This window comes from Pseudophryne corroboree, chromosome 11, assembly GCF_028390025.1.
Source record: "Pseudophryne corroboree isolate aPseCor3 chromosome 11, aPseCor3.hap2, whole genome shotgun sequence".
In the NCBI taxonomy this organism is placed as follows: domain Eukaryota; kingdom Metazoa; phylum Chordata; class Amphibia; order Anura; family Myobatrachidae; genus Pseudophryne; species Pseudophryne corroboree.
Genome location: NC_086454.1, coordinates 180,244,738 through 180,533,095, shown reverse-complemented (window position 1 = coordinate 180,533,095; position 288,358 = coordinate 180,244,738). Strand labels below are relative to the sequence as shown.

General features: G+C 47.7%; 2 protein-coding genes and 1 pseudogene across 2 annotated transcripts; 2 read left to right on the top strand and 1 right to left on the bottom strand.

Annotated features, from left to right (window-relative positions):
- Nucleotides 1-49,010: 49,010 nt before the first annotated feature.
- DRAP1 (DR1 associated protein 1) lies at nucleotides 49,011-223,250 on the bottom strand. Its single transcript, XM_063945124.1, has 7 exons — nucleotides 223,102-223,250; nucleotides 167,791-167,863; nucleotides 143,533-143,626; nucleotides 98,641-98,760; nucleotides 98,434-98,524; nucleotides 98,256-98,344; nucleotides 49,011-49,302 (listed from the first exon to the last, which is right to left on the bottom strand). The coding sequence occupies exons 1-7, from the start codon at nucleotides 223,141-223,143 to the stop codon at nucleotides 49,170-49,172; spliced, it is 642 nt and encodes a 213-aa protein (XP_063801194.1). The 5' UTR covers nucleotides 223,144-223,250; the 3' UTR covers nucleotides 49,011-49,169.
- LOC134971468 (5S ribosomal RNA) lies at nucleotides 59,634-59,753 on the top strand (annotated as a pseudogene).
- Nucleotides 223,251-223,396: 146 nt separating the features above from the next.
- Nucleotides 223,397-286,817, top strand: C11H11orf68 (chromosome 11 C11orf68 homolog). The gene is made up of 2 exons (XM_063945123.1): nucleotides 223,397-223,607; nucleotides 285,902-286,817. Exon 2 carries the CDS (start codon nucleotides 285,912-285,914, stop codon nucleotides 286,635-286,637), a length of 726 nt encoding a protein of 241 aa, XP_063801193.1. The 5' UTR covers nucleotides 223,397-223,607; nucleotides 285,902-285,911; the 3' UTR covers nucleotides 286,638-286,817.
- The last annotated feature ends 1,541 nt before the right edge of the window (nucleotides 286,818-288,358 follow it).

Genomic DNA, 288,358 nt, shown 5'->3' with positions numbered 1-288,358 from the left:
GGTCAGCAACCTCCTTGTAATGATTTAATGGTTCCTTATCCCACCGTTCCTTCACCACTGTCAGGTGTGTCCTGCAGACTACCCTTTGCAAGGTATACCTTACTAATGGTATACAACAGTTTCTACATGCTGCGTACAATGAAAAACAAATGTATAACTCTAACTAAAAATATACAGAAAAGTGCTCTAAAGGCCCATACACACTGGTCGATATATCGGCCGCTCTCTTGAACGGCCGATATATCGCGGGACCGTCGGCCAGTGTGTACGGCCGATACGTCTGTGAACTCCGTCGATCACAGACGTATCGCGTCGGCCGCGCAGCGCAGCCAACGGCCAATATATCTAACGATATATTGGCGCGTCACTGTGTGTGTACGGGGCGGTTGTGCGACCGCCCGTACACATGCTGCGGCGGCCGGTGGTGATTGACAGGTGAACTGGGAGGGCGCACGCCCGCCCAGTTCATGACGTCAGTCCCCCAACAGATCGGGCAGTGTGTATGCACAGCACACTGCCCGATCCGTACATAGATATATCTGCAGATATATCTACTAGTGTGTACCCACCTTAAGTTATGGACTCTCATGCAAAGCTCAAACCATCAAACTTTTCTGTAGTGTTTGGCTTTACCACACTGAAGCTTTTCTTTCCTGATAAGCACATTTGATAGCAAATGGCTCTGTCTTAAGGCACACTTATCGAGTACTTTAACTTATTATGAGGGTACCCTTGAAAATATGATCTGAAGAGTATTATTATAGAGGACATTCAAAGGGACTACAAACTACTTAAGAGAAAATAATCACACTAGACGCTACACAAAACTCCGCCGGTCTCTTCCGTCCACGGGTTCCGTTCTGCTACTTCCTGGTTCGCGCGTCACGTGCGATGTCACGTGAGCGCTCTGTCTGTAGTGAATAGCACTGTGTTCCCTTCTCCGGCCGGGGAAGGGGAGCTGTGAATGATTGTGGTGTGAATTAGCAAGTTACCAACGCGTTTCAGCACGGATGCCTTTGTCAAGGATTAATCCTTCACAAAGGCATCCGTGCTGAAACGCGTTGAACTTACTAATTCACACCACAATCATTCACAGCTCCCCTTCCCCGGCCGGAGAAGGGAACACAGCGCTATTCACTACAGACAGAGCGCTCACGTGACATCGCACGTGACGCGCGAACCAGGAAGTAGCAGAACGGGACCCGTGGACGGAAGAGACCTGCGGCTGCTGGAGAAGCGCGCGGACCAAGGAGATGGAGGACACTGACAAAGAGGACCGAGGCCTGAGGTTGTGGAAGGAAGAGACACGGTCACCGGCGGCAGGCAGAGACCTGCCCCCGGCGGTAAGTGTGTGACACACAGCCCACGACCCCACAACTCAGCGCCGCACATGAGAGGGGACTGACAGGCGGGACGCCACACTGGTCATACCCCCAAAACATTCAATTAGGACACAGCTTCAGAGGGCACATAGGCACCCACCACACCTATGGTAAAGGTGACCCGCAGGGTACACCTGACATTTACCTGAGCTGGGGTTCATTTTTGTATACCACTAGTAAGGTATACCTTGCAAAGGGTAGTCTGCAGGACACACCTGACAGTGGTGAAGGAACGGTGGGATAAGGAACCATTAAATCATTACAAGGAGGTTGCTGACCTGTAAAACATATCCAAATACCACAATAAAGTGAATGAATAGAAACCACCATTAGATTGATCATTGCTGTAAACCCACATTCATACGCAAACAGTTTAACACATCTACATATCTATAGCCATATCCCATCCCGCAACACCCCCTTTCTCCCCCTCTCTCATTTTCCCCTAATGAGCGCGCTGACCATTCCAAGTTTTAAAAATATAGCGCGCTGACCATTCCAAGTTTTAAAAATATAATTGACAACCCTGTAAGATAGACCAAGGCCCTGCAGAGATTTCCTGAGAATAAAACTTAGATATCATGATATGAAGTGTAAATAACTCTCTACTCAAAAAGCAAGAATACATTAAAATGGCTTGGTAAAATGGCATATACATCCTTATTTTGTATTACTATACACATGATAAAAATAACTTAATTAGCACGCATTATTAAAAGTGATGTGCACCGGAAATTTTTCGGGTTTTGGATTCGGTTCCGCAGCCGTGTTTTGGATTCGGACGCGTTTTGGCAAAACCTCCCTGAAAATTTTTTGTCGGATTCGGGTGTGTTTTGGATCAGTTTTTTTTTACAAAAAACCCTCAAAAACAGCTTAAATCATAGAATTTGAGGGTCATTTTGATCCCATAGTATTATTAACCTCAATAACCATTATTTCCACTCACTTCCAGTCTATTCTGAACACCTCACACCTCACAATATTATTTTTAGTCCTACAATTTGCACCGAGGTCGCTGAATGACTAAGCTAAGCGACCCAAGTGGCCAACACAAACACCTGGCCCATCTAGGAGTGGCACTGCAGTGTCAGACAGGATGGGCGATTTAAAAAATAGTCCCCAAACAGCACATGTGTTATGAGCCACGGCTGTGGCTCATTCCTGTTTTGCATGTCGGTTAGGTATTTTATGTTATACTTCTGTTTATGTTCCCCGTGGGTGTCATGGGGTGCTTGGAGCTCTCCCTTAAGGAGAGGATACTGTTATGAACCACAGGTACTGGTTCATTCCTATTTTATGTTTATAGTTCTCTTGCAGGCCAGGATTTCCCTTTGCTCTGGTTTAGAGGATTATTGTTTGCTGTCAGTGGTCAGTCTGTGTAATTGCAGTCTGTTCCCATGTGTTCAGCCTCACCTGGCTGCTAATTGCATCTTGTCAGTTTGGAGTCATGCAACAGGGCAGCTGCATGACATAATTAATTAGGCCTCTCTGTTATATGCTGGCTGAGTGCAATTCACAGACGCTGGTGATATTTCTAGGTTTCCAGTCTGCTTGAGTTCTGAGCTTGTTCCTGCCAGTTCCTGAGCTCCAGTCTAGCAGTATCTGTCTAGCTGCTTCCTGTGTCGATTCCTGTGTCAGTCCCTGTATCGATTCCTGTGTCTGATCCCGTGTCCTGCCGTGAAGCGTTCCTGTCAAGAAGTCCTGTGGTTTTGCCTATGCCTGGTCGAGTTTCTGGCTTCTTGGTGTCCACTGGTCTGTCGTTTGGGATTCTGACTGTCCTCCAGTTCTAAGAGTCTGTGTCGGCAGCGTTGGGGGTTCCTGTCCGTTTACCAGTATTTGTACCGGTTCCGTGAGTAGCGGCTCTGCCGCGTCCGTCGGCCTAGGCCGCTGTATTCCTTGGTTATATCTGTCACTGGTGTTTTGCAGAGGGTTCTGCTTATGCTGTCACCGCCGATACACAAAAGTATTGTGTCGGCGTGTGGACAGCATTTCCTTTGTTGTTCTTTTCCCTGGCGGAAATCGCGCATACTTTAGTTTCAGCTTTGTTAGTAGCCCCTGGCTTTGTTGTTCAGTTAGAGGGCCCCTTGTTATCACCCTGTCTCGGTTCATTCTTTGTCTCTCATTAAGACCTGAGGGGGCATCGGAGTTGGGCAGACGTAATCCGCCCTTCAAACGCGGCTGCCATGGGCCCAAGCAACCATAGTCTCGAAAGAGTGTACTGACAGCACGGGCGAGACAACGGAGATAGGGTGCCAGGGGCTATTCCCTTTCCATTCCCCTTTCCCAGCATTACGTTCTGATATTCAGGTCCTACCGTATAAGATCACCCCTGACCTGAGTATAAGAATCATAACAACATGATGCAAAGAAAAAAAGAGGTGCACCAAGGTCGCTGGATGGCTAAGCTAAGCGACCCAAGTGGCCGACACAAACACCTGGCCCATCTAGGAGTGGCACTGCAGTGTCAGACAGGATGGCACTTCAAAAAAATAGTCCCCAAACAGCACATGATGCAAAGAAAAAAAGAGGTGCACCAAGGACGCTAAATGGCTAAGCTAAGTGACCCAAGTGGCCGACACAAACACCTGGCCCATCTAGGAGTGGCACCTGCAGTGTCAGACAGGATGGCCGATTTAAAAAATAGTCCCCAAACAGCATATGATGCAAAGAAAAAAAGAGGTGCACCAAGGTCGCTGGATGGCTAAGCTAAGCGACCCAAGGGCCGACACAAACACCTGGCCCATTTAGGAGTGGCACTGCAGTGTCAGACAGGATGGCATATTTAAAAAATTGTCCCCAAACAGCACATGATGCATCAAAAGAGATGGTGCACCAAGGTCGCTGGATGGCTAAGCTAAGCGACCCAAGTGGCTGACACAAACACCTGGCCCATCTAGGAGTGGTACTGCAGTGTCAGACAGGATGGCCGATTTAAAAAATAGTCCCCAAACAGCACATGATGCAAAGAAAAAAAGAGGTGCACCAAGGTCGCTGGATGGCTAAGCTAAGCGACCCAAGTGGCCGACACAAACACCTGGCCCATCTAGGAGTGGCACTACAGTGTCAGACAGGATGGCACTTCAAAAAATTGTCCCCAAACAGCACATGATGCAAAGATAAATGAAAGAAAAAAGAGGTGCAAGATGGAATTGTCCTTGGTCCCTCCCACCCACCCTTATGTTGTATAAACAGGACATGCACACTTTAACAAACCCATCATTTCAGCGACAGGGTCTGCCACACGACTGTGATTGAAATGACTGGTTGGTTTGGGCCCCCACCAAAAAAGAAGCAATCAATCTCTCCTTGCACAAACTGGCTCTACAGACAGAGCCGGACATAGGCATAGGCAAACTAGGCAATTGCCTAGGGCATTTGATATGTCTAGGGGCATCAGCAGCTTCTACTGATTAAAATTATATGCGGCATGCCTATATTCTGTGTGTAGCATTTCATAGGCAGATACAGCCACAGTCTCACACAGTATATAGGCATGCTGCATATCATTTTAATCAGTAGAAGCTACTTGTGCATCCTAGCCACATAGCAATGCAAATCAGATGCATTTTCATTTAAAAAAAGTGCCCGACGTTAGCATTGAGGCAAGATTTATGAGGACACATCTGTATCCAAGCAGAGGCAGAGGTCACAGTGTTAGTGGCAGTGTGAGTGCTGTGTGCATGTGAGTAGGTTGGTTCTGCAGTAGTGTTCGGAATATGTGTAAGGAGCATTATGCATGTCATGTAAAAATGCATTAATAATTTGCAAGATATGTGTAAGGGGCACTATGTGTGTCATTATGTGTATAAGTGCATTAATAATGTGCGGCATATATGTAACAGGGTACTTCTGTATGTGTGTCATTATGTGTAAAGGTGCACTAATAATGTGCAGCAAATGTGTAAGGGGCACTATGTGTGTCATTATGTGTATAAGGGCATTAATAATGTGCAGCATATGTGTAAGGGACATTATGTGTAAAAGGGCATTAATATAGGTTATCATAATGTATAAGGCACATTATGTTTATAAGGACATTAATAATGTGTCTCATATTTGTAAGGGGCATTACTGTGTGGCATTATGTGTAGAAGGTGCTCTACTATGTGGCGTTGCGTATAGAAAGGGCATTACTGTGTCATCTAATGTGAATAAGGAGCAATTCAGTGTGATGTAATGTGAATAAGGAGCAATTCAGTGTGATGTAATGTGAATAAGGGGCTCTACTGTGAGGAGTAACGTTTATAAGGTAAAGTGAAATTACTGTGGGATGTAATATGAATTATGGACACTATCACATGATCAAATGTGAATAAAGTTGCAGTACTATGTGATGTAATTGGAATTGTGGTTACTATTGTGTGCCTTGCCAGCAAAAACACACCCCTTTTTGGGCTGTGCTCCAAATGTGCGAACTGTTCCTATTTAAAATATAGGGGGTACAAACACCAAATTAAGGACTGCTATGGATGAGAGGTGATGGTGCTGGGAAAGAGGTGCAAGGTTAGAGGCGGAACCAGCGGTGGTGCTAGGGGGCACCAGACAAAATCTATGCCTAGGGCATCATATTGGTTAGGGCCGGCTCTGTCTACAGAGGCAAGATGTCCACCTCTACCTCATCCTCCGATTCCTCACCCCTTTCACTGTGTACATCCCCCTCCTCACAGATTATTAATTCGTCCCCACTGGAATCCACCATCTCAGGTCCCTGTGTACTTTCTGGAGGCAATTGCTGGTGAATGTCTCGACGGATGAATTGATTATAATTCATTTTGATGAACATCATCTTCTCCACATTTTCTGGAAGTAACCTCGTACACCGATTGCTGACAAGGTGAGCGGCTGCACTAAACACTCTTTCGGAGTACACACTGGGGGGGGCAACTTAGGTAAAATAAAGCCAGTTTGTGCAAGGGCCTCCAAATTGCCTCTTTTTCCTGCCAGTATACGTACGGACTGTCTGACGTGCCTACTTGGATGCTGTCACTCATATAATCCTCCACCATTCTTTCAATGGTGACAGAATCATATGCAGTGACAGTAGACGACATGTCAGTAATCGTTGGCAGGTCCTTCAGTCCGGACCAGATGTCAGCACTCACTCCAGACTGCCCTGCATCACCGCCAGTGGGTGGGCTCGGAATTCTTAGCCTTTTCCTCGCAGCCCCAGTTGCGGGAGAATGAGGAGGAGCTGTTGACGGGTCACGTTCCGCTTGACTTGACAAGTGTCTCACCAGCAGGTCTTTGCGCCTCTGCAGACTTGTGTCTGCCGGAAAGAGAGATAAAACGTAGGCTTTAAACCTAGGATCGAGCACGGTGGCCAAAATGTAGTGCTCTGATTTCAACAGATTGACCACCCGTGAATCCTGGTTAAGCGAATGAAGGGCTCCATCCACAAGTCCAACATGCCTAGCGGAATCGCTCTGTTTTAGCTCCTCCTTCAATGTCTCCAGCTTCTTCTGCAAAAGCCTGATGAGGGGAATGACCTGACTCAGGCTGGCAGTGTCTGAACTGACTTCACGTGTGGCAAGTTCAAAGGGTTGCAGAACCTTGCACAACGTTGAAATCATTCTCCACTGTGCTTGAGTCAGGTGCCTATATTGTAGGTAGCTGTATAGGCTTCAATGGCCTTTTGCTGCTCCTCCATCCTCTGAAGCATATAGAGGGTTGAATTCCACCTCGTTACCACCTCTTGCTTCAGATGATGGCGGGGCAGGTTCAGGAGTGTTTGCTGGTACTCCAGTCTTCGGCACGCGGTGGCTGAATGCTGAAAGTGGCCCACAATTCTTCGGGCCACCGACAGCATCTCTTGCACGCCCCTGTCGTTTTTTAAATAATTATGCACCACCAAATTCAATGTATGTGCAAAACATGGGACGTGCTGGAATTTGCCCACATGTAAGTGCAACGCACAATATTGGTGGCGTTGTCCGATGTCACAAATCCCCAGAAGAGTCCAATTGGGGTAAGCCATTCTGCAATGATGTTCCTCAGTTTCCGTAAGAGGTTGTCAGCTGTGTGCCTCTAATGGAAAGCGGTGATACAAAGCGTAGCCTGCCTTGGAACGAGTTGGCATTTGCGATATGCTGCTACTGGTGCCGCCGCTGCTGTTCTTGCTGCGGGAGGCAATACAGCTACCCAGTGGGCTGTCACAGTCATATAGTCCTGAGTCTGCCCTGCTCCACTTGTCCACATGTCCGTGGTTAAGTGGACATTGGGTACAACTGCATTTTTTAGGACACTGGTGACTCTTTTTCTGACGTCTGTGTACATTCTCGGTATCGCCTGCCTAGCGAAGTGGAACCTAGATGGTATTTGGTACCGGGGACACACTAACTCAATAAATTCTCTAATTCCCTGTGAATTAACGGTGGATACCGGACACACATTTAACACCACCCAGGCTGCCAAGGCCTGAGTTATCGACTCCCGGCAGCAACAACAGCAGCGCCAGCAGCAGTAGGCGTCACACTCAAGGATGCATCAGAGGATTCCCAGGCAGGAGTAGACTCGTCAGACTTGACAGTGACATTGCCTGCAGGACTATTAGCTTTCCTGTCTAAGGAGGAAACTGACACTGAGGGAGTTGGTGGTGTGGTTTGCAGGAGCTTGGTTACAAGAGGAAGGGATTTAGTTGTCAGTGGACTGCTTCCGCTGTCACCCAAAGTTTTTGAACTTGTCAATGACTTCTGATGAATGCGCTCCAGGTGACGTATAAGGGAGGATGTTCCTAGGTTGTTAACTTCCTTACCCCTACTTATTACAGCTTGACAAAAGCAACACACGGCTTGACAAATGTTGTCCGCATTTCTGTTAAAATAATTCCACATCGACGAGGTGATTTTTTTTGTAATTTGACCAGGCATGTCAATGGCCATATTCGTCCCACGGACAAAAGGTGTCTACCCAGGTGCCTGACTTAAACAAACCACCTCACCATAAGAATCCTCCTTGTCAATTTCCTCCTCAGCGCTAGCAACACCCATATCCTCATCCTGGTGTACTTCAACAGTGACATCTTCAATTTGACTATCAGGAACTGGACTGCGGGTGCTCCTTCCAGCACTTGCAGGGGGCGTGCAAATGGTGGAAGGCGCCACCTCTTCCCGTCCAGTGTTGGGAAGGTCAGGCATCGCAACCGACACAATTGGACTTTCCTTGGGGATTTGTGATTTAGAAGAACGCACAGTTCTTTGCTGTGCTTTTGCCAGCTTAAGTCTTTTCATTTTTCTAGCGAGAGGATGAGTGCTTCCATCCTCATGTGAATCTGAACCACTAGCCATGAACTTAGACCAGGGCCTCAGCCGTTCCTTGCCACTCCGTGTCGTAAATGGCATATTGGCAAGTTTACGCGTCTCATCAGACGCATTTTAATTTAGATTTTTGGGTCATTTTACTGAACTTTTGTTTTTTGGATTTTACATGCTCTCTACTATGACATTGGGCATCGGCCTTGGCAGACGACGTTGATGGCATTTCATCATCTCGGCCATGACTAGAGGCAGCAGCTTCAGCACGAGGTGGAAGTGGATCATGATCTTTCCCTATTTTACCCTCCACATTTCTGTTCTCTATTTTTTAATGTGTGCAATTATATGCCAGTAATATATCAATAGCAATGGCCTACGTACCGTACTGCTATATATTATATACTGGTGGTCAGCAAAATTCGGCACTGTCCTCCTACTATATAATACTGCGCACAACTAAATTGCACCACAGGTATGGATGGATAGTATACTTGACGACACAGAGTAGTGTTCCTTCTAGGCTGTTTCAGCAGGGTACTGCACCCTGCCCATTTTTGAAATGTGAAAAAGCACCCTGCCCTTTTTCAGTGCACCCTGCAGGACCATAAATCGCCCCCTTGTATACAGAATGCAACAGTCAGGGTGCATGTTACAATGTTGTCGTCTACTCCTTACCCACCTCTGAAATTGGGACACAATTTCTATCCTTTAGCCAACTGGATGGCAGCGGAGGCACTGTATATAACACAGCACTCTGATCAAGGGGGAAAGAACAGGGTAAGCAGTGTACTGCTTACAGTATTTCCCTAGTAGAACAGACTTATTTTTTTTTCCTATATATTTTAAACCATTGTTTAATTTTTTTGTTTTAGAACACATAGAAGACTGGACATATACAGTATGTTTCTCAGTACAGATGTTAGGTGTCTTACATGTATGCATGGGTATATGATTTACTAAGGGCAAAATGTATTTCCAAAAACTATAAACATATGCGCTATGCTTTGTGCGCAAAGCGTCACATCAAATATAAAAATGTGCCCTCTTCAATGCTCAGCACCCTGCCCTAAAAAATTCCTAGAGTGAACACTAACAGAGGTAGGTAGAGCAGTGGCCTACTGTACCGTACTGCTATATATTATATACTGGTGGACAGCAAACTGTGCAAAACTGAAATGCACCACAGGTATGGATGGATAGTATACTTGACGACACAGAGGAAGGTAGAGCAGTGGACTACTGTACCGTACTGCTATATAATACTGGTGGTCACTGGTCAGCAAAATTCTGCACTGTCCTCCTATACTACAATGCAGCACAGATATGGAGCGTTTTTCAGGCAGAGAACGTAGATATTTTCAGCACACTGAGCACAGATATTTGCAGCACACTGAGCACAGATATTTGCAGTACACTGAGCACAGATATTTGCAGCACACTGAACACAGACACTGAGAGAGCGCTGCACGTCCTCTCCCTATCATCTCCAATGCACGAGTGAAAATGGCGGCGACGCGCGGCTCCTTATATAGAATCCGAATCTCGCGAGAATCCGACAGCGGGATGATGACGTTCGGGCGCGCTCGGGTTAACCGAGCAAGGCGGGAGGATCCGAGTCTGCCTCGGAACTGTGTAAAATGGGTGAAACCGAACCCGCTCATCACTAATTATTAACAGTGCCTAATGATTTCTTATAAGAGATCTCTATAAAATAAGATTTTAAACCTACCGGTAAATCTATTTCTCCTAGTCCGTAGAGGATGCTGGGGACTCCGTAAGGACCATGGGGTATAGACGGGCTCCGCAGGAGATAGGGCACCTAAAAAGAACTTTAACTATGGGTGTGCACTGGCTCCTCCCTCTATGCCCCTCCTCCAGACCTCAGTTAGAGAACTGTGCCCAGAGGAGATGGATAATACAAGGCAGGATTTAGCAATCCAAGGGCAAGATTCATACCAGCCCACACCAATCATACCATGTAACCTGGAACATACATAACCAGTTAACAGTATGAACATAAACAACAGTAACGGTCCAAGACCGATGTCAACTGTAACATAACCCTTATGTAAGCAACAACTATATACAAGTCTTGCAGAGTTTCCATGCTGGGACAGCCGCCCAGCATCCTCTACGGACTAGGAGAAATAGATTTACCGGTAGGTTTAAAATCTTCTTTCTCTTACGTCCTAGAGGATGCTGGGGACTCCGAAAGGACCATGGGGTTTATACCAAAGCATCCAATCGGGCAGGAGAGTGCGGACGACTCTGCAGCACCGACTGAGCAAACGCTAGGTCCTCATCAGCCAGGGTATCAAACTTGTAGAATTTAGCAAAAGTGTTTGACCCCGACCACGTCGCCGCTCGGCAAAGTTGTAAAGCCGAGACACCTCGGGCAGCCACCCAAGAAGAGCCCACCTTCCTAGTGGAATGGGCCTTAACCGAATTTGGTACCGGCAATCCAGCCGTAGAGTGAGCCTGCTGAATCGTATTACAGATCCAGCGAGCAATAGTCTGCTTTGAAGCAGGAACGCCAATCTTATTGGCCGCATACAGGACAAACAGAGCCTCTGTTTTCCTAATTCTAGCCGTCCTGGCTACATACATTTTTAAGGCCCTGACTACGTTCAGGGATCTGGAATCCTCCAGGTCACCGGTAGCCACAGGCACCACTATAGGTTGATTCATATGGAACGACGAAACCACTTTAGGCAAAAATTGCGGACGTGTCCTCAATTCAGCTCGATCCACATGAAAAATCAAGTAGGGGCTCTTGTGTGATAGAGCCGCCAATTCTGACACTCGCCTTGCTGATGCTAAGGCCAACAACATTACCACCTTCCGGGTAAGAAATTTCAACTCAACCTTGTTAAGCGGTTCAAACCAGTGTGATTTTAGGAACTGCAACACCACGTTCAGGTCCCATGGTGCCACTGGAGGCACAAAAGGGGGCTGGATGTGCAGCACTCCCTTTACAAACGTCTGGACTTCTGGAAGAGAAGCCAATTCCTTCTGAAAGAAAATCGAGAGGGACGAAATCTGTACCTTAACCGAGCCTAATTTCAGGCCCATATCCACTCCCGTCTGTAGGAAGTGGAGAAGACGACCCAAATGAAAATGTTCCGTAGGTGCATTCTTGGTCTCACACCAAGACACATACTTTCGCCAGATACGGTGATAATGTTTTATCGTCACCTCCTTCCTAGCCTTTATTAAAGTAGGGATGACCTCTTCCGGAATCCCCTTTTTTGCTAGGATTCGGCGTTCAACCGCCATGCCGTCAAACGTAACCGCGGTAAGTCTTGAAATACACAGGGCCCCTGCTGCAACAGGTCTTCCCGCAGAGGAAGAGACCAGGGGTCTCCTGTGAGCATCTCTTGTAGTTCCGAGTACCAAGCCCTTCGAGGCCAGTCTGGGACAACGAGTATCGTCTGTACTCTTCTTCGTCTTATGATCCTCAACACTTTAGTGATGAGAGGAAGAGGAGGGAACACGTAGACCGATTCGAACACCCACGGTGTTACCAGTGCGTCTACTGCTACTGCCTGAGGGTCCCGAGACCTGGCGCAATACCTCCGAAGTTTTTTGTTGAGGCGTGACGCCATCATGTCTATTTGAGGAGTTCCCCAAAGACGTGTTACGTCTGCAAAGACTTCTTGATGAAGTCCCCACTCTCCTGGATGGAGATCGTGTCTGCTGAGGAAGTCTGCTTCCCAGTTGTCCACTCCCGGAATGAAGACAGCCGACAGAGCGCTTACATGATTTTCCGCCCAGCGAAGGATCCTTGTGGCTTCCGCCATCGCGACTTTGCTTCTTGTCCCGCCTTGGCGGTTCACATGAGCCACTGCTGTGACATTGTCTGATTGAATCAGAACCGGAAGGTTTCGAAGAAAACTCTCCGCTTGTCGAAGGCCGTTGTAAATGGCCCTGAGTTCCAACACATTGATGTGTAGACAGGACTCCTGGTCTGACCAAAGACCCTGAAAAGTCTTTCCCTGTGTGACCGCTCCCCATCCTCGGAGGCTCGCGTCCGTGGTAACCAGGATCCAGTCCTGAATCCCGAACCGGCGACCCTCCAGCAGGTGAGCACTTTGCAACCACCACAGGAGGGACACTCTGGTTCCTGGGGACAGAGATATTTTCCTATGTAAATGCAGATGGGACCCGGACCACTTGTCCAGAAGGTCCCATTGAAAAGTCCTCGCATGGAACCTTCCGAAGGGAATGGCCTCGTAGGCCGCCACCATTTGCCCCAGAACTCGAGTGCATTGGTGAACTGACACCCTTTTCGGTTTTAGCAGGTCTCTGACCATGTTCTGGATGTCTTGGGCTTTCTCTATTGGGAGGAAGACCTTCATTTGTTCCGTATCCAGTATCATACCTAGGAACGGTAGTCGAGTTGTCGGTATCAACTGTGACTTCGGTAGATTTAGAATCCAACCGTGTTGCTGGAGCACTCTCAGAGAGAGCGCCACACTGCTCAGCAATTTCTCCCTTGATCTCGCTTTTATCAGGAGATCGTCCAAGTATGGGATAATTGTGACTCCATGCTTGCGCAGGACCACCATAATTTCCGCCATTATCTTGGTGAAAATCCTCGGGGCCGTGGAAAGTCCAAATGGCAACGTCTGAAATTGGTAATGACAATCCTGTACAGCGAATATCAGGTATTCCTGATGGGGGGCATATATGGGGACATGAAGGTACGCATCCTTTATGTCCAGAGACACCATAAACTCCCCCTCCTCCATGTTGGCTATTATTGCTCTGAGAGATTCCATTTTGAATTTGAATCTTTTTATGTACAGGTTTAGGGATTTCAGATTCAAAATCGGTCTGACCGTACCGTCCGGTTTCGGGACCACAAATAGGGTTGAATAGTAACCTCTTCCCTGCTGGTGCAGGGGAACCTTGATGATCACTTGCTGTATACACAGAGTTTGAATTGCAGCTAACACTACATCCCTTTCCGATGTGGAAGCTGGTAGGGCCGATTTGAAAAATCGGCACGGGGGCACCTCCTCGAATTCCAATTTGTAACCCTGGGAAACTATTTCCAACACCCAGGGATTCAGGTCCAAACTGACCCAGGCCTGACTGAAAAGTCGAAGACGTGCCCCCACCGGTGCGGACTCCCTCATGGGAGTCCCAGCGTCATGCTGTGGGTTTTGGAGCAGCCGGGGAGGACTTTTGTTCCTGGGCACCTGACGAAGCAGGTGCTCTCTTGCCTCTGCCCTTACCTCTGGCGAGGAAAGAGGATCCCCGACCTCTTTTGGACTTGTGCGACCGAAAGGACTGCATCTGATAGGGTGTTGCTTTCTTTTGCTGTTGGGAAATATATGGTAAAAAATTTGATTTACCTGCTGTAGTTGTGGAAACCAGGTCCGTCAGCCCATCCCCAAACAATACATCACCCTTATAGGGTAGTATTTCCATATGTTTTTTGGAATCCGCATCACCCGTCCATTGGAGAGCCCATAAGGATCTTCTCGCTGAGATAGACATGGCATTGGCCCTAGACGCTAGCAATCCAATGTCCCTTTGAGCATCCCTAATAAATAAGACTGCGTCTTTTATATGGGCTAGAGTTAGGAATATAGTATCCTTATCCATGGTATCAAATTGATCTGTCAGCTTATTTGTCCAAGCTGCAATTGCGCTACACACCCATGCCGACGCAATCGTCAGTCTTTACACAGCACCCGTATGAGAATAAATACCCTTTAAGGTAGTTTCTTGCCTGCGATCTGCAGGGTCCTTAAGGGCCGCTGTGTCAGGAGACTGTAGCGCCACTTTCTTGGACAAGTGCGTCAGGGCCTTGTCCACAGTGGGGGGTGATTCCCAAATCTCCCTGTCCTGCTTAGGGAAAGGGTATGCCATAAAAATTCTTTTGGGGATCTGCGGTCTCTTATCCGGAGTCTCCCAAGCTTTTTCAAAGAACTCATTTAATTCATGAGATGTGGGAAAATTAATAATCTGTTTCTTTTCCTTAAACATGTGTACCCTTGTGTCGGGGACTGAGGGTTCATCCACAATATGCAACACATCCCTTATTGCCACAATCATACACTGAATGGTTTTAGTCACCCTAGGGTGCAATTTCACTTCGTCATAGTCGACACTGGAATCAGAATCCGTGTCGGTAGTAGTGTCTTGTGTTAAGGGACGCTTTTGAGACCCCGACGGGCCCTGTGAGTCGGTCCAATCTGAGGATTGACCGCCTGATGTCCCCCCTAAACCAGCCTTATCAAGCATTTTATGCAAAGATGCCACACTTGCATGCAAAGTATGCCACATATCCATCCAATCTGGAGTCGGCACAACCGACGGGGACACACCACTCATTTGCTCCACCTCCTCCTTGGAGAAGCCTTCCGCCTCAGACATGTCGACACACACGTACCAACACCCCACACACACGGAGTTACCTATAAGGGGACAAAACCCCAACCAGGCCCTTAGGAGAGACAAAGAGAGAGATATGCCAGCACACACCCAGCGCTTAAAAACACTGGAATATATGACCAAATTGCGCTGTTATATGTATATAATTATAATCTCCACTCACTGCGTCGCCAAAGGGGATCCGGATTGAAAGTCGACAGTAACTAGGTCGACAATGTCTAGGTCGACCACTATTGGTCGACAGTAACTAGGTCGACAGGGTGTCTAGGTCGACAGGGTCTTTATGTCGACCTGTTCTAGGTTGACAGGTCAAAAGGTCGACATGAGTTTTTCACAATTTTTTTCTTTTTTTGAACCTTTTCATACTTAACGATCCACGTGGACTACGATTGGAACGGTAATCTGTGCCGAGCGAAGCGAAGGCACCATGCCCGAAGCATGGCGAGCGAAGCGAGCCATGCGAGGGGACACGGTGCACTAATTGGCGTTCCCGGTCACTCTACTAAGAAAACGACACCAAAATAACATTAAAAACTCATGTCGACCTTTTGACCTATCGACCTAGAACATGTCGACCTAAAGACCCTGTCGACCTAGACACCCTGTCGACCTAGTTACTGTCGACCAATAGTGGTCGACCTAGACATTGTCGACCTAGTTACTGTCGACTTTCAATACCATACCCTCGCCAAAGTGCCCCCCTCCTCTTTTTTCCAGCCTGTGAAGCTCAGCAGGGGAGAGAACAGGGAGCCAGCGTTTCCTCATGCAGTCTCTGTGGAGAAAATGGCGCTGGTTAGTGCTGAGGATCAAGCCCCGTCCACCCGACGGCGGGCTTCGGTCCCATCAACTTTCTATAAAAAAATGGCGGGGGTTACCGGATTTACTGTGCCACAGCCTAATCCATACTTATCAATGCCAAATATGAGGAATATTGCTGCCCAGGGCGCCCCCCCCTGCGCCCTGCACCCTTCAGTGCCTGCTTGTGTGTGTGTGACTGGGAGCAATGGCGCGCAGCTTACCGCTGCGCGCTTACCTCATGAAGATCTGATGTCTTCTGCCGCCTGATGTCTTCTTTGCCTTTTCATACTCACCCGGCTTCTATCTTCGGCATCTGTGAGGAGGACGGCGGCGCGGCTCCGGGACGAACCCCAGGTGAGACTTGTGTTCCGACTCCCTCTGGAGCTAATGGTGTCCAGTAGCCTTAGAAGCAGTGCCCAACTTAACAAGCCAGCTCTGCTTCTCTCTCCTCGGTCCCACGATGCAGGGAGCCTGTTGCCAACAGGACTCCCTGAAAATAAAAAACCTAACAAAATTCTTTTTCCACAGAAAACTCTGGAGAGCTCTCTGCAGTGCACCCATTCTCCTCTGGGCACAAGATCTAACTGAGGTCTGGAAGAGGGGCATAGAGGGAGGAGCCAGTGCACACCCATAGTCAAAGTTCTCTTTAGGTGCCCTATCTCCTGCGGAGCCCGTCTATACCCCATGGCCCTTACGGAGTCCCCAGCATCCTCTAGGACGTAAGAGAAATATACATTAATAACCTAAGCTACAGCACTAGGACTTTTTTCAGATGCGCTGAGAGGTGTGAGACTACAAATCACGCAGGCCTGTGACTGCCTGGCTAATGAACAAAAGGAGAGTTTGGGGTGCTGGAAGAATTCCTTACATGTGTTGTTTTCTTAGGTCATTAATTTGCCAAAGCACACGGCATAGGGAATGATCTCTATGCATGATGAATTTTGTGTGTCTGAACCAACACCCCACATGGCAGAAATATGCCTAAACTTGACTTATTTTGGGACATATGTGACCAGTCCAGGGGTTAGTTCAAACCCTGACTCTTTTTAATGAAGAATTTTGTCAACTATAAGACGATGATCTTAGGAAAAATAATTTTTTAGGTATTCTAGCTTTATTTCACTAATTGATCTAACCATCAACTTAACAACAAATCATACAAAGGAATTCTAAAATGGAACATAAAATCAGAAGTATTATCTTCATGTTGAGTTACCATATTTTCACATTCTTACCATTTATAGTTTAATTTATGGTTAATATATAATTTCTTTCATTACAAAAACAATTGTGGCCCTCTTAGACTGGTGAGTACCTTTATTAGTGGCTCTTTCTAATAATAAATCTAACTCTCTCTGCACATGTTATATCTGCACCCCCTGCAGTGCACATGGGGGGTCATTCCGAGTTGTTCGCTCGGTAAATTTCTTCGCATCGCAGCGATTTTCCGCTTAGTGCGCATGCGCAATGTCCGCACTGCGACTGCGCCAAGTAAATTTGCTATGCAGTTAGGAATTTTACTCACGGTTTTTTCCTCGTTCTGGTCATCGTAATGTGATTGACAGGAAGTGGGTGTTTCTGGGCGGAAACTGGCCGTTTTATGGGTGTGTGTGAAAAAACGCTGCCGTTTCTGGGAAAAACGCGGGAGTGGCTGGAGAAACGGAGGAGTGTCTGGGCGAACGCTGGGTGTGTTTGTGACGTCAAACCAGGAACGACAAGCACTGAACTGATCGCAGATGCCGAGTAAGTCTCGAGTTACTCAGAAACTGCACAGAGATGTCTTATCGCAATATTGCGAATCTTTCGTTCGCAATTTTAAGAAGCTAAGATTCACTCCCAGTAGGCGGCGGCTTAGCGTGTGCAAAGCTGCTAAAAGCAGCTTGCGAGCGAACAACTCGGAATGACCCCCATGGTTTTGCCCAACTGCTAACAAATTTGCTGCTGCGATCAACTCTGAATTACTCCCAATGATCTGAGGGCATTTACCATAATACTTTAAACTCACTGGGCCAGATTTAATAGGTAGCGATTTTGTGGAACATGCAATTTTTACAGCAAAATCGCACGTTTCCCGCAATCGCAAATGTAATAGGGTGCAGGAATGGGCAAAATCGCAAATATTTTCAGCCTCTACCAAAACTTGTATGGGAAAAATTGCATACAGATGTTTTCCCATTGAAAACAAAACGGCAAATGTAATAGGGTGCAATTTTTCCATTTGCACACAAAACATTACCAAAAATCGCCAGAATAATAGACCAGGTTCAGACTGGCAATTTAGCCAGAAGCATGCACAGATCAGTGAGATCCGTGCATGCCCTGTCTGTAAAAGTAAAGAAATAGTAAAAAAAAAAAAATAACAAAAATGTGCAGTTCCTCCCCCAAAAGCATAAACAGCCCTGGGCTCTTTGAGTCGGTTGCCAGGTTGCAAAATATCTGGAAAAAAAATTGACTAGGGGTCCCCCGTATTTCAACAACAAGCACCGGCTCTTGGACCAGTCCTGGTTACAAAAATACAAGGGACAAAAGAAGTAGGGGTCCCCATATTTTTGAAACCATCTCCACTAGCCAGGGAGGTAATGCCACAGCTGGAGGACACTTCTATATAGGTCCCTGAGGCCGCAGCATCACACACCCCAACTAGTCACCCCTGGCCGGGGTTCCCTGGGGAGTGGAGACCCCCTAAAATAAAGGGGTCCCCCCCCTCCAGGCACCCAAGGGCCAGGGATGAAGCCTGAGGCTGTCCCCGCCATCTGTGTGATGTGGTAGCCATAAATGAGTAAAATAAAAAAATAAAAATATAATGTCTTTTGTTGTGGAACTACAGATCCCAGCAAGCCTTCCCCGCATGCTGGCACTTGGAAGACAACAAGGACCAGCATTCGGGACATTAAAGGGCCCGCTGGTACCTGTAGTTCCACAACAAAAATATTCAAATAGACACACACACCTGAAAGTAGAATTTTATTAAAACACACTTACACACTCACACATACTTACCTACATCCCACACCGCCAATCACGTCTACTTGTACTGTAGAATCCATTAGGGTACCTGTAAAAAAAAATTAAAAAAATACCAACCAAATATCCAGTGTAGATCGGTCCTCTTTGGTCCATGTAGGCATCCAGGGGTTAAAGAAATTTTTAAAAATTAAAAAAATACGGTCCACTAAAGGGGATCCATATTTACACATGGATCCCCTTTCCGCGAATGGCGGGACCCCTCGTGACTTACGTCAGTTGGGAACCAGCCAGCCAATCAGGGAGCACCACGTCCTAGCGTTCTCCTGATTGGATGTGCACTCCAGGCCTGTCAATCAGGCGGAGCGCATAGGCTATAATGGAGGATCGCAATCCTCCATTATAGTCATTGGTGGAAACTTTCCGGTCTACAGTAGACCGCAAGGTTAATTGAGGTCACCCACAAGGGTTACCTCAATTAAACATGGATCCCCTGCTGCGTGGACCGGGTTTCTTTGTTTTTTGTTTTTTTTTAACCCCTGGATGCCTACTTGGACCAAAGAAGACCGATCTACACAAGATTGTTGGTATTTATTTATTTTTTACAGGTACCCTAATGGTTTCTACAGTACAAGTAGACGTGAATGGCGGCGTGGGATGTAGGTAAGTATGTGCGAGTGTAACACAGTAACATAGTATCTAAGGTTGAAAAAAGACAATTTGTCCATCAAGTTCAACCTATTAGTGGTCTCCTATGCAGGATTATTTTGGTCTAAATTTTGTCTGATGCTGATGTCAGCCGTTTGCTGATGTCAACTGTTTTATTCCTCTCTTCAAGGTAACTATAGTGCGCGACTACGCACCATAACCCTGGATATCTTTATCCATTAGGAATTTATCTAACCCATTCTTAAAGGTGTTGACTAAGTCCGCCATTACAACTCCCTCAGGCAGGAAATTCCAAACACGTATTGTCCTTACTGTGAAAAAACCTTTACGCCGCATTGTGCGGAATCTCCTCTCCTCTACCCTAAGTGAGTGTCCATGTGTCCTCTGAGCTGATCTTACCAAAAACAGGTCCCACGCAAGCTCTGTGTATTGTCCCCTTATATATTTGTAGATGTTGATCATGTCCCCTCTTAGTCTCCTCTTTTCCAGTGTAAACATGCCTAGCCTTTCCTCGTATTCCAGGGTCTCCATGCCCTTAATTAGTTTGGTTGCCCGCCTCTGAACCTTTTCTAGCTCCAGAATATCCTTTTTGTAGTATGGTGCCCAAAATTGCATAGTATTCAAGATGTGGCCTCACCAGTGTTTTTTTGTATAATGGGAGTATAACACACTCGTCCCTTGCATCAATTCCCTGTTTTATGCATGCTAATATCTTATTAGCCTTCTTTGCTGCAATCCTACTTTGGGTACTGCCGCTTAGTTTGCTATCTATGTGAACACCTAAGTCCTTTTCCAGTTCAGAATACCCTAATGTTACCCCATTTAGTATGTAGGTGTATTTTTTGTTCTTGCACATACAGATGTGTCCACCTACATCTTTGCTTTTTTACAAATTTGGCACAACATGCAAAACACGGCTAAGCTGTTTTCCATGAGTAGCGAGTGGATGAATTTTAAAATGTTTGCTTGCCATAATAGAATATGTATAAAGTAACATATTAAAGAAGCAAATTAAGAAAAATCACAAGGGATGGCTAAATCTCTGAGTCTATGGCATGCAAAACTGTGCCATAGATGGCGGGATATAGCAAAGATGTATGTGGACACATCTGTAGTATTCAAGATGTGGCCTCACCAGTGTTTTATATAATGGGAGTATAACACACTCGTCCCTTGCATCAATTCCCTGTTTTATGCATGCTAATATCTTATTAGCCTTCTTTGCTGCAATCCTACTTTGGGTACTGCCACTTAGTTTGCTATCTATGTGAACACCTAAGTCCTTTTCCAGTTCAGAATACCCTAATGTTACCCCATTTAGTATGTAGGTGTAATTTTTGTTCTTGTCACAGTGCATTCATTTACACTTGTCTGCAGTGCCGTTTCTAGCGGCGGGCGAGCCGTGCAACCGCACGGGGCGCCCGCCGCGGCACTTTGTGACTCCTTATCTCCTCTCCTCCCTCTCCCCGAGCGCTCCTGCTCGGGGGGCGGGGCTTCGCGGAATGACGCATTTGCGTCGTGACGTCACGACGCAAATGCGTCATTCCGCGAAGCCCCGCCCCCCGAGCAGGAGCGCTCGGGGAGAGGGAGGAGAGGAGATAAGCCTGGAAGGAGGAGGCGGCCAGCGCGAGAGACGTGAGGCGGCGGGACCCGAAGAGCGGGAAGATGTAAGTATATCTATCTCTCTCTCTCTCCCCCTTCCTTCCCCCCCCCACTTGACACCTGCCTGCCGCACTGTGTAGAATGGGGATACCTGCCTGCCGCACTGTGTAAAATGGGGACACCTGCTTGCCGCACTGTGTAAAATGGGGACACCTGCCTGCGTACTGTGTAAAATGGGGATATCTGCCTGCCGTACTGTGTAAAATGGGGATACCTGCCTGCCGCACTGTGTAAAATGGGGACACCTGCCTGCGTACTGTGTAAAATGGGGATATCTGCCTACCGTACTGTGTAAAATGGGGACACCTGCCTGCCGCACTGTGTAAAATGGGGACACCTGCCTGCCGCACTTTGTAAAATGGGGACACCTGCCTGCCGCACTGTGTAAAATGGGGACACCTGCCTGCCGCGCTGTGTAATATGGGGACACTTGCCTGCTGTAATGTGTAAAAAGGGGAGTTTTTTTTTTTTCCCCTGTGGTGGGTGTGATGATATCAGACGAGGCTGCGCCCACTTTAATGAGACCACTCCCATTTTAATCAGGCCACACACCCTTGTCGGGCTATATGGGGGGCACTCAATTTTTTTCTATAGCAATGGGGGGGCGCATTTTGAAATCTCGCACTGGGAGCCAAATTGTCTATAAATGGCCCTGCTTGTCTGTATTGAAGCGCATTCTCCATTTGGCTGCCCATGCTTCTAATTTAACTAAGTCGTTCTGAAGAGACTCAGCATCCCCCTCCGTATTTATAACTTTACACAATTTGGTGTCGTCTGAAAAAATTTACACCATACTCTCTAGACCTTCTGTTAGGTCGTTAATGAAAATGTTGAACAATAGTGGTCCTAGTACAGACCCTTGTGGCACACCACTTAGCACTTCAGTCCAATCTGAAAATGATCCATTAACCACAACGCGCTGTTCCCTATTATCTAACCAATTTTTGACCCAAGTGCATATTGTGCTCTGTAGCCCTATTTCTTGTAGCGTATAGATAAGTCGCATGTGTGGTACAGTGTCGAAAGCTTTGGCAAAGTCTAAAAAGAATACATCCACCTTCTTACCTTGATCAAGGTTCGCACTTACTGTTTCATAAAAGCCAAGTAAGTTGGTTTGACATGATCTGTCCTTCACAAATCCATGTTGATTCCTTTTAATGACCTTATTGACTTTAAGGAACTTCTGAATACTATCCCTTAGAATACCTTCCAATACTTTCCCCACTATAGATGTAAGACTAACTGGTCTATAATTACCCGGTTCAGCTTTACTTCCCTTTTTGAATATTGGCACTACTTCCGCTATATGCCAGTCTTTGGGAACCATACCTTATATAACTGAATCGTTAAAGATCAAAAATAGCGGTCTTGCAAGTTCAGAGTGAAGCTCCATTAGAACCCTTGGGGGTGTTCCATCGGGACCCGGTGACTTATTAATCTTTAAATTTTTTAATCGGTCACAGACTACCTCCTCACTTAAATAAGCACTTATCTGTGACTCATTATCATTATTGAGACTGTGTGTTAGTCCCTTAATTTGGTCCTCGCTTGTAAATACCGTTGAAAAAAACTCATTTAGTTTGTCCGCTATGTCATTATAATTTTTGACTAAGACTCCCAACTTGTCTTTTAAAGGGCCTATACTCTCCTTCTTTAATCTCTTGCTGTTGATGTATTTAAATAATTTTTTGGGATTCGCTTTGCTTTCCTTTGCTACTAGTTTTTCAGTTTCAGAGTGTGTGTGTGTGTGTGTGTGTGTGTGTGTGTGTGTGTGTGTGTGTGTGTGTGTGTGTGTGTGTGTGTGTGTGTTAATAAAATTCTACTTTCATGTTGTGGGTGTCTTTATTTGAATATTTATTTTGTTGTGGAACTACAGGTACTAGCGGGCCCTTTAATGCACGCATGCTAGTACTTGTGGTTCTCCAGGTACCAGTATGCGGATAGGCTTGCTGGGACCTGTAGTTCCACTGCAAAAGACAATATTTATCTAATTCTTTTTTTTACATATTTATGGCTGTCAGCCCACCATCCACAGCCCACAGATGGTGGGGACAGCCTCAGGCTTTATCCCTGGCCCTTGGGTGCCTGGAGGGGGGACACCCTTTTTTTTTAGGGGTTTTCACTCCCCCAGGGAACCCCGGGCAGGGATGACTAGTTGGGGTGTGTGATGCTGCAGCCGCAGGAACCTATATAAAAGTGTCCCCCGGCTGCGGTATTACCTCCCTGGCTTGTGGAGCCCGGTGCTGGTTTTAAAAATATGAGGGACCCCTACTTCTTTTGTCCCCCGTATTTTTGGAACCAGGAACGGTCCAAGAGCCCAGTGTTGGTTGTTGAAATACGGGGAACCCCTAGTCAATTTTTCCCCAGTATTTTTGCAACCAGGACCGCCTCAAAGAGCCCGGGGCTGGTTATGCTTTTTGGGGGGACTTGCACGTCTTTTTTTTTTTTTGACACTTTCTTTACTGTTCCATACAGAAGCATGTACGGATCTCACTGATCTGTGCATGCTTCTGGTTAAGGGCACAAAGTAATGAAAACATGTACTAAAAAACACTTTTTTATTACTAAAAACCGCATGTTTCCTTTATTAAAAAAAAATAAAATCGCATGCAAATTGGGTTTTAACCCTAAAAATTGCACCCTATTACATTTGCGAATTTTTGCTAAAAACAGCAAGTTTCAAACATGCAATATGATGCGTTTTTAGTAAACCACAAAAACAGATACATATTACATTTGGCTCATGGTCTTGTACATGACCTTCTGTAATTTTTACTAATAACACTGCATTATCTTTCTATCAGTAAAGCTAATATACCAGTTTTTTGTCCTATCGAATTTTATTCAAAATCAATAAGTTTATCAGAGATTATAAAGATTTAGCAAACAGTGGTAAAACTGGAAGCTAAAAAAAAAATGTACTTAGTAACGGGCTCAGTATGAATGACCACTGGACAGGATGACGGCGGGCACAATACCGACGCCGAAATCCCAATGTCTGAAATCCCGACAAGTGCGAGGTAAGTATGTTCCCCCCTCTTCTCTACAGGAGGCGGTCGTTAGGTCGACAAGCATTAGGTCGACATACATAGGGTCGACCACTGAATGTCGACATGCATTAGGTCAACATGATCACTAGGTCGACATGCAAAAAGGTCGATATGAGTTTTTCACAATTTTTTTCACCTTTTTCATACTTAACAATCCACGTTGACTACAATTGGGAATGCGGTGCACTAATTGGGGTTCTCCGCCACTTTACAAAGAAAACGACACCAAAAACAGTCAAACTCATGTCGACCTTTTTCCATGTCAACCTAATGACCATGTCGACCTAATGCATGTCGACCTTCAGTGTGATTTTAGCTGTTTTTATGTTTTTTTCCCCAAAAATCATCCAGATCCAAAACCCGAAAGGGTGGTTTTGGCAAAACCAAAACATGAAAGGGTGGTTTTGGCAAAACATGAGCGGGGAATTAGAACCAAAACCAAAACACAAAAAGTGACGGTCACAGGCCTTGCGAGGTATCCGAGCTGCTTCCCCGCTGCAGAACCACCGTCCTGAGAGGTTGTTTGTTCAGCGGGGCACTGCACCTTAGCTGTCGCAATCACAGCACGCTGCACACCCCTAACATATGCCTGAAGGTAAAAACGCAGGTATGCTGAGGAAAACGCAGGCGTTGGAGGGACGTCAAAAGCCGTCCCTTAAACGTTAGAATCAACGCACACGAAGAGTAAGTCAAGGGCTGGTCTTGTTTTGCACAAAATGTTTTTGCAGGCGCTCTGCTGCACAGGCGTTCGCACTTCTGCAAAGCGAAAATACACTCCCCGGTGGGCGGCAACAATGCGTTTGCACGGCTGCTAAAAACTGCTAGCGAGCGATCAACTCGGAATGACCCCATTGTACACAATCAGTGTCCTATACAGGACAGAAATCATTAGTGTTTCACTGTTATAGTTAGCTGACAGCCTCACCGGGGCTATACAGCAGGGGTGTGCTGGTGTCTCTGTGTGTCCCTTCTCACATACAGTAAGGGCAGGCTTGATCAGTATTACTGTCTGTGTGTATGTGTATGTAATTGGGATTACTGTAAACATGGGTAAACACAAGCTATGCAGTGTCTGCCACACCAGATTCACTCCCTTATCATCTGATTCTGTTTCATGTGAACAATGCAGCCAATCTTCACAACTCAGTGAGGGGGCTGGGGGAGAGGGTCCAGAGCCATCCTGGTCAGGGGCTCTTAAGACTACGATGTCTGATATGTCATCACAACTCACTGCTAATGTTCAGAAAACTCACATACTACAACAGGCTGTTGCAGATTTAGCTGCTAGGGCAGATGTTGCGCAGCCCCCCCTCTCTAGCTCAGGACCACAAAAGCGTGTTTTACCTGCTCTACTCTCTGATTCAGATGAGGAAATACAGGACGATGGGGATGACTTGGATCTCGTTAGTGGGGATTCCCCTTCTGCTCAGGGTATTGAACCCCTCATTCTGGCTATACGGGACGTGTTAATGCTCCCTCTAGAGGATGCTGCGTCACAGCAGTCGTTTTTCTTTACACAAAACAAGCCTAATGTCACTTTCTCTGATTCAGTAGAGTTAGATGACCTATTTAAATTAGCCTGGAAAAATCCAGACAAAAAATACCAAGTGTCAAAAAGATTTTTGCACACTTTTCCATTTGCTCCTGAAGGTAGGAAATTCTGGGAAGAACCCCCGGGGGTTGACGTATCAGTCTCTCGACTGTCTAAAAAGGTGGTGGTGCTGCCTGCCACGGGCTCCTTTACCATAAAGGACCCTGGGGACAGAAAAATAGAGACTACACTAAAGTCTATCCACACGGCAGCTGATGTATCGCAGAGGCCAGTCATATTTCTCTAGATGCTGAGAAAGCCTTCGACATGGTTGATTGGACCCATTTGTTCAAAACCTTGGCGAACTTTGGCTTTCATGTCCTTTTTATTGATCTTATTCAGAAGCTTAACTCTGGTTCCCAAACTAAAATCTCATGTAAGGGCATCTTGTCCGTCCCTTTTGCTATAAAAATGGGGACAAGACAAGATTGTTCCTTATCCCCTCTCCTGTTTGCAATTGCCTTAGAACCTCTAGCGACTATTCTACGGAAATTAACGACTTTCAAAGGAATCCCAATTGGTAGGACTGAAGTGAAAATTGCCTGTTTTGCTGATGATATGTTACTCTTTGTCTGAGATCCAGCAACTTCTCTACTACCTTTACTCATACTTGCCTACCTGACCCTCTCCATGAGGGAGAAAATGCTCTGTTCCTGGACTTTCCTGGTGATGTATGATTGCCATCACCTGTGGTGAGCTAGTTAATTGATAAGAAAGGTGTTTCACCACAGGTGATGGCAATCATACATTACCAGGAAAGTCCAGGAACAGAGCATTTTCTCCCTCATGGAGAGGGTCAGGTAGGGAAGTATGCCTTTACTTCATATAATCTCTATGTTTAGATCCAGAGCTGACTACCGAATAAATATATCCAAATCAGAGTTACTACCATTAGGCCTATCTTCACAAAATCTTTCCCAGATTCCTCAAATATCATTGTTTCATCTAAGTTACTGAATACCCAGATTACTTATTTAAGAGTACATATTCCAGCAGATATCTCCAGGTTATACAAGATTAATTTCTCAATGAAGATAGGGAAAGTTGCTTCATTATTGAATAATTGCAAATTATTACATCTCTGCCTACTGGGCAGAGCTGCAGTCTTCAGGTGTATTCCTGAAGATATTTTATATAATGCAAATGCTACCTATCAGCCTAACCAAACAAGGTATTTCTTACCTATGTAAAATCATGACTAGATTCTTATGGCAAAGTAAAAAACCATACATTGCTCTAGATAAACTCATGGCCCCGAGAGCGGAGGGAGGCATAGGGGTGCCAGACTATGTAAATTAATCAATAGCTGTGTTAATCAGATGTGCTGCTGATTGGTTGGATGACAAGAGCACCAATACTGACCCTGATCTTGATGCAGATCTTCTCCGGGAGGCAATCAATTTGCCAGCTGTCGGGATCCCAGCAGTCAGGATACAGACGCCGGAATACTGGCTCACAGGGACTATTCCAACTCATGGGTATCCAAGACACCCATAGAGTGGGAATAGATCCTGTGGCGAGCGCAGCCTACAGCATGGTGAGCGCAGTAAGCCCACAAGGGGACTCCTAGCGCTCGCCCCGCTGTCAGCATTCTGGTGGGCGGGATATTGACAGCCGGCATCCCAGCCGTCGGTAATACATATGTATTCCTCTTCTCCATCCATTTTCGCCGAGTGCACTTTTGCATTATAAACAATCAGATTTTCCTCCTTATATACTACATGACCTTCTCTTTCATGACATTTACTATGCTCGGAGTCATCTGATTAAGAAACTGAAGAAGAACTTTTCCTTCTCCCTCGCATCCCTCCCTGGGGTAATCCCGCTCTACCCCCCCCCCCCCCCCCCCCATCTCCTTCCAATACTATATTCACCACCAGGAAAAGTAAAGGATTGTCAGATTCTTCCACAGTGTTTGACCTTGATGGCACTATGCTTCAATTTTCGGACCTCCAAACCAAATACGGTCTGCCTGAAACTCATTTCTTCATGTACCTACGACTACAACATTATATTTTACTAACTTCTCACCCTAAAGGTTCTCACTCCAGACCCTCTCCTCTTGCTTTTTAGCCTCTGTGAATGGAATCTATTCGTATCCGATATATTTACACTATTTTGTCTAAGCTCTCGACTGACAATAGATGGGGCAAATTATTGTCCCAATGGCAGAAAGACATTCCATTCTTGACAGACTCATAACACCTAAGTCAAAACTATGATGCTGTCTGAGTATTCCTAGGCGCTGCATACCTACAAAAAGTTAATGCATGTACTTTGCAAAGGGCGGGAATGTACGATGCGTGCTTTCCTGCACGTCAGTCGCCGCCGCCGAATCAAGATAGAGCAGCTGGAAGGGTCACCGAGGCAGATGTGTGCAAAATCTAGATCCAACAGCAGGAGTGTCTGGCAAGCAGTCAAGTATGGAGGTGCATTCTCCATGATGCAGTATTGCAGTACCTCCGTGACCGGTGCATCTTTCCTAATCCATCCTTCAAAAATAGACTACTCACTGAATTGCTTTTTCTAAAGGGTTTGAGGTGCGCATTTGCAAATGTCTAGCAATGCCATCCCTGTCTGAGAGATTCAATACTTTTAAGAATGGGCTACATAAATTCCTAATGGATAAGGATATACAGGGTTATGGAGGATAGATCACATACTATAGTTATAATAAAATGAGGAAATACAACACAACAGCCGACTTTACAAACCGATAAAACTAGTCCTGAAAATAATACAGAGTAGGAGAACACAAATAGGTTGAACTCGATGGACAAATTGTCTTTTTTCAACCTCATAAACTATGTTACTATGATTTAGGGGGATCTTGCAACTAGGTTGTTGCAAAATTGTACAACTAGGTTGTTGCAAAATTGTATTCAATAATTGCTAGATCTTTCAAATGCTACAAATGAGAAATACACCTGAAAACTGCTCTGCGGAGTCTCATTTTGTGTCTACTTCATGACTCCAATTAATTCCCTACTTCTATCCAAGGCAAATTTAAATGCTGGGGGGTCATCAGGATGTGAGGCCTACCTAGCCTTAGTCCTGAATTTGAATTACAAGCGAACTAATGACATTTCCTACTTCTAAATTAATTCCTAAATTGATGACTTACTGTAATCTAGTATTTTGTCTTTACGGCCCGTCGTTTTTGGGCATCATTTTGTGTCTAGATTGGCTGCTGCATTTGGTGGAAGGGCAGAAAAGAAACAACCAACCTCCAATGATACGCTGCAACTCCTGGGGTGTATCTCCCTCATGTGGCTGTCATCAAGTAAATGCAAGCTATACACCCAAGCCCATTGTGACATCACAGAATATGCATCATAGAAGAGGTATCCTAGAGCTCTGCCACCGCAGTGGCAGGAACTGCTATCTGCCCATGTCAAAAATGAAAATCCGGTTTCATGGGCCTGTTTAAATAATCCAGATTTCATGGGAAGGTTCTGTGCAACCAGAGAAACACCCATTGAATAATGTCACACTGCTTGATTTATGGATTGCATTGCATTGTGCAAACTTTAAAAGCATGGAGCCAGGATGGGCGGCAGTCTGCTTGTGGGTGTGTGTCGGAGGCGAGCACATGCAAATGATTGTGTATCATCCAGCCAGTAAGAGAAACTCACGATGCAGGAAGGAGGGAGTGGGAGAGAGGGGAAAGAAGTTAGAGAGGAAAGGAGGGAGGGAATGTACAACGCGTACCTGCCTGCTTGTCAGTCGCCGCTGCTGAATCAAGATAGAGCAGCTGAATGGGTCACCGAGGCAGATCTGTGCAAAATCTAGATTCAACAGCAGGAGGTTCTGGCAAGTTGTCAAGTATGGAGGTGCACTCGCCATGATTCAGTATTGCAGTACCTCAAGGACCAGTGCACCTTTCCTATCATATCCTCCAAAAATAGGCTACTGACTGAACTGCTCTTTCTAATGGGTTTGGGGGTGTGCATTTGCAAATGTCTAGCATTGGCGAACATGCAATACTGCATCATGGAAAATGCACCTCCATACTTGACTGCTTGTCAGACCCTCCTGCTGTTGGACCTAGATTTTGCACACGTGCCTCAGTGACCCATCCAGCTGCTCTTACTTGATTCGGCAGCGGCTAGTGACTGACGTGCACGCAGGTTCGCGTCGTACGTTTCAACCCTTACCATACACCTCAATGCCCCAAGTGTAAAAGATTTTCGGCCTCCTTTTATCACAAGTTCTGGGAATGTAGACACATTCGCAGATTTTGGAATAAGGTGGAGGCCTTTATTAATAATCTACTTTCAACATGAGTTATGTCCAATCCTTTAGCTTGCTTATGGGCGAACTTCTCAAACTTCTGGAAACTAGGTCCATTCCGGAGAACAATTGTACCCTTCTTGACAGTGTTGGTCACAGTTGCTAAGAAAATTATATTGACCATTGGATATGCCAGTTCACCCCGTCTCTCATGGCGGTTCATTGGAAATTACTACAGATATTATATTTGACAGGAAGTCTGCACAAGGTAATACTGAGATGGGAATAAAAGCATCCTATAAAAAGTTGGGATTATATATTCAGTTAAGAGACCACTACACCTGCACTCAGATATTTACTGTATTAACAAATTGGTACTTATATCATACTCTTTAGACTGGTTCTGATACCCGACATTCTCAATTTATTCAGATGTTAAATAAATGTGACCCATCATATAGTGGCAACTCCCTACATTCCCCTCATCCCTACTCCTTGCGTGTCTTCCTAGTATTCTATTTCTTTATCCCCCCTCCCCCTTCTAGAACTTCCATACATTAGTCGCCTACTGATTGTTTGGTGTAATCTTATGACAATGCCTATACTCTGTAGGCTGACTTCGAGGTACAATTTACAGGCTTATTATTTGTTTTATTTCTTGTTTACCTGTCTCATGCTTGCAGCCCATTAATACCTCAGTGTTTCTGGCTGCTCATTCTTATGGCGCAGACAGTGGTGTTTTCTACCATATATTCCTATTCATGTCGATATACAACTCTCACCCTGTATTGTACCTTTTTGTCTATTGGAAAACCAATAGGGATTGAGGGAAAAAAATATATATATACACACACAACACAACACTGAAAACAGGATTACTTCCTATAGACCTGGATAGACCAGGAAGCAGTTTGTGATTTTTGTGTCATAAGGTATATGATGGGCAACAGGCGGGCCAAGGCCCACAAGCTTTTATCTGCAGACCCCAGTATCTTTCTGCATTTACTTTTGATGCTTGTTTAAAAGAGGCCTGTTAATATGTTATTATGGATGGGTGTGGAATGCAAGGTTGACAGTAACTAGGTCAACCACTATTGGTCGACAGTAACTAGGTTGAGAGGGTCTCTAGGTCGACAGGTCAAAAGGTTGACATGACTATGTTTTTTGGGGTGTTTTCTCGGTACAGTGACCGGGAACCCCAATTAGTGCACAGTGTCCCCTCGCATGGCGCGCTTAACTTGCCATGCTTCGGGCAAGGTGCCTCACTGCGCCCGGCCCAGGTTACTATTCCCAATCGTAGTCCGCGTGGATCGTTAAGTATGAAAAAGGTCAAAACAAAAGAAAAAAAATTGTAAAAATCTCACGTCAACCTTTTGACCTGTCGACCTAGAACATGTCGACCTATGGACCCTGTCAACCTAGTTAACGTCGACCTAGTTACTGTCGACCTAGAGACCGGATGCCATTATGGATATGGGTCTCTTTTGAAAGTTAGAGGTTCCTGAAGTGTACCAAGTTGCCTGTCACTGGTATAATACCTGCATCTTCATACTGTACTTGAAAGCCTTAGTTTATATTCAGGCTGGTTGGTTTATTGAGCATACATGGCTAACATGCCTTCTCTTGTTCTTTAATGGAAATCTAAAACATAAACAAAAAAATTTAAATCATAAACCACATTTTTATTCAGATGACAGGACAGGCGTAGGTGGAGAATTAGGGTGGCATCATTTCCCACTCTCCTTTGTGGAGCAAATGAAAGCAAAAAATAAAATGTTTAGATGTAGCCTTAAATAAATTCTATTCAGTGCCTCTGCCTAAACAATCACTTTTCATAATCAATCACATTCGCTTTCCTTCATTCTGAAGTTTCCACTGTATTCTAATCCTAAGCTCTCAAAGCAGGGCCCTTACCTACAGTTATTTGACTTATCTGCTTGTAATGGCTACTATCTAATGGCGTCGGTATTATGGCTGCCGGGGCCCCAACAGCCAGGATACTGAACGCATACCTGCCAATCAACCAATTAGATTGGCATAATGGAGAATCGCCACTTAGATGTATGGCCCGCAAAACCACTTGATACAAAAATAAATATTGTAAACTGTGAATTAATAATATTGTCAAATTAAAAATCAAAAGCAAACTCGCAACATTAAATTTGCACACTTCACACACCTGAGAAGTGCACAATCCCATTAAGTTAAACAACAACAAAAAATAATCTAAAAAGCAGTTATTTTTCCTTTAAATAAATGCTTTAATTAGATTTAAGGTGCATAAAAAAATAAGATTTTTGGTCACTTACCATTGAATCCTTTTCTCTGAAGCAGGCTGGGGAACACTGGAACATAGGATTGCAGGTTGGGGATGGAGCTGGCACCTAAATTAAACTGTAGCTTTAAAAGTAAGCTCCTACCTCCTGCAACCCCAGACTTTTAGCGTTTCTTATAAAGAGTCCAGTAAGGTGTAGCAGTAACCCAGTGAAACTGTTATAAGAATCAAACAAACTAGCAGGGAAAAGACGGTCAAGAACCAAACCTGAGCATGAGGGAGGAAACGCAGTGTTCCCCAGCCTGCTTCAGAGAAAAGAATTCAATGGCAAGTGACCAACAATCCTCTTTGCTCTTTCAGCAAGGCAGGGGAACAATGGACCATGTTTTTTCTTTCAGCAAGGCAGGGGAACAATGGACCAGTTCAACAGCTGCCCCCAGGGGTGGGAACGCTCAAGCTGCCTGACTGGAGAACTAGAAGCCCAAAATGGGTGCCTACAGAGTCAAAAACCTGAAATGTGTGGACAAAGAAACAGGTAGCTGCACGCCAGACTTGAAGTTCCGAAGCCCCTGGTCGCACTGCCTAGGAGACAGCCACCACCCTAGCGGTATACGCTGACCTTCGGTGTGGTGTCTGTCGCCCAACACTAGAATAGGCTTGAGTGACAAATAAGCGGAGAAACAAGCAATGGCCCGCGTAGCAGCTGTCCAACCGCCTTTATGCATTATAAAGGAAAAGCAGAGAATCTGTGCTGTGGACAGAGGAAGTCTTGTATATCAACAGAGCTTGCCTACAAATAGAATATTTCGGTTTTGGAAAATCGTCAACGGAGGAGAAACTGGACAAGACAATTTCCTGGTTTATGTGGAAGGCCAAAATAAGTTATCGGCTGGAACATAGGAACCGTACACAGAACCACTTTGTCGTCTTGGAAAATGTTTTTGAAAGACAAAACTCCAGAAACATGCCGAGTTGAAATAATCATGAGGAAAACCAGCATCTAAGTAACTAATCGAAGAGCCACAGAATGTAAGAGCCGAAATAGAGTCTGTGTGAGAGCCAATCGGACCAGATGAAGATTTCACAGTGCCACCGGCCACACCCTGTAAAAAGTTTTGGACTGTTTGAAGTGACGCTAAATGCCGCTGAAATTAAATTGACAGAACCAAAATCTGTACTCTTACAAAACAAAGCTGTAAACACCTTCCAAACCACCAGTCACTTGGATTACCCACATTTGGGAATTCCTGACACGCTTGTGAACCTGAGGTAGCATTGGGGTCAGTGAAAATAGATATGCTAGATAATAATTCCCTAGAATAAGCATGGCATCCACATTGTAAGCTGCGATACCTGGATCCTGTGCAAAACTATGTAACGAGTGTGGAAAAAGTAATGAGATGCACTTGCAGATGGCCTCACTTCCAAAGTAACGGCTATTTGTCTGGTTCCCACACACCCAGAACAAAAACTGTGAAGTGTGTGTAATAAAAATCTGTGCCCAGGAAGAGTCTAGCTGGCTTTGTTATTGCAGCAACACTCATCGTGCATCCACAATAAGTTACAGAAGACACTACCGAACTAGCTGTTAAAGTCCAGCGAAATGTGAACAGGTTTCCCGACCTGACTACTAAGAGAGTCAGAAAACTGGCTCGGTGCTTGAGCACATTGATGTGCCATGCTGTCAGCAATGAAGTCCAAAAGGTTCTGAAGCCGAAAACAGTTTCACGTCACTTTAGTCTAGGAGACTCACACATATGGTCACAATGACCTAATTTGAGTGATCAAGGCTTGTACTTGGAATATACAAATTTTAGGCAAACTGAACAGTGTCGATGGTGGGGACACTCATGCTGAACAATGTTATGCACCACCAGATTGATGGACGAGGACCCAACAGAGCCGTCATAACCACCATTCATAAGATCTGTGCTTCAGACTCAAGGAAACTCACGGAGTGGGGTATCAGATTACCCTAATAGCTGAATGCGTTGACAAAGTATAAGGTGAGCTGTGATTGAGAAGTATGAGAGCAGGGTGATTTAGGCAGTTATGTAATTGGGCAGTTGACTTGCAGTACACAATTAGACCGTCTAAAGAAGGAATGAGTGAGATACCGTCTTTGCGCCACAAGGCCATCCTAACTAACCTGATTTACCTAATGGAAGAGCCTGTAATCGGAGAAAAAGGATTCACTGCAGAGATAGGATTATGATGCCATGTTTAGTGACGTTAGCTGAGGCCAAGCATTGGTGGTCTCTATGCCATGGATCACCGATCTGAGATTCCAGTGAAAATTAACTTTCCACTACCTGGCAATCACGGCGCAAACAGTTAAGCTCGGTCAAAACAAACTTACTGGCATCAGGAACAAGATGAAATAGTACCCTAATTTCAGGGTCAGCTGTGGAACCGATTGATAATGCCATCCGAGAGTAGTGCAGACTTCCGGGTTGAGTATGAAACCATTTTCAAATGATGACCATAACCCTGGTGTTTGAAGAGAACTTAATGCAGCGGTCACTGCCAGATGTCCATCCAACCAAATTGGCTAAAAAAAAAGAGAAAAGGCCAGCGGAAGGCACTAGGCTACTTTACCCTTGGCTCCCTAGAGCTGGGTGATATCAAAATAATAATGGCATTACAAAGCAAACTTTTGAGAAAATATGGTGTGTGTAGACTGACCTCCTGTAGATTCCTGGAAATGTGGACCCGCTGTCACAGTATGAAAAATGCGTAGGCCACCACAGGGAAAAATAGGGATTTTTGTTTACTTACCGTAAAATCTCTTTCTCTGATTCCATCTGGGGTACGCTGCATCTGAACTGATGGGTTAGAGTGTGTAGGAAGAGAGCTTTGGCACAGAACCTATAAAAACTAGAGATGAGCGGGTTTGGTTCGTCGAGATCCGAACCCCCCGAACTTCACGTATTTTACACAGGTCCGAGGCAGCCTCTGATCTTTCCGCCTTGCTTGGTTAACCCGAACGATGCTGAATGTCATCATCGCGCTGTAGGATTCTCACGAGATTCATATTCCATATAAAGAGCCACGCGTCGCCGCCATTTTCACTCGTGCATTGGAGATTGAACGTAGAGGACGTGGCTACGTTCTCTCCCTGAAAAGCTCCATATCTGTGCTCAGTGTGCTGCAAATATCTGTGCTCAGTGTGCTGCATTGTGGGGACCACCAGTATATTATATTAGTACAGTACAGTAGGCCTTTGCTGTATCTTGCAGCTCCGTGTCAGACTCAGTTCTAGACAGTCCTGATCAGTGCTCAATATCTGCTGCATTGTTGTGTGACCAATATAATATACCGTATATACTCGAGTATAAGCCGACTTTTTCAGCACATTTTTCTATGCTGAAAAAGCCCCCCTCGGCTTATACTCGAGTCAAGTTGTCAACGGCTGCAGCAGACGCCGTGGGCTGTGTGGGCGTCCGCTGCAGCCGGCTCCAGGGACAGACACTAGAGGTCATTATTGACCTCTAGTGTCTGTGCTGCGTTGCTATGGGAGAGACGTCATGACGTCTCTCCCATAGAGATGATCGGGTGCCGGGAAGCGGGCGCCGGAGCGGTGGACAGACGGAGCGGCGGCAAGACGGAGCGGGTGGACAGACGGAGCGGAGCAGCGCAGCAGCAGAAGAAGCGGTTGGGAAGCAGGAGCGGGGCAGTGGTAAGTATTGTTTTAGTGTGTGTTTGTAGGCGGCAACAGGAGCACAGTAACAGGGGGCAAAGAAAGGGGGCACAATTACTGAGGGCAAAGAAAGAGGGGTCATAACTACTGGGGGCAATGAAAGAGGGGGCACAACTACTGGGGGCAAAGAAAGAGAGGGCATAACTACTGGGGGCAATGAAAGAGGGGGCACAACTACTGGGGGCAAACAAGGGGCATAACTACTGGGGGCAAAGCAGCGGGGGCATGTTTTTATCTGGCACTGTGGGGAGATATATGTCACTGGGGGTATATGTGGCACTGGGGGCACAACCCTAGCAACAAGCATTACCCCCTGGCAACAAGCATGACACCTACCGCATGAAACCCCTGGCAACGAGCATGACACCCTGAGCATGAAACCCCCCGGCACCGTGCATTTCCCACCCTAGGCTTATACTCGAGTCAGTAATTTTTCCCAGTTTTTTGTGGTAAAATTAGGTGCCTCGGCTTATATTCGGGTCGACTTATACTCGAGTATATGGTGTATATATATATATATATATATATATATACACACACAAACAGAGAACCCAGCACTCACCAAAGTAAACTCACTTATCCTCAACAATTCAATAAATAAATGATGGGGGTTTAGTTGGTGGATTGGCCAATGCACGGAAGCCCGCATACCGATTTTCAAGGTACCCCACCTTCATGCAGGTCCTACACTATCACAGAGTCTTAAAACCTGACTACCACACTGCTGCATCATCTGCCTGCTAGATGTAATGTGTACCTGCCACAGACTTTATGGCTTTTAAAGGCACACTAGTCACCTATTGCACTGGCTCAAAGATGATTGCAATCAGGTGGAATTCAACCCTCTATATGCTTCAGAGGATGGAGGAGCAGCAAAATGCCATTCAAGCCTATACATCTGCCTACGATATAGGCAAAGTAGGGGGAATGCACCTGACTCAAGCGCAATGGAGAATGATTTCAACGTTGTGCAAGGTTCTGCAACCCTTTGAGTTTGCCACATGTGAAGTCAGTTCAGATACTTCCAGCCTGAGTCAGGTCATTCCCCTCATCAGGCTTTTGTAGAAGCAGCTGGAGAGATTGAAGGAGGAGCTAAAACGGAGCGATTCCGCTAGGCATGTGGTACTTGTGGATGGAGCCCTTAATTCGCTTAACCAGGATTCACGGGTGGTCAATCTGTTGAAATCAGAGCACTACATTTTGGTCACCGTGCTCGATCCTAGGTTTAAAGCATACGTTGTATCTCTCTTTCCGGCAGACACAAGTCTGCAGAGGTTCAAAGATCTGCTGGTGAGAAAATTGTCAACTCAAGTGGAACGTGACCCGTCAACAGCTCCTCCTTCACATTCTCCCGCAACAGGGGCTGCGAGGAAAAGGATAAGAATTCCGAGCCCACCCGCTGGCAGTGATGCAGGTCAGTCAGGAGCGAGTGCTGACATCTGGTCCGGACTGAAGGAACTGCCAACGATTACTGACATGTCTACTGTCACTGCATATGATTCTGTCACCATTGAAAGAATGGTGGAGGATTATATGAGTGACAGCATCCAAGTAGGCACGTCAGACAGTCCGTACGTATACTGGCAGGAAAAAGAGGCAATTTGGAGGCCCTTGCACAAACTGGCTTTATTTTACCTGAGTTGCCCCCCCCCTCCCTCGTGTACTCCGAAAGAGTGCTTAGTGCACCCGGTCACCTTGTCAGCGATTGGCGTACAAGATTACTTCCACAAAATGTGGAGAAGACGATGTTCATCAAAATGAATTATAATCAGTTCCTCCGTGGAGACATTCACCAGCAATTGCCTCCAGAAAGTACACAGGGACCTGAGATGGTGGATTCCAGTGGGGACGAATTAATACTCTGTGAGGAGGGGGATGTACACAGTGAAAGGGGTGAGGAATCGGAGGATGATGATGAGGTCGACATCTTGCCTCTGTAGAGCCAGTTTGAGCAAGGAGAGACTGATTGCTTCTTTTTTTGGTGGGGGCCCAAACCAACCAGTCATTTCAGCCAGTCGTGTGGCAGACCCTGTCGCTGAAATGATGGGTTTGTTAAAGTGTGCATGTCCTGTTTATACAACATAAGGGTGGGTGGGAGGGCCCAAGGACAATTCCATCTTGCACCTCTTTTTTTTTTTAATTTATCTTTGCATCATGTGCTGTTTGGGGCCAATTTTTCCAAGTGCCATCCTGTCTGACACTGCAGTGCCACTCCTAGATGGGCCAGTTGTTTGTGCCGGCCACTTGGGTCGCTTAGCTAAGTCATCAGCAACCTCGGTGCAAATTTTAGGACTAAAAATAATATTGTGAGGTGTTCAGAATTGACTGGAAATGAGTGGGAATTATGGTTATTGAGGTTAATAATACTATAGAATCAAAATGACCCCCAAATTCTATGATTTAAGCTGTTTTTGAAAAAAAAAACACTTGAATCCAAAACACACCCGAATCCGACAAAATAATTTAAGGGAGGTTTTGCCAAAATGCGTCCGAATCCAAAACACGGCCGCAGAACAGAATCCAAAACCCGAAAAATTTCCGGTGCACATCTCTAATAAAAATGAACCCCTCCCCCCTCTAACCTCATCCATCTCCAGCCTGACTATCAGGTTTCCTCAGTTAACGTTAAGCAAAGCCGGAAGAGGCAAACAGAAGCCAACCAATAAACCAGACAAATAAGGGAGGCATCGCAGCGTCCCCCAGATGGAATCAGAGAAAGATTTTATGGTAAGTAAACAAAAATCACTATTTCTATTTCATCCATCTGGGGGACGCTGCGTCTGAACTGATGGGACTTCCCAAAGCAAGCTAAATAAAGGAGGGAGAACCAGATGGAAGTGCAGTCTATAAAATTTGACGCCCAACAGAGGCAGTCTACAAACAAAAAGTATGAAAACTGTAAAACCTGGTGAAGGTATGCACGGAAGACCAAGTTGCCGTTCTACACAACTGCTCAACTGAAACACCACCACGAACAGCCCAGGAGGTTCCAACAGCTCTGGTCAAATGAGCCCTGAACAAGTCAGAAAGTAAGAATAAGTAACCCAACGTGCCACTGTGTTTTTAGAAGCCAGCCAACCACGTTTGGTCGCATCAATTAAAACCAACAAGGTATCCGTACGACGAATAGACTCCATATGGGACAAACAAATGCGTATTGCTCGAACCACATCCAATAAAGCCAAATGACTATCCTTTCCAGAAGACTGGAACAAACGCCGAAAGTACTATGTCCTGATTCATATGGAAAGCCGACAACTTTTGGTAAGAAGGAAGGCTTTGTACGTAAGACTACGCGATTGTCATGAAAAACTAACAAAGGCGGTCTGCAAGAAAGCACCGCCAACTCTGAAACACGCCTGGTCGAAGCAATGGGCAAAAGAAAAACCACCTTCAGAGTAAGAAAATGTAATTCAACAGTTTCTAGTGGCTCAAACGGAGGCCTCTGAAGGGCCCGAAGAACCAAATTTAAATCCCAGGGTGGAACCGGAGGAACAAACGGAGGTTGAATCCTGATGACACCCTGAAGGAATGTCTGGACCTCCAGAATGAGAGCCAATCGTTTCTGAAAAAGTATCAACAATGGTGAAATTTGACCCTTAAGGGAAGACAAATGAAGCCCTTTAGTCAGATCATCCTGAAGGAAGGATAACAGACGAGGTAAACGAAAGAGGTGCAGCGACAACCCACGTCTTTCACACCAAGCAATGTAGATACTCCATACTCTGTGATAAATACGAGAGGTGACTGGCTTCCCAGCCTGAAGCATAGTCTGGACAACAGGTCGAGATAACCCCTTTTGCCCTTAAAATGTTGGATTCAAGAACCATGCCATCAAAGCCAGACAATTTAAATCATGGTGGCGACAAGGACCTTGTAGAAGTAGATCGGGTCACAGAGGTAGACGGAACAGGTCTTTGGTCAGCATGCTGCGGAGAAGAGAGTACCAAGGATGATGAGGCCAGTCTGGCGCTATAAGAATGACCAGGAGACCCTCTCTCTGAATGCGTGGAAGCAGACGTGGTATCAAGGGGAATGGTGGGAACACATAGCCCAGGTGAAAATTCCACGGAGCCATCAAAGCATTAATCAGGGCTGCTTGAGGATCCTGAGTTCGTGAGCCGTACCGAGGTAGCTTTCGGTTAAGATGAGATGCCATAAGGTCAATGTTGGGTGTTCCCCACAGAGATACTAGTGTCAGAAAAACCACTTGATGAAGTTCCCATTCTCCCGGATGTATCGTGTGATGGCTTAAGAAATCTGCTTCCCAGTTGTCCACTCCTGGGATGTGAATTGTGGAGATGGTTGGAATCCACTGTTCCGCCCACTGGAGAATGTGTGTGACCTCCTTCATGGCTCTCCAGCTGCGAGTTCCGCCTTGTTTATGTAAGCCACCGCCGTGGCGTTGTCTGATTGAATGCGTACCGGGTGACCCTGGACGCTGCCTTGCACCTGAATCAGAGTACACCGAATTGCTCTCAACTCCAAAATGTTGATGGATAACCTCGACTCCTGACTGGTCCAGAGTCCCTGGAAGTTCTGCAATTGAAACATCGCCCCCCAACCGGTGAGGCTGGCATCCGTGGTGACCATCATCCAAACCCAAACAGTGAACGGTGCCCCCTTGGTTAAATTGGGACTGTGAAGCCACCAATGGAGAGACTGCCGAGTCTGAGCCGACAGCCGGCACAATTGTAAGTCCAGATGCGGACCCGTTTGATTCCAAGAGCCCAAAATCTGAGCCTGAAGAGGCCAAGCATGGAATCTGGCATACGACACCGTCTAGAAGGTCGCCACCATCTTGCCCAACACCTGCAGACATCGGAGTACTGAGACTCTTAGCAATTGTAACAGGGAGCGAACTCTGGATCGCAGAGCCTGATGTTTGTCAGGAGGTATAAAAACCTTCTGACTCCTTGTGTCGAATAAGAGACCTAGAAAAACCATCTCCTGAGAGGGGATCAAAGACGATTTCCGGAAATTCACAATCCATCCAAATGATTGTAGAGTCTTCGTGGTGAGTTGCAAGTGCTGCTAAAGAAGATCCTGTGATGGAGCTTTGAGCAACAAATCGTCCAGGTAAGGAGTAATGTTGATCCCCCGACATCTGAGAATTGCCACTACGTGACCCAATATCTTCGCAAATACTTGGGGGGCCGTGGATAGACCGAACGGAAGAGCTTGAAACTGGAAATGCCAAGGACAGATTGCGAACCTCAAAAGATGTTGATGACCTGTCCAAATGGGAACATGGAGATATGCATCCTTGATGTCTATAGATGCCAAATATCCTCCAGCTCCATGACCTCAATGATTGAACTAATCGATTCCATTTTGAATTTTTGGACAGAGAGCTGCGGATTCAGTTCTTTTAGATTTAAAATGGGTCAAAACGAACCGTCCGGCTTGTTTATGAGAAAAAGACTCGAGTAAAAGCCTCGACCCCGTTGTAGTCTGGGGACTGAAACAATTACTCCATTTTGTAAAAGTGTGGAAGTTGCCTGAATCAGTGCTAGTCTTCTGGAGAGATTGCATGGTAGAGGAGTGATGAAAAAGCGGTCTGGAACAGGTTCCTCGAGTTCCAAAATGTAACCCCGGGTTATGACCCCCGTCACCCACCGATCTGGTTGCGACAGGAGCCACACTTCTTTGCACTGTAGTAACCACGCCCCTAACACGAAGGATCCCTCCGGAGACCTCCCCGCATCATGCGGCAGGCTTGTCAGCAGGCTTGACTGCCGGTCTGCGAGGAGCCTGTGATCCTCTACCACGGTACGCACCTCTGCGTGGAAATCTTGAAAAGGCTCGAAAGGACTGGAAACTGCCCCTGCCCTGAGTACGAAAGGACCAAAACTTAGTTGGTTTCGGCTTCTGAGGAGCAACTGGAAGAAACGGGCTTTTGCCACCCGTGGTACTAGAAATAATCTTCATAAGTTCCAGACCAAAGAGGAATTCTCCTTCAAATGGAACGGCTGTCAATGTCGGTTTTGAATCAGAGTCAGCATTCCAAACATGTAGCCAGAGTAACCGCTAAAGCAGAAACACGTGATTGTAGTGAAGCCGAATCCAACAAGGCCTCACCAACATAGCCTCAGAAATCTGCTCAGCTAATTGAATAGCCTCTGATGGGTCATCAGACTGCATGCCCGACACCACTCGCGCTAACCAGTAATCTACGGCTTTAAGGACCCAGGCACCCGCGAGAACTGGACGCAGAGAAATACCTGATAAGGCAAACACAGATTTAAGATTCGCCTCAATCTTCCTATCTGTTGGATCTTTTAGCGTCACAGATTGTACCAAAGGAATTACTGTAGCCTTCGCCAGGTGAGAAATAAGAGCATCCACCTTTGGAGCCGTTTCCCAGAATTTGGTGTCCTCTTCAGCAAACGGATATAGAAACCGTAACTTTTTAGGAGCCTGAAAACGGGAATCCGGCTTAAGCCAAGGTTCCTTCAAAGTGTCTGCAAAATGGGTATATGAAGGAAAGACAGCTACTTGTCTTTTCTGTCGTTTGAAAAAGGCTGTAGAAGTCTCCGCCTCTACCGTATCTTGAAGATTAAGAGTTTGACGTATGGCTTCGATCAATAACCTGACACCTGAACTTGTAGACAAATCCTCTTGTTCCCAGGCAGAAGTATCCTCCCACTCAGAATCTAGTTTACCCTCCTCCAAAGGAGACCGAATCGAGCTCACCAGGAAAAGTGATAGCGGGCAGTGGATGCTGTCTTTTAGCGGCTGCTGAACCCGAAGCAGTTACAAGTTTGTTAATAGACTGTGCTAAGTCCGAAAGACATTTGCCCATATGTCTAGCCCAAGGTGGTTCCTCAGCAGATTGATTTGAATCAGTAACTGACTGGGACTGCCGCAAATCCGCAATAGCATCGGCCATGTTCCTGGCTCACGGAGGAATAGACAGATCCACCAGACTGCTCAACAACAGTGCAAAGAGAAACCGGATCCGTGCCACCTTTAACCAGTTTGGATCCGCACTGAGAACAGGCAAAGAAAACAGCCAAGCCTGCCTTCCCCTTAGTAGATTTGTCAGGTTTATTGGCCATACTGCTGTGAAAGGAATCACACCTGTCCTAAAAAGTAAATACACAGTACAGTGTAACCCCTTACTCCTGGCTGTAGACCTAACACTCTCTGTATAAGGACAAAGGAGTGAGAAGTGGTGCTAGTATAATAACCGAGCCTCTACTTTAATATAAAAAAGTAGGAGCAGTCACACAGTATACTTGCAGTTAGCTGATCCCCCGCTGTAAACCCCGATATGTGTGTATGTGTCCGGAGCGCAGCATGCCCCGCCATCTGCAGCAGCATGGAGAAGATGGCGACCGCTGAAGAAGCCCGCCCCCACAGACTGAGGTGGGCGGCACAGTGATCATCCTCTGAGCGGGAGACGGAGGCGGGAAGCTGTGCTTCCCCTCTGCTTCCGCCGCGGCCTGGACGGTCCCCTTTATGACGGGAAACTAAAGCGGACCAGCGCCAGCGAGAGGAAGCAGCGCCTAGGTGCCTCGGTCTACTGACTTCAGCTGTAACCGCTGAGCCAGCAGGCTGCCTCACAGCCATAGTGTCCTGGGGAGCTGTCCGACCGCTTCTATTAGATAGAAGTCCGTGACCCCCCCGCCGCAGCGCGAGCTGTATATCAATCACAGCGCTCGCTGCATACACAGAGCCATACACACAATGTTATGGGGGAAGAAAACTAACAGCCCAACACTGTCAGACAGGTTGTGGCTGTCATTCTCTTTTTTATCCTACCTGAAAGATTGCCTCCTCGGATCCCAGTCCGGATATAGGGAGCCCCAGTAATCAGAAAGTGGTGACTTCCCCAGAGGCTGTAGAAAGCGGGGAAACTACTAACTACTCCCCGCTCAAAGTACACCTGTCACCCGTAAACAGGGACTTAGGGTACATGTAGAAAAAAAAAAACAGAAAATCAAACAAAAGAAACCTAACTAAAATCAAAAGCAAGGAAACCTGATAGTCAGGCTGGAGATGGGAGGAGTTATAGGGGGGGAGCGCCTGCGCATTGCGATGCCTAAGCATGCGGAGTAGTTACCTGATCGCTTGCTAGCTGTTTTTTTGCAGTCCCGCGTTCGCATAGTCGCCGCCCACTGGGGAGCGTATTTTAGCTGTGCAAGTGTGCGATCGCATATACAGCTAAGCGGTACAAAAATAAAAAAAACAACAACTTTGTGCAGTTTCTGAGTTGCCCAGAACTTACTCAGCCGCTGCGATCACTTCAGCCTGTCCGGGGCCGGAATTGACGTCAGACACCCGCCCTGCAAATGCTTAGACACGCCTGTGTTTTTCCAACCACTCCCTGAAAACAGTCAGTTGCCATGGATTCTTCGTAAAACCCATCGCACAGCAACAATCCGCTTTGTACCTGTGCGACGCGCCTGCGCAATGTGGTGCATACGTAGTTCTGATCTGATCGCAGCGCTACAAAAAATGCTAGCGAACGATCAGGTCTTAATGACCCGCCCAGCCGGTAGCACGTGCTCCCTCCCCCATGCTTGGTAGTGGAGTCGCTGCTAGGAAACCCAGAGAAATGGTATCAGACATTCAGGACAGCGCTGGCTACCCGGCACTCTCTCACAGAGTTCAGCACCTTGGACCCCCTGGAGCAGGAACTAAAAGATCCTGCATTCAAAATGATCACCACTAATTCCATTTCCATGGGTTGCTAAAATGACATCACTGGCAACAATTATTCAGGGTGGGAAACAGCTATACGATGGCAACTTACCTTATCCAACACAAGCAGTTGCATGACTACACTATATAGCAAATGCAAAAAAAGTTCAGTGGAAACAGAAATTCCATTATAAATCTGCAGTTTTGTGTTTCTCTTTGTTTTCTGCATAAAATTGCTGATCCAGATACACAAAGTATGTCATTTATTGGGGTTGAGGCAACAGCTATGACATCAATCAATTTAATTTTACAGCCCACAAGAAGTGCCGAGTATGAATAACAATGAGGTGTGTTTGATGTTAATCTGTTTAACAGTTTATCATGTCTAATACTCAACCATAGAAGCTCACTGGGGTGGGCAAGTATGTAAGCATCTGTATGACCTACACACAAATCCCATTAATGCTGAATTACTTGTGGCTCTATGGACAGGCTGAAGTACGTGACCTAAAGGATCCAAGTTTAATCAAATAGCCAAACAATATTTCTCTGTGCCTGGGCAATTTAAATAATGCACTAGGGCTGGTACATAGTATAATGAATAAGAATTAAAAATAAGTGATTAGTAACATCAAAAAGGATTGGTCATTCAAACAAACCATAATGATATAAATAAAAAAATCCTATAAGGATGTTTCTCGTTGATGGTCTCAAAATTAGAATAATGATCATTTGAGGTTCTTGCAGGCAGGTCTCATTAGTAGGCAATAGGCAATTAAGGCTTGCAATGCAGGTAAAGGTGCAAACACATCAGAACAATATCGCCAAGATGCGATATCGTCTGCGACGGGACCAGACATTGGCAACTGCATACACACTTGCAGATGTCGGGAGCGACGGTGGTGGTGGGGGAGCGGGGGCCATGCTGCATTAGGCAGCATTGTCCTCGCAAGCAATGTCACCCGTTAGACCTGCATGCAGGTTTGACGGACGATGTTGCCCACAATGCGCGGGAGCGATATTGTGCATACACACTGGATGATATTGTAAACGATGTCCAAATTGGCCGATATTGTTCTGGTGTGTACGCACCTTAACTCTCTTCTATGAAAAGAATGTGTTGCAGCCGTCATCTTAGGCCTCATATGTATTCACTTCTTTAAAAAGCGGCATCTGCATTTTTGTGTTGCAGTTCCATTTTTTTTTATGATGAACACAGTTTAATTCCAGGGGCAGAGCCGTCTTAACAGCAATGTAGGCCCCTGGGCACAGCAATGCACTGGGGCCCCTACCCACCCATCAGCGGTGGGGGGTGCCATCAGCGGTGTTCTATCTTTCGCTCAGCATGTAGGACTTGGAGAAATAATTTCTACTAATTACTCCTTTACTGCACAAATGGGGCGGGAAGGAGAACACTAAACTGTAGAAGGGGACATTGTGCGGAATGGAGGGGCCCTGGTACATGACTTCCAGGGTGGTAGGGGGTGTTTAATACACAGGGGAGGGGTGGATAGTGGAGTGGGCTTAATATTCATCATTTTCCGGGGGTCAGGGCAGCTTGCTTTACTGCAGATATCTCCAGTTTCTGGAAATAGATTTCTTAGCTTTAACAGGATAAAAAAAACTAGAGAGTCCCACCTTACAGGAGATACTGGGGATTTGGAGATCAGAGTTCAGGAGCCAGAGCAATCCACCAACGAATATATAAAATTGCATACCAGGTGCTTGGAGATGTAGCAGGGACCATCTGCTGGAAGGTTGATATCTCTGGTTCTGGGTATAGTAGAGACAAGCTGCCAGTGTCCACTGAAAGGTAAGAGTCCTGGCTTTTGAATTATACCATCAGAAATACTCTAAGTCAGAAAGAACCCGAGATATCTGGCTGGGAATAACAATTAACAGGCTTGGATGGGGACCACTGCTTTGAAGTTGGATATCTCCGGTTCCCCAGGGCCGATTTTCAAAAATCTGGTACCCCTGGAAAGAGGGGACCCTCAGCTATCAGCCTAGGGCCCTTACACTCCTGGGGCCCTTGGGCAAGAGCCCATTGAGCCCATACGAAAAGACGGCCCTGTCCAGGGGGTATTGTAGCGCGGGTGTAGTATGTTATGCCAGCGGACACCATACCGGCGCCGGAATCCCGACCGTCGGATTACCGACAGCTGGGCAAGCGCAAATGAGCCCCTTGCGGGGACCTTGTAGGTATGCCGGCGCCGATATGCTGGTCGTCGGGAGCCCGGCCGCCGGCAAACTGAACACCATCCTTGTAGCGCTAGTCCTAAGGAGGTACAGTTGGAATGTATGCATACTCTTCTACAACTACTGTTTTTTAAACGTTCTTTTTTATTTTTCATTTAGAGTTCTGCTTTTACATTTAGTCTTTAGGTCCCAATAGCTGCTTTTCACAAATATGTTATGGTCTTCTTAGTAAGTCATTAGTGACCAAACCAAATTGGACATTGGCACTCCTCCCAGTCATCCATTTATGTCAGGAACTGTCAGACACAAAAATAAAATCTCACAACTTTCCATTAGTAAGAGAGGGTGAGGCAAAGAGGCCAAAATACCGGTTTCTGAAATTATTTTACATGGCTGAGTAATGGGTAATGTACCCACTAGTGATGTATGCAAGTTTGGCGAACTCCGTATTGCAAGTGCAGCAATATCTTTGGAACTCAAAAGTACACTTTATATTTGTACTTTAGTAGATAGGCTTTTATTTCTGTTGGCCTTATATAAATAATTACAACAAAACAGTATCATGATTATTCCCAGAGCTACTGTACAACCAATGTGATGTAAAGATTTGTGGGCTGCACTAACTTTAATCATCTAGTTCTACCAAGGAATATAGATTGAGGAAAGTTACGTTTTTCTGATATACTGCATTTACTGTACATGCGGATACAAAGCACTTAAGTGTTCTCAGAGGTGGGGCAGCACAAAGGCAAAACATTTTGCTGGCATGGGTCAATTTGGGATACAAGTCATTGAGTAGCATATACACATCCTTAAGCAGGTACTGTATATTACTGTCAGAGGGAATGTGTACATACAAAATACATGATGGTCTTGGCATGCTTGGCAAGGAATGTATTATATACATTTTTTCTACTTCTAAAACACATTCTTTTTATACTGCTGTCATGATTTATAAATCACGGACATCATTTAATCTGGTGCTATCTGCAATTAATACTCATAATATGCACTGTAACAGGACGGCAGTCCACTCTGTGGCAGCCCGCCCCCTAAACCTGTAACATCATGACATCACATGTAAGCGGGACTTATAGCTCTGGGAACTAGAGACCTGTATGGAGTCTCCTAAGGAAGCACTGTGAAGCTAAATAGGCTGCAGGGTGCCTGCCCGGAGATTCCCTTGGACGCTCAGGATGGTTCTGCAGTAAACACTACTGGCTGTAATTCCAGGCACCCTGAAAGCAATATGTAAGTGCTGTCGGCAGCAACTCTGTGACGACACAGCTCACACACCCCAAGTTCCAACACTCCTCGTAATACTAGATTTAATAGTTTTCACAGCCGGTGAAGATACAATTTGGGGCTCTAGTGTTCACGCTAGGCTGTTTTAGCAGGGAGCAATGCCCTGCCCGATTTTAAAGTGGCAAAATGTGCCCTGCCCTAATCACAGTGCCCTGACTAAACAGTCTGCCCGTTACCATCGACGCCCACGGATCACAGTGTCCTGCGGGTAGTAAAAGTTGCCGTTTCCGATCACTGCTGCGTTAACAAATGAAATGCACGTGGCATCTATTCACATTGAGGGGAGAGCCTGGGAAAAGCTTAGCACCTCCTAAAGTGCTGGGCACGCCCCCCAAGAATGCTGAATTGGGGACAGGTCATGAGGACATGCCCCTTCCTGGTCGTCCATGCCCCCTATTTCGGGAGCAAGCACGCCTTTGGTGCCTCTGTATATCCCCCATTCATGATGCTATGGTAATGGCTTGGCATTGCTCGGACGTTGAATATGGAGGGTTTGCACTTTTACTGTGAACACGTGTACTGGGCTAGGATGCAGCTACACGAGGAATGGAAACGTGATACTCTATGATACATATCTGCCTGAATACAAGCTGGAATCTACATATATAGTTATATACAGTCATGGGCAGGTAAACACAGATACTAGATGCAGTACTTTACCTCCATGGTTTAGCTGCGGATAAGAGCTGCATAATAGACACACAATAAGGATAAAAGGACTGTAAATAAGCCTAAACGTCATATTGTTATGCGATACAAAGGTTTTGTACTGCATAGAGAATTAGTATAGTGTATGATTGTATGACCATGAATATTGCTGGCAGAACAAGGTATTGTAGTACACTTTTGCTTACTAGAAAAAGATCACACAATGCATTTTTATTTCCTCCACCTCCTTTTTTAATAAATTTAAGAACACATTTACCCTGCCCACCCCCACCCCAAGCCTTTAGGCCTAGTTTTAAAAACCAAAATAAAAGAACAAAACCAAATAAGCAAATAAATGAAAACGGAATTTAAATTGGTCTGTCCAGAGGCTACGAATCATAATCCTCCTCCTCTTCGTAGCCAGCGGGCAACAACGGAGCTGGCATGGTGGGCAGAGCAGACGGTGCTGTGGGCATCACTGGTACAGAATGAAAGTGTTGGAAAGCGGGAGCTGAAGGAGGACTGGAAAAGAAAAGAGATGCAAGGTGAGAATATTTGAAATAAAATTGGGTTAAAGGTTACAAAGGCCATAGCCAAAGGAAACTGGATAGGATCCAGATCATTATTTTACACACCAGTATTTAATCCAAGCAGAGCTGTGCAAGCCTATATACTAACTAGAGACACATAATCCAGCTAGATTCTAACAGTGGCTCTCAAATATGTCCCTAGGTACTGGTACTACAAAATCCTTGTTTCCAGATCTAGGATGATGGTATGTAATGAAAGTCTCATTCTAAGAGCCACATGCAGAGAGTGGAGTGCTGCAATTTAAAGCCAATGCCTACTGAATTTATCCTCCCACCGACTCTTCTACTTCCAGAATCCAAGGCAGAGAGGGAGGGCTGCATATGTCACTTTCTTACTGAAGAGGTGATAATTAAATGAAGAAACAACCTCACTGCTTGTGTGTGTGTGCATGAAAGCACATGAGAAAGTATTGTATGCCTGTATGTTCTACCTTGGTCTTTTCTGTGGGAGAACATGTTTGCACATAACTGGCAGCTGAAGGTCAAGTAAATGGCAAAGAATAAAATGAAAACGGGCATTTTTTTTTTTTTTAAAGGTATAAACCTAAATACTGTTCTAAACCTACATATTTCATAAAAGACTTGCTTATCTCCCAATACTGCTTTTACACATATACAGTGGGAATACATACAACAGCGTCTGCCAGAATTCAGGCAACAGGGTGAGCGCTAGAAATCCCCTTGTGGGCTCGCCACGCTGCGGGCACGGTGGCTCGCTGCTCTCGCCACAGGCTATATTCTCCCTCTATAGGTGTCGTGGACACCCACATAGGAGAAATAGTCTGTGTCGTCGGTATTCCGGCAGCAGCATTTCACCGCCTGTCGGGATTCTAACCGCTTCCCATACAGTGTATTGCATCTGATGCATGAGCTCATTAAGAACAATGCAGACAAGGTGTTTTTATAAAAGAACCATTAAATCCCTATAGAATTATAGAATATATAATATAGAAATAGAATTATTTCCCTATAGATTGTAAGCTTGCGAGCAGGGCATTCCTACCTCTGTCTGTTTTTACCCAGTTTTGTTCTATTACTGTTGTTCTAATTGTAAAGCGCAACGGAATATGCTGCGCTATATAAGAAACTGTTAATAAATAAATAAATAAATAAATAAATCCTGAAACTGAATCTTCATGACGTTTACCATGGAGGCTGAATGGTTTATAGCAGGGGTGCTCAACATACGGCCCTCCAGCGGCTGTGGAACATCCCAACATGCCCTGTCACAATTTTGCTATTAGGGTACACTAAAACTGTGGCATGGCATGCTGGGATGCTATCCCAGACAGCCACATGTTCAATAACCCTGGAGTATAGCTCAATTCCAAATGAGATTACTAGCACAACCTCCCCACACTCCACTAGAGACAACTGAAGCACATGCCACATCCAGAGTACACTGTCCTGATAAGACACAGGAGAAATGGCAGATATCTGAGTAACCAACAGTATCGGCCCCACGCACTGTATGAATCTACCAATCCTCAGCAACTCTGGAACGGAGTGACTAAGGGGAGATGAAACAAGCCTTCTAAAGAGGAAAAGGTGGGGAAATTGCCCATAGCAACCAATCTTAGACTGTGCTAGATAAATAACTGCTAGACGTTAAGTGGTTGCTCTCTCTCCTCTTTAGAAGGATTTATATATCTCCCCCTATGGAAACAATTCTATTATGGGAGAAGTAGTGTGCATCTATGCGGTATATATGCTTGCCCTTACATTGCTTACTGCAATTAGCACTCTTATGACACTGCAAACAACGCATGCTTTAGGGCAGGGATGGGGAACCTTCGGACCTCCAGCTGTTGTTGAACTACACATCCCAGCATGCCCTGCAACAGTTTTAGCATGGCCAAATAGCAAAACTGTAGCAAGGCATTCTGGTATGTGCCAACAACAGCAGGAGGGCCAAAGGTTCCCACCCCTGCTTTAGGGGCTAAATCAGGGCAATTTAGGGAGCCGTTGCAGACATTCCAATGCCGTTACAGCAGCATATTGCAGTCATCCAGCCTAACTGACCTGTCCTGTAAATACACAAACAGAGATGTACTTCACTCATAACAGGGGCATTTGCTGCAGGAGTGAGAGCGCATGGTCACCATAGGAAATAATTGGCGTTTTTGATGTATATTATCATCAGGTATACACAGCATCTGATATGTATCCATTATAAATATAGGCTTTAGTAGCTCATTACATTTACATAACAAGTTATAAAGCAGCATCTGCATCTACAACGTCTGCATAAAATGCATCAAACATGCCAGTATGCCTTACATCCATACCTGCTGGAAACTGTATTTAGTTTTACATAATCCTAGAAAACTACAGATAATAAAGGCAGAGCTGCTCAACACACATCTCAATTAGCCATAACAGATTATGGACTGAAGCAGTACCTGTGAGAAAGCATGTAATGTAATTACTGGCTAATACAATGTAAGCGCTTCTCCCAGACATGATTATTTAAATCATCAAAACAAGGCTAATTGTGAGAGCTAAGGGAGAGCGTTGAGAACAGTATCAGCCGGTGTCTAAAATATTTTCAATTATGTACAAGACATTGCATATAGTTGGCTGTATCTGGTGAGCGGAAGATGAGTAGATCATGTGGGCCTTATACAGAGTTGTATACAATTTGCATCTACAGTACTGTAAGTGCAAGTGATAATTGCAGGCAGAAATAATGTGCATTTTCCTACAGAGTTGGTCACAAACATGAGATGCCACCAACTCTGCGTAGGAGCAAATGCGCCATCACCGCCCTGCAAATAACAGGAGCAGATGCACCAGGAATATAAAATGGGAAATGCAGCTTCACTCCGAGAATACAAAAGGCAAAACCACAGTATACAATTCATATACATTACAGAAAGTGTAGATAGAATACATGAAGCATATTATAAGCAAGCCGAATATAACACAAAAACTAAACTTACCTTTGTTGTTTTAAAATCCAAACTAGTAAACGATACTGCAGCTTTCCCCTTCCCAAACAGATTAGGATTATGTTTTACGGTCAAAAAACAAGTGTTATGGACTACCTGACCTTATAATTACATTGCTGTAGTAGCTGTAAAATATTTGCATAATTGGGTGTCAGTGATTCAGATGTGGCCAATGGCCATCATCGGGGTATATTTACAAAGATTCGTGTTTTTGCCGTTTTGAAGGGTGTTTGAACTCGAATGGTATCGGGTGCATTTTACTGCAACTTTTTGAATCCTGATACGATCACTCACTAAGCTGCCGACTTTTCCCAATTCGTATTTTCCGATGTCGATGTGATTCGTAATGTTAGGCAGTGTTTTACGGGAGTGATGAGTTAAACACTGCCTGACAAAACACAAGGAATCCCGGCCGGATCTGTGAGATCCGTGCAGGGCTTCATTGTGTACCTTAAAAAGGTGTTTTAAGTAGTAAAAAATCCGTAAAAAATTGCGTGGGGTCCCCCCTCCTAAGCACAACCAGCCTCTGGCTCTTTGAGCCGGTCCTGGTTGACAAAATATGGAGAAAAAAATGACAGGGGTTCCCCCCATATTTCATCAACCAGCACCGGGCTCTGCGCCTGGTCCCAAAAATAAGGGGGACAAAAAGCGTAGGGGTCCCCCGTATTTTTGAAACCAGCACCGGGCTCCACTAGCCAGGTACATAATGCCACAGCCGGGATACACTTTTATACTGGTCCCTGCAGCCCTGGCATTACATACCCAACTAGTCACCCCTGGCCGGGGTACCCTGGAGGAGTGGGAACCCCTTAAATCAAGGGGTCCTCCCCCTCCAGCCACCCAAGGGCCATGGGTGAAGCCCGAGGCTGTCCCCCCCATCCAAGGGCGGCGGATGGGGGGCTGATAGCCATGTGTAAAAAATGTGAATATTGTTTTTAGTCGCAGTACTACAAGTCCCAGCAAGCCTCCCCCACAAGCTGGTACTTGGAGAACCACAAGTACCAGCATGCGGTTGAAAACCTGGCCCGCTGGTACCTGTAGTACTACTACTAATAAAATACCCCCCAAAAAAACAGGACACACACACCGTGAAAGTATAAGTTTATTACAAAACAAAATAACGGAAACCCGACCACGCACTGGAAGGGGTCCCATGTTTACACATGGGACCCCTTTCCCCGACTGCCAGGACCCCCCCTGACTCCTGTCAAAGAGGGTCCCTTCAGCCAATCAGGGAGCGCCACGTCGTGGCACTCTCCTGATTGGCTGTGCTCCTGTAGTGTCTGTGAGGCAGCACACGGCACAGATACAATGTAGCGCCTATGCGCTCCATTGTAGCCAATGGTGGGAACTTTGCGGTCAGCGGTTGACCGAAAGTAACCTCACCGCTGACCGCAAAGCTCTTTGACAGGAGTCAGGGGGGGTCCTGGCAGTCGGGGAAAGGGGTCCCATGTGTAAACATGGGACCCCTTTCAGTGCGTGGTCGGGTTTCCATTTTTTTGTTTTGCCAAGTACGTGGATTATACTTTGGACACAATCTACACTGGATTATGTGAGTATAATTTTTTTCACAGGTCCCCCAAGAATTCTACATGGAGAAGAGGACCGAGCCTCGTGGGAACATAGGTAAGTATGTATGTATGTATGTATGTATGTATGTATGTATGGAGGTGTGCATGTATGTAATAAACTTATACTTTCACGGTGTGTGTGTCCTGTTTTTTTGGGGGTATTTTTTTTAGTAGTAGTACTACTACAGGTACCAGCGGCCCAGGTTTTCAACCGCATGCTGGTACTTGTGGTTCTCCAAGTACCAGCTTGCGGGGGAGGCTTGCTGGGACTTGTAGTACTGCTACAAAAAACAATATTCACATTTTTTACACATGGCTATCAGCCCCCCATCCGCCGCCCTTGGATGGGGGGGGGGGGGACAGCCTCGGGCTTCACCCCTGGCCCTTGGGTGGCTGGAGAGGGGGGGACCCCTTGATTTAAGGGGTTCCCACTCCTCCAGGGTACCCCGGCCAGGGGTGACTAGTTGGGTATGTAATGCCAGGGCCGCAGGGACCAGTATAAGTGTCCCCCGGCTGCGGCATTATGTACCTGGCTAGTGGAGCCCGGTGCTGGTTTCAAAAATACGGGGGACCCCTACGCTTTTTGTCCCCCGTATTTTTGGAACCAGGACCAGGCGCAGAGCCCGGTGCTGGTTGATGAAATATGGGGGAACCCCTGTCATTTTTTCCCCCATATTTTGACAACCAGGACCGGCTCATAGAGCCCGAGGCTGGTTATGCTTAGGAGGGGGACCCCACGCAATTTTTTTTAATGTTTTAACACTAAACAGACCCTTTCATGGTTATCCAAACTCGACTGGAAAAAGCAGGTCTATTTTTTTGCTGCTTTTTTTAACGAATCGAAAAAAAACAGACCCGCACTTGAGCACTCAGAGACTAACACCCAAATACGAATGAATAGTGAATGCCCGTATTGTATGAAATAACAGCAGTGTTTGACCGATGGTCTATTCATTCGTATTTCTGAACTTTGATAATCAAACCATTACGAATAGTCCAAACACTGCCCAGATTGGTGCTTAGCGAATTCCCGGATTGGGACTTAGAAAAAAAAAACACAAATCGGACAAACTCGAATTCTTAGTAAATTTTGGCCATCGTCTTCAATTGGCAATTGCACCATGGAAGTGTTTCTGTAGTTTGGCCGTATTTACATGGCCCCCCTCCAACTCCCATCAAGGTGCGATTTCAGCAGGGTACAAAAATTCAAAAAAAATTCAGCAAGTACAAAATTCAGCAAGCTGATAGGGCAAAAGACACGTGTTACGACAAGACATGTAAGCACAATAAAATAAAAAAAATAAAAAATAAAAAAAACTGAGCAAGTTGCGGACAAGGGGGAAAAAAAATTAAATAAAAAGAGAGCAGCAACTTGCGTTCATATCCAACTCAGCAGCCATAGCAAAAGATTGAAGACATGGAATATAAAATGGAGGTATTCACAATAGTTCAATAGCAGTGAATGTTTGCTAACATAGTACATAACCATTTTGCTGTGGGTAAAAGTCACTTAAATTGCTCCACAGCATGCAGCTATAAAAGCCAGGATATTGAAGACAGTGCTACTCCTTACATGGAGGGGTGTGATTTGAAGAGTCGACATTCAGAATGTCGACGACCAATATATAAACATAGAAAAATGTTAACATGTAAAATTTTAATGTTTTAACCACGTCAACACCAAAATGTTAACATACTGGGTTTTTTGCTTGTTTTAGACTACCCACTAACACTAAAAATAAGCAAAAAAAAACTAGAAAAGGTGACGCCGAAATTAGGAATATATTGTCAATTTAACCATGTCGACATCATTGAATGTTGACCCAAAGTCCATGTCAACGTACTGACCGGATGCCTACAAAGAGTACCGCACATGTGAGCTGGGGATTAATGCTGTATTGACTCCTGCAGCCTGTCACAGTATGGAAGGGTCTGCTTGATTAGCCTATCAGTGACCCCAAGCTTGGGCTGCACGCTTCCAACTCACTATGCTGCACTGTCCATTGGCGAGTTCAGCGGTTAAGAGCAACACACACAAATAGAGCACATCGTCATAATGGAGATCCACACTTCTCTTTGGTAGGCATTGCTGGATTAAGGTCCACAAGGGCCTGGGGCTGACAATGAGCAAGGCCCTATTAAGAAAAGCAGAGGAGCTGTGACCGAGGCTGTGTGGGTGGCGACAGTGCCATGTGGGCATGTACACTATCCATCAGCCCTTGCGTCTCCCTAAATATGTAAAAATAGCTGTAATAGCTTCATTTTATGAGGAAAATAGATATACAATTTTAAAACTTGCCAGCTGTTCTTCATTCTGCTGTCAAGATGATGGGCCTATTTTAGGTAGCGGCCTAGAGCTGTAGTCCCATCCACCCCATTAATCTAGCATGCCTCCGGTCAGTTCTCACTAGCTTCTGTGTTTCCTGTACCAATTCCGGGACAATTGGCCAATTTACTCCCAATTTTATTTTTTAAGGAATCAGACTAAAGCACAGTGTCTTCTCCAAAGTGGATGTTCAATACTTCGAGAACACGAATCCCAGGGATAATTTTGCTAATGCTGCATTTGTGACACATTTTCAAGGGCTGGGTGTGTGTTGCATTGCTGAATAGAAATGTTGAAGTGCTGTCTTTACACCCAGTATATACAGTGAGGGAACTGCACATAAATGAACGCTGCAACGCCAAGGCAAGATGATTACAATACACTTCAGTATTATGATATAGTACTGATCAGAGTCTGCAGTCACCATGGGGGTCATTCCGAATTGATCGCTAGCTGCCGTTGTTCCAGCGCAGCGATCAGGCTAAAAATCGGCATTTCTGCGCATGCGTATGGGGCGCAGTGCGCACGTGCGACGTACTTTCACAAAAAACTATGCAGTTTCACACAAGGCCGAGCGACTCTTTTCAGTCGCTCTGTTGATCGGTGGGTGATTGACAGGAATGGGGCGTTTCTGGGAGGTAACTGACCGTTTTCCGGGAGTGTGCTAAAAAACGCAGCAACTCCCTGGTGAATATTATTCTGGAAATGATATGAGCGCCACATATTATTTATTCTATGTTTCTAATTTAACAGGTGGCTGCATAAGGGATTGCTTGGTCTGCTGATTTTTATTTGGATAGTAAAAGAGTTTCCGTTTTTTCAGATACAATTGTGCAAGGATTTCTTAAAACAGGACTATAGGGGTTATCAGAGATGAACGCAGATCGCTGCATATGCAGCCAGATCTGCGTGCATATCCTCACATGCTGCGGGCCTCCCAGCACAGGGCAAGGCCATCCAGTATTTGTGAGGCCACCTCTAGATGCGTCCGCAATTAGATTGCGGACACAACGGAACAACCCCGACAGCGCAGCCAGGCGGTCAAATGACATTTATTTTTTTATTCGGAGGGGCTAAGTGTGACATCACGCAGATCATAGGGTATTTAAACTCCGCTGGGAATCTTTTCCCCAGGCACCATCGGAAGTGAACGTGCCCGACGGACGGGCGAAACGAGTCTTCATCCACCGCAGCTGCACCACTGTTCCTTTGAACTCACGGGACGCAACCCCCCTGGCAGGACCAGACCTCTGGGTACCTCCGAGTACAGTGGTATCTATACTTTTCCATTGTAGCTATGCATGCGTCCTCCATTGAAGGGATTAATGTGATTGGGGATCTGCATTTTTTCATACTTTTGTGCAACAAAATTGTATGTTCTCTTGTTTCCCTGTGATACTTAATGCACATAATTATGCACTGATACAATAAGAATGATTTTCCCATAATAGGGATCCCTTTGCACTTCTCTCTCTCTCTCATGTGTATATATATATATATATATATATATATATATATATATATATATATATATATGTGGTGCAATACTGTTGGGATTTTTGATTAGGGTTCTGCACTCTTCTATTCATGGGCAGTAATATTGCGAGAGCTTCTTATTTCCCCCTTTTGACTCACATTTTGTGCAAAACATGCTCTGATTACATGAGAACAATTATCCTGTGTCTGGGGTTTCTTGCTTTCTCCTACGAATGTGTGGTGCAACACTACTAAAGAGTTTTTCTTTTCAAATACGGCGATACCATTATTTATATATTACTAGCTGGAGTACCCGGCGTTGCCCGGGATTTTAAGAATGTCTGTTTACAAAAATAAATGTAAATAAAAACACACAGTATAAATAACATTGTAGATAGCTGAATACCCGTGCTTTGCTACGGGATGAGGATGGTCAATTAGAATGTTAGTTGTTCGTTAATTTACGTTGGTTGGAGATCTAGTACATAGGCATATCTTGCTTCCCTGACACACTTTGTGTAGTGACCGGGCCCCTTTTTGATCCCCCAAGGGACCCTGCTCTTCGCACTATACAACTCTCAGTCTGTGGCTTCCTGCTGCCTCCATTCCCCTCCTCACATCATGTCAGTGCCCCTGTGAAATTATGGATTTTTTTTTTTTTTACAGTTTCTTATATAGTGCAGCACATTATGCATCTCCTGATATACTCTGTGCTGCTGGGGGACCATGCTACTTCCACTATATAACTGGCCCTGTCACATGTAGCCCTGTCATCACTGACATATCATGCATGTCCCGATATAGTCTGTGCTGCTGGCCCACCTCTAAGGGTGCTAGTGGTGTATTACCCCTACAGTGTTTGTTCCCAGAGTGTAAGTCATATGTGTATCAAGTTTGTTGTAAATTGGTCCAGGCATTCGAGAGTTATGATGTCTCCTGAAATACTCTGTGCTGCTGTCCCACCCCTAGGGGTGCTAGGGGTATCTAACGCCCACAGAGTTTGTTCCCAGATTGTAAGTCAGATGTGTACCAAGTTTGGTGTAAATTGCTCCAGGCCTTTCACAGTTATGCTGTCTGCTGACATACTCTCTGCTGCTGTCCCACCTCTAGGGGTGCTAGGGGTGTCTGACCCCCACAGTGTTTGTTTCCAGATTGAAAGTCATATGTGTACCAAGTTTGTTGTAAATTGCTGCAGGCATTACAGAGTTATGCTGTCTGCTGAAATACTCAGTGCTGCTGCCTCACCCCTAGGGGTGCCTTTCACCTAGTGTTTGTTTCCAGATTGTAAGGCATATGTGTACCAATTTGTAAGTACATTGCCCCAGCAATTCAGGAGTTATGCTGTCTCCTGATATACTCTCTGCTACTGTCTCCCCCACCCCTAGGGGTGCTAGGGATTTCTAATTGTTTTAGTTGCCTCTGTCGTGTTTTAATACGCTTGTATGTAAAATTTCACGATCTTCGCTTGTAAACTGTGGATTTGTATAGAAAGACAGAAGGACAAATTTTTGCTTTTATATAGTAGATATTTGTCATTATTTACACATTGGGATAGTATACAGTATAATCTGTCTGTATTTAAACTGTGCAATTTTGGATGATTGACAATTTCATTGAGTGCACAAACCTGAGTGTGCACAAAACACCCTAATTATCCATGGGCACTCTGTTAACACACACTCATTTTTATGTTAACTCTTAATACACATTCATTATTTAAGGGAATTAGCATAATCATATCTGGTGCTACTTCCCTTTCGTGGACTCTCACCAGTGATCCGGAGGTGTAATATCGGTGTCTGGGACACAACATTCCAATACCACCTCTTTTTAACACTGGCAGCAGACCCACCTTTTGTTTCTTCCAACTATTCATCGTATACCTTCTCCTATAAGGTGATCTCTCATCAGTGATCCAGGAGTGCCTGCATCAACAATAATCTACTATCATACCACACTGTAGATGTCCAATACCGTACGATCTTGGAAGCTAAGCAGTGTTGGACTTGGTTAGTACTTTGATGGGAGACCACCTGGGAATACCGGAGTTTAGTACAGTAACCATCAGGTCCATGACTCCATGCATAACATTGACAACACAATCATCACTAGTCTCTCCTTTCGATATTATATATTGCACATTACTATCACGGTATTAGTTTTATTCAGCAGATATCGTTATCCCATTAAGTTATAACACACAATCAATGCTAGATAGCACATGTGGCACCCCCGTGAGCTCACATTCACTGACCAATAGGTCTTTATTGCATTTATTAATCTGTAGGTTCAAGCAGCCTTGGTCCTAATATTTCAATATATGAACATTTTCTAGTTATTGCACACGACCAAAAAAAAAAAACGCAGACTGGTACGTCTTAAACATCAAATGCTATCTGTCACTTTTTTTCTGGGCACATTTAGTCTGATTTAAATCTGTCAAAACGGTTTTCCCAGGTGTTAACTGACCCATTTGGGTCTTATTAATACAGATGTATCTGTACTGGTCAGGGTGAAACCAATGTAGTACTATCTGTGTCTACAGCCTTTCAATCTACGACTTATTATGATTGACCAGAACATACTTACATTTTTAATCTCTAGGTTACTTTTTCTCAGTTTCTGAATTAAGTGTTGTCTGTTGGGTACCAATCTATTTTAAAGGAACTTAACAATAAAGGTTATGTTTTATTCTATTTCTCTTAAACTCATCATGGTATTTACCTTTTAGAATAAGAGAGTGCCCACACAAGAGTCTTCTCTCTCTCCCTTTGTACAAACGTATATTTTCCAAACAAAGCCTGTAATATGAGACTTAAGAGCTGTTTGGTTAGTAGTTTATCTCTCTCACCAAGCTTTGATAAATATCCCCTTTGATATTAAGTCACATTGTGATACTGAGTATCCCGAGGTTGGCATATGGAGCATATGGGGAGGTATGACGACATTACTCCAGCCTCCTTATTAATGTCATATACACCTATCCATGAGGATACCATTATTTCTAAATATACATGCCTTCCAATGTCTTATGAACATTAAGAATACTATAGGTTAAGTCACAGCAAACCTCTTTTTAATGGCTCATCTATATTTGAACAATAATATTTAACTTTTTGCTAAATATTAATATCCTGTTAACTGTGGATATATATATATATTTTATTCCAATAAAAGTTACGTTTTATACGACTCAATTATACCAAGAATGGAGAAACAAGGAGCTGCTGCCTAAAGCTAGGTACACACTGTCTGATTTTTTTGATCATCACAGACCTAACAAACATAATGTTATTTAGGGGGACATTTACTAAGCCGTGAAAAGAGTGGAGAAGTGAGCCAGTGGAGAAGTAGTCCATGGCAACCAATCAGCACTGAAGTAACATCTATAAATTGCATACTATAAAATGATACAGAGCTGCTGATTGGTTGATGGGGCAACTTATCCACTGGCTCACATCTCCACTCTTATCACTGCTTAGTAAATGTCCCCCTATGTTTGTTAGGTCTGTGACCATTAAGAGGTATTTTTACAAAATACTGATAATCCCTTTTTCGGATGAAAATTGTGTTACCGCTTTGTAGCCAATTTAGTAAATGGGTTTCTGCTGAGAAATCAAACATTTCTCATGCAGACCTGTCAGTATATGTCTAATACTTATGATTTATGGATGGCCGAATGGGCCAGCTGGGAGTGTAGTTATCATTATGCGGTCAAGTTAATGGGCCTATTTTTATCTGGAGGCCTGGATATGTCCTGTGTACATCATTTTTAATCTGGACCTGTGGAAAGCTATACCTCTATAAAAACTTATACAACTGTAAGAAGAGACACTATGTAGTGCATCCACTGGTAGTTATGTTCCATGAACAAGCACAATGGGTGCACATCAGTTCTTTTTAAGCTTCTCCTTCCCACATGAAGTGTTTAATCTAAACCAAGAAATAATCACAGAAATGATACCAATTAACTTGTGCGAGTGGTAATAGAAAACTCTCTACACAACACAATGGGGGTCATTCTGAGTTGTTCGCTCGCTAGCAGTTTTTACCAGCCGTGCAAACGCTAAGCCGCCGTCCTCTGGGAGTGTATCTTAGCTTAGCAGAAGTGCTAACGAAAGGATCGCAGACCGGCTGCAAAATAATTTTGTGCAGTTTCAGAGTAGCTTCAAACCTACTCAGCGCTTGCGATCACTTCAGACTGTTTAGTTCCGGATTTGTCGTCACAAACACGCCCTGCGTTCACCCAGCCACTCCTGCGTTTTTATGATCACTCCCTGAAAACGGTCAGTTGACACCCAGAAACGCCCAATTCATGTCAATCACTCTGCGGCCAGCAGTGCGACTGAAAATCTTCGCTAGAGCCTGTTTGAAACTACTTTCAACTACTGGTGGAACCCTACACACAGCTGCAGCTCCAACCCAATACTGTCTTTAGGGAGTATGCACTGCTATGGAGGAACAGACCTAAATAAAAAGCATGGGAATCAGCAGGGTTCAAAATGCTGGTTAAAGAGCAGAGTAATTTCCTTACATAATAAAGACATTGATCGTTTCTTCAAGACAGTGGGGTATATCCTATTAGCAGCAGTACTTTACCACTAATAGAATCGCCGGGGGCTATCCTATTGCCCTGAGGCCGGCAATCATCAGGTACTATGGTAAGCATAATCCCCGATAAGCAGCCGCTGGAGCCACTATAAACACATAAGATCGGGGCTCATCCCCAATACCACGTGCTTTAATGCGATCGCTGGTCGAATTTCGGCCATGAATCACATTTTTAAACGCCTGAAATTGCATTGGGGCTAATTGAATATCGCCCATTAATTGATTACATAAGAGTTCATCCCTTTTGCAATAATACATGTAAATAAAACTTGGTACAAGTAACTGTCTTGTATAAATGAAATTTAATTAATGGATCTTAAAGTAAATATACCTGTCTGTGACAAGTCCCACAGTTGGTAAAAGAATTTTCAATACAGAGCTTCATTATTAAAAGGACAGTTAACTCAAATAAAAGAAAAGGTTATCAACATTAACAAAGAAAGTAAAGGCTACAGGAAACATAAATATTCCCCTGCACACAGCACCTCAACTTGCCCCCCTTGTGGCTCCATCTCTGCCCGGGCTCGTGGATTTTTTACATGTTGCCCTCTGGGATTGCAAACACAAATCAGCAAGTACAAGGTACCATCAAAAATGTGGCATATAGCTGCACTTACTTGCAGCTACTTGAATTTACCCCATTCACTCTCATTAGTGAGGCTTATGGCAACAGAAGAAAGCATCCACTAAACTTGGGAAATGTATATTCCTGCACCCAAAACATACAGGAAAAGCTACATTGGAGTGATCGTCAGAAATAAACATTAACGTTCAGGAGTGGCTCAGCCAAAAGTCCAAACCTCAATTAAATGGGAAACGGTCACTGTGGTCGACAGTCATTAGGTCGACATGGGTTTCGAATATTTTTTTTATACTTTTTCATACTTTACGATCCACGTGGACTAAAATTGGGAAAGGTAACCTGCGCCGAGCGCAGCGGTAGCAGAGCGAGGCATCTTGACCGAAGCATGGCGAGCGGACACGGTGCACTAATGGGGGTTCCCCATCACTTTACAAACAAAACGACACCAAAAACAATCAAAAAACTCATGTCGACCTTTTTCCATGTCGACCTATTGACCATGTTGACCTAGTATAAAGATGGGTCCATGTATATCTTGATCTTTAATAGGATTAACTGAGACTGGCCAGTCGGACTTAATCCCCTGCTGTATTGTTCTCTGTATTGTTTTGCAGCTGAGAACAATAAATTAAGGGTTTACGTTAATAAACCATGTTGTGCCTAGGCGCAGCAAACTAGCCAAGATAACCGTGGACCCATCTGTATGTCGACCTATTGATCATGTCGACCTAATGACCCATACCCAATTAAATTGAGAATCTGGAAAATGTGTTGATTGAATCAATGCTCCCTACTGTAGAACTTCATGGAAAAAAAGAAATAGTACAAAGAAGAATAGCAGTGCCCAGATGTGCAAAGCATTATTATTCCTTTCTTTCTATTACAGAACATCTTGTGAATAAATGCATCTTAATTACATGATTTATGAAAATAACATGTCAAAATGGCAAAAAGTAGTTTAATACTTTTTATGGCCACTATGTAAATAAAACATACATGGATAAATGATTTCAGGCCTACCTTTTTCCACACAAAACATATGTGCATGGCACTACAAGATCTGAAATCAAACAGGCACTTAAAAAACACCTAAACACACATCACCACAACAGAAAAGAGAAATTTATTACCTACCGGTAATTTCTTTTACCATCCCAGTATCTCCTACGGACTAGGAGAAGAGTTACCATGGGGTATACATGGGGTCCATTGGAGCCATGGCACTTTATAAATTCTTCAGTGTGCTGGCTCCTCCCCTCTATGCTCCTCCTGCAGACTCAGTCTAGGAAAACTGTGCCCGAGGAGACGGACATACTTTGAGAAGAGGAAAACTGATAAGAAAAATTAGTGAGATACGAATCAGCACACAACATAACAAGAGAATAGCAGCGCAATCAAGGGCGTAGCTACCATAGGTGCAGGCAGTGCAGCTGCTATGGGGCCCAGAGCTGAGAGGGGCCCACTTTCCCTGTCAAGTTGCATGTGATATAGGGGCCCTTACAAACTTTTGACTTGGGACGTACAATACATCTAGTTATGCCCCTGGACCTGCTCATTGTAATGTGTTATAACATGAACTGGGGTGCATTATAATGTTACCTAATATGAACTGGGGCACTGTAATGTGGCACAATATGAAGTGGAGGCACTATAGTGTGGCATAATATGAACGGGGGGCACTGTAATGTGACATAATATGAACTGGGGACACTGTCATAAAGTGAATTGGGGGTACTGTGTCATATATTGTGTACTGGGACAGCCCTACAGTGCGACATAATGGAACTAGGGCACTATTATGGAGCATAAAATTAATAATTGCCACAGAGAGGCGTCTCTCTAGACTCAATGGGACAGGGGGACCTTTAAAATGTTGCTATGGGGCCCATAAAGTTCTGGCTACGCCCCTGAGCGCAATCCACAACTTGAAACTAGGAACAGCAACAGCAGACCCAAACTGGAAGCACACAAGAACAACTTTTGCAGGAAAAGTCGAAGCACAGAGGCGGGCGCCCAGTTTCCTCTACGGACTAGGAGAAAATAAATTACAGGTAGGTATTAAATTCCTATTTTCTCTCACGTCCTAGGGGATACTAGGTTGGTAAGAGTTACCATGGGGATGTCCCAAAGCTCCCAGAATGGGTGGCAGAGTGCTGAGATCCCTGCAAAACCGAACAACCAAACCGAAGGTCCTCAGTAGCCAAGGTATCGAACCTGTAAAACTTTACACAAGTGTTCAAACCAGACCAAGTAGCAGCCCGGCATTACTGCAAAGTCGAGACACCACGGGCAGCCGCCCAGGAAGAACCTATCGACCTTGTGGAGTGGGCCTCAACAGAACTCGGCAGCAACAAGGCTGCCAAAGAGTAAGCCTGTTGGACAGTCATCCGGATCCAACGAGCAATTGACTGTTTTGAAGCAAGACAGACAATTGTTGTAGAGAACAAACAAGGAACCCGATTTCCAGTGACAAGCAGTTCTCTTGACATACACCTTCAAAGCCCGGACAACATCCAAGGATTTTGAGGAAACTGACGTGTCAGACAACACAGGAACCACTTTCGGCTGGTTGATGTGAAATGCCGACACAACATTAGGCAGAAACTGCGGGGGAGTCCTGAGCTCCGCTCTATGCTCGTGAAACACCAGATAAGGGCTTTTACAGGATAAGGCTCCCAATTCCGAGACACGCCTCACTGAGGCCAAGGCCAACAACATGACAGTCTTCCAAGTCAAGTATTTTATGTCCACCCGGTGTAATGGTTCAAGCCATTCAGATTGGAGAAAAGTCAGGAACAAATTGAGATCTCATGGTGCCGTGGGAGGTATAAAGGGTGGCTGAATCCGAAGAACACCTGTCAAGAACGTCTGGACTTCCGGGAGAAGAAAAAAGACAGAGCTGAGATCTGAACCTTAATGGATCCTAAATGAAGGTCCATATCCACACCGGCTTGCAGGAAGAGCAATAACCTGCTCAGATGAAAGTCTGCAGTGGAGTACTGTCGGCTCTCACACCAGGAGACATACTTCTTCCAGATGCAGTGGTAAAGCTTAGATGTGACCACCTTCCTAGCCTGGATCAGTGTCGAGATAATCTTGGTGGGAAGTCCTTTTTGGGCTAAGATCTCCCTTTCAACCACTCTGCCGTCAAACGTAGCCGCGGTAAGCCTGGACAGACGAACAGACCTTGCAGAAGAAGGTCCTTTTAAAATGGCAGAGGCTCTTCGAGGGACATGGCCAGGAGGTCCGCATACCAGGCCCAGCAAGACCAATCCGGGGCAATCATAATTGCCTGAACGTTTTCCCTTTTTAGTCTTTTTAGGACCCTGGGAATGAGAGGAATTGGAGGGAACAGATAGATGAACTGGTAAATCCACAGCGCCGTCAGAGCGTCCACCGTTGCAGTTTGTGGATCCCTTGTCCTGGAGCAGTATCGACGGAGCTTCTTGTTGAGTCGAGAAGCCATCATGTCCATCAGCGGGCAGCCCCACCGTTGTACCAACAGCTGAAGGCTCCCGCGGGTGCAGGTCGTGCCTGCTGAGGAAGTCTGCTTCCCAGTTGTCCACTCCCGGAATGAAGACGGCCGGCATGAGCAGTATTCTGAACACCTCTCGCATTGCGGCTCTGCTATTTGTTCCTCCTTCCTTGTTTATGTACGCTACCACCGTGGCGTTGTCTGACTGGTCCTGTATGGCCTGATGTTGGAGGAGAGAAGCAGCTTGAGGAAGGGCATTGTAAATCGCCGAGTTCCAGAATGTTTATCATAAGAGAGGCCTCTTCAGGTGACCACCAGCCCTGAAACTGAGCCCCCTGGGTGACAGCACCCCAACCGCGGAGGCTCGCATCCGTTGTCAATAGAACCCAAGCCTGAGTTCCGAAGTGTCGACCCTCTACCAGGTGGGGGATCTGTAACCACCATAACAGGGAAATACTTACTTTTGGTGACACGGATATCCGCTGGTGAATGCGCAGGTGTGAGCTGGTCCACTTGTTCAGCAGAACCAGCTGGAAAGGACGGGCATGGAACTGGAAGTGATCTTCCTTTAGTGCAAACCTGAGGTAAGCCTCATGAGGTGGCCATATTGGGAAGTGAAGGTACGCATCCTTGATATCCAGGGATACCAGGAATCCCCCCTCTCCCAGGCCTGAAATCCCTGCTCTGAGGGATTCCATCCTGAACTTAAATACCCTTAGGTATGGATTCAGAGATTTGAGGTTCAAAATTGGTTGGGCCAAACAGTCCGGCTTCGGTACCATGAACAGGCTTGAATAAAAGCCCTTGTTTCTGAGTAGAGAGGGAACTGGAACAATGACCTGCATTTGTTGCAGTCATTGGATGGCCTCTAGCAAGGTAACCCTAGACACAGGTGAAGCTGGTAAGCCAGACCTGAAGAATCTGGGAGAAGAGAACTGTTGAAACTCCAACCGGTATCCAACAAGGTCTCTAAACCAAGGATCCCGGCAGGATTCCGCCCAAACATGGCTGAAATATTTGAGGCGAGCACCCACCTGAACTTCCCCCTGAAGCTGGGGCCACCATCACGCAGAGGGCTTGGTAGAGGCAGAGCCTGAACTCTGTTCCAGAAAATGAGGCTGCTGGCCGGAGCACTCTACCTCGGTTTCCTCGAGCTGCGTTGGAAGCACCTCTGCCTCTGCCCCTAAATATGGCCACACGAAAGGACTGCAGAGAGGGCGGGATAGGCACGTCTGGCTGGAGAAGCTGCTGACAGCAGATAGGTGGATTTACCGGCAGTTGCTTGTGAAATCCACTAGTTCAGTTCCTCACAAAACAAAGCCTCCCCCGTGAAAGGAAGGTTTTCTACACCCTTTTTGGAATCGGCGTCCACCATCTACGGTCACAACCACAGAGCCCTGCGCGCCAACACAGCCATAGCAGTAGAGCGTGAGTTGATAATGCCAATCTCCTTAATTGCCTAATGTAGTTAGCCGAATCCTGAATATGTTGCAGGAGTGTCCGTAGCTCATCCTGAGGCACGGTATCAAAACCCTCTATTATGTTACCAGACCATTTAACAATGTGATCCAAACACAAACAATGGTGGGTCTCTGTGCTACACCCACTGCAGTGTAAATGGATTTGAGCGTAGTCTCAATCTTACGATCAGCAGGGTCTTTTAAGGAGATAGCACCAGATACAGGCAGCACAATCTTACATGACAGCCTGGACACCCAGGTATCCACAGTTGGAGGATTTTCCCAAACCTTTCTATCCTCAGTGGGGAAAGATAAGGCATTTAGTAACCGCTTAGGGGTTTGAAATTTCTTGTCAGGATTAACCCAGAGACAGGAAAAGTGGCAGTAGACTTTTGTTTTATATTAACAAATGACTCCTCTTCAGGTTCTGCCTCTTAATCAGCAATATTCATGACCTCCCTAATAGAATATATAAGGGCTTCCACACCCTGAGACAGAGTACTGTCTCCTTTATCCATCTCAACTACCCCTTCCTCCAAATATGGCATCTCATTATCAGAGTCAAACTGGAGCACATGGGGCATTGTGCATTTCTGAGATACCAGCAGAGGGGGCTGAGAGGCAGATCAGAAGTGTGAGTCAGCAGAAAATCATCCATATATTTCTTAAACACTTGCCTTTCCTGCCTGGAAATAGCCAGTTCAGAATATATGTTAGACATCATCCCTTTTATTGAATCCAACCATCCTGGCTCTTGTGTGCTGCTTCACTGTAAAGAGAGAATGCACTGAATACACAGCAGAGACCCCCCTGGAGTGGGGGAAAACTTTGCGGAACAAGACTGACAAATAACTTTAGCAGTGAAATATACACAGTAACCTAGTGTACAGTCTGTATAGAGAAAAACAGAAAGGGAGAGAACCGGCACACCGTTGCCCTTATCAGCGAAAGCAGTGCTTTGCTGGGCAGAAAACTAGAGCCTTAATAAGGTTTCTAGTATAATATATAGTAATATACATACATACATACAGTCACTGGAAAGGGCACTCTGGGATATCAGGTGAAGCTGCCGGGGTGCCTTCCAAATCAATGATATACAAATGCAGGTGTCCATCCTTGGAGAAAGGAACAGGCGGCACTCCTCCGGACTTTTTCAAGAAAGCTGCTGCTTTTAATAGAACGACGTTTCAAGGCCCATTGGCCTTTTTGTCAGGTGCAATAAAGGTGACAAACAATAAACATACCTTATATATAAGGGGACTGTGAGTCCAACAGTGTGTCTCTCCCGCCTCTCCGTGGGTGGCGCCAATACCGTGACGTCATCGGCACACGGATCGTGAAGCAGGGCAGCTGGGCGTAATGCATGCTGGGTCCATAACTAGGGACACCAGCGGCCGGTTGTTAGGGGAGGCGTGACGTTACCAACTACCAACCCGGCATGCACTCTCTGCTCCTGGCAGCGTCACGCCTCCCCTAACAACCTTATATATAAGGTATGTTTATTGTTTGTCACCTTTATTGCACCTGATGAAAAGGCCCATGGGCCTTGAAACGTCGTTCTATTAAAAGGAACAGATCTCTTGAAAAAGTCCGGAGAAGTGCTGCCTGTTCCTTTCTCCAAGGGGGAAAAACCTGCATTTGTATATTATATACAGGTTGAGTATCCCATATACAAATATTCTGAAATACAGAATATTCCGAAATACAGAATTTTTTGAGTGAGACTGAAATAGTGAAACCTTTGTTTTCTGATGGCTCAATGTACACAAACTTTGTTTAATACACAAAGTTATTAAAAATATTGTATTAAATGACCTTCAGGCTGTGTGTATAGGGTGTATATGAAACATACATAAATTGTGTGACTGTACACACACATTGTTTAATGCACAAAGTTATTACAAATATTGGCTAAAATTACCTTCAGGCTGTGTGTATGAGGTGTATATGAAACATAATTGCATTCTGTGCTTAGACTTGGGTCCATCACCATGATATCTCATTATGGGATGCAATTATTCCAAAATACGGAAAAATCCGATATCCAAAATACTTCTAGTCCCAAGCATTTTGGATAAGGTATACTCAACCTGTATATATATATATATATATATATATATATATATATATATATATGTTTATTAGCAGTTTCTTATATAGCGCAGCATATTCCGTTGCGCTTTACAATTAGAACAACAATTATAGAACAAAACTGGGCAAAGACAGACAGACAGAGATAGGAAGGCCCTGCTCGCAAGCTTACAATCTATAGGGAAATAGGCATTGATACACAAGGATAGATGCTACCCGTCACATAATGGTTCCCCAGGTTGCTAGGTTCTTAATGGGGTGTATATGATATGATCACCCAGCAATGTTGGAAGACAAAATGTAAGTTTATGTGGACTGTACAGAGGGGATGTAACGTGATAGGGAAGCTGTGATGGTTATGTGTGTGGGTCTGAAATTTGGTAGGCTTGTCTGAAGAGATGAGTTTTCAGAGAACGTTTAAAGGTTTGGAGACTAGAGGAGAGTCTTATTGTGCGTGGGAGTGCATTCCACAGAGTGGGTGAAGCCCGGGTAAAGTCCTGTAATTTTGAGTGGGAACAGGTAATACATGTGGATGAGAGACGCAGATCTTGTGCAGAGCGGAGAGGTCTGGTAGGGAGATATTTTGAGATGAGTGAGGAGATGTATGATGGTGCAGTTTGGTTAATAGCCTTGTATGTATGTAAAAGTATTTTATATTTGACATGGTAGAATACCGGTAACCAATGGAGGGACTGACAGAGCGGATCAGCAGATGAAGAACGTCTGGCGAGGAAGATTAGCCTCGCAGCTGCATTTAAAATGGATTGAAGTGGTGATAGCCTATGTTTGGGAAGACCAGTAAGGAGACTATTACAATAATCAATGCGGGAGTATATTATAATAAGAATTTACTTACCGATAATTCTATTTCTCGGAGTCCGTAGTGGATGCTGGGGTTCCTGAAAGGACCATGGGGAATAGCGGCTCCGCAGGAGACAGGGCACAAAAAGTAAAGCTTTAGGATCAGGTGGTGTGCACTGGCTCCTCCCCCTATGACCCTCCTCCAAGCCTCAGTTAGGATACTGTGCCCGGACGAGCGTACACAATAAGGAAGGATTTTGAATCCCGGGTAAGACTCATACCAGCCACACCAATCACACTGTACAACCTGTGATCTGAACCCAGTTAACAGTATGATAACAGCGGAGCCTCTGAAAAGATGGCTCACAACAATAATAACCCGATTTTTGTAACTATGTACAAGTATTGCAGATAATCCGCACTTGGGATGGGCGCCCAGCATCCACTACGGACTCCGAGAAATAGAATTATCGGTAAGTAAATTCTTATTTTCTCTATCGTCCTAGTGGATGCTGGGGTTCCTGAAAGGACCATGGGGATTATACCAAAGCTCCCAAACGGGCGGGAGAGTGCGGATGACTCTGCAGCACCGAATGAGAGAACTCCAGGTCCTCCTCAGCCAGGGTATCAAATTTGTAGAATTTAGCAAACGTGTTTGCCCCTGACCAAGTAGCTGCTCGGCAAAGTTGTAAAGCCGAGACCCCTCGGGCAGCCGCCCAAGATGAGCCCACTTTCCTTGTGGAATGGGCTTTTACTGATTTTGGCTGTGGCAATCCTGCCACAGAATGTGCAAGCTGAATTGTACTACAAATCCAACGAGCAATCGTCTGCTTAGAAGCAGGAGCACCCAGCTTGTTGGGTGCATACAGGATAAACAGCGAGTCAGATTTTCTGACTCCAGCCGTCCTGGAAACATATATTTTCAAGGCCCTGACAACGTCAAGCAACTTAGAGTCCTCTAAGTCCCTGGTAGCCGCAGGTACCACAATAGGTTGGTTCATGTGAAATGCAGAAACCACCTTAGGTAGAAATTGAGGACGAGTCCTCAATTCCGCCCTGTCAGAATGAAAAATTAAGTAAGGGCTTTTATATGATAAAGCCGCCAATTCTGACACACGCCTGGCTGAAGCCAAGGCTAACAGCATCGACACCTTCCATGTGAGATATTTTAAGTCCACAGTGGAAAGTGGTTCAAACCAATGTGACTTTAGAAAACTCAACACCACATTGAGATCCCAAGGTGCCACTGGAGGCACAAAAGGAGGCTGTATGTGCAGGACCCCTTTTACAAATGTCTGAACTTCAGGTACTGAAGCCAGTTCTTTCTGGAAGAAAATCGACAGGGCCGAAATTTGAACCTTAAATGGACCCTAATTTTAGGCCCATAGACAGTCCTGTTTGCAGGAAATGAAGGAAACGACCCAGTTGAAATTCCTCTGTAGGGGCCTTCTTGGCCTCACACCACGCAACATATTTACGCCAAATGCGGTGATAATGTTTTGCGGTTACGTCCTTCCTGGCTTTGACCAGAGTAGGGATGACTTCTTCTGGAATGCCTTTTTCCCTCAGGATCCGGCGTTCAACCGCCATACCGTCAAACGCAGCCGCGGTAAGTCTTGGAACAGACAAGGCTCCTGCAGTAGCAGGTCCTTTCTTAGAGGTAGAGGCCACGGTTCGTCCGTGAGCATCTCTTGAAGTTCCGGGTACCAAGTCCGTCTTGGTCAATCCGGAACCACGAGTATAGTTCTTACTCCTCTCCTTCTTATGATTCTCAGTACTTTTGGTATGAGAGGCAGAGGAGGGAACACATACACTGACTGGTACACCCACGGCGTTACCAGAGCGTCCACTGCTATTGCCTGAGGGTCCCTTGACCTGGCGCAATATCTGTCCAGTTTTTTGTTGAGGCGGGACGCCATCATGTCCACCTTTGGTTTTTCCCAACGGTTTACAATCAGGTGGAAGACTTCTGGGTGAAGTCCCCACTCTCCCGGGTGAAGGTCGTGTCTGCTGAGGAAGTCTGCTTCCCAGTTGTCCACTCCCGGAATGAATACTGCTGACAGTGCTATCACATGATTTTCCGCCCAGCGAAGAATCCTTGCAGCTTCTGCCATTGCCCTCCTGCTTCTCGTGCCGCCCTGTCTGTTTACGTGGGCGACTGACGTGATGTTGTCCGATTGGATCAACACCGCCTGACCCTGAAGCAGAGGTTTTGCTTGACTTAGGGCATTGTAAATGGCCCTTAGTTCCAGAATGTTTATATGAAGAGACGTTTCCAGGCTTGACCACAGGCCCTGGAAATTCCTTCCCTGTGTGACTGCTCCCCAGCCTCTCAGGCTGGCATCCGTGGTTACCAGGATCCAATCCTGAATGCCAAATCTGCGGCCCTCTAGTAGATGAGCACTCTGCAGCCACCACAGGAGAGACACCCTTGTCCTTGGCGACAGGGTTATCCGCTGATGCATCTGCAGATGCGATCCGGACCATTTGTCCAGTAGATCCCACTGAAATGTTCTTGCATGGAATCTTCCGAATGGAATCGCTTCGTAAGAAGCCACCATTTTCCCCAGGACCCTCGTGCACTGATGCACTGAGACCTGTCCTGGTTTTAGGAGGTTCCTGACTAGCTCGGATAACTCCCTGGCCTTCTCCTCCGGGAGAAACACCTTCTTCTGGACTGTGTCCAGAATCATTCCTAGGAACAGTAGACGTGTCGTTGGAATCAGCTGCGATTTTGGAATATTTAGAATCCACCCGTGCTGACGTAACACTACCTGAGATAGTGCTACTCCGACTTCTAACTGTTCCCTGGATCTTGCCCTTATCAGGAGATCGTCCAAGTAAGGGATAATTAAAATGTCTTTTTCTTCTTAGAAGAATCATCATTTCGGCCATTACCTTGGTAAAGACCCGAGGTGCCGTGGACAATCCAAACGGCAGCGTCTGAAACTGATAATGACAGTTTTGTACTACAAACCTGAGGTACCCTTGGTGAGAAGGGTATATCGGGACGTGGAGATAAGCATCCTTGATGTCCAGAGACACCATATAGTCCCCTTCTTCCAGGTTTGCTATCACTGCTCTGAGTGACTCCATCTTGAATTTGAACCTTTTTATGTAAGTGTTCAAGGATTTCAGATTTAAAATTGGTCTCACCGAGCCGTCCGGCTTCGGTACCACAAACAGCGTGGAATAATACCCCTTTCCTTGTTGCAGGAGGGGTACCTTGATTATCACCTGCTGGGAATACAGCTTGTGAATGGCTGCCAAAACTGCCTCCCTGTCGGAGGGAGACTTTGGTAAAGCAGACTTCAGGAAACGACGAGGGGGAAACGCCTCGAATTCCAGTTTGTACCCCTGCGATACTACCTGTAGAATCCAGGGATCCACTTGCGAGTGAGCCCACTGCGCGTTGAAATTCTTGAGACGGGCCCCCACCATATCTGAGTCTGCTTGTAAAGCCCCAGCGTCATGCTGAAGACTTGGCAGAAGCAGGGGAGGGCTTCTGCTCCTGTGAAGCGGCTGCATGGTGCAGTCTTTTTCCTCTTCCTCTGCCCCGGGGCAGAAAAGAGTGGCCTTTTGCTCGCTTGTACTTATGGGAACGAAAGGACTGAGTTTGAAAAGACGGTGTCTTTTTCTGCTGATGTGGAGTGACCTGGGGTAAAAAGGTGGATTTTCCAGCCGTTGCCGTGGCCACCAGGTCCGATAGACCAGCCCCAAATAACTCCTCCCCTTTATACGGCAATACTTCCATGTGCCGTTTGGAATCCGCATCCCCTGACCACTGTCGCGTCCATAACGCTCTTCTGGCAGAGATGGACATAGCACTTATTCTTGATGCCAGGGTGCAAATATCCCTCTGTGCATCACGCATATATAGTAGTGCATCCTTTAAATGTTCTATAGTTAACAAAATATTGTCCCTATCCAGGGTATCAATATTCTCGGTCAGGGAATCCGACCATGCGACTCCAGCACTGCACATCCAGGCTGAGGCGATTGCTGGTCGCAGTATAACACCAGTATGTGTGTATATACTTTTTAGGATATTTTCCAGCCTTCTATCAGCTGGTTCTTTGAGGGTAGCCGTATCAGGAGACGGTAACGCTACTTGTTTTGATAAACGTGTGAGCGCCTTATCTACCCTAGGGGGTGTTTCCCAACGCGCCCTAACCTCTGGCGGGAAAGGATATAATGCTAATAATTTTTTAGAAATTAGCTGTTTTTTATCGGGGGAAACCCACGCTTTTTCACACACCTCATTTATTTCCTCTGACTCAGGAAAAAAATAAGATTTTACTTACCGATAAATCTATTTCTCGGAGTCCGTAGTGGATGCTGGGGTTCCTGAAAGGACCATGGGGAATAGCGGCTCCGCAGGAGACAGGGCACAAAAAGTAAAGCTTTTCCAGATCAGGTGGTGTGCACTGGCTCCTCCCCCTATGACCCTCCTCCAGACTCCAGTTAGGTACTGTGCCCGGACGAGCGTACACAATAAGGGAGGATTTTGAATCCCGGGTAAGACTCATACCAGCCACACCAATCACACCGTACAACTTGTGATCTAAACCCAGTTAACAGTATGATAACAGCGGAGCCTCTGAAAGATGGCTTCCTTCAACAATAACCCGAATTAGTTAACAATAACTATGTACAATTATTGCAGATAATCCGCACTTGGGATGGGCGCCCAGCATCCACTACGGACTCCGAGAAATAGTTTTATCGGTAAGTAAAATCTTATTTTCTCTATCGTCCTAGTGGATGCTGGGGTTCCTGAAAGGACCATGGGGATTATACCAAAGCTCCCAAACGGGCGGGAGAGTGCGGATGACTCTGCAGCACCGAATGAGAGAACTCCAGGTCCTCCTTAGCCAGAATATCAAATTTGTAAAATTTTACAAACGTGTTCTCCCCTGACCACGTAGCTGCTCGGCAAAGTTGTAATGCCGAGACCCCTCGGGCAGCCGCCCAAGATGAGCCCACCTTCCTTGTGGAGTGGGCCTTTACAGATTTAGGCTGTGGCAGGCCTGCCACAGAATGTGCAAGTTGGATTGTGCTACAGATCCAACGAGCAATCGTCTGCTTAGACGCAGGAGCACCCATCTTGTTGGGTGCATACAATATAAACAACGAGTCAGATTTTCTGACTCCAGCTGTCCTTGCAATATATATTTTTAATGCTCTGACAACGTCCAGTAACTTGGAGTCCTCCAAGTCACTTGTAGCCGCAGGCACTACAATAGGCTGGTTCAGATGAAATGCTGACACCACCTTAGGGAGAAAATGCGGACGAGTCCGCAGTTCTGCCCTGTCCGAATGGAAAATCAGATATGGGCTTTTGTAAGATAAAGCTGCCAGTTCTGACACTCTCCTGGCCGAAGCCAGGGCTAGAAGCATGGTCACTTTCCATGTGAGATATTTCAAATCCACCTTCTTTAGTGGTTCAAACCAATGAGATTTTAGAAAGTCCAAAACCACATTGAGATCCCACGGTGCCACTGGAGGCACCACAGGAGGCTGTATATGTAGCACTCCCTTAACAAAGGTCTGGACTTCAGGGACTGAAGCCAATTCTTTTTGAAAGAAAATCGACAGGGCCGAAATTTGAACCTTAATAGATCCCAATTTGAGACCCATAGACAATCCTGATTGCAGGAAATGTAGGAATCGACCCAGTTGAAATTCCTCCGTCGGAGCACTCCGATCTTCGCACCACGCAACATATTTTCGCCAAATTCGGTGATAATGTTGCACGGTTACTTCCTTCCTTGCTTTAATCAAAGTAGGAATGACTTCTTCCGGCATGCCTTTTTCCTTTAGGATCCGGCGTTCAACCGCCATGCCGTCAAACGCAGCCGCGGTAAGTCTTGAAACAGACAGGGACCCTGCTGAAGCAAGTCCCTCCTTAGAGGTAGAGGCCACGGATCTTCCGTGATCATCTCTTGAAGTTCCGGGTACCAAGTCCTTCTTGGCCAATCCGGAACCACTAGTATCGTCCTTACGCCTCTTTGCCGTATAATTCTCAATACTTTTGGTATGAGAGGCAGAGGAGGAAACACATACACCGACTGGTACACCCAAGGCGTTACCAGCGCGTCCACAGCTATTGCCTGCGGATCTCTTGACCTGGCGCAATACCTGTCCAGTTTTTTTGTTGAGGCGAGACGCCATCATGTCCACCATTGGTCTTTCCCAACGGGTTACCAGCAAGTGGAAGACTTCTGGATGAAGTCCCCACTCTCCCGGGTGAAGATCGTGTCTGCTGAGGAAGTCTGCTTCCCAGTTGTCCACTCCCGGGATGAACACTGCTGACAGTGCTATCACATGATTCTCTGCCCAGCGAAGAATCCTTGCAGCTTCTGCCATTGCACTCCTGCTTCTTGTGCCGCCCTGTCTGTTCACATGGGCGACTGCCGTGATGTTGTCCGACTGGATCAACACCGGTTTTCCCTGAAGCAGAGGTTCTGCCTGGCTTAGAGCATTGTATATTGCTCTTAGTTCCAGAATGTTTATGTGAAGAGACGTTTCCAGGCTCGTCCATACTCCCTGGAAGTTTCTTCCTTGTGTGACTGCTCCCCAGCCTCTCAGGCTGGCGTCCGTGGTCACCAGGATCCAATCCTGTATGCCGAATCTGCGGCCCTCCAATAGATGAGCACTCTGCAACCACCACAGAAGAGACACCCTTGTCCTTGGAGACAGGGTTATCCGCAGGTGCATCTGAAGATGCGACCCTGACCATTTGTCCAACAGATCCCTTTGGAAAATTCTTGCGTGGAATCTGCCGAATGGAATTGCTTCGTAAGAAGCCACCATTTTTCCCAGGACTCTTGTGCATTGATGTACAGACACCTTTCCTGGTTTTAGGAGGTTCCTGACAAGCTCGGATAACTCCTTGGCTTTTTCCTCCGGGAGAAAAACCTTTTTCTGAACCGTGTCCAGAATCATCCCTAGGAACAGCAGACGAGTTGTCGGCATTAACTGGGATTTTGGAATATTCAGAATCCACCCGTGCTGTTTTAGCACTTCTTGCGACAGTGCTAATCCCATCTCTAGCTGTTCTCTGGACCTTGCCCTTATTAGGAGATCGTCCAAGTATGGGATAATTAATATGCCTTTTCTTCGAAGAAGAATCATCATCTCGGCCATTACCTTTGTAAAGACCCGAGGTGCCGTGGACAATCCGAACGGCAGCGTCTGAAACTGATAGTGACAGTTTTGTACAACGAACCTGAGGTACCCCTGGTGTGAGGGGTAAATTGGAACGTGGAGATACGCATCCTTGATGTCCAAGGATACCATAAAGTCCCCCTCTTCCAGGTTCGCTATCACTGCTCTGAGTGACTCCATCTTGAACTTGAACTTCTTTATGTACAGGTTCAAGGACTTCAGATTTAGAATAGGCCTTACCGAGCCATCCGGCTTCGGTACCACAAAAAGAGTGGAATAATACCCCTTCCCTTGTTGTAGAAGAGGTACCTTGACTATCACCTGCTGAGAGTACAGCTTGTGAATGGCTTCCAAAACCGTCTCCCTTTCGGAGGGGGACGTTGGTAAAGCAGACTTCAGGAAACGGCGAGGTGGATCTGTCTCTAATTCCAACCTGTACCCCTGAGATATTATCTGCAGGATCCAGGGATCTACCTGCGAGTGAGCCCACTGCGCGCTGTAATTTTTGAGACGACCACCCACCGTCCCCGAGTCCGCTTGAGAAGCCCCAGCGTCATGCTGAGGCTTTTGTAGAAGCCGGGGAAGGCTTCTGTTCCTGGGAAGGAGCTGCCTGTTGCTGTCTCTTCCCTCGACCTCTGCCTCGTGGCAGATATGAATAGCCCTTTGCTCTCTTATTTTTAAAGGAACGAAAGGGCTGCGGTTGAAAAGTCGGTGCCTTTTTCTGTTGGGGAGTGACTTGAGGTAGAAAGGTGGATTTCCCGGCTGTAGCCGTGGCCACCAAATCCGATAGACCGACTCCAAATAACTCCTCCCCTTTATACGGCAAAACTTCCATATGTCGTTTTGAATCCGCATCGCCTGTCCACTGTCGCGTCCATAAAGCTCTTCTGGCCGAAATGGACATAGCACTTACCCGTGATGCCAGTGTGCAGATATCCCTCTGTGCATCACGCATATAAAGAAATGCATCCTTTATTTGTTCTAACGACAGTAAAATATTGTCCCTGTCCAGGGTATCAATATTTTCAATCAGGGACTCTGACCAAACTACCCCAGCACTGCACATCCAGGCAGTCGCTATAGCTGGTCGTAGTATAACACCTGCATGTGTGTATATACTTTTTTGGATATTTTCCATCCTCCTATCTGATGGATCTTTAAGTGCGGCCGTCTCAGGAGAGGGTAACGCCACTTGTTTAGATAAGCGTGTTAGCGCCTTGTCCACCCTAGGAGGTGTTTCCCAGCGCTCCCTAACCTCTGGCGGGAAAGGGTATAATGCCAATAATTTCTTTGAAATTATCAGCTTTTTATCAGGGGCAACCCACGCTTCATTACACACGTCATTTAATTCTTCTGATTCAGGAAAAACTATAGGTAGTTTTTTCACACCCCACATAATACCCTGTTTAGTGGTACCTGTAGTATCAGCTAAATGTAACGCCTCCTTCATTGCCAAAATCATATAACGTGTGGCCCTACTGGAAAATACGGTTGATTCGTCACCGTCACCACTGGAGTCAGTGCCTGTGTCTGGGTCTGTGTCGACCGACTGAGGCAAAGGGCGTTTCACAGCCCCTGACGGTGTTTGAGTCGCCTGGACAGGCACTAATTGATTGTCCGGCCGTCTCATGTCGTCAAACGACTGCTTTAGCGTGTTGACACTATCCCGTAGTTCCATAAATAAAGGCATCCATTCTGGTGTCGACTCCCTAGGGGGTGACATCCTCATATTTGGCAATTGCTCCGCCTCCACACCAATATCGTCCTCATACATGTCGACACACACGTACCGACACACAGCAGACACACAGGGAATGCTCCTAACGAAGACAGGACCCACTAGCCCTTTGGGGAGACAGAGGGAGAGTTTGCCAGCACACACCAAAAGCGCTATATATAACAGGGATAGCCTTATAATAAGTGCTCCCTTATAGCTGCTTTATATATATCAAAATATCGCCATAAATTTGCCCCCCCTCTCTGTTTTACCCTGTTTCTGTAGTGCAGTGCAGGGGAGAGACCTGGGAGCCGTCCTGACCAGCGGAGCTGTGAGAGGAAATGGCGCCGTGTGCTGAGGAGATAGGCCCCGCCCCTTTTCCGGCGGGCTCGTCTCCCGCTATTTAGTGAATCCAGGCAGGGGTTAAATATCTCCATATAGCCTCTGGGGGCTATATGTGAGGTATTTTTAGCCTTTATATAGGTTACATTTGCCTCCCAGGGCGCCCCCCCCCAGCGCCCTGCACCCTCAGTGACTGCGTGTGAAGTGTGCTGAGAGGAAAATGGCGCACAGCTGCAGTGCTGTGCGCTACCTTTAGAAGACTGCAGGAGTCTTCAGCCGCCGATTCTGGACCTCTTCTGACTTCAGCATCTGCAAGGGGGCCGGTGGCGCGGCTCCGGTGACCATCCAGGCTGTACCTGTGATCGTCCCTCTGGAACTGATGTCCAGTAGCCAAGAAGCCAATCCATCCTGCACGCAGGTGAGTTCACTTCTTCTCCCCTCAGTCCCTCGTTGCAGTGATCCTGTTGCCAGCAGGACTCACTGTAAAATAAAAAACCTAAGCTAAACTTTTTCTAAGCAGCTCTTTAGGAGAGCCACCTAGATTGCACCCTTCTCGGCCGGGCACAAAAATCTAACTGGAGTCTGGAGGAGAGTCATAGGGGGAGGAGCCAGTGCACACCACCTGATCTGGAAAAGCTTTACTTTTTGTGCCCTGTCTCCTGCGGAGCCGCTATTCCCCATGGTCCTTTCAGGAACCCCAGCATCCACTAGGACGATAGAGAAATATTGGTAGTTTTTTCTCTCCCCACATAATACCCTTCTTTGTGGTACTTGTAGTGTCAGAAAGGTTCAATGCCTCTTTCATTGCCGTGATCATGTAACGTGTGGCCCTACTGGACATTACGTTTGTCTCGTCACCGTCGACACTAGACTCAGTATCTGTGTCAGGGTCTGTGTCGACCCACTGAGGTAACGGGCGTTTTAGCGCCCCTGACGGTGTCTGAGACGCCTGGACAGGCACTAATTGATTTGCCGGCTGTCTCATGTCGTCAACAGTTTTCTGCAAATTGCTGACATTATCACTTAATTGTTTAAATACAATCATCCAGTCAGGTGTCGACTCCCTAGGGGGTGACATCACCAACACAGGCAACTGCTTCGCCTCCACATCATTTTCCTCCTCATACATGTCGACACACGCGTACCGACACACAGCACACACACCGGGAATGCTCTGATAGAGGACAGGACCCCACTTAGCCCTTTGGAGAGACAGAGGGAGAGTCTGCCAGCACACACCCAGCGCTATATATATATATACAGGGATAACCTTATATAAGTGTTATTCCCTTATAGCTGCTGTTATTATCGTTATTTGCTGCCAAAAATGCCCCCCCTTCTCTTTTTTACCCTGATTCTGAAGCAGGACTGCAGGGGAGAGTCAGGGAGCCGTCCTTCCAGCGGAGCTGTGAGGGAAAATGGCGCTTGTGTGCTGAGGAGATAGGCTCCGCCCCTTCACGACGTCCTTATCTCCCGCTTTTCTGTGTAAAATGGCAGGGGATTAAAATACATCCATATAGCCCAGGAGCTATATGTGATGTATTCTGTTTTGCCACCTAAGGTATTCCGTTATATTGCGTCTCAGGGCGCTCCCCCCCCAGCGCCCTGCACCCTCAGTGACCGGAGTGTGAAGTGTGCTGAGAGCAATGGCGCACAGCTGCGGTGCTGTGCGCTACCTTAGTCTGAAGACAGGATGTCTTCTGCCGCCGATTTCACCGGACCTCTTCGTCTCTTCTGGCTCTGTAAGGGGGACGGCGGCGCGGCTCAGGTGACCCATCCAGGCTGAACCTGTGATCGTCCCTCTGGAGCTAGTGTCCAGTAGCCTAAGAAACCCGATCCACTCTGCACTCAGGTGAGTCCGTTTCTTCTCCCCTTAGTCCCACGATGCAGTGAGCCTGTTGCCAGCAGGACTCACTGAAAATAAAAAAACCTAACTAAACTTTTATTCTAAGCAGCTCAGGAGAGCCACCTAGATTGCACCCTTCTCGGCCGGGCACAAAAATCTAACTGAGGCTTGGAGGAGGGTCATAGGGGGAGGAGCCAGTGCACACCACCTGATCCTAAAGCTTTACTTTTTGTGCCCTGTCTCCTGCGGAGCCGCTATTCCCCATGGTCCTTTCAGGAACCCCAGCATCCACTAGGACGATAGAGAAATATATATATATATATATATATATATATAAACACACATATACATATACAGTGGTCGAAGTGGGGCGGTTTACGGCGGTATGGTATACCGCCACTTCTTCCACTGACCCGTAAATGAGCCCAGAAAGTGCAGCAGGAGGCGAGGGAAGTGGCATCCTGCTGCACATGGTGCTCCCCGTCCCTGCGCGGCGGCCGGCGGCTATGTAGAGTGCTGTATTAGCTCACAGCCACTCACCGCTGCCAGCCGCCCGCCGCTCCCGCTCACCAGCTGGCCGCCGGCCCCGCTCACCAGCCGGCCGGCGCCAGCTCACTGCTGCCAGCAGTCACTCTCTCTCCCACTGTCGTCACGCTCCCTGTCGTCACTCTCTCCCCGTCTCTCCCCCTGTCGTCACTCTCCCCGTCTCTCTCCCTATCGTCACCGTCTCTCTCCCTGTCGTCACTCTGGCTGTCCCTGCTGTCACAAATTCAGCTCATTCAGTGTGCTACAATGTGAATTTCGGCTCATTCAGTGTGCTACAAGGTGAATTTCGGCTCAGTGTCCTAAAAGGTGAATTCCGGCTCATTCAGTGTGCTACAAGGTGTATTCCGGCTCATTCAGTGTGCTACAAGGTGAATTTCGGCTCATTCAGTGTGCTACAAGGTGAATTCCGGCTCATTCAGTGTGCTACAAGGTGAATTCCGGCTCATTCAGTGTGCTACAAGGTGAATACCGGCTCATTCAGTGTGCTACAAGGTGAATACCGGCTCATTCAGTGTGCTACAAGGTGAATTCCAGCTCATTCAGTGTGCTACAATGTGAATTTTGGCTCATTCAGTGTGCTAAAATGTGAATTTCGGCTCATTCAGTGTGCTACAATGTGAATTTCGGCTCATTCAGTGTGCTATAATGTGAATTTAAGCTCATTCAGTGTGCTATAATGTGAAAGGGGCACCAGTACTAGAAAGTATAAGGGGTTCTACTACACGGGACACGCCCCCTTTTGAGTGACCATGCCCCTTTTTATGGAGAGCGCGCATAATTACATCCTTGACTTTTGCATACCCCCCTTCAAAATTTCCACTTCGACCACTGTGTAATAAGAATTTACTCACCGGTAATTCTATTTCTCGTAGTCCGTAGTGGATGCTGGGGACTCCGTAAGGACCATGGGGAATAGACGGGCTCCGCAGGAGACAGGGCACTCTAAAAGAAAGATTAGGTACTATCTGGTGTGCACTGGCTCCTCCCTCTATGCCCCTCCTCCAGACCTCAGTTAGGGAAACTGTGCCCGGAAGAGCTGACACAACAAGGAAAGGATTAGGAATCCAGGGTAAGACTCATACCAGCCACACCAATCACACCGTATAACTTGTGATAACCATACCCAGTTAACAGTATGAACAACAACTGAGCCTCAATCAACTGATGGCTCATAACAATAACCCTTTAGTAAGCAATAACTATATACACGTATTGCAGAAGAAGTCCGCACTTGGGACGGGCGCCCAGCATCCACTACGGACTACGAGAAATAGAATTACCGGTGAGTAAATTCTTATTTTCTCTGACGTCCTAGTGGATGCTGGGGACTCCGTAAGGACCATGGGGATTATACAAAAGCTCCCAAACGGGCGGGAGAGTGCGGACGACTCTGCAGCACCGAATGAGCAAACTCAAGGTCCTCCTCAGCCAGGGTATCAAACTTGTAGAACTTAGCAAATGTGTTTGAACCCGACCAAGTAGCAGCTCGGCAAAGCTGTAAAGCCGAGACCCCTCGGGCAGCCGCCCAAGAAGAGCCCACCTTCCTTGTGGAATGGGCTTTTACTGATTTTGGATGCGGCAATCCAGCCGCAGAGTGAGCCAGCTGAATCGTGCTACAGATCCAGCGAGCAATAGTCTGCTTCGAAGCAGGAGCGCCAACCTTGTTGGCTGCATACAGAATAAACAGCGAGTCAGACTTTGACTCCTGCCGTTCTGGAAACATAAATTTTCAAAGCCCGGACTACGTTCAGCAACTTGGAATCCTCCAAGTCCCTAGTAGCCGCAGGCACCACAATAGGTTGGTTCAAATGAAACGATGATACCACCTTAGGGAGAAATTGGGGACGAGTCCTCAATTCTGCCCTGTCCATATGGAAGATCAGATAGGGGCTTTTACATGACAAAGCCGCCAATGCTGACACACGCCTAGCCGAAGCTAAGGCCAATAGCATGACCACTTTCCACGTGAGATATTTTAGCTCCACGGTCTTAAGTGGCTCAAACCAGTGGGATTTCAGGAAATCCAACACAACGTTAAGATCCCAAGGTGCCACAGGTGGCACAAAAGGAAGCTGAATATGCAGCACTCCCTTTACAAACGTCTGAACCTCAGGCAGTGAAGCCAGTTCTTTTTGAAAGAAAATGGATAGGGCCGAGATCTGAACCTTTATGGACCCTAATTTGAGGCCCATAGTCACACCTGACTGTAGGAAATGCAGAAAACGAACCAACTGGAAGTCCTCTGTAGGGGCCTTCCTGGCCTCACACCAAGCAACATATTTCCGCCATATGCGGTGATAATGCTTTGCTGTCACATCCTTCCTAGCTCTTATCAGCGTAGGAATTGCTTCATCCGGTATACCCTTTTCCGCTAGGATCCGGCGTTCAACCGCCATGCCGTCAAACGCAGCCGCGGTAAGTCTTGGAACAGACAGGGCCCCTGCTGCAACAGGTCCTGTCTGAGAGGCAGAGGCCATGGGTCCTCTGTGACCATCTCTTGAAGTTCTGGGTACCAAGTCCTTCTTGGCCAATCCGGAACAATGAGTATCGTTCTCACTCCTCTTTTTCTCATTATTCTCAGTACCTTGTGTATGAGAGGAAGAGGAGGAAACACATATACCGACTGGAACACCCACGGAGTTACCAGTGCGTCCACAGCTATCGCCTGAGGGTCCCTTGACCTGGCGCAATATTTTTTTAGCTTTTTGTTTAGGCGGGACGCCATCATGTCCACCTGTGGCCGTTCCCACCGATTTGCAATCTGCTCGAAGACTTCTTGATGAAGTCCCCACTCTCCCGGGTGGAGGTCGTGCCTGCTGAGGAAGTCTGCTTCCCAGTTGTCCACTCCCGGAATGAACACTGCTGACAGTGCTTGTACGTGATTCTCCGCCCAACGAAGAATCCTTGTGGCTTCCGCCATCGCCACCCTGCTTCTTGTGCCGCCCTGTCGGTTTACATGGGCGACTGCCGTGATGTTGTCTAACTGAATCAGCACTGGTTGGTCTCGAAGCAGGGGCTCCGCTTGACTCAGGGCGTTGTATATGGCCCTTAATTCCAGTATGTTTATGTGCAGACGAGTCTCCTGACTTGACCACAGCCCCTGGAAGTTTCTTCCCTGAGTGACTGCCCCCCATCCGCGGAGGCTTGCATCCGTGGTCACCAGGACCCAGTCCTGTATGCCGAACCTGCGGCCCTCGAGAAGATGAGCACTCTGCAGCCACCACAGAAGAGACACCCTGGCCCTCGGGGACAGGGCGATCAGCCGATGCATCTGAAGATGCGATCCGGACCACTTGTCCAACAGATCCCACTGAAAGATCCTGGCATGGAACCTGCCGAAAGGAATGGCTTCGTATGACGCTACCATCTTTCCCAGGACTCGCGTGCAGTGATGCACCGACACCTGCTTTGGTTTCAGGAGATCCCTGACCATGGTCACTAACTCCTGAGCCTTCTCGTCTGGGAGAAATACCTTCTTCTGTTGTGTCCAGAATCATGCCCAGGAAGGGCAGACGCGTCGTAGGAATCAGCTGCGACTTTGGAATATTCAGAATCCAGCCGTGCCGCAGCAACACTTCCTGAGAGTGCGCTACGCTGACCAACAACTGCTCTCTGGACCTCGCTTTTATGAGGAGATCGTCCAAGTACGGGATAACTGTAACTCCTTGCTTCCGGAGGAGTACCATCATCTCCGCCATTACCTTGGTAAAGACTCTCGGTGCCGTGGATAGACCAAACGGCAACGTCTGGAATTGGTAATGACAGTCCTGTACCACAAACCTGAGGTACTCCTGGTGAGGCGGATAAATGGGGACATGCAAGTACGCATCCTTGATGTCCAGAGATACCATAAAATCCCCCTCTTCTAGGCTGGCAATGACCGCTCTGAGCGATTCCATTTTGAACTTGAACTTTTTCATGTAAATGTTCAAGGATTTTAAATTTAGAATGGGTCTTACCGAACCGTCCGGTTTCAGTACCACAAACAGTGTGGAATAGTAACCCCTTCCCTGCTGAAGGGGGGGTACCATTATTATCACTTGCTGGAGGTACAGCTTGTGAATAGCCGTCAGGACTATCTCCCTCCCCGTGGGAGAAGCTGGCAAGGCGGATTTTAGGTAACGGTGAGGGGGCGCCACTTCGAATTCCAGCTTGTATCCCTGAGATACAATTTGTATAGCCCAAGGATCCACGTGTGAGCGAACCCACTGGTTGCAGAAAATTCGGAGACGCGCCCCCACCGCTCCTGGCTCCGCCTGTGGAGCCCCAGCGTCATGCGGTGGACTTAGTGGAAGCAGGGGAGGACTTTTGTTCCTGAGAACTGGCTGCATGGTGCAGCTTCTTTCCTCTACCCCTGCCTCTGGCAAGAAAGGATGCACCTCTGACTCTCTTGCTTTTTTGAGAACGAAAGGACTGCATTTGGTAATACGGTGCTTTCTTAGGCTGTGAGGAAACCTGGGGCAAGAAAGTCGACTTTCCAGCTGTCGCTGTGGATACGAGGTCCGAGAGACCGTCCCCAAACAATTCCTCACCCTTATAAGGCAAAACCTCCATGTGTTTTTTAGAGTCGGCATCCCCTGTCCATTGCCGAGTCCATAAGACCCTCCTGGCAGAAATGGACATTGCATTTATTAGAGAGCCCAGCAGGCAAATGTCCCTCTGGGCATCCCGCATATATAAGACGACATCTTTAATATGGCTAAGTGTTAGCAATACGGTATCCCTGTCCAGGGTATCCAACCCCTCTGACAGAGTATCTGTCCATGCTGCAACAGCACTGCCCATCCAAGCTGAAGTAATAGCCGGTCTCAGTAGAGTACCAGAGTGTGTATACACAGACTTCAAGATACCTTCCTGCTTCCTATCCGCAGGTTCCTTTAGGGCGGCCGTATCCTGAGACGGCAAAGCCACTCTTTTAGATAAGCAAGTCAGGGCCTTGTCAACCCTAGGGGAGGATTCCCAGTGTAACCTATCCGTTGGCGGGAAAGGGTACGCCATTAGTATTCTCTTGGGAATCACCACTTTCTTATCAGGGGAAGACCACGCTTCTTCACATAGCTCATTTAATTCATGTGATGGGGGAAAAGTCACTGGCTGCTTTTTCTCCCCAAACATATTTACCCTCTTGTCAGGGTCAGCCTCTGAAATGTGTAATACATTTTTCATTGCAATAATCATGTATCGGATGGCCTTAGTCATTTTGGGCTGTAATAGTGCCTCATCCTCGTCGACGCTGGAGTCGGACTCCGTGTCGACATCTGTGTCAACCAACTGAGATAGTGGGCGTTCTTGACGGCCTCTGAGGCGCCTGGGCAGGCCCGGGTTGAGAGCCCGGCTGTCCCCCGGCAGCAACATAATCAAATCTCTTATGTAATGAGTTTACATTGTCATTTAAGACCTTCCACATATCCATCCAATCAGGTGTCGGCACCGACGGGGGCGACACCACATTTATCTGCACTTGCTCCGCCTCCACGTAACCCTCCTCATCAAACATGACGACACAGCCGTACAGACACACAGCACACACACAGGGAATGCTCTGACTGAGGACAGGACCCCACAAGGTCTATGGGGAGACAGAGAAAGAGTATGCCAGCACACACCACAGCGCTATATACACAGGGATACACACTACCAGAAGTGAATTTTTCCCAATAGCTGCTGTATCAATACACCTTTTGCCTAAATTTATGTGAACCCCCTCTCTTTTTACCCTCTTAGTGCCAGGAGACTGCAGGGGAGAGCCTGGGGAGCGTCCTTCCAGCGGAGCTGTGAAGAGAAATGGCGCTGGTGTGCTGAGGAAGAAGGCCCCGCCCCCCTCAGCGGCGGGCTTCTGTCCCGCTGTTTCTGACTAAAAAATGGCGGGGGTTTTACACATATACAGCCACAGACTGTATTATGTGTCTTTTTTATGCCATAGGTATTCTTATTGCTGCCCAGGGCGCCCCCCAGCGCCCTGCACCCTACAGTGACCGGAGTGTGTGGTGTGCAGTGGGAGCAATGGCGCACAGCTGCGGTGCTGTGCGCTACCTTAATGAAGACAGGAGTCTTCAGCCGCCGATTTCATCACCAACTTCTGATCTTCTGGCTCTGCGAAGGGGACGGCGGCGTGGCTCCGGGAACGGACGACCGAGGACCTTTGCCTGTGTTCGAACCCTCTGGAGCTAATGGTGTCCAGTAGCCTAAGAAGCGCAACCTAGCTGTGAACAGGTACGTTTGCTTCTCTCCCCTCGGTCCCACGTAGCAGCGAGTCTGTTGCCAGCAGATCTCACTGAAAATAAAAAAACTAACATTACTTTCTTTACTAGCAGGCTCAGGAGAGCCCACTAGGTGCATCCAGCTCTGGCCGGGCACAGATTCTAACTGAGGTCTGGAGGAGGGGCATAGAGGGAGGAGCCAGTGCACACCAGATAGTACCTAATCTTTCTTTTAGAGTGCCCAGTCTCCTGCGGAGCCCGTCTATTCCCCATGGTCCTTACGGAGTCCCCAGCATCCACTAGGACGTTAGAGAAATATATATATATATATATATATATATATATATATATATATATATATATAATAAGATTTTACTTACCGATAAATCTATTTCTCGTTGTCCGTAGTGGATGCTGGGACTCCGTAAGGACCATGGGGAATAGCGGCTCCGCAGGAGACAGGGCACAAAATAAAAGCTTGAGATATCAGGTGGTGTGCACTGGCTCCTCCCCCTATGTCCCTCCTCCAAGCCAGTTAGGATACTGTGCCCGGACGAGCGTACATAATAAGGAAGGATATTGAATCCCGGGTAAGACTCATACCAGCCACACCAATCACACCGTACAACTCGTGATCTGAACCCAGTTAACAGTATGATAAATTTAAAGGAGCCTCTGAAAAGATGGCTCAACAATAATAACCCAAATTTTTTGTAACAATAACTATATACAAGTATTGCAGACAATCCGCACTAGGGATGGGCGCCCAGCATCCACTACGGACTACGAGAAATAGATTTATCGGTAAGTAAAATCTTATTTTCTCTAACGTCCTAAGTGGATGCTGGGACTCCGTAAGGACCATGGGGATTATACCAAAGCTCCCAAACGGGCGGGAGAGTGCGGATGACTCTGCAGCACCGAATGAGAGAACTCCAGGTCCTCCTCAGCCAGGGTATCAAATTTGTAGAATTTAGCAAACGTGTTTGCCCCTGACCAAGTAGCTGCTCGGCAAAGTTGTAAAGCCGAGACCCCTCGGGCAGCCGCCCAAGATGAGCCCACTTTCCTTGTGGAATGGGCTTTTACTGATTTTGGCTGTGGCAATCCTGCCACGGAATGTGCAAGCTGAATTGTACTACAAATCCAACGAGCAATCGTCTGCTTTGAAGCAGGAGCACCCAGCTTGTTGGGTGCATACAGGATAAACAGCGAGTCAGTTTTCCTGACTCCAGCCGTCCTGGAAACATATATTTTCAAGGCCCTGACAACGTCCAGCAACTTAGAGTCCTCTAAGTCCCTAGTAGCCGCAGGTACCACAATAGGTTGGTTCATGTGAAATGCAGAAACCACCTTAGGTAGAAATTGAGGACGAGTCCTCAATTCCGCCCTGTCAGAATGAAAATTTAGGTAAGGGCTTTTACATGATAAAGCCGCCAATTCTGACACACGCCTAGCTGAAGCCAAGGCCAACAGCATCGACACCTTCCACGTGAGATATTTTAAATCTACCGTAGACAATGGTTCAAACCAGTGTGATTTTAGAAATCTCAACACAACATTGAGATCCCAAGGTGCCACTGGAGGCACAAAAGGAGGCTGTATGTGCAGCACCCCTTTCACAAATGTCTGAACTTCAGGTACTGAAGCCAGTTCTTTCTGGAAGAATATCGACAGGGCCGAAATTTGAACCTTAATGGACCCTAATTTTAGGCCCATAGACAGTCCTGTTTGCAGGAAATGCAAGAAACGACCCAGTTGAAATTCCTGTGTAGGGGCCTTCTTGGCCTCACACCACGCAACATATTTACGCCAAATGCGGTGATAATGTTTTGCGGTTACTTCCTTTCTGGCTTTTACCAGAGTAGGGATGACTTCTTCTGGAATGCCCTTGTCCTTCAGGATCCGGCGTTCAACCGCCATGCCGTCAAACGCAGCCGCGGTAAGTCTTGGAACAGACAAGGCCCCTGCAGTAGCAGGTCCTGTCTTAGAGGTAGAGGCCACGGTTCGTCCGTGAGCATCTCTTGAAGTTCCGGGTACCAAGACCTTCTTGGCCAATCCGGAACCACGAGTATAGTTCTTACTCCTCTCCTTCTTATGATTCTCAATACTTTCGGTATGAGGGGCAGAGGAGGGAATACATACACTGACTGGTACACCCACGGTGTTACCAGAGCGTCCACTGCTATTGCCTGAGGGTCCCTTGACCTGGCGCAATATCTGTCCAGTTTTTTGTTTAGACGTGACGCCATCATGTCCACCTTTGGTCTTTCCCAACGGTTTACAATTTGGTGGAAGACTTCTGGGTGAAGTCCCCACTCTCCCGGGTGAAGGTCGTGTCTGCTGAGGAAGTCTGCTTCCCAGTTGTCCACTCCCGGAATGAACACTGCTGACAGTGCTATCACATGATTTTCCGCCCAGCGAAGAATCCTTGCAGTTTCTGCCATTGCCCTCCTGCTTCTCGTGCCGCCCTGTCTGTTTATGTGGGCGACTGACGTGATGTTGTCCGACTGGATCAACACCGCCTGACCCTGAAGCAGAGGTTTTGCTTGAATTAAGGCATTGTAAATGGCCCTTAGTTCTAGAATGTTTATATGAAGAGATGTTTCCATGCTTGACCACAAGCCCTGGAAATTCCTTCCCTGTGTGACTGCTCCCCAGCCTCTCAGGCTGGCATCCGTGGTTACCAGGATCCAATCCTGAATGCCAAATCTGCGGCCCTCTAGTAGATGAGCCCTCTGAAGCCACCACAGGAGAGACACCCTTGTCCTTGGCGACAGGGTTATCCGTTGATGCATCTGAAGATGCGATCCGGACCATTTTCCCAGTAGATCCCACTGAAAAGTTCTTGCATGGAATCTTCCGAATGGAATCGCTTCGTAAGAAGCCACCATTTTTCCCAGGACCTTTGTGCACTGATGCACTGAGACCTGTCCTGGTTTTAGGAGGTTCCTGACTAGCTCGGATAACTCCCTGGCCTTCTCCTCCGGGAGAAACACCTTCTTCTGGACTGTGTCCAGAATCATTCCTAAGAACAGTAGACGTGTCGTTGGAATCAGCTGCGATTTTGGAATATTTAGAATCCATCCGTGCTGACTTAGCACTACCTGAGATAGTGCCACTCCGACTTCTAACTGTTCCTTGGTTCTTGCCCTTATCAGGAGATCGTCCAAGTAAGGGATAATTAAGATGCCTTTTCTTCGTAGAAGAATCATCATTTCGGCCATTACCTTGGTAAAGACCCGAGGCGCCGTGGACAATCCAAACGGCAGCGTCTGAAACTGATAATGACAGTTTTGTACTACAAACCTGAGGTACCCTTGGTGAGAAGGATATATTGGGACGTGGAGATAAGCATCCTTGATGTCCAGCGACACCATATAGTCCCCCTCTTCCAGGTTCGCTATCACCGCTCTGAGTGACTCCATCTTGAATTTGAACCTTTTTATGTAAGTGTTCAAAGATTTTAGATTTAATATTGGTCTCACCGAGCCGTCCGGCTTCGGTACCACAAATAGTGTGGAATAATACCCCTTCCCCTGTTGTAAGAGGGGTACCTTGATTATCACCTGCTGGGAGTACAGCTTGTGAATGGCTTCCAGAACTGCCTCCCTGTCGGAGGGAGACTTTGGTAAAGCAGACTTCAGGAACCGATGAGGAGGAAACGCCTCGAATTCCAGTTTGTACCCCTGTGATACTACCTGTAGAATCCAGGGATCCACTTGCGAGTGAGCCCACTGCGCGTTGAAATTCTTGAGATGGGCCCCCACCGTGTCTGAGTCTGCTTGTAAAGCCCCAGCGTCATGCTGAAGACTTGGCAGAAGCAGGGGAGGGCTTCTGCTCCTGGGAAGCGGCTGCATGGTGCTGCCTTTTTCCTCTTCCTCTGCCCTTGGGCAGAAAAGAGTGACCTTTTGCTCGCTTGTACTTATGGGAACGAAAGGACTGAGTTTGAAAAGACTGTGTCTTTTTCTGTTGATGTGAAGTAACCTGGGGTAAAAAGGTGGATTTTCCAGCCGTTGCCGTGGCCACCAGGTCTGTTAGACCAGCCCCAAATAACTCCTCCCCCTTATACGGCAATACTTCCATGTGCCGTTTGGAATCTGCGTCCCCTGACCACTGTCTGGTCCATAATGCTCTTCTGGCAGAGATGGACATTGCGCTTACTCTTGATGCCAGGGTACAAATATCCCTCTGCGCATCACGCATATATAGCAATGCATCCTTTAAATGTTCTATAGTTAACAGAATATTGTCCCTATCCAGGGTATCAATATTCTCAGTCAGGGAATCCGCCCATGCGATTCCAGCACTGCACATCCAGGCTGATGCGATTGCTGGTCGCAGTATAACACCAGTATGTGTGTATATACTTTTCAGGATATTTTCCAGCCTCCTATCAGCTGGTTCTTTGAGGGTGGCCGTATCAGGGGACGGTAACGCTACTTGTTTAGATAAACGTGTGAGCGCCTTATCTACCCTAGGGGGTGTTTCCCACCGTGCCCTAACCTCTGGCGGGAAAGGGTATAGTGCTAATAACTTATTAGAAATTAGCTGTTTTTTATCGGGGGAAACCCACGCTTTATCACACACCTCATTTATTTCCTCAGACTCAGGAAAAACTATTGGCAGTTTTTTCACACCCCACATAATACCCGCCTTTGAGGTATTTGTAGTGTCAGAAAGGTTCAATGCCTCTTTCATTGCCGTGATCATGTAACGTGTGGCCCTACTGGACATTACGTTTGTCTCGTCACCGTCGACACTAGATTCAGTATCTGTATCTGGATCCGTGTCGACCCACTGAGGTAGCGGCCGTTTTAGGGCCCCTGAGGGTGTCTGAGACGCCTGAACAGGCACTAATTGATTTGCCGGCTTTCTCATGTCGTCAACAGTTTTTTGTAAATTGCTGACATTATCACTTAATTGCTTAAACACAATCATCCAGTCAGGTGTCGACTCCCTAGGGGGTGACATCACTAACACAGGCAACTGCTCCGCCTCCACCTCATTTTCCTCCTCATACATGTCGACACACGCGTACCGACACACAGCACACACACCGGGAATGCTCTGATAGAGGACAGGACCCTACTTAGCCCTTTGGAGAGACAGAGGGAGAGTCTGCCAGCACACACCCAGCGCTATATATATACAGGGATAACCTTATATAAGTGTTAATCCCTTATAGCTGCTGTTAATCTAGTTATTTGCTGCCAAAATGCCCCCCCCTCTCTTTTTTACCCTGAATCAGATGCAGTACTGCAGGGGAGAATCAGGGAGCCGTCCTTCCAGCGGAGCTGTGAGGGAATAATGGCGCCAGTGTGCTGAGGAGATAGGCCCCGCCCCTTCACGACGTCCTTAACTCCCGCTTTTTTGTGTAAAATGGCAGGGGAAAAAATACATCCATATAGCCCTGGAGCTATATGTGATGTATTCCTTTTGCCAGCTAAGGTATATGTGTGTTATATTGCGTCTCAGGGCGCTCCCCCCCAGCGCCCTGCACCCTCAGTGACCGGAGTGTGAAGTGTGCTGAGAGCAATGGCGCACAGCTGCGGTGCTGTGCGCTACCTTAGTCTTGAAGACAGGATGTCTTCTGCCGCCGCTTTCACCGGACCTTCGTCTCTTCTGGCTCTGTAAGGGGGACGGCGGCGCGGCTCCGGTGACCCATCCAGGCTGAACCTGTGATCGTCCCTCTGGAGCTAACGTCCAGTAGCCTAAGAAGCCCAATCCACTCTGCACTCAGGTGAGTTCGCTTCTTCTCCCCTTAGTCCCACGATGCAGTGAGCCTGTTGCCAGCAGGACTCACTGAAAATAAAAAAACCTAACTAAACTTTTATTCTAAGCAGCTCTGGAGAGCTACCTAGTTTGCACCCTTCTCGGCCGGGCACAAAAATCTAACTGGCTTGGAGGAGGGTCATAGGGGGAGGAGCCAGTGCACACCACCTGATATCTCAAGCTTTTATTTTGTGCCCTGTCTCCTGCGGAGCCGCTATTCCCCATGGTCCTTACGGAGTCCCAGCATCCACTTAGGACGTTAGAGAAATATATATATACACACACACACACATGCACACATATATACATACATATCCCCCCCTTTTCTAAAACCGCCTGGCACCAGTATAAGGCATTTTTTGAGGGTCCTTGGAGGAGCAGCATTTCCCTGCATGCAGCCTGTAGTATGATGCAGCAGGAAATGGCGCCTCTGAGCTGTTGGTCCCGCTCTTCGGGAAGACCCGTCCCCTCAATGGCGCACGGTCCCTGCATAGATTATACTGGCAATGGCTCCAATTTTAAAGAAAGCAAGGTTAAAACCCCTTTCCAGCGCCAGTGAGGGTATATGCAGCGAGCACCGCAGCGCCGAGTGCCCGCCACGCTCTTATGCCGCCATTGAAACCGGGGACCTGCTAACTGGGACCCTGATGTCTGCACTCATCACTCCAGCGTCTTCAGCTCTGTTAGGGGTGGCAGCATGCTGTTGGAATGCACGCACATCCTGGGGGTAATGCGAAACAACACCTCAGGAGCTATGTCCTGTATCAGCGGAGATACGGACCATTAACCTTTCAAGAGGTTGGTCCGGTCCCCCCCTAAGTCCCATGACATAAGCAGACTGGTGTCAGCCAGTGCTGCCTGAAAATAAAACTAAAATAAAGTGTTGAAGAAAACTCCCTGGAGCTCCAGAGAATGCTCCCGACTCCTTGGGCACATTTTTCTAAGCTAAGTCTGCAGAAGGGGCATAGAGGGAAGAAGCTAGCACACTAAAGAATTTTTAAAGTGTCATGTCTCCAATGGACCCCATCTATACCCCATGGTAACTCTTACCATCCCAATATCCCCTAGGACGTGAAAGAAATCACACCCATTATCCAGAAGTCAAGGATTATCAAGGATGTTGATAAGCCTAAGACTCCAAAAAAAAAACATTATCAAGGATGTTGATAAGCCTAAGACTCCAAAAAAAAAAAAAAAAATCATTCATAAGTGGTTTATAATGTGGATATGGCAACTGTCCACAAGATGGCAGCGGCTAACCAGACAAATGGTCCATACACACTACTCAATGGGGGTCATTCCGAGTTGTTCGCTTGTTGCAGATTTTCGCTATGCTGCGATTTGTTGCAAGGGTGCATGCGCTTAGTTATTTAACACAAAACTTAGCAGTTTTGCTGTGGCTTCTGCGGCGCTTTTCAGTCGAACTGCTGTTCGGTAAATGATTGACAGGAAAGGGGCGTTTCTGGGCGGCAACTCAGCGTTTTCCCGGCGTTTGCAAAAAAATGCAGGCGTGTCAGGGAAAAACGCGGGAGTGTCTGTAGAAACGGGGAGTGGCTGGCCGAACGCAGGGCGTGTTTGTGACGTCAAACCAGGAACTAAACGGACTGAGCTGATCGCAATCTGTGAGTAGGTCCGGAGCTACTCAGAAACTGCTAAGAATTATTTAGTAGCAGTTTTGCTAATTTTTCGTTCGCTATCCTGCTAAGCTAAGATACACTACCAGAGGGCAGCGGCCTAGCGTGTGCAATGCTGCTAAAAGCAGCTAGCGAGCGAACAACTCGGAATGAGGGCCAATATCATTTACGATTTGAACGATATTGTTCATTTCTGAATGATATTGTATAATGTGTATGCTTGATCCGACGTACGATGTGTCCTCCTACATCGGAACTGCATGCAGTCTTGATGAGGCGATATAGTGTGCTTTTGTACTCCAGTGATGACTGTTTGCAGACATCGTTTGACATTGTTTGTAGTGTGTACACACGATCCGATATGATATCTTATACAATATCATACGATATCGTATGGGATCGCATAATGTGTTCATACCAAAAGCAATAAAGACACTACATAAGATTAAAACAACAAATTAATTATGTTCCCTCCAATATCAGGAGCGCAGTGCTGCCAGTACTAGGTGTTATATATGTTATTATGACCAATGTCTAGATGCATACACACGGTCAGATATTGACTATCTCCGATTTTGACTTTGTGATTTCCCCTGAAACACCGATACGGACTATCTTTACTTGAGATTTTGACTATGTGAGATATAGTCTAAGTGCCAATTTTGACTATACTATTGGTGCCTACACACGGTGCGATTCTCGCATTCTATTTGATCTTTTTAGTTCAAATAGCATCACGTCTACTTCAAATAGCACCGTGTCTACTGTCCCTTGTGATGCGATGCGCGCTTCCATCTAGTCCATATCTCAAGACAAAATAGTATGTGCAGACAGGTATTTTTGTACTACATTGTATATACTGTAGTACATTGTAGTGTATTTAAAATTGGATGTAGTTCAGATAACATACCCCACTTAGTCCAAATCGCATAGCACTCATTGTACAGGCTCAAATCGCACCTAGAACAAAAAGCACCGTGTGTGGCCACCATTTGTACTAGATTGTACACAATATAATCAACATTGACTTGCCTGCACACTCTTTTCTTGCGATACCGACCCAATGGAAGCGTGCATAGGTCTCGCAAGCCATCTACACACAGTGCGATTTGCATTAACTTTTCTTACGATTTTAACTATATAGTGAAAATCGTAAGGTTACATCGCACCAGGTGTATGCACCTTAAGGGAAACAAACAAACTCATGTACAACCCATTATTCAAAATAAGTACGCATCAACGCTAATACCAGAAGTACACTGCCGGTTGTGTACAAAAATGCAACCATCAGACACACATCGGCCAAACATCGATCTTCTGTGTAACCCCTATGGCCACTGACAGTAAGACGCTGGAGACATTGTAACTGCATACGGAGTGACCCCCGAAAAACAGTTGCGACACGCCTGAGTCACTCCCCATTACCGCCCGCAAATAAATCCGGAGATTGCAGTGGCAAGACCATCACGGCACACGTGTAATGTGATCTATAGCCATGCACAGTGGAAAGATTGAACACTGGCCCTCATTCCGAGTTGTTCGCTCGTTAGTGGTTTTCGCAACGGAGCGATTTGTCGCAAACTGCGCAAGCGCAATGTTCGCAGTGCGTCTGCGCCAAGTAAATTTACCAAAAAGTTAGGTATTTTACTCACGGCTTAACAAAGAAATTTCTTCGTTCTGGTGATCAGGGTGTGTTTGACAGGAAGTGGGTGTTTCTGGGCGGAAACTGGACGTTTTATGGGTGTGTGCGGAAAAACGCTGCCGTTTCTGGGAAAAACGCGGGAGTGGCTGGAGAAACGAGGGAGTGTCTGGGCGAACGCTGGGTGTGTTTGTGACGTCAAACCAGGAACGAAACTGACTGAACTGATCGCAGTGGCAGAGTAAGTCCCGAGCTACTCCGAAACTGCAAAGAAATTTCTATTCGCAATTATGCAAATCTTTCGTTCGCAATTCTGCAAAGCTAAGATTCACTCCCAGTAGGCGACGGCTTAGCGTGTGCAAAGCTGCTAAAAGCAGCTAGCGAGCGAACAACTCGGAATGAGGGCCATTATTCCTCCACTGCGCACAAAACAGACACTGCAACCATCTCTGACTACGGCCCTAACTACAGTCACAGCGTTGTGCACTACCTATGGGGATTGCACAGTAACCTCTTGCTATGCTACCGCAGAGGAAAATAAGTTGCTGTGAACTGCACTGAACATTGGCCACACTAATCTAAAGAACTTGCCTTTTACATTTTAATATGCAATTTCATGTAAGCTTCACACATTTGCAGTTCTTCGGTTTTACCCCACAGTCACATAACTTTACCTTTGAAATGCGGCGTGTGATTGGGTAGTTGCAGCTGGCGCAGGAGACATCTCTTCTTCACCTTCTGTTTCAGTATCTTCAGAATCGTCCTGTTAATAAGCATATTTACATCAGCATTCCTCATATTACACCTGCTAACTTACATAGTAAAATGTATAAAGCAAATATGTCCGCCCACCTCTTGCTCTGAATCGGTCTCCGATTGCTTTTTATCCTTTCCTTTCATAGTTGTACCGCCGTTCCTTCGGCTACTTCCTGGTTTTCTACCCCTTGGGGCACATTTAAAAAGAACCATTAACAAACCAAGATTTATATTCTTAAAAGAAGCACAGTGTCAGCATCAAGCATTGTCTATGGGAGTATAAAGCTAAGGGCTATGTCTTACCTCCGCGACACCCTCTCCCCCTCTGTGTGATTGTCTTCATTCTCCCCCTGCATATCTGGGACAGTGGCAACAAGATCCTTCAGGAAGTCAAACTGCTGCTCAAGCTCTATACACTGCTTCCTGTGATGAGCCATTGAAGACACAAGATGTTAATAGAATTCAGTAAGGAAAGGTTTTCTCATAACATATTATATCAGTTGGAAAAGATACATTAAACACCCAACTCGTATTAGTAAGCAATCTGCCTTTTCAAACAATATTGTCATACTGTATTGGGATCAGTATACGATTACGATCCCAACGCTGGGGATGCCGAATGTCAGTATACCGACATCGTTAGAATGCCGGCAGGGGGGCGAGTGCAACGAAGCCCCCCTGCGGGCTCAATGGTGAGCGAATCACTTACCTCGCCGGTATTCCAGCAGCGGTATAGTACCTCCGCATCAGTACTGAGACAGCCGGGATCCTGACGGGCGGTATGTTAAGTGCATACCGTTTTATTCCTATTATATTCATGGTCAGTCATAACCTAAACAGTGATTACATACTCATTGTAGCTATAATCACAGGAGGTTAATGATAATTGCCCACTGAGCCAACCACTGATTGACATGTATGGTCTTAATTCTGACCATCTGAATCAGTAAAACTCATTTAGACTGCAAAAAACTTGGGCCCACACTAATATAAAGGGGGAAGTTTAGCAACCAAAAAAAGCTGCTGGAAAAAGCGCCTCAACATTAGAGTAAATTAGAAAGTATAAATAAAAATAACCAATTAAGATATATTTATAAAAACCACGATTCCTGAGAGACTGCGCTTGCCGGAATACTATGTGTAGTATTGGAATAGAAACAGAAAAAGAACAAACGGCTGCGCTGAATGTCAGGAAAAGTGTATATATGAGAAGAGAGCCAACGTATAGAAATTGCAATATTTATTAATAAAAAATATAAATATAAAAAATAGTTGCAAACATGTATACCGGTAATATATATGTGATGATTAAAGGGGTAAATCACACTACAATTGTCTCATGATGTCTGTAATTTCTTATAGTTGATGCTAAAATAGCAGATATGTTATAGATGGTAAAAATCCGTGTTCCACAGAATAACGTCAATTACTGCTGTACAGACAGATGTATTACTCCTGTACAGACAGGCAGGACCCGCCTTCACACACACCTTGCTCAGGTGTAACTACTAGGTGCATATCGACTTAGATCCACACCGGACCTTCCCGTTGTTATCTCCCGTCACCAGCGGCATCAACACGCACGCCGCCACAGTCAGCTTGTGAGTAGACGGCTTTCTCCCCTCCGCTGCACAGCTTATGTGGGCACTGCAGGATTCATATGCCGAGGACGCTCGGCTCTGACCAGCCGACCGGAGAGGTACTGAGATCTGCTTCAATTCAGTGATATACAACTAATTTAATTGGGAAAACATCTGTGCACCATCTGTCTGTACAGCAGTAAATAAGATTTTACTTACCGGTAAATCTATTTCTCGTAGTCCGTAGTGGATGCTGGGAACTCCGTAAGGACCATGGGGAATAGCGGCTCCGCAGGAGACTGGGCACAACTAAAGAAAGCTTTTAGGTCACCTGGTGTGCACTGGCTCCTCCCCCTATGACCCTCCTCCAAGCCTCAGTTAGGACACTGTGCCCGGACGAGCTGACATAATAAGGAAGGATTTTGAATCCCGGGTAAGACTCATACCAGCCACACCAATCACACCGTATAACTTGTGATATGAAACCCAGTTTAACAGTATGAAAACAACTGAGCCAATCAACAGATGGCTCAACAATAACCCTTTAGTTAACAATAACTATGTACAAGTATTGCAGACAATCCGCACTTGGGATGGGCGCCCAGCATCCACTACGGACTACGAGAAAATAAGAATTTACTTACCGATAATTCTATTTCTCGTAGTCCGTAGTGGATGCTGGGGACTCCGTAAGGACCATGGGGAATAGCGGCTCCGCAGGAGACTGGGCACAAAAGTAAAGCTTTAGAACTACCTGGTGTGCACTGGCTCCTCCCCCTATGACCCTCCTCCAAGCCTCAGTTAGGATACTGTGCCCGGACGAGCGTACACAATAAGGAAGGATTTTGAATCCCGGGTAAGACTCATACCAGCCACACCAATCACACCGTACAACTTGTGATCTAAACCCAGTTAACAGCATGATAACAGAGGAGCCTCTAGAAAAGATGGCTCACTACAGCAATAACCCGATTTTTTTTGTAACAATAACTATGTACCAGTATTGCAGACAATCCGCACTTGGGATGGGCGCCCAGCATCCACTACGGACTACGAGAAATAGAATTATCGGTAAGTAAATTCTTATTTTCTCTAACGTCCTAAGTGGATGCTGGGGACTCCGTAAGGACCATGGGGATTATACCAAAGCTCCCAAACGGGCGGGAGAGTGCGGATGACTCTGCAGCACCAAATGAGAAAACTCCCGGTCCTCCTCAGCCAGGGTATCAAATTTGTAGAATTTTACAAACGTATTTGCTCCTGACCAAGTAGCTGCTCGGCAAAGTTGTAAAGCCGAGACCCCTCGGGCAGCCACCCAAGATGAGCCCACCTTCCTTGTGGAATGGGCTTTTACAGATTTTGGCTGTGGCAGGCCTGCCACAGAATGTGCAAGCTGAATTGTACTACAAATCCAACGAGCAATAGTCTGCTTAGAAGCAGGAGCACCCAGCTTGTTGGGTGCATACAGAATAAACAACGAGTCAGATTTTCTGACTCCAGCCGTCCTGGAAACCTATATTTCCAGGGCTCTGACAACGTCTAGCAACTTGGAGTCCTCCAAGTCCCTAGTAGCCGCAGGCACCACAATAGGTTGATTCAGGTGAAACGCTGAAAACCACCTTAGGGAGAAACTGAGGACAAGTCCTCAATTCCGCCCTGTCCGAATGGAAAATCAGATGAGGGCTTTTACAGGATAAAGCCGCCAATTCTGACACGCACCTGGCCCAGGCCAGGGCCAACAGCATGACCACTTTCCATGTGAGATATTTTAACTCCACATATTTAAGTGGTTCAAACCAATGTGACTTTTGGAACCCAAAAACTACATTTAGATCCCAAGGTGCCACTGGAGGCACAAAAGGAGGCTGTATATACAGTACCCCTTTCACAAACGTCTGAACTTCAGGGACTGAAGCTAGTTCTTTTTGGAAGAAAATTGACAGGGCCGAAATTTGAACCTTAATGGACCCCCATTTCAGGCCCATAGACACTCCTGTTTGCAGGAAATGTAGGAATCGACCTAGTTGAAAATTCCTCCGTCGGGGCCTTACTGGCCTCGCACCACGCAACATATTTTCGCCAAATGCGGTGATAATGTTTTGCGGTTATATCTTTCCTGGCTTTGATCAGGATAGGGATGACTTCATCCGGAATGCCTTTTTCCTTCAGGATCCGGCGTTCAACAGCCCTGCCGTTAAACGCAGCCGCGGTAAGTCTTGGAACAGACCGGGTCCTTGCTGGAGCAGGTCCCTTCTTAGAGGTAGAGGCCACGGATCCTCCGTGAGCATCTCTTGAAGTTCCGGTTACCAAGTCCTTCTTGGCCAATCCGGAGCCACGAATATAGTGCTTACTCCACTCCATCTTATAATTCTCAGTACCTTGGTTATGAGAGGCAGAGGAGGGAACACATACACTGACTGGTACACCCACTGTGTTACCAGAGCGTCTACAGCTATTGCCTGAGGGTCCCTTGACCTGGCGCAATACTTGTCGAGTTTTATAAACATGTGGAAGACTTCTGGGTGAAGTCCCCACTCTCCCGGGTGGAGGTCGTGTCTGCTGAGGAAGTCTGCTTCCCAGTTGTCCACTCCCGGAATGAATACTGCTGACAGTGCTATCACATGATTTTCCGCCCAGCGAAGAATCCTTGCAGCTTCTGCCATTGCCCTTCTGCTTCTTGTGTCACCCTGTCTGTTTACGTGGGTGACTGCCGTGATGTTGTCCGAATGGATCAACTCCGGGTGACCTTGAAGCAGAGGTCTTGCTGAGCTTAGAGCATTGTAAATGGCCCTTAGCTTCAGGATATTTATGTGAAGTGATGTCTCCAGGCTTGACCATAAGCTCTGGAAATTCCTTCCCTGTGTGACTGCTCCCCAGCCTCGCAGGCTGGCATCCGTGGTCACCAGGACCCAGTCCTGAATGTGCGGCCCTCTAGAAGATGAGCACTCTGCAACCACCACAGGAGAGACACCCTTGTGCTTGGTGACAGGGTTATCCGCTAATGCATCTGAAGATGCGACCCAGACCATTTGTCCAGCAGGTCCCACTGGAAAGTTCTTGCGTGGAATCTGCCGCATGGGATTGCTTCATAGGAAGCCACCATTTTTTCCAGAACCATCTCATTGATGTACTGAGACTTGGCTCGGTTATAGGAGGTTCCCGACTAGCTCGGATAACTCCCTGACTTTCTCCTCCGGGAGAAACACCTTTTTCTGAACTGTGTCCAGGATCATCCCTAAGAACAGAAGACGAGTCGTCGGAATCAGCTGCGATTTTGGAATATTGAGAATCCAATTGTGCTGCCGCAACACTACCTGAGATAGTGCTACACCGACCTCCAACTGTTCCCTGGATCTTACCCTTATCAGGGAATCGTCCAAGTAAGGGATAACTAAAATTCCCTTCCTTCGAAGGAGTATCATCATTTCGGCCATTACCTTGGTAAAGACCCGGGGTGCCGTGGACCATCCATACGGCAGCGTCTGAAACTGATAGTGACAGTTCTGTACCATAAACCTGAGGTACCCTTGGTGAGAAGGGTAAATTGGGACATGAAGGTAAGCATCCTTGATGTACCGAGACATCATGTAGTCCTCTTCTTCCAGGTTCGCAATCACTGCTCTGAGTGACTCAATCTTGAATTTGAACCTCTGTATGTAAGTGTTCAAAGATTTTAGATTTAAAATCGGTCTCACCGAGCCGTCCGGCTTCGGTACCACAACAGTGTGGAATAATACCCCGTTCCCTGTTGCAGGAGGGGTACCTTGATTATCACCTGCTGGGAATACAGCTTGTGAATGGCTTCCAAAACTGTCTCCCTGTCAGAAGGAGACATCGGTAAAGCCGACTTTAGGAAACGGCGAGGGGGAGACGTCTCGAATTCCAATTTGTACCCCTGAGATATCACCTGAAGGATCCAGGGGTCTACTTGCGAGTGAGCCCACTGCGCGCTGAAATTCATTGAGACGGGCCCCCACCGTGCCTGATTCTGCTTGTAAAGCCCCAGCGTCATACTGAGGGCTTGGCAGAGGCGGGAGAGGGTTTCTGTTCCTGGGAACTGGCTGATTTCTGCAGCCTTTTTCCTCTCCCTCTGTCACGGGGCAGAAATGAGGAACCTTTTGCCCGCTTGCCCACGAAAAGACTGCGCCTGATAATACGGCGTCTTCTCATGTTGAGAGGCAACCTGGGGTACAAACGTGGATTTCCCAGCTGTTGCCGTGGCCACCAGGTCTGAAAGACCGACCCCAAATAACTCCTCCCCTTAATAAGGCAATACTTCCAAATGCCGTTTGGAATACGCATCACCTGACCACTGTCGTGTCCATAACCCTCTACTGGTAGAAATGGACAACGCACTTATACTTGATGCCAGTCGGCAAATATTCCGCTGTGCATCACGCATATATAGAAATGCATCTTTTAAATGCTCTATAGGCAATAATATACTGTCCCTATCTAGGGTATCAATATTTTCAGTCAGGGAATCAGACCACGCCAACCCAGCACTGCACATCCAGGCTGAGGCGATTGCTGGTCGCAGTATAACACCAGTATGTGTGTAAATACCTTTTAGGATGCCCTCCTGCTTTCTATCAGCAGGATCCTTAAGGGCGGCCATCTCAGGAGAGGGTAGAGCCCTTGTTCTTACAAGCGTGTGAGCGCTTTATCCACCCTAGGGGGTGTTTCCCAACGCACCCTAACCTCTGGCGGGAAAGGATATAATGCCAATAACATTTTAGAAATTATCAGTTGTTATCGGGGGAAAACCACGCATCATCACACACCTCATTTAATTTCTCAGATTCAGGAAAACTACAGGTAGTTTTTCCTCACCGAACATAATACCCCTTTTTGGTGGTACTCGTATTATCAGAAATGTGTAAAACATTTTTCATTGCCTCAATCATGTAACGTGTGGCTCTACTGGAAGTCACATTTGTCTCTTCACCGTCGACACTGGAGTCAGTACCCGTGTCGGCGTCTATATCTGCCATCTGAGGTAACGGGCGCTTTAGAGCCCCTGACGGCCTATGAGACGTCTGGACAGGCACAAGCTGAGTAGCCGGCTGTCTCATGTCAACCACTGTCTTTTATACAGAGCTGACACTGTTACGTAATTCCTTCCAACAGTTCATCCACTCAGGTGTCGACCCCCTAGGGGGTGACATCACTATTACAGGCAATCTGCTCCGTCTCCACATAATTTTTCTCCTCATACATGTCGACACAAACGTACCGACATACAGCACACACACAGGGAATGCTCTGATAGAGGACAGGACCCCACTAGCCCTTTGGGGAGACAGAGGGAGAGTTTGCCAGCACACACCAGAGCGCTATATATATATATACACAGGGATAACCTTATATAAGTGTTTTTCCCCTTATGGCTGCTGTATCTTTAATACTGCGCGTAATTAGTGCCCCCCTTCTCTTTTTTAACCCTTTCTGTAGTGTAGTGACTGCAGGGGAGAGCCAGGGAGCTTCCCTCCAACGGAGCTGTGAGGGAAAATGGCGCCAGTGTGCTGAGGAGATAGGCTCCGCCCCCTTATCGGCGGCCTTATCTCCCGTTTTTCTATGTATTCTGGCAGGGGTTAAATTCATCCATATAGCCCAGGAGCTATATGTGATGCATTTTTTTGCCATCCAAGGTGTTTTTATTGCGTCTCAGGGCGCCCCCCCCCCAGCGCCCTGCACCCTCAGTGACCGGAGTGTGAAGTGTGCTGAGAGCAATGGCGCACAGCTGCAGTGCTGTGCGCTACCTTGTTGAAGACAGGACGTCTTCTGCCGCCGATTTTCCGGACCTCTTCTGTCTTCTGGCTCTGTAAGGGGGCCGGCGGCGCGGCTCTGGGACCCATCCATGGCTGGGCCTGTGATCGTCCCTCTGGAGCTAATGTCCAGTAGCCTAAGAAGCCCAATCCACTCTGCACGCAGGTGAGTTCGCTTCTTCTCCCCTTAGTCCCTCGATGCAGTGAGCCTGTTGCCAGCAGGTCTCACTGAAAATAAATAACCTAAAACTAAACTTTTCACTAAGCAGCTCAGGAGAGCCACCTAGTGTGCACCCTTCTCGTTCGGGCACAAAAATCTAACTGAGGCTTGGAGGAGGGTCATAGGGGGAGGAGCCAGTGCACACCAGGTAGTTCTAAAGCTTTACTTTTGTGCCCAGTCTCCTGCAGAGCCGCTATTCCCCATGGTCCTTACGGAGTCCCCAGCATCCACTTAGGACGTTAGAGAAATAGATTTACCGGTAAGTAAAATCTTATTTTCTCTGACGTCCTAGTGGATGCTGGGAACTCCGTAAGGACCATGGGGATTATACCAAAGCTCCCAAACGGGCGGGAGAGTGCGGATGACTCTGCAGCACCGAATGAGAGAACTCAAGGTCCTCCTCAGCCAGGGTATCAAATTTGTAGAATTTTGCAAACGTGTTTGCCCCTGACCAAGTAGCAGCTCGGCAAAGTTGTAAAGCCGAGACCCCTCGGGCAGCCGCCCAAGATGAGCCCACCTTCCTTGTGGAATGGGCTTTTACTGATTTAGGATGCGGCAGTCCAGCCGCAGAATGCGCCAGCTGAATTGTGCTACAAATCCAGCGAGCAATAGTCTGCTTAGAATCAGGAGCACCCAGTTTGTTGGGTGCATACAGGATAAATAGCGAGTCAGTTTTCCTGACTCTAGCCGTCAAGTCCCTAGTAGCCGCAGGCACCACAATAGGTTGGTTCAAGTGAAAAGCTGATACCACCTTAGGGAGAAACTGGGGACGAGTCCTCAATTCCGCCCTATCCATATGGAAAATCAGATAAGGGTTTCACATGACAAAGCCGCCAATTCTGACACACGCCTGGCTGAAGCCAAGGCCAATAACATGACCACTTTCCACGTGAGATATTTTAGATCCACGGTTTTAAGTGGCTCAACCCAATGTGATTTTAAGAAACTCAACACCACGTTGAGATCCCAAGGTGCCACTGGAGGCACAAACGGGGGCTGAATATGCAGCACTCCTTTCACAAACGTCTGAACTTCAGGTAGTGAAGCTAGTTCTTTCTGGAAGAAAGTCGACAGAGCCGAAATCTGTACCTTAATGGAGCCTAATTTCAGGCCCATAGTCACTCCTGCTTGTAGGAAATGTAGAAATCGACCTAGTTGAAATTCCTCTGTTGGGGCCTTTTTGGCCTCACACCAAGCAACATACTTCTGCCATATGCGGTGATAATGCTTTGCAGTTACATCTTTCCTGGCTTTAATCAGCGTAGGAATGACTTCCTCCGGAATGCCCTTTTCCTTCAGGATCCGGTGTTCAACTGCCATGCCGTCAAACGCAGCCGCGGTAAGTCTTGGAACAGACAGTGCCCCTGCTACAGCAGGTCCTGTCTGAGCGTCAGAGGCCATGGGTCCTCTGAGATCATCTCTTGAAGTTCCGGGTACCACGCTCGTCTTGGCCAATCCGGAACCACGAGTATTGTTCTTACTCCTCGTCTTCTTATTATTCTCAGTACCCTTGGTATGAGAGGCAGAGGAGGGAACACATAAACTGACTGGTACACCCACGGTGTCACTAGAGCGTCCACAGCTATCGCCTGAGGGTCCCTTGACCTGGCGCAATATCTCTCTAGTTTTTTGTTTAGGCGGGACGCCATCATGTCCACCTGTGGCCGTTCCCATCGATTTACAATCAGCGTGAAGACTTCTGGATGAAGTCCCCACTCTCCCGGGTGGAGGTCGTGCCTGCTGAGAAAGTCTGCTTCCCAGTTGTCCACTCCCGGAATGAACACTGCTGACAGTGCTAGTACGTGATTTTCCGCCCATCGGAGAATCCTTGTGGCTTCTGCCATTGCTATCCTGCTTCTTGTGCCGCCCTGTTGATTTACATGGGCGACTGCCGTGATGTTGTCTGACTGGATCAGTACCGGCTGGTGTAGAAGCAGGGATTTTGCCCGACTTAGGGCATTGTAAATGGCCCTTAGTTCCAGAATATTTATGTGTAGGGAAGTCTCCTGACTCGACCACAGCCCTTGGAAGTTTCTTCCCTGTGTGACTGCCCCCCAGCCTCGAAGGCTGGCATCCGTGGTCACCAGGACCCAGTCCTGTATGCCGAATCTGCGGCCCTCTAGAAGATGAGCACTCTGCAGCCACCACAGCAGAGACACCCTGGTTCTTGGAGACAGGGTTATTAAGCGGTGCATCTGAAGATGCGATCCGGACCATTGGTCCAACAGGTCCCACTGAAAGATTCTGGCATGGAACCTGCCGAAAAGAATTGCTTCGTAAGAAGCCACCATCTTTCCCAGGACCCGCGTGCAGTGATGCACCGATACCTGTTTTGGTTTCAGGAGGTCTCTGACTAGAGATGACAGCTCCTTGGCTTTCTCCTCCGGGAGAAACACTTTTTTCTGGACTGTATCCAGAATCATACCCAGGAACAGTAGACGTGTCGTCGGAATCAGCTGTGATTTTGGAATATTCAGAATCCAACCGTGCTGGTGTAGCACCTCCTGAGATAGTGCTACTCCCACCAACAACTGCTCCTTGGACCTCGCCTTTATTAGGAGATCGTCCAAGTACGGGATAATTAAAACTCCCTTTCTTCGAAGGAGTATCATCATTTCCGCCATTACCTTGGTAAAAACCCTCGGTGCCGTGGAGAGTCCAAACAGTAGCGTCTGGAATTGGTAATGGCAATCCTGTACCATAAATCTGAGGTACTCCTGGTGAGGATAGTAAATGGGGACATGCAGGTAAGCATCCTTGATGTCCAGGGATACCATGTAATCCCCCTCGTCCAGGCTTGCAATAACCGCCCTGAGCGATTCCATCTTGAACTTGAATTTTTTTATGTATGTGTTCAAGGATTTTAAATTTAAAATGGGTCTCACCGAACCGTCCGGTTTCGGTACCACAAACAGTGTGGAATAGTAACCCCGTCCTTGTTGAAGTAGGGGCACCTTGATTATCACCTGCTGGGAATACAGCTTGTGAATTGCCGCTAGCACAGCCTCCCTGTCTGAAGGAGTAATCGGCAAGGCAGATTTTAGGAACCGGTGGGGTGGAGACGCCTCGAATTCCAGTTTGTACCCTTGAGATACTATTTGCAGGATCCAGGGATCCACCTGTGAGCGAGCCCACTGATCGCTGAAATTTTTGAGGCGGCCCCCCACCGTACCTGGCTCCGCCTGTGGAGCCCCACCGTCATGCGGCGGACTTGGAAGAAGCGGGGGAGGACTTTTGCTCCTGGGAACCTGCTGTTTGTTGCAGCCTTTTTCCCCTACCTCTGCCTCTGGACAGAAAGGACCCGCCTTTTCCACGCCTGTTTTTCTGAGTCCGAAAGGACTGTACCTGATAAAACGGCGCCTTTTTAGGCTGTGAGGGAACATGGGGTAAAAATGCTGACTTCCCAGCAGTTGCTGTGGAAACTAGGTCCGAGAGACCATCCCCAAATAACTCCTCACCCTTATAAGGCAAAACTTCCATGTGCCTTTTTGAATCTGCATCCCCTGTCCACTGGCGAGTCCATAAGCCTCTCCTAGCAGAAATGGACAATGCACTTATTTTAGATGCCAGCCAGCAGATCTCCCTCTGTGCATCTCTCATGTATAAGACTGAGTCTTTTATATGCTCTATGGTTAGCAGAATAGTGTCCCTGTCTAGGGTGTCAATATTTTCTGACAGGGAATCTGACCACGCAGCGGCAGCACTGCACATCCATGCTGACGCAATAGCTGGTCTAAGTATAATGCCTGAGTGTGTATATACAGACTTCAGGATCGCCTCCTGCTTTCTATCAGCAGGTTCCTTGAGGGCGGCCGTATCCGGAGACGGTAGTGCCACCTTTTTAGACAAACGTGTGAGCGCCTTATCCACCCTAGGGGGTATCTCCCAACGTGACCTATCCTCTGGCGGGAAAGGGAACGCCATTAGTAACTTCTTAGAGATTACCAATCTTTTATCAGGGAAAGCCCACGCTTCTTCACACACTTCATTTAATTCTTCTGATGGGGGAAAAACTACGGGTAGTTTTTTCTCCCCAAACATAATACCCTTTTTAGTGGTACCGGGGTTTATATCTGAAATGTGTAACACCTCTTTCATTGCTTCAATCATGCAACGAATGGCCTCAGTGGACATTAGACTAGACTCACCGTCGTCGACACTGGTGTCAGTATCCGTGTCGACATCCGCGTCTGCCATCTGAGGTAGCGGGCGTTTTAGAGCCCCCGATGGCCTTTGAGACGCCTGGACAGGCACGAGCTGAGAAGCCGGCTGTCCCGCATTTTCGTCAAATTTTTTGTGTAAGGAGTCGACACGTGCACGCAATTCCTTCCATAAGTCCATCCACTCAGGTGTCTGCCCCGCAGGGGGTGACATCCCTTCTATAGGCATCTGCTCCGCCTCCACATCATTATCCTCATCAAACATGTCGACACAGCTGTACAGACACACCGCACACACACAGGGAATGCTCTAACAGAGGACAGGACCCACAAAAGCCCTTTGGGGAGACAGAGTGAGAGTATGCCAGCACACACCAGAGCGCTATATAAATGCAGGGACTAACTGAATTATGTCCCCTATAGCTGCTGTTATATATACTGCGCCTAAATTTAATGCCCCCCCCTCTCTTTTTTACCCTTTTCTGTAGTGTAGACTGCAGGGGAGAGCCAGGGAGCTTCCTTCCAGCGGAGCTGTGAGGGAGAAATGGCGCCAGTGTGCTGAAGGAGATAGCTCCGCCCCTTTTTCGCAGACTATTCTCCCGCTTTTTTATGGATTCTGGCAGGGGTAATTATCACATATATAGCCTCTGGGGCTATATATTGTGGTATTTTTGCCAGCCAAGGTGTTTTTATTGCTGCTCAGGGCGCCCCCCCCTAGCGCCCTGCACCCTTAGTGACCGGAGTGTGAAGTGTGTATGAGAAGCAATGGCGCACAGCTGCAGTGCTGTGCGCTACCTTGGTGAAGACGGATGTCTTCTGCCGCCGATTTTCCGGACCTCTTCTTGCTTCTGGCTCTGTAAGGGGGACGGCGGCGCGGCTCCGGGACCGAACACCAAGGCCAGTTCCATGCGGTCGATCCCTCTGGAGCTAATGGTGTCCAGTAGCCTAAGAAGCCCAAGCTAGCTGCAAGCAGGTAGGTTCGCTTCTTCTCCCCTTAGTCCCTCGCTGCAGTGAGCCTGTTGCCAGCAGGTCTCACTGTAAAATAAAAAACCTAATTATATACTTTCTTTCTAGAAGCTCAGGAGAGCCCCTAGTGTGCATCCAACCTCGGCCGGGCACAAAATCTAACTGAGGCTTGGAGGAGGGTCATAGTGGGAGGAGCCAGTGCACACCAGGTGACCTAAAAGCTTTCTTTAGTTGTGCCCAGTCTCCTGCGGAGCCGCTATTCCCCATGGTCCTTACGGAGTTCCCAGCATCCACTAGGACGTCAGAGAAATTGACGTTATTCTGTGGAACACGGACTTTTACCATCTATAACCCGTCTGCTATTTTAGCATCAACTATAAGAAATTACAGACATCATGAGACAATTGTAGTGTGATTTACCCCTTTAATCATCACATATATATTACCGGTATACATGTTTGCAACTATTTTTTATATTTATATTTTTTATTAATAAATATTGCAATTTCTATACGTTGGCTCTCTTCTCATATATATACTTTTCCTGACATTCAGCGCAGCCGTTTGTTCTTTTTCGGGAAGTTTAGCAAACCTAAAGGACAAGAAGAGGTGTTGCCCATAGCAACAAACCAGATTCTGGCTATCATTTTATAGAATGTAATAAATACATAAAATGTGTTTGGTTGCCATGGGAAACACCTCCACTTGCCATTTGTTTAAATCTACCTGTAACTGAGCATAATTGTTTATTTGGGGCCCAATACTGATTTGGAAGTAAAGCAAAAAACAAAATAAGAATTTACTCACCGGTAAATAAGAATTTACTTACCGATAATTCTATTTCTCATAGTCCGTAGTGGATGCTGGGAACTCCGTAAGGACCATGGGGAATAGCGGCTCCGCAGGAGACTGGGCACAAAAGTAAAGCTTTATGACTACCTGGTGTGCACTGGCTCCTCCCCCTATGACCCTCCTCCAAGCCTCAGTTAGGATACTGTGCCCGGACGAGCGTACACAATAAGGAAGGATTTATGAATCCCGGGTAAGACTCATACCAGCCACACCGATCACACCGTACAACCTGTGATCTGAATCCAGTTAACAGCATGATAACAGAGGAGCCTCTGGAAAGATGGCTCACAACCACAATAACCCGATTTGTGTAACAATAACTATGTACAAGTATTGCAGACAATCCGCACTTGGGATGGGCGCCCAGCATCCACTACGGACTATGAGAAATAGAATTATCGGTAAGTAAATTCTTATTTTCTCTGACGTCCTAGTGGATGCTGGGAACTCCGTAAGGACCATGGGGATTATACCAAAGCTCCCAAACGGGCGGGAGAGTGCGGATGACTCTGCAGCACCGAATGAGAGAACTCCAGGTCCTCCTCAGCCAGGGTATCAAATTTGTAGAATTTAGCAAACGTGTTTGCCCCTGACCAAGTAGCTGCTCGGCAAAGTTGTAAAGCCGAGACCCCTCGGGCAGTCGCCCAAGATGAGCCCACTTTCCGTGTGGAATGGGCTTTTACAGATTTTGGCTGTGGCAGGCCTGCCACAGAATGTGCAAGCTGAATTGTGCTACAAATCCAACGAGCAATAGTCTGCTTAGAAGCAGGAGCACCCAGCTTGTTGGGTGCATACAGGATAAACAGCGAGTCAGATTTTCTGACTCCAGCCGTCCTGGAAACATATATTTTCAGGGCCCTGACTACGTCCAGCAACTTGGAGTCCTCCAAGTCCCTAGTAGCCGCAGGTACCACAATAGGCTGGTTCACGTGAAACGCTGAAAACAGCTTAGGGAGAAATTGAGGATGAGTCCTCAATTCCGCCCTGTCTGGAAGATCAGATAAGGGCCTTTACAGGATCAAGCCCCCAATTCTGACACGCGCCTGGCCGAGGCCAGGGCCAACAACATGACCACTTTCCATGTGAGATATTTTAACTCCACAGATTCAAGTGGTTCAAACCAATGTGACTTTAGGAACCCCAAAACTACATTGAGATCCCAAGGTGCCACTGGAGGCACAAAAGGAGGCTGTATATGCAGTACCCCTTTTACAAAACGTCTGAACTTCAGGAACTGAAGTTAGTTCTTTCTGGAAGAAAATTGACAGGGCCGAAATTTGAACCTTAATGGACCCCAATTTTAGGCACATAGACACTCCTGTTTACAGGAAATGCAGGAATCGACCTAGTTGAAAATTCCTCCATCGGGGCCTTACTGGCCTCGCACCCCGCAACATATTTTCGCCAAATGCGGTGATAATGCTTTGCGGTTACATCCTTCCTGGCTTGATCAGGGTAGGGATGACTTCATCCGGAATGCCTTTTTCCTTCAGGATCCGGCGTTCAACCGCCCTGCCGTTAAACGCAGCCGCGGTAAGTCTTGGAATAGACAGGGTCCTTGCTGGAGCAGGTCCCTTCTTAGAGGTAGAAGCCACGGGTCCTCCGTGAGCATCTCTTGAAGTTCCGGGTACCAAGTCCTTCTTGGCCAATCCGGAGCCACGAGTATAGTTCTTACTCCCCTCCGTCTTATAATTCTCAGTACTTTTGGTATGAGAGGAAGAGGAGGGAACACATACACTGACTGGTACACCCACGGTGTTACCAGAGCGTCCACAGCTATTGCCTGAGGTTCCCTTGACCTGGCGCAATACCTGTCCAATTTTTTGTTTAGGCGGGACGCCATCATGTCCACCTTTGGTTTTTCCCAATGGTTTACAATCATGTGGAAGACTTCTGGGTGAAGTCCCCACTCTCCCGGGTGGAGGCCGTGCCTGCTGAGGAAGTCTGCTTCCCAGTTGTCCACTCCCGGAATGAATACTGCTGACAGTGCTATCCCATGATTTTCCGCCCAGCGAAGAATCCTTGCAGCTTCTGCCATTGACTGCTTCTTGTGCCACCCTGTCTGTTTACATGGGTGACTGCCGTGATGTTGTCCGACTGGATCAACACCGGCTGACCTTGAAGCAGAGGTCTTGCTAAGCTGAGAGCATTGTAAATGGCCCTTAGCTCCAGGATATTTATGTGAAATGATGTCTCCAGGCTTGACCATAAGCCCTGGAAATTTCTTCCCTGTGTGACTGCTCCCCAGCCTCGCAGGCTGGCATCCGTGGTCACCAGGACCCAGTCCTGAATGCCGACTCTGCGGCCCTCTAGAAGATGAACACTCTGCAACCACCACAGGAGGGACACCCTTGTCCTTGGTGACCGGGTTATCCGCTGATGCATCTTAAGATGCGACCCGGACCATTTGTTTAGCAGGTACCACTGGAAAGTTCTTGCGTGGAATCTGCCGAATGGCTTTTCTTCGTAGGAAACTAACATTTTTCCCAGAACCCTTGTGCATTGATGCACTGAGACTTGGCTCGGTTTTAGGAGGTTCCTGACTAGCTCGGATAACTCCCTGGCTCTCTCCTCCGGGAGAAACACCTTTTTCTGAACTGTGTCCAGAATCATCCCTAGGAACAGAAGACGAGTCGTCGGAACCAGCTGCGATTTTGGAATATTGAGAATCCAATCGTGCTGTCGCAACACTACCTGAGATAGTGCTACACCGACCTCCAACTGTTCCCAGGATCTTACCCTTATCAGGAGATCGTCCAAGTAAGGGATAACTAAAACTCCCTTCCTTCGAAGGAGTATCATCATTTCGGCCATCACCTTGGTAAAGACCCGGGGTGCCGTGGACCATCCAAACGGCAGCGTCTGAAACTGATAGTGACAGTTCTGTACCACAAACCTGAGGTACCCTTGGTGAGAAGGGTAAATTTTGACATGAAGGTAAGCATCCTTGATGTCCAGAGACACCATGTAGTCCCCTTCTCTTGAATTTGAACCTCTGTATGTAAGTGTTCAAAGATTTTAGATTTAAAATCGGTCTCACCGAGCCGTCCGGCTTCGGTACCACAACAGTGTGGAGTAATACCCCTTTCCCTGTTGCAGGAGGGGTACCTTAATTATCACCTGCTGGGAATACAGCTTGTGAATGGCTTCCAACACTGCCTCCCTGTCTGCTTGTAAAGCCCCAGCGTCATGCTGAGGGCTTGGCAGAGGCGGGGGAGGGCTTCTGTTCCTGGGAACTGGCTGATTTCTGCAGCCGTTTCCCTCTCTGTCACGGGGCAGAAATGAGGAACCTTTTGCCCACGTGCCCTTATGGGAACGAAAGGACTGCGCCTGATAATACGGCGTCTTCTTATGTTGAGAGGCGACCTGGGGTAAAAACGTGGATTTCCCAGCTGTTGCCGTGGCCACCAGGTCTGAAAGACCGACCCCAAATAACTCCTCCCCTTTATAAGGCAATACTTCCATATGCCATTTGGAATCCGCATCACCTGACCACTGTCGTGTCCATAACCCTCTTCTGGCAGAAATGGACAGCGCACTTACTCCTGATGCCAGTCGGCAAATATCCCGCTGTGCATCACACATATATAGAAATGCATCTTTTAAATGCTCTACAGGTAATAATATACTGTCCCTATCTAGGGTATCAATATTTTCAGTCAGGGAATCCGACCACGCCAACCCAGCACTGCACATCCAGGCTGAGGCGATTGCTGGTCGCAGTATAACACCAGTATGTGTGTAAATACATTTTAGGATACCCTCCTGCTTTCTATCAGCAGGATCCTTAAGGGCGGCCATCTCAGGAGAGGGTAGAGCCCTTGTTTTGACAAGCGTGTGAGCGCTTTTCCCCCCTAGGGGGTGTTTCCCAACGCACCCTAACCTCTGGCGGGAAAGAATATATGCCAATAACTTTTTAGAAATTATCAGTTTTTATCGGGGGAAACCCACGCTTCATCACACACCTCATTTAATTTCTCAGATTCAGGAAAACTACAGGTAGTTTTTCCTCACTGAACATAATACCCCTATTGGTGGTACTCGTATTATCAGAAATGTGTAAAACATTTTCCATTGCCTCAATCATGTAACGTGTGGCCCTACTGGAAGTCATATTTGTCTCTTCCCCGTCGACACTGGAGTCAGTATCCGTGTCGGCGTCTGTATTTGCCATCCGAGGTAACGGGCGCTTTAGAGCCCCTGACGGCCTATGAGACGTCTGGACAGGCACAAGCTGAGTAGCCGGCTGTCTCATGTCAATCACTGTCTTTTGTAAAGAGCTGACACGGTCATGTAATTCCTTCAAGCAGTTTATCCACTCAGGTGTCGACCCCCTAGGGGGTGACATCCCTATTACAGGCAATTTGCTCCGCCTCCACATCATTTTCCTCCTCATACATGTCGACACAAACGTACCGACACACAGCACACACACAGGGAATGCTCTGATAGAGGACAGGACCCCACTAGCCCTTTGGGGAGACAGAGAGAGAGTTTGCCAGCACACACCAGAGCGCTATATATATATATATATATATATATATATACACACAGGGATAACCTTATATAAGTGTTTTTCCCCTTATAGCTGCTGTATTGTTTATACTGCGCCTAATTAGTGCCCCCCTCTCTTTTTTAACCCTTTCTGTAGTGTAGTGACTGCAGGGGAGAGCCAGGGAGCTTCCCTCCAACGGAGCTGTGAGGGAAAATGGCGCGGCGCCAGTGTGCTGAGGAGATAGGCTCCGCCCCTTTCTCGGCGGCCTTTTCTCCCGTTTTTCAGTGTAATCTGGCAGGGGTTAAAATTCATCCATATAGCCCTGGGGGCTATGTGTGATGTATTTTCGCCAGCCAAGGTGTTTTTATTGCTTCTGGCTCTGTAAGGGGGCCGGCGGAGCGGCTCTGGGACCGGACTCCATGGCTGGGCCTGTGTTCGATCCCTCTGGAGCTAATGGTGTCCAGTAGCCTAAGAAGCCCAATCCACTCTGCACGCAGGTGAGTTCGCTTCTTCTCCCCTTAGTCCCTCGATGCAGTGAGCCTGTTGCCAGCAGGTCTCACTGAAAATAAAAAACCTAAAACTAAACTTTTCACTAAGCAGCTCAGGAGAGCCCCTAGTGTGCACCCTTCTCGTTCGGGCACAAAAATCTAACTGAGGCTTGGAGGAGGGTCATAGGGGGAGGAGCCAGTGCACACCAGGTAGTCCTAAAGCTTTACTTTTGTGCCCAGTCTCCTGCGGAGCCGCTATTCCCCATGGTCCTTACGGAGTTCCCAGCATCCACTAGGACGTCAGAGAAATTCTATTTCTCGTAGTCCGTAGTGGATGCTGGGAACTCCGTAAGGACCATGGGGAATAGACGGGCTCCGCAGGAGACTGGGCGCTCTAAAAGAAAGATTAGAAACTACATATGGTGTGCACTGGCTCCTCCCTCTATGCCCCTCCTCCAGACCTCAGTTAGGGAAACTGTGCCCGGAAGAGCTGACACAACAAGGAAAGGATTTGGAATCCAGGGTAAGACTCATACCAGCCACACCAATCACACCGTACAACTTGTGATAACTATACCCAGTTAACAGTATGAACAAAAACTGAGCCTCATTTAACAGATGACTCATAACAACAACCCTTAAGTTAAGCAATAACTATATACATGTATTGCAGAGAGTCCGCACTCAGTGATCGCGCTGTACCCAAAAAAAAGTGGGTCCCAGGGACCCCTCACTTTTAAAAATTGGGGTCCTACCGGTCTTTTTCTGAGTCCCATCAGAATGAAGGTTCTTTTTAATCTAAATCTTGTTTGGACACTACAAAAGTGTTGCAAGGTGGGGGGATGGGGTGACAATGCTGCTGGGCTGTGTAGCATGCAGGACACCCTGCACCAGAGGTGTAACTAGACATTTTGGTGCCCTTAGGCTGAAAGTGAAATGATGTACCACGTCACAGACTGGGAAGCACAGGCAGTGCGCGCCGAAGGCGCGCAGCAAAATTTTAGAGGTGTGGCTTCATGGGGAAGGGGCGTGGCCACATAATAGTGCCAATTCACATTACACCACACAGTAGTGCCGCTTATACACATTGCACCAGGTAGAACCTCCTATGCGCACTGCGCCAGGTATAGCCCTTTATACATATTGTGCCAGAGAGCACGTTATAGACTTTGATCCAGGTACAGCACGTTATACAAATTGCACCAGGTAGAGCACATTATAAACATTGCACCAGGTAGAGCACATTATAAACATTGCACCAGGTAGAACAATTGCACACATTGCACCAGGTTAAGCACGTTATACACATTGCGCCAGGTTAAGCACGTTATACACATTGAGCCAGGTTAAGCACGTTATACACATTGAGCCAGGTTGAGCACGTTATACACATTGCGCCAGGTTAAGCACGTTATACACATTGCGCCAGGTTAAGCACGTTATACACATTGAGCCAGGTTGAGCACGTTACACACAATGAGCCAAATAGAGCACATTACACACAATGCGCCAGGTAGAGCACGTTACACACAATGCGCCAGGGAGAGCATGTTACACACATTGCGCCAGGTAGAGCACGTTACACACAATACGCCAGGTAGAGCACGTTACACACAATACGCCAGGTAGAGCATGTTCCACACAATACGCCAGGTAGAGCACGTTACACACATTGCGCCAGGTAGAGCACGTTACACACAATGCGCCAGGTAGATCACGTTACACACATTGCGCCAGGTAGAGCACGTTACACACAATGGGTAAGGTAGAGCACGTTACACACAATGCACCAGGTGATCAGTTAGACACATTGTAGCTACCATCTCGGACACCCAGTTGTCGCCCCCAGACATAGTGATTGCGGGTGTCAGTGGAGGGGGTGTCTACAGTGATTGCGGCTTGTCAGCGGGGGAGGGTGGTGTCCACAGTAATTGCGCGGGAAGGGGGTGTCCGTAATCATCTCAGGTGTCAGTGGAAGGGGTGATCTTGGGTGTCAGCGAGGGAAGGGGGTGCCCACAGTCATCACAGGTGTCAGTGGGGGTGTCGAGGGGAGGAGTGATGACTGACACGTAGTGCAGCAGCTGTGATCCTCTTCCTACTCTGGTGCTGCAGCGATGGCCACTGAGCCCAGTGTGACAGATTTAGGAGCCCGCTCTAAACCCCGCACATATAAAGCAACCAGCTCTCCTCTCCCCCCACACAACACACACACAGTCACCGGCACTCACTCCCCCCATTCCCCGCAGCACATACATGGGCACCAGCTCTCAGCCCTGACATCCCCTGCCGGAAGAGCACATATACTCTCCGGCGCTTCACCCAGCCGCCCCCCCCGGCACATTATCACCAGCGCTCCCCCCGCAGCACATACAATCAATAGTGCCCGTTCACCCCGCAGCACAGTCACTCACCAGCACTCCCCCCGCCGCAGCAGTCACTCACCAGCGCTCCCCCCGCCGCAGCTCAGTCACTCACCAGCACTCCCCCCGCCGCAGCACAGTCACTCACCAGCGCTCCCCCCGCCGCAGGACAGTCACTCACCAGCGCTCCCCCCGCCGCAGGACAGTCACTCACTAGTGCTCCCCCCGCCGCACATGCACATACCTGCCAGCCTCAATTGGAGTCTTGCACAATGTTCCAGGGAGCCGCGCGATCATGGCGGGACCCTGTGAACGAAGCCACTGCACGTTAACAGGAGAGGAGCGGTAACGCTCCACCTCCTATTTAAATCCAGGATACAGCAATCACTCTGATTTGCTGCTGCGGAGCGCGTCCCCGGGGACCCTCCCATTTTTGAAAACTGAGTCACCGGTTTATAAAAGTGGGTAAAATACGCGCTATAGCGCGTTTTTGCGATCACTGGCACTTGGGACGGGCGCCCAGCATCCACTACGGACTACGAGAAATAGAATTACCGGTGAGTAAATTCTTATTTTCTCTGACGTCCTAGTGGATGCTGGGAACTCCGTAAGGACCATGGGGATTATACCAAAGCTCCCAAACGGGCGGGAGAGTGCGGATGACTCTGCAGCACCGAATGGGCAAACTCAAGGTCCTCCTCAGCCAGGGTATCAAACTTGTAGAATTTAGCAAATGTGTTTGAACCCGACCAAGTAGCAGCTCGGCAAAGCTGTAAAGCCGAGACCCCTCGGGCAGCTGCCCAAGAAGAGCCCACCTTCCTCGTGGAATGGGCTTTTACTGATTTAGGATGCGGCAGTCCAGCCGCAGAATGTGCAAGCTGAATCGTGCTACAGATCTAGCGAGCAATAGTCTGAAACATAAATTTTCAGAGCCCGGACTACGTCCAGCAACTTGGAATCCTCCAAGTCCCGAGTAGCCGCAGGCACCACAATAGGTTGGTTCAAATGAAACGCTGATACCACGAGTCCTCAATTCTGCCCTGTCCATATGGAAGATCAGATATGGGCTTTTACATGACAAAGCCGCCAATTCTGACACACGCCTAGCTGAAGCCAAGGCCAACAGCATGACCACCTTCCACGTGAGATACTTTAGCTCCACGGTCTTAAGTGGCTCAAACCAGTGGGATTTCAGGAAATCAAACACAACGTTAAGGTCCCAAGGTGCCACTGGAGGCACAAAAGGTGGCTGAATATGCAGCACTCCCTTGACAAACGTCTGAACTTCAGGCAGTGAAGCCAGTTCTTTTTGAAAGAAAATAGACAGGGCCAAAATCTGGACCTTTATGGAGCCCAATTTTAGGCCCATAGTCACTCCTGACTGTAGGAAGTGCAGAAATCGACCCAGCTGGAATTCCTCTGTTGGGGCCTTCCTGGCCTCACACCAAGCAACATATTTCCGCCATATGCGGTGATAATGTTTTGCTGTTACATCCTTCCTAGCTTTTATCAGCGTAGGAATCACTTCATCTGGAATGCCCTTTTCCGTTAGGATCCGGCGTTCAACCGCCATGCCGTGGTAATTCTTGGAACAGACAGGGCCCCTGCTGCAACAGGTCCTGTCTGAGAGGCAGAGGCCATGGGTCCTCCGATATCATTTCTTGTAATTCTGGGTACCAAGTTCTTCTTGGCCAATCCGGAACGATGAGTATTGTTCTTACTCCTCTCTTTCTTACTATCCTCAGTACCTTGGGTATGAGAGGAAGAGGAGGGAACACATAAACAGACTGGTACACCCATGGTGTCACTAGTGCGTCCACAGCTATCGCCTGAGGGTCCCTTGACCTGGCGCAATAATTTTTTAGCTTTTTGTTGAGGCGGGACGCCATCATGTCCACCTGTGGTCGTTCCCAACGATTTACAATCTGTGTGAAGACTTCTGGATGAAGTCCCCACTCCCTCGGGTGGAGGTCGTGCCTGCTGAGGAAATCTGCTTCCCAGTTGTCCACTCCCGGAATGAACACTGCTGACAGTGCTAGCACGTGATTCTCCACCCATCGAAGAATCCTTGTGGCTTCTGCCATCGCCATCCTGCTTCTTGTGCCGCCCTGGCGGTTTACATGGGCGACCGCCGTGATGTTGTCTGACTGAATCAGCACTGGTTGGTTTTGAAGCAGGGGCTCTGCTTGACTCAGGGCGTTGTAAATGGCCCTTAGTTCCAGTATATTTATGTGCAGTGAAGTCTCCTGACTTGACCACTGTCCCTGGAAGTTCCTTCCCTGAGTGACTGCCCCTCATCCTCGGAGGCTTGCATCCGTGGTCACCAGGACCCAGTCCTGTATGCCGAATCTGCGGCCCTCGAGAAGATGAGCACTCTGCAGCCACCACAGCAGAGACACCCTGGCCCTTGGGGACAGGGTGATCAACCGATGCATCTGAAGATGCGATCCGGACCACTTGTCTAACAGATCCCACTGAAAGATCCTTGCATGGAACCTGCCAAAGGGAATTGCTTCGTAAGAAGCCACCATCTTTCCCAGGACTCGCGTGCAGTGATGCACTGACACCTGTTTTGGTTTCAGGAGATCCCTGACCAGAGATGACAATTCCTGGGCCTTCTCCACCGGGGGAAACACCTTCTTTTGTTCTGTGTCCAGAATCATGCCCAGGAAAAGCAGACGAGTCGCAGGAATCAGCTGCGACTTTGGGATACTCAGAATCCAGCCGTGCTGTTGCAACACTTCCCGAGATAGTGCTACGCTGACTAACAACTGCTCTCTGGACCTCGCCTTTATAAGGAGATCGTCCAAGTACGGGATAATTATAACTCCCTTCTTCCGAAGGAGTATCATCATTTCGGCCATCACCTTGGTAAACACTCTCGGTGCCGTGGACAGACCAAACGGCAACGTCTGGAATTGGTAATGACAGTCCTGTACCACAAACCGTAGGTACTCCTGATGAGGTGGGTAAATGGGGACATGCAAGTAAGCATCCTTGATGTCCAGCGACACCATAAAATCCCCCTCTTCCAGGCTTGCAATAACCGCCCTGAGCGATTCCATTTTGAACTTGAACTTCCTTATATAAAAGTGTTCAAGGATTTTAAATTTAGAATGAGTCTCACCGAACCGTCTGGTTTCGGTACCACAAACATTGTGGAATAGTAACCCCGTCCCTGTTGAAGGAGGGGAACTTTGATTATCACCTGCTGGAGGTACAGCTTGTGAATTGCCTCCAGTACTTCCTCCCTTTCCCTGGGAGCAGCTGGCAAGGCCGATTTGAGGTAACGGCGAGGGGGAGTCGTCTCGAACTCCAGCTTGTATCCCTGAGATACAATTTGTACAGCCCAGAGATCCACCTGTGAGCGAACCCACTGGTTGCTGAAGTTTCGGAGACGCGCTCCCACCGCACCTGGCTCCGCCTGTGGAGCCCCAGCGTCATGCGGTGGACTTAGAGGAAGCAGGGGAGGACTTTTGTTCCTGGGAACTGGCTGCCTGTTGCAGCTTCTTTCCTCTACCTCTGCCTCGGGGCAGAAAGGATGCGCCTCTGACCTGCTTGCCTTTCTGAGGCCGAAAGGACTGTACTTGATAATACGGTGCTTTCTTAGGCTGTGAGGGAACCTGAGGTAAAAAAGTCGACTTCCCAGCTGTTGCTGTGGATACGAGGTCCGAGAGACCGTCCCCAAACAATTCCTCACCCTTATAAGGCAAAACCTCCATGTGTTTTTTAGAATCAGCATCACCTGTTTACTGCCGAGTCCATAATACTCTCCTGGCAGAAATGGACATTGCATTAATTCTAGATGCCAGCAGGCAAATGTCCCTCTGTGCATCCCGCATATATAAGACGACGTCTTTTATATGTTCTATGGTTAGCAAAATAGTATCCCTGTCGAGGGAATCAATGTTGTCTGACAGGGTATCAGCCCATGCTGCTGCAGCACTACACATCCATGCTGAAGCAATAGCAGGTCTTAGTATAGTACCCGAGTGTGTATACACAGACTTCAGGATAGCTTCCTGCTTTCTATCCGCAGGCTCCTTTAGGGCGGCCGTATCCTGAGATGGCAGTGCCACCTTTTTTGATAAGCGTGTGAGCGCCTTGTCCACCCTAGGGGATGTTTCCCAACGTAACCTGTCCGTCTGCGGGAAAGGGTACGCCATCAGTAACCTCTTAGAAATCACTAGTTTCTTATCAGGGGAACTCCACACTTCTTCACACAATTCATTTAATTCATCAGATGGGGGAAAAAATAAGAATTTACTTACCGATAATTCTATTTCTCGGAGTCCGTAGTGGATGCTGGGGTTCCTGAAAGGACCATGGGGAATAGCGGCTCCGCAGGAGACAGGGCACAAAAAGTAAAGCTTTTCCAGATCAGGTGGTGTGCACTGGCTCCTCCCCCTATGACCCTCCTCCAGACTCCAGTTAGGTACTGTGCCCGGACGAGCGTACACAATAAGGGAGGATTTTGAATCCCGGGTAAGACTCATACCAGCCACACCAATCACACCGTACAACTTGTGATCTAAACCCAGTTAACAGTATGATAACAGAAAAAGCCTCTGAAAGATGGCTCCCTAAACAATAACCCGAATTAGTTAACAATAACTATGTACAAGTATTGCAGATAATCCGCACTTGGGATGGGCGCCCAGCATCCACTACGGACTCCGAGAAATAGAATTATCGGTAAGTAAATTCTTATTTTCTCTATCGTCCTAGTGGATGCTGGGGTTCCTGAAAGGACCATGGTGATTATACCAAAGCTCCCAAACGGGCGGGAGAGTGCGGATGACTCTGCAGCACCGAATGAGAGAACTCCAGGTCCTCCTTTGCTAGGGTATCAAATTTGTAGAATTTTACAAACGTGTTCTCCCCTGACCACGTAGCTGCTCGGCAGAGTTGTAATGCCGAGACCCCTCGGGCAGCCGCCCAAGATGAGCCCACCTTCCTTGTGGAATGGGCCTTAACAGATTTAGGCTGTGGCAGGCCTGCCACAGAATGTGCAAGTTGAATTGTGTTACAAATCCAACGAGCAATCGACTGCTTAGAAGCAGGCGCACCCAACTTGTTGGGTGCATACAGTATAAACAGCGAGTCAGATTTTCTGACTCCAGCCGTCCTTGAAATGTATATTTTTAAAGCTCTGACAACGTCCAACAACTTGGAGTCCTCCAAGTCGCTTGTAGCCGCAGGCACTACAATAGGCTGGTTCAGGTGAAACGCTGATACCACCTTAGGGAGAAAATGCGGACGCGTCCGCAGCTCTGCCCTATCCGAATGGAAAATTAAATAAGGGCTTTTATAAGATAAAGCCGCCAGTTCAGATACTCTCCTGGCGGACGCCAGGGCCAGTAACATAGTCACTTTCCATGTGAGATATTTCAAATCCACATTTTTTAGTGGTTCAAACCAATGGGATTTGAGGAAATCTAAAACTACATTTAGATCCCACGGTGCCACCGGAGGCACCACAGGAGGCTGTATATGCAGTACTCCTTTGACAAAAGTCTGGACCTCAGGAACTGAGGCCAATTCTTTTTGGAAGAATATTGACAGGGCCGAAATTTGAACCTTAATAGATCCCAATTTGAGACCCATAGACAATCCTGATTGCAGGAAATGTAGGAAACGACCCAGTTGAAATTCCTCCGTCGGAGCACTCCGATCCTCGCACCACGCAACATATTTCCGCCAAATGCGGTGATAATGCTTCGCGGTGACTTCCTTTCTTGCCTTAATCAAGGTAGGAATGACTTCTTCTAGAATGCCTTTTCCTTTTAGGATCTGGCGTTCAACCGCCATGCCGTCAAACGCAGCCGCGGTAAGTCTTGGAATAGACACGGTCCCTGCTGAAGCAGGTCCTGTCTTAGAGGTAGAGGCCACGGATCGTCCGTGACCATCTCTTGAAGTTCCGGGTACCAAGACCTTCTTGGCCAATCCGGAGCCACTAGTATCGTTCTTACTCCGCTTTGCCGTATGATTCTCAATACCTTTGGTATGAGAGGCAGAGGAGGAAACACATACACCGACTGGTACACCCAAGGTGTTACCAGCGCGTCCACAGCTATTGCCTGCGGATCTCTTGACCTGGCGCAATACCTGTCCAGTTTTTTGTTGAGGCGAGACGCCATCATGTCCACCATCGGTCTTTCCCAACGGTTTATTAGCATGTGGAAAACTTCTGGATGAAGTCCCCACTCTCCCGGGTGAAGATCGTGTCTGCTGAGGAAGTCTGCTTCCCAGTTGTCCACTCCCGGGATGAACACTGCTGACAGTGCTATCACGTGATTCTCCGCCCAGCGAAGGATCCTGGCAGCTTCTGCCATTGCACTCCTGCTTCTTGTGCCGCCCTGTCTGTTTACATGGGCGACTGCCGTGATGTTGTCCGACTGGATCAACACCGGTCTTCCTTGAAGCAGAGGTTCCGCCTGGCTTAGAGCATTGTAGATTGCTCTTAGTTCCAGAATGTTTATGTGAAGAGACTTTTCCAGGCTCGACCACACTCCCTGGAAGTTTCTTCCTTGTGTGACTGCTCCCCAGCCTCTCAGGCTGGCGTCCGTGGTCACCAGGATCCAATCCTGTATGCCGAATCTGCGGCCCTCCAATAGATGAGCCCTCTGCAACCACCACAGAAGAGATACCCTTGTCCTTGGAGACAGGGTTATCCGCAGGTGCATCTGAAGATGCGTGCATTGATGTACAGACACCTTTCCTGGTTTTAGGAGATTCCTGACCAGGTCGGATAACTCCTTGGCTTTTTCCTCGGGAAGAAAAACCTTTTTCTGAACCGTGTCCAGAATCATCCCTAGGAACAGCAGACGAGTTGTCGGCATTAATTTGGATTTTGGAATATTCAGAATCCATCCGTGCTGCTTTAGCACCTCTTGAGATATTGCTAATCCCATCTCTAGCTGTTCTCTGGACCTTGCCCTTATTAGGAGATCGTCCAAGTATGGGATAATTAATACGCCTTTTCTTCGAAGAAGAATCATCATCTCGGCCATTACCTTTGTAAAGACCCGAGGTGCCGTGGACAAACCAAACGGCAGCGTCTGAAACTGATAGTGACAGTTTTGTACAACGAACCTGAGGTACCCCTGGTGTGAGGGGTAAATTGGAACGTGGAGATACGCATCCTTGATGTCCAAGGATACCATAAAGTCCCCTTCTTCCAGGTTCGCTATCACTGCTCTGAGTGACTCCATCTTGAACTTGAACTTCTTTATGTACAGGTTCAAGGACTTCAGATTTAGAATAGGCCTTACCGAGCCATCCGGCTTCGGTACCACAAATAGAGTGGAATAAATAAGATTTTACTTACCGATAAATCTATTTCTCGGAGTCCGTAGTGGATGCTGGGGTTCCTGAAAGGACCATGGAGGATAGCGGCTCCGCAGGAGACAGGGCACAAAAAGTAAAGCTTTTCCGATCAGGTGGTGTGCACTGGCTCCTCCCCCTATGACCCTCCTCCAGACTCCAGTTAGGTACTGTGCCCGGACGAGCGTACACAATAAGGGAGGATTTTGAATCCCGGGTAAGACTCATACCAGCCACACCAATCACACCGTACAACTTGTGATCTAAACCCAGTTAACAGTATGATAACAGCGGAGCCTCTGAAAGATGGCTTCCTTCAACAATAACCCGAATTAGTTAACAATAACTATGTACAACTTATGCAGATAATCCGCACTTGGGATGGGCGCCCAGCATCCACTACGGACTCCGAGAAATAGATTTATCGGTAAGTAAAATCTTATTTTCTCTATCGTCCTAGTGGATGCTGGGGTTCCTGAAAGGACCATGGGGATTATACCAAAGCTCCCAAACGGGCGGGAGAGTGCGGATGACTCTGCAGCACCGAATGAGAGAACTCCAGGTCCTCCTTAGCCAGAGTATCAAATTTGTAAAATTTTACAAACGTGTTCTCCCCTGACCACGTAGCTGCTCGGCAAAGTTGTAATGCCGAGACCCCTCGGGCAGCCGCCCAAGATGAGCCCACCTTCCTTGTGGAGTGGGCCTTTACAGATTTAGGCTGTGGCAAGCCTGCCACAGAATGTGCAAGTTGGATTGTGCTACAGATCCAACGAGCAATCGTCTGCTTAGACGCAGGAGCACCCATCTTGTTGGGTGCATACAATATAAACAACGAGTCAGATTTTCTGACTCCAGCTGTCCTTGCAATATATATTTTTAATGCTCTGACAACGTCCAGTAACTTGGAGTCCTCCAAGTCACTTGTAGCCGCAGGCACTACAATAGGCTGGTTCAGATGAAATGCTGACACCACCTTAGGGAGAAAATGCGGACGAGTCCGCAGTTCTGCCCTGTCCGAATGGAAAATCAGATATGGGCTTTTGTAAGATAAAGCTGCCAATTCTGACACTCTCCTGGCAGAAGCCAGGGCTAGAAGCATGGTCACTTTCCATGTGAGATATTTCAAATCCACCTTTTTTAGTGGTTCAAACCAATGAGATTTTAGGAAGTCCAAAACCACATTTAGATCCCACGGTGCCACTGGAGGCACCACAGGAGGCTGTATATGCAGCACTCCCTTAACAAAGGTCTGGACTTCAGGGACTGAAGCCAATTCCTTTTGAAAGAAAATCGACAGGGCCGAAATTTGAACCTTAATAGATCCCAATTTGAGACCCATTGACAATCCTGATTGCAGGAAATGTAGGAATCGACCCAGTTGAAATTCCTCCGTCGGAGCACTCCGATCTTCGCACCACGCAACATATTTTCGCCAAATTCGGTGATAATGTTGCACGGTTACTTCCTTCCTTGCTTTAATCAAAATAGGAATGACTTCTTCCGGCATGCCTCTTTCCTTTAGGATCCGGCGTTCAACCGCCATGCCGTCAAACGCAGCCGCGGTAAGTCTTGAAACAGACAGGGACCCTGCTGAAGCAAGTCCCTCCTTAGAGGTAGAGGCCACGGATCTTCCGTGATCATCTCTTGAAGTTCCGGGTACCAAGTCCTCCTTGGCCAATCCGGAACCACTAGTATCGTTCTTACGCCTCTTTGCCGTATAATTCTCAATACTTTTGGTATGAGAGGCAGAGGAGGAAACACATACACCGACTGGTACACCCAAGGCGTTACCAGCGCGTCCACAGCTATTGCCTGCGGATCTCTTGACCTGGCGCAATACCTGTCCAGTTTTTTGTTGAGGCGAGACGCCATCATGTCCACCATTGGTCTTTCCCAACGGGTTACCAGCATGTGGAAGACTTCTGGATGAAGTCCCCACTCTCCCGGGTGAAGATCGTGTCTGCTGAGGAAGTCTGCTTCCCAGTTGTCCACTCCCGGGATGAACACTGCTGACAGTGCTATCACATGATTCTCTGCCCAGCGAAGAATCCTTGCAGCTTCTGCCATTGCCCTCCTGCTTCTTGTGCCGCCCTGTCTGTTCACATGGGCGACTGCCGTGATGTTGTCCGACTGGATCAATACCGGTTTTCCCTGAAGCAGAGGTTCTGCCTGGTTTAGAGCATTGTATATTGCTCTTAGTTCCAGAATGTTTATGTGAAGAGACGTTTCCAGGCTCGTCCATACTCCCTGGAAGTTTCTTCCTTGTGTGACTGCTCCCCAGCCTCTCAGGCTGGCGTCCGTGGTCACCAGGATCCAATCCTGTATGCCGAATCTGCGGCCCTCCAATAGATGAGCACTCTGCAACCACCACAGAAGAGACACCCTTGTCCTTGGAGACAGGGTTATCCGTAGGTGCATCTGAAGATGCGACCCTGACCATTTGTCCAACAGATCCCTTTGGAAAATTCTTGCGTGGAATCTGCCGAATGGAATCGCTTCGTAAGAAGCCACCATTTTTCCCAGGACTCTTGTGCATTGATGTACAGACACCTTTCCTGGTTTTAGGAGGTTCCTGACAAGCTCGGATAACTCCTTGGCTTTTTCCTCCGGGAGAAAAACCTTTTTCTGAACCGTGTCCAGAATCATCCCTAGGAACAGCAGACGAGTTGTCGGCATTAACTGGGATTTTGGAATATTCAGAATCCACCCGTGCTGTTTTAGCACTTCTTGAGACAGTGCTAATCTCATCTCTAGCTGTTCTCTGGACCTCGCCCTTATTAGGAGATCGTCCAAGTATGGGATAATTAATACGCCTTTTCTTCGAAGAAGAATCATCATCTCGGCCATTACCTTTGTAAAGATCCGAGGTGCCGTGGACAATCCGAACGGCAGCGTCTGAAACTGATAGTGACAGTTTTGTACAACGAACCTGAGGTACCCCTGGTGTGAGGGGTAAATTGGAACGTGGAGATACGCATCCTTGATGTCCAAGGATACCATAAAGTCCCCCTCTTCCAGGTTCGCTATCACTGCTCTGAGTGACTCCATTTTGAACTTGAACTTCTTTATGTACAGGTTCAAGGACTTCAGATTTAGAATAGGCCTTACCGAGCCATCCGGCTTCGGTACCACAAAAAGAGTGGAATAATACCCCTTCCCTTGTTGCAGAAGAGGTACCTTGACTATCACCTGCTGAGAGTACAGCTTGTGAATGGCTTCCAACACCGTCTCCCTTTCGGAGGGGGACGTTGGTAAAGCAGACCTCAGGAAACGGCGAGGTGGATCTGTCTCTAATTCCAACCTGTATCCCTGAGATATTATCTGCAGGATCCAGGGATCTACTTGCGAGTGAGCCCACTGCGCGCTGTAATTTTTGAGACGACCGCCCACCGTCCCCGAGTCCGCTTGAGAAGCCCCAGCGTCATGCTGAGGCTTTTGTAGAAGCCGGGGAGGGCTTCTGATCCTGGGAAGGAGCTGCGTGTTGCTGTCTCTTCCCTCGACCTTTGCCTCGTGGCAAATATGAATAGCCCTTTGCTCTCTTATTTTTAAAGGAACGAAAGGGCTGCGGTTGAAAAGTCGGTGCCTTTTCCTGTTGGGGAGTGACTTGAGGTAGAAAGGTGGATTTCCCGGCTGTAGCCGTGGCCACCAAATCTGATAGACCGACTCCAAATAACTCCTCCCCCTTATACGGCAAAACTTCCATATGCCGTTTTGAATCCGCATCGCCTGTCCACTGTCGCGTCCATAAAGCTCTTCTGGCCGAAATGGACATAGCACTTACCCGTGATGCCAGTGTGCATATATCCCTCTGTGCATCACGCATATAAAGAAATGCATCCTTTATTTGTTCTAACGACAGTAAAATATTGTCCCTGTCCAGGGTATCAATATTTTCAATCAGGGATTCTGACCAAACTACCCCCGCACTGCCCATCCAGGCAGTTGCTACAGCTGGTCGTAGTATAACACCTGCATGTGTGTATATACTTTTTTGGATATTTTCCATCCTCCTATCTGATGGATCTTTAAGTGCGGCCGTCTCAGGAGAGGGTAACGCCACTTGTTTAGATAAGCGTGTTAGCGCCTTGTCCACCCTAGGAGGTGTTTCCCAGCGCTCCCTAACCTCTGGCGGGAAAGGGTATAATGCCAATAATTTCTTTGAAATTATCAGCTTTTTATCAGGGGCAACCCACGCTTCATTACACACGTCATTTAGTTCTTCTGATTCAGGAAAAACTATAGGTAGTTTTTTCATACCCCACATAATACCCTGTTTAGTGGTACCTGTAGTATCAGCTAAATGTAACGCCTCCTTCATTGCCAAAATCATATAACGTGTGGCCCTACTGGAAAATACGGTTGATTCGTCACCGTCACCACTGGAGTCATCGCCTGTGTCTGGGTCTGTGTCGACCGACTGAGGCAAAGGGCGTTTCACAGCCCCTGACGGTGTTTGAGTCGCCTGGACAGACACTAATTGATTGTCCGGCCGTCTCATGTCGTCAAACGACTGCTTTAGCGTGTTGACACTATCCCGTAGTTCCATAAATAAAGGCATCCATTCTGGTGTCGACCCCCTAGGAGGTGACATCCCCATATTTGGCAATTGCTCCGCCTCCACACCAATATCGTCCTCATACATGTCGACACACACGTACCGACACACAGCAGACACACAGGGAATGCTCCTAATGAAGACAGGACCCACTAGCCCTTTGGGGAGACAGAGGGAGAGTTTGCCAGCACACACCAAAAGCGCTATATATATATCAGGGATAGCCTTATAATAAGTGCTCCCCTATAGCTGCTTTGTTATATAAAAATATCGCCATAAATTTGCCCCCCCTCTCTGTTTTACCCTGTTTCTGTAGTGCAGTGCAGGGGAGAGACCTGGGAGCCGTCCTGACCAGCGGAGCTGTGAGACGAAATGGCGCCGTGTGCTGAGGAGATAGGCCCCGCCCCTTTTCCGGCGGGCTCGTCTCCCGCTATTTTGAGAAATCAGGCAGGGGTTAAATATCTCCATATAGCCTCTAGGGCTATATGTGAGGTATTTTTAGCCTTTATAGGTACTCATTTTGCCTCCCAGGGCGCCCCCCTCCCAGCGCCCTGCACCCTCAGTGACTGCCGTGTGAAGTGTGCTGAGAGGAAAATGGCGCACAGCTGCAGTGCTGTGCGCTACCTTTAGAAGACTGCAGGAGTCTTCAGCCGCCGATTCTGGACCTCTTCTGTCTTCAGCATCTGCAAGGGGGCCGGCGGCGCGGCTCCGGTGACCATCCAGGCTGTACCTGTGATCGTCCCTCTGGAGCTTGATGTCCAGTAGCCAAGAAGCCAATCCATCCTGCACGCAGGTGAGTTGACTCCTTCTCCCCTCAGTCCCTCGCTGCAGTGATCCTGTTGCCAGCAGGAATCACTGTAACATAAAAAACCTAGCTAAACTTTCTCTAAGCAGCTCTTTAGGAGAGCCACCTAGATTGCACCCTTCTCGGCCGGGCACAAAAATCTAACTGGAGTCTGGAGGAGGGTCATAGGGGGAGGAGCCAGTGCACACCACCTGATCGGAAAAGCTTTACTTTTTGTGCCCTGTCTCCTGCGGAGCCGCTATCCTCCATGGTCCTTTCAGGAACCCCAGCATCCACTAGGACGATAGAGAAATACCCCTTCCCTTGTTGTAGAAGAGGTACCTTGACTATCACCTGCTGAGAGTACAGCTTGTGAATGGCTTCCAAAACCGTCTCCCTTTCGGAAGGGGACGTTGGTAAAGCAGACTTCAGGAAACGGCGAGGTGGATCTGTCTCTAATTCCAACCTGTACCCCTGAGATATTATCTGCAGGATCCAGGGATCTACCTGCGAGTGAGCCCACTGCGCGCTGTAATTTTCGAGACGACCTCCCACCGTCCCCGAGTCCGCTTGAGAAGCCCCGGCGTCATGCTGAGGCTTTTGTAGAAGCCGGGGAGGGCTTCTGTTCCTGGGAAGGAGCTGCCTGTTGCTGTTTCTTCCCTCGACCTCTGCCTCGTGGCAGATATGAATAGCCCTTTGCTCTCTTATTTTTAAAGGAACGAAAGGGCTGCGGTTGAAAAGTCGGTGCCTTTTTCTGTTGGGGAGTGACTTGAGGTAGAAAGGTGGATTTCCCGGCTGTAGCCGTGGCCACCAAATCTGATAGACCGACTCCAAATAACTCCTCCCCTTTATACGGCAAAACTTCCATATGCCGTTTTGAATCCGCATCGCCTGTCCACTGTCGCGTCCATAAAGCTCTTCTGGCCGAAATGGACATAGCACTTACCCGTGATGCCAGTGTGCAGATATCCCTCTGTGCATCACGCATATAAAGAAATGCATCCTTTATTTGTTCTAACGACAGTAAAATATTGTCCCTGTCCAGGGTATCAATATTTTCAATCAGGGACTCTGACCAAACTACCCCAGCACTGCACATCCAGGCAGTCGCTATAGCTGGTCGTAGTATAACACCTGCATGTGTGTATATACTTTTTTGGATATTTTCCATCCTCCTATCTGATGGATCTTTAAGTGCGGCCGTCTCAGGAGAAGGTAACGCCACTTGTTTTGATAAGCGTGTTAGCGCCTTGTCCACCCTAGGAGGTGTTTCCCAGCGCTCCCTAACCTCTGGCGGGAAAGGGTATAATGCCAATAATTTCTTTGAAATTATCAGCTTTTTATCAGGGGCAACCCACGCTTCATCACACACGTCATTTAATTCTTCTGATTCAGGAAAAACTATAGGTAGTTTTTTCACACCCCACATAATACCCTGTTTAGTGGTACCTGTAGTATCAGCTAAATGTAACGCCTCCTTCATTGCCAAAATCATATAACGTGTGGCCCTACTGGAAAATACGGTTGATTCGTCACCACTGGAATCAGTGCCTGTGTCTGGGTCTGTGTCGACCGACTGAGGCAAAGGGCGTTTTACAGCCCCTGACGGTGTTTGAGGCGCCTGGACAGGCACTAATTGATTGTCCGGCCGCCTCATGTCGTCAAACGACTGCTTTAGCGTGTTGACACTATCCCGTAATTCCATAAATAAAGGCATCCATTCTGGTGTCGACCCCCTAGGAGGTGACATCCCCATATTTGGCAATTGCTCCGCCTCCACACCAATATCGTCCTCATACATGTCGACACACACGTACCGACACACAGCAGACACACAGGGAATGCTCTAAACGAAGACAGGACCCACTAGCCCTTTGGGGAGACAGAGGGAGAGTCTGCACACACCAAAAAGCGCTATATATGACAGGGATAGCCTTATAATAAGTGCTCCCTTATAGCTGCTTTATATATATCAAGATATTGCCATTAAATTTGCCCCCCCTCTCTGTTTTACCCTGTTTCTGTAGTGCAGTGCAGGGGAGAGACCTGGGAGCCGTCCTGACCAGCGGAGCTGTGAGAGGAAATGGCGCCGTGTGCTGAGGAGATAGGCCCCGCCCCTTTTTCGGCGGGCTCGTCTCCCGCTATTTTGTGAATACAGGCAGGGGTTAAATATCTCCATATAGCCTCTGGGGGCTATATGTGAGGTATTTTTAGCCTTTATATAGGTTTACATTTGCCTCCCAGGGCGCCCCCCCCCAGCGCCCTGCACCCTCAGTGACTGCGTGTGAAGTGTGCTGAGAGGAAAATGGCGCACAGCTGCAGTGCTGTGCGCTACCTTTAGAAGACTGCAGGAGTCTTCAGCCGCCGATTCTGGACCTCTTCTTACTTCAGCATCTGCAAGGGGGCCGGCGGCGCGGCTCCGGTGACCATCCAGGCTGTACCTGTGATCGTCCCTCTGGAGCTGATGTCCAGTAGCCAAGAAGCCAATCCATCCTGCACGCAGGTGAGTTCACTTCTTCTCCCCTCTGTACCTCGTTGCAGTGATCCTGTTGCCAGCAGGAATCACTGTAAAATAAAAAACCTAAGCTAAACTTTCTCTAAGCAGCTCTTTATGAGAGCCACCTAGAATTGCACCCTTCTCGGCCGGGCACAAAAATCTAACTGGAGTCTGGAGGAGGGTCATAGGGGGAGGAGCCAGTGCACACCACCTGATCTGGAAAAGCTTTACTTTTTGTGCCCTGTCTCCTGCGGAGCCGCTATTCCCCATGGTCCTTTCAGGAACCCCAGCATCCACTAGGACGATAGAGAAAAAGTCACTGGCTGCTTTTTCTCCCCAAACATAATACCCTTCTTGGTAGTAACCGGGTTAATGTCAGAAATGTGCAATACATTTTTCATTGCAGTAATCATGCATCGGATGGCTTTTGTAGACTGTACATTTGTCTCATCCTCATATACACTGGAGTCAGACTCCGTGTCGACATCTGTGTCTACCATCTGAGCTAGCGGGCGTTTATGAGCCCCTGATGGCCTCTGAGACGCCTGGGCAGGCGCGGGCTGAGATCCCGGCTGTCCCAAGGCTGCTGCGTCATCGAACCTCTTATGTAAGGAGTTGACACTGTCGGTTAAGACCTTCCACATATCCATCCAATCCGGTGTCGGCCCCGTTGGGGGCGACACCACACTTATCTGTCCTTGCTCCGCCTCCACGTAACCCTCCTCATCAAACATGTCGACACAGCCGTACCGACACACCGCACACACACAGGGAATGCTCTGACTGAGGACAGGACCCCACAAAGTCCTTTGGGGAGACAGAGAGAGAGTATGCCAGCACACACCACAGCGCTATATAACACAGGGATTTACACTATAATGAGTGATTTTTCCCAATAGCTGCTTATTATCTTAATTGCGCCTAAATTTATGTGCCCCCCCTCTCTTTTTTACCCTTCTTGTATGGATACTGCAGGGGAGAGCCTGGGGAGCGTCCGTCCAGCGGAGCTGTGAAGAGAAAATGGCGCTGGTGTGCTGAGGAAGAAGGCCCCGCCCCCTCAGCGGCGGGCTTCTCCCGCGTTTTGTAAAGCTTAATGGCGGGGTTTTTTACACATATACAGTTTTCCAGACTGTATTATGTGTTATTTTTGCCGAAAGGTACTCTAATTGCTGCCCAGGGCGCCCCCCCACCCCAGCGCCCTGCACCCTACAGTGACCGGAGTGTGTGGTGTGCAGTGGGAGCAATGGCGCACAGCTGCGGTGCTGTGGGCTACCTTAATGAAGACAGGAGTCTTCTGCCGCCGATTTCATCACTTCTCTTCTGTCTTCTGGCTCTGCAAGGGGGACGGCGGCGCGGCTCCGGGAACGGACGATCGAGGTCAGGCCCTGTGTTCGAACCCTCTGGAGCTAATGGTGTCCAGTAGCCTAAGAAGCACAAGCTAGCTGCAAGCAGGTAGGTTTGCTTCTCTCCCCTCAGTCCCACGTAGCAGTGAGTCTGTTGCCAGCAGATCTCACTGAAAATAAAAAACCTAACAAATACTTTCTTTTCTAGCAAGCTCAGGAGAGCCCACTAGGTGGGTGCATCCAGCTCTGGCCGGGCACAGATTCTAACCGAGGTCTGGAGGAGGGGCATAGAGGGAGGAGCCAGTGCACACCATATGTAGTACCTAATCTTTCTTTTAGAGTGCCCAGTCTCCTGCGGAGCCCGTCTATTCCCCATGGTCCTTACGGAGTTCCCAGCATCCACTAGGACGTCAGAGAAAGAAAAGGTAACTTTGTGCCCGCAACAAACCATGCAAGGAGAGCAAATACTTTAATATTTCCTCTGTGCAGGGTAAGTATTGTCTGCTTTTGCAAGTAGACCACAAATGTTAGCTTTATTTTCACACTGCAATTTAGATTTCAGTTTGGACACCCCACCCAAATCGAACTCTCTATGCACATGTTACATGGGGGTGGGGGGTGTTTGCTTTACTTTCAAATCAAAATCAGGCCCTCAATGCATTTCAGGGTGCACACACTAAGTTTTACAACACAGCTCTGAAGACCATTACATTTTGGCCCAGAAATTCATGTGCTTATCTGAACACGTGTGCACTTGTGTAAATGTCAGCATGGTACATAGAGTATCAATAGAGCATTTGCACCACTAAAGCCTCATTCAGTTCTGCGTATATGGCTATCTGGCGGACAAATCTTGAAATTCTTTGCAATGCACGTACGCCCGAGCCGTACCCAACATTCAGCAACTACAGGCTCTCTCCCATCCCTCAAGCTTATCAGATTCCAGAATATCCCACATAACTTTCAGAACTATCCTATCCAATTATAACACCTCCATATAGTCCACACATAACCGGACATATTTTTGTCTTTATTCACTTTCACATCCTCCTGACCCCAAGCCAACAGTGCTGGGTGACCAGATCATACAGCCCATTAAGAAACGTTGCAATCTGGCAGAACCATTATGAAATAGGTAGCACCTATCCTTGTGGATCAATGCTGATTTCCCTACAGATTGTAAGCTTGAGAGCAGGGCCAGCCTACTTCTAGGTCTGTCTGTTATTACCCAGTTTTGTTCTACTACTGTTGTTCCAATTGTAAAGTGCAACGGAATATGCATCACTATATAAGAAACTGTTAATAATAATTTTCAGTTGCGCAGCCAGTAAGTAAAGGAAGAAAAGAAAAAACTTTTTGTGTAATAAAAATGTTCCTAATATAGCACTTGCAATTCTAATTTGAAACAAACAGATGCATTCTGTCAAAATCAAGAGCGTTATCATGGCTTAAGAATATGGAGGGACCATATGAATGTCATGGCCAGTAGCAGACCAATACTGTTACATGGTCCTCAGGAGGAATGGAAAAATAAGATTTTAAACCTACCAGTAAATCTTTTTCTCCTAGTCCGTAGAGGATGCTGAGGACTCCGTAAGGACCATGGGGTATAGATGGGCTCCGCAGGAGACATGGGCACCTAAAAGAACTTTCTAGTATGGTGTGCACTGGCTCCTCCCTCTATGCCCCTCCTCCAGACCTCAGAGAACTGTGCCCAGAGGAGATGGACAATACAAGGAAAGGATTTTGTTAATCTAAGGGCAAGATTCACACCAGCCCACACCAATCATACCATATAACCTGGAATACACATAACCAGTTAACAGTATGAACAAACAACAGTACCGGTCCAAGACCGATTCTAACTGTAACATAACCCTTATGTAAGCAATAACTATATACAAGTCTTGCAGATTTTCCGCACTGGGACGGGCGCCCAGCATCCTCTATGGACTAGGAGAAAGATTTACCGGTAGGTTTAAAATCTTATTTTCTCTTACGTCTTAGAGGATGCTGGGGACTCCGTAAGGACCATGGGGTTTATACCAAAGCTCCCAATCGGGCGGGAGAGTGCGGATGACTCTGCAGCACCGACTGAGCAAATGCTAGGTCCTCATCAGCCAGGGTATCAAACCTGTAGAATTTTGCAAAAGTGTTTAACCCCGACCGAGTTGCTGCTCGGCAAAGCTGTAATGCTGAGACGCCCCGGGCAGCCGCCCAAGTAGAGCCCACCTTCCTAGTGGAATGGGCCTTTACTGAATGCGGTAACGGCAATCCAGCCGTAACATAAGCCTGCTGAATCGTGTTACAGATCCAGCGAGCAATAGTCTGCTTCGAAGTAGGCGCGCCAATCATGTTGGCAGCATACAGGACAAACAATGCATCTGTTTTCCTAATTCTAGCCGTCCTGGCTACATAAATTTTTAAGGCCCTGACTACATCCAGGGACATGGAATCCTCCAAGTCACTCGTAGCCACAGGCACCATAATAGGTTGGTTCATATTAAATGAAGACTCCACCTTACGTAAAAATTGAGGATGAGTCCTCAATTCCGCTCTATCTACGTGAAAAATCAAGTAAGGGCTCTTGTGAGACAAGGCCGCCAATTCTGACACACGCCTCGCAGGTGCCAAGGCCAACAACATGACCACCTTCCAGGTGAGAAATTTCAACTCCACCGTTTAAAGGGGTTCAAACCAGTGTGATTTAAGGAACTGTAACACCACGTTCAGGTCCCATGGTGCCACTGGGGGAACAAAAGGAGTCTGGATGTGTAGTACTCCTTTTACAAAAGTCTGGACTTCTGGAAGAGAAGCCAATTCATTCTGAAAGAATATTGACAAGGCCGAAATATGTACTTTAACAGAGCCTAACTTTAGGCACATATCCACTCCTGTCTGTAGAAAGTGGAGAAAACGACCCAGATAGAAATCTTCCGTAGGAGCATTCTTGGTTTCACACCAAGACACATATTTACGTCAGATACAGTGATAATGTTTCGCCGTCACCTCCTTCCTAGCCTTTATTAGAGTAGGTATGACCTCCTCCAGAATACCCTTCTCTGCTAGGATCCGGCGTTCAACCGCCATGCCGTCAAACGTAACCGCGGTAAGTCTTGGAACATGCAGGGCCCCTGCTGTAACAGGTCTTCCCTTAGAGGAAGAGGCCAGGGATCTTCCGTGAGCATCTCCTGAAGATCTGAGTACCAGGCCCTTCGAGGCCAGTCTGGAACAATGAGTATTGTTTGTACTCTTTTTTGATTTATGATCAACACTTTTGTGATGAGAGGAAGAGGAGGAAACACGTAGACCGACTGGAATACCCATGGTGTTACCAGAGCGTCTACTGCTATTGCCTGAGGGTCCCGGGACCTGGCACAATACCTCCGAAGCTTCTTGTTGAGGCGTGACGCCATCATGTCTATTTGAGGAACTCCCCAGAAATCCGTTATCCCTGCAAAGACTTCTTGATGAAGTCCCCACTCTCCTGGATGGAGATCGTGTCTGCTGAGGAAGTCTGCTTCCCAGTTGTCCACTCCCGGAATGAAGACAGCTGACAGAGCGCTTACGTGATTTTCCGCCCAGCGAAGAATCCTGGTGGCTTCCGCCATCGCGACTCTGCTTCTTGTCCCGCCTTGGTGGTTCACATGAGCTAATGCTGTGACATTGTCTGATTGAATCAGAACCGGTAGGTTGCGAAGAAGAATCTCCGCTTGTCGAAGGCCGTTGTATATGGCCTTTAGCTCCAACACGATGTGTAGACAGGACTCCTGGTCTGACCATAATCCCTGAAAATGTCTTCCTTGGGTGACTGCTCCCCATCCTCGAAGGCTAGCGTCCGTGGTTACCAGAATCCAGTCCTGAATGCCGAACCTGCGACCCTCCAGAAGGTGAGCACTTTGCAGCCACCATAGAAGAGACACCCTGGCCCTGGGGGACAGTGTTATTTTCTGATGTAATTGTAGATGGGACCAGGATCATTTGTCCAGAAGATCCCATTGAAACGTCCTTGCATGGAACCTGCCGAAGGAAATGGCCTCGTAAGTTGCCACCATTTTTTCCAGAACCCAAGTGCATTGATGAGCAGACACCTTTTTCGGCTTCAGTAGTTCTCGGACCATGTTCTGGAGGTCCTGGACTTTTTCCAACGGGAGGAAAACTTTCTTTTGTTCAGTGTCCAGTATCATGCCAAGGAAGGCAAGTCGAGTTGTCGGAACCAACTGTGACTTTGGTAGATTGAGAATCCACCCATGTTGCTGAAGCCCTCTCTGAGAGAGTGACACGTTCTCCAGTAATTGCTCTCTTGATCTCGCTTTTAACAGGAGATCGTCCAAGTATGGGATAATTGTGACTCCTCGCTTGCGCAGGATCACCATCATTTCCGCCATCATCTTGGTGAAAATCCTCGGGGCCGTGGACAGCCCAAACGGCAACGTCTGAAATTGGTAATGACAATCCTGTACCGCGAATCTCAGGTACTCCTGATGAGAGGGATATATGGGGACATGAAGGTAAGCATCCTTTATGTCCAGTGACACTATAAAATCACCGCTCGGAGCGATTCCATCTTGAATTTGAATCTTTTCAGGTACAGGTTTAGGGATTTTAGGTTTAAAATGGGCCTGACCGAACCATCCGGGTTCGGGACCACAAATAGGGTTGAATAATACCCTTTTCCCTGTTGGCTCAGGGGAACCCTGATAATCACTCGCTGTTGACACAGCGTTTGAATTGCAGCTAGCACTACTTCCCGCTCTGGAGTAGAAGCTGGTAAGGCAGACTTGAAAAATAGGCGTGGGGGCACCTCTTCGAATTCCAGCTTGTAGCCCTGGGAAACTATTTCTATCACCCAAGGGTCCACGTCTGACTGAACCTAGACTTGGCTGAATAGTCGAAGGCGTGGCCCCACCTGAGCGGACTCCCGCAGGGGAGCCCCAGCGTCATGCGGTGGACTTAGCGGGAAGCCGGGGAGGACTTCTGCTCTTGGGAACCAGCCGCAGCAGGTGTCCTCTTACCTCTACCCTTACCTCTGGCGAGGAAAGAGGAGCCCCGACCTCTTCTGGATCTATGCGATCGAAAGGACTGCATCTGATATTGTGGGGGTTTCTTTTGCTGTTGGGGAACAAAGGTAAAAAGGTCGACTTACCCGCGGTAGCTGTAGAGATCAGGTCCGCGAGGCCGTCCCCAAACAATACATCACCTTTGTAAGGTAAAAGCTCCATATGCCTTTTTGAGTCTGCATCCCCCGTCCATTGGTGGATCCACAAGGCTCTTCTTGCCGAAATAGCCATAGCATTGGCTCTTGAACCCAGTAAACCAATGTCTCTTTGAGCGTCCCTCATATATAAGACTGCCTCCTTAATATGAGCTAATGTTAACAAAATTGTATGCCTATCTAGGGTATCAAGGTCAGCTGACAGTGTATCTGTCCAAGCTGCTACTGTACTACATACCCATGCCGACGCAATTGCCGGTCTAAGCAAAGTACCAGTATGAGTGTAGATAGACTTTAGTGTAGTCTCTTGCCTGCGGTCCGCAGGATCCTTGAGGGCCGCTGTGTCAGGGGACGGTACCGCCACCTTCTTGGAAAGGCGTGTTAAGGCTTTGTCCACTGTGGGAGAGGATTCCCAACGTACCCTGTCCTGTGTAGGGAAAGGGTACGCCATAAGGACCCTTTTGGGAATCTGCAGTTTCTTATCTGGAGTTTCCCAAGCTTTTTCACATAACTCATTAATTTCATGGGAAGGAGGAAAGTTTATAACCTGTTTCTTTCCCTTAAACATGTGTATCCTCGTGTCGGGCACCGAGGGCTCATCAGTGATATGTAACACATCTTTAATTGCAATGAGCATGCACTGAATACTTTTTGTCACCCTGGGGTGCAACCTTGCTTCATCATAGTCGACACTGGAATCAGAGTCCGTGTCGGTATCTGTGTCCCTTATTTGTGAGAAGGGACGTTTCTGAGACCCCGACGGGTCCTGTGAGTCGGTACAATCTGTAGATTGATTACCTGCCGCCGCTCTGGACTCTGCTTTGTCCAGTCTTTTATGCAGTGAAGCTACACTAGTATTTAACATATGCCACATATCCATCCAATCATGAGTCGGCACCGCCGACTGAGACACACCACTCATCTGTTCCACCTCCTCTTTTGATAAGCCCTCCGCTTCAGACATGCCGACACACGTACCGACACCCCACACACACTGGGATATAACTATAAGGGGACAATTCCCCAAAGAAGGCCCTTTGGAGAGACAGAGAGAGAGTATGCCAGCATACACCAGCGCCAACTGACCCAGGGAAAAAAAACCCAGATAGCGCTTTTACATATAAATGTATACAGATTTGCCCACTCACTGCGCCTTAAATATGTGCCCCCCTCTCTTTTTTTCAGCCCTCTGATGCTCAGCAGGGGAGAGTCCGGGGAGCCAGCGTTCTGTGTAGCCTCTGTGGAGAAAATGGCGCTGGTTAGTGCTGAGGGATCAAGCTCCGCCCCCTCGTGCGGCGGGCTTCGATCCCGCTCGAGATTTTGAAAAAAAAAAAAAAAAAATGGCGGGGATTCGTAGTTTACTGCCCCACAGCCTAACTACATGCTTCTTGCCAAAAAACGAGGTTTATTACTGCCCAGGGCGCCCCCCCCCTGCGCCCTGCACCCATCAGTGCCATGTGTGTAAATGTGGGAGCAATGGCTTACCTCATGAAGATCTGAAGTCTTCTGCCGCCTGACGTCTTCTTATGATCTGTCATACTCACCCGGCTTCTTTTTTCCGGCATCTGTGAGGAGAATGGCGGCGCGGCTCTGGGACGAACCCCAGGGTGAGACCTGTGTTCAGACTCCCTCTGGAGCTAATGGTGTCCAGTAGCCTAAGAAGCAGAGCCCTTAACTCTTAAGAAGTGGGTCTGCTTCTCTCCCCTCAGTCCCACGATGCAGGGAGTCTGTTGCCAGCAGAGCTCCCTGAAAATAAAAAACCTAACAAAATTCTTTTTATAGAAAACTCAGGAGAGCTCCCTGTAATGCACCCTATCTCCTCTGGGCACAAGATCTAACTGAGGTCTGGAGGAGGGGCATAGAGGGAGGAGCCAGTGCACACCATACTAGAAAGTTCTTTTAGGTGCCCATGTCTCCTGCGGAACCAGTCTATACCCCATGGTCCTTACGGAGTCCCCAGCATGCTCTAGGACGTAAGAGAAACATATATTGGTCATGGTCTGTAAGCCAACTGATGGAGAACACCAACCTGAAATGACAACGATCCAGCTCTATTTAAATGACAAGAAAATAAAGCTGAAACTTGGCAGGCAGTTTCAATGTTTTGCCTAGGCAGCATATGATTATTGTACATTTTATATTTTAGGAGAAACAAAAAGAAAGAAAAAAATGAGACGGCACATTTCTGTCTTTATTTTAATTCAATGCCGACTTCTAATAACAGCAGTGAAATGCTGATGGTGTAATAAAAGAGACAAGCTATTTCTAATCATTGATCTTTTGAACAGCTGACCATCTGTCGTGATGCCACAAATGCAGGCATGCAAATGGTTGTTTCATAGGGGTACATTTACTAAGCAGTGATAAGAGCAGAGAAGTGAGCCTGTGGAGAAGTGCCCATGGCAACCAATTAGCACTGAGGTAACTTCAATAATTTGCATACTATAAAATGATACAGAGCTGCTGATTGGTTAATGGGGAAATATCACCACTGGCTCACTTCTCCGCTCTTATCACTGCTTAGTAAATGTTCCCCTTACTCTCTGCTGGGAGAAAGACAAAGTGAACGGATGTAACACAACTCACAGGTGTGATGTAGTCATGGTTTTGGCGCTTCGAGATTGCGTGACCTGACAAGCCTTCTTCAGGAGGGACTCCAGGAAAAGCTCAAGTGCACGAGCTAGGAGAGTGTCAAGGAGCTGAAGTAATGATGCAGTAACATACACTGTGTTCCAGCTACTCTAGTATCACCTAGCTGGTAACCAGCTACAGATCTTGGCCGAGATGTAGTGAAGTCCGTGTTCGGCGGCCATGCCTTGTACATGATTGCACCTTTTAAAAAAAAAACCCACAAAGTTCGTCCGGCATCGCCCGCTGAACTCTGACTTCGTTACATTCCACCCCTTATATGCCTCTAACTTAGGGCATGATTCAGAGTTGTACGCTATTGCAATATTTACGCAGTTGGCCGATGTTTTTATTACTGCGCATGTATCCGAGTAGCATGGCGCATGCATCCCGATGTCTCTGCGATGATGCCCACAGAGAGGATGTGGACGCAGTTTGATTGACAGTAAAGAACAGATTTTGGGTGGTAAGGGGGGTAGGGTTTTAAAAGGAGATTTACGGTAAGAACTTACCTTTGTTAAATCTCTTTCTGCGAGGTACACAGGGAATAACATCGGGGTGTAGAGTAGGATCTTGATCCGAGGCACCAACAGGCTAAAAGCTTTGACTGTTCCCAAGATGCATTGCGCCTCCTCCTCTATAACCCCGCCTCCGTGCACAAGAGCTCAGTTTTGTTAACCAGTCCAATGCAGTAGCAGGTAGAAAAGAGACGACAACAGTTAGTAGCCACACAGAACCACATTCTCACGACAGGAGAAGGTACCAGCGGCTAATGCCACACAAACCCAAAGCAGCTAAGTGCGTCAGGGTGGGCGTCCTGTGGAATCCAGTGTACCTCGCACTTACCATAAATCTCCTTTTCTGCAGCGGGGTACACTGTATTCCACAGGGAATAACATCGGGGATGTCCTAAAGCAGTTCCTCATGGGAAGGGACGCACTGTAGCGGGCACAAGAACCCGGCGTCCAAAGGAAGCATCCTGGGAGGCGGAAGTATCGAAGGCGTAGAACCTTTTGAACGTGTTCGCTGAGGACCACGTAGCCGCCTTGCACAACTGTTCAAGGGTCGCACCACGGCGGGCCGCCCAAGAAGGTCCAACCGACCGAGTAGAATGGGCTTTAATGGTATCAGGAGCTGGAAGGCCAGCCTGTACATAAGCATGTGCAATCACCATTCTAATCCATCTGGCCAAGTTCTGCTGGTTAGCAGGCCAGCTACGTTTGTGAAAACCAAAAATAACAGAGTCAGATTTCTGAACTGACTCCATTCTTTTCACATAAATACAGAGAGCCCGTTCCACATCCAAAGACTTCTCTTTGGATGACAAGCCTGGAGAGGTAAATGCCGGAACCACAATTTCTTGGTTAAGGTGGAAAGAAGACACCACCTTAAGCAGATAAATAAGAATTTACTTACCGATAATTCTATTTCTCGGAGTCCGTAGTGGATGCTGGGGTTCCTGAAAGGACCATGGGGAATAGCGGCTCCGCAGGAGACAGGGCACAAAAAGTAAAGCTTTAGGATCAGGTGGTGTGCACTGGCTCCTCCCCCTATGACCCTCCTCCAAGCCTCAGTTAGGTACTGTGCCCGGACGAGCGTACACAATAAGGAAGGATTTATGAATCCCGGGTAAGACTCATACCAGCCACACCAATCACACTGTACAACCTGTGATCTGAACCCAGTTAACAGTATGATAACAGCGGAGCCTCTGAAAGGATGGCTCACAACAATAATAACCCGATTTTTGTAACTATGTACAAGTAATGCAGATACTCCGCACTTGGGATGGGCGCCCAGCATCCACTACGGACTCCGAGAAATAGAATTATCGGTAAGTAAATTCTTATTTTCTCTATCGTCCTAGTGGATGCTGGGGTTCCTGAAAGGACCATGGGGATTATACCAAAGCTCCCAAACGGGCGGGAGAGTGCGGATGACTCTGCAGCACCGAATGAGAGAACTCCAGGTCCTCCTTAGCCAGGGTATCAAATTTGTAGGATTTTACAAACGTGTTTGCCCCTGACTAAATAGCCGCTCGGCAAAGTTGTAAAGCCGAGACCCCTCGGGCAGCCGCCCAAGATGAGCCCACCTTCCTTGTGGAATGGGCATTTACATATTTTGGCTGTGGCAGGCCTGCCACAGAATGTGCAAGCTGAATTGTATTACACATCCAACTAGCAAAAGTCTGCTTAAAAGCAAGAGCACCCAGTTTGTTGGGTGCATACAGGATAACAGCAAGTCAGTTTTCCTGACTCCAGCCGTCCTGGAACCTATATTTTCAGGGCCCTGACCACATCTAGCAACTTGGAGTCCTCCAAGTCCCTACTAGGCGCAAGACACCACAATAAGCTGGTTCAGGTGAAACACTGACACCACCTTAGGGAGAGAACTGGGGACGAGTCCGCAGCTCTGCCCTGTCCGAATGGACAAACAGATATGGGCTTTTTTGAGAAAAAAACCACCAATTTGACACTCGCCTGGTCCAGGCCAGGTCCAAGAGCATGTTCACTTTTCATGTGAGATGCTTCAAATCCACAGATTTGACTGGTTTTAAACCAATGTGTTTTGAGGAATCCCAGAACTACGTTGAGATCCCACAGTGCCACTGGAGGCACAAAAGGGGGTTGTATATGCAATACTCCCTTGACAAACTTCTGGACTTCAGGAACTGAAGCCAATTCTTTCTGGAAGAAAAATCGACAGGGCCGAAATTTGAACCTTAATGGACCCCAATTTGAGGCCCATAGACACTCCTGTTTGCAAGAAATGCAGGAATCGACCGAGTTGAAATTTCTTCGTGGGGCCTTCCTGGCCTCACACCACGCAACATATTTTCGCCACATGTGGTGATAATGTTGTGCGGTCACCTCCTTTCTGGCTTTGACCAGGGTAGGAATGACCTCTTCCTGAATGCCTTTTCCCTTAGGATCCGGCGTTCCACCGCCATGCCGTCAAACGCAGCTGCGGTAAGTCTTGGAACAGACATGGTACTTGCTGAAACAAGTCCCTTCTTAGCGGCAGAGGCCATAAGTCCTCTGTGAGCATCTCTTGAAGTTCCGGGTACCAAGTCCTTCTTGGCCAATCCGGAGCCATGAGTATAGTTCTTACTCCTCTACGTCTTATAATTCTCAGTACCTTAGGTATGAAAAGCAGAGGATGGAACACATACACCGACTGGTACACCCACGGTGTTACCAGAACGTCCACAGCTATTGCCTGAGGGTCTCTTAACCTGGCGCAATACCTGTCCCGTTTTTTGTTCAGACGGGACGCCATCATGTCCACCTTTGGTAATTCCCAACGGTTTACAATTATGTGGAAAACTTCCCCATGAAGTTCCCACTCTGCCGGGTGGAGGTCGTGCCTACTGAGGAAGTCTGCTTCCCAGTTTCCATTCCCGGAATGAAACACTGCTGACAGTGCTATCACATGATTTTCCGCCCAGCGAAAAGTCCTTGCAGTTTTTGCCACTGCCCTCCTGCTTCTTGTGCCGCCCTGTCTATTTACGTGGGCGACTGCCGTGATGTTTTATCCCACTGGATCAATACCGGCTGACCTTGAAGCAGAGGTCTTGCTAAGCTTAGAGCATTATAAATTTACCCTTAGCTATATTTATGTGGAGAAAAATCTCCAGACTTGATCACACTCCCTGGAAATTTTTTCCTTGTGTGACTGCTCCCCAGCCTCTCGGGCTGGCCTCCGTGGTCACCAACATCCAAAACTGAATGCCGAATCTGCGGCCCTCTAGAAGATGAGCACTCTGTAACCACCACAGGAGAGACACCCTTGTCCTTGGATATAGGGTTATCCGCTGATGCATCTGAAGATGCGATCCGGACCATTTGTCCAGCAGATCCCACTGAAAAGTTCTTGCATGAAATCTGCCGACTGGAATTGCTTCGAAGGAAGTCACCATTTTTTTACCATGGCCCTTGTGCAATGATGCACTGATTTTAGGAGGTTCCTGGCTAGCTCGGATAACTCCCTGGCTTTCTCTTCCGGGAGAAACACCTTTTTCTGGACTGTGTCCAGAATCATCCCTAAGCACAGGAGACTTGTTGTCGGGATCAGCTGCGATTTTGGAATATTTAGAATCCACCCCTGCTGTTGTAACAGTATCCGAGATAGTGCTACTCCGACCTCCAACTGTTCCCTGGACTTTGCCCTTATCAGGAGATCGTCCAAGTAAGGGATAATTAAGACGCCTTTTCTTCGAAGAAGAACCATCATTTCGGCCATTACCTTGGTAAAGACCCGGGGTGCCGTAGACAATCCAAACGGCAGCGTCTGAAACTGATAGTGACAGTTCTGTACCACGAACCTGAGGTACCCTTAGTGATAAGGGCAAATTTGGGACATGGAGGTAAGCATCCCTGATGTCTCGGGACACCAGATAGTCCCCTTCTTCCCGGTTCGTTATCACTGCTCTGAGTGACTCCATCTTGATTTGAACCTTTGTAAGTGTTCAAATTTTTTTAGATTTAGAATAGGTCTCACCTAGCCTTCTGGCTTCAGTACCACAATATAGTGTGGAATAATACCCCTTTTCTTGTTGTAGGAGGGGTAATTTAATTATCACCTGCTGGGAATACAGCTCGTGAATTTTTTCCCATACTGCCTCCTTGTCGTAGGGAGACCTTGGTAAAGCAGACTTCAGGAGCCTGCGCAGGGGAAACGTCTCGACATTCCAAACTGTACCCCTGGGATACTACTTGTAGGATCCAGGGGTCCTGTACGGTCTCAGCGTCATGCTGAGAGCTTGTCAGAAGCGGTGGAACGCTTCTGTTCCTGGGAATGGGCTGCCTGCTGCAGTCTTCTTCCCTTTCCTCTATCCCTGGGCAGATATGACTCTTATAGGGACGAAAGGACTGAAGCTGAAAAGACGGTGTCTTTTTCTGCAGAGATGTGACTTAGGGTAAAAACGGTGGATTTTCCAGCAGTTGCCATGGCCACCAGGTCCGATGGACCGACCCCAAATAACTCCTCTTCCTTTATACGGCAATACACCTTTGTGCCGTTTGGAATCTGCATCACCTGACCACTGTCGTGTCCATAAACATCTTCTGGCAGATATGGACATCGCACTTACTCTTGATGCCAGAGTGCAAATATCCCTCTGTGCATCTCGCATATATAGAAATACATCCTTTAAATGCTCTATAGTCAATAAAATACTGTCCCTGTCAAGGGTATCAATATTTTTAGTCAGGGAATCCGACCAAGCCCCCCAGCTCTGCACATCCAGGCTGAGGCGATCGCTGGTCGCAGTATAACACCAGTATGTGTGTATATACTTTTTATGATATTTTTCCAGCCTCCTGTCAGCTGGCTCCTTGAGGACGGCCCTATCTATAGACGGTACCGCCACTTGTTCTGATAAGCGTGTGAGCGCCTTATCCACCCTAAGGGGTGTTTCCCAACGCGCCCTAACTTCTGGCGGGAAAGGGTATACCGCCCATATTTTCTATCGGGGGGAACCCACGCATCATCACACACTTCATTTAATTTATCTGATTCAGGAAAAACTACGGTAGTTTTTTCACATCCCACATAATACCCTCTTTTGTGGTACTTGTAGTATCAGAAATATGTAACACCTCCTTCATTGCCCTTAACGTGTGGCCCTAATAAGGAATACGTTTGTTTATTCACCGTCGACACTGGATTCAGTGTCCCTGTCTGTGTCTGTGTCGACCGACTAAAGTAAACGGGCGTTTTAAAACCCCTGACGGTGTTTTTGAGACGTCTGGACCGGTACTTATTGTTTGTCGGCCGTCTCATGTCGTCAACCGACCTTGGCGCGTGTTGACATTATCACGTAATTCCCTAAATAAGCCATCCATTCCGGTGTCGACTCCCTAGAGAGTGACATCACCATTACAGGCAATTTCTCCGCCTCCTCACCAACATCGTCCTCATACATGTCGACACACACGTACCGACACACAGCACACACACAGGGAATGCTCTGATAGAGGACAGGACCTACTAGCCCTTTGGAGAGACAGAGGGAGAGTTTGCCAGCACACACCAAAAACGCTATAATTATATAGGGACAACCTTATATAAGTGTTTTCCCTTATAGCATCTTTTTTATATATTTCTAACGCCAAATTAGTGCCCCCCCTCTCTGTTTTAACCCTGTTTCTGTAGTGCAGTGCAGGGGAGAGCCTGGGAGCCTTCCCTCCAGCCTTTCTGTGAGGGAAAATGGCGCTGTGTGCTGAGGAGATAGGCCCCGCCCCTTTTTCGGCGGCCTCGTCTCCCGCTCTTAACGGATTCTGGCAGGGGTTAAATATCTCCATATAGCCCCCGGAGGCTATATGTGAGGTATTTTTAGCCAAAAAAGGTTTTCATTTGCCTCCCAGGGCGCCCCCCTCCCAGCGCCCTGCACCCTCAGTGACTGCCGTGTGAAGTGTGCTGAGAGGAAAATGGCGCACAGCTGCAGTGCTGTGCGCTACCTTAAGAAGACTGAGGAGTCTTCTGCCGCCGATTCTGGACCTCTTCTCGTTTCAGCATCTGCAAGGGGGCCGGCGGCGAGGCTCCGGTGACCATCCAGGCTGTACCTGTGATCGTCCCTCTGGAGCTAATGTCCAGTAGCCAAGAAGCCAATCCATCCTGCACGCAGGTGAGTTCACTTCTTCTCCCCTAAGTCCCTCGTTGCAGTGATCCTGTTGCCAGCAGGACTCACTGTAAAATAAAAAACCTAAGCTAAACTTTTCTAAGCAGCTCTTTAGGAGAGCCACCTAGATTGCACCCTTCTCGGCCGGGCACAAAAATCTAACTGAGGCTTGGAGGAGGGTCATAGGGGGAGGAGCCAGTGCACACCACCTGATCCTAAAGCTTTACTTTTTGTGCCCTGTCTCCTGCGGAGCCGCTATTCCCCATGGTCCTTTCAGGAACCCCAGCATCCACTAGGACGATAGAGAAACCAGGGTGGGTCCTGAGAACCGCATGGTCACAGTGAAAAATAAGGTAAGGTGACGACAGGATAAGGCACCCAAATCTGAAACCCGTCTAGCAGAGGCAATAGCCAGCAAAAACAAGACCTTAAGAGTAAGCCATTTAAGGTCCAACGACACTAGGGTTTCAAAAGAAGCCTCTTCTGGGGCATCCAGAACAACAGACAAATCCCAAGGAGCCAAAAGGAGGCACGTAGGGAGGTTGAATTCGGAGAACACCCTGAGTGAAAGTATGAACATAAGGCAAAGTCGCAATCTTTATCTGAACGTTGAGAGAGGCAAGACGCAAGCCTAAGTCCAGGCCCTGTTGGAGATAGGCCAACAGTTTGGCAGTACTGAATTTGAATACGTCAACATTCTTAGCAGCACACCATGGGAAATAAGAATTCCAGACCCTATAATAAATCCGAGCCGAAGCCGTTTTACGGGCCTTCAACATAGTTTGAATGACCGCCTCAGAAAACCTTTGGCCCTTAGGACAGAAGCTTCAAGAGCCACGCCGTCAAAGCCAGTCGGGCCAAATCCTGGTAGACACAGGGGCCCTGAACGAGAAGGTCTTGGCATTGTGGAAGTAGAAGAGAACGTTCTATCGAGAGACCCTGCAGGTCTGAGAACCAATGTAGTCTGGGCCACGCTGGAGCAAGCAGAAGAAGGTTTCCTCCTTCTTGCTCAAACTTCCTTATTACCCTGGGCAGGAGTGACACCGTAGTGAAAACGTACGGCAGCCGAAAGTTCCATGGAATAGCCAGTGCATCCACGAACGCTGCTTGAAGATCCCTTGTCCTTGCTCCGAAGACCGGAACCTTGTGATTGTGTCGAGACACCATCAGGTCTACATCTGGTAGGCCCCACTTGTCCACTAGGAGTTTAAATACTTTTGGATGAAGGCTCCACTCTCCGGCGTGTACGTCCTAACGATAGAGGAAGTCCGCTTCTCAGTTGAGGACTCCCAGAATGAACACTGCCGATATGGCTGGCAGATGGCGATCAGCCCACTGAAGTATCCTTGAAACTTTCCTCATTGCCATACGGCTTCGAGTACCGCCTTGATGATTTATGTACGCCATCGTGGTGGTGTTGTCTCACTGTACTTGAACAGGCCTGTACTGTATCCAAGGTAGGGTTAGTTTCAGTGCATTGAACACTGCCCGCAGTTCCAGAATGTTTATCGGGAGGAGAGACTCTTCCCTGGTCTACCGACCCTGAAGAGAGTGTTGCTCCAATACTGCGTCCCAACCCCTCAGACTGGCATCCGTCGTCAGCAGGACCCAGTTGGAGATCCAGAAGGGACGAGCCCTGTCCAATAGCTGATCCTGGAGCCACCAGGACAGAGACAGGCGAACCTTTGGAGTTAGGGAGATCATGCGAGTCCTGATCCGGTGGGGTAAGCCGTCCCATTTGGAGAGAATCAACTTCTGGAGAGGGCGGGAGTGAAATTGAGCGTACTCTACCATGTCGAAAGTCGACACTATGAGGCCCAGTACTTGCATCGCTGAGTGTATCGACACACGTGGGCGAGATAGGAAGGGTCTTATTTTGTCCTGAAGTTTCAGGACCTTGTCCGGGGACAAAAACAACCGCTGCTTGTGTGTGTCCAACAACGCTCCCAGGTACGGCATGTTTTGAGCAGGGACCAGGGAGGATTTCTTCCAGTTGATGAGCCACCTGTGGGCTTGTAGGAATTGGACAGTCAGTTCCAGATGACGAAGGAGAACCTCTGGTGGGGTTGCCAGGATCAACAGATCGTCCAGATACGGTAGGATTCTGATGCCCCCGACGGCGAAGGAGAGCCATCACAACCGCCATGACCTTGGAGAAAATTCGTGGAGCTGTGGTCAGACCAAAAAGGTAAGGCCTGAAATTGGTAACGTAGGTTGCCAATAGCAAACCACAGGTATTGCTGATGCAAAATGGCAATAGGGATATGTAGGTACGCATCCTGTATGTCCAGGGATACCATATAGTCCATGGGCTCTAAGGCTAGAACAATAGAACAAAGAGTTTCCATACGGAACTTGGAAACCATCACAAATTTGTTCAAAGACTTGAGGTTGAGAATGGGCCGGGAGGACCCATTCGGTTTCGGGACCAGAAACAGCGTGGAATAGTACTCCCCTGCCCCTATGAGCCAGAGGCACCGGCACTATCACTCCTGTATCCAGGAGAGATTGCACCACCAGATGGAGCGTCTGTGCTTTCACCAGATCTAAAGGGATGTTGGTTGAGCAAAACAGAGGAGGGAGACGTTTCTTGAAAGAGATGGCGTAACCGTGAGCAACGACTTCTATTACCCAGGCATCCGAAGTTGTCTTTAACCACACCTGAGCAAAACGTAGAAGTCGGCCTCCCACCCTGGGATCCCCCAAGGGGAGGCCCGCCACATCATGCAGCCGGTTTATCCGATTTGGAAGCAGGCTGACGGGCAGCCCAGGCACGTTTTGGTTTGGGCTTGGTAGATTTGGAAGAGCGTGTCTTGTTTGGGTACACCGGACCCTTTGCTTTACCTGGAGGCCGAAAGGAACGAAAGGAAGTACTCTTAGCCTTCGGAGCCGAAGGAGTAGTACTAGGTAGACAAGCAGTCTTAGCTGACGCTAAATCAGCAAGAGTCTTGTTGATGTATTCCCCAAAAAGTATGTTCCCCTTAAAGGGTATCACCTCCAAGGTCTTTTCAGAGTCCAGGTCAACAGACCAGGAACGCAACCAGAGAATCCTGCGAGCAAGAATGGACATAGTAGACGCCTTGGCCGCCAGGACACCAGCATCAGAAGCCGCCTCCTGAATGTAATGAAAGGCCATAAATATATAGGAAAGACACGGTCTAGAATTATCAGAAAATTTAGAAGGTAGTTCCGCTTCAACTTCCTGAACCCAGGCTTCAATAGCTTTCGCCGCCCAGGCGGGTCTATGACCAGACCCTGCAATAGTGTAAATGGACTTCCAGCAACCCTCCGCACACTTATCCATCGGTTCCTTCAGGGAGGTGACGATCGTGATAGGCAGAGCCGAGGACACCACCAGGCGTGCAATCTGAGATTCCACCGGAGGTGGGGTTTCCCAATTTTTACTGATCTCTGCCGCGAGGGGTTAACGAACCAGCATCTTTTTAGAGAGTGAAAATTTCATACCTGGAGATTCCCAGGATTCCTGACATATGTCAACCAGGTGGACAGAATGGGGTAGAAGCAATTTAGTCACCTTCTGACGTTTAAACTTATCTGGTTTCCTAGAGGTGGTAGGAGGCTCCTCGTCATTCTCAATTTGAAGAATGAGCCTGATGGCCTCCAAGAGGAATGTCCACTTGTGTCAGAGTTTCCCCATCTGAAGTATCTGGATCAGTGTCAGTGGGGTCAGTGTAAGCACCATCTTCATCGGAAGAAGTATCCGGGACATGCGTGGATTGTGAGGAAGTAATGGCCCGTTTAGAGGAACCCTTGGTCTTAGGCGGGTGAGGGTTAGCTTTTTGTTTAACCAGAGAATGGTTTAATTGCTGTAACTGAGAAGACAGAGTATCTGCCCATGGCGGATTAACTGCAGGGAAAATATGTGGCTGTAATGGCACAGAAGGTCCCATAGGGGGCGTAAGCCTAGTTACCAGCGTAGTCAGTAAAATAGCAAAGGTAGCCCACGGCGGGACTTGATCTGCCCCTGGTGCTGCCGACTAACCCTGAGGTGCAGAGAACCCCGCACCTGAACCCTCTGCTGCTATATTTTCCTCATGACCATCCATGGCGTCAGCAATGCCTGGTGCAGGATCAGCCTCTGAGTCCTCACCCTGTCTAGCAGACATTACTTGTAAGCGTACCCTTAGGGTGACCAAAAGTACAATATAAGCAGACAGAATACCTGGCAAAAAAAAAAAAAACCCTTACAGTGTGGCTGCAAGCAGAACACAAAAATAAGAATTTACTTACCGATAATTCTATTTCTCGTAGTCCGTAGTGGATGCTGGGGACTCCGTAAGGACCATGGGGAATAGCGGCTCCGCAGGAGACTGGGCACATCTAAAGAAAGCTTTAGGACTGTCTGGTGTGCACTGGCTCCTCCCCCTATGACCCTCCTCCAAGCCTCAGTTAGGATACTGTGCCCGGACGAGCATACACAATAAGGAAGGATTTTGAATCCCGGGTAAGACTCATACCAGCCACACCAATCACACCGTACAACTTGTGATCTGAACCCAGTTAACAGCATGATAACAGAGGAGCCTCTAGAAAAGATGGCTCACTACAGCAATAACCCGATTTTTTGGTAACAATAACTATGTACCAGTATTGCAGACAATCCGCACTTGGGATGGGCGCCCAGCATCCACTACGGACTACGAGAAATAGAATTATCGGTAAGTAAATTCTTATTTTCTCTAACGTCCTAAGTGGATGCTGGGGACTCCGTAAGGACCATGGGGATTATACCAAAGCTCCCAAACGGGCGGGAGAGTGCGGATGACTCTGCAGCACCAATTGAGAGAACTCCAGGTCCTCCTCAGCCAGGGTATCAATTTTGTAGAATTTTACAAACGTATTTGCTCCTGACCAAGTAGCTGCTCGGCAAAGTTGTAAAGCCGAGACCCCTCGGGCAGCCGCCCAAGATGAGCCCACCTTCCTTGTGGAGTGGGCATTTACAGATTTTTGGCTGTGGCAGGCCTGCCACAGAATGTGCAAGCTGAATTGTACTACAAATCCAACGAGCAATAGTCTGCTTAGAAGCAGGAGCACCCAGCTTGTTGGGTGCATACAGGATAAACAGCGAGTCAGATTTTCTGACTCCAGCCGTCCTGGAAACATATATTTTCAGGGCCCTGACAACGTCTAGCAACTTGGAGTCCTCCAAGTCCCTAGTAGCCGCAGGCACCACAATAGGTTGGTTCAGGTGAAACGCTGAAACCACCTTAGGGAGAAACTGAGGACGAGTCCTCAATTCCGCCCTGTCCGAATGGAAAATCAGATAAGGGCTTTTACAGGATAAAGCCGCCAATTCTGACACGCGCTTGGCCCAGGCCAGGGCCAACAGCATGACCACTTTCCATGTGAGATATTTTAACTCCACAGATTTAAGTGGTTCAAACCAATGTGACTTTTGGAACCCAAAAAACTACATTGAGATCCCAAAGTGCCACTGGAGGCACAAAAGGAGGATGTATATGCAGTACCCCTTTTACAAACGTCTGAACTTCAGGGACTGAAGCTAGTTCTTTTTGGAAGAAAATTGACAGGGCCGAAATTTGAACCTTAATGGACCCCAATTTCAGGCCCATAGACACTCCTGTTTGCAGGAAATGTAGGAATCGACCCAGTTGAATTTCTTCCGTCGGGCCTTACTGGCCTCGCACCACGCAACATATTTTCGCCAAATGCGGTGATAATGTTTTGCGGTTACATCCTTCCTGGCTTTGATCAGGATAGGGATGACTTCATCCGGAATGCCTTTTTTCCTTCAGGAGCCGGCCTTCAACCGCCATGCCGTCAAACGCAGCCGCGGTAAGTCTTGGAACAGACAGGGTCCTTGTTGGAGCAGGCCCCTTCTTAGAGGTAGAGGCCACGGATCCTCCGTGAGCATCTCTTGAAGTTCCGGTTACCAAGTCCTTCTTGGCCAATCCGGAGCCACGAATATAGTGCTTACTCCTCTCCATCTTATCAATCTCAGTACCTTGGGTATGAGAGGCAGAGGAGGGAACACATACACTGACTGGTACAACCACGGTGTTACCAGAGCGTCTACAGCTATTGCTTGAGGGTCCCTTGACCTGGCGCAATACCTGTCGAGTTTTTCCCAACGGTTTATAATCATGTGGAAGACTTCTGGGTGAAGTCCCCACTCTCCCGGGTGGAGGTCGTGCTGAGGAAGTCTGCTTCCCAGTTGTCCACTCCCGGAATGAATACTGCTGACAGTGCTATCACATGATTTTCCGCCCAGCGAAGAATCCTTGCAGCTTCTGCCATTGCCCTCCTGCTTCTTGTGCCACCCTGTCTGTTTACGTGGGTGACTGCCGTGATGTTGTCCGACTGGATCAACACCGGCTGACCTTGAAGCAGAGGTCTTGCTAAGCTTAGAGCATTGTAAATGGCCCTTAGCTTCAGGATATTTATGTGAAGTGATGTCTCCAGGCTTGACCATAAGCCCTGGATATTCCTTCCCTGTGTGACTGCTCCCCAGCCTCGCAGGCTGGCATCCGTGGTCACCAGGACCCAGTCCTGAATGCCGAATCTGCGGCCCTCTAGAAGATGAGCACTCTGCAACCACCACAGGAGGGACACCCTTGTCCTTGGTGACAGGGTTATCCGCTGATGCATCTGAAGATGCGACCCGGACCATTTGTCCAGCAGGTCCCACTGGAAAGTTCTTGCGTGGAATCTGCCGAATGGGATTGCTTCGTAGGAAGCCACCATTTTACCCAGAACCCTTGTGCATTGATGCACTGAGACTTGGCTCGGTTTTAGGAGGTTCCTGACTAGCTCGGATAACTCCCTGGCTTTCCCCTCCGGGAGAAGCACCATTTTCTGGACTGTGTCCAGGATCATTCCTAGGAACAGAAGACAAGTCGTCGGAACCAGCTGCGATTTTGGAATATTGAGAATCCAATTGTGCTGCCGCAACACTACCTGAGATAGTGCTACACCGACCTCCAACTGTTCCCTGGATCTTACCCTTATCAGGGAATCGTCCAAGTAAGGGATAACTAAAATTCCCTTCCTTCGAAGGAATATCATCATTTCGGCCATTACCTTGGTAAAGACCCGGGGTGCCGTGGACCATCCATACGGCAGCGTCTGAACTGATAGTGACAGTTCTGTACCATAAACCTGAGGTACCCTTGGTGAGAAGGGTAAATTTTGACATGAAGGTAAGCATCCTTGATGTCCCGAGACATCATGTAGTCCCCTTCTTCCAGGTTCGCAATCACTGCTCTGAGTGACTCAATCTTGAATTTGAACCTCTGTATGTAAGTGTTCAAAGATTTTAGATTTAGAATCGGTCTCACCGAGCCGTCCGGCTTCGGTACCACAACAGTGTGGAATAATACCCCGTTCCCTGTTGCAGGAGGGGTACCTTGATTATCACCTGCTGGGAATACAGCTTGTGAATGGCTTCCAAAACTGTCTCCCTGTTAGAAGGAGACATCGGTAAAGCCGACTTTAGGAAAACGGCGAGGGGGAGACGTCTCGAATTCTAATTTGTACCCCTGAGATATCACCTGAAGGATCCAGGGGTCTACTTGCGAGTGAGCCCACTGCGCGCTGAAATTCATTGAGACGGGCCCCCCACCATGCCTGATTCTGCTTGTAAAGCCCCAGCGTCATACTGAGGGCTTGGCAGAGGTGGGAGAGGATTTCTGTTCCTGGGAACTGGCTGATTTCTGCAGCCTTTTTCCTCTCCCTCTGTCACGGGGCAGAAATGAGGAACATTTTGCCCGCTTGTCCACGAAAAGACTGCGCCTGATAATACGGCGTCTTCTCATGTTGAGAGGCGACCTGGGGTACAAACGTGGATTTCCCAGCTGTTGCCGTGGCCACCAGGTCTGAAAGACCGACCCCAAATAACTCCTCCCCTTATTAAGGCAATACTTCCAAATGCCGTTTGGAATACGCATCACCTGACCACTGACGTGTCCATAACCCTCTACTGGTAGAAATGAACAACGCACTTAGACTTGATGCCAGTCGGCAAATATTCCGCTGTGCATCACGCATATATAGAAATGCATCTTTTAAATGCTCTATAGGCAAAAATATACTGTCCCTATCTAGGGTATCAATATTTTCAGTCAGGGAATCCGACCACGCCAACCCAGCACTGCACATCCAGGCTGAGGCGATTGCTGGTCGCAGTATAACACCAGTATGTGTGTAAATACATTTTAGGATACCCTCCTGCTTTCTATCAGCAGGATCCTTAAGGGCGGCCATCTCAGGAGAGGGTAGAGCCCTTACAAGCGTGTGAGCGCTTTATCCACCCTAGGGGGTGTTTCCCAACGCACCCTAACCTCTGGCGGGAAAGGATATAATGCCAATAACATTTTAGAAATTATCAGTTGTTATCGGGGAAAAACCACGCATCATCACACACCTCATTTAATTTCTCAGATTCAGGAAAACTACAGGTAGTTTTTCCTCACCGAACATAATACCCCTTTTTGGTGGTACTCGTATTATCAGAAATGTGTAAAACATTTTTCATTGCCTCAATCATGTAACGTGTGGCCCTACTGGAAGTCACATTTGTCTCTTCACCGTCGACACTGGAGTCAGTATCCGTGTCGGCGTCTATATCTGCCATCTGAGGTAACGGGCGCTTTAGAGCCCCTGACGGCCTATGAGACGTCTGGACAGGCACAAGCTGAGTAGCCGGCTGTCTCATGTCAACCACTGTCTTTTATACAGAGCTGACACTGTCACGTAATTCCTTCCAACAGTTCATCCACTCAGGTGTCGACCCCCTAGGGGGTGACATCACTATTACAGGAAATCTGCTCCGTCTCCACATCATTTTTCTCCTCATACATGTCGACACAAACGTACCGACATACAGCACACACACAGGGAATGCTCTGATAGAGGACAGGACCCCACTAGCCCTTTGGGGAGACAGAGGGAGAGTTTGCCAGCACACACCAAAGCGCTATATATATACAGGGATAACCTTATATAAGTGTTTTTCCCCTTATAGCTGCTGTATTGTTAATACTGCGCCTAATTAGTGCCCCCCTCTCTTTTTTAACCCTTTCTGTAGTGTAGTGACTGCAGGGGAGAGCCAGGGGAGCTTCCCTCCAACGGAGCTGTGAGGGAAAATGGCGCCAGTGTGCTGAGGAGATAGGCTCCGCCCCTTTTTCGCGGACTTTTCTCCTGCTTTTTTATGGATTCTGGCAGGGGTTAAAATTCATCCATATAGCCCTGGGGGCTATATGTGATGTATTTTCGCCAGCCAAGGTGTTTTTATTGCTGCTCAGGGCGCCCCCCCCCTAGCGCCCTGCACCCTCAGTGACCGAAGTGTGAAGTGTGCTGAGGAGCAATGGCGCACAGCTGCAGTGCTGTGCGCTACCTTGGTGAAGACAGGATGTCTTCTGCCGCCGATTTTCCGGACCTCTTCTGTCTTCTGGCTCTGTAAGGGGGCCGGCGGCGCAGCTCTGGGACCCATCCATGGCTGGGCCTGTGATCGTCCCTCTGGAGCTAATGTCCAGTAGCCTAAGAAGCCCAATCCACTCTGCACGCAGGTGAGTTCGCTTCTTCTCCCCTTAGTCCCTCGATGCAGTGAGCCTGTTGCCAGCAGGTCTCACTGAAAATAAAAAACCTAAACTAAAACTTTCACTAAGAAGCTCAGGAGAGCCCCTAGTGTGCACCCTTCTCGTTCGGGCACAGAGATCTAACTGAGGCTTGGAGGAGGGTCATAGGGGGAGGAGCCAGTGCACACCAGATAGTCCTAAAGCTTTCTTTAGATGTGCCCAGTCTCCTGCGGAGCCGCTATTCCCCATGGTCCTTACGGAGTCCCCAGCATCCACTTAGGACGTTAGAGAAATAGGGAATTTATAAGGTACAGTATATGGTGACTGTAACGTCACAGAGAAAATACCAAACAAGTATATCCTGTGAAACACTATCTATCGGACCCTGATGCACATAGCGCCCCTCAGAGTATAGAATATAGGGATAGCAAAACCTGTGGGATACACGGAATAGAAATCACACAGCAGCTACTGGCACACACAATCAGTCACATGTACAATGCAGGAATTATTACAAACAATAAAACTGCACTGGACTAGCAATACTAAGTAACTGGACTACAGAGTAATGCTATATAATAATATAGATATAACAATGCACAGTGAAACTGGATGTAAATCACAGCGTACTTGTACTAAATAACCCTGAACGTATGCACTCTTTCTTAACTAACGCTGTCTAAAGACATGTAGAATACCTCAGTGTGTCCTGTAAATGCACAGCGCTGGATGCAGGCGGCTTTACAGAGGAGATAGAGCCCAGCAGTCCCAGGATCAGCGCAGCTCTTGTAATGGCGCCCAAACGCTGACAGGGAGTGAGAGAGAGAGAGAGAGAGAGAGAGAGAGAGAGAGAGAGAGAGAGAGAGAGAGAGAGAGAGAGAGAGAGATGCAGCTCCAGGGTGGGAACATTTGCAGTAAATGGCGCCTGGGGCTGCGGAAGGGGCTACAGGTCAAAGCCTTATCCCCTTGCTGGACTTCACCACCGGGTACTGCGGGCCTTGTTAAAATGTATTTTTAGTAAAATCCGACCTGTGCCCTTGCCCTGGTGGTCTAGTGGGGTCCCTGTACGGCCACAGTGTCCACGCCAGCGCGCGCGGTCCGTCTCCTAAAGACCGCGCCGGATCGCGATTTCAGCGGGTCCTGCCTGGGGGACCCCCTTACCTCCTCCCTTGGTGCGGCCACGCGATCCTGGAGAGCAGCGGTGAGTGTGTGTGCCCTGATGGAGACCGGAGCCTTCCGCTGTTTTCGGCAACCAAGGCGCAGGAGTATACAGCGCTGCTGGGGGAGGTGATGGATCTGCAGCATGAGATGTCAGAGTGACATCTAGTACTCAATACCTGTGCTGCAGCCCTTGAAGCCTTTTATTTTCCAATTTAAAAACTCTTTTCAGGGCTGCTGGAGCAGCCCTCCCTGTTAGTGACCTGCTTGCAGGCACCAACTTACAAACTGAGCTCCTGTGCACGGAGTTATAGAGAAGGCAGCGCTATGCATCTTGGGAACAGTCAAAGCTTTTAGCCTGTTGGTGCCACGGCTCAAGATCCTACACCCCGATGTTATTCCCTGTGGAATACAGTGTACCATGCTGCAGAAAAAATAACATAAAAATGCAACTGGTTTATAGGCGTGTCAGAGCTAGTGCTGTTACTCTGGGGCCATCGTCTTAGTTCTGTCGAACTTTCTGAGTAGTCATAGGGAAACTCAGAAGACTGATTAATTAACTGATCTCCATCCTAGCATGCAGGCACTTGGATTTGCGAAGCCACCTGTAGGCCTCACAATACAAATCACGGCAGTTGCAACCTTTGCATATTTTCGCACAGCATCTGCTTACAAAGGCGCATTAGTGAACAACGCAGAATCAGTCCCTTAGTTCCAATCAGAATCTGCTATGTACTCAAGTATTATCCCTACAGTATGGTGGTCAATAGTGGGTACCCTCCACAATCATGGGGAAAGGAGAATGACCTTTTGTTATGGCATTCTTCTCAAAAGTGAAAACAGCAGCCAATTTTCCATTTTCCTGTCTGAACTGGACCCATTAGAACTACTTTAGTTAAGGATTGGCAAGCTAATATGGTACAATGAGAAAACAGGATTTTAATACCTACCGGTAAATCCTTTTCTCCTAGTCCTAGAGGATGCTGGGGTCCACTTCAGTACCATGGGGTTATACCAAAGCTCCAGTACAGGTGGGAGAGTGCGGATGACCCTGCAACACCGATTGACCAAACTGTAGGACCTCATCGGCCAAGGTGTCAAACTTGTAAAACTTAGCAAACGTGTTAGTCCCTGACCAAGCAGCTGCTCGGCAAAGTTGTAATGCCGAGACGCCCCGGGCAGCCGCCCAGGATGAGCCCACCTTTCTAGTAGAATGGGCATGCACCAAATTCGGTATCGGCAATCCTGCCGTGGAATGAGCATGCTAAATCGTACCTCTGATCAAGCGCAATGGTCTGCTTAGAAGCAGGACACCCAATCTTGTTGGGAGCATACAGGACAAACAGAGCCTCTGTTTTCCGTATCCGAGCTGTTCTTGCAATGTAAATTCTCAAAGCTCTGACCACATCCAGAGACTTTGAAGTAGCCACCTTCGTCAGTGGCCACCGGCACCACAATAGGTTGGTTTATATGAAAAGAAGAAACCACCTTTGGAAGAAATTGCTGACGAGTTCTTAACTCAGCCCTATCTTCATGAAAGATCAAGTAAGGCCCCTAACTCAGACACCCTAACTCAGACAAGGCCCCTAACTCAGACACCCGCCTTGCGGATGACAAGGCCAACAGCATGACCACTTTCCAAGTGAGAAACTTTAACTCTATCTCCTGGAGAGGTTCAAACCAATCCGATTGAAGGCACTGCAACACCACGTTAAGATCCCATGGGGCCACAGGAGGCACAAATGGAGGTTGGATGTGCAGAACCCCTTTCACGAACGTCTGAACTTCTGGAAGGGAGGCCAATTGTTTCTGAAAGAAAACAGACAAGGCCGAAATCTGGACCTTGATTGAACCCAATCGTAGGCCCGCATCCACACCCGCCTGAAGAAAATGGAGAAAACGTCCTAACTGAAACTCTTCCGTTGGAGCTTTCTTGGTTTCACACCAAGACACTTTTTCTCCAAATACGGTGGTAATGTTTAGACGTTACTCCTTTCCTGGCCTTTCGGGCTAGGATCCGGCGCTCAACAGCCATGCCGTCAAACGTAGCCGCGGTAAGTCTTGATACACGCACTGCCCCTGCTGCAGCAGGTCCTCACGAAGAGAAAGGGGTCGAGGATCTTCTATGAGCAACTCCAGAAGATCTGGATACCAAGACCTCCTTGGCCAGTCTGGGACAATGAGGATCGCTCGAACCCCAGGTCTTCTTATGATCTTGAGAAGACATACACTGACCGAAACACCCACTGGGTCACTAGTGCATCCACTGCTATTGTTGAGACAAGATGCCATCATGTCTACTTGAGGAACTCCCCAAAGACCTGTCAGCTCTGCGAAGACTTCTTGGTGGAGGCCCCATTCTCCTGGATGGAGATCTTGTCTGCTGAGGAAGTCTGCTTCCCAGTTGCCCACTCCCGGAATGAAAATTGCCGACAGAGCTTTTGCATGTCTTTCTGCCCAGAGGAGGATCTTTGTCACCTCTGCCATGGCCGCTCTGCTTTTCGTTCCGCCCTGATTATGTAGGCGACTGCTGCTACATTGTCCGACTGGATCTGTACTGGTTGATCTTGAAGAAGATGCACCGCTTGTAGAAGGCCGTTGTAAATGGCTCTCAACTCCAGAATGCTTATGTGAAGACAAGTTTCTTGACTTGACCATCTTCCTTGGAAGCTTTCTCCCTGTGTGACTTCTCCCCAGCCTCGGAGACTTGCATCCGTGGTTACTAGGACCAAGTCCTGAATCCCGAACCTGCGTCCCTCTAGGAGGTGAGAACTGTGTAGCCACCACAGGAGCGAAATTCTGGATTTGGATGACAGGATTATCCTCTGATGCATGTGTAGATGGGATCCAGACCACTTGTCCAACAGGTCCCACTGGAATACTCTGGCATGAAATCGACCGAACTGTATAGCCTAGTAGGCCGCTACCCTCTTTCCCAACAACCGAATGCACTGAAGAATCGACACTCTTGTTGGTTTCAGAATTTGACCATTCTCTGGATTTCCAGAGCCTTCTCTACTGGAAGAAATACCCTCTGTAGTTCTGTGTCCAGTATCATCCCCAGAAAAGACAATCTTGTCGTTGGTTCCAACTGTGATTTTGGAAAATTTATGATCCAACCGTGATGTTGAAGTACTGTCAGGGAGAGTGCAATGTTCTGCACCAACCTTTCTCTGGACCTTGCCTTTATCAGGAGATCGTCCAGGTAAGGAATTATATTGACTCCTTGCTGTCGAAGGAGGTCCATCATCTCCGCCATCACCTTGGTGAACACCCTCCGTGGAGAGTCTGAACGTCAACGTCTGAAACTGGTAACGACAATCCTGTACTGCGAATCTCAGATAAGCTTGATGCGGAGGTTAAATGGGAACATGTAAGTAGGCATTTTTTATGTCCACTGACACCATGAATTCCCCCTCCTCCAGACTGGAAATCACTGCCCTCAGAGATTCCATCTTGAACTTGAACCTTCGCAGGTAGAGATTCAGATTTTTCAGGTTTAGAATTGGTCTGACCGAGCCGTCCCGTTTCGGAACTACAAATAGGCTTGAATAAAACAAGGGAACCAGGACAATGACTTGATCCTGACAATTTTTGTATTGCTGCTGCTGCCACTTCCCTGTACAGGAGAGAAGCTGGTAAGGCAGATTTGAAAAATCGGCATGGGGGAATGTCTTGAAACTCCAGTTTGTACCCTTGGGACACTATTTGTACGACCCACGGGTCCAGGCCCGATTGAACTCAGAAGTGACTGAAGAGTTTCAGACGTGCCCCCACCTGAGCGGACTCCCGCAAGGGAGTCCCAGCGTCATGCTGAAGATTTTGCAGGAACAGAGGTTGATTTCTGCTCCTGTGATCCTGGAGACACTGTGGACTTTTTTCCTTTTTCCCTTCCTTTACCCGCAAAGAAAGGGGAACCGTTACCCTTTTTGTGTTTATTGGGCCGAAAGGACTGCATCTGAGAGTGATGTGTCTTTTTCGCTGATGCAGGAGCATAAGGCAAGAATGTCGACTTACCTGCGGTAGCCGCAGAAACTAAAGCATCCAGCCCATCTCCAAACAAGGCCTCACCTTTGTAAGGGAGAGCCTCCTTATTCCTTTTGGAATCTGCGTCAGCATTCCATTGGCGAATGCGTAACACCCTCCGTGCTGAGATTGTCATGGTAGCAGCTCTTGATCCCAAGAGACCAATATCTTTCATGGCTTCTAGCATGTACGCAGCAGCGTCTTTGATATGACCTAACGTTAGGAGTATCTCGTCTCTATCTATTGTGTCAATGTCTGATGACAAGTTTTCTGACCACTTTCAATAGCACTACTCACCCATGCACAGGCAATGGTAGCCCTGAGTAGTGTTCCATTGGCCACATAAATAGATTTCAACGTAGTCTCTAACTTGCGGTCTGCCTGCTCCTTTAGTGAAGCCGTCCAAAGCGCAGGGAGAATCACCTTTTTTGATAACCGCGACAGGGCACTGTCTAAAACGGGGGGTGACTCTCACCTTTTCTTGTCCTCTGCAGGGAAAGGGTAAGCTACCTGAATTCTTTTGGGAACCTGAAATTTCTTTTCAGTATTTGTCCAGACTCCCTCAAAGAGACTGTTCAGCTCATGAGATGGAGGAAAAGTTACATTAATTTTCTTTTCTTTACAAAAGTAAGCCTTCTTCTGTGGTAAAGGAGGGGCCTCCGTAACTTCTAACACCTCCTTTATAGCAACAATCACGTACTGAATGTTTTTCGCTAACCTGGAATCACTAGTATCGACACAGGAATCAGAGTCCGTGTCGGTATCAGTTTGTACTATTTGTGCAAATGACCTTTTATGTGACCCAGAGGAGTCCCCTGTGGATGAAAAGGCAGAAATATTAAAAATCACATCTTCGACAGATTTTCTCCAGTTTTCTGCATGAGACTCAGACTTACCCAATCTCTTACTGATATGATCCACACTATCACGTAATTATTTCACCCATTCAGGCTCATGGTGTGCCGGCAGCGCCACCACATTACAACTCTGTCCCTAAAATGGCTCCCTCAGGGGAAGAGCTCCCTGCCTCAGACATGTCACACACGTGCACAATCACACCACAGACACTCCGGGGCTTATAGGGGACAGACCTACAGTAAATCTGTCAGAAGGACACAGAAGGGACTTGCCAGTTCACAAATGTAAAAAATCGCTGTGTATCTACAGAGACCTTTAGCGCTTTATATGCCAATTTGAGCACCACTTTTCACTCTGCCCCCCCTTAATATACACCCTGATACTTGATTCAGACGTGGAGAAGGGCCAGCTTGTCTTCTCCCTGCAGCTTGCCTGGAGAAAATGGCGCTGAGCAGCGCTGGCTGACTGAGGAGGAGGAAGCCCCGCCTCCTGCAATGGCGCGTTTCCCCTCAGAAAACATGAGGTAATATTTATACTGGCGGGGGTGTAGGATTGTGCCATGGCCCAATATGCTACCTTTTTGCCAGTCAGAGTAGGTTTTCATGCTGCCCAGGGCGCCCCTTCCCCCCTGCGCCATGCACCCTGTTGTGCACTGTGTATGAATAGCATGTCCGCGCAGCGTTCCCGCTCGCTGCGCGGTATCTTGAGCCGTCACGATGACCGGAGGTTCCTCTTGCAGACCTCCAGTAATAATACTCACGCGTCTTCTGACTTCTGGCTCTGTTAGGGGAGTGACAGCGTGCTGTGGGAGTGAGCGCATAGCCGCAGATAGTGTTCAGTACACTTCAGGAGCTAATGGTGTCCTGTCAGCAATAAGTAAAACCATGAAACTCTTTAGTAAGTTGGTTCCTACTTCTTCCCCCTAAGTCCCACGAAGCAGAGAGGCTGTTGCCAGCAGTCTCCCTGAAAATAAAAAACCTAACAAAGTCTTTTAGTGAAACTCAGTAGAGCTTCACTAGAGTGCGACCAGTCTGCCTGGGCACATTTTCTAAACTGAGGTCTGGAGGAGGGGCATAGAGGGAGGAGCCAGTTCATACTCTGGAAAAGTCTTAAAGTGACCATGGCTCCTGCGGAACCGTCTATACCCCATGATACTGAAGTGGACCCCAGCATCCTCTAGGACGTATGAGAAAGAAGGTTAACTGTGTTCTCATACCAAGCAACAAGTCTACAGAGACAAGGATATTTTTTTTCTTTTAAAGAAAACAGCAGCACTATTGGGACTGGATCACTTCTTCTGTGCAATACAATGCCTGCGTCATCAGAAAAATCGGTCAGAAAGACATGGAGTGGCCACAGCAACAAGCTGTATGGGTAAGGGTTAGTTAGAGAGCCTCAAAATTAAACTTTTCGCCATCAAAGTTTGCAGTGGCAAACCTGAGGTTACATACAACAACCAAGAATGAAAGTAAGATAATTCCAGGACTACAGCACCACCTCACAGCCTAGCTGAATGAACTGCCCCTTTACAAATCAGCACAGGAGGGTCTATTTACTAATAGGCCCTACACACTGGCCGATACCACTGAAAGATATGAACGATCTCGTTCATTAATAACCCAGCGGATACGGACAATCTCGTCCATATTAGCATGCAGGGCTATGGGGCCAGGAGACGAGGGGAGTGAAGAAACTTCACCCCCCCGTCAAAAGCCCCTTCCTCCCCCCTGTAACGGCCGCCGAGCACCTCGGCAAGTATATAGGGCCCTCAAGCCTGCAACAGAGATAAAGTGGATGGAGATAAAGTACCAGCCAACCAGCTCCTGTCATTTTTTAAACATAGCAGTTAGGAGCCGATTGGCTGGTACTTTATCTCCATCCACTTTATCTCCATCCAAAAATGGTCAGGAAACCAATTAATTTAATTCTGGACCATTTGATATGGCTTGACCTAGAACTAAACCAATCTGAGCCTCATGTATTAACAAAGGATACAAATGATGACCGGAACAGCAGCAGCAACCTTGCCAATTTCTTCATCAGTTTGCATAATCTTCTTTATCCGTGCCTTAAATTAGAGAACAGAATACATGTACAATCTATGTGTAAAAATACAGTACAGTCTCTCTTAACCATAGTATCCACACATCTTTAGAAACTTCTAGGCTAAGGGGGTGATGTACTAAGCAGTGAAAAGAGTAGAGAAGTAAGGCAGTAAAGAAGTTGCCCATGGCAACCAATTCTCCACTGGCTCAACTTCTCCACTCTTTCACTGCTTAGTACATCTCCCCCTAAATCCCTAATGCACAGTTTGGTTTACATGAAGTTTTAGGGGTACATTTACTAACCAGCAAGTTGTAATCTGCTCATCAGAGCTCTGACAGTCAGATTTAAAACAGCAATAGAATTAAAATGTTAAGCAAGTCTGATTTAGCATTTATAGCTAATGCTGTTTTGCATATATCGGTCAGAGATGTTGATTAGTAAGTAAATTTATGATATATAAAATAAATTTGCTTTCAGCGCTCCCTTGATTAAATCTATTAGTACTTTTACAATCTATTGGTGGAGCAGTACCACCGGTGGGAGCAGCTGGAATCTAATGTGAGGTTTTATATATATATAAAAAAGGGATAAGGATTAACGTTTCTTTGGTGGTTAGCAAAGCGCTGTGTTTTCTTATTGAATCTATTTTTATTAGTAAGTATACTCCTCAGAATTAATAGTGTGAAACAGAGATCATGGATGAGATATACAAGTGCTATAAACAGCCATTGGTTCAATAGTGGATAGGAACGCTATCAATGCAGATTCAATTACCTGTGGTGTTGACCACATTGGTGAATCTCCATATTTAATGTCCTGAACTGTTTGAGTTTCAGTCAATTTACCCATGCGGTAAACCTGTGGGCAACCCACATTAACACATAGATCCCATGTTAAGTGCAGGAACCTATGGGGTGTATTCAATGCAAATTTCTCCTTGCAGCTCCCGAGGCTGTGAGAAAAAGGTCTATGGCCCTCATTCCGAGTTGATCGATAGCTGCCATTGGTCGCTGCGTAGCGATCAGTTAAAAAAACGGCAAAACTGCGCATGCACCGCAATGCGCACGTGCGGTGTACGGGTACAAAGAGCATCGTGGTTTTGCACAGGTTCCAGCGACACTTTCAGTCGCACAGCCGATCGCAAGGAGATTGACAGGATGTGGGAGTTTCTGGGTGTCAGCTGACCGTTTTCTGGGAGTGTTTGGAAAAACGCAGGCGTGGCTGGGCGGGTATCTGACGTCATTACCGTGTCATTTGTCGCAGCAATCATCGCACAGAATAAGTAACTACAGGGCTGGTCTTATTCTGCACAAAATGTGTTAGCAGCCGCTCTGCTGCACAGGCGTTCGCACTCCTGCAAAGCGAAAATACACTCCCCCGTGGGCAGCGACTATGTGTTTGCACGTCTGCTAAAAGTAGCTAGCGAGCGAACAATTCGGAATGAGGGCCTATGTTAAGTGCACCCTCTGTGGCTTATGTGAGGATGCCGCACCTGACTGGGGGGTCTATTTACTAAGCATTGGATGGAGGTAAAGTGGACGGAGATAGGAGCCGATTGGCTAGTCGCTTAACTGCCATGTCACAGACTGGGTTTGAAAAATAACAGTTAGGAGCAGATTGGCTGGTACTTTATCTCCATCCAAGGCTTAGTAAATAGACCCCTGAATCACTCTGGGCCAACAATTAGCTGCAGTATAAACTAATAAAAAATCTCAGAACAACACGGATTTGGAAAGAGTAGTAATAACACAAAGTCTATACTTGTACAAGTTAATGAAAATAAATACTCCACTCTTTGTAGCTGCCATGTGGCTGAAAGTTGGGGGGGTACGGGGAATAAGTGCTGTTTACATCCTTGAGGGGAACATGAGGGCCCCTACAAAATGTTGCTATGGTGACCATAAATATTATACCCCTGCCTGCACAGTTAGTGCCATTCATCAGTGAAAATTACTGTTCATGCAAATAGATGTCGTTGGACATTTATTTTACAAAGTCCTATCTAAAGAGCAAGAGCTAAGGCACATGGGGCCTGATTCAGATGTGGTTGGAGGTGCGCCCTAGTGCACACAGTATCGATGATCGGTACTTTGCACATGTGCAGGACCCGTTCAGCGACGCAGGGACGACATCAGACTGTCACTGATTGGCAGTCTGATGCCATTTGGTGGTAGGGAGTAGCAACAGGCTCTGTTTGTGAAAATGGAGGCACGTTGCTGCTGTTTGGGGGAGGGTCAGGGATCTCCGTCGTTACACAGAGATTTCCTGGCCTTTGCGATGATCGGCTTATGGGTTTCCGGGGACTATCGGATACTGGGGGTAATTCCAAGTTGATCGCAGCAGGAATTTTGTTAGCAGTTGGGCAAAACTATGTGCACTGCAGGGGAGGCAGATGTAACATGTGCAGAGAGAGTTAGATTTGGATGTGGTGTGTTCAATCTGAAATCTAATTTGCAGTGTAAAAATAAAGCAGCCAGTATTTACCCTGCACAGAAACAAATTAACCCACCCAAATCTAACTCTCTCTGCACATGTTATATCTGCCCCCCTACAGTGCACATGGTTTTACCCAACTGCTAACAAAAATCCTGCTGCGATCAACTTGGAATTACCCCCCCTGCCTCCTGGTGCATTACGTTATTATTGCTATCACTGCTGCTTCTATGTAAGAGATGGCAACTCCCACAAATCTGAATCAGGCCCATGGGGTTTGATACATCAGTCACTAAAAAATCCATTATTGCAACCACATGCAAAGAGGAAACTATCTTTAGATGTGTGCCAGTCGGTAAGTGGCATATGCGCCTGGTTTATGCTAGGTAACTATCACATATTTATGTCCCACTGGCAACCATGTTTTTACCAATTATTTCAACATCCACATTCACTATTAAAACAACAATAAAAACTCTCTAATATAGCAGAATTATTGACTCTTCTTGTGTGTTTACATAATAAAAAACAAGTTCATTACACACGCACACGTCCAATCACAATATGTTAGGGTGTGTACACACGGTGAGATCCTTGCTATGTCCTATTTTTACTTGCCTTAGTGCTGGCAACCATCATTTATTCATTATTCATTATTCATTAACATTTACCTATATAGTGGACTCGTATTATGCAGAGCAGTACAGAAAATATGTAGTCAGTGACTGCCCCAGTGGAGTCAGGTAGGACTGGTTGGATCCCATGATTGCGAGGTTCTGCCCAGGCAGCAGTGTGGTGCCCTCCACCAGGTCCCCTGGGTGCACAGAGTCTAAGCCCCCATCTCATAGTGACCTAGCAGCTCTGCCACGTCCTCCATCCTTGTGCAGGGGGAATGGAGAGGTCAGCTGGCACCTCCTGACAAGGCACTATATAAATATACAGTGCATCCGGAAAGTATTCACAGCGCTTCACTTTTTCCACATTTTGTTGTGTTACAGCCTTATTCCAAAATAGAATAAATTATTTTTTTCCCTCAAAATTCTACACACATTACCCCATAATGAAAATGTGAAGTTTTTTGGTGTGTTTTTTTTTAGGTTTTTGCAAATTTATTAAAAATAAAAAAAAATAAGATTTTAAACCTACCGGTAAATCTTTTTCTCCTAGTCCGTAGAGGATGCTGGGGACTCCGAAAGGACCATGGGGAATAGACGCGCTCCGCAGGAGACATGGGCACTATAAAGAAACTTTAGAATGGGTGTGCACTGGCTCCTCCCTCTATGCCCCTCCTCCAGACCTCAGTTATACCCCTTTCACATCGCACAAATAACCCGGTATCGACACTGCATATTGCCGTGTCGAAACGGGTCAGTGTGCGATGTGAAAGCTCCTTTGGTGAATTAGCGGGTCGCCTGACCCGGTAATTCAACCCGGTAAAAAAGAAGGGTTATTACCAGGTTGAATACCGGGTCAGGTGCAGTGTGAATGGGAGCCGTTCCGATGCGACACGGCTCCCATTCACAGCATAGGGAGAGGCGGCGCAGGAGATGAGCTCACCTCCCAGCGCCGCCTCCACCCCCGCCCCTGCTGCTGCTGCGCCCCCCGCTGCTATGGCAACCGACCCGGTATATTGCCGGGTCGGAAAACCAGCAAAGGAGCGCAAATGCCGGATCCCACCCGGTAAGGACACGTTTCTCTTACTGGGTGGGATCTGGCATTTGCGATCTGAAAGCAGCATAAGAGGAACTGTGCCCAGCGGAGACGGACAGTACGAGGAAAGAATTTTGTTAATCCAAGGGCAAGATTCACACCAGCCCACACCAACCACACCGTATAACCTGGAATATACGAACCAGTCAACAGTATGAAACAGAACAGCATCAGTCAAAGACTGAACAAAACTGTAACATAACCCTTATGCAAGCAAATAACTATATACAAGTCTTGCAGAATGTTGTCCGCACTGGGAAGGGCGCCCAACATCCTCTACGGACTACGAGAAAAAGATTTACCGGTAGGTTTAAAATCTTATTTTCTCTTACGTCCTAGAGGATGCTGGGGACTCCGTAAGGACCATGGGGATTATACAAAAGCTCCCAAACTGGCGGGAGAGTGCGGATGACTCTGCAGCACCGATTGAGCAAACATGAGGTCCTCCTCAGCCAGGGTATCAAACTTGTAGAATTTAGCAAAAGTGTTTGAACCCGACCAAGTCGCCGCTCGGCAAAGCTGTAAAGCCGAGACGCCTCGGGCAGCCGCCCAAGAAGATCCCACCTTCCTAGTGGAATGGGCCTTCACCGAAGTAGGTAACGGCAATCCAGCGGTAGAATGTGCCTGCTGAATCGTGTTACAGATCCAGCGAGCAATAGTCTGCTTAGAAGCAGGAGCGCCAACCTTGTTGGCTGCATACAGGACAAACAGAGCTTGTTTTCCTAATTCGAGCCGTCCTGGCTACGTCAATTTTTAAGGCCGTGTGGATTCCTCCAAATCTCCCGTAGCCACAGGCACCACAATAGGTTGGTTCATATGAAAAGAGGAAACCACCTTAGGCAAAAATTGATAACGAGTTCGCAACTCAGCTCTGTCCACATGGAAAATCGGATAGGGGCTTTTGTGAGATAAAGCCGCCAACTCAGACACTCGCCTTGCAGACGCCAAGGCCAACAACATAACCACTTTCCAAGTGAGATATTTTAATTCCACGGTTTAAAGAGGCTCAAACCAATGAGACTTAAGGAACTGTAACACCACGTTAAGGTCCCATGGTGCCACTGGGGGCACAAAAGGAGGCTGGATATGCAGCACTCCCTTCACAAAAGTCTGGACTTCTGGTAGAGAAGCCAATTCCTTCTGAAAGAAAATAGACCGAGCCGAAATCTGTACCTTAATGGAACCTAATTATAGGCCCAAATTCACTCCAGTCTGTAGGAAGTGGTGAAAACGGCACAGATGGAATTCCTCCGAAGGAGCATTCTTGGTCTCACACCAAGACACATACTTCCTCCAGACACGGTGATAATGTTTCGCTGTCACCTCCTTCCTAGCCCTTATTAGAGTAGGAATGACCTCATCCGGAATGCCCTTTTCAGCTAGGATCCGGCGTTCAACTGCCATGCCGTCAAACGCAGCCGCGGTAAGTCTTGGAACAGACAGGGCCCCTGTTGCAACAGGTCCTCTCTGAGAGGAAGAGGCCACGGATCTTCTGTGAGCATTTCCTGTACTTCCGGATACCAGGCCCTTCGAGGCCAATCTGGAACAATTAGAATTGCCGGTACTCCTTATCGTCTTATGATTCTCAATATTTTTGAGATGAGAGGAAGAGGAGGGAACACATAGACCGACTGGAACACCCATGGGGTCACCAGGGCGTCCACCGCTACTGCCTTCTATTTGAGGCAGTCCCCACTGACTTGCAATCTCTGCAAAGACTTCTTGATGAAGTCCCCACTCTCCTTGATGGAGATCGTGTCTGCTGAGAAAGTCTGCTTCCCAGTTGCCCACTCCCGGAATGAAGACTGCTGTCAGAGCGCTTACATGATTTTCCGCCCAGCGAAGAATTCTGGTGGCTTCTGCCATTGCAACTCTGCTCCTTGTTCCGCCTTGGCGGTTTACATGAGCCACAGCCGTGATGTTGTCTGACTGAATCAGAACCGGTAGGTCACGAAGAAAAGTCTCCGCTTGACGTAGGCCGTTGTATATGGCCCTTAATTCCAGTACGTTGATAAGCAGACAAGCCTCCTGGCTTGACCACAGACCCTGGAAGTTTCTTCCCTGTGTGACTGCCCCCCAGCCTCGGAGGCTCGCGTCCGTGGTCACCAGAACCCAGTCCTGAATGCCGAACCTGCGACCCTCTAGAAGGTGAGCACTCTGCAGCCACCACAAGAGAGATACCCTGGCCCTGGGGGACAGGCTGATCATCTGATGAATATGTAGATGTGGCCCGGACCACTTGTCCAGAAGGTCCCACTGAAAGGTCCTCGCATGGAACCTGCCGAATGGAATGGCCTCGTAAGACGCCACCATCTTTCCCAGAACTCGAGTGCATTGATGGACCGACACCCTTTTTGGATTTAACAGATCCCTGACCACGGTCTGGAGTTCCTGGGCCTTTTCCATCAGGAGAAAAACCCTTTTTTTGTTCCGTATCCAGAATCATGCCTAAGAAAGGCAAACGGGTCGTTGGAACCAACTGTGACTTTGGTAGATTGAGAATCCAGCCGTGCTGTTGCAACACCCTCAGGGAGAGTGACATGCTGTTCAGCAACTGTTCTCTCGATCTCGCTTTTATTAGGAGATCGTCCAAGTACGGGATAATTGTGACACCCTGCTTGCGCAGGAGCACCATCATTTCCGCCATTACCTTGGTGAAAATCCTCGGGGCCGTGGAAAGCCCAAACGGCATCGTCTGAAACTGGTAATGACAATCCTGTACAGCAAATCTCAGGAACGCCTGATGAGGAGGATATATGGGGACATGAAGGTATGCATCCTTAATGTCCAGGGACACCATATAATACCCCCCCCCCCCCCCCCTCCAGGCTGGCGATGACCGCTCTGAGCGATTCCATCTTGAATTTGAACCTTTTTAAGTATAGGTTTAAGGATTTTAAATTCAGAATGGGTCTGACCGAACCATCCGGTTTTGGTACCACAAACAGGGTTGAGTAGTACCCCGTCCCCTGTTGAAGCAGGGGCACCTGGACCACCACTTGTTGAAGACACAGCCTTTGAATTGCCTTTAAAACTACTTCCGGGGAAGAAGCTGGTAGGGCCGATTTGAAAAACCGGCGAGGAGGCACCTCTTCGAATTCCAGCTTGTAACCCTGGGAAACAATGTCTATTGCCCAGGGATCCACCTGTGATTGAATCCAGACGTGGCTGAAAAGTCAAAGACGTGCCCCCACTGGGGCGGACTCCCTCAGGGGAGCCCCAGCGTCATGCGGTGGATTTTGTAGAAGCCGGGGAGGACTTCTGTTCCTGGGAACTAGCTGTAGTTGGGAGCTTTTTCCCTCTACCCTTACCTCTGGCGAGAAAGGAAGATCCCCGTACTCTTGGATTTATGCGACCGAAAGGACTGCATCTGATAATGTGGCGTTTTCTTTTGCTGTGAGGAAACATAAGGTAAAAAAGTGGATTTACCTGCAGTAGCTGTGGGAACCAGGTCCGTGAGACCGTCCCCAAATAATTCCTCACCCTTGTAAGGCAAAACCTCCATATGCTTCTTTGAGTCGGCATCACCCGTCCATTGTCGGGTCCACAGGGCTCGCCTAGCAGAAATCGCCATGGCGTTGGCTCTGGAACCCAGTAGGTCAACGTCTCTCTGAGCATCTCTCATATATAGGACAGCATCCTTAATATGACCCAAGGTCAATAAAACGGTATCCTTATCCAGTGTATCAATTTCAGCAGACAAGGTATCTGTCCACGCTGCTACAGCACTACAAACCCAAGCCGACGCTATCGCCGGTCTGAGTAATGTACCAGTATGTGTGTAAATTGACTTCAACGTAGTCTCTTGCCTGCGATCAGCAGGATCCTTGAGGGTTGCGGTATCTTGAGACGGCAGCACCACCTTCTTGGATAAGCGCGTCAACGCTTTGTCCACTCTGGGAGAGGATTCCCACCGTATCCTGTCCTTAGCCGGGAAAGGATACGCCATAAGAATCCTTTTGGGAATCTGCAGTTTCTTGTCTGGAGTTTCCCAAGCCCTTTCAAACAACTCATTTAGCTCATGTGAAGGGGGGAAAGTAACCTCAGGTTTCTTTTCCTTATACATGCGCACCCTCGTGTCTGGGACCGAGGGGTCATCTGTGATATGCAACACATCTTTTATAGCAATAATCATATAATGAATACTTTTTGCCAATTTCGGCTGCAAGCTCGCATCATCATAGTCGACAATGGAGTCAGAATCCGTGTCAGTATCAGTGTCTGCCACTGGGGATAGTGGGCGCTTTTGAGACCCAGAAGGGCCCTGCGACATAGTGAAAGGCAGGGATTTACTCCCTGTATTTCTCCTGGACTCTGCTTTGTCCAACCTTTTGTGCAATAAATTCACATATGCATTTAAAATATTTCACATATCCAACCAATCAGGTGTCGGCGGTGCCGACGGAGACACTACACTCATTTGCTCCACCTCCTCCCTAGAAGAGCCTTCCGCTTCAGACATGCCGACACACGCGTACCGACACCCCACACACTCAGGGAAATCTCTAATCTGGAGACAGTTCCCCCAACCAGGCCCTTTGGAGAGACAGAGAGAGAGTATGCCAGCACACACCCAGCGCCAATGACCCTGGAAACACAAGTCCCAGCAATACACAGCGCTTTTTTGTTTTATATATAAATATATTTGACTGCGCTCAAATTATGTGCCCCCACCCCTCCTTCAAAGTCCTCTGTCACCGTGTTCAGCAGGGGAGAGTCCGGGGAGCCAGCTTCTCAGCAGCGTGCTCTGGAGAAAATGGCGCTGGTTAGTGCTGTGGGATCAAGCTCCGCCCCCTCAGCGGCGGGCTTCGGTCCCGCTCAAAATACCAAATAACCTGGCGGGGGTTGTATATCATACTGCCATAGCTTGATTATACCTATAATGCCAGCCCAGAGGATTATTGCTGCCCAGGGCGCCCCTCCTGCGCCCTGCACCCATCTGTGCCTGTGTGTGTGTGCGGGAGCAATGGCGCGCAGCGTTACCGCTGCGCGTTACCTCAGTGAAGATCCGAAGTCTTCTGCCGCCTGTGAAGTCTTCTTTCTTCGTATACTCACCCGGCTTCAATCTTCCGGCTCTGCAAGGAGGACGGCGGCGCGGCTCTGGGACGAACGGCAAGGGTGAGACCTGCGTTCCGATCCCTCTGGAGCTAATGGTGTCCAGTAGCCTAAGAAGCTGAGCCCATCACTGAAGTAGGTCTGCTTCTCTCTCCTCAGTCCCACGGCGCAGGGAGCCTGTTGCCAGCAGGACTCCCTGAAAATAAAAAACCTAACAAAATTCTTTATTACAGAGAAACTTGGGAGAGCTCCCCTGAAAGCACCCAGTCTCCACTGGACACAGAATCTAACTGAGGTCTGGAGGAGGGGCATAGAGGGAGGAGCCAGTGCACACCCATTCTAAAGTTTCTTTATAGTGCCCATGTCTCCTGCGGAGCCCGTCTATTCCCCATGGTCCTTACGGAGTCCCCAGCATCCTCTAGGACGTAAGAGAAAATAAGAAATCACATGTACATAAGAATTCACAGCCTTTGCCATGAAGCTCAAAGTTAAGCTCAGGTGTATCCTGTTTCCACTGATCATCCTTGAGATGTTCCTACAGCTTAATTGGAGTCCAGATGTGCTAAATTTAGTTGATTAGACATGATTTGGAAAGGCACACACCTGTCTATGTAAGGTCCCACACTTGACAGTGCATGTCTGAGCACAAACCAAGCATGAAGTCAAATGAATTGTCTGTAGACCTCCGAGACAGGATTGTCTCGAGGCACAAAGCTGGGGAAAGGTACAGAAAATAAGAATTTACTTACCGGTAATTCTCTTTCTCGTAGTCCGTAGTGGATGCTGGGAACTCCGTAAGGACCATGGGAATAGCGGGCTCCGAAGGAGGCTGGGCACTCTAGAAAGATCTTAGACTACCTGGTGTGCACTGGCTCCTCCCACTATGACCCTCCTCCAAGCCTCAGTTAGGTACTGTGCCCGGACGAGCGTACACAATAAGGAAGGATTTTGAATCCCGGGTAAGACTCATACCAGCCACACCAATCACACCGGACAACTCGTGATATGAAAACACAGTTAACAGCATGAAACGATAGAGCCTCTCAACAGATGGCTCAACAATAACCCGATTTAGTTAACAATAACTATGTACAAGTATTGCAGATAGACCGCACTTGGGATGGGCGCCCAGCATCCACTACGGACTACGAGAAAGAGAATTACCGGTAAGTAAATTCTTATTTTCTCTAACGTCCTAGTGGATGCTGGGAACTCCGTAAGGACCATGGGGATTATACAAGAGCTCCCAAACGGGCGGGAGAGTGCGGATGACTCTGCAGCACCGAATGAGAGAACTCCAGGTCCTCCTCAGCCAGGGTATCAAATTTATAGAATTTTGCAAACGTGTTTGCCCCTGACCAAGTAGCTGCTCGGCAAAGTTGTAAAGCCGAGACCCCTCGGGCAGCCGCCCAAGATGAGCCCACCTTCCTTGTGGAATGGGCATTGACAGATTTAGGCTGTGGCAGGCCTGCCACAGTATGTGCAAGCTGAATTGTACTACAAATCCAACGAGCAATAGTCTGCTTAGAAGCAGGAGCACCCAGCTTGTTGGGTGCATATAGGATAAACAGCGAGTCAGATTTTCTGACTCCAGCCGTCCTGGAAACATATATTTTCAGGGCCCTGACAACGTCTAGCAACTTGGAGTCCTCCAAATCCTTAGTAGCCGCAGGCACCACAATAGGCTGGTTCAGGTGAAACGCTGACACCACCTTAGAGAGAAACTGGGGACGAGTCCTCAATTCTGCCCTATCCATATGAAAAACCAGATAAGGGCTTTTACATGATAAAGCCGCCAATTCTGACACTCGCCTGGCTGATGCCAGGGCCAATAACATGACCACTTTCCACGTGAGATATTTCAGATCCACGGTTTTTAGTGGCTCAAACCAATGTGATTTCAAGAAATTCAACATCATGTTGAGATCCCACGGTGCCACAGGAGGCACAAATGGGGGCTGAATATGCAGCACTCCTTTCACAAACGTCTGAACTTCAGGTACTGAAGCTAGTTCCATTTGAAAGAAAATCGACAGAGCCGAGATCTGTACTTTAATGGAGCCTAGTTTTAGGCCCATATTCACTCCTGCTTGCAGGAAATGCAGAAATCGACCTAGTTGAAATTCCTCTGTTGGGGCCTTTTTGGCCTCGCACCATGCAACATATTTCCGCCATATGCGGTGATAATGTTTTGCCGTAACATCTTTCCTGGCTTTAATAAGCGTAGGAATGACTTCCTCCGGAATGCCCTTTTCCTTCAGGATCCGGCGTTCAACCGCCATGCCGTCAAACGCAGCCGCGGTAAGTCTTGGAACAGACAGGGGCCCTGCTGTAGCAGGTCCTGTCTGAGCGGCAGGGACCAAGGGTCCTCTGAGATCATCTCTTGAAGTTCCGGGTACCACGCTCTTCTTGGCCAATCCGGAACCACGAGAATTGTGTTTACTCCTCGCTTTCTTATTATTCTCAGTACCTTTGGTATGAGAGGTAGAGGAGGGAACACATACACTGACCGGTACACCCACGGTGTCACTAGGGCGTCCACCGCTATCGCCTGAGGGTCTCTTGACCTGGCGCAATACTTCTCTAGTTTTTTGTTTATGCGGGACGCCATCATGTCCACCTGTGGACGACCCCATTGATTTACAATCATTTGGAAGACTTCTGGATGAAGTCCCCACTCTCCCGGGTGGAGGTCGTGCCTGCTGAGAAAGTCTGCTTCCCAGTTGTCCACTCCCGGGATGAACACTGCTGACAGTGCTAGTACATGATTCTCCGCCCATCGGAGAATTTTTGTGGCTTCTGCCATCGACGTCCTGCTTCTTGTGCCGCCCTGTCGATTCACATGGGCGACTGCCGTGATGTTGTCTGACTGGATCAGCACCGGCTGGTGTAGGAGCAGGGATTTTGCTTGACTTAGGGCATTGTAAATGGCCCTTAGTTCCAGAGTATTTATGTGAAGGGCAGTCTCCTGACTTGACCATAGTCCCTGGAAATTTCTTCCCTTTGTGACTGCCCCCCCAGCCTCGTAGGCTGGCATCCGGGGTCACCAGGACCCAGTCCTGTATGCCGAATCTGCGGCCCTCCAGAAGATGAGCACTGTTCAGCCACCACAGAAGAGACACCCTGGTTCGTGGAGACAGGGTTATTAAACGATGCATCTGAAGATGCGATCCGGACCACTTGTCCAACAGGTTCCACTGAAAGATTCTGGCATGGAACCTGCCGAATGGAATTGCTTCGTAAGAAGCTACCATCTTTCCCAGGACCCGCGTGCAGTGATGCACCGATACCTGTTTTGGTTTTAGGAGGTCTCTGACTAGAGAAGACAACTCCCTGGCTTTCTCCTCCGGGAGAAACACTTTTTTCTGGGCCGTGTCCAGAATCATTCCCAGGAACATTAGACGTGTCGTGGGGACCAGCTGTGACTTTGGGATATTCAGAATCCAACCGTGCTGGCTCAGCACTTCCTGAGATAGCGCTACTCCCACTAACAACTGTTCCTTGGATCGTGCCTTTATTAGGAGATCGTCCAAGTATGGGATAATTAAAACTCCCTTTTTTCGAAGGAGTATCATCATTTCCGCCATAACCTTGGTAAATACCCTCGGTGCCGTGGAGAGTCCAAACGGCAGCGTCTGGAATTGGTAATGGCAATCCTGTACCACAAATCTGAGGTACTCCTGGTGAGAATTGTAAATGGGGACATGCAGGTAAGCATCCTTGATGTCCAGGGATACCATGTAATCCCCCTCGTCCAGGCTTGCAATAACCGCCCTGAGCGATTCCATCTTGAACTTGAATTTTTTTATGTATGTGTTCAAGGACTTCAAATTTAGAATGGGTCTCACCGAACCGTCCGGTTTCGGTACCACAAATAGTGTGGAATAGTAACCCCGGCCTTGTTGAAGTAGGGGTACCTTGATTATCACCTGCTGGGAATACAGCTTGTGAATTGCCGCTAGCACTGCCTCCCTGTCTGAGGGAGCAATCGGCAAAGCGGATTTTAGGAAACGGCGGGGTGGAATCGCCTCGAATTCCAGCCTGTATCCCTGAGATACTATTTGAAGGATCCAGGGATCCACCTGTGAGCGAACCCACTGATCGCTGAAATTCCTGAGGCGGGCCCCCACCGTACCTGGCTCCGCTTGTGAAGCCCCACCGTCATGCGGCGGACTTGGAAGAGGAAGCGGGGGAGGACTTTTGTTCCTGGGAACCTGCTGTTTGCTGCAGCCTTTTTCCCCTGCCTCTGCCTCTTGACAGAAAAGACCCTCCTTTTCCCCGCTTATTTTTCTGGGATCGAAAGGACTGAACCTGATAAAATGGCGCCTTCTTAGGCTGTGAGGGGACATGGGGTAAAAATGCTGACTTCCCAGACGTTGCTGTGGAAACTAGGTCGAGACCATCCCCAAATAATTCCTCCCCTTTATAAGGTAAAACTTCCATGTGCCTTTTGGAATCTGCATCTCCAGTCCACTGGCGAGTCCATAAGCATCTCCTAGCAGAGATAGATAGTGCACTTACTTTAGATGCCAGCCGGCAGATTTCCCTCTGTGCATCTCTCATGTATAAGACTGAGTCTTTTATATGGTCAATTGTTAACAGGATCGTGTCTCTGTCTAGTGTGTCAATATTTTCTGACAGGTTATCTGACCATGCAGCGGCAGCACTGCACATCCAAGCTGACGCAATTGCTGGTCTGAGTATAATGCCTGAGTGTGTATATACAGACTTCAGGATCGCCTCCTGCCTTCTATCAGCAGGTTCCTTAAGGGCGGCCGTATCCTGGGACGGTAGTGCCACCTTTTTTGACAAACGTGTGAGCGCTTTATCCACCCTCGGGGGTGTTTCCCAACGTAACCTATCCTCTGGCGGGAAAGGGAACGCCATTAGTAATTTCTTAGGAATCACCAATTTCTTATCAGGGGAAGCCAACGCTTCTTCACACACTTCATTTAATTCATCTGACGGGGGAAAAACTACAGGTAGTTTTTTCTCCCCAAACATAATACCCTTTTTTGTGGTACCTGGATGTAAATCAGAAATATTTAACACCTCTTTCATTGCCTCAATCATGCAGCGAATGGCCTTAACGGGCATTAAATTTGACTCATCGTCGTCGACACTGGCGTCAGTATCCGTGTCGACATCTACTTGTGCCACCTGAGATAACGGGCGTTTTAGAGCCCCTGATGACTTTTGAGACCCTTGGACAGGCACGAGCTGAAGACTCGGCTGTCCCACAGTCGGCATGTCGTCAAATTTTTTATGTAAGGAGTCTATACGTGCACTCATTTCTTGCCATAATACCATCCACTCAGGTGTCTGCCCCGCAGGGGGTGACATCTCTGCTAAAGGCATCTGCTCCCCCTCCACATCATTATCCTCCTCAAACATGTCGACACAGCCGTACCGACACACTCCACACACACAGGGAATGCTCAAATAGAGGACAGGACCCACAAAAGCCCTTTGGGGGGACAGAGTAAGAGTATGCCAGCACACACCAGAGCGCTATATATATATACAGGGACTAACTGAGTTATGTCCCTAATAGCTGCTTATACTGTATACAGTGCCAATTTTGTGCCCCCCACTCTCTTTTCCCTCTTACTATACTGTAGAAATGCAGGGAAGAGCCAGGGAGCTTCCTTCCAGCCGAGCTGTGAGGGAAAAATGGCGCCAGTGTGCTGAGGAGATAGGCTCCGCCCCTTTTTCGCGGCCTATTCTCCCGCTTATTTTGGGATTCTGGCAGGGGTATTTACCTCATATATAGCCCCAGGGGCTATATATTGAGGTATTTTAGCCAGCCAAGGTGTTTTTATTGCAGCCTCAGGGCGCCCCCCCCCAGCGCCCTGCACCCTCAGTGACCGGAGTGTGAAGTGTGTATGAGGAGCAATGGCGCACAGCTGCAGTGCTGTGCGCTACCTTGGTGAAGACAGGATGTCTTCATGCCGCCGATTTTCCGGACCATCTTCCTGCTTCTGGCTCTGTAAGGGGGACGGCGGCGCGGCTCCGGGACCGAACATCAAGGCTGGGCCTGCGGTCGATCCCTCTGGAGCTAATGGTGTCCAGTAGCCTAAGAAGCCCAAGCCGGCTGCAAGCAGGCGAGTTCGCTTCTTCTCCCCTTGGTCCCTCGCTGCAGTGAGCCTGTTGCCAGCAGGTCTCACTGAAAAAAACAAATTCTAAGACTATAACTTTCTAAGAGCTCAGGAGAGCCCCTAGTGTGCATCCAACCTCGGCCGGGCACGAAATCTAACTGAGGCTTGGAGGAGGGTCATAGTGGGAGGAGCCAGTGCACACCAGGTAGTCTAAGATCTTTCTAGAGTGCCCAGCCTCCTTCGGAGCCCGCTATTCCCATGGTCCTTACGGAGTTCCCAGCATCCACTAGGACGTTAGAGAAAAATAGCTGCTGCTTTGAAGGTCCCAATGAGCACAGTGGCCACCATTATCCGTAAATGGAAGAAGTTCGGAAATACCAGGACTCTTCCTAGAGCTGGCCAGCTGTCTAAAGTGAGCAATCGGGGGAGAAGGGCCCTAGTCAGAAGGCACCAAGAACCCGATGGTCACTCTGTCAAAGCTACAGCATTCCTCTGTGGAGAAAAGGAGAACCTTCCAGAAGAACAACCATCTCTGCACCAATCATTTAGGACAACAGACCGATCCTATGGAGCCACAGGAAAGACATAGGGAGGCTGAATCCGCAGTACGCCCTGAGTGAATGTATGAACGTCTGAAATCACACAGACAAGGCAGATATGTGAACTTTGAGGGAGGCCAGATGAAGTCCTAAATCCGAGACTTGTTGTAAAAAAGCCTGGAAGTACTAAACTTGTATGCATCGTAATTCTTAGCAGCATACCAGGTGAAGTAAGAATCCCAGACCCTATAATAAATCCGTGCAGAAGCCGGTTTGCGGGCCTTTAGCATAGTTTGGATAACCGCCTCAGAGAATCCTTTGGCCCTCAGGAGTGAAGCTTCAAGAGCCACACCGTCAAAGCCAGTCTGGCCAGGTCCAGGTACACATAAGGGCCCTGAATGAGGAGGTCTGGGCGTTGAGGAAGTAGAAGAGGACGCTCTATTGATAGACCCTGCTGGTCTGAAAACCAATGCCGACTAGAAGTAGTATTCCTCCTTCTTGCTTGAACTTCCGTAGTATCCTGGGCAGGAGTGACACTGGAGGGAACACGTAGGGCAGCCGAAAAGTTCCATGGAATTGCCAGTGTGTCCACGAACGCTGCTTGAGGATCACTTGTCCTCGATCCGAGGACCGGAACCTTGTGTTTGTGTCGAGACGCCATCAGGTCTACATCTGGTAGGCCCCACTTGTCCACTAGGAGTTGAAAGACTTCCGGATGAAGACTCCGCTCTCAGGCGTGTACGTCCTGACGAATGAGGAAGTCCGCTTCCCAGTTGAGGACCCCCGGAATGAACACTGCCGATATGGCTGGCAGATGGCATTCCGCCCAATAAAGGATTTTTGATACTTCCATCATTGCCATGCGGCTTTGAATGCCACCTTGATGATTTCTGTAAGCCACCGTGGTGGTGTTGTATGACTGTACTTGAAAAGGCCTGTTCTGTATCAGAGGCAGGGCAAGAGTTAAACCATTGAACACTGGCCGCAATTCCAGAATGTTTATCGAGAGGAGAGACTCCTCCCTGGTCCACCGACCCCGGAGAGAGTGTTGCTCCAGCACCGCACGCCAACCACTCAGACTGGCGACCGTAGTCAGGAGGACCCAGTTGGGAATCCAGAAGGGACAGCCCCTTCTCAACTGTTGGTCCTGTAGCCACCAGCTCAGTGACAAACGCACCTCCGGAGTCAAGGAGATCACTTGAGACCTGATCCGATGAAGCAGGCCATCCCACTTGGAAAGGCTTAACCTCTGTAGAGGGTGGGAATGAAATGGAGCGTACTCTACCATGTCGAATGCAGACGCCATGAGGCCTAGTACTTGATTCGCCGAGTGTACTCTTGGGCGAGATAGGAAGCATTGTATCCTGTCCTGAAGTTTCAGGACTTTCTCTGGAGACAGAAACAGTCTTTGGCTGTGTGTGTCCAGCAGTGCCCCCAGGTGCACCATGCTCCGAGCAGGTACCAGGGAGGACTTCTTCTAGTTGAGCCACACGTGGGCTTGTAGGAAGTTTACCGTTAGTTGTAGATGACTGAGAAGGACATCTTGGGAGTTCGCCAGGATCAGCAAATCGTCCAGATACGGCATGATCCCGATTCCCTGACGACACAGATGAGCAGTCGTCATGATCCACAACAATTGGTGAAGATCCAAGCGGCCGTGGCCAGTCCAAATGGAAGACTGGAATCGATAATGAAGGTTGCCAATAGCAAACTGCTGATATTGCTGATGCGATATGGCAATAGGTATATGCAGATAGGCATCTTGTATATCCAGGGATACCGTGTAGTCTCCGGGTTCCATGGCCAGTACAATCGAGCGCAGCGTTTCCATTTGAAACTTGGACACTCTCACAAATTTATTCAGTGATTTGAGGTTGAGTAAAAGCCGGAAAAACCCATTCGGTTTCGGGACTAGAAACAGAGTCGAGTAGTAGCCTCCGTCTCTCTGGGACAGGGGGACCGGCACCACCAATCCTGTATCCAGGAGGGAATGCACAACCAGGTGTAGAGCTTGCACCTTCAATGGGTCCGAAGGGACAACCGTCGGTCGGAACTGGCGAGGGGGACATCTCTTGAAAGAGACTGCGTACCCGTGAAAGATGACATCTCGCACCCATGCTTCTGAAGCGGTCTTTAACCAGACCTGGGTGAAGTGCAGAAGTCGGCCTTCCACCCTGGGATCCACCAGGGGGAGGCCCACCCCGTCATGCAGCAGGCTTGTCTTGTTTGGAAGCAGGCTCACGGGCAGCCCAAGATTGTTTTGCTTTGGGCTTAGTGGTTTTGGGAGCACAAGCTTGTCTCGGGTATGCCTGACCTTTTGCCTTCCCTTGAGGTCGAAAGGAACGAAAAGTGGTACTCTTTGCCTTCTGTGTAGAACAGGTATATCCAAACTGCGGCCCTCCAGCTGTTGAGAAACTACACATCACAGCATGCCCTGCCACAGCTTTAGCATTCTCTGATAACAAAACTGTGTCAGGGCATGCTGGGATATGTAGTTTCACAACAGTTGGAGGGCCGCAGTTTGGATATGCCTGGTGTAGAAGGATTAGTATTTGGGAGAAACGCAGTCTTAGCAGCCGCTAAGTCAGTCACAATCTTATTCAGATCCTCCCCAAACAAGATGTCTCGTCTCCCTTAAAAGGTCTTTTTGGAGTCCAGGTCCACCTTCCATGACCTCAACCACAGAATTCAACGAGGCAGGATGGACGTAGTCAACGTCTTGGCCGCCATTACACATGCCTCAGAGGACGCCTCCTGAATGTAATGGGAGGCGGTGGCAATATGAGACAGATATTGTCTGGCAGTGTCAGATATATCCTGAGGCAGCTCTTCCTCTAGTGCAGGGGTGGGCAATTATTTCAGCTGAGGGGCCACTTGACATTTCCTGTCAGTATCCGAGGGCCACATACAAAATAGCAGCTCCCCCCACTTGCCAAAATTATAGGGGCGTGCTTCATGTGGAAGGGGTGTGGGCAAAAAATAATACAGATTCATATTAGGCTGCACAATAGTCTCCATTATTCAAATTGCGCCACTAACACACATTACACCAGATAGAGCCCCTTTTACACAATATGGAAGGTAGAGCCCCTTTTACACATTACAGCAGGTAGAGCCCCCTTTTACACATTAACATTTTATTTAGGATAATTATTGTGCAGCAAGCAAATTATCCAGTGTCTTATGGCCCCTGGGGAAAGGTGTGACACAGTGACAGAACACGGGGAGGGGGGGTTACGGTGACAGAACACGGGGGTGTGACACGGTGACAGAACACGGGGGTGTGACACGGTGACAGAACACGGGGGTGTGACACGGTGACAGAACACGGGGGTGTGACACGGTGACAGAACACGGGGGTGTGACACGGTGACAGAACACGGGGGTGTGACACGGTGACAGAACACGGGGGGGTGACACGGTGACAGAACACGGGGGGGGTGACACGGTGACAGAACACGGGGGGTGACACGGTGACAGAACACGGGGGGGTGACACGGTGACAGAACACGGTGGGGGTGACATGGTGACGCCACTGCCCGCACACACAAATATACGCACACTATCACACACACACACACCTTTCTTTCTCTCACTCACTTTTCCCATTAACTTTACTGATCTGGCTGGCTGGCAGTGGCAGGAAGGATGGATCTATTCTGTACAAGTCTGGCTCTTGTCCCGTGTAGCTCCGCCCCCTGAGGTCCCATGTAGCCACGCCCCCTCCTCGACATGTAGCTCCGCCCCTACTCTAGTGCCTGAACCCATGCTTCAATTCCTTTTGTGGCCCAGGAGGCTGCTATAGTGGGTCTATGTACAGCACCTGTAAGGGAGTAAATAGACTTCAGGCATCCTTCGACACGCTTATCTGTCAGTTCCTTCAGTGAGGTGACAGGTAAAGTAGATGACACCACAAGACAGGTGACATGGGAATCCACCAGCGGTGGATTTTCCCACTTGTCACACAACTCAGCGGAGAGAGGCTAGCACTTCCCTGATTTAAGGAGTAATTAAAGTGAAGCCAACAGAGAAATGTTTCCCCCAGTACGTTCCTTGAAACCACTGAAACAAACACCCAACAACCCAGATACCAGGGTATATTCAATTCCTGTCGGAAACTGCCGTCTTGTCGATAAGACGGCAGTTTCTGACTGTTTTAGGTCAGAAGGGGTTCCGATCTATTCAATAGGTATGTTTTTTTGCCGACAAGTCAGGAATTAACGACTTGTCGGAAAACATGTGGATTATCGGATTCCATGTATTTTGTCGGAAGTGCGGCCAAGCTCGACAGCTTTTAGCCCCGTTTCAGACAATGTCAATCCGACTTTGAAAAAGTCGGATTGACACTGTCGGAATGGCCAAAACCTGATGAGTCATTGAATACTGACCTGTTGGATCCTTTCCGTCGGTAAGGATCAGACAGGAATTGCATATACAGGTTGAGTATCCCTTATCCAAAATGCTTGGGACCAGAGGTATTTTGGATATCGGATTTTTCCGTATTTTGGAATAATTGCATACCATAATGAGATATCATGGCAATGGGACCTAAATCTAAGCACAGAATGCATTTATGTTTTATATGCACCTTATACACAAAGCCTGAAGGTTATTTTAGCCAATATTTTTTATAACTTTGTGCATTAAACAAAGTGTGTCTACATTCACACAATTCATTTATGTTTCATATACACCTTGTATTAAGTGACCTTCAGACTGTGTATATAATATTTTTAATAACTGTGTGTATTAAACAAAGTTAGTGTACATTGAGCCATCAGAAAACAAAAGTTTCACTATCTCACTCTCACTCAAAAAAGTCCGTATTTCGGAATATTCCGTATTTCGGATATTTGGTTATGGGATACTCAACCTGTACCACATAGTTGATAAAGGAGAAGCAGAACCCTTAAATAGCAAGATAAGAAACACATCCAGTATCAGTCCTTCAAGCACAGAAAGGGTATATTTGATTTGATTAACACCTTTTGCTGAAGGTGGAGGGTTGCTGTGTGGGGTAGGGGGTTGTAATCAGGATGAGCATGTGTTTGTATACTTATTTATTCAGTATACAGTAGGTCAGGTCACCAGTCCTTTAGGACGCTACAGTGCCTACTATATGAAGTGGCTAGTTATAAAGTGGCAGCTAAAATCAATGGCAGTGTTATACCTGTGTTAAACTGAAGGAAAACAGAAGGCAAACAGACCAACAATAAAACAGAAGGACTACGTTGCAATCACAAAACTCAGGATCATTATGTGGCCTTTCTTCACCTGTACTGTGAGAACTTCAGGATCAGTCTTACCACCTCTCTGGCTCAGAACATAAAGTCTGCCCCTGGGCCTAAAGGTGTGTACACACGGTGAGATTCAGACTTATCCGATTCACACTGTGCGACGGGGGGCCGGGTCGGCACTTAGCCAGTATTGCAAGCACATAATGAGTGTGCTTACGATCCTGGTTCTGAGCGATTTTGGCTAAGTGTCAATCCTGACTATCTCTTCTATAGAGATAGTCAGGATTGACTTGCCTGCACAGCCTATTTTTTCGGCCGATGCCGACCGCGCAGGGCCACGCATCGGATCGGGATCGCAAGGTGACTGTCACCTTGCGATCTGCACTATCTTTTCTTCCGATTCTGACTATATAGTCAGAATCTGAAGAAAAGATCTTACCGTGTGTACACACCTTAACCCTCAAGATGAGCAAGGAGCTGTGGGGGGAGAGCACCAGGACCAGGCTCAGCAGGGACATCTCCATCGGACTTCAGTGTGCTCAACATACAGGGTACATCATACTACTACACAAGAGTCACTTTTCCGATATATACACTGGGTCCTTGTATGGCTCACCATCCACAGTGCAACCTTCGAAGTGCACTCAACATAGCTGCCACATCTGCTACGCTTGTGGTTGGGATGGAAAAAATAAGAATTTACTTACCGATAATTCTATTTCTCGTAGTCCGTAGTGGATGCTGGGAACTCCGTAAGGACCATGGGGAATAGCGGCTCCGCAGGAGACTGGGCACATCTAAAGAAAGCTTTAGGACTATCTGGTGTGCACTGGCTCGTCCCCCTATGACCCTCCTCCAAGCCTCAGTTAGGATACTGTGCCCGGACGAGCGTACACAATAAGGAAGGATTTTGAATCCTGGGTAAGACTCATACCAGCCACACCAATCACACCGTACAACTTGTGATCTGAAACCCAGTTAACAGCATGATAACAGAGGAGCCTCTGAATAGATGGCTCACAACAAGAACCCGATTAGTTAACAATAACTATGTACAAGTATTGCAGACAATCCGCACTTGGGATGGGCGCCCAGCATCCACTACGGACTACGAGAAATAGAATTATCCGTAAGTAAATTCTTATTTTCTCTGACGTCCTAGTGGATGCTGGGAACTCCGTAAGGACCATGGGGATTATACCAAAGCTCCCAAACGGGCGGGAGAGTGCGGATGACTCTGCAGCACCGAATGAGAGAACTCCAGGTCCTCCTCAGCCAGGGTATCAAATTCGTAGAATTTTGCAAACGTGTTTGCCCCTGACCAAGTAGCTGCTCGGCAAAGTTGTAAAGCCGAGACCCCTCGGGCAGCCGCCCAAGATGAGCCCACCGTCCTTGTGGAATGGGCTTTTATTGATTTAGGCTGCGGTAATCCTACCGCAGAATGCGCCAGCTGAATAGTGCTACAAATCCAGCGCGCAATAGACTGCTTAGAAGCAGGAGCACCCAGCTTGTTGGGTGCCATCAGGATAAACAGCGAGTCAGTTTTCCTGACTCCAGCCGTCCTGGAAAAATAAAATTTACAGGGCCCTGACTACGTCCAGCAACTTGGAATCCTCCAAGTCCCCAGTAGCCGCAGGCACCACAATAGGTTGGTTCAAGTGAAAACCTGAGACCACCTTCGGGAGAAACTGAGGACGAGTCCTCAACTCTGCCCTATCCATACAGAAAATCAGATAAGGCCTTTTACATGACAAAGCCGCCAATTCTGACACACGGCTGGCCAAGGCCAACAGCATGACCACTTTCCACGCGAGATACTTTAGCTCCATGGTTTTAAGTGGCTCAACCAATGCGACATTAGGAAATCCAACACCACGTTGAGATCCAAAAAGTGCCACAGGAGGCACAAAAGGAGGCTGAATATGTAGTACTCCTTTAACCAAAGTCTGAACTTCAGGCAGTGAAGCCAGTTCTTTCTGGAAGAAATTCGACAGAGCCGAATTCTGGACCTTGATGGACCCCAATTTGAGGCCCAAACGTCACCCCTGCTTGCAGGAAGTGCAGGAATCGACATAGTTGAAATTCCTCCGTCGGGGCCTTCATGGCCTCCCACCAAGCAACAAATTTTCGCCAAACGCGGCGATAATGTCTTGCGGTGACATCCTTCCTGGCTATGATCAGGGTAGGGATGACTTCCTTCGGAATACCCTTTTCCTTTAGGATCCGGTGTTCTACCGCCATGCCGTCAAACGCAGCCGCGGTAAGTCTTGGAACAGACAGGGTCCCTGCTGCAGCAGGTCTTGTCTGAGCGGCAGAGGCCAAGGGTCCTCTGCCAGCATCTCTTGAAGTTCCGGGTACCAAGCTCTTCATGGCCAATCCGGAACCCCGAGTATGGTTTTCACTCCTCGCCTTCTTATTATTCTCAGTACCTTGGGTATGAGAGGTAGAGGAGGAGACACATAAACCGACTGGTACACCCACGGTGTCACTAGACCGTCCCCAGCGATCGCCTGAGGGTCCCTTGACCTGGCGCAATATCTTTTCAACTTCTTGTTGAGGCGGGACGCCATCATGTCCACCCGTGGTCATTCCCAACGGTTTACCCGCATTTGGAAAACTTCTGGATGAAGTCCCCATTCTCCTGGGTGTAGGTCGCCCATCGGAGAATCCTTGTGGCTTCTGCCATCGCCATCCTGCTTCTTGTGCCGCCCTGTCGGTGTACATGGGCGACCGCCGTGATGTCGTCTGATTGGATCAGTACCGGCTGGTTCTGAAGCAGGGGCCTTGCTTGTCTTAGGGCATTGTAAATGGCCCTTAGCTGCAGAATATTTATGTGAAGCGAAATCTCCTTGGAAATTTCTTCCCTGTGTGACTGCACCCCAGCCCCGAAGGCTGGCATCCGTGGTCACCAGGACCCAGTCCTGTATTCCGAATCTGCGGCCCACTAGTAGATGAGCCCTCTGCAGCCACCACAGCAGCGACACCCTGTTTCTTGCTGACAGGGTTATCCGCTGTTGTATCTGTACATGGGACCCGGACCATTAGTCCCACAGGTCCCACTGGAACGTCCTTGCGTGGAGTCTTCCGAATGGAATTATGCTTCGTACGAAGCTACCATTTTTCCCAGGACTCGTGTGCATTGATGTACCGACACCTGTCCTGGTTTTAGGATGTCTCTGACTAGAGATGACAACTCCTCGGCTTTTTCCACTGGAAGAAACACTCTTTTCTGGTCTGCGTTCAGAAACATTCCCAGGAACAGAAGACGTGTCGTCGGGACCAGCTGTGACTTTGGAATATTGAGAATCCAGTCGTGCTGTTGTAGCACTTCCCGAGAGAGTGCTACCCCCACTACCAACTGTTCTTTGGACCTCGCCTTTATCAGGAGATCGTCCAAGTACGGGATAATAAAAACTTCCTTCTTGCGAAGGAGTATCATCACTTCGGCCATTACCTAGGTAAAGACCTTCGGTGCCGTGGACAACTCCAACGGCCGCGTCTGGAACCGATAGTGACAGTCCTGTACCACATATCTGAGGTACTCCTGGTGAGGGGGGGGGAATGGGAACATGCAGGTACGCATCCTTGATGTCCAGGGAGACCCTGTAATCCCCCTCGTCCAGGCTCGTAATAAGCGCCCTGAGCGATTCCATCTTGAACTTGAATCTTCGGATATAAAAGTTCAAGTATTTTAATTTCAAGATGGGTCTCACCGAACCGTTGCGGTACCACAACCACTGTGGAATAGTAACCCCTTCCTTGCTGAAGGAGGGGCACCTTGACAATCACTTGTTGTGATTATAGTGTTGAATATCCACCAACATCGTCTCCCTGGCAGAGGGAGGTGCCGGTAAGGCAGATTTTAGGAAACGGCGGGGGGGAAGAACGTCTCCAACTCCAGCCTGTACCCCTGAGATACTACTTGAAGGACCCAGGGATCCATGTGAGAGAGGCCACTGTCCGCTGAAATATCTGAGACGGGCCCCCACCGTACCCGGGTCCGCCTGAGCAGCCCCAGCACCATGCTGTGGACCTACCGGACGCAGGGAGGACTTCTGCTCTTGGGAACTAGCTGTGTGTTGCAGCTTTTTTCCTCTACCTTTGCCTCTCGGCAGAAAGGATGAGCCTCTAGCCCACTTGTTTTTCTGGGGCCGAAAGGACTGTACTTGATGATACGGTGCTTTCTTTTGTTGTGGGGTAGCCTGTGGTAAAAATTATTAATTTCCCAGCAGTAGCTGTGGAAACGAGGTCTGAAAAACTATCCCCAAACAGTTTTACCCCCTTATAGGGCAACTTCCATGTGCCGATTCGAGTCGGCATCGCCTGACCATTGCCAAGTCCATAACCCCCGTCTGGCGGCAATGGACCTAGCGCTTATTTTTTATGCCAGTCAGCAAATATCCCTCTGTGCATCACGCATGTATAAGACCACGTCTTTTATATGCTCTATTTTCAGCAAAATATTGTCCCTATCCATAGTTATTTTCAGACAGGGAATCTGACCACGCAGCGGGAGCACTGCCCATCCATGCCGAAGCAACGGCTGGTCGCAATATAATGCCCTAGTGTGTGACCATATCTTATAGGGTAACCTCCTGCTTTCTATCAGCAGGTTCCTTCAGGGCGGCCGTACCCGAAGACGGTAGTGCCACCTTTTCTGATAAGCGTGTAAGCGCTGTATCTACCCTATGGGGTGTTTCCCCGCGTGACCTATCCTCTGGCGGGAAAGGGTACGCTGCCAATAACCGTTGTAGAAATTATCAATTTCTTACCGGGGGAAGACAACTCTTCCTCACACACCTCATTTAATTTCTCAGATGCAGGAAAAACTACTAATAGTTTTCTCTCACCAAACACAATACCCTTTTATGTGGTACCTGGGGTATAATCATAAATGTGTAATACATTTTTTATTGTCTCAATCCTGTAACGGGTGGACCTATTTGGAGGGTACACCAGTCTCATCGATGTCGACACTGGAGTCAGTATCCGTGTCGACATCTGTGTCTGTTATCTGAGGTAGCGGGCGATTTTAGAGCCCCCCATGACATTTGAGACGCTGGAACAGGCACAAGCTGAGTAGCCGGCTGATCCGTGTCGTCAGCCTTTTATGTAAGTTGTTGACACTTTCACGTAATCCTTCCATAAGTTCAACCACACCGGTGTCGACCCCGCAGGGGGTGACAACATATTTACAGGCATTCGCTCCGCCTCCACCTCATTATCCTCCACATACCTGTCGACACAGCCGTACCGACACACAGCACACACACAGGGAATGCTCTGATAGAGGACAGGACCCCACAAAGCCCTTTGGGGAGACAGAAGGAGAGTATGCCAGCACACACCAGGGCGCTATATATCACAGGGATAGCACCTATAAAAAAGTGTTTTCCCTTATAGCTGCATATATGTTGTATACTGCGCCTAAATTGTGCCCCCCCCCTCTCTTTTTAACCCTTTCTGTAGTGTATTAACTGCAGGGGAGAGCCAGGGAGCTTCCCTCCAATGGAGCTGTGAGGGAAAAATGGCGCCAGTGTGCTGAGGAGATAGGCTCCGCCCCTTTTTCGCTGACTTTTCTCCCGAATTTTTATGGAATCTGGCAGGGGTTAATATACATCCATATAGCCCTGGGGGTTATATGCGATGTATTTTTGCCAGCCAAGGTGTTTATATTGCTGCTCAGGGCGCCCCCCCCAGCGCCCTGCACCCTCAGTGACCGGAGTGTGAAGTGTGCATGAGGAGCAATGGCGCACAGCTGCAGTGCTGTGCGCTACCTTGGTGAAGACTGATGTCTTCTGCCGCCGATTTTCCGGACCTCTTCTTGCTTCTGGCTCTGTAAGGGGGCCGGCGGCGCGGCTCTGGGACCGGACTCCGAGGCTGGGCCTGTGTTCGGTCCCTCTGGAGCTAATGGTGTCCAGTAGCCTAAGAAGCCCAAGCTGGCTGCAAGCAGGCAGGTTCGCTTCTTCTCCCCTTAGTCCCTCGATGCAGTGAGCCTGTTGCCAGCAGGTCTCACTGAAAATAAAAAACCTAAAACTAACTTTTTCTAAGAAGCTCAGGAGAGCTCCTAGATTGCACCCTGCTCGGTCGGGCACAAAAATCTAACTGAGGCTTGGAGGAGGGTCATAGGGGGAGGAGCCAGTGCACACCAGATAGTCCTAAAGCTTTCTTTAGATGTGCCCAGTCTCCTGCGGAGCCGCTATTCCCCATGGTCCTTACGGAGTTCCCAGCATCCACTAGGACGTCAGAGAAATAGGATTTTAATACCTACCGGTAAATCCTTTTCTCCTAGTCCGTAGAGGATGCTGGGGTCCACTTCAGTGCCATGGGGTATAGACGGTTCCGCAGTAGCCATGGGCACTTTTAAGATTTTTCAAGGGTGTGAACTGGCTCCTCCCTCTATGCCCCTCCTCCATACCTCAGTTATAGGAACTGTGCCCAGGGAGACGGACATTTCGAGGAAAGGATTTACTTATATACTAATGGTGATATTCATACCAGCTCAAACCTCAACCATGCCGCACAACATGGCATTCAACATGACACACGCCAACAGGCATGAACCATTTACAGCAACATGCTGAAAACAAATGAAACACAACTTGTGTAACTATAAAGAACAAAATGCAGGTAAAGTACGCACTGGGTCGGGTGCCCAGCATCCTCTACGGACTAGGAGAAAAGGATTTACTGGTAGGTATTAAAATCCTACTTTCTCATAAGTCCTAGAGGATGCTGGGGTCCACTTCAGTACCATGGGGTTATACCAAAGCTCCAGTACGGGCGGGAGAGTGCGGATGACCCTGCATTACCAATTAACTGAACTTGAGGTCCTCATCGACCAAGGTGTCAAACTTATAAAATTTAGCAAATGTGTTTGACCCTGACCAAGTAGCTGCTCGGCAAAGTTGTAAAGCCGAGACGCCCCGGGCAGCCGCCCAGGATGAGCCCACTTTCCTAGTAGAATGGGCCTTCACCGACTTCGGTACCGGCAAGCCTGCCGTAGAATGAGCGTGCTGAATTGTCCTTCTGATCCAGCGCGCAATCGTCTGCTTAGAAATCTTGCTGGTAGCATACAGGACAAAACAGAGCCTCTGTTTTCTGTAATCGAGCTGTTCTTGCGACATAAATCTTCAAAGCTCTAACCACATCTAGAGACTGTGACTCAGTGAAAGTGTCAGTAGCTACTGGCACAACAATAGGTTGGTTTATGTGGAAGGACGAAACCACCTTTGGAAGAAATTGTTGACGAGATCTTAACTCTGCCCTATCTTCATGGAAGATCAGGTAAGGACTCTTGTGAGACAAGGTCCCCAACTCAGACACCCGCCTTGACGATGCCAAGGCCAAAAGCATCACCACTTTACAAGTGAGAAACTTCAATTCTATCTCCTGCAGAGGTTCAAACCAATCTGATTGAAGGAACTGCAACACCACATTAAGGTCCCATGGTGCCACTGGAGGCACAAATGGAGGCTGGATGTGCAGAACCCCTTTCACGAACGTCTGAACTTCTGGAAAGGAGGCCAATTGTTTTGAAAGAAACTGATAAGGCCGAAATCTGGACCCTGATTGACCCCAATCTAAGGCCCGCATTCCACAACAGCCTGCAGGAAATGGAGAAAACGTCCCAACTCAAACTCCGTAGGAGCCTTCTTGGATTCATACCAAGACACATATTTTCTCCAAATACGGTGGTAATGTTTAGAAGTTACTCCTTTCCTGGCCTGAATAAGAGTGGGGATGAATTCTTTGAGAAAACCCTTTCGGGCTAGGATCCGACGCTCAACAGCCATGCCGTCAAACGTAGCCGCGGTAAGTCTTGATACACACGCGGCCCCTGCTGTAGTAGGTCCTCTTGAGAAGGAAGAGGCCGAGGATCTTCTATGAGCAACTCCTGAAGATCGGGATACCAAGCCCTCCTTGGCCAGTCTAGGGCAATGAAGATTGCTCGAACTCTTGTTCTTCTTATTATTTTGAGAACTTTTGGAATCAGTGGAAGTGGAGGGAAAACATATACAGACCGGAAACACCCACTGGGTCACCAGTGCATCCACTGCTATTGCTTGAGGGTCTCTCGACCTGGAACAATATCTCTGAAGCTTCTTGTTTAGATGAGATGCCATCATGTCTACTTGAGGAAATCCCCAAAGACTTGTCACCTCTGCGAAGACATCTTTGTGGAGGCCCCACACTCCTGGATGGAGATAGTGTCTGCTGAGGAAGTCTGCTTCCCAGTTGTCCACTCCCGGAATGAAAATTGCTGACAGAGCTCTAACATGTCTTTCTGCCCAGAGGGGAATCCTTGTCACCTCTACCATTGCCGCTCTACTTTTCGTTCTGCCTTGAGTGTTTATGTACGCGACTGCTGTTACATTGTCCGACTGGATCTGCACGGGATCTTGAAAAAGATGTACCGCTTGTAGAAGGCCGTTGTAAAATGGATCTCAATTCCAGAATGTTTATGTGAAGGCAGGCTTCAAGACTTGACCATTTTCCTTGGAAGCTTTCCCCCTGTGTGAAAGCTCCCCAGCCTCGGAGACTTGCATCCGTGGTTATTAGGACCCAGTCGCGAATCCCAAACCTGCGTCCCTCTAGTAGGTGAGAACTGTGAGAACCACAGGAGCGAAATCCTGGCTTTGGGGGACAGGATTATTTTTCGGTGCATGTGTAGGTGGGATCCGGACCACTTGTCCAACAGGTCCCACTGGAATACTCTGGCATGAAATCGGCCAAACTGTATGGCCTCGTAGGCCGCTACCATTTTCCCCAACAACCAAATGCATTGATGGACCGACACGCTTGTTGGTTTCAATATTTGTTTGACCATTTTCTGGATTTCCAGTCCTTTTCCACTGGAAGAAATACTCTCTGTACTTCTGTGTCCAGAATCATCCATAAAAAGGACAACCTTGTCGTCGGTTCCAACTGCGACTTTGGAAAATTCATGATCCAACCGTGTTGTTGGAGTATTGACAGGGAGTGCGCGATGTTCTGCACCAACTGTTCCCTGGATCTCGCTTTTATCAGGAGATCGTCCAGATAAGGAATTACATTGACTCCTTTTTAACGAAGGAGGACCATCATCTCCGCCATCACCTTGGTGAATACCCTCGGTGCCGTGGAGAGTCCGAACGGCAACGTCTGAAACTGGTAATGGCAATCCTGTACTGCGAATCTCAGATAAGCTTGGTGAGGATAAATGGGAACATGCAAGTAAGCATCTTTTATGTCTACTGACACCATGAAGTCCCCCCTCTTCCAGACTGGAAATCACTACCCTCAGGGATTCCATCTTGAACCTTTTCAGGTAGAGATTCAGATTTTTCAGGTTTAAAATCGGTCTGACCGAGCCGTCCGGCTCCAGAACTACGAAGAGGCTTGAATAAAAAACCTTCTCCTTACTGTGCCAAGGGTACCAAGACAATGACCTGATCCTGACAATTTTTGAATTGCCATTGTTACTGCCTCTCTTCCCGGAAGAGAAGCTGGCAAGGTCGATTTGAAAAATCGGCATGGGGGGACGTCTTGAAACTCTAGTTTGTACCCATGGGACACTATTTGTAAGACCCATTAGTCCAGGCCAGATTGAATCCAGATTTGGCTTAAAAGTTTTAGACGTGCTCCCACCCGAGCGGACTCCCGCAAGCGAACCCCAGCATTATGCTGCAGATTTGGCAGAAGCAGGGGTGGACTTCTGCTCCTGAGATCTGGGAGACGCTGCGGATTTCTTTCCTTTTCCCCTACCTGCAAAAAAGGGGGAGAGTGATTTTTTTTTCCGCCGGTGTAGGAGCATAAGGCAAGAATGTCGACTTACCTGCGGTAGCCGCCGAGACTAACGCATCCAGCCCATCACCAAACAAGGCCTCACCTTTATACGGGAGAGCCTCCATATTTCTTTTGGAATCTGCATCAGCATTCCACTGGCGAATCCACAACACCCTCCGAGCCGATACTGCCATGGTAGCGGTTCTTGATCCCAAGAAACCAATATATTTTATGGTTTCTAGTACGTACGCAGCAGCGTCTTTGATATGACCTAACGTTAGGAGTATCTCATCTCCATCTATTGTGTCATTGTCTAATGACAAGTTTTCTGACCACTTATCAATAGCACTACTCACCCACTCACAGACAATGGTAGGCCTGAGTAGTGTCCCATTGGCCACATCAATAGATCACCTCACTCACTTGCGGTCTGTCGGTTCCTTAAGCGAAGCCATTCCAGGCACAGGGAGAAACACCTTTTCTCTTTTATGACAGGGCCCTGTCTAAAATGCGGGGTGACTCCCACCTTTATTGGAAAAAGGTAAGCTGCCTGAATTTATTTTGGGAATCTGAAATTTATTTTCAGGTTAAATCAGACTCCCTCCAAGAGACTGTTCAACTCCTGAGGTGGAGGGAAAATTACATTACTTCTTTACTAAAGTAAACCCTCTCCTTGTGGTAAAAGATTGGGCTTCGTAACTTCTAACACATCCTTTATAGCTAAAAACGAGTTTTATGGTAAGAACTTAACTTTGTTAAAACTCTTTCTGCGAGGTACACTGGGCTCCACAAGGAATGGACAATGGGGTGTAGAGTAGGATCTTGATCCGAGGCACCAACAGGCTCAAAGCTTTGACTGTTCCCAGAATGCATAGCGCCGCCTCCTATATCACCCCGCCTCCCTGCACAGGATCTCAGTTTTTAGTTAACCAGTCCAATGCAGTAGCAGGAAAAGAGACGACAACGGTTAGTAGCCACAACACCGCATTCTCACGACATGGGAGGGGACGCACTGCAGCGGGCACAAGAACCCGGCGTCCAAAGGAAGCATCCTGGGAAGCGCCAGTATCGAAGGCATAGAACCTTATGAACGTGTTCACAGAGGACCACGTAGCCGCCTTGCACAATTGTTCAAGGGTCGCACCACGTTGGGCCGCCCAAGAAGGTCCAACAGACCGAGTAGAATGGGCCTTAATGTGATCAGGAGCAGAGAGACCAGCCTTCACATAAGCATGTGCAATCACCATTCTAATGCATCTGGCCAGAGTTAGCTTGTGAGCAGGCCAGACACATTTGTGAAACCCAAACACAACAAAAAGGATCAGATTTCCTAATAGGAGCAGTTCTCTTCACATAGATACGGAGAGCCCGTACCACATCCAAAGACCGCTCTTTGGGAGACAGATCAGGAGAAACAAGTGCCGGAACTACAATCTCTTATTAAGGTGGAACGAAGAAACCACCTTAGGTAGATAGCCGGGACGAGTCCTAAGAACTGCCCGGTCACGGGGAAATATCAGATATGGGGAAATACAGGATAAGGCACCCAAATCCGACACTCTTCTAGCTGAAGCAATAGCCAGCAGAAACACCACCTTAAGGGAAAGCCACTTAAAATCAGCTGAACCAAGAGGTTCAAACGGAGACTCCTGTAACGCCTCCAAAACCACCGACAAGTCCCAAGGAGCCACAGGCGGGACATAGGGAGGTTGGATACGCAACACACCCTGAGTAAAGGTATGCACACCAGGTAAGGTCGCAATTTTTTTCTGAAACCACACCGACAAGGCAGATATTTGAACCTTGAGGTAGGCCAGACGCAGGCCAAAGTCCAGGCCCTGCTGAAGAAAAGCCAACAACTTGGCTATACTAGACTTGGAAGCGTCATAATCGTTAGATGCGCACCAAACAAAGTAAGAATGCTAGACCCTATAGTAAATCCGAGCCGAAGCCGTTTTCCGGGCCCGCAACATAGTTTGCATGACCGCCTCAGAAAACCCTTTAGCCCTTAAGACGTCAAGAGCCACGCCGTCAAAGACAGCCGGGCTAGGTCCTGGTAGACACAGGGGCCCTGAACGAGGAGGTCTGGGCATTGTGGAAGTAGAATTGGACGCTCTGACGATAGGCCTTGCAGGTCTGAGAACCAGTGCCGTCTGGGCCACGCTGGAGCTATGAGAAGCAGAATTCCTTTTTCTTGCTTGAACTTCCGAATTACCCTGGGCAGGAGTGACACCGGAGGGAACACGTACGGCAGCCGAAACCTCCACGGTACCGCCAGCGCATCCACGAATGCTGCTTGAGGATCCCTTGTCCTTGCTCCGAAGACCGGAACCTTGTGATGGTGTTGAGACGCCATCAGATCTACGTCTGGAAAGCCCCACCTTTCCACTAGGAGTTGAAACACTTCTGGATGGAGGCCCCACTCGCCGGCATGCATGTCCTGACGACTGAGAAAGTCCGCTTCCCAAATCAGGACTCCCGAAATGAATATTGCTGATATGGCCGGTAGATGGCGTTCTGCCCACTGTAGAATCCGTGAGACTTCCTTCATTGCTAGGCGGTTTCGAGTGCCGCCTTGATGATTTATGTAAGCCACTGTGGTGGCGTTGTCCGACTGTACTTGAACAGGACGGTTCTGAATAAAATGCTGGGCTAGGTTCAAGACATTGAAGACCGCCCGCAACTCCAGAATATTGATCGAGAGCAGGGACTCTTCCTTGGTCCACCGCCCCTCAAGGGAGTGTTGCTCCAGCACCGCGCCCCAACCTCTTAGACTGGCATCTGTCGTCAACAGGACCCAGTCGGATATCCAGAACAGACGGCCCCTGCACAGTTGTTGGTCCCGGAGCCACCAGAGCAGCGACAGACGGACCTCCGGAGTCAATGAGATCATTTGAGACCTGATCTGGTGAGGCAGGCCGTTCCATTTGGCTAGAATCAGCCTCTGGAGAGGGGGAGAGCGAAATTGAGCGTACTCCACCATGTCGAATGCTGACACCATGAGGCCCAGCACCTGCATCGCCGAATGTATCGACACTTGCGGACGAGATAGGAAGCAACGAATCCTGTCCTGAAGTTTCAGGACTTTCTCCTGAGACAGGAACAACCGCTGGTTGTGAGTGTCCAATAGTGCTCCCAGATGCACCATGCTCTGAGCAGGGATCAGGGATCAGGGATGACTTCTTCCAGTTGATGAGCCACCCGTGGGCTTGCAGAAACCGGACCGTCACATCTAGATGACACAGGAGAAGTTCTGGGGAATTTGCCAGGATTATCAAGTCGTCCAAATACGGCAGTATCCTGACCCCTTGACGGCGGAGTACCACCGTCATCACCGCCATGACTTTGGTAAAGACTCGCGGAGCCGTTGTTAAACCAAAAGGTAACGCCCGAAACTGGTAATGGCAGTTGCCAATCGCAAATCTCAGGTATTGCTGATGAGACACTGCTATAGGAATATGCAGGCAAGCATCCTGTATATCCAGGGAGACCATGAAGTCCGCAGGTTCCAAGGCCAAAACTATAGAGCGAAGGGTTTCAATCCGGAACTTGGAAACCTTCACAAACCTGTTCAATGCCTTGATGTTGAGAATGGGCCGGGAGGACCCATTCAGTTTCAGAGAAACAGCGGAGAATAGTACCCCCAGCCCCTCTGCGCAAGAGGCACCTGTACTACGACTCCTGTATCCGGGAGGGTCTGTACCACTGAATGTAGAGTGTTTGCCTTTGTCATTTGTCTGGCAAAATCGATGAGGGGGTCGGTTTTTGAAGGCTATGGCGTAACCTCGAGTGACGACTTCCCGTACCCAGGCATCTGAAGTGGTCTTCAACCATTCCTGGGTATACCCTAGAAGCCGGCCCCCCACCCTGGGATCCCCCAGAGGGAGGCCCGTCCCATCATGCGGCAGGCTTATCTGTCTTGAAAGCTGGCTGACGGGCCGCCCAGGCTCTTTTGGGCTTAGGTTTACCAGGTTTGGAAGTGCGGGCCTGTTTGTTGTACGCCTGACCTTTTGCTTTACCTGAACGACGAAAGGGGCGAAAGGAAGTACCTTTAGCCTTCGACACAGAAGGAGCAGTACTTGGCAGACAGGCAGTTTTGGCAGTAGCCAAGTCAGCCACAATCTTATTTAAATCCTCCCCAAACAGAATATCTCCCTTAAAAGGGAGTACCTCCAGGGTTTTTCTAGAGTCCAGATCCACAGACCAGGATCTCAGCCACAATATCCGGCGAGCCAGGACTGACGTAGTAGAGGCCTTGGCTGCCAGGATACCGGCATCAGAAGCCGCCTCTTTAATATAATGAGAAGCTGTAACAATATAAGACAAGCATTGTCTAGCATGGTCAGAGGAGATATCAGTATCTAACTCCAAGTCCCATGCTTCAATGGCCTCTGCAGGCCAAGTAGCTGCAATAGTGGGCCTTTGTGCAGCACCCGTGAGGGTGTAAATCGCTTTCAGACAACCCTCCACACATTTATCCGTAGGCTCTTTTAGAGACCCGACGGTGGTGACCGGCAGAGCTGAGGAACCCACCATCCTAGCCACATGTGAGTCCACTGGAGGAGGCGTTTCCCAATTCTTAGACAGCTCCAGCGCGAGGGGATAGCGAGCCAGCATCTTCTTTTGAGGCACAAACTTCGTACCCGGGTTTTCCCAGGGTTCCTGATGTATATCAATTAGGTGGTCAGAGTGAGGTAATACTTGTTTAATCACCTTCTGACGCTTGAACCTATCCGGTTTCTTAGGAGGAACGGATGGCTCGGGATCATCCGTAATCTGTAAAATTAACTTAATAGCCTCCAAAAGATCAGGAACATCCACATGTGAACCACCCTCCCCATCAACCGTATCTGAGTCAGAACCTGTGGGGTCAGTGTAAGTGCCGTCTTCATCCGACGAGGTGTCAGTGACAGCAGTTGATTGTGAGGAGACAAGCGCTCGCTTAGAGGACCCCTTGGACGTAGGCGAGAGACGGTCAGACTTTTTAGTAGTCAGGGACTGGTTCAACTTCTTTATTTGAGCAGATAAATCGTACACCCACGGCGGGTTAGCTGCTGGGACCACAAACGGTTGTACCGGCATTGGGGGTCCCATAGGGGGTGTTAGTTTATGAACTAGCGTATGCAGTAGCGTGGAAAAAGCGGCCCACGGCGGGTCTTTATTTGCCCCCGTTGCCACCGTCCCACTGGGGGGCAAGGAGCCCCCAGAACCAGAGCCCAAAGCTGCTATATTCTCCTCATAGGTATCTGCGGCTTCAGCAACACCGGCAGTGTGTTCAGCCCAAGAACCGTTACCCTCAGAAGCAGACATGATATAACTTGCAGTATTAGATAACACAGTACAATTTGTCAGCAGCACAATACCTCTAGCCCAAACCCCTGCGCAGTGTAGTCAGCACCAGCAGAGATAAAGGAGAGATATGGTGACTAAATCACAGAGAAAAATACATAATACAGTATATCTTTGTGAAAAGCCCCCTCAGGTTATAGAATATAGGGATAACAGGTTGAGTGAAAGACACGAAATGGACACCACTCAGCTATCAAATGCACACACAAATAGTCACAGTTTGTACAATGCAGATGTTATTACTAACAATAATACTGCACTGGACTAGCTTACACAGCTATATAACAATAGATATAACAGTACACAGTAAGAACTGGATGTATATCACAGGGTAATTGTACTAGGAAACCCAGACTAAATGCACTCTTTCTTAACTAACACTGACTAAAAAAGGCAGGTAGAATACTTAAGTGTCTTGTAAAGTCACAGCACTGACAACCAGGCGGCTTTACATAGGAGGATTTGCCCAAGCATTCCCAGGAACAGTGAGCTGAGGGATAATGGCGCCACAGACACAGTCAGGGAGTGAGGGAGAGACAGATATGCAGCTACAGGGCGGTAACATTTGCAGAAAATGGCGCCCTGGGGGAGGGGCTTCAGGTCCAAGCTCTATCCCCCTGCTGGCAAAACCACCGGGTACTGCGGGCTCTAATAAAACGGTTTATAGAGAAAACCTGACCTGTCCCATGCCCTGATCTAGTGGGATCGCCTGTACTGCCACAGTGTCCACCGCCAGCGTGCGCGGCCCGCCTCCCACTGACGGCGATAAAGACTGGATCCCGGAAGCGGGACCCACTTACCACCTCCCGAAGCGCGGCCACGCGATCCCGGAGAGCCTTCGTCGTGTGTGCCAGACAAGAAGAAAACCGGAGCCTCCTGCTGTAGTTACCCGGCAACCAGGGCTCGGGAGTGTACAGCGCCGCTGGGGAGAGCCGGAGCTGCAGCCGTGAATGTCCACTGACATGTAACACTGCTGCTGCCCTTGAAGTCTTCACTTTTTTCCTTAGAAAAAAAGCTCTTTTTAGGGCTGCCTGGAGCAGCCCCTCTGTTAAGTGCCTGCTACTGCAGCACCAACTACAAAACTGAGATCCTGTGCAGGGAGGCCGGGTGATATAGGAGGCGGCGCTATGCATTCTGGGAACAGTCAAAGCTTTGAGCCTGTTGGTGCCTCGGATCAAGATCCGACTCTACACCCCATTGTCCATTCCTTGTGGAGCCCAGTGTACCCCGCAGCAGAAACATGTTTTGAATGCTTTTTATCTAACTTAGGACCTATTCCCCTGGAATCACTAGTGTCGACACAGGAATCAGAATCCGTGTCGGTATCAGTTTGTACTACTTGTGCAAATTTGTATGTGACCCAGAAAGGTCCCTGTGGATGAAAGGCATAACTATTAAAAATCACATCTTCAACAGATTATTTTCATTTTCTGTATGAGATTCAGTCCAATCTCTTACGGATATGATTCACATAACCTTTCATCCAGTCAGGCTCTTGGTGTCATATTACACCTCTGTGTCCCTAACATGTCTCCACAGAGTTCCCTGCCACAGACATGTCACACACGTGCACAACCACACCACAGACACTCCGGGACTTATAGGGGACAGACCCACAGTAAAATCTGTCAGAGGGACACAGATAGGATTTGCCAGTTCACAACCAAGCGCCAGTAACACAATGTCTGTGAACACAAAATGCCCACTGACATGCAGCGCTTTATAATGTTAATCACACAATTATATAGCACCAAATTCACTGTGGCCCCCCCCTGTTTTGCACCCGGATACTTGTTCAGTAGTGGAGGAGGACCAGCGTTGTCTCTGCAGCCTGAGGAGAGAGAGAAAATGGCGCTGAGCAGTGTGCTGGCTGACTGAGGAGGAAGCTCCACTCTTCAATGGTGTTTCTCCTCAGCTTTTATGAGGTAATTTTTTATACTGGCGGGGGTAGGACTGTGCCTCAGCAACTATGCCCCTTATTTATGCCAGTTTCCATAGGTTTCATGCTGCCCATGCCCCCCCCCCCTCCTGCAGTGCCTGTGTATGTGTGGGCAACATGGCGCGCTGCAACCTCAGCCGTCACTTTACTTGATTGAAGATCTATCTTCTTACACTCACCTGTCTTCTGACTTCTGGCTCTGTGAGGGGGGTGACAATGTGCTGTGGGAGTGAGCATCTAGGCACAGCTAGTGTTCAGTTCCCTTCAGGAGCTAATGGTGTCCTGTCAGCCAGAAGCAGAGCCATGAAACTCTTTAGGAAGTTGGTTCCTACTTCTGCCCCCTCAGTCCCATGAAGCAGAGAGACTGTTGCCAGCAGTTCTCCCTGAAAATAAAAAACCTAACATAAAAGTCTTTTCAGAGAAACTCAGTAGAGCTCCCCTGGAGTGCATCCAGTCTGCCTGGGCACATTTCTAAAACGGAGGTCTGGAGGAGGGGCATAGAGGGAGGAGCCAGTTCACACCCTTGAAAAGTCTTAAAGTGCCCATGGCTCCTGCAGAACCGTCTATTCCCCATGGTACTGAAGTGGACCCCAGCATCCTCTAGGACGTATGAGAAATACACGGACATGGTGGTTTTGTTGGAACCCTACTCTGAACTTCAGGACTCTGCAATCTCCCCATTTTGTGTTATCTCTTCTAGGGGTAGACTATTCCATCCTGGGTAATCCTACGCAGTGCGCCCGAGATGGCTGCCGCACCTGGTACCTTCTGAGGGTGGAATACACAACCCTTGGAAGTTATTACCCACAATGCCTACACCAATCCTGCATTATGCTTTCTGTGTGCGCAAGGTTTTCTTTCATGTCTGTGTGCTGATCTATTGCTGTATTGCTTAAACCTTCTCCTTGCGTCATGTTGGAGAAAGAGCGCTATATAAATAAAAGTATTATTATTTTTATTATTATTAAAAAGCAGGTTTTTAGAAGTGAAGTTGTTGCCCATAGCAACCAGATTCTACTTATCATTCATCTAGCACAGAGCTGGCCAAACCAGTCCTCGAGATCTACCAACAGTTCACATTTTCCAGACCACCTAGCTGGTGCACAGGTGTAGTCATTACTAATTAAGATGTGCTGCATTCATTCCTAACTGACAATTCTACAGATCTCCAGGAGTCCTAGAAAATATGAACTGTTGGTAGATCTCGAGGACCTGTTTGGCCAGCCCTGATCTAGCACCTTCGATAGTAGCTAGAATCTGATTGGTTGCTATAGGCAACAAATACACTTCTAAAGACACACACTTTAGTCAATATACCGGAAAGTATATTGCTATGTGGAACAAAAAAAAAGGTAATCCCTTGAAAGAGCAACCTCATATACGCACAAAGCTGCCAGGAATTAATCCATCAGTCCCTCCAGATGCAGAAGTCTGCAGTGGATGGAGAACTTTGAACTAGATTGCATGAAAAGAGAAATAATGTAATCCTGACAATAAGAAGGGGTTATGTCACATACCCGGTTGTACCATAGCCCTCCACTCACAGCAAGATTCAAGGTTTACAAATAAAGGTGTAGGAATAGTATCAATTTCAAAAGTAAAACTCTAAAGAGCAAACCAGTGCTATGGAAATTACAAGACAATGCGACTGCACCCACAGAATAGAGAACTGCTTTAGCTATGGCAAATTTGTTTAAAGGTTTTATTTGAACAGAATAGGTTGAGCCTGTGCAATGGAGAATACTAAATCTGGGTACACACTAAAGCATCTGCCAGGCAATCATGATACCTGTGACCACTCTGCACAACCACTGTAGTGAGTGCACACAATTCATCAATTGTGTGGTCACATCGCCCCATCTTATCTTCTCCATGTCAGATGGGACAAAGTAACGGATTGATTACATGAATCATGTTACAACAGTGGTCCGTAGCATCCTGGGGTGCCTCAGGACACTTGCAGGAGTGAACTGGGTTGGTGGTCCAAGACCAATTACAATTATTTATGGTCAATGTAATATACAAAACCAGTGCTGGTGGCTGTCAATTATAAAATATGTGGACAAACAGAAGCAAATCCTGTCCCTCACCACACAACTGAATCTAAAGTTGACATATAAACACAATTTACTTAATTTAATTTTTCTTTCAAAATTTCTCAATAAGAAACTTTTGGCCTAGGGGTGCTGTGAAAAAATTCTGATATCCTAGGGGGCCGTGATTCAAATAAAAAAAGTTTGAGAACCACTGTGTACCGTCAACACACAATGTGCATGCGGATGCAATGTATCCATATATTGTAGCAACCCATCGCTGGATTGGTAGATAGTTGCAGTGTGTACCCAGTCTAAGAAATAACAATGAACAAAATCCAACATAAATTAAAATCTGTGCAACAGGGAAAGCTGAGCAATGGGACTACCACTACAGACAGAGAAAAAAAGAGTGGGGGTAAACCACTGTAATGGGAGACAGATACGCTATGAGGTATACTCAAGCAATGAAGGAAAGGAAATGGGAGAACATATATCTGAGGGGAAACATTTATGCTCAGATTTCCAATTGAGGCAGCAAAGACATAGATATGAACCCATGGAATGCAAAACACAAAGTACTGGGTGCATCTGTAGAATAAGGGACAGGACAGGACAAGGGACTTTAAAAAACCTAAGTAGTGTGAAAGTGTAACCCCTTTAATGCTTAAGACAGGTGGGACTCGTCCTCAGTATGAACACCAAAACTGCTAAGGATCAGTCCCACTCATCCTTAGCACTACAGAAGTTCAAATGCAGGAAAGACTTACCTAAAATTCCCTGCAATGCTGACAACTGGTATCGGAGTTGGGAGGGGGTTTAATGTTGATAATCTCCACCTACTCCCAGCAAAAACACTTTAGTCCAGTGGTTCTCAAACTATGGCCCTCATTCCGAGTTGTTCGCTCGCAAGTGAATTTTAGCAGATTTGCTCATGCTAAGCCGCCGCCTACTGGGAGTGAATCTTAGCATCTTAAAATTGCGAACGATGTATTTGCAATATTGCGATTACACACCTCGTAGCAGTTTCTGAGTAGCTTCAGACTTACTCGGCATCTGCAATCAGTTCAGTGCTTGTCGTTCCTGGTTTGACGTCACAAACACACCCAGCGTTCGCCCAGACACTCCCCCGTTTCTCCGGCCACTCCTGCGTTTTTTCCGGAAACGGTAGCGTTTTTTCCCACACGCCCATAAAACGGCCTGTTTCCGCCCAGTAACACCCATTTCCTGTCAATCACATTACGATCGCCAGAACGATGAAAAAGCCGTGAGTAAAAATCCTAACTACATAGCAAATTTACTTGGCGCAGTCGCAGTGCGGACATTGCGCATGCGCATTAAGCGGAAAATCGCTGCGATGCGAAGATTTTTACCGAGCGAACAACTCGGAATGAGGGCCAATGTGCAGTGGCACCCTGGGGTGCCTCAGGATACTTGCATGGGTGCCTTGGATTGGTGGTCCTGGACCAATTCAAAATATTTATGGTCAATGCAATAGGCAAAACCAGTGCTGGTGGCTGCTAATCATAAAATATGTCGACAAACAGAAGCAAATCTTGCCCCTCACCACATAACTGAACCTAAGGATGACATATAAATACAATTTACTTCATTTAATAATTCTTTCTAAATTTCTCAGTAAGAAACTTTTGGCCTAGGGGTACCGTGAGAAAAATAGGATTTTAATTACCTACCAGTAAATCCTTTTCTCGTAGTCCGTAGAGGATGCTGGGGTCCACATTAGTACCATGGGGTATAGACTGGTCCACTAGGAGCCATTGGCACTTTAAGAGTTTGAGAGTGTGAGCTGGCTCCTCCCTCTATGCCCCCCCCTACCAGACAGTCTAGAAACTGTGCCCGAGGAGACGGACATCTTTGAGAGAAGGATTACACACAGATAGTGGCGAGATTCATACCAGCTCACACATATAAGGCAAACCAAGCTAACTAGCTTGAAACTCAGCAACCGCTGAAACATTACTTACCAAGTAACAATGCAGTACTCAACTAAAAACAAAGTTGTACTGAACCAGATAACCACTGCAGGAGAACGAAGCGCTGGGCGGGCGCCCAGCATCCTCTACGGACTACGAGAAAAGGATTTACCGGTAGGTAATTAAAATCCTAATTTTCTCCTGTGTCCTAGAGGATGCTGGGGTCCACATTAGCACCATGGGGATGTACCAAAGCTCCCAGAACGGGAGGGAGAGCGCGGAGGCTCCTGCAGAACTGATTGACCAAACTTTAGGTCCTCCGAGGCCAAAGTATCGAACTTGTAGAACTTTGCAAACGTGTTCGACCCAGACCAAGTAGCCGCTCGGCAGGGTCGTAAAGCCGGGACACCCCAGGCAGCCGCCCAGGAAGAACCCACCTTACGAGTAGATTGGGCCTTAACAGACGTAGGACACGGCAAGCCTGCCGTAGAAACACATGCAGGATAGTGAACCTGATCCAGCGAGAGATCGACTGCTTAGAAGCAGGACACCCAATTTTCTTGGGATCATATAGGACAAACAGAGAGTGTCCGATTTTCTGTGACGAGCAGTCCTCCTCACGTGGATCTTTAGAGCCCTTAACAACATCTAAGGACTTTGATGAAATTGAGTCAGTCGCAACTGGCACCACAATAGGTTGGTTGATATGAAATGCCGACACAACCTTCGGAAGAAACTGCTGACGTGTCCGGAGCTCAGCTCTGTCTTCATGGAAGATCAAGTAGGGGCTTTTACATGACAAAGCCCCCAACTCCGACAAACGTCTAGCAGAAGCTAAGGCCAACAAAGTGACAGCCTTCCACGTGAGAAACTTGACCTCAACCTCCTGTAGAGGCTCAACCAGTCCGACTGAAGGAACTACAACACCACGTTAAGATCCCATGGCGCCATAGGCGGTACAAAGGGAGGTTGGATGTGCAGATCTCCCTTCAAAAAGGTCTGAACCTCAGGGAGGGCAGCCAACTGTTTCTGGAAGAAAATGAATAAGGCCGAAATCTGGACCTTTATGGATCCTAACCTCAGGCCCATATCCACACCTGCTTGCTGGAAGAGGAGAAACCATCCCAGTTGAAACTCCACCGTAGGAAACGTCTTGGACTCACACCAAGATACATATTTTTCCCAAATACAATGGTAGTGTTTTGATGTTACTCCTTTCCTAGCCTGTATCAGGGTAGGAATAACCTTGTTCGGAATGCCCTTCCGAGCTAGTATCTGGCGTTCAACCTCCATGCCATCAAACGTAGCCGTGGTAAGTCTTGATAGGCGAACGGCCACTGCTATAGCAGGTCCTCCCGAAGAAGAGGCCTTGGCTCTTCTAGCAGTAGATCCAGAAGATCCACGTACCAAGTCCTTCTTGGCCAGTCTGGAGCAATGAGGATCGCTTGAACTCTTGATCTCCTTATGAGCTTTAGACTCTTGGAATGAGTGTAAGTGGTGGAAACACGTACACCGACTAATACCCACGGAGACACTAGGGCGTCCACCGCCACTGCTTGCGGGTCCCTCGACCTGGAACAATAACACAGAAGCTTCTTGTTGAGACGAGAGGCCATCATGTCTATTTGGGGTAGACCCCAAAGATCTGTGATCTTCTTGAACACCTCCGGATGGAGATCCCACTCCCCTGGATGGAGATCGTGTCTGCTGAGGAAGTCCACTTCCCACTTGTCTACACCTGGAATGAAGATTGCTGACAGCGCCAATGCGTGTTTTTCTGCCCAGAGGATGATTCTTGTTACCTCCGACATTGCAGCTCTGCTCTTCGTTCCGTCCTGTCGGTTTATATAAGCCACTGTCGTTACATTGTCCGACTGCACTTGAATGGCACGATTTCTTAGAAGATGGGCCGCTTGAAGAAGACCGCTGTAGACGGCTCTTAGTTCCAGAATGTTTATCGGCAGGCTGGCTTCCAGACTTGACCACCTTCCTTGGAAGGTTTACCCCAGGGTGACTGCGCCCCAGCCCCGGAGACTTGCATCTGTGGTTAGAAGGATCCAGTCCTGAATCCCGAACCTGCGGCCCTCCAGAAGATGAGGTAATTGTAGCTACCAGAGGAGTGAAATCTTGGCCTTTGGCGACAGACGTCTTCTCTGGTGCATGTGTAGATGGGATCCCAACCACCTGTCCAGGAGATCCAGTTGGAAGGACCGAGTATGAAACCTCCCATACTGCAGAGCCTCGTAAGAGGCCACCATCTTCCCCAGAAGGTGAATGCACTGATGAACCGACCCCCGGCTGGCTTCAGGACATCCCGAATCATTGTTTGTATCACCAACGCTTTTATCTCTGGAAGAAACACCCTCTGCAATTCCATGTCTAGGATCATACCCAGAAAGGACAACCTCCTGGTTGGTTCCAAAGTTGATTTTGGAAGATTCAGGATCCAACCGTGTTCTCTGAGTAGATGGATCATGAGAACAATGGACTGCAACAGTTTCTCCTTGGATGAATGCCTGTATTAGCAGATCGTCCAGATATGGAATTATGTTCACCCCCTGTCTGCGAAGGAGAAAAATCATCTCAGCCATCACCTTGGTGAATACCCACGGTGCTGTGGAGAGGCCTAATGGCAGGGCCTGGAATTGGAAATGACAGTCCAGCAGTACGAATCGGAGATAAGCTTGATGCGGCGGCCAAATCGGAATGTGGAAGTTAGCGAGGCTTTCTTATTGTCAGTGAAGTAAGCCTCCTCATTAATATTTAACATATATAGCTAATGGCCTCAAACATGAGCTGCACCCCCTGCAAGGAGTGCCGTCCTCCCCCAGCACGTCCCCATCACCATCCGCAGTCTGTGGCATAGGAGCTGCATACCGGAAAATGGCTAAACTCTGCTAGGTTCGCACTGAGAAGCTCCGCCCTCCGAAGATGGCGCGTCTTCCCGCGCAACCTCTATATACTGGCCTGAGGATTCCGTCGCTAGCCAGGGGATTCAGTCCCCGGCTAGCGTCTGTGTACCGAGGATTCTGTCGCTAGTCTGGGGATTCAGTCTCCGGCTAGCGACTGTGACCAGTTTAGGGTATTTAGACGCTGGCTCAGCAACGTTATTACCATTCTGTGTACCTGAAATGGATTCTTCCTGAGAGGAAACCACGTCAGCAGCATATGACACCAAGTCCCTAGACATGGCTATGAAAGGTATTGAACACGCACATACACACACACACACAGGGATTTGTCAGTCACAACTCCAACCCCCCCCCCCCCCCCCCCCCCAAGTATGGCAGAGAGAGACACACAAGAGATTGGAGCCAACCCACACACAGCTCTCTCTGAGGTAGAACAAATAAAACTACCAGCGCCAACCGTGTACCTTAATAGACTACACAGATTTTACATAGCCTCCCTCCCCCTTCTACAACACCCTGGTACCGCTCAGGATAGCTGGAGTTGCTTGGAGGGACAGCTCCCTGATGTACAGGAACTGCAGGCAGGATAATGGCGCTGAACGCTGCTGGGTCCGCCTCCTGAAGATGGCACGTCTTCCCGCACAATTCTTTATACTGGCCTAAAGATTCCATCGCTAGCCGGGGCCGGTTAGCGTCTGTGTACTGCGGATTCTGTCGCTAGCCTGGGGATTCAGTCTCCGGTTAGCGTCTGTGACCAGTGTAGGGAATTAAGACGCTGGCTCAAGATGCCCCTCAGAGCGCCAACACTGTGTGTCGCTGAGCCTTCCCGGAGCGCAGCCGCTCAGCGCTGCGCTCCTACCCTTGTGCCGCCATATCTCGCCATCTTCTGGCTCTGTAAGGGGGTGGCGGCATACTGCCGGGGTGAGCGATCCCCTGTGGCGGGGAACATTCGATCGCCTCAGTAGCTCAGTGTCCTGTCAGCGGAGATAGTGGCTCAGACCCCGCAAGGCGGACACTACTCCCCCACCCCTTAGTCCCTCGAAGCAGGGAGGCTGTTGCCAGCAGCCTCCCTGTAAAATAATAAACTCTAAAATAATAACTTTACTAGAGAAACTCTGGAGAGCTGTGACCGGCTCCTCTGGGCACATTTTCTAAACCGAGTCTGGTAGGAGGGGCATAGAAGGAGGAGCAAGCCCACACTCTCAACTCTTAAAGTGCCAATGGCTCCTAGTGGACCCGTCTATACCCCATGATACTAATGTGGACCCCAGGATCCTCTAGAACGTAAGAGAAACATTCTGATACTCTAGGGTGCTGTGATTCCAAAAAGTTTGAGAACCACTGCTTTAGTCAAATGTAAAGACACAGGTAAAGGGGAGCGCACTACAAACTTTTTAATAACCCAATCCTGGCACCTGTCTACCTAGAGGTGCCTTCATTTTATAAAGTGCAGTCCCCTGAGATGTTATTCCTTGGTAACTATGTATGATCGGAGAAACATTTCACGTCAGGTAAGGACCACTTGGCCCATCTAGTAACCCCTAAACTGCATAAAAAATAAGAAGTAGTTCAGGGATGCGGTCCCTTAGTACAGTTCCACAGACAATAACACACTGCACCCAACAACTCGTAGAACCAAGTGATGAGGAGGCACGAAGGTGATTCAGGTGAGCGATGAGCCATCAGATTACTCGTAATGGCGACACGTCACTACCACAACATTATAACAAATAGTGCTCTGCTGTAATTCTCGGTTGTGCAAATCACAGGGAAACAAATTTTCCTCTTTAAAATCCATTAACTCCCACATCCAGACTTCTACACATGTTTCAAACAGGAAGCCAATAACACTCAAGTGATGGGAGGGGTGCCAATGCCCACATCACCCCCATCCTGATTGATATCAATAAACACAGGAGTATCCTTATTAGATGTGGCAGACTGTCTACTTTTCAAAAACATATATGCTGTGTTGGGCTACATTTTTTTATGCATTTCATTTAAACTAGTAGAAAAATAAATCATAATTAAGTGTATATTTTATTTGGTAAGCCTATGTTTAGAATCTTGTGTTTTGCCACATTGAAAGAAACAATTACTGCTATACGCAAGCAGTATTTATTGGTGATGCTTAAAGGCCCATACACACTTGACGAAAAAATGAGCGACGTCGTTCATTTCAGCCTTCATCAACGACATCGCTCATTATATCGTCAAGTGTGTATGCATCCGACGACCACCGATGCGCGGCCCCGCGGGACGTTAACGACCCTCGCTTATCTGTGGAGCATGTATGCTCAATTTCCACTATGGTTGTTACCGACCAGAGACGTCGTTGAATGTGTATGGTGTGAACGACCAACGACCAAGCAACTCCCCGGACACACCCAGCGCCATTACCCTGGACTCGCCAGCCCTGTTCCCAGCCCATTATTTTAATAAACTGTTCAGCTTGGATGCTTCAACGATGAATGGTCTTTGGTAGTGTGTATGCTCATGTCGTTTGCTCAGCTGTTCAAGGGAAGTTCAAGGGCCTTAGAATTTAAAAAAAAAAAAAAAAAAAAAAAAAAGAAAGAAAAATAACAAATAAACCACATACATTTCTTGGCCAGTATGGATAGATTTTTATGGACGTGTGAGATAATACAAAACAAATAAAACAGTATTCTCTGTAGTCTTCTGAAAAAATAAGATTTTAAACCTACCGGTAAATCTTTTTCTCGTAGTCCGTAGAGGATGCTGGGACTCCGTAAGGATCATGGGGGATAGACGGGCTCCGCAGGAGACATGGGCACTTTAAGAAAAACTTTGACTCTGGGTGTGCTCTGGCTCCTCCCTCTATGCCCCTCTTCCAGACCTCAGTTAGAGAAACTGTGACGGACAGTACAAGGAAAGGATTTTTGTAATCCAAGGGCAAGATTCATACCAGCCACACCGTATAACTTGTGATATACTACCCAGTTAACAGTATGAAAAAATAACATAGCATCAGTCCAACACCGATGAAACTATAACATAATCCTTAAGTAAGTAATAACTATATACAAGTGTTGCAGAAGTAGTCCGCCCAGCATCCTCTACGGACTACGAGAAAAAGATTTACTGGTAGGTTTAAAATCTTATTTTTTGTAACGTCCTAGAGGATGCTGGGACTCCGTAAGGACCATGGGGATTATACTAAAGCTCCCAAACGGGCGGGAGAGTGCGGATGACTCTGCAGCACCGATTGAGCAAACAGGAGGTCCGCCTCAGCCAGGGTATCAAACTTAAAGAACTTTGCAAAGGTGTTTGACCCCGACCAAGTAGCAGCTCGGCACAGCTGTAGTGCCGAGACCCCTCGGGCAGCCGCCCAAGAAGAGCCCACCTTCCTAGTGGAATGAGCCGTAACCGATTTTGGTAACGGCAATCCTGCCGTAGAATGCGCCTGCTGAATCGTGTTACAGATCCAGCGAGCAATAGTCTGCTTTGAAGCAGGGCCGCCAAACTTGTTGGCTGCATACAGGACAAACAGTGCTTCTGTTTTTCTGACTCTAGCCGTTCTGGCCACGTAAATTTTCAAAGCCCTGACCACATCAAGGGACTCGGAATCCTCCAAGTCACGTGTAGCCACAGGCACAACAATAGGTTGGTTCATATGAAAAGATGAGACCACCTTAGGCAGGAATTGAGGACGGGTCCGCAATTCCGCTCTATCCATATGGAAAACCAGATAGGGGCTTTTATGGGATAAAGCCGCCAATTCCGAAACTCGCCAAGCCGAAGCCAAGGCTAACAACATGACCACCTTCCACGTGAGATATTTTAACTCCACTGTCTTAAGTGGTTCAAACCAATGTGACTTCAGGAAACTTAACACCACGTTAAGGTCCCAAGGCGCCACCGGAGGTACAAAAGGAGGCTGAATATGCAGTACTCCCTTCACAAAAGTCTGTACTTCAGGTAATGAGGCCAATTCCTTCTGAAAGAAATGGATAAGGCCGAAATCTGAACTTTAATGGAGCCTAATTTTAGGCCCAAATTCACTCCAGTTTGTAGGAAGTGAAGAAAACGGCCCAGGTGGAATTCTTCCGTAGGAGCATTCCTGGCCTCACACCAAGAAACATATTTTCTCCATATTCGGTGATAATGTTTAGATGTCACGTCCTTCCTCGCCTTTATTAGCGTAGGAAAGACCTCATCCGGAAAACCATTTTCCGCTAGGATCCGGCGTTCAACCGCCATGCCGTCAAACGCAGCAGCGGTAAGTCTTGGAACAGACAGGGACCTTTGTTTTAACAGGTCCTGCCTTAGAGGAAGAGGCCACGGATCGTCTGCGAGCATTTCTTGAAGATCCGGATACCAGGTCCTTCGTGGCCAATATGGAACAATGAGAATTGTTCTCACTCCTCTTTTTCTTATTATCCTCAACACCTTGGGTATGAGAGGAAGAGGAGGAAACACATATACCGACTGGAACACCCACGGTGTCACTAGGGCGTCCACAGCTACCGCCTGAGGGTCTCTTGACCTGGCGCAATACCTTTGTAGCTTTTTGTTGAGACGGGATGCCATCATGTCTATTTGGGGTAGTCCCCACCGACTTGCAATCTGCGCGAAGACTTCCTGATGAAGTCCCCACTCTCCCGGATGCAGAACGTGTCTGCTGAGGAAATCTGCTTCCCAGCTGTCCACTCCCGGAATGAACACTGCCGACAGGGCGCTTACATGATTCTCCGCCCAGCGAAGAATTCTGGTGGCTTCCGCCATTGCTACTCTGCTCCTTGTGCCGCCTTGGCGGTTTACATGAGCTACTGCGGTGATGTTGTCTGACTGAATCAGAACTGGTCGATTGCGAAGTAAGATCTCCGCTTGACGTAGGGCGTTGTATATGGCCCTTAGTTCCAGGATGTTGATGTGAAGACAAGTCTCTTGACTTGACCAAAGTCCTTGGAAGTTTCTTCCCTGTGTGACTGCTCCCCAACCTCGGAGGCTCGCGTCCGTGGTCACCAGGATCCAGTCCTGAATGCCGAACCTGCGGCCCTCTAGAAGGTGAGCACTCTGCAGCCACCCCAGGAGAGACACTCTGGCCCTGGGGGACAGGGTGATCCGCTGATGCAATTGCAGATGCGACCCGGACCATTTGTCCAATAGGTCCCATTGGAAGGTCCTTGCATGGAATCTGCCGTATGGAATGGTTTCGTATGTTGCCACCATCTTTCCCAGAACTTGAGTGCAATGATGTACTGACACTTGTTTTGGTTTCAACAGGTTCATGACTAGGGTCATGAGTTCCTGCGCTTTTTCCGTCGGAAGAAAAACTCTTTTCTGCTCTGTGTCCAGAATCATGCCCAAGAAGGGCAGACGAGTTGTAGGATTCAGCTGCGACTTTGGAATATTGAGAATCCAGCCGTGTCGCTGTAACACATTCAGTGAAAGTGATACGCTGCTCAGCAACTTCTCCCGTGATCTCGCTTTTATGAGGAGTTCGTCCAAGTACGGGATAATTGTGACACCCTGCTTGCGCAGGAGCACCATCATTTCCGCCATTACCTTGGTGAAAATTCTCGGGGCCGTGGAAAGCCCAAACGGCAACGTCTGAAATTGGTAATGACAATCCTGTACCGCAAATCTCAGGTACGCCTGATGAGGAGGATATATAGGGACATGCAGGTATGCATCCTTTATGTCAGGAGATACCAAAAAATCTCCCCCTTCTAGGCTGGCGATGACCGCCCTGAGTGATTCCATCTTGAACTTGAACCGTTTTAAGTAAAGGTTCAGTGATTTTAAATTTAAAATGGGTCTGACCAAACCGTCCGATTTCGGAACCACAAAAAGAGTTGAGTAGTACCTCTTTGAAGCAGGGGAACCTCTACCACCATTTGTTGCCGACACAATTTGTGAATCGCATGTAACACTATCTCCCTTTCCAGGGGTTGTCTCGGTAGGGCCGATTTGAAAAACCGGCGAGGAGGCACTTCTTCGAATTCCAGCTTGTAGCCCTGAGAAACAATTTCTATTGCCCATGGATCCACCTGTGAGTGTACCCAGACGTGGCTGAACAGTCAAAGACGTGCCCCCACAGGAGCCGACTCCCTCAGGGGAGCCCCAGCATCATGCGGTGGATTTAGCAGAGGCCGGGAAGGACTTCTGTTCCTGGGAACTAGCTGTGTTGTGCAGCTTTTTCCCCCTGCCCTTACCTCTGGCAAGAAAGGACGATCCACGTGCTCTCTTGCTTTTAGTGGAACGAAAGGACTGCATTTGATAATGAGGCGCTTTCTTAGATTGTGAGGGAATATATGGCAAAAAATTTGATTTACCTGCCGTAGCCATGGAGACGAGGTCCGAGAGTCCCTCTCCAAACAATTCCTCACCCTTGTAAGGCAACAACTCCATATGTCTCTTGGAGTCGGCATCACCAGTCCACTGTCGAGTCCATAAGACACGCCTAGCAGAAATAGACATAGCGTTTATCCTGGAACCCAGCAAACTAATGTATATGAGGGATGCTCAAAGAGACAAGACTGCATCTTTTATATGCCCTAGGGTCAATAAAATGGTATCCTTATCAAGAGTCTCAATATCCGTTGATAAGGAATCTGTCCATGCTGCTACAGCCCTACAAACCCAGGCCGACGCAATAGCCGGTCTGAGTAACGTACCAGAATGTATATAAATGGACTTCAAGGTAACCTCCTGCTTGCGGTCAGCAGGATCCTTGAGGGTAGCCGTATCTTGGGATGGAAGCGCTATCTTTTTTGCTAAGCGCGTCAAGGCCTTGTCCACCCTAGGGGAGGATTCCCACCGTATCCTGTCCTGCGACGGGAAAGGATACGCTGTTAGGATCCTTTTGGGAATCTGCAGTTTTTTGTCTGGAGTTTCCCACGCTTTTTCACATACTTCGTTCAGCTCATGTGAGGAGGGAAAGGAGACCTCAGGCTTCTTTCCCTTATACATGTGTACCCTCGTGTCAGGGACAGGGGGTTCCTCAGTGATATGCAACACATCTTTTATTGCGATAATCATATATCGAATACCTTTAGCCACCTTAGGCTGTAATTTTGTATCATCGTAATAGACACTGGAGTCTGCATCCGTGTCGGTATCTGTGTCAAATAGTTGGGATAGCGGGCGCTTCTGAGACCCCGAAGGTCCCGGCGACATAGGGACAGGCATGGGTTGACTCCCTGACTGTGCCCCTGCTTCGGCTTTGTCTAGCCTTTTGTGCAATAAATTAACATTTGCACTTAAAACATTCCACATATCCATCCAGTCCTGCGTCGGCACCGCCGACGGAGACCTAACAGTCATAAACTCCCCCTCCTCCTTAGGTGAGCCCTCAACCTCAGACATGTCGACACACACGTACCGACACGCCACACATACACGGGGAATCTCTTTTCTGAAGACAGAATCCCCACCAGGCCCTTTGGAGAGACAGAGAGAGAGTATGCCAGCACACACCCCAGCGCTATATGACCCAGGAATAAACACAGTAAATTAATGTTTACCCAGCAGCGCTGCTTTATGTATCTGAGCCAATTATGTCCCCCCCCTCTACTTTAAAACCCTCTGTCACCGTGTGTCAAGCAGGGGAGAGTCCGGGGAGCTTCCTCTCAGCGGTGCTGTGGAGAAAAAATGGCGCTGGTGAGTGCTGAGGGAGAAGCCCCGCCCCCTCGGCGGCGGGCTTCTGTCCCGCTCAAATTATTCAATACATGGCGGGGGCTCTTTATATACATGTACAGTGCCCAGCTGTACATGTATATACACATCTGTGCCATAAGAGAGGTTTATATTGCTGCCCAGGGCGCCCCACCCCCTGCTCCCTGTACCCTTACAGTGACCGGAGTGTGTGAGGTGAAGGGGAGCAATGGCGCACAGCTGCAGCGTTGTGCGTTACCTCAGTGAAGAATCAAGTGTCTTCTGCCGCCTCAGATGGGTCTTTTCCTCACATACTCACCCGGCTTCTTTCTTCCGGCTCTGCGAGGAGGACGGCGGCGCGGCTCTGGGACGGACGGCGAGGGTGAGACCTGCGTATCGATCCCTCTGGAGCTCATGGTGTCCAGTAGCCTAAGAAACAGAGCCCTGAAACTCAGAGAAGTGGGTCTGTTTCTCTCTCCTCAGTCCCTCGATGCAGGGAGACTGTTGCCAGCAGGCTCCCTGAAAATAAAAAACCTTACAAAAATGCTTTCTTACAGGAAACTCAGGAGAGCTCCTGAAATGCACCCAGTCTCCACTGGGCACAGTATCAAACTGAGGTCTGGAGGAGGGGCATAGAGGGAGGAGCCAGAGCATACCCAGAGTCAAAGTCTTTCTTAAAGTGCCCATGTCTCCTGCGGAGCCCGTCTATCCCCCATGGTCCTTACGGAGTCCCAGCATCCTCTAGGACGTTAGAGAAATAAAGAATCATTTTAGAGGGTGCTGCATAAACTAATTACTGATTTGAATATACTGTAGTGAAAAAAGAATCAGCGACAGAGGTTAAAGCAGATTCCCAAACTCTGCCATTAGAGCCCAAGTTTTAAGGGAATCCTGGCTTGAATCCAGATTGTTAAATTGAATGAGGGGCTAATTAAGTCACCTGAATTCAAGCATTGATATCCTTGAAACATGAATATAATTACGGAGTTTGGAAAACGATGGGTTAAAAGGATGGAGTCACCATGTTTAGTGGAGAACAGTAAACATAAACTGATGTAGCCTGTATCAATTTGGATACAACCAAAAGGAGGAAGAGAACCTGTACAAGGAGGCATAGGAGTACATGCGGAAGGTGGAGCTTATAAATGACCGTGCATCTGTTCAATGGAGAACTGAAAATAAGTGATGCTGAAAAGTAGGGCTAACAACGAGGAGCCTAGTATACACTAATACCGTGTTCACACTGCAATTGCTGGGTCGCACCCTGGAATTGGAAATGGGTCATTCCCGAGTGTGATCCGGCATTGTACCCGTGCAATGTGAACAGCGTGCCGGGACGGGTTGCCATCCGGGGGCGGGGACCGAGGCGGCATCTGGGGCAGGTGCGGAGGTGGCGCTGGAGGCTAAATCATTTCCAGCGCCCTCTCTCCCTATGCTGTGAACGGGTCCAGGGTCGAATCGACCCGGGTAACCTGTTCACACTGCGCCTGACCCGGGAATAACTCTCTTTATTCCCGGGTCAGACGACCCGGGAATTCAGCAGTGACCCGTTCACACTGCATACCGGGTCGATACTGACTTTTTTGTGCAGTGTGAACGGGATGTAAAGAAACGTTTAGCAATGGGGAAAACCTGTACAATGGGAAACAATAAGGGATGTTGTGAAACGTATACAACTATGGAGGTGAGCTAATGCATTAACCACTTAACCTACGATTTTTCCCTTCAAAAACGTTAAAAAAAATATATATTTTTGAAAATATAGTTTAAAAAAAATCTAATATTTAAATATTATATTATGCACAGCTGCTGGACAGATTTCCTCATCAAAAACTAGGGAACACAGCGGGGCAGTGCGGTCACATGTGATCTGACCATGCCAGTTAAGCGAGTAAAAGGATTGTGATTTGATGGAGAGTGAGCCTGTGCATTTGGTGAAGAGTGAAGCAATTAGCTGGAGAACAGATTCAAAACATTGAAGGATTTGGGACAACACACAGGCTACTCAATGTAGGACACTTAATTGAGGAGTTTAACTTGGGATTTTATAAAACTAATGCATTGGTAACAGACATTTTCTGTGCACCAATCCAAGAATGTAAGCAGAGGCCCTGTCAGATATAGAAGTGGATCTATATAATGGAGAATGGCTGCTGAAAGATAAAATAAATCTTCCCAATGATGAAGATCCAAGTGACAGTGGGTGAAACAGAACAATTATGAAGGCAGCTGCAGGATAAAGAAGGAGCTGTGCTGTGAATCAGGGGAATAGTTTACAAATGCATGAGACAAGGATATAAAGGAAAGGTCAGGTAAAATAAATTTCAGACCTGGGCACATAGAGAACCTGTGTAATGTGGGCTAGCTGAATGGAGGGTATACTGTAGTTATGCAGTGGGTACGTAAAACACTGGGGTGAACTTTGACAAAGGGGATGTAAAGATACGGATACTGAGTTCTAAAAACATCTGTAAGATCTCAGTTTACAGCACAAGCCATTCAAGCAAACAGTGATTCACATAAACCAGGACATCTGCAAAATGCAGACACGGTGGAAGATTTCCGGATAGCGGTATCAGGAAAATCCGAGGCTGTATCTCAGAACGTAATCAAAAACTAGGCCACAAACCCACCGGCGGGAAACGAGCGTTGTACTTCTTCTTCTTGCTCGGCATCGTTGATTGAGAGCAGTCTCACCCACCGAGGATCGAAAAAGGGGAGAACAATTCGGACCGCGACCGCCTAGAGGACTGTCAAGCTATGTTTGCAAAAAAACTGTTTAATAAAGTTCATCCTATTGTGTAAAAAAAAAAAAATAATACTTCCTAGTGCACAGCAGTCAGGACATTGTACATCTGATCGGTGAACAATAAAGCTGATTGACATAAATACTCTAAATAACGTTAATGTATGTTTATGTCTCCAAGGAAAAGTACAATCTGAGTATCAGGGAACGCCTGTCCTGTCCCGCTACTTACTCTGATGCTTTCATTGTGTTGGTATTTCCCGCATGTAGTTAATAAAGTTTGGAATATACACAACTATCAAGACCTTAATGATATTTAATGTCGCCTAGGCAACGGGGCCTAGAGCCGGAAGTCTGATCCTGCTGACCGGTGAGAACGGATTCCAGCCTCTAGTAAGATAACTATAGTAACTTAATACTGTACTTCACAAGTATTTTTATATTTCATTATATGTGTTCCGACTTCACAGCTGCTGTGCAGAAATATTGACCTGTATCTCTTCCTCATTATTATTGTTATTATTATTAATGTCAATGTTGTATTATAATTATAATAATAATAATAATAATAATGATTATGTTTTATACTTTTGTCACTTGCTCAATTCTTGTGATGTCATCAGAAAAGTTTAATCTTAAAATGATCGGTGCTTCATTTTCTACATATTACACATTTTATATGTACATTCCTTCCAACATAACCCTTTCTAGGAGGGACAAAATGCCCTGTTCCTGGAGTTCCTTATAAATTTAGGATTGCCATCACCTGTGTTGAAACACCCTTGGTATCAATTAATCTGTTCAGAACAGGTGACCGCAATCCTAAATTATGAGGGAAGTCCATGAACAGAGTATTTTGTCCCACCTGGAATGGGACATGTTGAGAGTTATGTGGTAGATTGCAGAATAATGTAGATCAGTTCTCAACAAAGCTTTTTCGTTAGACAATGTAGATGCCAGGTATGTTTCAAACATAGTTTTCTATGACGTTTTGTAAACCAATAGTGCCCCAACATATAAGCTGGGTACACACTAGACGAAATTTGAAACAAATTTGCAGATAACGACCATTCGTAACGTCAAATTGTTTAAATTGCGCTCCTATGGGTCGCTAGTGATGTCTTCTGTACATGCAGCTCAACTTCGAAAATGTCGCTAAAGTTTTTTATTATAATTATTATACTTTATTTATATGGCGCCACAAGGGATCCGCAGCGCCCATTACACAGTACATAATCAAATGAGCAAACAAGAAAACAGCACTTACAGTTCAGTGATCGCGCTGAGCCGAAAAAAAAGTGGGTCCCAGGGACCCCTCACTTTTAAAAATTGGGGTCTTACCTGTCCTTTTCTGGGTCCCATCGGGATGAAGGCTCTTATTAATCGTATTAAATGATTCAAATATAAAAACACACAGACTTGATTTTGACACTTAAAAGTGTTGCATGGGGGAGGAGGGGGTGACAATGCTGCTGCGCTGTGTGGCATACAGGACACCATGCACCAGAGCTGTAACTAGACACTTTGGTGCCCTCCAGCAGAAAGTGAATAGGTGCTCCCCCCTCCCATTCTGCAAAGCATGGAAGCAAGGACTGCGCGCCGAAGGCGCGCTGCTAAAAATTAGGGGCGTGGCTTCATGGGGAAGGGGCGTGACCACATAATAGTGCCAGTTCACATTGCGCCAGGCAGAGCACGTCACACACATTGCGCCAGGCAGAGCACGTTATACACATTGCGCCAGGTAGAGCACGTTATACACATTGCAGCAGGTAGAGCACGTTATACACAATGCGCCAGGTAGAGCACGTCATACACTTTGCGCCAGGCAGAGCACGTTATACACATTGCGCCAGGTAGAGCACGTCATACACTTTGCGTCTGGCAAAGCACGTCATACACTTTGCGCCAGCCAGAGCACGTCATACACATTGCGCCAGGCAGAGCACGTTATACACTTTGCGCCAGGCAGAGCACGTTATACACTTTGCGCCAGGCAGAGCACGTTATACACTTTGCGCCAGGCAGAGCACGTTATACACTTTGCGCCAGGCAGAGCATGTTATACAGATTGCGCCAGGCAGAGCACATTATACACTTTGTGCCAGGCAGAGCACGTTACACACTTTGCGCCAGGCAAAGCATGTTATACACTTTGCGCCAGGTAAAGCACTGGTCTGGAGGGGACGGGGCAGAGAGATGGTGGTGGGATGCAGGATCGCTAAGAGGTCCTACACACTGGTCGATCTGACTGAAAGATACAAACGATCTCGTTCATTAATGAATGAGATACCGTTCATATCTTTCAGTGTGGAGGCACCAGCGATGAACGATGCGCGGGCCCGCGCTCGTTCATCGCTGGTGCCCCTTCCCTTGTGCATGCAGGCCAATATGGACGATCTCGTCCATATTTGCCTGCACTTCTGTGGAGCCAGGTGACGGAGGGAGTGAAGGAACTTCACTCCCCCGTCTCTGCCCCCCACCGCTGGGTCGCCCGTCGGCTGTATCCGCCGTCGGGCAGCTCGGCGTGGATCGTTAAATGTGTAGGGCCCTTAAGCAGTAGAAGGGAGTACACTGGAATGAATGAGGAGGCACTGTAATGGGACTGGCTGGTGGGGTTCTTGTTGAGGGGGCAGTGAGATGGGGGCAGGGGGCTGGTTGGGGGAGGGGAGACTGGGATGAGGGAGTCCATGAGATGGTGGTGGACACTGGACTGTATGGGGGGACACTATGAATGGGGAGGCACTGAGCAGGGTGGGAAGGTGGCAGTGAGATAGGGGTGTGACACTGGGTGGGGGGGGATCAGTGTGTCTGGACTGATTGAGGGTTCTAGATGGGATGGCACAGTGGACTGGATGGGGAGGGAAGGGGGAAACGCTCTGCTGGCAGGGTCAGTAATGCTGGGGGACACTGGGCTGGAGAAGGGGCAGACACTGTGAAGGGAGCATTGGCATGCTGCTGTTTCTGCCTTGCCCTGCACACTGACTCCAGCACCACACACTCCTTTCCCCACTGTCCCAGCGCCCTACCTGCATCCTCAATTTCTGCACTGCAGGGAGCTGTCTCCTGGTGGCGGGTCCGGCAAACTTCATCACTGCCGAGTAATGTCACCCGGCCGCGGCTCCGGCTCTGACACAGACTCCGGCTCTCTCGAACCTCCTCCCTCCCCGGAGAGCCACGCTGCGGCTTCCTGTGGTCGGCGGCATGATCATGCAGTCCCTCGCTCCTCTCAGCGGGAGCGTGGTACTCTCTGCGTCCTCCCGCCCAGCAGCAGCAGCAGCCTCCTGACGCGCATGTCTGACAAGTAACGTCAGAGCAAGCGCACAGCGCCAGAGTGCATCCCAGCGGAGCGCGTCCCCGGGGACCCTCCCATTATTAAAAAGTGAGTCTTCATCCTCCGTTTTGGGGTAAAATACGCGCTATAGCGCGTTTTTGCGAACACTGCAGTTAAAGACAATATCGGACAGGTATAGAAAACCAGGGCTTAGGTGCCATCAAAGGGAGTAAGGCGTATAAGAGTGTGTAAGTAAGAAAAGGAAAGGCACATGAGGAAAGAAGTCCCTGCTCTTGCAAGCTTACAATCTAAAAGGCTAGGAACAAATCGTGCAGTGTGTACTCTACCAGCAACAAATGATATGCTCAATTAGGCTGAAATCCCACAATTTGGTACTGTCGAACGACTCCTGTATATCATTTGGTCGTTTGTAAAATTGCTCGGTGTGTACCCACTATACTGTTTGTACAGGAGTTCCAGAACGTTCAAGAGAAATCGTGAGCAACATTGTATCGTCTGCATGTTGTCTAGTGTGTACCCAGCAATAGTGTATCTTAAGTTTCCTCTCCAAAGCCTATGGAAGCCATCATATCGGTTACTTAAGCAAGCTGAGTAGAGACAACAACAACAACAAAAAAAGGAACCAGTACTCATCTGGTTTATAGTGTGATTTCTGCTTCCTTTCTCTTTATTTGTATATTCTTTACAGAATCTCAGTTTTTAACATATTTTTATTTTTAGTAGATTTCTGCCATGTTTTCAGTGGTGTATACAGGTGAATAAATAAAGCAAAAAATACCAGCGCTATGAGTTGTTTTAACCAAAATACTGACAGAAAACAGTTGGATCAGTTAATCAGTATCTTTATTTTACTTACTAAATATAAGGAAATAGTATTTAAAACATTACTAAAAACCGTAATAGAGACTAAATAGCCAATACAGCATGTAAATAAAAAATGAATAAAACATGAAGTGATCTTGTGTGGCTCAAAATATTAGGTTTTGCTGATAGGAACAGTACCATCAATTTAAAAGATCCCGGACTTAAATGGAAATCCGCTCCTCCTCAGATAGCAGTAAAAAGCACAGTCAGCTGGTAATACCCTAGATATACCTCATCCACAGTTCCACGAAAAAGATGACTCTCAATATTCGTCTGTGTAGGTGATTGAAGGGGTTTCCATAGATTGCTGGAGGTGCTCAACACAGGAGGTATCTGCGGTTTTTGTTGTATTCCAATGAGAAAGGAAAAGTCCTTATCCAGATCGATATTAGATGGTATAAAGTGCAAAAGTTCCTCAGCATAGGCCTTAACGCGTTTCCCTGGACTAGGTTGTCCAGCTTCCTCAGAAGCTGGACGACCTAGTCCAGGGAAACGCGTTAAGGCCTATGCTGAGAAATTTTTGCACTTTATACCATCTAATATCGATCTGGATAAGGACTTTTCCTTTCTCATTGGAATACAACAAAAACCGCAGATACCTCCTGTGTTGAGCACCTCCAGCAATCTATGGAAACCCCTTCAATCACCTACACAGACGAATATTGAGAGTCATCTTTTTCGTGGAACTGTGGATGAGGTATATCTAGGGTATTACCAGCTGACTGTGCTTTTTACTGCTATCTGAGGAGGAGCGGATTTCCATTTAAGTCCGGGATCTTTTAAATTGATGGTACTGTTCCTATCAGCAAAACCTAATATTTTGAGCCACACAAGATCACTTCATGTTTTATTCATTTTTTATTTACATGCTGTATTGGCTATTTAGTCTCTATTACGGTTTTTAGTAATGTTTTAAATACTATTTCCTTATATTTAGTAAGTAAAATAAAGATACTGATTAACTGATCCAACTGTTTTCTGTCAGTATTTTGGTTAAAACAACTCATAGCGCTGGTATTTTTTGCTTTATTTATTTACCTCTGGAGGTCTGACAAACCCCTTCCAGCAGCTGTGACCTTTTAGTGGGTTTATATATATTTATTCTTTTCACTACGTGTATACAGGTGAGCCTGTAAGTTAATCAATTAACTGATCAAGTGAATGAAGTGACAATGTAAGGAGATGTGCCCTTACAGTATTTAAAAAGTGTATTGTAAACATGGAAACCACCTTTAAAATAGTCTCTAAACAGAGACAAAACGCATCAGTGGATTTCTGACATCCACTAATACAGTGCTTTCCAGATGAACGTTGTATACAGTCATTACAGCTACTGCCAAATAGCCCTGTTGGGAAATGGAGCGGTCTGCATGCTTCACCCGATTAGGTGGATACCATTCCGGTAAGTATAGTTCGCTACATGTTAACAACTGACTGATACAACAGATGCTGAATTGCAAAACATACTGTTACTATACATCAGGCATGTCCAAACTGCGGCCCTCCAGCTGTTGTGAAACTACATATCCCAGCATGCCCTGACACAGTTTTTTTGTCAGAGAATGCTAAAGCTGTGTCAGGGCATGCTGGGATATGTAGTTTCTCAACAGCTGGAGGGCCGCAGTTTGGACATGCCTGCTATACATCATACTGGTTATATCTCAATGTGTGGAGACTCTTTGAAATTTCAGATAAGACAAATGTGAACTGCCCTGTAATACCCCTTTCTCCGGCAGGGTCCACAGATTATCCACAGGATAACATTGGGATATGATGAAGCAACAGCGGATTTGCGCCAACCGGTCAAAGCTTTTCGGCCTTCCAGCATGCAACGGGCCCATCCATATATCCCCGCCTCCTGGCTCAGGCAAATCAGTTTTTTGTTTGGTGCGGCAGGAGCCGGACCATGGTTAGAGGGCTGCTGGTTTTTAGCAGCACTAAGCTTTCTTATTTTATTTTTATAGTCTTACTATTTTTTCTTGAAGTGATCTTTCTAAAAAGCGTCTTATACGTACCTTAGAAAGAGTCGCTCCAACTACTCCCTGCCGGGTCGTGACAACGCTTACACACAAGTATAGTTCTGTTTCGGCGGGCTTCTGTGTCGGATATACTAGCAGGTCCAGCAGACGTTACCAGGCTGTGGCCTGAGCATGGGGAGAAGGTAAGGCATCTGTTCCGCTTAGAAGGGGAATACGGACACAGCCGCACTGTTTTGGGAGAAGACTATCAAACAGTCGCTGACGCGGCTGCCACCTCAGGTGCACCAGCACTAGACCTTAGGGATCAGAGGCTCCAGGAATAGTATAAGGGTTGATGTCAGCAGTGGGTAGTCAGACGCTCTCCTGGTCGCCCCTCCCCCCAGTTCATGAACATGTTTCCTCCGAGTCTCCCGCCGTGAACTATTTCCGCTTCCGTCTCAGATGCTGTACACGAAGGGGACCCAGTCGCAGCATAGGCGGCAGTGAGATGGGTGCGTCTGTGTTCACTGAGCGTCTGTGTTCCCTATAGGTTCATGGATCAGCAGTGTACACTAGTAGCACCACTCAGTGTTCGCTAACGTATTGATCGGTCCTGGAAGCGAGGTCCTGGAAGCGACCCTGTATCCCACTCTACTGAGTAGGGGTAATACAGCACTAAGTATCTACCTTTTTGAGTACGAATAGTTAGATAAGTGCCTATTTCAAGGGTCTCTTGAAAAAATACAAGGCAGATTCAGGTGCAGGTTGATCCACCTTGGGCTATGTTTGCACAGACATTATCCAGTGTAGCTGAACGGATAATTCCTCCAACTCCTGTACCAGGGATAGGTTACACGATAAACCCTTACATGCGGTTTATCACTTCCAGCAGCAGCCTCTCAAAAGAAACAGGCTGATAAGCCAGTGGTAAGTAAATCTTCATCCTCACAGGCTACACATCTTTCAGATGAGGATTCATCAGAGGATGAAAGCTCAATAAACTCTGCTTTGGCATACGAAGAGGAGGAGGAAGGTCTCCGCTCAGTGGATATAGCTGAGTTAATTAAAGCAATGAAAGCCATTCTTTCCTTAGAGGATTCAGCAGAGCCTGTATTAAAAACTAAGGCACCTGTGTTTAAATGTCCCAAAACAGTTAAGGCTGAGTTTCCAGGGTCAGATCATCTGATGGAAATCATGGAGGAGGTTGGGCTACGCACAATAAGAAGTTTAGAATTCCTAAGAAATGGAATACCAATTAACCTCTTCCAGTTGGGGATTGTTTAAAAAGGGAGGTGGCTCCCAAAGTAGATACGCATGTGATTCGATTAGTGCGAAAATCTACATTACCTTTGCCTTCAACATCATTAAATGATGTCACGGATAGGAGACTGGATGGTTTTAAAAAAAAACATTTTTTTTCCCTGTCTGGTGCAGTCATAAGGCCAGCCATGGCTTCCGCTTGGATGGCAAAGGCAGTGGCTGCCTGGGCTGATGCATTGGAGGGGGAGGGTTTCAATAGCATCTAGAGAGCAAAAATCCCATATAGCACATATAAACAGGCTGCAAGAAGAAGCAGCATTGGATATGGGTACTATTGCCTCCAGGGCATCCGCTTCAACTATCGCTGCTTGCAGAGCAGTTTGACTATGTATGTGGAAAGCTGATTCAGAATCTAAGAAGGTTTTTGGAATCTTTGCCTTTTTCTTGAGATATTCTTTTTGGTAAAGAATTGATGGATATTTTGGAGTCAGAAGCAGACTCCAAGAAGGTAAAGTTTCCTTCCACATATAATTTCAAACCTAAAGTATCAACTTTTCGTCCCTTTCGGTCTCAAGGAAAAGCTAAAGGAAAAAGTGATGGCAGACAGTCCCAATACAACAAGTATGGTAAGACTAAAAAGCAGTGGGCTACCAGAGGACCGGGTGGTAAAACAGATAATAAGCCATCAGCTTGATGGTGCGGCCTCCACCTGGAGGATCCCAGGGTGGGGGGCCGACTTCTTCATCTTTGCACAGATCTGGCAGCAGCCTAAAACAGATGCCTGGGTGCAGAAAGCGGTATCTCTAGGTTATGCTTTTGCCTTCAAGAAGCACCCTCCTCAAGGTTTTTTTGTACAAGCCCGTCTCTGGTAGAGATGAAGGCCAGAGCTTTGCAAGAGGCAGTTCAGAAATTGCTTCAGTCAGGAGTAGTCATTCTAGTTCCTCCTGCGCAACGAGGACAGGGTTTTTACTCCAAACTGTTTCTAGTTCAGAAAACAAATGGGTCATTTTCGGCCCATTCTCAATATCAAAGTGCTGAACAAGTACATTTGGGTACCTCTGTTTCATATGGAAACTTTACGTTCCATCATGTTGGCCATGGAGCCAGGGAGCTGATTGACCACAGCGTCACGTTTATAAAGTACAGTGCATCATTAAGAACGTGATATCGCGGACCAGCCCCCATCTGTGAATGCCAAATTGATTTCTCACAAATATTTAAAATACCCGCTCTAATATATATTGTAAATGCCTGCATCTCTTATTACCATATCCCATGAATGTGCGCTATACATCGCAAAACACTGCATCCCATAAGAGAAAACAATACACCCACACATTATCTGAGTTCCAAAGCTCATTGATGTGTATATATATTTGTTATTAAAAGGATATGGATTCAATATATATTACAAAGTACAGTATACCTATAGTTACATGATTACAACTCACACAGTAAGCAGTTAATACATAAAGTTACATACAGTTACATGCCATTACATACAGTTTCAGTTACAGGCCAGCGATACAATTACCATTCCCTCCAATGCATCTTATGTCTCTCTCTCTCAGTAAATAAATACAGGAACTGATCTGCCAGCAAGTCCATCATCGTCTCAGACCTTACAGCCACTAACTTCCTGTGTGGTCAATGTGTTATCTAGTTTCTGGGGGAGGGATTCACGATGAGTCACCAGTTCCTTTGTATATGCTGAACAGGTTCAGCCTTGGGGACGTCCAAAGGGCTGGCCTGAGTTTCCTGTCCACTACCTGTTTGGTCTATGTATTGTTCTAATAAAAGTGATTTTAGCTTTTATACATGTAATCATAATTATCCGCTGCAATGTCCCACAGCTTCACAACAAGCATCAAATGAATCTGCACATCAATCTGGTTGCTTCAATAGTAAACATGACCGGTCTATCTGGTTTCATTCAAATAATACACATACATGACACCACTCCATCATATACAATTCTAAATCATCATGATGTCTGGCGCTTGATATTATTATAATTATGTACTGTATGAGATAAGTGTCGAATCCATCTCTGTGGCATGTCCATGTAAATGCATGTGTTACCATATATTGCTGTGCTCGCTGCGCGTATTTGCAAGTATAGCGACTTATATGAGTGTAGTTTGTATGTTCTCTTTATGTAATATTTTTTCTCTGACGTCCTAGTGGATGCTGGGAACTCCGAAAGGACCATGGGGAATAGCGGCTCCGCAGGAGACTGGGCACAAAAGTAAAAGCTTTAGGACTAGCTGGTGTGCACTGGCTCCTCCCCCTATGACCCTCCTCCAAGCCTCAGTTAGATTTTTGTGCCCGAACGAGAAGGGTGCAATCTAGGTGGCTCTCCTGAGCTGCTTAGACTAAAAGTTTAAATTAGGTTTTTTATTTTCAGTGAGTCCTGCTGGCAACAGGCTCACTGCATCGAGGGACTGAGGGGAGAAGAAGCGAACTCACCTGCGTGCAGAGTGGATTGGGCTTCTTAGGCTACTGGACATTAGCTCCAGAGGGACGATCACAGGCCCAGCCATGGATGGGTCCCAGAGCCGCGCCGCCGTCCCCCTTACAGAGCCAGAAGAGCAGAAGAGGTCCAGAAAATCGGCGGCAGAAGACGTCCTGTCTTCAATAAGGTAGCGCACAGCACCGCAGCTGTGCGCCATTGCTCTCAGCACACTTCACACTCCGGTCACTGAGGGTGCAGGGCGCTGGGGGGGGGGGGCGCCCTGAGACGCAATAAAAATACCTTAGATGGCAAAAAATACATCACATATAGCTCCTGGGCTATATGGATGCATTTAACCCCTGCCAGAATACATAGAAAAACGGGAGATAAGGCCGCCGATAAGGGGGCGGAGCCTATCTCCTCAGCACACTGGCGCCATTTTCCCTCACAGCTCCGTTGGAGGGAAGCTCCCTGGCTCTCCCCTGCAGTCACTACACTACAGAAAGGGTTAAAAAAGAGAGGGGGGGCACTAATTACGCGCAGTATTAAAGATATAGCAGCTATAAGGGGAAAAACACTTATATAAGGTTATCCCTGTATATATATATAGCGCTCTGGTGTGTGCTGGCAAACTCTCCCTCTGTCTCCCCAAAGGGCTAGTGGGGTCCTGTCCTCTATCGGAGCATTCCCGGTGTGTGTGCTGTATGTCGGTACGTTTGTGTCGACATGTATGAGGAGAAAAATGATGTGGAGACGGAGCAGATTGCCTGTAATAGTGATGTCACCCCCTAGGGGGTCGACACCTGAGTGGATGAACTGTTGGAAGGAATTACGTGACAGTGTCAGCTCTGTATAAAAGACAGTGGTTGACATGAGACAGCCGGCTACTCAGCTTGTGCCTGTCCAGACGTCTCATAGGCCGTCAGGGGCTCTAAAGCGCCCATTACCTCAGATGGCAGATATAGACGCCGACACGGATACTGACTCCAGTGTCGACGGTGAAGAGACAAATGTGACTTCCAGTAGGGCCACACGTTACATGATTGAGGCAATGAAAAATGTTTTACACATTTCTGATAATACGAGTACCACCAAAAAGGGGTATTATGTTCGGTGAGGAAAAACTACCTGTAGTTTTCCTGAATCTGAGAAATTAAATGAGGTGTGTGATGATGCGTGGGTTTCTGATAATTTCTAAAATGTTATTGGCATTATATCCTTTCCCGCCAGAGGTTAGGGTGCGTTGGGAAACACCCCCTAGGGTGGATAAAGCGCTCACACGCTTGTAAGGGCTCTACCCTCTCCTGAGATGGCCGCCCTTAAGGATCCTGCTGCTAGAAAGCAGGAGGGTATCCTAAAATGTATTTACACACATACTGGTGTTATACTGCGATCAGCAATCGCCTCAGCCTGGATGTGCAGTGCTGGGTTGGCGTGGTCGGATTCCCTGACTGAAAATATTGATACCCTAGATAGGGACAGTATATTTTTGCCTATAGAGCATTTTAAAGATGCATTTCTATATATGCGTGATGCACAGCGGAATATTTGCCGACTGGCATCAAGTCTAAGTGCGTTGTCCATTTCTACCAGTAGAGGGTTATGGACACGACAGTGGTCAGGTGATGCGGATTTCAAACGGCATTTGGAAGTATTGCCTTATTAAGGGGAGGAGTTATTTGGGGTCGGTCTTTCAGACCTGGTGGCCACGGCAACAGCTGGGAAATCCACGTTTGTACCCCAGGTCGCCTCTCAACATGAGAAGACGCCGTATTATCAGGCGCAGTCTTTTCGTGGACAAGCGGGCAAAAGGTTCCTCATTTCTGCCCCGTGACAGAGGGAGAGGAAAAAGGCTGCAGAAATCAGCCAGTTCCCAGGAACAGAAACCCTCTCCCGCCTCTGCCAAGCCCTCAGTATGACGCTGGGGCTTTACAAGCAGAATCAGGCACGGTGGGGGGCCCGTCTCAATGAATTTCAGCGCGCAGTGGGCTCACTCGCAAGTAGACCCCTGGATCCTTCAGGTGATATCTCAGGGGTACAAATTGGAATTCGAGACGTCTCCCCCTCGCCGTTTCCTAAAGTCGGCTTTACCGATGTCTCCTTCTGACAGGGAGACAGTTTGGAAGCCATTCACAAGCTGTATTCCCAGCAGGTGATAATCAAGGTACCCCTCCTGCAACAGGGAACGGGGTATTATTCCACACTGTTGTGGTACCGAAGCCGGACGGCTCGGTGAGACCGATTCTAAATCTAAAATCTTTGAACACTTACATACGGAGGTTCAAATTCAAGATTGAGTCACTCAGAGCAGTGATTGCGAACCTGGAAGAAGGGGACTACATGATGTCTCGGGACATCAAGGATGCTTACCTTCATGTCCAAATTTACCCTTCTCACCAAGGGTACCTCAGGTTTATGGTACAGAACTGTCACTATCAGTTCAGACGCTGCCGTATGGATGGTCCACGGCACCCCGGGTCTTTACCAAGGTAATGGCCGAAATGATGATATTCCTTCGAAGGAAGGGAATTTTAGTTATCCCTTACTTGGACGATTCCCTGATAAGGGTAAGATCCAGGGAACAGTTGGAGGTCGGTGTAGCACTATCTCAGGTAGTGTTGCGGCAGCACGATTGGATTCTCAATATTCCAAAATCGCAGCTGGTTCCGACGACTCGTCTTCTGTTCCTAGGGATGATCCTGGACACAGTCCAGAAAAAGGTGTTTCTCCCGGAGGAGAAAGCCAGGGAGTTATCCGAGCTAGTCAGGAACCTCCTAAAACCGAGCCAAGTCTCAGTGCATCAATGCACAAGGGTTCTGGGTAAAATGGTGGCTTCCTACGAAGCAATCCCATTCGGCAGATTCCACGCAAGAACTTTCCAGTGGGACCTGCTGGAAAAATGGTCCGGGTCGCATCTTCAGATGCATCAGCGGATAACCCTGTCACCAAGAACAAGGGTGTCCCTCCTGTGGTGGTTGCAGAGTGCTCATCTTCTAGAGGGCCGCAGATTCGGCATTCAGGACTGGGTCCTGGTGACCACGGATGCCAGCCTGCGAGGCTGGGGAGCAGTCACACAGGGAAGGAATTTCCAGGGCTTATGGTCAAGCCTGGAGACATCACTTCACATAAATATCCTGAAGCTAAGGGCCATTTACAATGCTCTAAGCTTAGCAAGACCTCTGCTTCAAGGTCAGCCAGTGTTGATCCAGTCGGACAACATCACGGCAGTCACCCACGTAAACAGACAGGGTGGCACAAGAAGCAGGAGGGCAATGACAGAAGCTGCAAGGATTCTTCGCTGGGCGGAAAATCATGTGATAGCACTGTCAGCAATTCCGGGCAACTGGGAAGCAGACTTCCTCAGCAGACACGACCTCCACACGGGAGAGTGGGGACTTCACCCAGAAGTCTTCCACATGATTATAAACCGTTGGGAAAAACTCGACAGGTATTGCGCCAGGTCAAGGGACCCTCAGGCAATAGCTGTAGACGCTCTGGTAACACCGTGGGTGTACCAGTCAGTGTATGTGTTCCCTCATCTGCCTCTCATACCCAAGGTACTGAGATTGATAAGATGGAGAGGAGTAAGCACTATATTCGTGGCTCCGGATTGGCCAAGAAGGACTTGGTAACCGGAACTTCAAAAGATGCTCACGGAGAATCCGTGGCCTCTACCTCTAAGAAGGGACCTGCTTCAGCAAGGACCCTGTCTGTTCCAAGACTTACCGCGACTGCGTTTGACGGCATGGCGGTTGAACGCCGGATCCTGAAGGAAAAAAGGCATTCCGGATGAAGTCATCCCTATCCTGATCAAAGCCAGGAAGGATGTAACCGCAAAACATTATCACCGCATTTGGCGAAAATATGTTGCGTGGTGCGAGGCCAGTAAGGCCCGACGGAGGAAATTCAACTGGGTCGATTCCTACATTTCCTGCAAACAGGAGTGTCTATGGGCCTGAAATTGGGGTCCATTAAGGTTCAAATTTCGGCCCTGTCAATTTTCTTCCAAAAAAGAACTAGCTTCAGTCCCTGAAGTTCAGACGTTGTAAAAGGGGTACTGCATATACAGCCTCCTTTTGTGCCTCCAGTGGCACCTTGGGATCTCAATGTAGTTTTTGGGTTCCAAAAAGTCACATTGGTTTGAACCACTTAAATCTGTGGAGTTAAAATATCTCACATGGAAAGTGGTCATGCTGTTGGCCCTGGCCTGGGCCAGGCGCGTGTCAGAATTGGCGGCTTTATCCTGTAAAAGCCCTTATCTGATTTTCCATTCGGACAGGGCGGAATTGAGGACTCGTCCTCAGTTTCTCCCTAAGGTGGTTTCAGCGTTTCACCTGAACCAACCTATTGTGGTGCCTGCGGCTACTAGGGACTTGGAGGACTCCAAGTTGCTAGACGTTGTCAGGGCTCTGAAAATATATGTTTCCAGGACAGCTGGAGTCAGAAAATCTGACTCGCTGTTTATCCTGTATGCACCCAACAAGCTGGGTGCTCCTGCTTCTAAGCAGACTATTGCTCGTTGGATTTGTAGTACAATTCAGCTTGCACATTCTGTGGCAGGCCTGCCACAGCCAAAAATCTGTAAATGCCCACTCCACAAGGAAGATGGGCTCATCTTGGGCGGCTGCCCGAGGGGTCTCGGCTTTACAACTTTGCCGAGCAGCTACTTGGTCAGGAGCAAATACGTTTGTAAAATTCTACAAAATTGATACCCTGGCTGAGGAGGACCTGGAGTTCTCTCATTTGGTGCTGCAGAGTCATCCGCACTCTCCCGCCCGTTTGGGAGCTTTGGTATAATCCCCATGGTCCTTTCGGAGTTCCCAGCATCCACTAGGACGTCAGAGAAAATAAGAATTTACTTACCGATAATTCTATTTCTCATAGTCCGTAGTGGATGCTGGGCGCCCATCCCAAGTGCGGATTGTCTGCAATACTTGTACATAGTTACAAAAATCGGGTTATTATTGTTGTGAGCCATCTTTTCAGAGGCTCCTCTGTTATCATGCTGTTAACTGGGTTCAGATCACAGGTTGTACGGTGTGATTGGTGTGGCTGGTATGAGTCTTACCCGGGATTCAAAATCCTTCCTTATTGTGTTCGCTTGTCCGGGCACAGTATCCTAACTGAGGCTTGGAGGAGGGTCATAGGGGGAGGAGCCAGTGCACACCAGCTAGTCCTAAAGCTTTTACTTTTGTGCCCAGTCTCCTGCGGAGCCGCTATTCCCCATGGTCCTTTCGGAGTTCCCAGCATCCACTACGGACTATGAGAAATAGAATTATCGGTAAGTAAATTCAAATTTTTTTACTTCGACAGTCCACCCTTTGGCTGTAAACAATAACTGCCATCCATTATTAACATAAGAAAAAAATATTTCATACCATACTCGGTGACCTAGACACAAGTATGTATGCATTTCGCAAATCAGACACTTGACTATATTTGGGGACGACAGGGAGGAGGACGAGACATCCTCTATATGCACTTGGCGGTCACAGGACCACTGGTTGGGTGTGGGACAACATTCAACCTATAGAGTATGCTGGGACAGTGCTTTAGCCTATAATGTCTGATTTGCAACGAACATTTCACACATACATGTACCTATGTCTTTGTACACTGATGTTTGGATTCGATTGAGGTTCTGCTGGGTAGGGGAAGAAGACACACAAATCGTGACAGTGACATGAATTTTTCATGATCTACATATTCCTATCATTTTCTGAACACTGTTTCAATTTTTGGAACGTATGCTAGGTCTGTTTAATCATTGAGCAAGGGTTATAAGTAGTGTCTTTCCTAAATAACATAAACCTTCGGAGTTCAGGGAAAGCCACTCATAAACCTTTCTTCCACATATATTAATGAGCTCTTTATCTGCAATGTGTGAATAGCCATTGTCTGACTGTTCCTGACTACCTCTGAACTCCATAACTACTAGAACTTAGATTTTTCTCTGATTTTAACAAACTGATCGGCTAACCCTGGGATCCTATAAGGAAATCACTCCTTCCTACAGAACCAGTTCCAGTCCCACACTCGACTCCTCATAAAAAAAACCTCGCAAAAATAGAATATCCTAAAAGAAAATGTTTGTGAGCGGGAAAGAGAGACAAGAGAAATAGAACAAAACAATTCTTGTTTATAACAAATCAATTACAATGACTGGTCTTTCTGCAATCCTTTAGTACACTCAGGTAGTGTTCAACAGTGCCGCCTCTCAGTCTTCACGGAACAGAGTCTCTGGTGATACGAGGTTCTCTTTGCCTTGCTCTTTGGACACACAGTTCACTTGGAACACAGTTCACTTTGCTCTCCACCTTGCTCTTTGAACACACAGTTCACTTGGAACACAGTTACCAAGCTACACAAACTCGATGAATGTGAGCAATAAACTACTTTGTCACGAGTTCTCTTCGGGTCAGCGACCTTCTTGCAGTGGGTCGAGTGGACCCAAGTAGCTCTTTCGGCGACCTTTAGTGCTGTCATCAAAACTTGGTATGGTCCTTCCCACCTGTCTATTAGGCAACCTGAGCGTAAGAACAATCACACAGTCTCTTGGTTCACAATCAAGACAATTAGTATTTGGCATACCAGCAATCAACAGTTTCAAGTTCTTTTGTCAAGTTCTCAAATGCTGGCTCATCTCAATAAAGTACTGTACTGTCACCTCATTGGTGTATTTCTGATCATTGTGCGGATCAATCATGACATGAGGTTGTCTTCCAAAAACAACCCAAAGAAAAAACCACAAAAAACAAAACAAAACCACATTTCGAAGAGGGTGATTCGTTAAGTGAAGATCTGGGAGTGGTTCCGAAGCTACATAATACTAGTGGCAGTATCTATGATCACAATAGTACAATTTCAAGCTTTGCTCCTACTTCTAGGTGTACCATTATCTACACACACATTTCTGCGCAATTTTCCTTTGCGGTAAACACAGCAGCATCCGTGGCGGCAGGAAATGCCTCTACCCAGTTTGAGAAAACATCAGTGCACACCAATACATAACAATAATTCCTGAAGGGTGATAACTGTACTAAGTCGATTTGTATTTCCTGCAAAGATCCGTCTGCAGGAGGGATATGGGATGGCTCTGTTGGTATTGCTTTACCAATATTCTTCCTCAAGCAAGTAAAACAGGTCATTGCTCTCTTTACCTGCATGAGAATAGAATCCTGGCGTACACCAGTAGGCTCTCATCAGCCTGCACCTACCCTCTTTGCCTAGATGAGTCAGACCGTGTGCCACCTCATCTAGACTTGGAAGGTTTGCTCTGGGGGGCTACTGGCTTACCGTGTCCACCTGCCCACAGTCCTAAGGACTCCTGGCCATACCACTTTGTCCTCCAGACTGCCTCTTCCTGCAGGGAACACGATTTTTTTTGTATCTTAATTTAACTATCGTGTTTGCAATGTAGAGTACCATGAGCATAACTCAAAAAAAATAAAAAAAATAAACATCTCTAGAGGAGAGAAGGAAGAAGAAAATGAAAAAGAAAATGTCAGGTTTGTCATTCACCAACAGGCATATCAGTGTCTATACAAAATTTCCCTTCACCAGTATTCCCATTCTCCACCCTTTGTGCATGACATGGCACACTGCAGTAATACTGGTGTCATCGTGCTGTTGAGATATACTGGGTTTGGGCAGAACTCTGAAGGACCTAGGCATGTGGAGTTTGAACTGTACTTGGGTCCATGTATTGTACCACCCTGTGTGAACGCAAAAGATGAAGAGGAAACTGTAGAGAAACAGAATAGTGTCACGATCCGGGTATCTGGACGCCATTACTTGCCTTTTAGATGTCTCCTGAGGCTGGCTCAGCGTTCCAGGGCCGGATCCCATCTGTGTTACTGATGTCCACATTCTGCATCTCCCTCCTGTCACTCTGAGACGCTGTCACAGCGCGCCATGTTTGATCTCTGAATGGCGTCTCCCGTCCTCCACGGCCTCCGCCGCCGTTCCTGTGTCTCCAGTATACAGGTTGTCAGAGTGGCGTCTCATGCCTGCCGCTGCCTCCGCTGTCGTCCATATGATTCCAGTGTGCAGTTGTCAGTCTGGCGTCTCCTGTCCTCCGCGGCCGCGCCGCCATTGCTGCTGAGTTTCCACATGGTTTTCCAAACCAATTTTCCCTCCAAGTGCTAACATGGGCGCAGCCATGTTGGTTTCAGTCACATGCTTCAATCTCCACCAATCCGCTGTGCTGTTGGAATCTGCATAATTGTTCAGCCAATGCCTGCCTTGCTGCAGGTATAAGTATCCTGTGCCTGAACCAGGAAATCGTCAGTGCTTTGGTTGTCAAACCTAGTTCCAGTCTCTCTCTCTCTTGTGGTTGTTTCTCCAGGTTTCCAGCTCCTGTCTCCAGCTTCCACTAAGAGACCCGCACCTGCCTTCCATCCTGCGGTGCAGCCTGACTCTGCAGTCCTCCGTGACTACTTCAGCTTCCAGCTATTAACCCATCTGCTTCCAGTGGTCAGCTTCCAGCAGTATCCAGCTTCCCTAAAGTGCCGGTGTTGTTCCCGCGGATTCCTACTTACCAGCAGTATCCACTAACCACCGGTAACCACTTTTCAACTTTCCTGTTTCCACGCTCCCTAGCATCTAACAGCATCCACTCCGTGTTCTCATCACCTGGCTGGTTCCATCCAGCAATCACTCTGTGTTATCATCACCTGGCTGGTTCCATCCAGCATTCACTCCGTGTCTCCACCATCTTGCTGGTTCCACTCAGCCTTCACAGCAGTCCTATCAGCTACAGTGTTCCAGCTTCAAGTACTACATCAGCTGACATGTTCCTCGGCTTTCCTCACTACTACAGACAGGCCTGGTAAGGACAATCTAGTATTGGGACTTTAACATCTGTTCTTCATCCTACCAGTGCTCTGTGGCTTCTGCCAAGTGATCCAGGAACTGTACCATCTTATCAATTCTCATGTTTATTCTTTAATCACTGCTGTGCAAGTAACGGAGTTTGTTAATAAAACTTTTATTGACTTTTAAAACCTGGTTGTCATGGTCACACCTTCGGGTAATCCTTCCACACAACACTTACATGTCCAGGGGTCTGATTAAACCTCCCAAGTTTAACTTTGTTTCAGCCCCTACAACTGAGGCTTCCTCCTGTCAGCCCAGACCCTCAGTTGTGACAGTAAGCACTGACCATATGAATCCAGCCGGAGACCAAGATCAAGCGGCCAGGCCGATGCAAGAACTGGCAGCCAGACTCTAACATCAGGAGGCTGCACAAGGCCACATTATCCGCTGTCTCCAGGATCTCTCTACTCGGCTGGATGGGATCCAAACGACCCTCCGTGGATCTGGCACATCCGGTGCGTCCACCACAGTGACACCAGCTGTAACCCCACCCACCTTACCCATTTCTGCTCCACGTCTTCATCTTCCAACGCCAGCAAAATTTGATGGATCTCCAAGATTCTGCAGGGGATTTCTCAACCAATGTGAAATTCACTTTGAGCTACAACCCGGCAGTTTTCCCAGTGATCGTACTAAAATTGCCTATATTATTTCCCTCCTTAGTGGCTCAGCCCTTGACTGGGCATCACCTTTATGGGAGAAGTCCGATACCCTGCTGTCCTCCTATACTGACTTTGTAACAACATTTAGGCGCATCTTCGACGAGCCAGGCTGAATAACTTCAGCTTCTTCTGAGATTCTCCGTTTACGCCAAGGAATGCGAACTGTGGGACAGTATCTTATACAGTTCAAGATCCTGGCATCCGAACTGGCATGGAACGACGAAGCCCTCTATGCTGCATTCTGGCATGGCTTATCAGAACGCATCAAGGACGAATTAGCTACCAGAGACTTGCCCTCTAAGTTGGATGAGCTAATCTCATTATGCACAAAAGTTGATCTACGGTTCAGAGAAAGAGCAACTGAGCGGGGAAGGTCATCTACTCCAAAATCTTCTGCTCCTCCTCCTCCTCGTCAACCGTCTCCGTCCAAAGATGAGCCCATGCAAATTGGTCGTTCCCGTCTATCTCCTGCTGAGCGCTGAAGACGTCTTTCCGAGTCCCTCTGTCTTTACTGTGCAGCTCCGTCTCACGCAATCAATGCTTGTCCCAAGCGTCCGGGAAACTTCAAATCCTAGCTCGCCAAGGAGAGGGCCGGCTAGGAGTAATGCTCTACTCTCCATCTCCTCATGATTGTAATCTCCCAGTCTCGCTTCAAATTGCTCAACGTTATAGGAACGTTATTGCCCTCCTAGATTCCGGAGCAGCTGGGAATTTCATAACTGAAGCATATGTTAAACGGTGGTCCCTACCCACCGAAAGACTTTCCTCGTCCATTTCCTTGACTGCCGTGGATGGCAGTAAGATTTTTGACGCAATTATTTCTCTAAGGACTCTACCAGTTCGTCTGAGAGTGGGAGTTCTTCATTCAGAATTTATTTCTTTTCTAGTGATTCCAAGTGCCACACATCCAGTGGTTTTGGGCCTTCCATGGCTTCGTCTCCATAATCCATCGATTGACTGGACGACTATGCAAATATTGGCATGGGGTCCCTCCTGTGCTGAGACCTGTTTGTCCAAAGTACTTCCTGTTTGTTCTTCCTCCTCTAGGTCGTCTGATGTTCCACCTCCTCCATATCATGACTACACGGACGTGTTCAGTAAAGCTTCTGCTGATATCCTTCCTCCTCATAGGGAATTGGACTGTCCAATTGATCTCATCCCAGGGAAGGTTCCACCTCGAGGCCGAACTTATCCTTTGTCCTTACCAGAGACGCATTCCATGGAGGAGTACATCAAAGAGAATCTGGTGAAGGGTTTTATTCGACCTTCTTCTTCCCCAGCAGGCGCAGGTTTCTTTTTCGTTAAAAAGAAAGACGGTGGCCTGCGGCCGTGCATAGACTACAGAGGTTTGAACGACATTACCGTTAAGAACCAATACCCTTTACCTTTGATTACAGAACTCTTCGATAGAGTTAGCGGAGCAACCATCTTTACAAAGTTGGATTTGAGGGGTGCCTACAATCTCATCCGGATCCGAGAGGGTGACGAGTGGAAGACCGCCTTTAACACCCGTGATGGACATTATGAGTACCTTGTCATGCCCTTCGGATTAAGTAATGCTCCAGCTGTCTACCAGCATTTCGTGAATGAGATCTTCAGAGACATCCTATACCGCCATGTCGTGGTTTATCTAGATGATATCCTTATCTTTGCCAATAATCTAGAGGAACATCGTTTCTGGGTAAAGGAGGTTCTGTCCCGTCTCCGTGTCAATCATCTCTATTGCAAATTAGAGAAATGTGTTTTTGAAGTCAAATCCATTCCGTTTCTAGGCTACATTGTGTCCGGTTCCGGACTAGAGATGGATCCTGAGAAACTACAAGCAATCCAGAATTGGCCGATACCCTTAACCCTCAAAGGGGTCCAGAGGTTTCTAGGATTCGCCAATTACTATAGAAAGTTTATACGAGACTTTTCCACCATTGTGGCGCCTATCACTGCGTTAACCAAGAAGGGTGCTAATCCGTCCAAGTGGTCTGAAGAAGCTACGCAAGCTTTTCATCTATTAAAGCAACGCTTCATTTCTGCACCGGTTCTGAAACAGCCCGACATCGACTCTCCTTTCATCCTTGAGGTGGATGCCTCCTCCGTGGGAGTAGGAGCGGTGTTATCCCAGAGCGCTAAAGATGGTCATCTACATCCTTGCAGTTTCTTCTCCCGGAAGTTCTCCCCAGCTGAGCGCAACTATGCCATTGGCGACCAGGAGTTGCTAGCCATCAAGCTCGCTCTAGAGGAGTGGAGATACCTGTTGGAGGGAGCTTCTCATTCAATCACTATACTTACCGACCACAAGAATCTTTTATATCTGAAAGGCGCACAATGTCTTAACCCTCGTCAGGCCAGATGGGCACTTTTCTTTTCCAGGTTCGACTTTAAACTCCAGTTCTGTCCGGGCTCTCAGAATCGCAAGGCCGATGCCCTTTCCCGCTCTTGGGAGCAAGAAAATGAGTCGGAGTCTTCAGACAAGCATCCTATTATTAATCCGTTGGCATTCTCCACGGTAAGGATGGACTCTACGCCCCCACCAGGGAAAAGTTTTGTAAAGCCGGTGTTAAGGAAGAAGCTCATGCATTGGGTTAATGCTTCCCGTTTTGCCGGACATACAGGCATTCAGAAAACCCTTGAGTTTATCTCTCTAGGTCTTATTGGTGGCCAACTCTGAAGAAGGACGTCATGGAGTTTATTGCGTCTTGCCCAAAGTGTGCCCAAGACAAAGTATCCCGCCAGTTGCCTGCGGGGCAACTGGTTCCATTATCTGTTCCCCGTCGACCGTGGACCCATTTGTCGATGGACTTTGTTACAGACCTGCCCATGTGCAACAAGTTTAACACCATCTGGGTGGTAGTTGACCGGTTCACCAAGATGGCACATTTCATCCCTCTCACCGGTCTTCCGTCAGCTTCCAAGTTGGCTCAAGTATTCATTCAAGAAATCTTCCGACTCCACAGTCTTCCTGAGGAGATCATCTCTGATCGAGGAGTACAATTTGTAGCCAAATTCTGGCGGAGTTTGTTTCAAGCACTCCAAGTCAAGTTAAAGTTTTCTACAGCTTACCATCCTCAGACCAATGGTCAAACTGAGAGGGTGAATCAGGACTTGGAGGTCATCCTCTCAAGATGACTGGGTTCAGCTCCTTCCCTGGGCCGAGTTTAGCCATAACAACCAATACCATTCCTCCTCTTCCTCAACACCATTCTTCATCAACTATGGATTCCACCCTAAAGTTCCAGAATTCCAGCCGCTTCCAGCAACTTCTGTTCCAGCAGTGGATGTCACCTTGCGTCAGTTTTTAAACAACTGGAAGAATGTGCGAGCGGCTCTGCTCAAAGCATCGTTTAGATACAAGAAGTTTGCAGATAAGAAGCGTAGAGCGGTTCCTGCTCTCAAAGTGGGTGATCGTGTGTGGTTGTCCATGAAGAATTTGAGGTTAAGAGTTCCCAGCATGAAGTTTGCACCTCGTTACATCGGTCCTTTTCAAGTTGAACAAGTCATCAATCCTGTTGCTTACAGACTTCAGTTACCCCCCTTCTTGAAAATACCTAGGACATTCCATGTTTCCCTTTTGAAACCGCTGATTCTGAATAGGTTTCATTCTGCACTTCCTCCGGCTCTTAAAGTCCAGACTCAACGAGGAGTTGAGTATGAAGTTGCCAAGATTCTGGATTCACGTTTCCGTTACGGTCAGTTGCAGTATCTTACTGACTGGAAGGGCTATGGTCCTGAAGAACGCTCTTGGACCAATGCTTCCGATGTCCATGCTCCTGCCTTGGTCCGGAATTTCCATTCTAAGTTTCCTCAGAAGCCTAAGAAGTGTCCTGGGGCCACTCCTAAAGGGGGGGGTGCTGTCACGATCCGGGTATCTGGACGCCATTACTTGCCTTTTAGATGTCTCCTGAGGCTGGCTCAGCGTTCCAGGGCCGGATCCCATCTGTGTTACTGATGTCCACATTCTGCATCTACCTCCTGTCACTCTGAGACGCTGTCACAGCGGCGCCATGTTTGATCTCTGAATGGCGTCTCCCGGCCTACGCCGCCGTTCCGGTGTCTCCAGTATACAGGTTGTCAGAGTGGCGTCTCATGACTGCCGCGGCCTCCGCTGTCGTCCGTATGATTCCAGTGTGCAGTTGTCAGTCTGGCGTCTCCTGTCCTCTGCGGCCGCGCCGCCATTGCTGCTTATTTTCCACATGGTTTTCCAAACCAATTTTCCCTCCAAGTGCTAACATGGGCGCAGCCATGTTGGTTTCAGTCACATGCTTCAATCTCCACCAATCCGCTGTGCTGTTGGAATCTGCATAATTGTTCAGCCAATGCCTGCCTTGCTGCAGGTATAAGTATCCTGTGCCTGAACCAGGAAATCGTCAGTGCTTTGGTTGTCAAACCTAGTTCCAGTCTCTCTCTCCTGTGGTTGTTTCTCCAGGTTTCCAGCTCCTGTCTCCAGCTTCCACTAAGAGACCCGCACCTGCCTTCCATCCTGCGGTGCAGCCTGACTCTGCAGTCCTCCGTGACTACTTCAGCTTCCAGCTATTAACCCATCTGCTTCCAGTGGTCAGCTTCCAGCAGTATCCAGCTTCCCTAAAGTGCCGGTGTTGTTCCCGCGGATTCCTACTTACCAGCAGTATCCACTAACCACTGGTAACCACTTTTCAACTTTCCTGTTTCCACGCTCCCTAGCATCTAACAGCATCCACTCCGTGTTCTCATCACCTGGCTGGTTCCATCCAGCAATCACTCTGTGTTATCATCACCTGGCTGGTTCCATCCAGCATTCACTCCGTGTCTCCACCATCTTGCTGGTTCCACTCAGCCTTCACAGCAGTCCTATCAGCTACAGTGTTCCAGCTTCAAGTACTACATCAGCTGACATGTTCCTCGGCTTTCCTCACTACTACAGACAGGCCTGGTAAGGACAATCTAGTATTGGGACTTTAACATCTGTTCTTCATCCTACCAGTGCTCTGTGGCTTCTGCCAAGTGATCCAGGAACTGTACCATCTTATCAATGCTCATGTTTATTCTTTAATCAGTGCTGTGCAAGTAACGGAGTTTGTTAATAAAACTTTTATTGACTTTTAAAACCTGGTTGTCATGGTCACACCTTCGGGTAATCCTTCCACACAACACTTACATGTCCAGGGGTCTGATTAAACCTCCCAAGTTTAACTTTGTTTCAGCCCCTACAACTGAGGCTTCCTCCTGTCAGCCCAGACCCTCAGTTGTGACAAATAGAGGTTGGTGACAGATGAGTTTGTAGAGGTGGAGAAGATTTTATAAAAATTTGACAACTGGATTGGGCACTATGGGGAAGTGATTCTCTACTTGGTCTATACCCTTTAAAAAAAAAAAAAAATTCTGTGTGTCTTATCTCTACTGGGACTATCCCAGCCATCAATCCAGTGTCCTGTCCAGCCTAAGTTCATAGGGAACCCGGTATCTGTGAGGTAATTTCCTCTACCTGTGATGAACATGCATCTAGAACAGTAGAATGCGACATTAGCATTTGAGGGGTGTCTAGTATATTTTGTACTTCTTGAGCATGATTCTCAGGTATATCCAAGAAGACACCCTCAGGAGTACAATATATGACACACCGCATTTTACACACTAAGTCTCCACCGAGTAGATTAGTCGGAGCCGATGCAGCCAACAGAAAAGACTGTTTGGTTTGCAAGGGCCATATCGTAATCTCTGCAGGTCTACTCAAAGGGTATTGTTGCATCGCTCCTGTTACTCCCATTGCCCGAATCTGTGTTTTCTATATGGCTCATGATTCCTTACTATATGTTCCTTGGTCCCGTCTATATGTTTAATAATGTGGCTTGTGTTTTCTGTCTAGGGGATCTATATTGATTATGTGTCCTACTACTCCTACAATCTCTGGCAAAATGCCCTTCCTTCCTACAAGTGTAACATATTATTGACCATTAGGGATCTGGGGTTTGGACTGTTTGTGCCTTCCTGTATGTGCCAGTATACTTACCGTCCTCAACCTCTCCACCTGTTGTTCTCTGCGCCTAGCACTATTCTTATGATGTTCAATAGCGCACTATCTAAGATTAGCTACTGTGACCCCTTTCCAATTTTGCAAAGAAGTCTGCACCCTGACACTCAATGCCTTATTGAGCCCGTCCATTTGCACAGAGACAGCCACCTCCCATTTGCCGATTTAGTGTTTACCAGTGGTCTTATCCAGATGGAGAGTTTTCTATTACTGCAAGAGACAAAACCAAAAAAAAAGTATAACAAGTTTCTAGGTCATGCAAAGTATTTCATTCAATCCTTCTCATCCCGTACTAAGGGTCTGTACATGGTCCAACAAACATTTCCAAGCTCATCTTTACTAGGGGCATTACTAGGAATGAATACTTCTTATATGGTAACTGAAAGAAATACCCTGGGGTTACCTTGTCTCTGTCCGCTTTCCTACTGGCAAATACTAATGTGCGGACAGGTTTTTTCTCCATTTCTGACGTTACTCTTGATTTATTTTTATTTTTTGGGTTTTACTGTATAAGTACACGAATGATACCATACTTACCTGTTCCACTGGTCTCAGCCACTTCCCCCACAGGCTACTGCTCTTCTTTTACCGGTTGGATACTCCTCTGGGTGCATGAGAAATGGCTGAAAATGATCAGGTCACCTTCTCCTCCTAAATAAAACTTCAACATTCATTAGTACATATATAGGTTACAGTCATATTTTTCATATTTTTATTATTTTCTATAGTTTGTATGCTGGCCGTAACTGCTTCCACATCTACATAAGGCGGTGTACTTGAATTCTCTTTTTTTTTTTTTTCCTACTTATTTATTGTTGCTACAAGTTCAAACAGTTCTTATATTTCCATTCTTGTCTTATATGACTTTGGTTAAACATACCACCTGCAATACCTTGGGATCAAACTCACCAACCCCTCTTGCTGTCACAGGTTTAAACAATTTGTATGTCTGACCCTTTGTTTTTCGGGATTTTATCAAACATATTCTTATCCTTAAGTTCTGCAATACCTCTGGTTCAAAGCTGCTCACCTTAGGGAATGGTACACTATCTTTGTCAGTCATACATACCCATTCATTGCAAAAAGCCTCCGTGTGTGAACCATATTGTTCACACCTAATAAACCTTGCTGACTCTCTTGGTCGCACCTCTTCAACCTGAACCATGGTTACCAAACGCCCACTGCTTGTGCATTTGGATCCCACCGCGGACTTTTTGCCAATAAACGCAAACCCCAATGCACACCGCAGATAGACGGTGAAAGTTCTTAGAGCGCTTTCACCCACTCCTTCTCCGCTGAGTACCACGACTCACTCCAATAGTGACCACCGCGAACCCAGTGAGGCCCCTATCTGGTTTCTATTCACTGGAAGTGTTTAAGAGTGACTTACCTATTCCAGTAAATATACACCGCTGGAGATTTTCCTAAGAGAGACCAGCGAAAACTCCCTATACACTTATACACAAATCACGCTTGCGTATGCTCTACACAGCGCTAATGATACCGCAATTTTACGCAAAAGTTTGTAAAGGGGTATCAAGTTGCGCTGTATATATCGCACCCACAAACGCGCTGTCCAATTGCACAGCGTATAGGTACTTGTTACCTATCTGCCGTACAACCACGGGTCAATGTACAAACTGTGACCCTCAGCCCGGAGCGTAATACAAAACCTTTTTACTTCAATACTTCGCAATACTTATGCAATATCATGCTCCTTTGCAAATCACCTCACGATTAAACCTTATACTAACGTGAGTCAGCCACTTCACGCCATCAAGCCTCCTCTTACTTGATGTACCACACAACGGGATCCTGAATTCCCTGGGTTCAAATATCCACTCACTCCTACGTTCGCTCACTCAAATACACTTTGTTTTTCTGTACAGAAAATTTGGATTCATTCAGGTTGGCAGCTTTACCCCAGAGGCAATTTAAAAAAAAAAAGTTTTTATACTAATCTGCTTTAGAAACCGGGAAGTTTTGTGCTATTGTAGCGTGGCTACTGTCCCACCTTTACATTAAACGAACTATCGTGTGGTTTTATTATGCGCACACAACCCTACGCAAGCTTGCGTAATTACGCAACCGTGCGTACCTCTATGCCACGTGTGCGGCCTTGCGCCACGTGCACATTTTTTGTACGCTGTCCTCACGTTCCGTATCACGTGTACCAATGTGCGTACGCAATAAAACAACTCACACAACTTCGATAAATGTGAGCAGTAAATACTACTATTGCCCACTAAACACAACACACACTTGTTCCGTTTAACCCTATTACGACTGGGCCAGAACTGCGTTTTGTGTCTTTATACTTACTTCCTTAAACACTGTTACTTTTAGTTTTAACTATATAGCAACAAATGGGGTGGTATTCATGTGACCGCCGGTCTGCTGACCGACAGTCACATGACCTCCTCCACCATCCCGCCGGCTCAGTATCCCGATGGTCGGCATGCCGACCAACAGGGACTATTTCCACTCGTGGGTGTCCACGACACCCATAGCGTGGGAATAGAACCCGTGGCGAGCGCAGGTCACCACCGAGCCCGCAGCGTGGCGAGTGCAGCAAGCCCGCAAGGGGCTTGGTACACTCGCCCCTCCCCGCCGGGATCCCGGCGTCGGTATGCTGCCGGGATCCCAGCGTCTGTAAGCCGTTCTACACCCCAACAAATGTATCCGGTTTCACACGGATCTAAATGAATCTAGCAATAATCAATAATTGAAATTATATGATTCAGATTGGATAGCTATCTTGCAGAACATACACTGATATAAATACAGGTTGAGTATCCCATATCCATATATTCCGAAATACGGAATATTCCGAAATACGGACTTTTTTGAGTGAGAGTGAGATAGTGAAATCTTTGTTTTTTGATGGCTCAGTGTACACAAACTTTGTTTAATACACAAAGTTATTAATAATATTGTATTAAATGACCTTCAGGCTGTGTATACAAGGTGTATATGAAACATAAATGAATTGTGTGTATGTACACACACTTTGTTTAATGCACAAAGTTATAAAAAATATTGGCAAAAATTACCTTCAGGCTGTGTGTATAAGGTGTATATGAAACATAAATGCATTCTGTGCTTAGATTTAGGTCCCATCACCATGATATCTCATTATGGTATCTAATTATTCCAAAATACGGAAAAATCCGTTATCCAAAATACCTCTGGTCCCAAGCATTTTGGATAAGGGATACTCAACCTGTATACACATAATTATAATAATATTATATATGTGTACCATTCACTGGTCTCCTATGAGACTCGTTTACCCATTCAGTGCTTCTAATTTGCATATCAAAGCTTTGTGCTTTTGCCTGCCTGTAAAAGTGTTTTTTCACTGCTAAGAATAAGCAGTTACACAGGTTAATTAACATTTCAATGGCTATCTTAAACTAGCAAGCAGATTTAACTAAATCCTGGAGGAAAAAGAAAAAAACTTATATGCTTATATCTGTGTGTAATTCTTGCATCAAGTATTCATCTATTAACTCTCACTAGGCCCAGCTGAAACTATTTGTAATTGACTATGGCATGGGTTAAATAAATGCATTGGTAACTTATAAATGGTGTTTGATGTGACCAAGGAAATCTGATTATTCTGAGCAGTGAAAATCAGCCATTTAGAAAATGACCTTCCCAAAATGGCCGCTGCTCCTCCCCCTTCCACATCCATGAGGGTTACACAAAATGGTGGACAGGCCATGTGGTTAGTCCAAAATGGAGGACAGACCATGCGGCTTCTTTTGTCACAAAGAAATCACACACCATACAAGCACCAGAAGTAATTTAGGCCTGAGTTAAAAAAAAAAAAACGATATAAAGGCTATGCAGCAACTTTTAAACCTACTTAACAGATAAACAATCCAATCTGTATCAAACACATGATGACTTATTTGAACCTTGTTTTGCAACAATAAAAATACATTTTAGCATCTTAAATATTATGAGAAACGCATTGTCCCTTGAATTTCATATCAGCGTTTTACTAATAACACAACAATACACACGGATATGATTTTCTCAGCTTTTAGGATGCATCCATCACAAGCTGATCGACCACAGCGTTGCGTTTATAATGTACAGTGCATCATTAATAACGTGATATCGCGGACCAGCCCCCATCTGTGAATGCCAAATTGATTTCTCACAAATATTTAAAATGCCCGCTCTAATATATATTGTAAATGCCTGCATCTCTTATTACCATATCCCATGAATGTGCGCTATACATCGCAAAACACTGCATCCCATAAGAGAAAACAATACACCCACACATTATCTCAGTTCCAGAGCTCATTGATGTATATATATTTGTTATTAAAAGGATATGGATTCAATATATATTACAAAGTACAGTATACCTATAGTTACATGATTACAACTCACACAGAAAGCAGTTAATACATAAAGTTACATACAGTTACATGCCATTACATACAGTTTCAGTTACAGGCCAGCGATACAATTACCATTCCCTCCAATGCATCTTATGTCTCTCTCTCTCAGTAAAAAATACAGGAACTGATCTGCCAGCAAGTCCATCATCGTCACAGACCTTACAGCCACTAACTTCCTGTGTGGTCAATGTATTATCTAGTTTCTGGGGGAGGGATTCACGATGAGTCACCAGTTCCTTTGTATATGCTGAACAGGTTCAGCCTTGGGGACGTCCTAAGGGCTGGCCTGAGTTTCCTGTCCACAACTACCTGTTTGGTCTTTGTATTGTTCTAATAAAAGTGATTTTAGCTTTTATACATGTAATCATAATTATCCGCTGCAATGTCCCACAACTTCACAACAAGCATCAAATGAATCTACACATCAATCTGGTTGCTTCAATAGTAAACATGACTGGTCTATCTGGTTTCCTTCAAATAATGCACATACATGACACCATTATATCATATACAATTCTAAATCATCATGGTGTCTGGCGCTTGATATTATTATAATTATGTACTGTATGAGATAAGTGTTGAATCCATCTCTGTGGCATGTCCGTGTAAATGCGTGTGTTACCATATATTGCTGTGCTCGCTGCACGTATTTGCAAGTATAGCGACTTATATGTGTGTAGTTTGTATGTTCTCTTTATCTAATTTTTTTTTTTACTTCGACACCCTGGATATACAGGATGCTTACCTACATGTTCCTATAGCACTGTCCCATCAGTGCTTTCTCAGGTTCACTATTCTCCAACAGCATTTTCAGTTACAGACCCTACTTTTTGGGTTAGCCACAGCCCCCAGGTATTTACCAAGATTATGGTGGTAATGGCAGATTATCTTCGCCAGCAGGGGATAAGAATTTTTCCATACCTCGACAATCTTTTAATCCTGGCACAGTCGCAGGAATTGCTCCTATGTCGTCTGCAACAGACAATAACATGTCTGCAAAGGCACGGGTGGCTCATAAATTGGGCAAAATCATCTCTGGTTCTGTCACAGCGGATGACTCACTTGGGGGCTGTACTGGATTCAAGTCTTCATAGAGTAATCTTACCTCTGAACAAGATGTCCAAGGTTCAGTCAAGGATTCAGAACTTGCTACACAGTCAAAAGGTATCCATTCACGCAGCAATGCGTGTGATGGGATTGATGGTGTCAACGTTCGACATGGTGGAGTATGCACAGTTCCACTCGAGGCCTCTGCAGCATCTGATTCTTGCCAAATGGAATGGGTTGCATCAGATGATAAAAACGCAGACTATGGTTCTTATGATAGAAGTAAGAAGTCCATTAGCCTGGTGGCTACAGACATGCCATCTGGACAAGTGGAGACCCTTTTTGATATCAGATTGGGAAATTCTGACAACAGATGCTAGTCTAAAGTGCTGGGGAGCAGTGTCAGGAAGGTTGTGTTTCCAGGAGAAATGGACCAAGAAAGACGGTTGCCTGCCAATAAATATATTGGAACGTCGGGCCATATACATGGCATTGATTCAGGCAAAGGACATTCTTCAGGGAAAACCAGTCCAGATCCGCTCGGACAATGCAATGACAGTCGTGTACATCGACCATCAGGGAGGAACTCGCAGCCCAAAAGCGATGAAGGAGGTAAGTCACATACTAAAGTGGGCAGAACTTCATCATCCAGCCTTGTTTGCAGTGTGCGTTCCTGGAGTCCTAAACTGGGAAGCGGATTTTCTCAGTCGACACGCCATTCAGGCAAGCGAGTGGGCTCTATACCCGGAGGGCTTCTAGACCCTAGTAGACAAGTGCGGGTTGCCAGAGATAGATCTCATGGCGTCCTGTCAGAACAACAAAGTTCTCGCATACGGGTCAAGAACAAAGGACCCCAGAGCGATCTTTGTGGATGCCCTGTCAGTGAGATGGGACTTTCATCTGGCATATGTGTTTCCTCCAATCACCCTATTACCCAGGGAGGTGAGAAAGATAAAGCAAGGAAAGGGTGCCGTGATACTAATAGCTCCGGCTTGGCCCAGAAGGCATTGGTACAGAGATCTGCAGAGAATGTCGATGGATGCCCCACTCCTGCTCCCTCAACGTCCAGATCTACTGATGCAGGGTCCTTGTTATCACAGACATCTGGATCGACTAGCTTTGACGGCGTGGCCTTGAAACCTCTATCCTGAAGTCAAGAGGATTCTCACAACAGGTAGTTCAAACAATGCTCAGAGCAAGGAAACCTTCCTCAGCTCGCATCTATTACCGAATATGGCAAACCTATATTCACTGGTGCAGTGAACGGAAAATGGACCCCAAGTCTTTCCATGGTCTTAACATTCCTTCAGGCAGGAAAGGATAAAGGTTTGAAGGTGGTTTCCTTGAGAGTGCAAGTGTCAGCGTTGACTGTATGGTTCCAAAAGAAAATTGCCAACTTACATGATGTGCGTACTTTTTTCCAGGGAATGCTGCGCATTCAGCCTCCTTTTTGTTCCTCCTACAGTGCCTTGGGACTTAAATTCTAAGTCCTAAAGGCCCTTCAAGTTGCTTTATTTGAACCACTTAATAAAGTGGATCTTAAATGGTTGACAGATAAAGTTCTCTTTCTACTGACTATGGCATCAGCTAGAGCAGTGATTTTCAACCTTTTTCAACTCGCGGCACACCTACAAGACTTTAAAATTGCCAAGGCACACCATCAGTGCCCCACGGGATAAAAACCCCATACACACACATTGGCCCCCACGGTAATTAAACAAAAACACAGGCCCCCACAGAAATGCAAACACATTGGCCCCCACAGTACTAAAACTAATTTATAATAATGCCACACACTGTCCCCCAGAGTAATTCAACCACACACTGCCTCCCCAACTAATTTCACCTGCAACTTAACCTGGTCACTATTTACTCCTTATTTATAACTGTATAATGCAGAAGGAGTCATCAGGACCAGCAGTACAAAATTGCCACTTCATATATGCACAACTCCATATTGCATAAACATTGTCCCCCACAGTAATGTTACACTGCCCCCTTAATAGAAATTCCACTCACTGCACCCCCCAGTAATTCCACACACTGCGCCCCCCCCCCCCATAGTAATTCCATGCAATCTCTGGGAGAAGTGAGGAGCATTGAGTGGATGGACCAGGCAGCAACAGCACGTAGCAGCAGCAGCACGGAGCAGCAGTGGGTGGGCCGTGCGTGACCTGTGACTCGCCATAGGTCATGGGTGGGTAGCGGAAGTGCACAGCACTGCCGAACCGGCTACTGATTGCAGCGGCAGCTGTGCTGGCATCTCTGGCGGGCGGCGCAGGTCTCTCTCTGGCGGGCGGCAGCAGGTCTCTCTCTGGCGGGTGGCGCAGGTCTCTCTCTGGCGGGCGGCGCAGGTCTCTCTCTGGCGGGCGGCGCAGGTCTCTCTCTGGCGGGCGGCGCAGGTCTCTCTCTGGCGGGCGGCGCAGGTCTCTCTGGCGGGTAGCAGCGGCATCTCTGGCAGACGGCGGCACACCTGGCAACAGTGTGCCGCGGCACAGCGGTTGAAAGACACTGAGCTAGAGTATCAGATTTAGGGGCATTGTCATGTCATTTCTGATATAATTTTTTTTTTTTATTATTCAGATAAAGCAGTTCTCACAACTAGATCTGGGTATCTTCCCAAGGTGGTGTGTAAATTCCACCTTAACAAAGAAATTGTAGTCCCGGCTTTCCAGGTACCGGTCCTTTCAGCGGCCGTGCCTTAAGGATCTACGTGGATCGTACCAGTGCCATCAGAAAAACAGATTCTGTCTTCATTCTCTACAGAAAGAGAGGATGTTCTGCTGATAAGCAGACACTGGCAAGATGGCTTTGGATGACGATTTCAGAAGGATATTCTCAAGCTGGTCTCCCTGTTCCGGCTAATGTCTCTGCTCACTCTACTCATAAGGTCCATCATGGGCAGCACAACGTGGTGCTTCAGCAGAACAGATATGTAAGGCAGCCACATGGTCTTCCATTAACACATTCATTAGACATTATGCCATGGATACCTTTGCCTCTCATGACGTTGAATTCGGGTGAATTGTAAATCCCAATGTTATCCCAATGTTATCCTGTGGATAACCTATGGACCCTGCTGGAGAAATATACGTTATGGTAAGAACTTACCATTGATAACGGTACTTCTACTAAGTCCACAGGCAGGGCCGTTTCTAGCCAATTTGGCTCCCAGTGCGAGATTTAAAAATGCGCCCCCCCCCCATTCACATAAGAAAAAATGCGCCCCCTCCCCCATAGATATAAAGAGGAAAAGCATGCGCGCGCACGGGGCGTGGCCTTGTTAAAATGGGCGTGGTCTCATCTGATCTCATCATCATGGCCACCACAGGATAAAAAAAAAAAATGTCCTCATTTTACACATTACAGCAGGCACGCGACCCCATTTTACACAGCACGGTTAGAAGTGTCCCCATTTTACACATTGCGGCAGGAAAGTGTCCCCATTTTACACATTGCGGCAGGCACGTGCACCCATTTTACACAGTACGGTAGGCGTGTCCCCATTTTACACATTGCGGCAGGCACGTGCAGGGCCGGTTCAAGACTTTGTGGTGCCCCGGGCGTGTCTTCTTCATAGGGCAGGGGCTTGGCCACAGTTATCTCCTTGTAGCTGTGCCCCCACCCTTTACAAAAATTACAGGCTCCCTTGAGCACCCCCCTTTAAAAAAAAAAAAATATATATATATATATATATATTAGTTTCTCTTTTTTTTTAAAGGGTGGTGCGCAAGGGAGCCCGTAATGTCACCTTATTTTATTTTAAAAGGGTGGGGGATTGATTGATCTATGCAGCCATTGCTGCTTTTTGGATATATTTTTTTATTCGTGTGGTGTTTGGGTGGGGTAGTGCGTTCCAAACGCATTACCCCACCCAGGAATTAAAAAAAATAAGAAAAAACCCTAAAAGTAGCAATGGCTGCATATATCAAACAATCCCCCACCCCTTTAAAATAAAACAAGGTGACATTACAGTTACAGGTTCCCATGCACACCACCCTTAATTTATTTATTTTTAAAGGGTGGGGGAGGGGGAGATGACATTGAAATGGCAGGCTCCCAACCATGACATGCACTACACCAAACCCACCCTGGAAAATAAAGACATTGCCACCATTTAAAAATAAGTTACTTTATGGGATTCCATGCTGCTCTGGGGGGCGCCTCACAATCAGACTGCTGGCTTGCTGTGTTTTTTTTTCAGGGTGGATTTGTGTCCCCTCCACCCAAAAAAAAGGGTGGAGAAATACATTGCAGGCTCCTATCTATAGCCTCCATTTACCTACCCCCCCCCCCCCCCCCCACCCTCCCTGGAAAAAGACACAAATCCATCCTAAGAAAAAAACCAGCAAGCCAGCAGTCTGATTGTGAGGCAACCCCCAGAGCAGCATGGAATCCCACAAAGTAACTCATCTTTAAATGGAGTCTATAGATAGGAGCCTGCAATTTATTCCCCCCTCCCCAGAAAGACACAAACCCAGCCATCCTGAACAAAAACGAGCAAGCCAGCAGTGTGATTGTGAGGCGCCCCCCAGAGCAGCATGGAATCCCATAAAGTAACTTATTTTTAAATGGAGGAGCCTGCAATTTATTTCCTCTTTGTCCCCCTCGCCCCCCACCCCCCCAAAGACACAAATCCAGCCTGAAAAAAAAAGCCAGCAGTCTGATTGTGACTGTGTGAGAGACTGCTGGCTGCAGAATAAGCGCGGTCAGTGGATCAGTCAGTGCTACGCTACCTTTGAAATGCGGCCTCCAGCTACTCCTCCGCAGCCGCTCCACCATCAGCAGCCAAATTACCTCAGCCCTGGCGCATGCCTGAGTGACGGACTTGTCACTTTTAAAATGGCGCCCACCCGCTCCTCCGCGGCGTCTACCATTATATAGGTAAACCCCCGGCGTTTGACGTCACGGCGTCATGACGTCTGGACGCAATCGCGACAGAATGCATAACTCCGCCCAGCGAGCGGAGTAAAACGGAGGGGAGGGGGGAAGCAGAACACTGAAGGCAGCAGCTGCCAGCATGAGCCGCGGTGGGCGCCCCGTGCTAATGCACGGCTCGCACGCCTGTAGAAACGGTCCTGACGCACCTGATTTGAGGATCCTTTTACTCACTAACCTCTTCGTTCTTGTATGGAAAGGTGTGTATGTGTGTTCTTTTCGTCTGATTAGGGCTTTCTATGATGCTCCTGCCTTGAGCTTTGGAATACAACTGATTTGCCTGAGCCAGGAGGCGGGGATATATAGACGGGCCTGTTGCATGCTTGGAGGCCGAAAGGCTTTGACCGGTTGGTGCAAATCCGCTGTTGCTTCATCATATCCCAGTGTTACCCTGTGAATCCTGTGGACTTAGGAGAAATACCATTTTCTCTTACGTCCTAGAGGATGCTGGGGACTCCGTAAGGACCATGGGGTATAGACGGGCTCCGCAGAAGACATGGGAACTACAAAAAACTTTTAGTATGGGTGTGCACTGGCTCCTCCCTCTATGCCCCTCCTCCAGACCTCAGTTAGATCTTGTGCCCAGAGGAGATAGGGTGCATTACAGGGGAGCTCTCCTGAGTTTCTCTGAAAAATAATTTTGTTAGGTTTTTTATTTTCAGGGAGCACTGCTGGCAACAGGCTCCCTGCATCGTGGGACTGAGGAGAGAGAAGCAGACCTACTTAAGTGATAGGCTCTGCTTCTTAGGCTACTGGACACCATTAGCTCCAGAGGGAGTCGGAACGCAGGTCTCACCCCGCAGTTCGTCCCAGAGCCGCGCCGCAGTCCTCCTCGCAGAGCCGGAAGATAGAAGCCGGGTGAGTATAAGAAGAAAAGAAGACTTCAAGGCGGCAAAAGACTTCAGATCTTCACTGAGGTAAGCTCGCAGCGGTAACGCCATTGCTCCCACACACAACACACTGATGGGTGCAGGGCGCGGGGGGGGGGGGGGGCGCCCTGGGCAGCAATAAACCTCTAGGACTGGCAGACATACATATATAGGCTACAGAGGCAATATATATCATGGTATCCGTTCACATGGTCGACCATGTTATGGTCGACAGTCATTAGGTCGACCACTATTGATTGACATAGTCGACATGGACACATGGTTGACACATGAAAGGTCAACACATGAAAAGGTCGGCATGAGTTTTTTTACTTTTTTTTCTTTTGGGGAACTTTTCCATACTTTACGATCCACGTGGACTACGATTGGAACGGTAATCTGTGCCGAGCGAAGCGGTAGCGGAGCGAAGGCACCATGCCCGACATGGGTTCCCAGTCACATTACGCAAAAAACGACACCCAAAAAAGTAAAAAAAAAACTCACGTCGACCTTTTCATGTGTCGACCTTTCATGTGTCGACCATTTTCATGTGTTGATCATGTGTCCATGTCGACCATGTCAATGTCGACCAATAGTGGTCGACCTAATGACTGTCGACCATAACATGGTCGACCATTCATACCGGAATCATATATCGTAACCCCCGCCAGTATTGTAAAAATGCGGAGGGGGCGGAGCTTGGTCCCTCAGCACGGAAAGCGCCATTTTCTCCACAGCATGGAGCTGGCTCCCCGAACTCTCCCCTGCTGAAGACACAGGGCAAAACAGAGGGGGGGGGGGGGGGGGGGGGGCACTTATTAGCAGCAGTGAATGTATATAATGTGATTACATATATATAGTTTTATAAAGCGCTGTTTTATCTTGGAAGTCTAATTTCCGGTGTCAGTGGCGCTGGGTGTGTGCTGGCATGCTCTCTCTCTGTCTTTCCAAAAGGCCTTATTGGGGATCTGTCTCCATAAAAATATCCCTGTGTGTGTGGGGTTGTGTCGGTACGTGTGTGTCGGCATGTCTGAAGCGGAAGGCTCATCTAAGGAGGAGGTGGAGCGGATTATTGTGGTGTCTCCGTCGGCAACGCCGACACCTGATTGATTGGACATGTGGAATGTTTTAAATGTAAATTTATTACATAAGAGATTGGACAAAGCAGAGTCCATGGAGGTGACTGTGTCACAGGGCCCTTCAGGGTCTCAAAAACGTCCCCGTCCCAAATAGTAGACACTGATGCCGACACGGATTCTGACTCCAGTGTCGACTATGATGATGCAAGGTTACACCGTAGGGTGGCAAAAAGTATTCATTATTTGATTATTGCAATAAAAGATGTTTTGCATATCACAGATGACTCCTCTGTCCCTGACACGAGGGTACACAGGTTTAAGGTAAAGAATCCTGAGGTAACGTTTCCCCCATATTATTTGAAAAAGCTGGGGAAACTCCAGACAAAAACTGCAGTTTCCCAAAAGAATTATTATGGCGTATCCTTTCCCCACAAAGGACAGGTTACGGTGGGAATTATCACCCACGGTCGACAAGGCCTTAACACGCTTGTCCAAAAAGGTGGCCCTACCGTCCCCGGCGACACCGAAAGGTCCTGTGGATCGCAGGCAGGAAACTACCTTAAAATCAATTTATACACATACGGGGGCTTTGCTCGGACCGGCAATAGCATCGGCTTGGGTTTGTAGCACGGTAACAGCTTGGACAGATACCTTGTCAGCTGATATTGATGCCCTAGATAGGGATACCATTTTATTGACCTTAGGTCACATCAAAGACGCAGTCTTATATATGCTGTGGACCCGCCAATGGGCGGGTGATGCCGACTCAAGGAGGCATATGGAAATGTTGCCTTACAAGGGTGAGCTTTTAATTGGGGAAGGTCTCGCGGACCTGGTTTCAACAGCTACCGCGGGTAAATCTACCTTTTTTGCCTTATGTTCCCCCACAGCAAAAAAAAACGCTGCAGTATCAGATGCAGTCCTCTCGGTCGCATAAGTCCAGAAGAGGTCCGGGCTCTTCCTTCCTCGCCAGAGGTAAGGGTAGAGGGAAAAAGAATGCCTGCTATGGCCAGTTCCCAGGAACAGAAGTCCTCCCCAGCTTCTACTAAATCCACCGCATTACGCTGGGGCTCCACTGAGGGAGTCCGCTCCGGTGGGGGCACGTCTTAGACTCTTCAGCCACGTCTGGGTTCAGTCGGATGTGGGTCCTTGGGCGATGGAAATTGCGTCCCATGGTTACAAGCTGGAATTCAAAGATGTGCCTCCCCGCCGATTCTTCAAATCGGCTTTACCAAAGTATCCCCCAGAGAGGGAGATAGTGTGGGCTACAATTCGAAAGCTGTGTCTACAGCAAGGTGTTTATCAGGGTTACCTTAATGCAGCAAGAAAAAGGGTACTATTCAACCCTATTTGGGACAACCGAAACCGGATGGCTCGGTCAGACCCATTCTCAACTTAAAATCCTTGAACCGGTACTTAAAAGGGTTCAAGTTCAAGATGCCCTGTAGATCAGGGCAGTGATCTACAGCCTGGAAGGGGGGAATTTTATGGTGTCACTAGACATAAAGGATGCATACCTTCATGTCCCCATTTATCCTCCCCATCAAGCGTACCTGAGATTCGCTGTACAGGCCTGTCATTTCCAATTTCAGATGTTGCTGTTTGGGCTTTCCACGGCCCCAAGGGTTTTCACCAAGGTAATGGCGTAAGTGATGGTACTCCGGCGCAGGCAAGGAGTCACAATTATCCCGTACTTGGATGAGCTGCTGATAAAAGCGAGATCAAAGGAACAGTTGCAGAAAAGCATGTCGTTCTCCCTGAGAGTGCTGCAGCAACATGGCTGGATTCTAAATCTACCAAAGTCACAGTTGGTTTCAACAACTCGGCTGTCTTTCTTAGACATGATTCTGGACACAGAAGACGAGGAGAGGGTTTTTCTCCCAAGGGAAAAAGCAAAGGAACTCCAGAACAGGATCAGAGACCTGTTAAAAAAAAAAAAGAAAGAAAAGAAAGAAAAGAGTGTCAGTCCATCAATGCACTCGAGTACTGGAGAAAATGGTGGCGACCTACGAGGCCATCCCCTTCGGCAGGTTTCTGGCGAGGACTTTTCAGTGGGACCTTCTGGACAAGTGGTCCGGGTCTCACCTTCCAATACATCAGAAGATGACCCTGTCCCCCAGGGCCAGGGTGTCTCTCCTGGGGCGACTGCAGAGTGCTCATCTTCTAGAAGGTCGCAGGTTCGGCATTCAGGACTGGGTCCTGGTGACCACGGACGCGAGCCTCCGAGGATGGGGAGCAGTCACACAAGGAAGGTATTTTCAGGGACGGTGGTCAAGCCAGGAGGCTTGCCTACACATATACATACTGAAATTAAGGGCCGGTTACAAAGGCCTACGACATGCGGAGAATCTTCTTCGCGACCTACCGGTTCTGATTCAATCGGACAACGTCACAGCTGTGGCTCATGTGTACCGCCAAGGCTGTACAAAGAGCAGAGTGGCAGTGGCGGAAGCCACCAGGATTCTGCGGTGGGCAGAAAATCACGTAAGCGCTCTGTCAGCGATATTCATTCCGGGAGTGGACAACTGGGAGCAGTCTTCCTCAGCAGACACGATCTCCATCCAGGAGAGTGGGGACTTCTTCAAGAAGGTTTTGCAGAGATAACAAGTCGTTGGGAGCTTCCTCAAATAGACATGATGGCATCACGCCTCAACAAGAAGCTTTGGAGGTATTGCGCCAGGTCAAGGGACCTTCAGGCAGTGGCGGTGGACGCCCTGGTGACACCATGGGTGTTTCAGTCGGTCTCTGTGTTTCCTCCTCTACCTTTCATCTCAAAATTATTGGGAATCATTAGACGGAAAAGAGTACTGACAATACTCATTGTTCCAGATTGGCCTCGAAGGGCCTGGTATTCAGTTCTTCAGGGGATGCCCACAGAAGATCCGTGGCCTCTTCCTCTCAGAGAGGATCTGTTGCAGCAGGGGCCCTGCGTGTTCCAAGACTTACCGCGGTTACGTTTGACGGCATGGCGGTAGAACACCGAATCCTAGCGGAGAAGGGTATTCCCGAAGAAGTCATTCCTACTCTGATAAAGGCTAGGAAGGAAGTGACGGTGAAACATTATCACCATATCTGGAGAAAGTTTGTATCTTGGTGTGAAGCCAAGAATGCTCCTACGGAAGGTTTCCACTTGGGGCCGTTTTCTCCTCTTTCTACAGATAGGAGTGGTTATGGGCCTAAAGTTAGGCTCCATTGAGGTACAGATTTCGGCCCTGTCTATATTCTTCCAGCAGGAATTGGCTTCTCTCCTGGAAGTCCAAGCTTTTGTAAGGGGAGTGCTACACATCCAGCCTCCTTTTGTGCCCCCGGTGGCACCATGGGACCTTAACGTAGTGTTACAGTTCTTTAAATCCCACTGGTTTGAGCCTTTGCAAACAGTTGAATTGAAATTTCTCACTTGGAAAGTGGTCATGTTAGTGGCCTTGGCATCTGCAAGGCGGGTGTCCGAATTGGCGGCTTTGTCTCACAAGAGCCCCTATCTGATTTTCCAGGTGGATAGAGCGGAATGGAGGACTCGTCCTCAATTTCTACCTAAGGTGGTGTCGTCTTTTCACATGAACCAACCTATTGGGGTGCCTGTGGCTACGGGGGACTTGGAGGACTCCAAGTCCCTGGATGTAGTCAGGGCCTTAAAAATTTCTGTAGCCAGGACGGCTAGGGTTAGGTAAACAGAGGTTCTGTTTCTCCTGTATGCAGCCAACAAGGTTGGCGCTCCTGCCTCTAAGCGGACTATTGCTCGCTGGATCTGTAACTCTATTCAGCAGATTCATTATACGGCTGGATTGCCGTTACCGAATTCGGTAAAGGCCCATTCCACTAGGAAGGTGGGCTCTTCTGGGGCGGCTGCCCGAGGCGTCTCGGCATTACAGCTTTGCCGAGCAGCTACTTGGTCGGGTTCAAACACTTTTGCAAAATTCTACAAGTTTGATACCCTGGCTGATGAGGACCTTGCGTTTGCTCAGTCGGTGCTGCAGAGTCATCCGCACTCTCCCGCCCGGTTGGGAGCTTTGGTATAATCCCCATGGTCCTTACGGAGTCCCCAGCATCCTCTAGGACGTAAGAGAAAATAAGATTTTGAACCTACCGGTAAATCTTTTTCTCCTAGTCCGTAGAGGATGCTGGGCGCCCGTCCCAGTGCGGACTAAATCTGCAAGACTTGTATATAGTTGTTGCTTACATAAGGGTTATATTACAGTTGGAATCGGTCTTTGACTGATACTGTTTTTTGTTCATACTTTTAACTGGTTGCGTATATTCCAGGTTATATGGTATGATTAGTGTGGGCTGGTATGAATCTTGCCCTTAGATTAACAAAATCCTTTCCTCATATTGTCCATCTCCTCTGGGCACAGTTCTCTAAATGAGGTCTGGAGGAGGGGCATAGAGGGAGGAGCCAGTGCACACCCATACTAAAAGTTCTTTTAGGTGCCCATGTCTCCTGCGGAGCCCGTCTATACCCCATGGTCCTTACGGAGTCCCCAGCATCCTCTACGGACTAGGAGAAAAAGATTTACCGGTAGGTTCAAAATCTTATTATCAACGGTAAGTTCTTACCAGAACGTATATTTTCCGTTGACTTCAAAATCCCAGGATTTTGGGCCTAATTCAGACCTGATTGCAGCAGCAAAGTTGTGCTCTAATGGCCAAAACCATGTGCACTGCAGGGGGGCAGATATAACATGTGCAGAGAGAGTTAGATTTATTTTCATTTCATTAAAGAACAAATTTGCTGCTGCGATCAGGTCTGAATCAGGCCCTTTGCACATGAACGTGCAAAACCCTGGATTTTGGTCAGTGTAAGCTCAACCTACCCGGGACTAACTCCTGGGTCCAAGACCATGCTCCCGACTATGGTCACGGAGCTGAGACCTGGGAAATTGCCAGGTTGATAGACGCGGCAATTTCCCATGTTGCAGTGGAAAAGGAGTATTATGTGGCTTTAGTCCTAGATTAGAGGCTTGGATTTCAGTTTAACACAGGGTGCTGTAAATTGCCTAATTTGGAACATAATAAGGAATTAAGTAACAGTCTCAGGCAATGCCATGGACAAATGTTAGAATCTCACTGATGGCAGTTAGGGTACAACAACAAAAACAATATCTGATGTTCATAAATAAATGAAGCTGTCAGTAAGCAGAGCAATCCTGTGTCCCAATTCCAACAGCCCTATCAGTGGCAGAAGCAGGATTTTTAAAGGGGGGGTTTCCAAATGTAGTCCACAATCTTCCATCTGCAGAACATTGGAGCCTGGTGGAGTGGCAGAAGAACCTTGTAACAGCCCTGGACATTAATGTAAACATTGGATACTGTATGAAAAACAGTATTAATTTCTACTGTGTGGTACACTGGGCTCCACAAGGATAGACATAGGGGTGTAGAGTAGGATCTTGATCCGAAGCACCAACAGGCTCAAAAGCTTTGACCTTCTTCCCAAGATGCATAGCGCCGCCTCCTATATCACCCCGCCTCCGTGCACAGGAGCTCAGTTTGTAGTTGGTGCTTGCAGTGCAAGCATGTGACAGGAAGAGCTGCTCACAGCAGCTCTAGAAAAAGTTTTTTTCTGAGGGAAAAAAAAGAAGACTACAAGGGCTGCAGCAGAGGCACAGATTGTGCTGGATGTCAGTAGACATTGCCTGCTGCAGCTCCATCTCTCCCCCAGCGGCGCTGTACACTCCCGTGCCCTGGTTGCCGGGTACCTACAGCAGGAGGCTCCGGTTTTCTTCCAAGTTAGTCACACACGGCTGGGGCTCTCCGGGATCGCGTGGCCGCACTTCGGGAGGAGGTAAGTGGGTCCCGCTCGCGAGACCCGCACTTTATCGCGATCCGGCGCGGCCAGTGGACACTGTGGCAGTACAGGCGATCCCACTAGATCACCAGGGCATGGGTGCAGGTCAGGTTTTCTCTCTAAACCTTTTTTACAAGTAGCCCGCAGTACCCGGTGGTTTTGCCAGCAGGGGGGATAAGGCTTAGCCCTGGAGCCCCTCCCCCAGCCCCAGGGCGCCATTTCCCGCAAATGTTCCCGCCCTGGAGCTGCATATCTGTCTCTACCTCACTCCCTGGCAGTGTCTGCGGCATTATCCCTCAGCTCACTGTTCCTGGGAATGCTTGGGCAAATCCTCCTATGTAAAGCCGCCTGGTTGTCAGTGCTGTGACTTTACAAGACACTTAAGTATTCTACCTGCCTTTTTTTAGTCAGTGTTAGTTAAGAAAGAGTGCACTTAGGCCCTCATTCCGAGTTGTTCGCTCGCAAGCTGCTTTTAGCAGCTTTGCACACGCTAAGCCGCCGCCTACTGGGAGTGAATCTTAGCTTATCAAAATTGCGAACGAAAGAATCGCAATATTGCGAAAAGACTTCTCTGTGCAGTTTCTGAGTAGCTCCACACTTATTTGGCATCTGCGATCAGTTCAGTGCTTGTCGTTCCTGGTTTGACGTCACAAACACACCCAGCGTTCGCCCAGACACTCCTCCGTTTCTCCAGCCACTCCCGCGTTTTTCCCAGAAACGGTAGCGTTTTTTCAAACACTCCCATAAAACGGCCTGTTTCCGCCCAGAAACACCCACTTCCTCTCAATCACATTACGATCACCAGAACGAAGAAAAAACCTCGTAATGCCGTGAGTAAAATACCTAACTGCATAGCAAATTTACTTGGCGCAGTCGCAGTGCGAACATTGCGCATGCGCAGTTAGCGGAAAATCGCTGCGATGCGAAGAAAATTACCGAGCGAACAACTCGGAATGACCACCTTAGTCAGGGTTTCCTAGTACAATTACCCTGTGATATACATCCAGTTCTTACTGTGTACTGTTATATCTATTGTTATATAGCGGTGTAAGCTAGTCCAGTGCAGTATTATTGTTAGTAATAACCTCTGCATTGTACGGACTGTGACTATTTGTGTGTGCATTTGATAGCTGAGTGGTGTCCATTTCGTGTCTTTCACTCAACCTGCTATCCCTATATTCTATAACCTGACGGGGCTTGGTGCGTCTGGTTTTATCTAATATAGGATTTTCACAAAGATATACTGTATTACGTATTTTTCTCTGTGATTTAGTCACCATATCTCTCCTTTATCTCTGCTGGTGCTGACGACTACACTGCGCAGGGGTTTGGGCTAGAGGTATTGTGCTGCTGACAAATTGTACTGTGTTACCTGATACTGCAAGTTATATCATGTCTGCTTCTGAGGGTAACGGTTCTGGGGCTGAACACACTGCCGGTGTTGCTGAAGCCGCAGATACCTATGAGGAGAATATAGCAGCTTTGTGCTCTGGTTCTGGGGGCTCCTTGCCCCCCAGTGGGACGGTGGCAACGGGGGCAAACACCCCCTATGGGACCCCCAATGCCGGCGCAACCTTTTGTGGTCCCTGCAGCTAACCCGCCATGGGCGGACGATTTAACTGCTCAAATAAAGAAGTTGAACCAGTCCCTGACTACTAAAAAGTCTGACCGTCGCTCGCCTCCGTCCAATGGGTCCTCTAAGTGAGCGCTTGTCTCCTCACAATCAACTGCTGTCACTGACACCTCGTCGGATGAAGACGGCACTTACACTGACCCCACAGGTTCTGACTCAGATACGGCTGATGGGGAGGGTGGTTCACATGTGGATGTTCCTGATCTTTTGGAGGCTATTAAGTTAATTTTACAGATTACGGATGATCCCGAGCCATCCGTTCCTCCTAAGAAACCAGATAGGTTCAAGCGTCAGAAGGTGATTAAACAAGTTTTACCTAAACCTGACCACCTAATTGATATACGTCAGGAACACTGGGAAAACCCGGGTACGAATTTTGCGCCTCAAAAGAAGATACTAGCTCGCTATCCCCTCGCGCCGGAGCTGTCTAACAATTGGGAAACGCCTCCCCCAGTGGACTCACATGTGGCTAGTATGGTGGTTTCCTCAGCTCTGCCGGTCACCACTGTCGGGTCTCTAAAAGAGCCTACGGATAAACGTGTGGAGGGTTGTCTGAAAGCGATTTACACCCTCACGGGTGCTGCACAAAGGCCCACTATTGCAGCTACTTGGCCTGCAGAGGCCATTGAAGCATGGGCCTTGGAATTAGATGCTGAAATCTCCTCTGACCATGCTAGACAATGCTTGTCTTATATTGTCACAGCTTCTCGATATATTAAAGAGGCGGCTTCTGATGCCGGTATCCTGGCAGCCAAGGCCTCAACTACATCAGTCCTGGCTCGCCGGATATTGTGGCTGAGATCCTGGTCTGTGGATCTGGACTCTAGAAAAACCCTGGAGGTACTCCCTTTTAAGGGAGATATTCTGTTTGGGGAGGATTTAAATAAGATTGTGGCTGACTTGGCTACTGCCAAAACTGCCTATCTGCCAAGTACTGCTCCTTCTGTGTCGAAGGCTAAAGGTACTTCCTTTCGCCCCTTTCGTCCTTCAGTTAAAGCAAAAGGTCAGGCGTACAACAAGCAGGCCCGCACTTCCAAGCCTGGTAAGCCTAAACCCAAAAGAGCCTGGGCGGCCCGTCAGCCAGCTTCCAAGACAGATATGCCTGCTGCATGACAGTGCGGGCCTCCCTCTGGGGGATCCCAGGGTGGGGAGCCGGCTTCTATGGTATACCCAGGAATGGTTGAAGACCACTTCAGATGCCTTGGTACGGCAAGTTGTCACTCGAGATTACGCCATAGCCTTCAAAAACCGACCCCCTCATCGATTTTGCCAGACAGATGTTGGACAAGACAAAGGCAAACACTCTACATTCAGTGGTACAGACCCTCCTGGATACAGGAGTCGTAGTACAGGTGCCTCTTGCGCAGAGGGGCCGGGGGTACTATTCTCCGCTGTTTCTAGTCCCGAAACCGAATGGGTCCTCCCGGCCCATTCTCAACATCAAGGCATTGAACCGGTTTGTGAAGGTTTCCAAGTTCCGGATGGAAACCCTTCGCTCTGTAGTTCTGGCCTTGGAACTTGGGGACTTCATGGTCTCTCTGGATATACAGGATGCTTACCTGCATATTTCTATAGCAGTGTCTCATCAGCAATACCTAAGATTTGCGATTGGCAACTGACATTGCCAGTTTCAGGCGTTACCTTTTGGTTTAACAACGGCTCCGCGAGTCTTTACAAAAGTCATGGCGGTGATGACAGTGGTACTCCGCCGTCAAGGGGTCAGGATACTGCCGTATTTGGACGACTTGTTAATCCTGGCAAATTCCCCAGAACTTCTTCTGCGTTATCTAGATGTGACGGTCCGGTTTCTGCAAGCCCATGGGTGGCTCATCAACTGGAAGAAGTCATCCCTGATCCCTGCTCAGAGCATGGTGCATCTGGGAGCACTATTGGACACTCACAAACAGTGGTTGTTCCTGTCTCAGGAGAAAGTCCTGAAACTTCAGGACAGGATTCGTTGCTTCCTATCTCGTCCACAAGTGTCGATACATTCGGCGATGCAGGTGCTGGGCCTCATGGTGTCAGTATTCGACATGGTGGAGTACGCTCAATTTCACTCTCGCCCTCTCCAGAGGCTGATTCAAGCCAAATGGGACGGCCTGCCTCACCGGAACAGGTCTCAAATTATCTCATTGACTCCGGAGATCCGTCTGTCGCTGTTCTGGTGGCTCCGGGACCAACAACTGTGCAGGGGCCGTCCGTTCTGGATATCCGACTGGGTTCTGTTGATGACAGATGCTAGTCTAAGAGGTTGGGGCGCGGTGCTGGAGCAACACTCCCTTCAGGGGCGGTGGACCAAGGAGGAGTCCCTCCTCTCGATCAATATTCTGGAGTTACGGGCGGTCTTCGATGCCTTGAACCTAGCCCAGCATTTCATTCAGAACCGTCCTGTTCAAGTACAGTCGGACAACGCCACCACAGTGGCTTACATAAATCATCAAGGCGGCACTCGAAGCCGCCTAGCAATGAAGGAAGTCTCACGGATTCTACAGTGGGCAGAACGCCATCTACCGGCCATATCGGCAATATTCATTACGGGAGTCCTGAATTGGGAAGCGGACTTTCTCAGTCGTCAGGATGTGCATGCTGGCGAGTGGGGCCTCCATCCAGAAGTGTTTCAACTCCTAGTGGAAAGGCGGGGCTTCCCAGATGTAGATCTGATGGCGTCTCAACACAATCACAAGGTTCCGGTCTTCGGAGCAAGGACAAGGGATCCTCAAGCAGCATTCGTGGATGCGCTGGCGGTAACGTGGAGGTTTCGGCTGCCGTACGTGTTCCCTCCGGTGTCACTCCTGCCCCGAGTAATTCGGAAGTTCAAGCAAGAAAAAGGAATTCTGCTTCTCATAGCTCCAGCGTGGCACAGATGGCACTGGTTCTCAGACCTGCAAGGCCTATCGTCAGAGCGTCCAATTCTACTTCCACAACGCCCAGACCTCCTCGTTCAGGGCCCCTGTGTCTACCAGGACCTAGCCCGGCTGTCTTTGACGGCGTGGCTCTTGAAGCTTCCGTCTTAAGGGCTAAAAGGTTTTCTGAGGCGGTCATTCAAACTATGTTGCGGGCCCGGAAACCGGCTTCGGCTCGGATTTACTATAGGGTCTGGCATTCTTACTTTGTTTGGTGCGCATCTAACGATTATGACGCTTCCAAGTTTAGTATAGCCAAGTTGTTTGCCTTTCTTCTGCAGGGCCTGGACTTAGGCCTGCGTCTGGCCTCCCTCAGGGTTCAAATATCTGCCTTATCGGTGTGGCTTCAGAGAAAGATTGCAACCTTACCTGATGTGCATACCTTTACTCAGGGCGTGTTGTGTATCCAACCTCCCTATGTCCTGCCTGTGGCTCCTTGGGACTTGTCGGTGGGTTTGGAGGCGTTACAAGAGTCTCCGTTTGAATCTCTTGGTTCAGCTGACCTTAAGTGGCTTTCCCTTAAGGTGGTGTTTCTGCTGGCTATTGCTTCAGCTAGAAGAGTGTCGGATTTGGGTGCCTTGTCCTGTAGTTCCCCATATCTGCTATTTCACCGTGACCGGGCGGTTCTTAGGACTCGTCCCGGCTATCTACCTAAGGTGGTTTCTTCGTTCCACCTTAATCAGGAGATTGTAGTTCCGGCACTTGTTTCTCCTGATCTGTCTCCCAAAGAGCGGTCTTTGGATGTGGTACGGGCTCTCCATATCTATGTGAAGAGAACTGCTTCTATTAGGAAATCTGATTCGTTTTGTGCTGTTTGGATTTCACAAACGGGGCTGGCCTGCTCCCAAGCAAACTTTGGTCAGATGGATTAGAATGGTGATTGCACATGCTTATGTGAGGGCTGGTCTATCAGCTCCAGCTCACATTACGGCCCATTCTACTCGGTCTGTTGGACCTTCTTGGGCGGCCCGCCGTGGTGTGACCCTTGAACAATTGTGCAAGGGGCTACGTGGTCCTCAGTGAACACATTCATAAGGTTCTGTGCCTTCAATACTGCCGCTTCCCAGGATGCTTCCTTTGGACGCAGAGTTCTTGTGCCCGCTACAGTGCGTCCCCTCCCATAAGGAACTGCTTTAGGACATCTTGGAGATTTGAGAAGAGCGCTGTGTATGCTATTGAGTGGTGTTCTGTGCAAATGTGTGGAAAAATAAAAATGGGTCTCATTGCCATGATATCTCATTATGGTATGCAGTTCGATATCCAAAATACTTCTGATTCCAAGCGTTTTGGGTAAGGGATACTCAACCTGTATATACCATTGCTACTGTCAGAATTTAAGCCACTTGCCAAGAGGAGGCCCGGAACCCCCTCCCTGCATTTGCCTATGTTTATAGTGACCCTCACTCTGCAGCAATAGCTAGTACAAACCTTTAAAAACTCTGTGATTAGCCATCTCTTCCAAAGTGTTGTGTTGTATCATTTGTCCAACAGCAGCATACATTAATGTTTTTTAATTTACCACCGCACTATTTTTGATTCTTTCAGATAAACTTTGTTCAATGTATAATAACTATTAATAACACTCAGCACCCCAAATGTTTGTTTTGTGCCCTTGATACCTTGTCATATTTTTTAAGGATAAAGAAAAAATAAGTTACGTTTTAAAAATAATTTTTCTCTAACGTCCTAGTGGATGCTGGGGACTCCGTAAGGACCATGGGGAATAGACTGGCTCCGCAGGAGACTGGGCACTCTAAGAAAGATTTAGTACTACTGGTGTGCACTGGCTCCTCCCTCTATGCCCCTCCTCCAGACCTCAGTTAGAATCTGTGCCCGGACAGAGCTGGGTGCTTTTTAGTGAGCTCTCCTGAGCTTGCTAATAAGAAAGTATTTTAGTTAGGTTTTTTTATTTTCAGAGAGTTTCTGCTGGCAACAGACTCTCTGCTACGTGGGACTGAGGGGAGAGAAGCAAACCTACTAACTGCGGCTAGGTTGCGCTTCTTAGGCTACTGGACACCATTAGCTCCAGAGGGATCGAACACAGGAACCTAACCTTGTCGTCCGTTCCCGGAGCCGCGCCGCCGTCCCCCTCGCAGAGCCAGAAGACAGAAGCCGGCGGGTTGAAGCAAGAAGACGTCAAAATCGGCGGCAGAAGACTCCTGTCATCATATGAGGTAGCGCACAGCACTGCAGCTGTGCGCCATTGCTCCCACATTACACCCACACACTCCGGTCACTGTAGGGTGCAGGGCGCAGGGGGGGGCACCCTGGGCAGCAATTAAGTACCTCCTGGCAAAAGCAGCATATATACAGTTGGACACTGTTATATGCATGAGCCCCCGCCATTAATTTTACACAAAATCGCGGGACAGAAGCCCGCCGCTGAGGGGGCGGGGCCTTCTTCCTCAGCACTCACCAGCGCCATTTTCTCTCCACAGCTCCGCTGAGAGGAAGCTCCCCAGGCTCTCCCCTGCAGACTCACGGTAGAAAGGGTAAAAAGAGAGGGGGGGGCACATAAATTTAGCGCATTAATTATATATATAGCAGCTACTGGGTAAACACTAAGTTACTGTGTGATTCCTGGGTTATATAGCGCTGGGGTGTGTGCTGGCATACTCTCTCTCTCTGTCTCTCCAAAAGGCCTTGTGGGGGTCCTGTCCTCATATAGAGCATCCCCTGTGTGTGTGGTGTGTCGGTACGCGTGTGTCGACATGTTTGACGAAGAGGGCTATGTGGAGGCAGAGCAAGTGCAGATGAATGATGTGTCTCCGCCGACGACGCCGACACCTGATTGGATGGATATGTGGAAGGTGTTAAATGATAATGTAAACTCCTTGCATAAAAGGTTGGATAAAGCTGATGCCTTGGGACAGTCGGGGTCTCAGCCCATGCCTGATCCTACAGCGCAGAGGCCGTCAGGGTCTCAGAAGGGGTGTAGTACTGGTGACCCGCGGTCTCCTGACCGCCGGTCACATTACCGACGCCGGGATCCCGGCAGCATACCGACGCCGGGATCCCGGCGAGGAGGGGCGAGCGCAGCAAGCCCCTTGCGGGCTCGGTGGCGACCTGCGGTCGCCACGGGTTCTATTCCCACTCTATGGGTGTCGTGGACACCCACGAGTGGAAATAGTCCCTGTTGGTCGGCATGCCGACCATCGGGATAGTGAGCCGTCGGGCTCACGGAGGAGGTCATGTGACTGTCGGTCAGCTGACCGGCAGTCACATGAATACCACCCCTCAGAAGCGCCCACTATCCAAAATTGTTGACACAGATATCGACACGGATTCTGACTCCAGTGTCGATGACGATGATGCAAAATTGCTGCCTAAAATGGCTAAAGCCATCCGCTACATGATTATAGCAATGAAGGATGTATTGCACATATCAGAGGTAAACCCTGTCCCTGACAAGAGGGTTTATATGTATGGGGAGAAAAAGCAAGAGGTGACTTTTCCCCCTTCACATGAGTTAAATGAATTATGTGAGAAAGCGTGGGATTCCCCCGATAGGAAAGTGCTGATTTCCAAAAGGTTACTTATGGCGTACCCTTTCCCGCCAACGGACAGGATGCGCTGGGAATCCTCCCCTAGGGTAGATAAAGCTCTGACACGCTTATCTAAGAAGGTGGCCCTGCCGTCACAGGATACGGCCACCCTAAAGGATCCTGCAGATAGGAAGCAGGAAAGTATCCTGAAGTCTGTTTATACACATTCAGGTACTCTACTGAGGCCGGCAATTGCGTCGGCCTAGATGTGTAGTGCTGTAGCAGCATGGACAGATAATCTATCTGAGGAAATGGATACCTTAGACAAGGATACCATTTTACTAACCCTGGGGCATATAAAAGACGCTGTCCTATATATGAGGGATGCCCTGAGGGACATTTGCCTACTGGGCTCTAGAAAATAAATGCAATGTCAATTTCTGCCAGAAGGGTCCTGTGGACTCGGCAATGGACAGGTGATGCCGACTCCAAAAAGCACATGGAGGTGTTACCTTACAAGGGTGAGGAATTGTTTGGGGACGGTCTCTCGGACCTAGTTTCCACAGCTACGGCTGGGAAGTCAATTTTTTTGCCATATATTCCCTCACAGCCTAAGAAAGCACCGTATCACCAAATGCAGTCCTTTCGATCACAAAGAAGCAAGAAGGTCAGAGGTGCGTCCTTTCTTGCCAGAGGCAGGGGTAGAGGAAAGAAGCTGCACCATACAGCTAGTTCCCAGGAACAGAAGTCCTCCCCGGCTTCCACTAAATCCACCGCATGACGCTGGGGCTCCACAGGAGCCAGGAGCGGTGGGGGCGCGTCTCCGAAATTTCAGCCACCAGTGGGGTCGCTCACAGGTGGATCCCTGGGTTATACAGATTGTGTCTCAGGGATACAAGCTGGAATTCGAAGTGATGCCCCCTCACCGTTACCTCAAATCGGCCCTGCCAGCTTCCCCCATGGAACGGGAAGTAGTGTTAGCGGCAATTCACAAGTTATATCTCCAGCAGGTGGTGGTAAAGGTTCCCCTCCTTCAACAAGGAAGAGGATACTATTCCACAATGTTTGTGGTACCGAAACCGGACGGTTCGGTCAGACCCATATTGAATTTAAAGTCCCTGAACATTTATCTGAAAAGATTCAAGTTCAAAATGGAATCGCTCAGAGCGGTCATTGCAAGCCTGGAAGAGGGGGATTTTATGGTGTCTCTGGACATCAAGGATGCTTACTTGCATGTCCCCATTTATACACCTCATCAGGAGTACCTCAGATTTGTGGTACAGGACTGTCATTACCAATTCCAGACGTTGCCGTTTGGGCTCTCCACGGCACCGAGAATATTTACAAAGGTAATGGCAGAAATGATGGTGCTCCTTCGAAAGCAAGAAGTCACAATTATCCCATACTTGGACGATCTCCTCATAAAGGCGAGGTCCAGAGAGCAGTTGCTAATCAGCGTAGCACACTCTCAGGAAGTGTTGCAACAGCACGGCTGGATTCTGAATATCCCAAAGTCGCAGCTGATTCCTACAACGCGTCTGCCTTTTCTGGGCATGATTCTGGACACGGACCAGAAGAAGGTGTTTCTCCCGGCGGAGAAGGCTCAAAAGCTTGTGACTCTAGTCAGAGACCTCTTAAGACCAAAACAGGTGTCGGTGCATCGCTGCACGAGAGTCCTGGGAAAGATGGTGGCATCATACGAAGCCATTCCCTTCGGCAGGTTCCATGCGAGGATCTTTCAGTGGGATCTGTTGGACAAGTGGTCCGGATTGCATCTTCAGATGCATCGGCTGATCACCCTGTCCCGGAGGGCCAGGGTGTCTCTTCTGTGGTGGCTACAGAGTGCTCACCTTCTCGAGGGCCGCAGGTTCGGCATACAGGACTGGGTCCTGGTGACCACGGATGCGAGCCTCCGAGGGTGGGGGGCAGTCACTCAGGGAAGAAACTTCCAAGGATTGTGGTCAAGTCAGGAGGCTTGTCTGCACATAAATATCCTGGAACTAAGGGCCATATACAACGCCCTGAGTCAAGCGGAGCCCCTGCTTCGCAACCAACCGGGGCTGATTCAGTCAGACAACATCACCGCAGTGGCTCATGTAAACCGCCAGGGCGGCACAAGAAGCAGAGTGGCAATGGCGGAAGCCACCAGGATTCTTCGTTGGGCGGAGAATCACGTGCAAGCACTGTCAGCAGTGTTCATTCCAGGAGTGGACAACTGGGAAGCAGACTTCCTCAGCAGGCACGACCTCCACCCGGGAGAGTGGGGACTTCATCACGAAGTCTTCACTCAGATTACAAATCGATGGGAACTGCCACATGTAGATATGATGGCGTCCCGTCTCAACAAAAAGCTACACAGAGGACCCGTGGCCTCTGCCTCTCAGACAGGACCTGTTGCAACAGGGGCCCTGTCTGTTCCAAGACTTACTGCGGCTGCGTTTGACGGCATGGCGGTTAAACGAAGGATCCTAGCGGCCCAACCTCTCTCAGGGTTAATGGTCCAGTTCCTCGCTGATAGGATAGTTCCTCGCTGATAGATCCTGAGGGAACTATTCGCAAGCACCACCATGATGACCGTAGCACACTGCCACCCTTAACAGAGCCAGAAGAAAGAAGAGTGCTGAGAACAAAGCCTGTGTCCCGGTTAGCGGGTCGCCGGGCATTATGGCGTCATGAGGGTACAGAGACGCACGGTTTCTGAACAGGGCAGACTGCGTTTCCCGCTGTGTAAGGACACAGACGCTGAACAGCGGACACAATACCCAGACTGGCAACAAAGCCATAAAAGGAGTCTGTCTCCATTTTATGCACTCAGACACAAACAGCCAGTATAAAAAAGAGCGGGAATACCAAGCACCATTGAAGGGGCGGGGCTTCACTATGAGCGGAGCCAGCAGCTCATCAGTGCCAATTTCCCTCTACAGCTTACACAGACGCTGACTGACAGGGACGCGCGGCTCCTCCGGAGAGACTCCAGATTATCACAGCAGTACCAGTGGGTCATAGCAGGGGGGGGGGGGGGGTTATTAGTGTACTAAATCCCTAATCTAGGTACTCTCTCTGTCTCCCTGGAAGGGCTCTTTGCTGGTTAATTGTACATTTGACCTTTTCGTGTGTGTGTGTGTGTGTGTGTGTGTGTGTGTGTGTGTGTGTGTGCTGTCACTGTTACAGTATGTCAGGCAAACAGTGTATTTCATGTAAGGCACAGTGTTCCTCTTCTCCAGTGGGTTCACTAGTGTGTAGTATCCCCTCCCAGGCCAGCGGGGCAGAACCAGCATGGCTGGACTCCATTAGGGGAATGGTTTCCTCCATTTCTACTAATTTATCTCGGAATGAGAAAGAGACTCAATACTTAAGACAATCTATGACTGAGTTTATGAAAAGAGACTCAGTGCCCAAACCAGCATCTCAGTCCCCTGCCATTTGTCCGCAAAAAACGTACTTTGGCCAATATCCTGCAGTCTGACTCTGATGAGGGGTCAGACACGGAGGAGGGGGAGGTGGACTCAGAGGTGTGGGAGGTTACTCTGTCACAGGGAATAGAGGCTCTCGTAGAGGCTATCAGAGAAGTTCTGCATATCCCTGATAAGGTGACAGAGGAAAGTGCGGAATCTTATTTTAATATAAAAAAGAAATCCTTAGCCACTTTTCCTGTGTCAAAGGAACGAAATACCCTGTTTGAAGAACCGTGGGTTAATCCTGATAGGTAATGTCAAATCCCTAAAAGGTTGTTATCATCTTTTCCTTTTCCTCCTGAGGATAGGAAAAAATTAGAAAATCCATCGATAGTGGATGCATCAGTATCCAGGCTGTCACGAAAAATTGTATTGCCTGTCCCGGGTGCAGCCTCCCTGAAAGACACGTCTGATCGTAAAATTGAGACCACACTCAAATCTTTGTATACAGCTGCTGGGGTGGCCCAGAGACACACTACAGCACGTGGGTGGATTACAAGAGCCATTGCCAAATAGTCGGGTAACCTAATTGAGGGGTTAGATACCTTGCCTCAGGGGGGAGATTATTTTACTCCTGCAACATATACAGGACTCTGCAAACTTTATGGTGGAAGCAATAAAAGAAATAGGCTTACTTAATAGCACCACTGCTATGGCAGTGTCAGCATGCAGGGGCTTATGGCTACGACAGTGGACTGCTGACGTGGACTCCAGGAAAGGCGTGGAAGGCCTATCCTTCACAGGAGAGGTTTTATTTGGAGATGAACTCGACAAATGGATCTATAAAGCTACTGCTGGTAAATACACATATCTTCCTTCTGCAGCTCCCCCAGCTAGGAATGCTTACTCAGGTCCCAATTTACAGTCCTTTCCTACGGCCAAGTTTAGGGGCAAACCCAGAGGTTACATAGAAACATAGAATTTGACGGCAGATAAGAACCACTTGGCCCATCTAGTCTGCCCCTTTTTTTATCCTTTAGGTAATCTCAACCCTTTTTCTTCTACAGCCACCAGAGGTGCTAGAGGTAAACCATGCAAACCGGCAACTGCCGGTTCACAGGAACAGGGCTCAAGCTCTGCTTCCTCAAAACCTTCAGCATGATGGCGGACCGTGATGCCTGGAAGATTGGCAGGTGTAAGCCCAACTAAAATTCTTCAGTCACATCTGGACAAGTTCATGCCAGGATCCCTGGGTCATAGATCTTATTTCCCAGGGCTACAGACTGGAGTTCCAGGAGCTCCCACCTCACAGATTCTTCAAATCAGGCTTACCAGTTTCACAAGAGGTAAGTATAACTTTACATGATGCCATTCAAAAACTGGTACTGAGTCAAGTCATTGTTCCAGTTCCACCTCTTCTGCAAAACAAGAGGTATTATTCCAACTTCTTTTCTAGTACCGAAACCGGACGGTTGTTGTTCAAATTCGGCATACAAGATGGAGTCTCTGAGAGCGGTGATCTCAGTTCTGGAGGAGGAGGAATTCCTAGTGTCTCTGGATATCAAGGATGCGTACCTTCACATTCCGACCTAGCCGCCTCATCAGGCTTATTTACAGTTTGCACATATGATGGTGAGCTGCTCAATCAGATTATGATTTCACTCAGGTGCTAAAAGGGAGTGGTAATTCTGTGGAAGAAAAAACAATTTGTGTTCCCTAATGCACACTGAGTGAAAAATAATAATACTACATAATAGTCAGATAATACGGAGATCTTAGTTGCGTATATCTGCAGATATAGGGTTAAGCCCCCAGGCCGATCGACAAGGCTTCTCCGTCACTGGGGGTTCCTAATACTAGGTATGGGTCCTGGGTGCAGTACCCCATCACGTCGGCACAGGTCGGCTACTCCAGGTCAGCACACAGGGGAAATTTATTAAGGGTTAATAAGAAGCACAGACGTGCTATGTAAGTGGTGTGATTAAAATAATACAAAAATATATGCAGAGTGATAGGGAAAATCATAAGTGTTAATAAAGTGTTAGGGTGTGCCGACCTGAAGCCGCCCAGCCATACAGACACAGGGTCCACCGCACCACACACCCACCCCATAAATAATTACACATATGTCTGGGTCTAAATTCCCAGTGTAAGGCCACATGATAATGGCTCCTACAGTATCTGAGAGCCAGCTTACCTGGAGACACCCCTGACTTCTCCAATGGCACTCTGGAGTCAGCAATCCCTCCTAATGCTGACCCATCCATGCCTCTCTAAATACAATGCACATATGATGGTGAGCTGCTCAATCAGATTATGATTTCACTCAGGTGCTAAAAGGGAGGGGTAATTCTGTGTAAGAAAAAACAATTTGTGTTCCCTAATGCACACTGAGTGAAAAATAATAATACTACATAATAGTCAGATAATACGGAGATCTTAGTTGCGTATATCTGCAGATATAGGGTTAAGCCCCCAGGTCGATCGACAAGGCTTCTCCGTCACTGGGGGTCCCTAATACTAGGTATGGTTTGCACTGCAGGACTGTCACTACCAGTTCCATGCCCTTTCATTTGGTCTCTCCACGGCACCGAGGGTGTTCGCCAAAGTGATGGCAGAGATGATGTTTCTACTCCGCAAACTGGGAGTGAACATTATTCCGTACCCTGACGATCTTCTGATAAAGGCACCATCCAGGGAGCGGTTGTTGGACAGCATTGGCCTCTCAACCAGACTACTCCTGGATCACGGGTGGATTCTGAATTTACCAAAATCTCACCTGGAACCGACACAGAGGCTTCCTTTCCTGGGAATGATACTGGACACACAGTCTCAGAGAGTGTTCCTTCCCTTGGAAAAGGCAATGGTAATCCAGTCGATGGTTCGGGCTGTCCTAAAGCCAACCCAGATCTCGGTGCATCTGTGCATTCGCCTTCTGGGGAAAATGGTTGCCTCTTATGAGGCACTTCAGTACGGAACGCCCTTCTGCAGGCCTCATCTCTACTTCGGAATCAGGCCATTCAGGTCCAGTCAGACAATGTGACGGCAGTAACGTACATAAACCGACATGGCTGAACGAAAAGCAGAGCAGCAATGTCAGAGGTGTCAAGAATTCTCCTCTGGGTGGAAAAACATGCCGTGGCGTTGTCGGCGGTCTTCATTACTGGAGTAGACAACTGGGAAGCAGACTTCCTCAGCAGACACGACCTGCACCCGGAGGAGTGGGGCCTTCACCTGGAGGTGTTCCATTGGTTGACATGTCGGTGAGGATATCCACAGATCGACATGATGGCCTCTCGACTCAACAAGAAGCTCAAGCGGTATAGTTCCAGGTCGAGAGACCCTCAAGCAGATGCGGTAGATGCTCTGACAACTCCGTAGGCTACCAGCTGATGTACGTGTTTCCTGCACTTCCTCTGATCCCAAGAATAAAAAGGGAAAAGGTTCAAGCAATCCTCATTGCTCCAGACTGGCCTTGAAGGACCTGGCACACAGATCTTTTCGAGATGCTGATCGAAGATCAGTGGCCTCTACCTCTTCGCGAGGATCTTCTGCAACAGGGCCCGTTCGTCTATCAAGACATACCGTGGCTACGTTTAACGACATGGAAGTTGAATGGCTGATTCGAGCCAGGAGAGGGATTCCTGACAAGGTCATCACGACCATGATCCAAGCCAGAAAGGGGGTAACGTCTAAACATTACTACCGTATATGGAAAGAGTATGTCTCTTGGTGTGAAACCAGACAATATTCTGCGGTGAAATTTCATCTGGGACGTTTCCTGCTTTTTCTGCAGTTTGGAGTCTATGTGGGCCTACGCCTAGGCTCCATAAAAGTCCCAGATTTCGGTCTTCTGTATTTACTTTCAGAAACAATTGGCTTCTCTCCCTGAGGTCCAGACATTCTTGAAGGGTGTTTTGCACATCCAACCTCCCTTTGTGCCTCCCACGGCAGCTTGGGATCTCAATTTTGGTTCTGCATTTCCTCCAATCGGACTGGTTTGAACTGTTACAGGAGGTGGACGTAAAGTACCTTAGGTGGAAGACCATCACACTGCTGGCCTTTGCTTCAGCAAGACGTGTGTCGGAGCTGGGGGCATTGTCTTACAAGAGCCCCTACTTAATTTTCCATGAGGACAGAGCTGAACTCGGGACTCATCAGCAATTTCTTCCTAAGGTGGTGTCCGCATTTCACATCAACCAACCTATTGTGGTTCCGGATGTTACGGACACATCTGCTACTTCAAAGTCTTTGGCTGTTGTGAGGGCTTTGAAGGTGTATGTAAAGAGAACAGCTCGTCACCGGAAATCGGACTCGCTGTTCGTTCTCTATGATCCCAATAAAATTGGGTGTCCTGCTTCAAAGCAGTCAATTGCTCACTGGATCAGGCTCACTATCCAGCATGCCTATTCCACGGCAGGCTTGCCGGTTCCAAAATCTGTACAGGCCCACTCTACTAGGTCGTTGGCTTTTTCTTGGGCGGCTGCCCGGGGTGTCTCGGCTTTACAGCTCTGCCAAGCAGCTACTTGGTCAGGTTCCAACACGTTTGCTAAGTTTTACAAGTTCAATACTTTGGCCTCTGTGGACCTTCAGTTTGGTCAGTCAGTTCTGCAGGAACCTCAGCACTCTCCCACCCGGTTTGGGAGCTTTGGTACTTCCCCATGGTACTAAATGAATTGCCAGTATCCCCTAGGACGTAATAGAAAATAGGATTTTAATTACCTACTGGTAAATCCTTTTCTCGTAGTCTGTAGGGGATACTGGGTGCTTCGTTCTTCCTGCACTGTTACTTGGTTAACTAATGTTGTTTGGTTCAGCTGTTGCTGTTCCTGGTTTCAAGTTTGGTTAGGGTGGCTTTCCTCTTGTTTTGTGTGTACTGGTTCATAATCTCACCACTTTCCTTATCTGTCCTTCTCTCAAAGTATGTCCATCTCCTCGGGCACAGTTTCCTAGACTGAGTCTGGTAGGCGGGGCATAGAGGGAGGAGCCAGTGCACGCTATCAAATTCTTAAAGTGCCCGTGGCTCTTAGTGGACCCATCTATGCCCATGGTACTAAATGGATTCCCATTATCCCCTACAGTCTACAAGAAAAGGATTTACTGGTAGGTAATTAAAATCCTATTTTTAGCGTGACTGCAGCAAGGATGTAAGAGAGTTTTCCAAGTGACCATATATATTAGTCAGCCCTCTGTGTTTGCATGCTAAATTTTGTCATTAAATAATGTGCATTATTAGCATTTAACGAGATGTAGTTATGTGACCGCTGGTCAGAGTACCTTCCCCTATATCCTGCCTCTTAGAATCCCAACAGTTGGCATTCCGACTAGCAGGGACTATTCCCACTCATGGGTGTCCACGACACCCTTAGAGTGGGAATAGAATCCGTTGCGAGCACAGCAATCCCACAAGGGAATTGTTGTGCTCGCCCCCCGCCACCCATCTCGATCCGGGATCCCGGCGTCGGTATATTGACCGCCGGTCACACATACCCAACCCCATTTAACACACTGATCTAATCTTACAAGTCATCCTGCTGGCAGTAATATTGGGGGTCTTAGCAGAGTGCCTGGCAGGATTATTAGCAGCTCAGTACTCAAGGGATTCAGACTGTGGCATATCAATGGAATGGGGTTAAAAGCGAGGACAATATAAAACAATGAAGGCTGCAGGTGTACTTCAGGGTCCAGTCCTCAGCCCAGACAATGCCGGGTATCCCAGCTAGTGAATAATAATAATAGTGCATGCTAATCCTGGGTACACACTAAGTAGATTTGTCCCCCGACTGCCCATTGTGCAGACCGATGTCGGTACTGACATCCAGCTTGGCAGGCATTTGAATTTGTGAAGTGTACGGGTGGTCGGCGGACCGCCCATACAGACAGATGTGCGACATCATTCACAGATATATCGGGCGTACACACCCACCGATCCACTATTGATATGTCGGGCATTCAAACGAATGCCTGATATATTGCCCAGTGTGTACCCAGCTTAAGACACAAGCTGCCAAAAAAGTACAGGCCTCGTATTATGTACCCTTGGATCTTAGTATTGGTGGCATCAATGTGTGCTCCTTTGGAAACAGGTGACGTACACTCAGTGTGGTGTTTCTGGTAGAAATAACATCTTTCGAGTAGGAGTACCACGTGCCTTTTGGTGTAAGGAGCAGCTCGAGAGGTTTCTTACAGCATCACTTCATTCACTAGAGTATTGCATTCACTGCTGATCATAGATTACTATCTGTCTCGTCTGTGTAATTCTTTCCAAACATGGCAGAATTCTATTAGACTTAGCTTACAAACTGAGACTATGTAAAGACTTTAGGGGATACTCAGTAGCAGCTGATGCAATTTCATCTCCCCTCTGTGTTGGTGGGAGATGAAATCGCATCTCAGTTATGCAAACGCCTCTGCCTGATTGACAGGTAGAGGTGTAGCGGGGGCATTGACGCGGTGTTGGGTTGGCGTGGTGACGAAAACTTGGCCGCTGTGTCCCGTAAAATGCCTACCTTCGCAGCCTGGCTGTGGAGGCAGGAAGGCATCCATAGATCAGCAATATGTTCATATCGTTGCCGGGTATTTGCATGCTGGGTGGCCTTGCAACTGAAGCTGAATGAGGGCCTGTATAAATAAAGTGAAGGAGGCGTCTCACTATATAACCTCTTGTGTTTATTTGTCCTGTTGTTACTCAGCTGACCAAAGTGTTAATCCATTTGTGATAGCTGGCTTGCAGTATTTCAAGTAAATTAAATTAACAGTAATGAATGGACAATTTTAACTTGAAGTTTGGGGGTGTCATTCCGAGTTGATCGCTCGCTAGCTGTTTTTAGCAGCCGTGCGAATGCATAGTCGCCGCCCACAGGGGAGTGTATATTAGCTTTGCAAGTGTGTGATCGCATGTGCAGCCGAGCTGTGCAAAAGCATTTTGTGCAGTTTCTGAGTAGTTCTGAACTTACTCAGCCCTTGCGATCACTTCAGCCTGTCCGGGACCGGAATCGACGTCAGACACCCGCCCTGCAAACGCTTGGACACGCCTGCGTTTTTCTAAACACTCCCAGAAAACGGTCAATCCATCGCCCACCAACGATCCGCTTTGTAGCCGTGCGATGCGCCTGCGCATTGCGGTGCATGCGCAGTTCTGATCGCAGCGCAGCGAAAAAAACCTAGCATGCGATCAGGTCGGAATGACCCCCTTTGTCGTGAGGAAATCTGTATTGTGAATCTGACATGTCAATTTATTAAATAAATTGCTAAATAACAAGTTTTGTAAATTTGCTGTAATAACATTACTAGTTTTTCAGTATGTGGGTCACTAAAAATGTATTCTTTTTTTAAAAAGCCACTCCAGCTAGTAAGATCAGAAACACCCTTATTAAAACCCAAAACCCTGACACATTGAAATTAATGGAGTTCTGGAATTAACATATATGCACTGCACTTTAGCTCCATATCTATATTGATTTTGATGTGACAATACTTAGATAAATAAGTATCACATTTAATACATTATTGTCTTGTCCTACCTTTCTCAGTTTGATATATCCCATTCAGAAAAGAAAAAGCCCCATCAATGACAAATTCATCCTTCCTTTGTTGGAAACAACAGTTTCCAGTCTCTACCCCAAACCCCCCGCCACCCCAAAAAATAAATAAAAAAAATAGTGCATAGCATGTTCCAAAAGTGTTATATACTGTATGTCTACATTTGCTAACCTGGGCAACAGTGACATAATATTAAAATACCAATTCCATTGTTATCATGGCAGCTGTGCAAAAATGTTGGACTGCGAGGAGATCGACAGGTTTTCAAGAGGAGCAGAAGAATATGCTGCTGAGGCAATGGCTGCTGATATGGACCCATGGATAATCTTTGATGCACGAAAGACTCCACGAGCTGAGTTTGATGAGTGGTTGGAAACATATTTGCCTTCAAGGGTTTCCCGTTTTGGAAACCTTCAAGAAGGATCAGGGCCAGTAGGGTGGGTGGCTGTGTATGGCCCGGGGTACTCCCCAGAGGCATCAGGTCACAAGGCCCTTCAGGATGACTGGGATAAGCTAAAGAGTACAGGGCGCAAAGTTAATTATGAACTCGTTCGTGAATTAGCCCTCAATTATAGAGTGAAATCTGGAAAATGGCTTATGCATTTAGAAACAGGATTCAAGGTTGACCATGCTTGGCGCGGGATAGCTAATGCAGTGGTTGACGGTCGCCTTAGGGTAGCCAAAGTGAGCCCTCACCATCCAGACAGCAAACATGTTATATGTGTATATAATGACGACTTCACAGACGAAGAAAGCATCATGCAAACAGATGCTGCAATCCGCAGCTCAGGGGTAAAGTGTCTCCTGAGTTACAAGCCAGACGTGTACACCTATTTAGGTATCTACAGAAACAACCAGTGGCAGATGTGCCCCACCATCTATGAAAGCCGATATGATCTGGAATGCATTCCTCGCAGATCCAGAGTCACCAACAAAGTTACTAATATAGAAGTGACCTAAAGAAGAATTATTGTGTGAAAGTGCTAAATGATTTTTTACAACACATTACCTTGATTTTTGTGTGGAAATTTTTGGACTGTAAATTTTATTTTCTAGGCCTAAAACAGTGCTATTGAGCCTTTGATTTCTATTGATTATTCTGATGCATATGTGTTTACAATAAATAGATGTGTGAATATATTTGTGTGTTGAGATGCATGTGTATGAACGGTGTAAATGTTTATTAATCTCTGTGCCGTATTCAGAGTCAGTCTGAAATGATTCACACAATGTGATCACAAATCCATTCCCATCTTTGTGACCAATATAGAGCCAGTCACATACGCAAATATCGAGCTACAGCTCTGTCTCCTTGGCTGAGATGAGACTTATGGATTGCGACTGGAGGTGAGGATTCTGCATGCATTCGCAAAAAGTGAAACCGTGCACATTAATGTTAACGGCCCACAGAACAGATGACAAACACACAAGTGAATTGGATGCTGTAACAAGGGAATTGTAGCACACTTGAGTAAGATTATTTTATGACCCTGTAGAGCAGTGGTTCTCAAACTCAGTCCTCAGGACCCCACACAGTGCATGTTTTGCAGGTAACCCAGCAGGTGTACAGGTGTATTAATTAATCACTGACACATTTTAAAAGGTCCACAGGTGGAGCTAATTATTTCACTTGTGATTCTGAGAGGAGACCTGTAAAACATACACTGTGTGGGGTCCTGAGGACCTAGTTTGAGAACCTGTGCTGTAGAGTATGTGCAGGCTTGACCCATCCCCAACTGAGTAAGAAGCATTGTTTATTCATGTAAAATGATAGTGTATTGCAGAGAATAATCACTTTTATAACACTCTTGCATCCGTTTTAGAGGTTTTGTTATAAATGGGAGTTTCCTGCTATTGACCAATTGCACGTCATCCTCACTGTCAACATGCAGTGCAGACTCTAAAGATTTGGGTATGAAATCCCGATACATGGCATCCTGACGGATCCCGGTAAGTATTTAAGCCGTTCCCCTAACCCGCTTACCTGCAGCCTAACCCTAACACCCCCCCCCCTGCAGACTTACCATATCAGTCCTCCCCGCTGTTTAAGCCTAACTTCCCCTGTAGCCTAACCCTCCCCAGTGTTCCTAACCCTGACCGTCAGGATTCCTGCTCAGTATTCTGACTGTCTGGATCATGACCGCATCTCCCTACAGAGAGTGGCATTTGTAATGGATATTTTAGTTGCACTCTGAGTGCATGGCAATGCCCTTATAATTATATTTAGTAAAGTGTGGGTTTTTAGAAGTAGAGATGTTGCTCATAGCAACCAATCAGATTTTAACTATTATCATCTAGAAGGCGCTAAATAAATAAGTAGATTCTGATTGCTTGCTAGGGGCAACATCTCCAATAAAACCCTAATTGTACTTATGGGGCCAAATGTAACAGAGTGAGAGTTTCAAAAAGTGAGAGATTTGGTAAGGTTTTGCAGTTTGTTTTAAGGTGGCAATCATTTACACAGCAAGATCAACCTGGCTTAGCAGTGTAAATGATTACCACTTTAAAAAAAACTGAAAAACCTCACCAAATCTCTCACTTTTTGAAACTCTCACTCTATTACATTTGGCCCACGGTGTTCCTGCACGCCCACTTACAATGACTCTACGCTCATTCCAGGCCCAGTCTACGTTTCCTAGTTGAACACTGTCTAAAGTCATGTTTGATAATGAAAAATAGAC

Bases quoted from the DNA above. Each gene is read 5' to 3' on its own strand.
- DRAP1 (XM_063945124.1), bottom strand. From the start codon at position 223,143: ATGCCGAGCAAGAAGAAGAAGTACAACGCTCGTTTCCCGCCG. The intron at 167,864-223,101 runs GTGGGTTTGTGG...CTCTAATTTAAG, and splicing joins ACAACGCTCGTTTCCCGCCG to GCACGGATAAAGAAGATTAT. The intron at 49,303-98,255 runs GTAAAGTTATGT...TTTCTTTTCCAG, and splicing joins TCACACGCCGCATTTCAAAG to TCCTCCTTCAGCTCCCGCTT.
- C11H11orf68 (XM_063945123.1), top strand. From the start codon at position 285,912: ATGTTGGACTGCGAGGAGATCGACAGGTTTTCAAGAGGAGCAGAAGAA.